Source organism: Mustela nigripes, chromosome 10 (genome assembly GCF_022355385.1).
Source record: "Mustela nigripes isolate SB6536 chromosome 10, MUSNIG.SB6536, whole genome shotgun sequence".
Classification (NCBI taxonomy): Eukaryota; Metazoa; Chordata; class Mammalia; order Carnivora; family Mustelidae; genus Mustela; species Mustela nigripes.
This window is the reverse complement of record NC_081566.1, coordinates 29395550-29665934: the sequence shown is the minus strand read 5'-3', so window position 1 is coordinate 29665934 and position 270385 is coordinate 29395550. Positions and strand designations below refer to the sequence as shown.

The following is a 270385-nucleotide window of genomic DNA, read 5'->3' as shown; positions in this document are numbered from 1 at the left end:
CCCCCCCCCCCCCCGGGAGGCTGGGCCTTGCTTCGATGACACAGACATCCCAGCTCAGCGAGGAACGAGGAACGGGACAGTGAGCGACCGCCCAAGTCACTGCGCATCGCCTTGCCTGGGAAGGGGTGATGGAGACCTGGCGGAGGGCAGGGCAGCCCAGAGAAGTGCTCGGGTGGAGGCAGGCAGGTGCCTTCACAGAGATACTCGGGCCCGGAGACCGGGCAGGGACTGAAGGGATCACAGGGACACCGGAGCCACCTTCGCCCACACCTGCCCACCGTCCCCATGCAGGAGGAACGCTGGGCCTCAGAAAGGTGCCAGGGACCGGGAGACCAGCCAGCCACGGCTCAAGCCCCGCCTGGGTCCCAAAGAGACGTGATGGGCTTCAGACACGCTTCTGTGGTTCCCTGAGATCCACGATGTGTGGATCTGGGCCCGCGCTCTGCCCTCTGGGCTCCGGGAGGAGCCCCGCTGGCGCAGCGGGTGGGTGGGTGGCAGGCCCGGCTGAGAGCTGACTGCAGGGGTGGGGAGGCCTCGCTCTGACCTCACTTCCTGGGGTGTAAGGTCGTAGCAGGCCCTGCACGTGAGCAGGAAGTGCGCAGGGCCCGCCGTTTTGCCTGGTGGTTCATGAAAGAAGAAACAGACAAGTCGTAACCTCTGCGGTTTGGTTTATGTTGCAACATGGAAACCAGGAAGTTCTCTTAGCGGAGGCTGAGGTGCCAACCTCGGGGGGGCCGGGGCTTGTCTGCTGGAGGCCGAGAGGGGGGCCGGCCTTTGTCCTGCACGGGAAGCAGCAGGTCCTGGCACAGAAACGTGCCCCCAAACGTAACCATGTCATCACAATGGGCCCATCAGACATAGTTTACAAGAACGGTATTTTTTTTTTTTTAACACAAAAGGAGTTTGGTTCTCTCTAAAAACCGACGGCCCCTCCCTGAGCTTGACACAAGTCAGAAGCAGCTAGAGTCAGTGGGTGATGGGAGCAGGGAACACACTGACGCCCTTGGGTGGGGTCACAGGGCGTCCCAGCGGGCAGAGCCAACCTGGCCTTCTACATCTGTGGATCTGGTGGGTCTTGAAACCCTGTTGGCCTCAGATAGATGGTCAGGAGTCCCCACCTGGATAAGCAAGTGCTCACTGCCAGAAAGTTCCACCTGCAGGTAGGCCCGGGAAGCCATGGGGAGGGGCCAGAATTTCAGCAGTGATTTGCCGGTTAAGGACAGAAGTACCAATGCTTGGTGACCTGAAGCATCGTAGCGGAGCCGCAGGAGGACACAGCCTCTGACATTCCCACTGGAGGCCCCCCCCCCCCCCCCCCCCCCCCCCCCCCCCCCCCCCCCCCCCCCCCCCCCCCCCGCCCCGGGGGGCCCCCCCCCCCCCCCCCCCCAGGCTCAGGCTCCCAAGGCTTCAGGGACCACGGGGAGTGAGGAAGCCAGCCTCCCTGCAGCTCTGGCCACGGGCCACCTGTCCGAGCAGGACTGGGAGTGGTCTGTCTGCTCATCGTCGGTCAATGCTGCTCCTCCTGAGTGTCACCTTGTTCCAAAAGACGAGACCCTATTAACCACATTTCCAAGTGCACCCCAACATGGCCCCCACTGCTGCTGCCATGTCCCCGGCGCCCCAGGAACATTGCGGGGCACCTCCAGGGTGATCATCAGAAGCACTTGGATCTTCATTTGGGGTTTAAAATAAATACGCATTTCCTGGGGCAGGGAGGCAGCCGGAAGTCCCAGTAGGTGGGGCTCTCAGGGTCTGGGGCAGGTGGGCTCCAGAGGCCACAAGGGGAGCTCCACCAAGGGCCAGCTGCCTCTACCCAGCTGTCGGGGTGTGTCCCGAAACCTGGTCCTCTGGCTCTGTTTGGCTTCTGAGAACAAGGACACCTGTCAGGGCGGGGGGTGCTGGGGGTGTGGCACGATCACACAAGGCCCCATGTCCTCCCAGAAGGACGACGCCCTGTTCATGGGGTGAGGGGGAAGTTTTCACACGGCGGGAGGGGAGGACATCTGCAGAGACCCGTAGTCCCCGGCCTTCGGCTGCTGCTGAAGGGGCCTCCTGGTGGAGCTGGGGAGCGAGTCCCAAGTCCTGCCCAGAGAGGAGCAGGTATTTCTGTCCCGGGGCCCTTGCTGTCCCCCAGGGGCCCCCACCTGGGCTGCACTTGACTTGGGAGGACATCCTGACCAGCAGTTCCTGCCGTGTTTGGGAAAAGGCCCCTTCCCAGGTACAGACCCTGTAAATTAAAAGGTTCATGTCAGAGACACTTTTAATAGTGCCAGATGTTGTTGCCAGCAAGACAATACGTTACAGTCGGCATCCTTGAGGGACGGCATGGCAGGCTCTCGGCCCAGTCCTGACGTCCTGAGCCTGCGGTGAGCCCACTGCCCTTGGGACACCAGGGAAGGGGATCACAGGTTCTTGTAGGTCGATGGTGGACAAAGGTCCCCTCATTCAGGCCAGTTTGTTCGAGCACCTGGCGCTGGGGAACAGCCTGGCTATGGCCAAGTGGGAGAGAGCAACAGGATAGCGGGCTACAAAGGGACCCAGCAGACGGGGAGGCCAGTCCCTGAGAGCAGGACCTCTGGCTGCCTGAGCCTCCCTCTTGTGCAAAATAGAGAGAAAACAAAGGAAAATAAAACAGTTCCGGGGGGCAGGAGGCCTGGAGCAGGTTGGATCTCTGTGCCCACCCCTCTCCCAGAGTCCTGGCCTGGTTGTCCATGGTGCCTTGAGCAGGATTCAGGGCATCGGGGCAGACTCCTAGCATAGCAGCACCCAGAAGGGGAACCCTGAGACTGCCCACCTCTCCGCCCTTCACTGGCTTCATCCCCCTCCCCACCCCTCTGTGCACTCAACTCTAGTCACTCCAGCTTCCTTGCTATGGGCTTCTACCTCAGGGCCTTTGCACATGCTGCCCTCTCTGCTAGAACAGTTCGCAGACACTGTGTGGCTCTCTCCCTCTCTTTGTCAGGTCTTGCCACCATGTCACCATCTTGGTAAGACCTTTCTTGACCACTCTGTTAAAAAACACAGCTCACCACCAACCCCAGACTTCCTTTCCTTTCCTCTTCAGCACTTTGCATATGTCACTCCTTTCACCTTCTTCTGCTGTCTGGACCTAGAAGAAGAGCTCCCACAGGGCAGGTGGGTTGTCTGTTTTCCCACCCCTAGAGCAGTGCCAGGGGGCATAGCAGGGGCTCCCTAAATTCTAGGGGAGAGAATGGCTATAGAGACTCGGCTTGGTAGATGAAGCCACAGACTGCCCCTTCCTTCACAAGGACAGAGGTGTCTGTGGGGTAATCGGATGCCCCATGAACGGCAGCGTGGCAACAGGAGCGTCCCCTTGACACCCACTGGCAGCCAAGCCCCTGCGCAGGCCGGTTACCTCCTTCCACAAGGACCGAGCAACTTCACCAGGTGGCCCTCTGGAGATGAGCCTTTGAGACTCTGTGTTCTGGCAGAACCTAGCTCCTGGAAGCTTCATTTAACTTTTCAGAAAACTTTCTAAGAACCATGCTTGTCAGAAACCCTCGGACTTTGCTGTGTCGCCACCTGTCAGACTTGGTCGGGGAGAACAGGAGACCCAGTGGGCAGCTGGGAGAGGATGCCAGGCAGAGCCCCAGGCGCGCGTTCCCTCCGGGGTCCAGGAGCTTGGTGCAGGCTTCCGGTGCCACATGGCGCGTGGTGCCCCATGTGTGTCCATGACAGGTGTGTGCCCCCCACCCCGCACCCTACCAGGAAGGCGGGCTCAGTGCCTGCTCCAGCCAACTGGGTCCCTTACAAGGACGAGACAGGGCACCATGGGTGCCAGAGGGGTGCAGGGCAGCCCAGGGGATGGACCTTGTCCTCTGAAGCCTCGATTTCCTTAATCAGTACAATAAAAATGCGCTTCTCCCACCCATGTTGGGCGCAGCCTGATTCACAGCAGCCATCATTCATGACGTGCCCATGGACAGGCGAGCAGACGAACAAGATGTGGCTTACTTCATGTCTCCGACGAAACATTCTGCAGTCTTACAGAAGGAAATCCCGACACCTGCTACCCTGTGGACGAGCCTGGAGGGCATTACGCCAAGTGCAGGAAGCAGCCACAAGAAGTCAAATGCATCATTCCCTTCTCTGAGGTCCCTAGAATAGCCAAATTCATAGAAACAGAAAGTGGACTGGTAGGTGCCTGGGGTAAGGGGATGTGTACCAGGGACATTACTGCTGAATGATTGCACAGTCTGTGGTCTGAGAAGGTGGAATGTTCTGCTGATGGGCGCACAAAAATTGGAATGTGCAGAATGCCTCCGAACTGGGCACCATACTTTTGTGTCTATTTCACCACCATACAATAATTTTTTAACTTCTAAAGTCAGCTGCTTGCGTGAATACGTGTCTGGGTGCATTCCGGCTACAGAATCCCTCGGCTGGGGCGCTGTGAGGTACTTACGTGAGGGAGGCGTATGATGTAGTGGGCAAGATCGTACGTTCTGGAGACACAGTTCCCACATGGAGACCCCCGGATTCTCGTCAGGCAGCCATGTAATCTTTGGAAAGTCAGCGCCTCCAGTGACACACAGCAAATCCTCCAGATAAGGGCTCACTCTTGTGAACTGTTGCAGTGTGGGCAGAAAAGCACGCCGGACTCTGCAGGGAAAGTTGCTCCCCACCAGGGATTAGGGGTCCGTGGTCTTACTAAAGCCAGCCTGTCAACGACCTGACATTTCCCACCTCGTGACTCAGCTGGAGTGATGGAGATGTCTGTGGAACAGTGCAAGTGTCTGCTGCCCCCACCCCAACCCACAGGCCACCCTTACAACGAGTCTCGGGAGATCAGAACCAGACCAGTGTGCCAAGTGCTCCACACTCCACAGGGAATTACAAGAGGTCTTTAAGCAAAAGAGTGATCCAGTTGATTATCTTTTTATTCAAGAGACCCAGAAGAGTCCCCCCCAAATCCTGGAAAAGAACAGAGATGGTGGACTCAAACTTTTTGATTTCCAAACTTACTCTCCATAGTAATCAAGGCTGTGTGGTACCGGCCACGGGATAGACATATAGATCTATGGGATGGAATCAAATCCAAAATACACCCTCACACTGACAGTCCACGATTTTTGACAGGGGCACAGATACAATCCAATAGGGAAAGGACAGTCTTTGCAAGAAATGGTGCTGGGATACCTGGATATTCACATACGAGAGAATGAAGTTAGACCCCTACCTCACACCATATAAAAAATTAGCTCCAAATGGAGCAAAGACCTAAGTGTAAGAACTGGAATGATGAATCTTAGAGGGAAATATATGCATAAATTTTGTGAGGTCGGATTGGGCAATGGTTTCTTAGATATGATACCAAGCGCATCAACAACCAAAGGAGAAACATAGCTAAACTGACTTCATCAAAATGAAAAGCTTTTGTACTTTCTAAAGGCCATTTAAGGACACTATCAAGAAGGTGAGAATAGAACCCTCAGAATGGGAAAACATTTTCCAAACCAAGCATCTACTAACAGACTTGACTTAAAAATACACAAAGAACTCTTATAATTCAATAATAAGATGATTAACCTAATTTCAAAATGGGCAAAAGATCTGGACATATGTTTCTCCAAAGAAGATCTACCAAGGGCCAACAGGCATATGGAAAAATATAACATCAGCATCAAGAAAATGCGAATCAAAATCACCCCACTTCATACCTGCTAAGTAGAGAGGAAAGAAGGGATGGAGGAAGGAAAGAAAAGGAAAAGAAAGGGAAGGAAGGGGAGGGAAAGAGGGAGGAAGGAAGAGGCAGAGACAGAGAAATGCCAAGTGTGGACAAGGACGTGGAGAAAACGGACCCCTCGTGCTGCGTGCAGCGGGTTGTACAACAGTGCAGGCAAACACTTGTCCACAAATTTCACAGCCGTTTTCCTCACAACAGCCAACAGGCAGAAACAAGTCCTTTGGTGGAAACCAAGAGTCAGATGCTTAATGACTGAGCCCCCCGGGGGCCCCAGCTACTGTATTTTTTGAAGGTGTTCTCCAGCAGGACTGGAGTAGGGAAAGCAGGAGGGTAAGAGGACAGTAAGGAGGCTGTGGGGGTCATTCAGGGTGGAAACGACAAAGGTCAGGGTCCAGGCAGTGGCGGTGAGGGTGCAGGACTGGGGGTGGGGCCCGAGGATGGAGTCTACACCCCAGCCTGGGCTCAGGCTTACTGAGTACACCTGCGTGGGCGGGTCCGCGGAGTAGCTCCTTTATTTCTTCTTCCCCATAACCCTGTAAGAAGGGCACAGGTTTTATGCCATGAGGCTGGGGCTTGGAGGGGTTCCGGGTTCCATCTCATCTAGGGCTCCCTCCTGCTCTCTCACGGGTCTCGGAATGTCTGCTGGGGGCTGGAGGGCAGGTGTGGGATGGCAGGGGGAGCCTAGGGGGCACGTGTGGGAGGGAGGTGGCAACCAAGGCCCCCTTTGGCTGTATTCAAACACATACAAACCCAACTGATCAAAGATACACAAATCGATCCCCTAAAAAGCAGCTCCCTGAGGAAAGCCTTCCTGTGGCTCCATAGGTCCCCCTCCCCGCACCCTCCAAGTGGGGCGCTGGGCTCTGGGGGAGCCATGTCCCCGCTGTCGGCCAGCCTCCTGCTCCCCTGTGGACCCCGAGCCTGCACAGGGTCCCTCTGTCCCCCCACTCCCCGTCAGCACAGGGAACACGCAGTGGGCTAGACTGTGAGGACCTGGGGACCGGGCAGGCCACATCCTCGGGGCGCAGGGCTCGGGGAGGATGGGCCAACGGGGCAGGTGCGGTCAGGATGGAGCACAGGGGAGCGTGGGAGGGTGGGAGAGATCCGCCTACACCAAGGCCCTGGGATCCCAGTGGGCTGGGGCAGGGGGGACGGGGGGGGGGGGGGGGGGGGGGGGGGGGGGGCTCGGGCAAGGACCAATAAAGTCTTATTGGAACACAGTCCCCCTGCCTTGCTCGACTCTGTGCACCTGACCTCCTGCAGACTGTGGACGGTCACTCACCCCTGAGCAAGAATGAGAGGACGAGGCCTGGCTGGCTGCGGGGACTCAGCAGGGCTGGAGGTATCGGGTGTGCGGCTGGGGGTCACCTCGGTGGGGTGGGTGCCGACCGGGGCCCAGGTGGTCAGGGCCCAGGGGGCTCAGCTGTGCCGGGAAGGCAGCTAGCAGCCTCCATTCGCCCTGGCCGCCTGAGGTACTGGGTTGGAGAGTCTGAGGATGTCATTCTGCTCCGCAGGAAAGGTGTGGAGAAGGGCAGGAGGAGGTGGAGACACGAGGACCCCGTATTTTTCCCTCACATTAAAAGGTCTGTTTTCAGTGAGTTGAAAACAGATCAAGCTTGACTGCTGGAATTTCTTCTTGGCTGAAAAATAAAAGACGTCATCTTGGGATTTGCTCATGTCTAAAAATTCTGAGCAATTTCTTTGTTCCCTTGCTAAGGCCTAGCCCCCGGAGGCTTGTCCGGACATCTGTCCAGACACAGGCCCCTGCCGGCGCGTCCACCCTGCATCCTGAAGGAGGAAGTGTCTTTGTGCTGTGAGGGCTGCCAGGCCAACGTGGAATCCCCTCAGGGTCCTGGGGCACAGCCGGGAGCAAGCCTGGGCCTTGGTTCTTCCAGAGGGAGGGTGCCCTTTGGGGGTGGGTCCGCAGAGCTTCTCCGGGCAGAGAATGAAGCAGGGCACCCCTGTGCCTGGCTGTGGCTGCCCAGAAACACCCCGTGGGGGGCATCTCGGAGCCCCTGGGGGGTAGTGCTTAGGGAACAGAGGGATCCGAAAGCTTGGGGTTCCCCGTGAGCCCATGGAGTGGGAAGGGGTCCCCAGAAGCCGAACATGGGTGATCTCCCTCTGGGAAATGCAGGCTTAAAGTCAGATTTGTTTAGTTTAGGAAATGGTGTTTGCTGCTTTCACATTTCAAGCATCACAGAGTGATTCTGTGGTTAGGTGAGTAATAGAGACACTGACTTTTACAATTAAAAAAAAAAAAAAGGCAATTCCTTGGAATTGGAGGATGAGCAGCAGCACAGACCTAAAGGCAGCACAGCATCCGGCTCTCCTGCATTCCTCCCATCCCCCACGGTGGGACACCCTCCCAGGGCTTACATCACCAGGTCCTGCGGAGCCCTTGCCACGTGCCCAGCGCAGAGTGGACAAGTCTACCTGGGCTGTTTAGTCGTCACAACAACCTCTTGAGGTGCGCATTACTGTTGTTCCATCACCCCAGGTTTGCAGATGTGGGAGCAAGGCACAGAGAGGTTGAGTAACTCACCAGAGGTCACACAGCCAGGACCTGGAGAGCCAGGAATGTCTCCACCACTCTCCTGTGCTGCCTCTGTCAGGAACTGGGTGCCCCCCTCCCTAACACCTGACAAGTCACCAGGGAGGACATGCAGGAAGAAGGCGGATGGGCCGCCAGCACACACCTGTTCATGTTCCAGTCTACACAATAACCCGTTTCCTCATCTCAACCACACCATACTCCCCTGAGGACATCGAGCCCCAGTACATTAAGTGATAGTCCTGGGGCCTCTGCCTGGGGCCACAGCAGCTGCTGGGGACAGCTTTAGGAAGGTCTCATTTTTACCTTGGCCTTGGCAATCCCAGGGCCAGGGGGCGCCGGGGGGGGGGGGGGGTTGTGGGGTAGAGGACCGGGGAGGGGAAGCTGCAGGCCCTATTGGTGCCAGAGCACCCAAGTCACATAAGCATCAACTTCATGCAAAGTCTTTCTGATCAAGCCCTGTGTCCCACTTCTTTGGGTCCTGATCCTGAACACCAGAGGAGAGGCATGGATCAAGGTCAAGATCTCCCTGGCCCAGGACCCCAGGACGGTAAACCACCTGCTGAGCCACCGGAACCGCTGCCCACTTCCTGCCCTAGTTCTATGCTAGGGTGGAGGCTGGCTCTGGGTCAGGGTGGAGGCTGGCGTGCAGCCTCCGGAAGAGGGCAGGGCAGGGCCACGGTGGCGCAGGACCGCGGAGAAGCTGTGCGCAGCCCTGGGGAACAGTGCAGGGGCAGCACGGGGCAGGCTGGAGCCCCTTCCTCTCTGTTCCTGGAGGATGCTGGGGTAAAGAAAAGATGCTGCAGAGAGAGGACTGCAGGGCTGGGGAGAAGAGGCTTCTCAAGGTCAGAGGCCAGAACTGGCTGTCCCACCGGAGAAGAGGAGAAGGAGCTTTCTGGCCCCAAGGACGGCATGATTTGTGCCTTCTCTCTCTTGCTTATTCTTCCAAACCAGAAGAAAGGAACCAGCTCCAGCAAGGGACTTGTGTTCCACCTGCTGGCCCTTCCTGAGGGGAGGGGGCTGAGTGGTCGAAGGTGGGGATGATCTCATGGGCCCTGGGCCAGGAGACACTCCAGCCCGAAGCTAGGGTGAGAGACCCCTAACTGAGAAGGCACGGCCACTGGGAGTCGGCAGGAGCTTCTTCAAAACCATGTACTTGCTCCTTGGCTCCTTCCAGAAACACACAGAACTGAAAAGCAGGTGCCTTGCCATGGCCCAGAAGAGCTGCATGCTCCCCAGATGAGGCCCTGACCCCGGGAGGGGTTATTGGGCAGGAGGGGGCTTGCGCCAGGGGACCCCCGAGGGGCTGGCCAGCTCCACACCCCGAGCCCCTGAGACGGGGGAGCGTTGCAGGTTGGAGTTCCCAGGGGAAGCTGCTACCGCCATCCCCCTTCCCACCAACCCCTAGCCCTGCCCCCTCCCCCACCCACCAGAAAGAAGGCAGGTCACCCGCTGGGGCTGCCTGGGCACCTGCAGGAGCATGCAGGGGCATTTCTGGGCCAGGAACAGACCCAAGCCCTTTCTTCTCCCATCTTTCCATCCTGTGCCCCCGCTGCCTGCCCCAAGTGTTCGGGCATTCTGCCGGGTCCCCAGGGGATCACACACCTCATGCTTGGTGTGGCCTAGGGGCTCCTACCCAGGGAACTGCTCCCTGTGGGATCCAGAGTCCCTGTCCAGACCACGAGCCCCCCGCCCTTGATGCTGATAACTATGGCCATTTGGAGCTGGGGTGAGCCAGGGGTTGGTTTGTGCCCTCCCTGAACCCCTAGCCCCCGTGCCCCAGAGTGTGACCTCATTTGGAGAGTGGGTCTGTGAAACAAATAGCGAATAGCAAATTGGTCTCTCAGCCCCTGGCTCCTGACCCAGGCGGGGCTCCCAGAACACTTGCCATTTCCTGGGGGACAGGAGGGTGTCTTGTTCTAAGGAGGCGACTCTGAGTGGGCTCCCAGGTGGAGGCGGTCACAGGAGAGACCAAGCCACATTTAGGAGAGGGGCTGGAAATGGACTTAGTGAGCAGTCACGCCTACACGATGAGGCCTCCATAAAACCCCAGTAGTAGGTTCTGGAGGTGCGTGGAGGGTGGTACTCTGCCAGAGCCCGGAGCTCACATGGACCCTGCCCCACACACCCCTCCATCTGCTTGTCTGTCACCTCCTGTAATAGACGGGGAAGCAAGTCAGTGCTTCTCTGCATTCCCTGAGCCATTCCAGCCAATTAATCACCGCCCCCCAGGAAGGGGGTGTGGGATCCTCCCTGATTTGTGGGTCTGACGTGAAGGGCCATCTAGCAGGACTGAGCCCTGAGCGGCACAATGCCCGGGGTCGCCGGGGTCAGAATTGAGTTCTACCGCGGGACACACAGCTGGTGTCGCAGAATTGCTTGCTGGCAGGAAAACCCCACACCGTTGGGGACCAGAGGTGTCAGAAGTGAGATGCTGTGTATGAGTGGGAAAGGAGACACTCGGGGAAGAAACACAGCAGGGAGCTAAGCTGCTGTCTTCCCTTCTAGACCATCTTCAAGAGGTAGTCCAGGGGCAGGCGGTGAGGTCAGTGGGGTGGGCCGAATCCCATACCGCTGGTGTGCTCGTGGGAAGTGTGGGTTTGGGCGCAGACACAGAGGGAGGGAAGACGGAGACACAGATGAAGACCGCCATTGGTAGGAGCCCACCTGCCCTTCCAGCCTTGATCTTGGCCTTCCAGCCTCCCGACTGAGAGTGGGTTCAGACACCCCGTCAGGGGTACTTCGTCACGCAGACCCAGCTGACGAACTCAGGGCCCCTATGGGTTCTGCCCTCTCTCTCTGGGGACCCCCATCCCTCCGTTTACTCGGGGGGGGGGCGGTGCTCCACAAGGACATGTTGCTGGGGAACCTCAGGACACCTGGGCTTCTCGGATCCCTTCACTCTTGTCTGAGGCAGAGGCTTGTCTTGGCTTGGGACAGCTGCTGGTGCCCCCCCAAGGCGGGGACCCCACCCCGGGCTGGCCTCCAGGTAGGAGTGCACCTGCTGTTACACCAGCCTCGCCGAGGCATTTGGGACCCGGCTGCAAAAAGCTCCCTGGGAGCCCCGTGTGAGATTTTCAGGTTGTGTAGCCAAAGGAAAGAAGTCAGGCGTAAATAAGGCAGCATGAAGATGGGCATCCGTGTCTGCAGAGCTGGTCCGTGCCCCCAGCGCTGGGCGTGCTCTCTCTGTATATTCATGGCACCCCGCGCAGCACCTCACATGTAGAAGTTTCTCAGCACATGCATGGCCCCTCCGTCCCAGTCCGAGCTCAGAGGAAGGAGGTCACTGGCAGATTGGGAGGCAGCCTGCTCAGCGGTGGGCACTTGCAGCTGGCGTTTTCAACCCCAGGCTGGACGTCAGGAGCTCCTGATTCCCAACCAGCGGTCAGCTGGCAGCTGCCGCGTGACCTGGGGTGACTCCTGTTACCTGCTCCACACGTGGGAGCCCCCAGCACCCCCAAACCTGCAGCCAGCCCTTCCCACAGGCATAGCGGGGAAGAGGGGACAGACACCGGCGGACAGAGCGACCTGCGGCCAGCAGGTAGCCAGCACACTGGGCCTGGGCTGCGGGCAAGGACAGGCTGGAGGTGAGTGAGAGGCTCAGGTCCAACTCTGTCACCCTGACAAAGGCAGTGGCACTCTCCACCCACCTCTTCCTCTCCGAGCTGCCCCAGCCGGTCCCACAGAGGCTCCAACTCAAGCCATCTCTGCTGGATGTGAGACGAGAGGGGTGGGCCTGCCTGAGTCATCAGCCCAGTCTTTACTGGGGGTCTGGGGCTTGGACGCCTGGGAGAGCGCCCCTCTGCACTGGGACCGGGGGGGGGGGCACCCAGGAGGGCTGTGAAGCCTGCAGCTCCCTCCCCGGGGCAGACCCCATGCTGAGTGGCCTCTCAGGGGAGCCCCGGGCTGGGAGGTCCGACCAGGCCACTGGGACCAACTGGAGACCAGGGGGAGGGTGGTCCGCCCCTGGATAACCTGAGGTGGGCATTGGTGGCTCCAGCTCTGGAGCCATGGTCAAGGTCATCTTGTTGGTCCCTTCAGCCAGTGACCGAAGGAGGCAAGGTTGGAGAGCCTGGGTCCAACAGTGCACAAGGGGAGGGTCATCCCCCAGCACCCAAGCAGGAACGGGGCTCCCCACCCCTGGTGGCCTCAGTGTCCACTCAAGCGAGAGGCATCCACTAAAATCCAAACACCTGAAGAGACCCAGGGGAACAGCAAGGAAACCAAACCTAGTTCTCCCAGGCACCTGTCCCTGCCTGCCCTGCACTTCATTCCCCCTCCCCTGCTGGGGGTCAGGACGCTGTCCCTTATCACCTGGCGGGGGGGGGGGTGGACATGTCTCCATGCTCGCCTCATCCTCTCCCACAGGCCTGCAGCTCTCTAGTCACATGCTCAGGTGGGATTCACTCCCACAGTCTCACTACGTGGTGTCCTTCTGACACCACGGCCTCAGAAGCCGGGCACCCCAACCCTCTTCCTTGTGGCCCTCCTGTCCCCAAGTCCTCCCTCATCCTGGCCTCTCAGTCCGGACATGCCATTTGCTGGAGACTTCCCCCAAGTGCGGGACCCAGGACCCAACATCATTCCCGGGAGGTGTCAGGTCAGCTGGGCCCAGGACAGCTCCACACACACCTTGGACACGCTTCGAGGTCCCGTCAGCTCTCTTGGACTCGGTGCCGACTGTGCAAAGAGCCGGGCTGCATGTCCCATTTCGGTCACTTCCACTGTGCACACCTCAGCCTCACTTTCCTTAACTGTCAAACGGCTGGTGGCTGCCAGGGGGCGCCCAAGCGCCGCCGCTGAGCATGTGGGATGGGGATGGTCCCTCCCTGAACCTGCAGCCCTTCCCCCAGGCCTCACCTGCCCTCCTGGAAGATGGTGACCCACCCCCAGAAGGGCATCCAAACCTCAGGTGCTGTGGCCAGTGAGCAGGGGTGGGGGCAGTGGCAGAGCCAAGGCTGGCTTTCTCCCCAATAGTCTCCTCTGCTCTCCTGGGCTCAGGTGTCTCAAGCTGGTCCTCACTGTCCCCCCTTGTTCCCACTACCGTGCACAGGGCACCCACGAGCCTAAGAGCTCCCAGGACGGGGTCCCCTCTGTGGAGGACAGGCAGGCATAGGCAGGAAAGTAAAAGGGTCTGGGGAATGACACACGGGACATGGAAGCTGATACTTGAAGTTCACCTCTTCCTCTTGGCAATGGAATGAGGGCAAAACCTCTTTCTGGTCAGGGTGGGGAAGGGCACAAATGCCTACACAATGCCCCTTCCTCTTAGTGGGGGATGAAGCTGAAGGTTGGCAATTTGATCTGGCTTAGGGGAAAAGTTCCATTTCCAGAGTGTCCACCAGGACTTTGGCAACCCAGGTAAAATCATCAGGAAGACGTATCTCTGACGGTGAATTTTACATGTCAAGTTGCCTCGACCATTGGGTGCTCAGACATTTGGTCAAATAGTATTCTGGTTGCCTCTGTGAGGGCATTTCTCCATGAGATTAACATTTAAATCAGCAGACTGAGTAAAGCAGATTGTCTTTCCAAAGTGGGTGGGCCTCATCCAATCCGTTGAAGGCTTGAATAGAACAAAAAAGCTGAAGCCCCAGAGGAAGAGGGGAAATCTTCCTGCTTGACTGTTTCTGAGCTGGGACATTAGCTTTTTCCTGTCTTCAGACTTGAATTGAAACCAGTCCTTCTTGGGTCCTGAGCCTGGTGGCCTTTAGATCAGAACTATTATCAGCCCTCCTGGGTCTCCAGCTCGCTGACTGCAGATCCTAGGACTTGCGAGCCTCTGTAATCACATAAGCATGTAATCACATGACATATCTACATATTATATTCCTTATATGTGTATATATACATATCCAGTTGGTTCTATTTCTCTGGAGAACCCTAATGCAGGATCCTAATCAAAAGAACACCGCCGCACTGGCAGAGAAAAGTCCTTTGGGCATATGGAGGATGATGGTGCATGAGCAAATGTGTTAAGTCAGCATATCCCCTTTGGAGTCCATTCTTGCAAACAACTGTACGCAGTGGAAGTGTCTCGTGCACATAAAGATGTTCATGAAGACATTGTGGTTTCCTCCTCTTAGCAGCCACTGTCCCCCTAGTAAGGGGCTCCACCGCCTGGTCAGTCAGAGCAGCCTGCTGGCCATAATGACTGGCTCAGGGTTGACACATGGCCAAGCCAAGTCAATTAGCAAAAATGAGATTTTATTCAGATTTTGCAGGAACTGATTTTTTTTTTCTTTTTAAAGGAGCTTGCTTTTTCTTCTGAGAAGGCTTCTGGCAGCCACCTTGTCACCATAAGGGAGATGGCCAGCCTGAGAATCCAAAGCGTCAAATAAAGTCTTTGAGCCACTTATGCCCCAAGCCTGAGACTTCCTTTGGTCTTTCATTGACATAAGCAACATTTCCCTGGTTTGATTCAGTAAGTTTAACGTGTGTTTCTATAATCCTGATTCCATAGGCTGCACTGCTCTAATAGTGGGACACAAGATCATCCAAAGGCCATCAACAGTAAGTTGATGAACTAACTATCCAGGGTCCTAATAACAAAATGTTTCACAACAATTAAACAAGAGGCCATGGATCTGTTTTTGTAGAAAAGAGTCACTAGAGTATTAGGTTTTTTTTAAAGTACTAAAGTAGCAACAGAATATGACCTGGGAAAGTATGTAGCAAGTACCTTACCAATGGTCACCCCTGGGGTGTAGAACTGTAATTTATATATATATAAAGTATATACATAAAATATATATGCATATAATTTTTGTGTTGTCTTATCCTTCAGTGCTATCTTGTTACTTTTTTTTTTTTTTTGAAGATTTTATTTATTTATTTGACAAAGATCACAAGTAGGTAGAGAGGCAGGCAGAGGACAGAGAGAGGGGGAAGCAGGCTCCCTGCTGAGCAGAGATCCCGATGTGGGGCTCGATCCCAGGACCCCAGGATCGTGACCTGAGCCAAAGGCAGAGACTTTAACCCACTGAGCCACCCAGGCGCCCCTATCTTGTTACTTTCTAATCAGAATAAGAAACAATTATTTTCATTTTGGAGAAAGAGACTATTTGACAATTTGTGTTTTAGAGCATTGTGAATATCCCTGTATCAAAATGGCCACTTCCCAACACACCTATTAGGATGGTGGGAATCCACAGGCAACAGCCAATGCTGGGGAGCAGGGGGAACAGCAGGATCCCCACTTGCTGGTGGGGATCCAAAATGGTGCAGCCACTTGGGAAGACGTTTTGGCGGCTTCTTACGAAACATACTCTTCCCAGACCATCCAGTAATCACGCTCCTTTGTATCTACCTCAAGGAGATGAAATTCATATCTGTACTCCAATCTCCACATGAATTACCCAAACTTGGAAGCCTTCTGTAGCTTCTGTGTTCTTGTGCCTCAGCATCCCAGCCTGGGATGCCTGGGATGCCCTTCACATATCTACCCTCCAAGGTTGGTATCAGATGCCACCTCGGCCACAAAGTCTCCCTTGTCCTTCATGCCTTCCTCTGCACTCCCACAGCGCCTTGCTCCTATAATAGAAACTCTGACTAGCAGTGGCTTGTTTTTCCTTTTAAGTATGGAGGAAGGTGGTTGCTGATTAGTTCAGTGACTCAGTAGCATCAGATCCATGGTCTCTGAGATTTTCTTGACCTTACCCTCATGACTACAAGATGGCTGCAGTTGCTCGGAGATCATACGCTCACGTCATATTCAAGGAAGAGAAGTGAGGGGCAGGGCAGGGTAGAACATTTCTCATTTGCCTTTCTCCAATCCAAGAGTTTCTAACAGGTATCCTCTTCATTGTCGAGAACTGGACCAAGGCTGGACTTCTGCTTCTGACACAAAGGGAACTTAACTGAGACCTGAGCAAAATGGGTCATGGCAGCAGGAAAGAACTGGGGGGCAAGGCAATTCTGGGGGTTCTTTTGGACTCTCTTTATCCATTTCACCCCCACCCCATGTCTGGCAACCACCCATCTCTTCTCTTTATCTCTGAACTTCTGATTTTTGTTTTTTAGGTTCCACATACAAGTGAGGTCATATGCTATTTGTCTTCCTCTAACTTCACTCAGCATGATGGCTCTCACACCCAGCCATGTTCTTGCAAATGGCGAGTTCCATTTTTTCTTATGGCTGAACAGTACCCTGTGATCATATATGAAATCACATATCTTTCTATGCTCATCCACACATAGACACTGGTTGCTTCCACGTCTTTGCTGTTGTAAATAATGCTGCAGCTAATGTTGGGGTGCAGGTAGCTTTTTGAAGTAGTGTTTTCATTTTCCTCAGAGAAATATCCAGAAGTGCCATTACTGGATCATTGCCATTACTTTTAATTTTTTGAGCAAACTTCACACTGATTTCCACACTGGCTGCACCAGCTTGCATTTCCACCAACCGTGCGTGAGGGCTCCCCTTTCTCTGCATCTTCACTGACACCTGTTATTTCTGTGTTGCTGATTTTAGCCATTCCGACAGAGGTGAGGTGGGATATCACTGTGGTTGTGATTTGCGTTTCCCTCATGATCAGTGACGTTCACCATCTTCTCATGTGTCTGTTGGCTCTCTGTATGTCTTCTCTGGAAAAATGTCTATTCTGATCCTATGCTCATTTTTACTTTTTAAAAGATTTTATTTGAGAGACAGAGATAGCAAGAGAGCGCACAAGTGGGGAGCAGAGGGGGAGGCAGAATCCCTGCAGAGCAGGGAGCCCGGTGCAGGACTCGGTCCCAAGACCCTGGGACCATGACCTGAACTGAAGGCAGATGCTCAACCGACTGAGCCACCCAGATGTCCCCTCTGCTCATTTTAAAATCAGACTTGTTTGCTATGGAGTTGTGTGAGTTCTTCTTATTTTAGATTATTAGCCCCTTGCCAGATATATGGTTTGCAAATATTTTCACCTATTCCGTAGATTGCCTTTTCATTTTGTCCTTTCCTTTGCTGTGCAAAAGTGATGTCCCATCTACTTGCTTCTACTTTGCTGCTTTTGATGCTTATCAAATGGCAACAGATGGTCTCTGCCATGCTCCTGCCTCCCAACCTAGAGAAGGGGACTAGACCCTGGGCAGGTGTGTAAGACATGCAGACTCGGTTTCAGGTACAGCAGGGGTGGGGCAGACAGGCTCTGAACTGCACGCAGTGAGGTCGCAGCTGGGGCCTGTATGCAGCCGAAAGCGGGGAAAGGGCAGGCCGGCTATGTGAGGGGGTGCCTGGCCCAGCTGGAGCAGGGCGGAAGCCAGAGGAATGGTGAGGGGCTCATGCAGTCTCAGGGGAGGGGGGGGCCTGGGCCACAAAGGGTGGTGCGCCAGCACAACCGCTCTCCTGGAGTTGGGAGACTCTGCAGGTGGCACGTGCACGTGGGTGCTGGGCTCGAGATGCGCCCAGCAGCCGTGGGTATGTGGTCGCCCCAGGACCAACTGTCCAGTGCACAGAGACTGCGAGAGGCTGCTGGGAGAGGAGGGGCAGCTGCCCCACCTGTTCTGGTGACTTGGCATTTGGGGCCTCTAACACCTGCTCCCAGAGCCTAAGGCCAGCCCAGATTTCCTACCTCCCACCCCATGTGTGGCCATGGTGTAGGACAGCACTGACGGGGGTCTTTGGAGAGGCCTGGTGCCCCACTGGAAACTTCCAGCACATTGGCACCGTGTCTGGCCACCTGCCCTCGGTGTCCTCACCTGAGACCATCTGGCAGAGGGCTTTTGGAGGTGGTGTGTCGCACCCCTGAATGTGGAGACTGAGCGGCTGTCTATTTCAGCATGCAGACAAGGCTTGGCCTCTGCGCACAGGTCTGACATCTGATGGCCCTCAGTGTGCTGTGCCCTCTTGGAGCCTGGGCCACTGTCCCAGTGTGAGCAGCAGACGTGCAGACTGCAACAGCCGCAGTGTCCTCCTCTGGGGCTGGCAGATGGCCCTGGGGGTATCCAGCAGGAGCCTGCCTGGCACCTGCCCCGATGCAGCCGGAGAGCAGCCATGGGAGCAGCACCACCTGTGGTCCCCAGGGAGCTGCCGTGGCCATGGACAGATCCTCCTCTCCAGGACATGGAGCTGCGGCTGACAGTAGACACTCCTAGCCGGGGGTTTACTGTTCCCAGGCCAGAACAACCCCATGGAATGAGACCAGAACTCTGACCCAGTATCACAGGCTGCCTTGCCATCAGGGCCGTGGGGAGGGCCCTCCGGGTGACCAAGCCAGCCTCCCCCAGCATCCACTGTTGGCTCTCTCCTGATGCCGGGACTGTAGCAGGTGGCTCCCCAGCAGGGTGAATGGGAGGCAACGACCAGACTCCTGTGGTTTTGCTCACTCTGGCTGGGAGCAGTCCAGGTGCTCTGATGGCGCCCAGGGTCCTGCTGGGTGTCGCCCGCTGGCCCACCAAATGGGACTCAGGAGCATGCCACCTGCGGCTCGCATTCCCTATGCCCCCGTGGGAAGGGAGATGTGCCCCTACTGATGGCCCAGCAGCCCACCCGGGGCCCCCACCACCACTCCTCACCTCCAGAAGTGAGGACCCTGCTGTCCCTTTCAACACTGAGAACCAATCTCAACTGGTTATAGACCTTTTCCACACAGTGCACGTTGGCCAAGCCATACACCACTGTGGCTTGTGCCACACACTCGTACAACTTCTGCCAACTGTGCGGTCCTAGAAACTCGAGATACCCTGTAAACTTCGGATTCGCTCTCTATCTCATGGGGACCTCTGAACCTCTGCAGAAACCAGTCTGGTGTGGACCGTGCTGGGGCCTGGGGGGTAGCGTACCTGCTCCCCAATTCTCTCCCTCTGCTCGGAAGCCCCTCTGAGCATGCCTCTGCCTGCGGCTTTTATCCCTGAGCCCACCCCCAGCCCATCTGGCTGCTGGGCGCCGCCGGGAAGCCCTTTCCTATCCCCTCCAGGCAGCACCATTACGTCATCTGCTCTGTAAGGTCAGCAGATGTGGCTCACCAGGGTCCTCACCACTCTTGGGCACGGGGCGGGCTGAGCTCCCCCACATTTGCAAACCAGCTGGACTGGGCTCCCCTCCTCTGCTAGAGGTGGCCACACATAGGGCAGACGTGCCAGGACTCAAGTGGGATGAGCTGCCCCTGAAGCTGATCCCAGGCACATACTAGGCCCAGCACTGCTGCTCCCAGCAACTGACACCCGGAGAAGCACCGGCAGGTTCGACAGACATGTGCTGGAACATTCAGGGTGTAGCTGCCCGTGAGAGCCTCCAGCTGGGGGCTGCGCCATCACACACGGAACAGGGAGGGAAAGAAATGAAACCCGGAAAAGCACCACTGCACTTACACAAGCACAGATGAGGTCTCCTGTGGGCACAGACGGTGGCTGGGAGGGGGCACTAGGGGGTTCTGCGGTCACAGCGATGTCATTTCCTGAGCTGGGTGCTGGTCAACAAGTTGGCTTCGTGTGCTGCCTCGGTGAGCTGTGCGTGTATGTGCTCACATATGTGCTGTCTATGCTTTACCTCAATTAAAAAAGAAGCCAACACAGTGAGGGATCCTGGCTATTTCCTTTCCTGGGGCTTGGGTGGCCCCGTCAGGGGACAGTGACAGGCAGCAGCCTTGACCAGCCTCTTACCAGTGGGCCAGTATCTCCGGAGGCTGAACCCTGCAGTTCCGTGCCCAGCCACATGCCCAGCCATGCACCCCCGTGCTCCCCCGTGCCAGGTCTGCAGCTGCCAGGGAGGGTCAGGGAGCCACTCTTGCGTCTTGTGACACCCAATGTCACAGCCAGCCTGGCATGTCTGTGGCGGGGACCCCGAGCCCCTGCAGCTGTGTCTCTCTCAGCACAGAACCACCATGAAGCTGCTGCTGGGATGGGCTCTGAATTCCCAAACACTGAACCTTCCAGCTGAGAACAGAAGCACTGACCCCTAGTCCCAACGTCTCACATGTCACTTGGCCGCCTCAGGGCATCCTGCGGTCACATCCCGGGATGTCACACCTCACAAGAAGCTCCAGGGCAGTGCATTCCTTGGGACCAAGGGGTCTGGCAAACTGGTCCCCCGAGGGGGCCTGTGTCGAATAACAGGATTTCGCCTGGCACCAGAAGCATCAAAGAACACAGGAGGCTGAGGGCAGCTCGGGATTGCTGTGTGCCTCGCACCGTCCCCTCCCCCCTTTCCTGCCCACCTTGGGGGATTCTCAGGCATTTGATCCGGAGAGGAGAAGTCAAGAACCTCAGCCTAGCTAGAGATGAGGCCACCAGGAAAGGAAGAGGAAGTTGCTCTAGTGGGTTGAGGCACTGAAGGGGGCTGCGCCTTCCCTGGCTCACCTGACTTCAGGACGACGACGCTGCGCAGAAACTGAAACCACCAAACCGTCACGTCCTTCACACCAATGTGCCAGCGAGCCCCATACTAACCACATCCAGACACCCTTGGCTGGACGGACGTGAGATGTGGAATCCTTGATAATGACATGGGGTCGTGGACCTGCCTTGGGTTTTCCAAGCTCACGGCACTGAGGGACGCTGCAGTGGCCCCAACCTTGGATCGCACACTAAACGCAGTCGGTGGTCCAGAGCACAGGGCATCTGGGAGGCCCAGAGAAAGACAAGGGTGTGCTCATAGCCACTCACTGACCCGATGGGCTTCCAGGGAGTCTGGGCTGCGGCACTGGACGTCCCAGCCAAGACAGTGCTGAGATCCCTGGGGCACTCTGGGGGACAGAGGGAAGGGTGGCACCGGACATGGACGCAGATAGCCTGACACCCTCCCCAGCGGTGGGGTGACATGCAGAAGGTATCCAAAGAAAGCTCTTGAAGCTTCCAGAGTGGGGCCTATTTTTTTTGTTTGTTTGTTTTTATTTGAGAGAAAAGAGGGAGAGAATGCAAGCAGGGGCAAGGGCAGAGAGAGAGAAGCAGACTCCGTGCTGAGCACAGAGCCCCACGTGGGGCTCGGGCCCACGACCCCGAGATCATGACTTGAGCCTAAACCAAGATTTGGCCGCCTAACTACTGAGGTTATGGTGCCCCAGAACGGAGTGTATCCTGGAGTGCCTGGGGAACTCGGTTGTTAGGCATCTGCCTTTGGCTCAGGTCATGATCCCAGAGTCCTGGGATGGAGCCCCACATCAGGCTCTCTGCTCAGCGGGGAGCCTGCTGCTTCTCTCCCTCTCCCACGCCCCCTGCTCATGTTCTCTGTCAAATAAATAAAATCTTAAAAAAAAAAAAAAAAGAACGGAGTGTATTCTCACGACGGAATCACCACCTGTAAGGCAGAACACAAAGTCTCCCATGCTGTCTTGGAAAACGAAGAGCAGCCAATACAATGAACGCATGTCTCCTCTGAATTATCTTCTCTTCTTTCGAAAGAATTATGGAAAGCAAACAGCTGAAGGGCGGAGCAGTTGAAACAGCAAAGCTGCAGAGGAAAGTGGGGGGGGGGGGTCCCAGTGATGTGGCCCTGGACACAGTGTGAGGCTGCAGAGCTTCATCCCATCAGGTCCCAGGACTCGCCGGGTGTTGTTCTGGAAACTGACCCTTGGCTGTAGATGTTCTACGTGCATCCCGTGCACACACAACCAACTTCACAACCATTCGCATGGCCACCTGGAGGGCACCACGCCCGTGCACGGGCACTGCTCCCATCAGCCTGGGCCTCCTGCGGGGCCTTTCCTTTCTCTCCTATCGGACACTTGAGCACAAGACCCAGGGGTGCCTAATCCTATCTGCCCTGAAGGCCAGCCGGGCTTCACAGCTCACCCTCCCATCTACTTCCCCCTCTGGAAGTGGGACGCCCAGCTTGGAAGGTAATGCTCCCCGACAGGAAGTCCCTCTGTCATCTGGGTTCACAGATTTGAGTCAAGCCCAACTGACTGAGCCCCATAGGCACCCTAAACCATAACTTCAAAAGCATGATTTCTGTCCCCACTGCTCTAAGAGGCTCACTCCCAGATTATAAAGCCCACTTTGTGGGCTGCCTGTGTTTACATCTTTGGCAAACAGCTCTGCGTGATCTTCTGAGGACATGTACACACATTTCTAGCCTTAAAATCTTTTTTTTTTTTTTAAAGATTTTATTTATTTTTCAGAGGGGGGGGGGGGGGGGAGCGAGCACAGGCAGACAGAATGGCAGGCAGAGGCCGAGGGAGAAGCAGGCTCCCTGCTGAGCAAGAAGCCCGATGTGGGACTCGATCCCAGCACGCTGGGATCATGACCCGAGCCGAAGGCAGCTGCTTAACCAACTGAGCCACCCAGGCGTCCCGCTAGCCTTAAAATCTTTAGCAAAGCAAGAGAACATGAGAGACTAACCCGTCTGGACCATAAGAAAAAAAATCACCTTTAAATTTTATCTATTGTGCTACTATATCTACTGAATGCATTTGGCCTATCGACCTGGTAGATCTGGGAAGGAAAATGTATCTCACGTTCCAGATCTCCTCATGGAAACGGCAGAGGCAGTGGAGGTTGTCCTTCTCACCAGAAAGCCAACTCACAACCTCCCGCGTCCCCAGGAACAAAAGACAGAGCTCCACACCAGCTCTCCGGTGCCTCAGATGCCTGCTCTCGGCCCCAACAGGTTGGCGGGAGGTGTGGTGGTGCGGGTTTTTGTTCAGGTCAAGTAAAGGAGGATCTGAAAACGCCTCCCAGAGGCAAGGTGACAGAAAGCTTCCCAACAGTGTCACAGGGCCCAGCGGTGCCTGCCTGGGCCTGACACACCCACGCTCTGCCCCGCAGCTCCAAGGAGAGGCTTTCCATGCATTTCCATAATTACAGACTGTAGGAGGCTTCCTCATTCAGCCTTATCAAGCAAGCCAAAAGAGGAATTTCTATGAAAATATGTAAATACTGTAATTGAGTTTGTGATATTTTGCATGTACTACAGATGTCTCGAGATAGAATTTTCCTTCTAGCTCATTCACTTTCGTTAGATACACTTCATTTTCCCCAAAAAAGAAACACTCCTAAAAGGAAGAGCATACCTTATTGCTAACAAATGCAGAATTCCAAAAACACACGCACACCCTCGAGAACCACAGTCCAAGAACGTCTGCCCAACAGGGATTCTGTCCTGTAACGCAGACCTTCTAGGGCGACCCCTGACTGTGCCCATTACACCGTCCTCTTGTCGAGGCCAAGCAAGGACTCAGGACAACAACACTCACTCCAACAGCCCAGAAGTCGCTAAGATTAAACTGAGGAGCATTTGGGGAGGAGAGACGACCCATGTGCTCCTACGGAATGACAGAGGGCACGGGACGGGCAGGCGCAGAACATTCCTCCCGGAGAAACACAGAAAGGCAGCTTCCTCTCATGTGGCTCTAAGCCTGTTCACTGAAGTGGCTCCTGGAAAGTCCAACGAGGATGTCCAGCCGTGGATGCGAGGTTGGATGTCTCACGTGATCCCACAGCACCATGACAACAGGTCTCTGTGAAGAGTGGCAGGTGCTTCGGGGCGGAGAACGCATGGACACTGCCAAGTGGACATCCATTGCCCCCTCGGGCATGAACAGCACCTTCTGTGACAGCCCTGACCTCCATGGTCACCTCAAAGATTCCTCCTTATGTAATGTTCCCCACGCAGGATGCATGTTTCTCAGTGATTAGGATCTAAGATTTAAAATTAAAATACTTACAAACTGCACTCAAGATCGGAGAGCAAAAGTCAGGGCTTTCTTCCCTTCTCTTGAATCAAAAAAGAAATCAACCCACCAGCCACTGGTTGCAGAGGAAGGTGGAGGCAGACCTGAGAGGCCCGACCCCGCGGCCCCAGGACCCCACGCAGCCAGGGAGCTCCGGGCATCGGCCCTGGAAAGGGCCAAGGCGTGGCTTCCTCCAGAGTCTGGGAACACCACTCCCTCTCCAGCAGCACGAAGCCCGAAGTTCACGGTCAGCAGCTTGATCTGGGGGAAGGAGCCAGGGCTGTGAACACCGCCCACACCACTCAGCAGCTGGAACAATGCCAGGCTTGAACACAGTTCTCTCCTGAATGCCTACCCCTTCCCACACGCATCCCAGGGAAGCTCCCCTCAGACCCCTGCCAAGATTCAGGGAACAAAGTCCCCGCCTCCCTCAGAGCCTCTCAGGGCTGCTCCGTGCTCGGTGTCAGTCCTTCATGGGTCCGTCAGCCAATCCCCACCACGAGCACAGACGCCGCCAGACTCGAGGGCACACAGGGCCAGGGAAGCTCGGAGCCCCTGGCACCTGATGCCAGGGCACGCAGGACAGACCACGTGTGCCCCGGGCTCACCCTGGGGTCGGGGGGAGGGACCAAGGAAAATCCCAAGCTGATATTTCTCATCTAAAATTTAATAAAGCTAATTTAAAATGCCTTTAATGTTTCAAAAAGGGACTTGCAATTTCCACGGGTGTGACCACAGGCACGGAAGGTTTGAAGGTTTAAGAACCAATGTTAAGAAGCTGCCTGAGGCACGTGCACCACGGAGGTTAGCCAAAAACCTCTCTTTCCAGCCTCTGCAGACCAGCACCAAAACCCTCGTGCCTGCTGGGGGACTCAGTACCCAGGACTGTAGACTCCTCCTCCTCCAAGCATCATTTCTCGCAGAGTCCAAAGGACCACTGGAGTGCTTTCCTGCTCATTCTACGCCTTCTCGGAAGAACCACCCCTTATGAAAATAAACCGACCCATGGAACATTATTCACTGTTAGTGATTCCTTCCTCACATATTTAAACAGTTCTGTTACCCACTGCTCAAGAGATCATTCTCGGAAGTGAAGGGGAAAGAGTCAAATTTACACACGACGAATGTGGAAGTTGTCATTTGTATACAGACTTTCCACTTATGGCGTAAACGCAAACAGTCCACTAATGAAATACGTAAGCTTTCCCAACAGCTGCCATTAAAACAGAGCTGTGTTCTCTCGTGTCTAGAGGCTGGTGCCCTGGTGCAGAGACTTGAGTTTCTGGAGTTTCCGGGCCACAGACACCTCTAATAATTCAAAGACTTCGCAGCTATGATTTGTTCAGACTTAACAGAAATAACCAATACATGCGGCCGTCATTCCTTCACATCCTAAGTCACTGGGACAAATTCACAGAATTACCCTCTCATAAAAATGGTTACCTTATAAGGTAAAACTGCTTAGAAAGGCGGGTAAATTCACACAGTTTGTACACAAGCAGTGTGTGAATGAGTGTCCTTCCCAGAAGACCCCACCAGCCCTGTCGTCCCCGGGCTGCAGAGCCCTGGCCGCCCGATATTTGCTGCCGGAGGTGTTTTCTTTTCTAATCAGTCTTAGACTTAAGTTGAAGGCTTTACTTCTTTTAATATTATTAGGATGTAAAAAAAAAATCTCTTCTCAAAAACTCTCTAGAAACAACCTAACGAGGACACAGGAAGCCTACAGTATGGCGTGAAGTCACGGAAATGTCCTTCCCAGGAGGGCTGCCCGCTCCAGCGTCTTCACTACGTGTGCTCAGACACCAGAGAAGGCTACTTGTGTAAGAGCCAGTGTTCTTCACTTCGCACGGCACCGAAGGCACCTAGAACAATTCCGTTCACCTATATTCACAGGTCCTAGCACATACTTTAGATTCTGACAACTTCAAAAGCAACCGCGTATAAATACTAGTGGGTTTTCAGTCACAAGTCAGAGGTATTAACCCTTCGGACGCACTCTGGGACCCCTTTCTCATCCCTGAGAGTTCTGAGGAGACGTAGGGACACAAATTCATCTCTCCAGTAAAAACAAAAATGGCCTAACAACAACAGGTTTGGGGTTTTGAAGTAAACATCTTTAGGAAGCAGGATTAGAGGACAGAGACACAAAGGAGCAAGAGCCCCGAAAGCATCCTTCCACACAGAGCGCTTCCTGTGGTGCCGTTTCCATGCTGCCCGTCGACAGACTTTAAAGGTGATGGGGTTAAAACGTTACGACACAGCACTGCTGTGTCAACTGTGCTCTGCAGGGTAACCCTTAGAACTGACAGGCCAGCTCTTCATGGCACTGAAGTACAGAGAGATCTTAGGAGACACAGAAGTTGTGGCTAGGCAAGTTGAAAAGGTTGCAATCTGTTACTTAATTCACGTTTTTTTTTTCTTTTTAAAGATTTTATTTATCAATGAGGGAGAGGGTTGAGGGAGAGGGACAAGCAGACTCCATGCTGAGTGTAGAGCCCCACGCAGGGCTCGATCCCATAACCCCAAGATCATGGCCTGAGCTAAAAGCAAGAGCTGGTCACTCAATCAACAGAGCCACCCAGGCGCTCCATGTTGCTGAATTCATTTCCGAATGGGAAGCAACTTCTAGTTTGTGGGTGAACATTGTGATTTATACACGAAGGGAAGCAAGAGTCAGAGACGCTGACATTTTTGGAACGGTGGGCCACCGGTGAGACGGCTGCAGGCGCCCAGAGGTGGTGAGGAGGACGGAGAGAAACCCAGGGTATGAGGAGGAGGAGAGACGGGATTACTGGACCCCTCATGAAGACATCAGTTTAACGACAGACTCAAAATCAGTATGGCATGAAGTCAGACAAACAGTGTCGCTGCTCGCATGAAGGGCCATGACATCGGCGTGTGAAAAACACCACAGATCGGACTTCACTACGCTTAAAATTCAGGGCTTGGAAGGTCTTTTCCCCCACAAACCACATAAAGGGAAACGGTGACCATGTGAGTTTCAGCATCTACACCATAGAACAAAACAGTAAAATTAAACCTTTGTCGCTCTCTCGACAGGAAGAGTAAGCCGCTGCGCTGAGGCAGGCCGAGGGAGACAGGGAGCAGGGACACACGACAGCCGTTTCAAACCAACAGGAGACGACCAATCACGTCTTCCCTCTGTCTGTGTTACTCAGCATTTTCAACTTGGGAAATCTGGAAGGAACAGTGAGTGACAAGCTGTGTAGGCTTTAGGCAGTGAAGTCACGGGCTTTGCACACTCAACAGGACTTATGTTGGAGCCGACAGATTATTTCACCTAAGTGTCACAAACAAGCAACATGTATATACTGCAAGTTTATTTCAATCACACAAACAAAGTTAGCGTGTAGGAAATTGAAATGAAACAGTACGGTAAAAATAGCAGAGAACCGAACAATTGAAAAAGGAAGCACACCTAAAGCATGAGAGTCCAACATTCATCAGTGTTTCATCTTCAGTCCGGACTGACGTGTGAGGCTTGCAAACTGCGGACAAACCGGGAAACCACGACGATACTCGGGGGAGATGTCAGCACCGCGTTAAAATGTGTACATTCAGTTGGTTTGCAATGGGCTGCTGGCCATGTACAGAGCATGTAGGACAGATTTGTCATGGGTCACATCACAGTGTTGAGGAAAGAAGCGCCTTTCTGTCATCAGAAAGGACCCCCTGAACTGCACGCAGCTTCCGACACCCAGTGAGCACAGCATGATCACCGTGGGCATGACGGGCTCCAGGGAACATCACCTCGCTAAGGAAAGTCACTTAGGCTTCTGCTTCCCATTTTAATTACTGAAATCTCTAATGATGACAAAAACTGTCCCGCTGGACAGCCAACATGTACAGTGATTGGGAAGAACACGTTGAGTGATCCGGGCGAACGCACACGAATGGACCACGATGTGACCCAGCATTGGCTCTGTCCTGTCACATGGACATCCTGGGAGGACCAGACCAAGGCACGAGACAGCAAGCGCAGACAGCAGCCCCTCACTAAGGTCCAGCGTGCGGCTCTAGTCTCTTCGCTGACTTTGGACCACTTGTACCCAGTACTCTAACCTACTAGAGACTAACTTCACCGACAAAAATCAAGTGATTGCTCACCTGATTTATAGGGGACAGGAGTGTTTACACCATCCAAGTGTTTGTATAACCAAAAGGACAAAAATAAAGATCAAAGTGCCTCTGCTTTCTTCTAGAAGACAGTACGTTAGAGGCTGGCTGCAGCTTGAATGCCTTTCCTACTGCTGCCTGATGATGAGTGGTTGACAGAGAACTGCACAGTTAGGATAGCTCATCCATCACAGATTAATCTAAAACTGAACTCTCTACAGAAACAGGGACTATTTAACAAGGAAAACAATTTCCTCACTCAAACCCTTTTGAATGGTAAACTATGCTACCGACAAGCTCTGTCTGACCGACTGAGGTTACAAAATCTAGAAAGCAGATGAAAATGGATTATTTCTTCAAAATTTTAGTAAAAACTTCAGATAATCAAAGATTTCAAAGCAAATATGGCACATAACTGAAGCATAAATCAAGATGGAGAGCCTGGAGAATTTGTGATTTCCTAAATTAAGAAAAAAAAATCTATCATTGCAACATATAGGATTTCTCCCCTATTTTAATCTTCGCGAGTTTCCAGGAGAAGGGCATGGGTTATGCCCACACACACCCGCGTGAGGGTGAGCGGGGATCTAGGTCCTTCTTTTCACCACCTGAGTCTCGCTCGGTCACAACAAGACAACCACGCAGAGCCCCTCGCTGGTCCCCTCTGCTGTATGGTGTCCGTGACCTCAGTTCCTGCGGACATCAACTACTTCGTGTTTCCACGTAACAAAATTCAAAAGCAGCTTCTCGGTCAGGAACACATACCTGTCCAACTGCAGGGCACCTAGGTAGTAAAGCAACTGCCAAATTCAGGGATCGGAATTTCGAGTTCCGCAGTACGACATAATCCCTGGGAAGCTCAGAATCATGTTTCAGACCATTGAAATTACTCAAGTTAAAATACGAACAGCTGAACACATGATGTAAAAGATTGAGTACTTGGTTCTGCTCACATATTTACCAGTTGAAGTCACAAAATAGTCCTCATTATTATTCATGCAGGTAATTGAGAAAAAAAAGTGCAGAAATTAACTTTAAAAGAAAAATTATTCCTTCCCTTCCTCCCGCCTCCCCCAAACTCTACAAAAGGTTTTCCCTGGGACCAGGCCTTGAAAGGGCCACTACGTATTAGTGGGACATGCATTATTGTCTGCAATTAAAAAAGCTAATTTTGTGGTGGTTGTAATTACATTATAAAAATGTCCACATGCATAAATCTAAAAAAGGTTGAAAACCTACAGTAAGTCTACAATATATTGTTTTACATTTGACCACTGGTGTGTTATGTAGGAGTCACAGATTTGGTAAAGCATTTTAACAATTTAGGAAGGCATCTATATCTTTAAATTCTGGACGAATTTTATGTTTTAATCTACAAAATTGCATGAAGGCTAACTCGAGAGACTTCCTATCATTCTAAAATTCCTCAAGCCAGACAAACCATTTTTAGGACACTTTCTTATAAATATCACCCTTGGAAAGCACATACAATTCCATTTGTTCCACATTTTAGGATCTTAACCTACACAGGGCTGATCTCCATCCCTCACGGAATATCAAATGTGATAGGAAGACAAACCTGAGAAACATTTACAATACAAGAGTGTAACTTGCTCATTTCTTCGTCAGCACTCTCTGAAAACAAACTTCTTAAGCCTTTCTCCTCTTTATTTTAGCAATGGATTGTGAAAAACGTGCGATTTTTGTCTTGACATGAAAATATTTCAATGCACGGCGATCTTGCCTGATAGGTTTAGTATTTTCTGCATAACTAGGAAACAGGAATTCATATCCGACTCTTTCATCCTGTTGAAAAGGTCAGAAAAAAGCAGCAAACTGGGAGGGAAATAGCTTATCGCCAGAATAATGCGTCTGAAGGCTCGTGAGGATGTTGGTTTTCCTCTTCCAACTGTTTGTCTCCACTTTCTTCTCGCAGCTCACAAATGTAGGGGTTTGTTGTTAACAGCTGTCGTTCACAGGGCTCTTTCTCCAGACTAGAGTCCTATTCCTCCTCGGTTCGTCTTTCTACGCAGAATTGGACTTGCTCAGTTCTTGCCTGATTGCTGGGCACGAAAAGGAAACGTATTTCAAGTAAATACAATGGTGAGGTAAAATCAGTGAGAAATTCCTTCTAAGAAAATTCAGTGGCTGTCTTCAAACTCCCAGTAACAGAGAGCCAAGCAGACCCTACATCTGCTGCTGCACAGATTTTGGTTTTCTTTTTTAAAGATTTTATTTGACAGAGATCACAAGTAGGCAGAGTGGCAGGCAGAGAGAGAGGGGGAAGCAGGCTCCCCGAGGAGCAGAGAGCCCGATGCAGGGCTCGATCCCAGGACCCTGGGATCATGACCTGAGCTGAAGGCAGAGGCTTAACCCACTGAGCCACCCAGGTGCCCCCAGACTTTGCTTTTCTTAACATAGAGACGGTACTAGCTTGTGTACACAGACACACACACACACACACACACACACACACACTCATTTGCACTCTCCCTTTCGTGTCCACAATGATAACACGGACGTTGTGGGCTCAGAGTCCATAGAGAAGGCAGCAGGTTGGGATGTGAGGCCAGAGATGGGCCCCTCTGCCTGATCTCTGTTCTGATGTTAATCACCCCTGACACATAGGGACCTCATTTATCCCAATTTTTACAAATAATTTCCACCATAAGGGAGAGAGGGCTCTTTTCTGACATCCTAAGCCATCTGAAGGACAGGATACTATGCAAAATTGTTTTATGCCCTCAAGTAATAAACTGGTTATTTTTTTGTGCATTTCCTTAAAAATGGGTATTCTACAACATTACAGAGTCAGCAAAGCTGTTTATATACTCACCATCAATGAGCTCTTCTTTTAGCTTTGTTAATTCTTTTCTCATTTCATCTAAAATGTCCTAAAATATTAGAGAAAAACATCATAAATACAGGGAGGAAAAAATTACTGCTACAAATATTCTTGTTCATATAGAATTTTAAGAATGTATGAAGTCTGCTGTATGGTTTCTGTTGCCAGACTCCCTCCCAGACAAGGCTGTCTAAGTGCAGCCGGGCAACTCATGTTTTAACAGTCTTCCCAGTCTTCACTTATTTTAGCCTAGCAAAAAGGGAAACATTACAGTGCTTTCTAAAACTAAAAATAATTCTGCCATCCAGAGAAAGGTAGGCTGCAGGTCATTTCTAGAAAAGATAATAGCTCTGCTTTTAACTTTGTCTACTGGGAGCAGCCTGGAAGATGCTGCATAGGGCAATTTCAGGGAACAGGAGATGTAAACCAGATAAGCAGATCCTGGCCTGTGTGTGATCCGGTTTGAAGTATGGGGTTCCTTAGGAATCGCACTATGGCTGCCAAACCTTCCTTCAAGGAATCCGAGACTCCCCTGGAGCTACCTCACGGGCTGCCCTAATTGGCAGAGGCGAGGGTGGATAGGCCTCACCTGGATCTGTGTGGTCTGACAGGGCGGACGCAGCCACACACAGCCTCTGAGCACTGGAGATGTGGCCAGTGTGAAATAGGATGCGTTGCCAGGGTAAAACACACACCAGATTTCAAAAACATAGCATTAAGAAAATAATGTGTAATAATTCTTTAGTAATGTTAAAATACTGATTACATACTGAAATACTATTTTAATTAAATTAAATACATTAAAATGAATTTCACCTATTTCTCCTTACTTAGTTAATAAGGCTATGAGAAATTTTAAAAGTGCTTGTGTGAGCCATTTGTATTTTGATTTAATACTGTTGTTCTAGATGCTTCTTCCTCCGTGAAAACCACTCCACCTTCAAATATTTTGCAAAATCTGTATTTATAAGTTCACTTTGAAATAACGGTCCACCACCCCACCCCCACCCAAACTTAAAAAAATCACTGAGAACAGGGGCTCCTGGTGGCTGAATTAGTGGAGTGTCTGACTCTGATTTTAGCTCGGGTCACGGTCTCAGTGTTGTGAGATCAAGCCCTGCGCTGGGCTCCGGGCTGGGCATGAAGCCTGCTTAGTACTTCCTCTCCCTCTGCCCCTCCCCTCCCCAAATTGCCAAGAACAGTGTCAATGACAGCTGAAAGGGCTCCGACACGGTAACGCAGTTTGAAGAGTAACACCTACCCTTTGAATGATTAGTTTCCATTATGGGACCTTTTCTAATACTGCACACCTCGGGTAAAATAAAATCACTCTAATTTAAGGTTCATTATCTTAAAAAGCTTTTCATGTTTAAAATAAGGTTGAAATTACCAATTAATACAATAACTCCTGCACTTTACCAATGAGGAAACAAGCACAGAAATTATTAGTACAGACTATCAGATATCCTTACTCAAATTATAGTAAAATCAGCCCCAACAGGAAACCTTTCCTCTCTTCTCCACTACTTCAGATAGCCAAGAATTTACCATGTGTTCAAGTGTGTGCAAGCATCAACTTTAAAGTGTTTTTAAGAAAAGAAAGCCATGTTTAATATACAGGAAAATTAGGGCTTGGTCATCAATGACCTCAAACTTCCTTTTCAAACTATATGACTCAAGTTAAACTTTTCTAATAGTTTTGCAATATAAAAATCAGATTTATCTGAAATTGGCTTTGAGGAACGATCTGGGGTCTGATCTGGACTCAGCTGCTGACCCAGCCATGGGACCAAGCCAGGTAACTCCTCGGAATCTCAGAAGCCAAATCTGAGTCTACACACTGTCCCACAGGCCTCCCACGAGAACCAGAAGACAGCACCATGCTAAGAGCCCTGCCGGCGCCTGGCCCGCTCATCTACCGGCAGGTCAGTCGGAGGCTATGACAAGGACTGGTGTGGTCACTGCTCTGAGAGGCCCCCCAGGGGTGCAGGGTAGGAAGACCAAGGAGACAAGACCCTGCTGGCGGCAGCAACTCTGGGCTCAGGTCCGTGAAACTGACCGTTGTCTAAGGTGTGTACACTGGCCCTCCTTTAAATTTTTCTTAACACTACCTATTTTTTTAAATTGTTTTACCTCTCCTGGGAATTAAATATTTTAAAGCCCCACAGCTCTTCTCACCTATCACTCCTTCCCCTTTCTTGTCTGAGTACCTATGTATATAATGCAGAGGTATCCAAAATACGGACAAGATCCTTTTCTTTTTCAGAAAGTTGAGAGAATTGTTCATACTGTTTGGTTACCTGTCTCTCTCACCTAGCTGGGCGAGTGCTCACCATTCAGTACATAACATGCTCATTTTTGATTCCTTAATGACCACTGGCCCCGGCCCGACACTATAGAGTTATATACTTCTACAATATTTTCTTAGCAGTGAAATTTTTTGGTTCAAAGGTAAAATATTTATTTTTAAGGCTTGTGATCTGTTTTCCCAAGCGCTTCCTAGAAAATAAAAGTATCCGAGAATGCCCATTTCCCCGACATTCTTGCCAAAACCAGATTCACTGGGTCCATTTTTGCCAATGGTAAATGGAAAGTGCAATCCCATTTGTATTTGTAAAGGTACAAATACATACTATGTGCTGACACTGAAAGCTGACATTACGCCATTAAGACACCTGCCCCCACCTTCCACCACTGCTGGAACTTTATGTGAACACACTGAACCAAAAAAATGAAGATTTGAAAAAAACAATTTGGTACTCATGTTGCTGTTTCCTTTGTACAGAAAGACCTAAACTCTACTTCCCAGTATATTCACAATCCGTCAAATGCCGGCACACCAGACATTTTTCCAGAGAAAACAGTGCACGTCGGGGGGGAAAGGGAGGGAAAGCTGCCCTCGGGCGCCTACCTGCTTCAGCCTGTCGTAGTCTAGCCCCTCCGTCTGGACGCCGTTGGCACTGGGCTGTGATGAAGGTGCAGATTTTGGTCTGTACAAATGGAATTTCCAGGACAGGTAAAAAATACTTGGGATGTTTAAGGAGTTCACAAAAAATTGCAAATTTATCAACCCAACATCAGATTTTGGTACTTTTCTTAAAACACAGATATTAAAAAGTTAACTGTCAAAGTTGCAGGACTGATTAGAACAGAAAACAGGAAGCATTTTTCACTTTGCTCAGTGTTTCCAGTTCTTTGTAAAGAAATCAGACAACGGTGATAGGATGACGGTGCTCCCTCCGCAAAGGGCAGAGGAACACATTCTCTGCGCAAGAGGCGGGAAACGGGGCCATCTGCAGCACACGGACCAGGACTGGACACACTGGACCAGCTGCGACATGGAGGCCCAGGAAACACAATCTCGTTCTTCTCAAAGTGTGCAAATCAACCACCAAGATGAATCAGTTTACAAATCCGATGGTTTACAGAAAAAGCCATTTTAGGAATAAGTATATGATCTGTTCCATGTGTTTCATGCCGTTTTAAGCATTCAAATAAATAAGAATGCTGGGGAAATAATTAAAAGATTCATATCCAGTTGGCTATGTGGCTGTTTCCAGACAAGTTTTTATGGAGATGATATCTGAATGAGTTTCCAACTACTTACACAAACTTATTTTGTCTTAAGAAAAAAAAAAAAATAGGGCAGTGCCTGGGTGACTTAGTCAGTTAAGCGTCTGACTCTTGGGTTTCAGCTGGGGTCATGATCTCAGGGTTGAAGGACTGAGCTCCACGTGGGGCTCCACACACAGTCGGGAATCTGCTTGGGATTCTCTCTCTCTCCCTCTCCCTCTGCCCCTCCACCAGGAGTACTTTCTCCCTCTCAAATAAATAAATCTTTAAAAAAAAGAAAGAAAGAAAGAAAGAAATGCCACACAGATGCAGTTTGCCAATTATTACTACACGCTCAGAAATTTAGCCTCTCTTAAAAAAATTCAACATGAAGAAATAAGTCTTAGAAATTAGGTATGCCTTAGGCAAAAGCTTCAATATCAAATAAACCAGTCATGGCTCCTCTCCCATTCCGGCAAGTAGAGAAAATCCCAGCGGAAAATCTCGAGTCTTAACTGGGCACTCCTCTACATTCTGGTTTAATACCATTAAGTGGCCACAATTTGAGGACCACAACTCAGTGCAGATGAAAGCTATCAGCTGAGTCATGGATCTTCAAGTTTTCAGAGGACAACGTCACAAACAAATCTAAACCAAAACTGGTATGCACAATAACTTCTCAAAGTTATGATTTCATAACTCTTAAAGGCATATTATGCTCCAAACCCACAGGCATTGCTGGGGAAGATAAAATAGTAAGTTAATTTGCTTTCATATCAAACATAACAGCTTAACATGTTGTTATATAAAGCAAATCGACCAATTTTATTTTATGAGACCTCAGCTGCTCTGCTTGTACGAACCAGGAAAACCAACTCTCAGAAAACTTCATTCAGTAAGCCCTGAACGAGGCACTAGGACAAAAGAACACTTACTTCCAGGACGTATTTCCTTTCCGCTTTGCGGAGGGGACTACTGCACCCTCTGGTCACAGAGGAGGCACTGAAGGCCCTGGCAAGCAAGGCAGGCGCTGTGGCCAAAGGCTGGTCTGGGGAACACCCCTGACGGTCCACACACTGCATTTCAGTCACCCACGCTGCCTGGCCCTGCTCGCCAGACTCACACTCTTAATTACTCGGCTTCTCTCTCACTTTTCACATTTAAGTGGTAAAATCAGTGAACGCCTTTCTCCAAAGTTTTATGAGTATTCCCAACGTTCACATGAGTATCTACAGTATGCAAAAGTTAACCGGGCAGTGTGTTATGAATATATCTGTACTTATTAAAAACACAACACATTACTGTTCCATAATAAACAATCGAGGAAACATGCAATTAAGAAATTTTAATTCATGCTAACATGCAATCCACCACCATCACCATGATGATTAACTAAAGGGGGGAACTTTTCATACTGAAGGAAAGAAGTAATCACCACTCTTTAAAAAAAGGTTTATCAATGGGGCCCTAGTGGGAAAGCAGCAAAAAAACTGAGAAGATTAACAGAAGATCTTATTAAATACTATTTTCCTATGTACTAGCAAATTTTCTAAGCAAGTCTTCTGGTGATAATGATTAAACTACCTTGAGAAAAGCAGGAAAATTTTTTCATGCTTGTAATATAAACATTTTATGCAGATTCAACTGATTGGCAAACTTACCAAATATTTTTATCATCAATGGCATGAAAACAATTTGGCCAAATACAATCTGCAGAACTCCTGACTCAGTGCCATAGGCATCCCTCCATATACTGTTTAAGTCATGTTCCTAGTAGACTTTCACATGTATTTTTTAAAAACAGGTGCATAGGGTAACATGGGCGCACCTCGGTTATTTATAATCTATGGGTTTTTACCACAACTGATAACAAAGTATGAGGCCCTCCCAGAGGTTACTGTGTTACCTCTAAACAGCTGCCTATCAATAACTACCAAAATATTTAAAGTCCCTGTTCTGCCAAATCCATTCTAAATAGAAGTTTGAACACTTGAGGAGTTTTAAAATATTGTCAATTTCTTTAGTTAAGAAATACATGGTTCTTAATTTTAATTAAAAAAAAAAAAAAAATGGTTAACAGGACTCATCCTAGAAAACCAGCTGCCCAGGATGGGAGACGTCAGATTGGGAAAGGCATGTAACCTGCCCCCACGTGTGGAGAGGCCGGGGATGTTCCTCCAGGAATATGTTTCTTACAAGTGTGGCTGTGATGTAGTCCCGTGTTCCATGAACTTCCAGTACAAATCTCCTACTCTACCTTTTAAAGGTTGTCTCAAAGCTTCTAAGAAGAAAAGCCTTTAGAGGAAAATGCAACAGCTACAAAGGGCCTGGAGAAGACACAGGCGGCCTCATACGCCACTCCAGCCTTGCTGGGGTATATGCTGTTCATATGTACCCTGATCCAACTAGGGAATCAAGGCAGGAGAATAAACCCTATTAACTTTCCTAATCAAAATCTCTTCATGTTTTTTAAAAAGTGCTGTAAATAAAGCTAAATACGAAAGATTTGCTCTTCCTCAAGTCATCTCCCTCGTGGTGATTACCAATCCAGGTAGAAAAAGCTCAGCCCTATCCTGAACATGTTATTCCGAAGTCTCAAACCACAAAGTCACACCAGGATGATACCTGTGTAATGAATCATAGGACCTGTTGTCAAAAACAATCTGATTTTTCCTTGGAGAATCCCGTCTATGAAGGGGAAAAAACCATTTAAAGGGAAACACAATAGAACTTTTAAAAAAATAATGCGCACTATGTTCCTGTTTTATAGGTTTGTAGTCATAGCCGAACAATGAAAGGAGTCCATTAACCTTAAAACGATAGTTTTTTCCCAATATGAAAGGATGTACTTGGACACTAATTCTAGTTATGTAACATAGTCATTTGACAGCTGCAAAGAACGAAAAGTAAATCGTGGTGCGTTTGTGATGACCACCTTTAGAGAGTGCACATAATAAAAGCTACTCCACAAGGTACCAAAACAAGTACCAAAACACAGTAGAAATCACTGTAGCCTTAAGTTCGCAAAATTAACTCTTCTCAGAAAGAAAGCGTGTGAACTCTCTTTCTACCTTGAATATAAGATCTGTGAGCTCTTACTGAAAACCGTATGATAACTCACAAATTCTAGTCATAGTTTAAGGTAATTTTAACAACATTTTTGCTTTTACCCCACTACCTGGCATCTTCACTGAATAAATAACGGCACAGTGCAGCACCTCATATACACGACCAGAGTCCACCCATCCCACCTAACACAACCTCGACATGGACATTGGTAAGAGAAAGGGGTTCTTGCCTCACCATGCAAGGATGAGGTGCACCTCAAGTGGCCATATTAATACAATGGTTCTCAGCAGGAACGGGGGAGAAAAGTTGGGAAGAAAAGCCATACTGTTTAGTCCTTCCAATGTACTTGTGAAATCTTCTTTGCTTAAAACCACTTGGGGTGAAATTTTAAGACACATATCACTGGCTGGCTCAAATCTATCAAAAGGTATATGAGTGGTCAGAAAACGACCGGGCGTTTCCAAATTTCCATTTCAGGAAAGGAGAAGAAAACCAACCTACCAGAGCAGAACACCATTACGATATACTGCTAGATAATAAGAACCAATACTCGGTTAATCTACAGAAAAGTCCTAAAAACGAAAAGGGGACTTTCTGAACACTTACTAAACTTCCTTTAGAAGTCTGAATAATCTTTTAAAGGCTATTTTTTAAATGAACCCAAACACATCAAGGAACTTTTATTCCACTTGGAGAACCCACTTCATGTCCCATGGATGGTCTTAGGGTTTGCTCAGGTTCACCATGGAACCCCTATCAGTAAGGTACAGATAAAGAGTAGACATAAACAGGAAGATTCTTCCCTGTCCCATTTCTGTCTTCAAAAGATACATGGGACACCACAGTTCTGTGCTCTGATATGTACTCGATAAATTAGGCTTCAAAATGTGCTAGTGGAGAAAATCTATAAAAACTACCAAAGATGCACTGGGAGGCCACATCAATCAGGTATCTGATAAACATAAATGTGTGATTTTCCACTCTGTTGAAACCATGTCCACCAAAAGCAATTCTTGCATTTTCTCCTAAAATAAAATACATTCATCTTATAGTCACTGAGAAACTAAAAGCCTCTACATGGTTGAAAAAACAAGTCCAAATTTAGATTTAGGCTAACATTGAACAGATCTGTGACAATGTGAGGTCTATCCTTGTTTTTTATTAGTTTTCTATTATTAGAGCCAAGTTTGCTTTTTAAGAGGTAAAACTAAAGCAAACAGCTCAGAAAGAAAAGGCCAAACACTTTTAGTCTCTAAACACATACTTTTTATTTTTCTGGAAAAAAAAAAATGTAAGTCCTTTAAACTATCTCATAAATCCAGAAAGTTTCACCTATGTTCAAGACCTGAGATATAAATTTGGTATGACAATAAAATACGCATAGCTAAGAAATGCTGAAAATTGCTAATACCATGCCTCACGGCCCCTGGGAGAAACAGAAATTCACTATTCTTGTTTCTGGGCACTCTCTTTCCTAAGTTGATTTTAACTAGAAATTTCAACTGAGAGAGAAATCAATCTTTCTACTTCACAAATTCAAAACTTCAGGTTTTGTTTTGCTCTCTCTTAAACATTGCAGGCATTTTTCTCCTGCTGCCTTTCAATTTAAAACATAGAAGTTTCTTTGAAAGACTGCATTACCAAAATGAAGGTTGTCATTTTGAGACTACTGGGGAAACGTGACTGTATCACATAATATCATTGTTCAATGTTAGATTTCTTGATAGCGATAATGGTACTGCGGTTACACAGGAGCATATCCTGGTTCTTAGGGAAAATGATGAACAATTTTTGAAAACTGCTTTCTCACTCTCCAGAGGAACACAAAGGCATGTCTCTTTGTGTCTCTGCCTCACACCAATGGGGCAAAACTAGTAACTGGGGAACCTGGGTAAGGGGCACATGGGCATGTGCTCTACTATTCTCTCAACTTTGCTGTAGTTTTGAATTTTTTAAAATAAAAAAATTGGGAGGAATAAAAGTGATCTTAAAATTTCAGACAACCTGTCTAAACAGTAAGCATCCGACAATTGCTAGGAAAAACACCCTGGTGCTCAGGGTTTTATCTGCTTCTCTGTACAATTTCAAATCCACCACTAGAGTCCGGAGAGGTTAATTTCTTTTAGATACACCTGTAGCATGAAAGTCAGAAAGGAGACATACCTGGAGATAACAGGTGACTTGCTGCCATTCATTGTATTTGTTCTTTCCCAAGGTTTTCTTGTTGGTTCTTTAAAAATAAGGAACATAAGTTATGAAGTGCCCTGCCTGCTCCCAGAGTAATTTATTGCAAAAAAACCCAACAAAATACTAAGTAACTTTAAACATGCTTTTGTATAGATGAAAAGTTTTTAGTTACAATTCTGAACTTTAATTAAAATCTATTAAGGATCCTAATTTGTACAACTTCAGACCTTAAGATGAGAAGATATTAATAAGCAACTGTGACGAGCCCCCTGGGAGAGCAGCTGCAGGCTGTGAATCTCTGACAGCGGAGGCCTACAACCAGGAGGCGCACCACCTCTCTAGCAGAGCAGGGCTTCATATCAGAGATGGATGTCTCAGCTTGGGGCCGGGGTAAGCGTTAGGGAGTGCAAGAGCGAAATTATGAGCAAATCTGTATAAAAATATGGTCATCCCCTCTGGCAGGGCAGGGCGGATTCATAGTTCTTCTCAAATTGTACATGGTTCTGTGACTCTAACTTACAGTGGAGTTCTACAGTTTTTGTGTTCTTAGTAAAAACACCTATGTTAATTTTGGCTTCTGGAAGAAAGATAAAGCTATTACAGTAAGTAGTTCATAAACCAGAAAATTTTTAATGGAAGTAACATTAACAAACTGAGCTGAGTCCTATTTAGGAAAAAGTCACAATATTTACCACAGGACAGCCTAAAAAAAATATTGAATAATCACCACTCAGTAAGGAGAATGTGAGATTCTTTTTTTCTTTTTACTTTTTTGGCAAATGGGTCACAATCACAAGAACAGACTTTTTTTTTTTTTTAAGAATTTCTTTCTTCACGTTATTTTAAATTAGATAAAAAGCTGAACAGGTAGATCTGCTCTTCGCTTTGGCCAAACACAGGGAACGGCCCCTCCCGTCCTCGTCACGGACCCAGCACCAGTCATGTGCCTCCAGGGGCAGGGAGTTTGTTCGTATTCTACGGAACAGCCTTGCAACCTAGAGTCCTTGACATCAGAAACCTCACGGAGTTCAACACCACTTCCCCAAAGCTGTAATGAAGCCTCTTTTTCCTTAACAATGAGAAGTCGTAGTTCCCCGATTATCAGTATTACCCAAAGGCATGGTCAAAAGGACAACGCTCTCCATCTGAGAATGTTCCGAAATGGACATCAGTGCTAACTGCGTGCTCACCTCATCTCCACCTTTAAAATTCCGGGATTAAAAGTCCTTCCCTTTCATCTAATCATCTATGTCTCCATGCTCTAGTGAATCACCTTAAATCATCAACAGCTGTACACATGGAATGAGTAAAAATTACGATTTTTGAAGACAGAATCATCAGATTCTGATCTTTGGGTTTTGATGGATCTTTCCATATCATGAAGGCAGAGGACAAGCAAGTCGCTGCTTTCAAGGATGAACGAAAAACATTTCCATCACCAGGCAGGCACTTGGCTCCAACATGGGCAAATAGGGCATTTTCAGTTGAGGAGTATTAGTATTTCGAGGTTCATAAAGGTTAAAATAGAGCTCCTGAACTTACCGGGTGTACTTGTTGACGAGGCCTTAGAAGTTACAGGCTCTGACTCTTCCTAAACAGACAGGAACACTTATTAATTCCACGGAGCCTACCAGAAACCTGGAGCAGAGACTCAGAGGCTCACACTCATCCACACCCAACACACCCGCTGCGTTGCCTGCCGTGCCCTTCATCAGCCCCCTCTGCCTTCCACCGCAGCCCAGACCTGCCTCCTCTGTCCTCCACAGCCCCTGTCCGGCACCGGGCAACGCTACCAAGCCAGGCGTCAGGGCACCAGAGCCCAAAGGTGGCAGGAAAGCAACAATGCAGCGTGTCCGACAGTGGCACGCGGAGCAGACTCGGGGCGGGGGCACAGCTAATAACCACAGGGCTCCTAGGGGATCAGTCTAATTCTTTCCTTTTCAACTCGAGGAAACAGAGACCCGAAGAGACTCCGAATGCTGAGCGAAGGTGCGGCACTCGCTCCCAGCTGAGTGCCATGCTCCCCCCCCACTGCGGCCCCACCCTCGCCCATCTCACAGGAATGCTCTGAAAACTGACACACCGGGCTCGAGACAGCCGTCTGTAACATGTGCAGAGCTGACATAAGAAACTGAACGTCCAGCTAATCTTGGACTTCACTCTCCTAAAGAGTTACGCCTGGCTTTCCCATTTTCAGTCATGGTCAACTCTCCTTATTACTTACGTTTTTGTCCTCTTTTTGTTCTGTTTCTATTGTTGATCCCTTTTCAGCAATTCTTCTCCTAGAGAGAAGGGATATCCGATTTTTTAAAATTCATCTTAGTGTAAGAACTATTCGGAAAGGGAAGAGTCACATCTAGTTACACTGCACTTGGCCTCAACGAACACAGTCCTCTTGGTCCCGAACGCGTTCACACAGTTGCTCACTCACCTCCTGGCCAGCAGGGCGCTCATTTCTTCCATCAACCCACTGCCTCCTAAAGGAAGGGGTCCATTCCCACGGCCCGTGTCCGACTTCAAGGAGGCCGCGTTCACACCAACAGTAGTCCCTCCGCTTGGGAAAGAGCCATCCTCCATCTTAATGAGAATACAGACAGATAGTAAACTCCTGTGTTTAGGACCTTAATTTCAATACAAACATCCAGATATTATTTTTTAAATCTTTCTAAGAACCTGTGGCATGACTGATACTAACGTTCTATTAACCATGGAAGTTTCATCCCAGTTTACACCAACAATAAGGAGATAAAACATTAATACGTTTCCCTGTTCCCTACAATGAGAAGGATACGTCACTGTTGTGGCAAAAAAAAAAAAAAAATGCGTAATCTGCCAAAACATGCATAATCCAAATGCAATCTTGAAGAAACTATTGGGGAAACCAAACTGAAGGGCGGGCTCCAGAGTCAGCTCTGTAGACCTTGCCCAAGTCAACCTCATGTATGAAACTGTGAGGAATTATCCCCCATTTTACGGCAAACTTGGGACATCACAGCTAAATGTACCAAGTGATCTTGGGCTAGAAAAGAAAAGTGCCCTAAGGGACAATATTGGACAATACATGACATTTGAACACACTTGCAGATTAGAAGAGTCCATCAACTAAACCCCCCATTCCTAAGCACTCTCCAGTGAGCATGGAGGTCAACGTCCCTACTTCCACAGACCACACACACTCCAGCGTTGTGCGTTGAGTGCAATGTGTCTGACTCACTCTCATTTCAGACAAAAAAGGGAGAGTGTGTGTGTCCCACAGAAGGAAACCCACGCACAGAGAATAATTAAGCAAATACGACAAAATGTGAAGTGGTGAGTCTGGGCGGTGGGTTTACAGAAGCTGCATTCTCCTGACTTTTCTGTAAGTGTAAATTACATCGAATATTTTAATCAGTGAAGTAACACTGGGCTCGTGAAAGGAGAAGGCAGTAAACAGGCTACGCCAGTCACCGAGGAGGAAGAGGCACAAGCAGACAGCACAGAGATGGGAAGATGCATTTACCCGGGACACTTTCCTCAGTTTCGCTCCAGCGATGGCAGCCGCAAGTCCAGTCAAAGGGCGATTGTCTTCAGATGCAGATCCGGCAAAAAATCCAGATGCAGGGAGGGGGGGAGCAGGAGGCGGAGGGGGAGGCGGGGGTGCTTGATTAGGAAGAGGGGGTGGTGGGGGTGGGGGCGGAGGCCCTGCAGCAGGGAGTGGAGGTGGGGGCGGAGGCCCCGGGTGGGGGTGCAGCGCTGCTGGAGCCGGCACTGGCCCCGGGGGGAGCGGTGGGGGGGGCGGAGGTGCTGGTGGTCCCAAGACAAGGCCTGAGTGAAAAAGATGTTAAATAAGACCGTCAACAACAGAGCCAAACGGGGTGACCTCGTGGACAGTGATGTGGGATGCCTCAAACATTTCCTGCCTATTCGTGAATTCTATTTAAAATAACGTTTAAAGTCTAGATCAGTGTTAAAAAGATACTAAAATGCAAAGCCAAGTATGTGAGGTCTTACTTTAACGTTAGAGCTTTATTAACAGAACTGTGCGACAGTCACCCAGCTCCACCTCTGGGGTTCCCAGGGCTGTGGGAGGTGCTTAAAAAATCTATGATGGAGGAAGCACCCTGAAGAAGCAAGCCTGTGTGGAGGACTGCAGTTAGAACGGATGGAAATAACAGACCCCCAAGAGTCTGTGTGAACCTGCCACCGTTGAGACCCTGGAGCCTACACCTGTGAAGACCTGCATTTATGCTCTGACAGATGGCCACAGTGGCTGGACTGAGAACAGGACGGGGGGGGGGGGCAGTTCAGCATCTTAAAAACGTTCTGCCTTCAAATGCAAGGTGTATAGAATCACTGAAGTGAAGGGATCTACCAGAACAAATACAACCTGAAAGTCACGGCCAGAAATAATTAAATTAAATGATACAGAATTTGAAGCTCCTCCTAGTCTAGAAGACAAGTTAAGAGAGAAATGTCTCCAAATCTTGTAAAAATCATAGAAGTGAACGAGAACTTATTCAGTATCAGAAGACCAAATTTAAAGGGGTATTTTAGGACAAATAAGATGCTATTCGCACATGGGGTGGTAATTTTTTTTTTTTTTTTAACTGTAAACAGCAGCAGCTCTTAGAGGAACACAGAGCAAAAGACTGTTTCTCTCCCTCGGGCTATGGGCTGTAAGGGCTCGGCAGGTGGGTCACACGTGACCTTGTCAGGCTCAGGGTGCCTCCCTGTCTGGCATTACTACCATGGGACACAAGTCCGCATGCACTAGAATTCCGACTCAGTGTTTAAGCACAACTGATGTGTCCACAAGGAAAACATATTTTTACACACAGCAGTAACAAGTCTTATTACTTAAGAATAAAGATTTTTTTTTAAAGATATTTAAATCTAAGCATAACCCTGGTTCTTTCTATGTACAAATCAGTTGTCACGTTCCTTCCTGTGAAATTCCTGCTAAATCCTATCACTGCAAAAAAGGTGGGGCGCCTGGGTGGCTCAGTGGGTTAAAGCCTCCGCCTTCAGCTCAAGTAACGATACCAGGGTCCTGGGATCAAGCCCCGCATCAGGCTCTCTGCTCCACAGGGAGCCGGCTTCCTCCTCTCTCTCTGCCTGCCTCTCTGCCTACTTGTGATCTCTGTTTGTGAAATAAATAAATAAAAACTTTAAAAAAAAAAAAAAAAAGGAAAAAAAGGGTTGCCAAGCATCTCCGTATTCACTTATGGAACCAGGTCCCTCTCTCCTTACAAATAATCTAAACTTAGAAGACCACGACCTCCCTCTCCTGTTACCATGACGGCAAGTTGGGGCAAGTGGAGGGGGTGGGAGGGATAACTGTCCCTTCAGGCCACGACTTCCTGTAATTCTGCAGCACGGAATCCGCTGGGGCACACATCATGCCTGCCATACACCCCCCACCCCTCGTGCAGCATCGGGCTGCTCCTTAGGATTCCAGGTGTACCTAGTCTAATGTGGGAAGCCCAATACAGGAGAGGCCAACATGAAACAGGGCCCAAGAATTGGAACTGTTCAGGAGGAGACTCCAGGATCACACACGGCCTGACTTCAGTTGGGCACCAAACAGAATCTCTCAATTTCCCACAAATTAGAGGAAGACAGGTTAGGTCATGTATTTACCGTGTAGCTAAATGTGTCAAGTAACGTTTTCCTAGTGGGGTTTACAAGGGATGTGCTGCGGAGGCCCTCAAACATGGGAACACCCCTCCAGCTACAACACTGTGGGAGATACCAGACCCCAGTCAGTACGGATATTCCTCACACGGATCCTCTGGCTGCAGTTAATCCAGCAGAAAGAGCCTCACTCCTCTGCTACTTGTTTAAATTCCAGAAAGTCGGGCACAGTGACACAGGGCTGCTCGGCTCTCCCACCCACCCCACCTCCCCACGCTTTGAGGCAGTGACATCTGCTGACACCACGTTTCCAGGACGCGTTGTCAGCAGCAAAAACGGAAGCCTTACCCTGTTGGGCTGGAGTCTCGGCCGGCTGAGAGGCTGTCTGCAAGCCTGGCTCAGAAGCAGAGGAGTCCCCCAGCACAGAGTTTAGAGGAGTCTCCGCAGAGGCAGGGGCAGCTGCAGAGGGAGAAGGGAGAACACTAGGCTTGGATGAGGGAGTTGAGGCAAGAGGGGTGCTTGGAGGAGGAGAGGCTTGAGATCCACAGTGTGAGCGCGGTGCGAGGGAAGGCAGCGGAGGCGGCGGTGGCGGCGCTGCTGGCCCTGAGGTAGGCGGCGGAGACACTGGACATGGGACAGAGTCAAGCGGCCCATTGGGTGCTGTTGGTGATGGAGGCATTGGGGGCACAGGAGAAGAAACACAAACAGGAAGGACAGGCCTGGGCCCAGTCGCTTTGCCTGGGGGGCTGCTAATCATTACTGGAGGAGACGGAGGGAGGGGCGAAACAGTGGAAGTAGACCAGGCACAGGGCTTCGCAGCTGAAGGCTGAGAGGAGGGTGTGTTCACAGGAGAAGAAGGCCGAGAGTTTTTGTTCAGAGGACGAGGAACTGTAGCGTAATGGGGAAGAACAGGGTGGAAGGCTGAACCTACAGATGCTGCAAAACGTGTCGCTGAGTGTCGAAGTGGTGGTGTAGGGGGTGTGGAAGTAGGTGGCAAAGCGGTCACTACAGCATAGTCGGGAGTGGCCTCCGACACCGGAGCTGAGATGACTTTAGCATAGGATGGAGGAGGTGCCGAAGGAGGCTGGCAACTGGCATACTCAGGAAGTGGCGCGTTATACAGGGAGCTGTCGGAGGATGGAGCTGCACAGAAGGTGGGAAGCAGCAGCAAGGACAGGATAAAAAAGGAGAGAGAAAAAGGGAGCTAGTAAAGCCACAAAACCAGCATTCAGACAAAATGTACAAATGTAGACCACAGTTAGTACCCAAGAACTAAGCACGTGTGCAAGAACTGATCTCACCCGAGAACGTGTGAACTCGTTCCTGCATTTTGAAACCCAGAGGAAGAAATCTGTTTTCTATTTAGCTGATAAGTATACTGATAAATTGCTTAAGCTTATCCCTTGCAAGAACAAGACTATCTTAATTCTCATTATTTAGCCCACTAAAAGGACATTAAAATTACAGGAATAGGACCACAAACAGAAGAATATGTCTGCTGGTCTTTCAAGAACAACAAATAGCGCAATTGGCAAAAAGTTTTACAAAGGGCTAGGAACCCCCTATTCAATGCTTATTTGTGGATAAGTGTTGTTTTGTCAGCTATCACCCCAAAAAATAACTAGGCAGTTAAAAACAAATGTTGCAAACAACAAACTAATCAACCACACTGGGACCCACAGTGAGACCTTTGATATAGGCCATATGGAATAGAAAGATCATTCTGAAATCCTATTCCAATAAGTGTCAATTTTAATGACTGGCTCAAATTTTCACTTTTCTCTTAACCCTTAGGTCTTTCAATAAACTCCATCGGATTCAGACATTTTCACTAAAATTTTGCAATATTAGAACATCCATAAACTACTAGTCAGTTTTAGAGAGGGTATTTTCCTCCTTCGACAAGTCTAAGTGCCATCAAGCACATTTCTTGAATCCTATAGGATTCAGGACAGTTGAGGCAACCTCAAAAGGGAAAGAGATTCCTAGTTCACGCAATATAAAACGTTTCCCATGAAAAACACACTTGCACTTTACAGCCAATTCACCGTCAGTCAGAAGAATCAGAAAGCCGGACTACAAAGAGCTTTCCTAAGTCTCCAAGCAATAAGTGCCATACAGAGAGGACTAAGAAAGTGGTAAAGGAGCAAGTGCTGCACGTTTTGCCCTGTCCACCCTCCCTGCACCTGGCGCCCCACACCTGGTGCACCCCGCATCCTCGCGGCAGAGCCCAGTGCACTTCTTACCGGCGGCCGACAGCCTGCGCTCGCGCTCCCACTCCAGCTGCTCGCGCTCCAGCTGCTCCTGCCGCTCCCGCTGCTCCCGCTCACGCTCCCGCTGCTCCTGCCGCTCCCGCTGCTCCTGGCGCTCCTGGCGCTCCCGCTGCTCTCTCTCGCGGTCGATCCGCTCCAGCCGCTCCCGCTCCAGCCGGTCCTGCCGCTCGCGCTCCCGCTGCTCCCGCTCCAGCTGCTCCTGCTCTAGCCGCTCGCGCTCCGCCCGCTCCACGCGCTCGCGCTCCAGCTCCTTTTGTCGCTGCTGCTCTTGCAGCTGCCTGAGATGTAAAAATTTTAACGATCAGAAATATGCAACAATGGCTACTTCTCACTGACAGCACCCACTCATCCAGATGAAGCTCTGCGCGCCTTAGTTCTGGGGCAGATACCAAGTGGAGCCTCCGATCAGCCAACACCCACCGGTGAAGAGATGGCACCAGTCAAGCAGCCAGCGTTCCAGACAGGAAAACGACTTGGCCAGATCAGCCACACATGACACCAGCGTCTCACTCTAGTCTGCACTGTTCATGAATGAAGTACTACAAATAAATGACCTCCTGCTACTGAATGTTCACTGTACAAGGAACACTTCCCTTCAGCAAACACAACAGCTGGCTGCAGCCGCAGCTCCGTGGCAGTTGGCTTCCTTTACTTTTGTGCCTTGCCCCTACAGCTTTGGAAGGACCGCCACCAGCAGGGTGGCTAGGGCTGAAATGGCACCATGTCTCAAGATTTGGATACATGGCTCCAAACTGTTTGGGAATGGTGACGGGGCCCACAAGCAGCCCGAGAGATGAGAGCTCCCTTTCTCCTCTCCAACACTGAACACCATCACCGTTTTTACCGGTGGCCAAGAGGCTTGCTCCCACGGACAGCCCACACCCTGCCCTTCCAGAGCGCAGCATCTGACCCACGGCTGGACACGCGCTCAGACTGGCTTGCTCCCGGCTCCCGGGAGATTTCAGATTCTATGCTCATGTGAATAGCTCCTTTCTCTATTAAAGATAATAACCCTTTGTCACAAACGCTGGTCGTATGTATTTTCAACTACTATTATTGCTTTTTAGATGCCTTTGATTTTTAAACTTTCATTTAAAACTACAATGTATTAACTTTGTTAAAGTCGTGATCTGGCTTGTAACTTTTCCACTGAGAGTCTAATGCTGGTATTCCTTTATGTGATCTGCCTTTGCAATCTTGGCCCCTTCTCACAAGGTTATATAATTACATGTTTTTACAACAAAACTCTTAGTTCCTATGAAATTCATCTTGGGTTTGGGATGTGTAATACTGAGCTACATCACAGCACCATTTAGCTGCTCGTGGTCCTGATTTGGGATGCCAACTTCATGTGTATTCACTGTTTCTGAAATTCCAGCATGTTCGGGTTGGTGGATCTGTGTGGTATAGCACCAGTTCCTTGATACTCTGACATCTGAGATAAACACCTAGTAGGGTGCAACCATCCTTATCACTCCTTTTTGAGTTTTTCTAGATGATTTTCAGACACTCAGCTTCTTCTGGGTACATATCGGAATCACTTTGTTAAATTTACGCCTTCTACCAAGACCTATCCTTCTCAATTCTATTAAAGCTTTATTAAATTTGAAGATCAATGAGAAAAACATTCATGTATCTTAATCTCCTTCTCTAAGAATGTACGGAATGTCTCAGTATTTGCGCAATTAAATTAAAAATCTTTCACTCTAGGACTTCACTCCTTCACTTCTAGGACTTATGCTAAAACGGGAGGCCCCAAGGTTTATGGCTCTGAAACATACAGTTTAGTTTCAACTTCCATATGTATAGGTAACAGAGCAAGCAAATGTCTCCAAGTATCCATCCCGACCTCATGTGGACTTCTCTCGGACTGGCTAATAGACTGTAGGGTTTGTAGTAGAGGCACAGCTAAGTGACAGAGTGTGGATGCCAGCCTTTGTCCCTCCCAGCACTACCAGGAAACCATTTTTTCTCCAGAAATCTCTCCCCATCATGTCTCCTAAACTAACTATAAAAAGGAAAGAGGCCACTTGACAAGTGAGCCAATCACACTTGTCTCAGAAAAGCGGGAAGGCTCGCTCTGGGTCTATCCCTGTACATAACAGTACCTGCATGGTGTGTGTGTGGGGGGAGCCCAACGGTGGCACTCTGTGTGTGTGGTCGCTGCGTCAAGACACTGGCCACAAAATTCTAAGGCAGACCTTTAGGGTGCGGTACTGACTTTGTGATCCTGGCGAACAGAGCACTGGCTGCCACAGTTTCTGAGGGGTAACAACAATACTGCCGCAGGGGTGAAGGCAAAAAATTCAGAATATTCACAAGGATGTTCTCAATAATAAATTAGAGAAGAGTTGGTTCTTCTTCTAATGACCTCTAAATAAAGGAACTCAGCTGGGACTTATATTTAAAACACACCATATGTGTCAAAAAATATGAGCACACACTATACATGTGATACTCCAAGCAAGCTACTGGGAAAGCAGAAGGGAAAGATACACCCGTACTTTCTAATTAGAACGCACCTGTGTACAGAAGCTAGGGAAACTGTTTAGCTTCAGAGTACGGCAGCTCACCAAGAAATCTAGGACGAAATTACACAAATTCCTAGGCCCTTTTCTGTTCCCATGCCATCTCTTTCATTTTATTCTTTTCAACACAATACAGGTACATAAAGCTTCTTAACAAAAACTAACAGTTCATTGCTCCAACCTTCCCACCCATTTCCAATTACTGTCAATTCTTTTGGGACATTTCTTTGAACTGCAGACACTGCCTATGGATAACTCCTCTGGCTCCCTCATCACACCCAAGTCTCTCCCAGCACAATCACAGGAGAACACACCTTCCTGGTGAAATTGATATTCAGAATCTACGTTATTAAGACAGCTACACCGTACAGTATCCTAAGACTATACACTACATTACTCTTCTTTATTTATTTTAAGTCATCTCCACACCCAGTGTGGGGCCTGAGCTCAGGCCCCTGAGGATCAAAAGTCACAAGTTCTTCCAACTGAGCCAGTCCAGTGCCCCATGCTGCATTTTCTACTGACATTCTTTGGTTTGGTTTGTTGTGTTGTTTCGTTCTTTTTACCTCACAGGAAACGGCCACTTCTCCAAGTCACACACGCTTTTATCACAAAAATAAACTTAAGCCACACACAGGAAGCCAGATCTCAAAGAATTACTGCATGGCGGCATTTACAGCCAGGATTCCTGATTTAGGAGGATTATTCCACACGTCAGGAGGTCATATTTATTCAAGGGTTTTCAGTCTTTCAAGATCAAGAACGTCTACTGATACAGGAAAGGAGAATGGTGCCAGAGAGATTCCCCAAGCTCATGGGTAGTGAGTGGAACAGGCAATTCATAGAGCTGCAAGAGATTTTCTTAATTTGAAGGGGAAAAAAAGGAGGTGATGAAACTCCCCGGTAATTTTTAGCCTGCTCCCTGAAGGGATGCACATCTAAATATATTTCCCAAAGTGGTGTGTCAGAAAGAAAATCTCAGGCTTACAAATCTTTAGCAGCATGAATAATTCCCACCTTAAATGGATGATATATAATTCATGTTTTGACCTCTAAAGCAGGACATCTGTATTATCTTTTTAAGGGAACAGTTTCCAAGTTTATAAACCCTGCTTCGCTTAGAAGCATCACTGCCGACTCACAGACCGGGAACACACGTGACTCTTCTTCCCAGAGCTACATCTACAACCGTTCTTTACTCACTGTCACAACCACTAGAAGACTTCCTCACAATACAAGGGCTTGAATTCTGAACTATGCAAGAATTCTGCCAGACTAACTCTTAAGCTAGGATATGCGTTTTACATCAACTTGGAAGTTTCTGAGAAAATATGCAATTTTTCAAAGACAATTATAGGGCAAATGACCAATATTATAGCCACCAAGAGCATTTAAAAAATCATCAGAAATCGTTCCTCCCACCACCAAAATACCTATTTCCTTGAAAGAGCCATCCCCAAATGTAAAGAGATTCCCAAAGCACTAGCCAATGATGAAGTTAATAGCTTTTTCTTAAATATATTCAGACACAGATTTAGTTTATGTTTACTCAAAGACTTTATTTTAAAAGCAAGCAAAATCTAATTAAAGTTTAAAAATAAATTTAATACGGCCTTACCTATGCGGAAGAGTGTTAGGTAGGTCAAGAATCATTTAAACTTTGACACAATGAAGTAGAGGAGAGCAGACCTGGCAAACAACCTGAGCTGGTAACATTTAGTAACACTACAATGTTCCTGACATTTGTCAGAAAAAATTACATAACTACATTCTGATCACATCATGTGGATATCTCACTTCTCTATTAGCAAACCAATGGAAAGTGGACAAAACAAAACAAGACCATCAAGACATCACGCTGCGGGCCGTACTTACAGGAGGAGGCGGTCGACACTCGGCCCATCCTGCCTGTGAAGGCGGACTCGGGGGCTGTACACCCTCATTGCTGCCTGCTGCCTGGTGCCGGGACAACTAGTCCCCTTTTATAACTTTCAGGTAGCAGTGCTGATCTGCTAACTATTTATAGACATTAACTAAATTGAGTTCTATGTTGAGGCTAAACACAGGACTGAGTCATGTTTCTTTAATACGTTTTTCATCACAGTCAAAGAAGCCAAATATTAGTAATATGAGTAGACACCAAAAGCTGATATTAACAAATGAAACAAAAATGAGTAGAAAACTAAACCATACTAACATCATGGCACGACAGGAAAGGTACGGGACTGATTAACACGCAAAGTCAACATTTGTTTCTTCAACTTGAACTCACTCTTGCTGAAGTAAAAATAATGAAATGTATAAAATACACGCACAGCAGGACGACAAAGTTTGTAACAAAACAAGAATCCTTTCCTGGGGAGGGACCCTCCCTGCTCCTGATCTCTCTCTCCAGAAGCAACTACTTTCAATCTGGTACTGAGCTTGTGTTTCTGAACACCATGGTGTGCTCAAAGCGGCTCCTTCTTAGCCCCCAGACTGCCGTCCTCCCGCACGAAGGAGGGCATTCCCACCCCTCCGACCCTCAAAACCTCTCTCTCCTCATTCTTCTGACCAAACCACACTGTCACTTCGGATACCCTCATCAGTCACTTACATTATTCATGGCTGGTCAATTTACTTTTCAGAGCCATTCTTCCTTGTTCTGGTGTTAAAAATCACTATTTTTTTTCACTGATTCTTTTTCCTTACACTATCCCTGCTTCACCCCAGACTCTCCAAAAGAACGATGAAGCCTCTTGAGGTAGAGCCTGCCCCCACTGCTCTCTCCAGCTTCTGGTGATGGCTGCTATTTCTTGCTGCTTGGTTTCCAGATCCATCGCTGGAGTCTCTACCTCCAGCCTAGGATCTTCTCCCCGTGCCGGTCTCCGCCTTCATGGGGCCATCCTGCTTCTGTATTTTTCTCCTCTTCTTAGGACATGTCCTACTGGATTAAGAGGGCCCACCTACTCCAGTATGACCTCATCTTAACTATCTCCACAAAGGGTCACATTCTGAGATACTGGGGATTAGGACATATCTTTCTTGGGGGAAACAATTCAATCCGTAACATCCCTCACCAATACTATTTTGGAAATTAGAAAGTGGATGGCCATTTCGTATCTGTCATGTTACATAACCGATGGTCTTCAAAGCTCAGCTGACTTTCCTAGACAAACCAGGTTCTAAATATTGTTTAAACTAAATGTTGTTTAAACTTTTCTTTAGTAATTAATTTCCTTTTTGGAACTATTTCAGAAGCCTCGAGAAAACAACTTAAAGAGTAAGAATTCTTACTTATTAAATAAAATAATCCATTAATAATTTATGATTCTGAACAAAAATCCTACAAGCTTGTTAGGTGTACCCAACATACACATGCCTGAGAAGCACATTACTCCTATCATTCTCTCCCTACCCATCACTCACTGTTTGATCACCAAGTACAAACCACTTGCCTGACTTCAAAAATCAATTCCTAATACCCCTCAAAACAGCTGACCTAAAAGAAATACATAGTATACTAAAAACAGAACTACCCAAATCTGACAGGTGAATATTAAGATGGAAATGAATCTCCATTTTCATTGCGTTTTTCAGTAATGGTGTAGAAAAGAATCAGTTAGGGAGCCAAAGTTAATAAGGTCCCAAAATAAAAGTTGGTCAAGGGTACTGTATCATGCCTCTGAAAATAAAACCAACACAAGAAAATTTATTTCTGTATAAATAACCACAGGAAATAAGTTTTAGAAATAGAATTTATATTGGAAACCCAACTTCTGAGCAGACCACACGGTGTATCCCACCACCACCATGTCTCCTCAGCTGCGGACGATGGTCCCACAGCAACACACTGCTGCAGAGACGAAGGCCAATGCTAAGCCTGTGTGTGAACACATACTCTAAAGTACCTTCTTCCAAGTACAGTTTCACCAGGGGCAAAAACAGATCCTGTGGGATGTAGGCCAAAGGAAATGGCATATACCTTTCTCATAATTTGAGAATACTGAAGTGCCTTTTTATTATACGACAAATTCAGGAGAAAAACACTTTACAAGCTGGATACAACCTACTTGTCCAACAGTTCCGTCAGTCCCGTGTCACAGGGCTTTCTGCACCCCCATGCCCCTGCGCATCTGCTCTGTCTACCTGGAATGTTCCTCCCTTCGAGGACCTCAAGTTCCTACTCCGCTTCCTCTTCAAGGCACGGCTCCAAGCAAATCTCCTCAAGGAGGCCTCCCAGCATCTCCCAAATAGCACAGACAGAAAAGTCTAAGCAGCATGAAAGTGGGGCATATTGTCTTATTTAACAGTCCCCCAAGCCGTACACACACATATATTTTCTGCCTCTCATACCTAACACCTACAGATACATGAATTCAGTACCAGAAGCTTCTTGGCTTTTTCTCAGACACTTTATTCAGGTCTCTACTCTCAAGTAGCCTAGAATGTCGCTGTGGAGGTGAGGCTCGGCTGTATGAATACATGGTAAAATATAAGAGAGTGTGTGATGAAGCCAGTAAGGGTTCAGAAAAGCCACTGGTACACCTGGAGAAGAATCTACAGACAACAACACAGTCAGAAGAAGAAAACGCTGGTGAGACAGTCTGGAGAGAGGAGACAGATGCGCAGGGCGGATCCTCAAACATCAGGCCAAACGGTGAAGCTAGATGTAAGCAAGGCCGGCCCTCGGGAGTGCCAAGGATGAAGCGACACAGCAAGACTGTCTCAACTCATATTCAAGTCTCCCCGCACTCCAAGATTCTACTGAAATTCCAGAAAGTTTTATCTGTCCATAAACAAACTCATGATGAAGTAGAATACCAAGGGGTCATCAGCAGACCAACTCTATCATCAAGGTCATGAAAGCAGGAATGGCAGAGAGGAGTATGAGCCTAGACCTCTCTCCTCAGTTTCCATAGAAAGGTATATCCAAGAGCTCATTCAACCTCTTTACGTGGATGTCCAACGAATACCTCACTCTCATGTTCTCAAAGTTTACCTCTGGTACCTCCCAACGAAACCTGCTCCGCTCACAGTATTCTGCATCTCAGTTAAGCACAATTCCATCTTTCCCACTCATTTAGGTTAAAAGCCACAACTTCCCCCCCTCTCATACCACATACACGCCCCCCAGAAAGTGCCAGAATCTGCCTTCTCACCACCTCTGTAACTTGGCGGAAGCCACCATGACATGCCGCCTAGTTTCCGTTCACAGTCTCCCTGGTTTTCCCACTGGGCTGCGCTCACCTTCTCCATCTGTGCTTCTCCGCAGGCTGGTGTCAACAGAGCAGCCAGACTGGCGGTTTCTACGGTAAGCCAAATCGTTTCTATCAAAGCCATTCAGGGGAGCTGGCTGCGCATCCAACTCTTGATCTCAACTCAGGTCATGATTTCAGGATCCTGGGATTGAGCTCCATGTCCACGCTCTGCAGAGAGTCTGCCTGAGATTCTCCCTCTGCCTCTGCCCCTCCCCCCATTCTCTCCGAAACAAACTCTTAAAAAAAAAAAATTCAGGGGCGCCTGGGTGGCTCAGTCGGTTAAGCATCTGCCTTTGGCTTAGGTCATGATCTCAGGGTCCTGGGACTGAGCCCCACATCGGGCTCCCTGCTCAGCAGAGGGTCTGCTTCTCTCTCTCTTTCCGACCCTCCTCCCTGCTTGTTTGTTCTTATGCATGCTCTCTCTCTCTCTCAATAAATAAGTAATGAAAAAAGTCCATGGTCCCACTTTCTCTCAGAACAAAAGCTACCTTCCCTGCAATCACTGGCCAGGTCCCGCACAACAGGACTCTCCGTTAGCGTCACATTCTCCTGGCATTCTCCCCCTTCTATTCTTGCTCTCTCTGCCCAGGCCACCGTGGCCTCTTCATTTGTCCTCGTGTACAGACACACACACACTCTCTCCTGCCCCAAGGCCTCTGCACTGGCTGTTCCCTCTGCACGCAAAGCACTTCACCCAGACACCTACTTGGCTGGCTCCTTCCTTGTGTCTCGGTAAGACCCACCCTGACCAGCCTATCTAAAATTATAACCGGCCTTCCCTTGCCCCTCTGCCACACACACTCCCTTCTGCTCCGCTGGGTCTCCCCCGAGAGCACTAGTCACCTTCTGCTATGTCTACCGTTTACTGTCAAATGGGGTAATAAGGCTGTTTACGCCCCGACGCCACTACCTGCCCCACTGTGTCGTTAAGCATGGGGAACAAACAATGCCTGGCACCCCTCCTCGCCACGCTGCAGAAAGGAGGCAACCACAAGCAGCACATACACAGAGAGTGGCTATGGTGCATGCAACAAGAGGAACCTGGGAGACACTCCCCGTGAGGCCAGTGGACACAGAGGATGGCAGAGGGGGACATGGCCATGATCAGGCTGACTCAGAAACTCGCGCCTTGTCTGAAGAACAGCGGCATCCACCACTCCCTCCTCCCCAGCCTCAGGTCGGTGGACAGGGTGACATTTGCCACAGAAGACTGTTCCCTAAACTGGACATGCCGCCTTGGGTGAGCCAGGGCTCCTCAGCACCTGTGGGGCCCACCCTCATACCCTAAAGGAGAGCCTGCCAGTCTACAAGCTCCACCCGCTGCCACAGACCTCCTAGAAGCCCTCCAGGTCAGGGAGGTATGGGCCAACCAGAGACCTCACTTCCATGATGCAAGAGGAAAGCCAAGCCAAGGACTGAGGCCAGTCCATCTCATCTGTTTAAAAAGAAACACCACTCAAGATGACCAGGTATTTGAATAAAACCAGTAAAACAAACCAACTCTGCAGGAAGGAGAAGATTCAAGCAAAGGAAGAGAAATAGGAAAGGCTTAAGATATAATCATGAATTTGGAAAAGGCTGTCAAAAAGGGAATAATTACAAAATACAAAAAACTCCTGGAAATTAAGAATCATCTTTTGATAGACAAACAACTACTACTACGTTATCCCCATTGGGTGGCCGTGAGCCATGCATGTGGCTCCTGAGCATTTACCATGTGGCCTGTATGGACAGAAATCCATAGTAAGTGTAAAACACACACCAAATTTTAAAGACTCAGTATGAAAAATACAATGTAAAATACCTTAGCAACTTTTATACAAATTTCATATTGAAATGATAGTACTTTAAATGGACTGGGTTAAATAAAATCTATTTTTAAAATTAATTTCACCTTTTTTTTTTTTTAACTTTTGCTAATATGGCCACGAGAAAAATTTTTTAATTACATATATGGCCCATATTCTATTTCTACTAGAAAGTGCTGGTCTAGACTATACCGTTAAAAATATCACCAAGAATACAGAACAAAAAAAAAGAAGGAAAAAACTGAGAAAAGAGAAGTATCATGACAAAATAATCCAGAAGGACCAGAATTGACTAGCAGGAGCTCACAAAAAAGAGAGCAGAGAAAACAGAAGAAATGTTTAAATGGGTGTGAGTCTTCAAATGCAAGAGGTCCAGTAAGTACAGACCTAAAGGAAAAAAATGATGAAAAAGAAACCACAGAAACCAAAAACTTCAGCTAGTGACATATTCCTGAAAACCCAGATTACCATGGTTGACAGGTTTAAAGGGATTCCAGAAAGGGGTGGGTGGGGGGAAGATCACCTGTGACATACAGACAGAGTTAACAACAGATGTAGGAAGACTGCAAATCTCTAAACTGTGAAGTGAGAAAACCAGGGGGTGGGATGGAAGCGCGGGGACAGGGGTGTCACAGAGCAAGGAGCCCAGAGACAGCTCAAGTGAAGAGGCAGGTTCAGTGTGAATGAGAAACCAGCAGCAGAACTGAAACCAACAGCTAATGGAAGCCGGCCAGGGAGGCGGAGAAGTCATACTTCCTAGTGCAGGGGTTGGGGGGGGCGCGGTAAGAAGCCCCCAGCCATCACATGACCATCAAGAACTAGAAACAGAAACATATTATTTTCATGCTATGGGAGAAGCCATCAGAAGTACTAAACGTAGAAACGGTTAGGTGTGAAATTCATTCTGGGGGTTGATATGAAGGGAAGGGCATGACTGCATGGCGGGTGACCTCTCCCCATCTCACGCCCTCTGGTGCCACATGGGAGTGTACCACGTGCAAACAACTTTTGAAGAATTAATCTGAAAGAAATAACGTGGGAATAGCTGAAAGGGGTCTGGGTTAAGGACCAGAAAACCAACTAGAAAACACCAGCGGTACACAGAAGAACAAATCCTGGAAAAGTTATTAGTCCTGACAGTGTCAGCAGATCCAACAGGCTGTTAGAGAAAGAAGTCAAAAGGTACACTGGGACAGAGATGGTCAATGAAGAGCATTACAGGCCTCCTGCACAGAAAGCTTGGGAGGAAAACGGAAGAGAAAAAGCATGCACACGAAGAGTAAAATCCTGCGGGCTTACACTGCAGTATTAGTGGGACACCCAAATGCATGAGCTCCACGACAGGACTTCTCAGAGCCGATCACCTGGTGGAACTGAGAGGGTCTCTGACCCTCTGAAATGACACACAAATGCATCTCTACATGCATATTAGAAGGGTGGGAGGTGAGGGGAGGAGGGCACGTGTCCACTGCTATCACCCAGTTCTCGAAAGGATCCACGAATGGCTCCATTTCGTGAAAAATACCACATGAATCTGAGGTGCAGGATTACAGCTGTCCCTGTGGAAGCCACCAGCATAAGACGGTTAAGAAGAAATGACACTATGCAATCCTACCATCAGTCTATCAAGGCAGACCATGAACAGAGGGAGCATGAGGACAGCTCGTGCACGCACACATGGAAGAAGCTGGAGGGGCCTACGGGACAGGACGCGAGAAGCAAGAGAGTCTGAAGGATCGAAAGGAAGAAAGCAAAGAGACAGACATGCATGAGCAGAAATCTCAACCAGAAACAAGTCAATGCTGGAAGTAGCATTTCCAGGAGATTTGAGCAGACACGAAACAGATCCACCAGGTAAAACAGGAAGTTGGTGGAGGCGAGAGAAGGGACAGAGATGAAAATTAACACTGACAGAGAAAGACAGTGGTATCTGATAGGTTTCCCTGAAAGAAAGAAGAGGGGTGCCTGGCCGGCTCAGTTGGTGCAGCAGGTGACTCTTGATCTCAGGCTCATGAGCTCAAGCCCCACACTGGATACAGTTTACTAAAAAGTAAAAAAATCTTTAAAATTATTTTAAAAATGAAAAAATTTTAAAAATAAAAGAAAGAAGATTCCATGTGGCTATGGACAGAAAATAATTTTAAAATGTATATCCATTTTTCAGAATTTTGGATTTCACTCTTCAAAACAACTGAGCTCAAGTCTTGAACTAAACAAGTAACATAAACACCATCCAATTTTTCAAGCCCTGCAGTAGCCTTCTGCACACAGGCAGACAAGCCTCAAGTCCTGGGGAGTGCCACAGGGCCAGCCAGCACTCGGACAGGACCAAATCAGACACAGGGCACAGCAGTTTCACAGCGGTAGGTAAAAATTCACTCAATATTCACTTCTACTGAAACTGCAGGTTGCTAGTTCTGAATGACATCCGTGCAGTGGATCCCTCATTGGAGACCCTTACGAAGCAGGCAGCACCCTCCACTGGCTCCAACCTCTGTTCTGTGTTGTCCCCACCCAGCAACTGTCCCTGGGGGCCCCTTGCTTGCCAAGCCATGATGTAGCTTTCTACAAATGGTATTCCTGATAATACCATGATCTTTTTTTTAAAAGATTTATCCATTCATTTGAGAGAGAGAATGCGAGGATGAGCAGGGGCAGAGGTGGAGGAGATGCTCCAAGCGTGTAGCCTGACCTGGGGCTTGATGTCACAACTCTGGAGATCACACAACCTGAGCCGAAACCAAGAGTCAGATGCTCAACGGACTGAGCCACCCAGGAACCCATGATCATTTTGTTATTAATCACTTTTCTGTGGGGGAGGGGCAACAGAACCATTACAATTTCTAACTCTTGCAATTGTTCTGGTATGTTTAAAACACTCAATATAGAACTGAGATTCTATCTTTTAAACTTCCCTTACTTCTACAAAAATTTTATTTGCATGTTATAATAGCATCACTCAAAAGAGTTGCATAGATTTTCATCAAATTTGGGGGCTATTTCTGGAGCGACTGAACTGAATATAAAAGGCTGTGACAAAAACAAAATTCATTTTGGGAGGCCTTCCCCAAGAGCTAAGCAGTTACACCCAGTAGAGAACATAGTAGAGATCCATCTTTCTGTCTGTCAGGGGAACATGACACATGTATCAAAACAACATGGAGAATCTGAAGAGCGTTTCAAATGTGAGATCCAAATCCAAGGTCACAAGAAGAAATGCTGGCTTGGCATGGAACAAATGCTTATTAAATGGAAGAATCCATCCGTACAATGGTTATCAGCTCTCTAAAATAAAACAGGTGACCTATAGTGATAAAAAGCAATACCAACATCACCAAAAATTTTCATTTGTTTTAAAATGGGACACCTTGTTTAATTTTCATTACTGTATGTACCTGAATTTTATAAAACTATTTTGTTATGATTTTGGTAACTTCGAGTTCAGAGACTCTGCTAATTCAGAAACAACTATACCTGGATGAGGCAGTATTAGGCTTTCCAATGTATTTCTTTATAAACTGAACTGAAGCAATGAGATAATATTATTGACCTCGCCAAACCAGCAATTTAATCATAAATAGAATGAGTTTGTATTCCATTACTAAGCACTATGGTAATATCTCAAGACCAATGACTTCTATGAACAGCCAACAAGATTTCGACTTTCTAGTTAAATTAGTTATGTGAAAGCCATAATGACCATAGATCAATTTATAACCGCTATAAAAATAAGACTCTTTGAAGTGAAAGTCACTTTGTATGCTGCTAAGTGACTTTTAAACAGCTGACAAGACATAATCCACTTTCGATATCAGGATGCTCACAGGTCTTCTGCAGTAGAAAGAAAAACTGCAAAGAGCAACTTATAAAAAATTTACCTTCTTTGAATTTCCAATTCCTCTTGTGATGGGCCATTTTGAACTTGGGCAGGTAGTTGAGAATTTTGTCTAGGCAATGTTGGCCCTAAAAAGGAGGAAAACATTATAGATGAACATTATCTTTATAGTTAGCTGGATGGAAGAGATAAAATCATGAGAAGAATAACATAAAACCATCACATATTTACAAATGTATCTTCTTTTTTTGTTTAGCAAAATAAAATATAAGCTTTACATAACACACAGCAAATGAAAGACTGCAACATAATACTGTCATCATCTCCAGAAGGCTTACTTGAAACAAATGGAAAACATCAACGATAAAGGAAAAATAAACATTTATATATGAAGAGCTTGAGGAAAACAAGTGTTCAATGAGCATCTGAATAGGCACCTGAGCTGGACGTTTCTAGGACAATGAGACATTCTCTTTGGGGTACTTATTCATGAAGTGGAGGGGGAGAACTTAAATGAAAAAAATCAGAATTCAAAAACTCACCTAAATAGAACACTGGAAATGAAAAACAGGAGAGAGAGAGCATGAGAACCTTATTACTAAGATGAAGAACGCTAATGCATTTAACAAATTTGCCCAATTTAAGCTGCCATTTTTATTTAACGGGTTGGCATTTCCAGCACTGGTGAAAACAAACATTTGCTAAACTTCTATATATAATTAACCTATTTATCTGAATTTTTAATGTAACATAGATAATCTTAGTAACTTTTCATTTGGGGATAAAAAAAAACAAACAAACAAAACCCAAAATCAAAAACAAAACAAACCAAAAAACCCACCCAAAAGCCAAAAAGCTACGTTCAAACCAGCATGGTTCGGACACGAGAAACTAATGACCATCCATTCCCACATACCATGTGCAATGCAGACCCATTTTTACCATCTTATAACAAATGCCACTAAATATGGGACAATTTAATGTCACTGGATATAAAAATTAAATGTGTCATGAGAGAAATAAGTACTGGACCTAATACACAAAGCCTAGGGTTAAAACAGAACAATCTTGAAATCTAACCCAGCAAACAAACAGAATCCAGTAAACAAGTAAATCTAGAGTGCCAGCAAACGCCCCTAACAGATATTTTGACAGTGTTTTGTAGGCCGCTAGTACCAGAAACAAGTGCGAGAGAAATGCTTCTGTGTACTAACGTAAATTTTTGGTTAACTCTGTGCGGTGCTAGGGAAGTAAACCTTGCAGCTAGAAGGATGAGGTTCGGGCAATGTTGGTATAGTACTGGCATATCCCAAATGTGGAAAAACAGATAAGTGGATCTAAACTTACCTACTAATTTTTTTTTCTCATCTCTTTACCCATTTCTAGATGATTCATGTAATTTGTCCTCTAAAAGACAAGTTACATGACAATTGCAGTGATGTATTTCATTAGATTTCCTAAGTCTGCTATTTTGAAAACCACATAAAGGAAATATTAAAATATATTAATTCTAAGTCATCAGTAACAAGAACAAAAAAATCAAAAAGCGTTTTAAGTTAGTGTTAAACACACACTTAAATTTTTGCATAAATGAAAAACAGAACTTGTCTAGTAAACAGGCTAGAATTCTTTCCTTCTTTTGGAAATGAACATACTGATGTAAAAACAGACTGTCATATTAAGCCATAAATAATGTCTAATACTCTTAGAAGGAAAAGATGTCTTATCTCTTCCAGCAGAAGGGGGGACAAACAGAAGACTGGGAGTGGAGAGTAAACACGAAAAAATATAAACTAAACTATTTGGGGGAAGTATTTTTTTATATCCAAAGTTACATTTATCCAAAAATATTAAATGTGAGCACTTAGCCTGGGCAACTCATGAAACCAGTCTGGCTTAATTATTTTTTAAATTAGTATTTGTTATTTAAGTGAAAAGCTCATACTTCTCGAATAATTGAACAGCTGGATGCCATGGGGTCAGAGAGATTCATCCAGCACCCATCCCAAAAAAGGACACCGACATACTGCTCACATGTAGCACAGGCATTTGTGACCTCCACCATTGATACTGACAGATGAAATTCCCCACTATAAATCTACCGATTTAAGTTATAAGTCAAATACACAAATTCAAGAAAAGGGTGTCAAATTTTCAATTCAACCCTGATTTTGTTCAACAGATTAAAAATAACAAAAGTTTGAGCTAACTCAAAAAAAGTTTGAATGAGAAAAAATTATCTTTTAAAAACAATTTACAGAAACTGTTCTGGATTTTTTTTTTTTTTTAAGTTAAAAACTTCACAAATTTGTTTTAAAAGGAGGTTTTAAAAATGTGGAAAGTATTCTCTGGCTGGTATCATTAGAAAATTAATTCAACACAAACGTATTCATGTAGCCGAAAGAGGAAAACGTTAAGGAAGACCCCTTAACGTGAGGGTAATTCTGATCCAAAAAAAGATCTTCCGAGTGTATTCTACATGGTTCTTTGTGGTAATGGGCAGCTTGTCTTTCCACACACATCCCCTCCCTGGTGTGCCAGAGAGGAGGGGCCTCCTCCTGGGGTCTTCTCGCACCTGTATTTAGTCTAGTTGTCTTGTCTGTTTCTTCACCATAAGTACTGCCAAGTCACAATAATGAGCACACTCAAACTCATGTGTATTTAAGAGAATGTAAATATACCGTAAGCACTGAAGAGAAGAGTTCAGGGTCACTTAACTCCAGGGACACAATCTCATGTTTCCTTCTGGTTGGTCCCACCCACAGGAGGGTCTGGACATGAAGCAACAACTAGGAGCAATCAAGGCTGCCAGCTGCCGCCATGCTTTCTGGACTGTAACCACGACTTCACATCAGTCATAGATTCCTAAATGAGCATCTGTGTTCTCACAGAATGCAAAAAAAGGCACTTTCCTATCCGGTGGGCACAAGACAGTATTCTTATGAGCATCCTGTGGTTGCTGATGGTTCTCTTTTGGGAAAAAGGAGAAGAGACATGTGAGCCTGCCCCATCCCTACTGTGGTGTCATGAAGAATGGTAGCTAATTTTGAGGATTATTGTCTCTGTTTTATTACCAGAGCTGGAGACAAGGACTGATATTAATCTGTCCTGGCTAAAATTCATACAGCAGAGATGCGACTAATAAAGAAAATGTGTCCATGTCACTCATAGGTTCTCTATAAATGATGGAGAGCAGAATAGTGTGTCTCTCAAACCCAGGAATGAATGGCATTTCAGTCTTGACTTAATACTGAGTTTTGGCTAAAGCACACTGCACCTGCTGTCACATTTTAATTTCCACAAATCTGGTTTCACACTTAGCCACAGACTGCTTAAAAACACAGGACTAAAAGACCAGGAGGTGTTATTATACACAGTACAATCAAGTGTAAACTTAGCAATGTGGTAATTATATTATTGTACACAGTTAAATCAATTAAAGGTAATAATGGGGGGAAATCTGCTTTTTTTAAACACATTATTTTACAACTTAAAAATTCACCTTTATTAAGGGCAAATCAATCCTCTCTGCAATTGGGTAAATTGTATCTATTACTCTGCATATGGAACTCAACATAGTAAGTAGCAAAGTACAGAACATCAGAATGAACTAAAAAAAAGTCCTAATAACACCAATATGAATAATAACTCATGGCTAGTTCAAAAGGTGGCCTAGAAGAACCCCCAGGAGGAGGCCGAGAGAAGCATCGCTTAGAGTCACTGATTAAACCCTGGGAACCAGGGAGTTAGGAAGACCAGGAGCACAGGCTCACTGATGGGACCGTGTCGCCCTGAGCAAGCCGAAAATGGAACTTTAGGTGATTAAGAAATACACCAGAGTTTTTATTTTTGGAAATTTTATAACACATGCTTCTTTGCCTCAACCAGCAGTACATAAATTTTTAAATTCTAAAGAATTAGGTAAAGAAACAATATGAGAAATACTGAAGAATCACATCAAAAACTTGAGTCACGTGGATAAAGTACACATACACGGCTGAACTGTTTATATAAAATTTTAGCAATATTAATACTTTATAATTATATGTCTCATAGAACAACTGGGCCAGTCAAGGTATACAGGAGTAAAAAAAGATCTATGTATTAGGAGTCAAAAAAAAAAAAAAAGAAAAAAGAAAAAAAAGTTCTAACACTTATAAGTCATTTTTTGAACTGTATAACTTTCCAAACAGAAGGTTTTAGAATCAAATAAGGATAAAAACAATTCAGAGGAAGGTGTGTGTGTTTGTGTGTGTGTTCATGTGTGTGTGCACACGCACACAGCTCTATCCTCGTATAAGGGCAGGAGCACGCACCTAACTGTGACTCGGGGCCGCTAAGGGACGTCTCCGGCTCATGCATGCGAACACCACATAGGTGTGCACAGGAGTGCAAGAGCACTCTATGAGCCCAAGCTCACGCCTCACCTACTTAGCAGGAAGAAGGCAGTCACTGAGGAGCTGGAAGCAGCAGTGGCTTCCACCCGCCTCGAGACGTGCCTACAGCTTCACTCCGGTGGAGCAAACGCTCGCTTCGGATAAGACACATTCACAGTCCTCGACACATACTGAGGTGCATGGATTCTGTCCCTTCAGTTATAAATTAAAAGACTGCCTCAAACAAAATAGTTGAAAACAAAAATGAACAAACAAAAACCCCTCTTGCTCCCGTGGCAAGAACTGCGGAAGAACTCACTGGAAGACCCTCACCCTGACTACGTCCTAAGAAGCCAACTCAAAAGCTGCCCGAATCACTACGTGAACCACGACAGATAGAGAGCACGACATAAAACGGGAGCTTGCTGGATACCCCGAATACCACAAGCCAGACTATGGCCTACGGAAACAAAAGTTATGGAAATGTGCAAGTAGTATGTACCACAGCTTGAAAAAGGAATGTAAACATAATGTTGCTTACCACAGAAAATACATCGCAAATTAGTGCTGTCCTGGGTAGCAGCAACCTTGCTCTGGGCTGCAACAGACACCTGGTGTTAGAAGCTTCAAAGGACAACGGGGCCGTCTGAAGAACTTCACACAAACTAAAAGGTGCTTTCAATGGTTCAAAATGTTTTTATACATACGTCCTATCTAGATCCTCATTCTGGAAGCTCTGTAATTTAATAAAAACGTATCTTCTTTAATATAAACTTTAAAAAAGAATTTTTATGTGTAATCTTATTTGTGGAAAAACCCTGTAAGAAGCCCCAGACCAAATGACGCACTTCTACCTTCTTTCTGGAGTTAGACAATCAGAGAGTGCAATCAATGACTTAATTTCACAGTATCTACCCTCTTGAGCATTTAGAAGACTTTGCAGCTGAAAAAAATTCAGGGAAGACACTTAAAATTAACTTAACCCAAGAGAATTCATTTCTAGTAGTTGGACAAAAGTTGTTTTAAATAGCCTGTAGCAATTAAAGTGTTTTATAGTCATTGATGTAAATAAGAGTATCTTCATTGCACTCTGAAAAAACATCAAAACTATTCACTGTTTCACCAAGCCATATTTAATGATTCCTTTTTTCCGCCCAATATGTTTATATACTTGACAAAATATCTTACTAAATACACGTGGCCACTTCAGATAGCCATTTATTATTTAGGCTACCTACATTAAAATTTACCCTAAGTATTAATGAAGTAAATTCTCTTTAACAGAAAAAAACTCAGTGAGAAGATGGTGCTAATTTATGAAAAGGAGAAGGGCTTATATAAAATCAAGGTGACACTCAAAATTGGGATGGGAAAAACAAAATTAAAAATTTTCTTATTATTACATTAGTGACATTTATAACTTTGTATCAATAATTTTCTATAAAATTTCAAAGAAATTTTTTTCAGTGTAGGAAAGATTTTCTTTTTCCCTCAGTATTAGCCAAAAAACAATGAACAGATTAAAATATACTGACTCAAGAAAGACTGCATAAAGGCAAACAAGACAGACAGTATTTTAGATTCCCCAAACTGTGTTCTTTAAATAATACAATTTATGCTAACTAAAAAAGTTTACATAGAATCAGAACCAAACCAATTTAAAGACCATACATCTGAAAATGGCAATAAATCTTAAATAATCAGAATTTTAAAAATCATTTATAGATTTAATATCATCCAATTAAGTTTAAACCTTGCTTTAAAAATATTACATACAGCAGATATTTTCAAACACAAAATAAATAGGATCAAGAAATGTCACCTTTGCTAAGTACTTTCAACAACCCTGTCTATTATTATTATTATTATTATTAAAGCCGCATGCACAACATTCACTGTAATGACAGGAGAGAGACCACAGGCATGCATGTAACATGTCTACCAAGTCAATCACATCATTTCAAAGGAGACAAACAATTTAGGAAATTTTCTATAGTTATATTTTAAGTTTAAACTTTAAAAGAATCTGTCTTACCAATGTCTGCAAATGACTACTCCTGTAAAGCCTTCATCAATAAATATGCCTGATCTTCAGGTTTTACCCTTCTGTTCCTTTAATTCATGTTTAAAGGGAAAAAGAGTAAGGAAAATATAAAAACTTACAAGAAAGCCCTGAGACAGGATCTCGCCTCGGACAGCAAAGCGCCTGCCAGACTGCGCTGCCAATCACACTGGCTCAGCCATCTGACCGCTGTCGGAATGCGAGGAGCCCATGCAGACCTCGTGAGACCCCCAACTTGCCACCAGAAACTCCCACTCTTGTCTCCGTTTACGCCTGCTAAGCACCACTCCCGCACTCGGTATCTTAAGGCATCTGTCTACGGACTTCCACTGCTCGCCACCGCATCAAATACTGCTCTCCGTCCTACCGCAGGGGGCACTTCCTGCCAGATGCTGATGCCACTCTGTCCAGGCTCAGCTGGGGGGTGGGGGAGGGTGGGCAGTGCAAGAAGTGGCAGTCACGGCCCCGACCAGGCGGACGCAGGAATGGGATGCCTGCGGCAGGCTAATGGTCAGCGCCAGTGCCGGTGCTCCGCACACCCACAGAGACCCCGTTTCTCCAAGTCAGCCACAGGACTCATCAGGCTCGGCGCTCAGACGAGCACGGGCCCTGAAGGAAAGTATGCACCAAGGAGGTTATGATGCGCCAAACCCACAAGATGTAGCATCTGTCCTGGACTTCCAGAGAAGCGAAATGAGCTCATCTATCAGCCGCTCTCCCCGAGACAGTCCTGTCAGGGGGTGCCCACCACTCCCCTCTGGGGTTTGGTCTAAATGGCAAGAAGGAAGCAGCCTGGGTGAAGTGGCAGCGGCAACCGCGCCAGGCTGTTTGCATCTTATCAGTATGACACGCTCCTGCCAGAGAGAATCACAACGGCAGACCCTAGGCTACAGTCCCCGACGCAGCTGGTGATGGGGCTATTACCCCTCTCGACCTTTTTTCTGAGTGGTCAATGAGATGATGCTTTCTTAAAGCTGGTTTTTATTTCACTTTGCTCTCTAGAAAGCTGTCTGTTGAGGGGGCACGTCCATCACCAGCTTCCAAATGAGCAGCATTCGTGCTCTGACCATCAGTAAAGCCCCCAGGTGTGACCCTCGTGACCGCGCCGTTCTACGACTTATGTTTTAAAAGGGAAAAAAAGCAAATGTGTGTGTGTGTGTGCGCGCACGCTAAGGTGTCAAGAACAAAACAGAGGAAGACACTGCAGTGGTGTGGCTGCCTGCAATGAAAAACAAAACCAAAACCAAACAAAATCGGGCAGCGCGGGCATGCCAGTGGTGCAGCCACTGCTGTGAAACAGGATGGAGGTTCCTCAAAACTTAAAAAAACAGAGCTACCACACCATCCAGCAATTGTGCTTCAGGGCATATATCTGAAGGAAATGAAAACAAGACACCCAAGAAACACCCACACCCCTATGTCTGCTGCAGCCTCAGTCGCAACAGTCAGGACGCTGCAAAAACCTACTATCCATCCACGGATGAACAGATCAAGAGGATGCAGTGTGTGAGATATTCTATTCTGGAACCTTACAGAATACACACAAGGGTGTATCACTCAGCAGTAAGAAAGAAGGAAATCCTGTCACTTGCGCGAACATAGATGGACCCTACAGGCATCACGCTAAGCGGAATGAGCCAGACAAAGAAAGACAAAGACTGCATGGCATCACTGGTGTGTGGACTTGAACAAACAAACAAACTTACAGAAACAGCAGAAAAGTGGCTGCCAGGGCCTGTGGGGAAAAGGGAGGTAAACAGAGGTTGGTAAAAAGGTACAAACTTTGAGACATAAGATGCATAAAGACCAAAGCTCGAATACACACATGGTGACTGTGGTTGACAGCACTGCACGGTGTAATTGAAATGTGCAGACGCACCCACAACACACACACACACACACACAGGTGAAGATGATAGATGTGTTAACTGGATGGGAAGGATCCTTCCACAGTATATGCTGTATCGGGTCATCATGACATGTGCTTTAAATATCTTACAATTTTGTTCGTCAATTATACATCCGTAAAGCTGAAAAAAGGGCACATACATATATATATATATGAGTCTCATTCTGCAGGACCCCGTGTCAGCAGACACAAGAATCACAACAAAGACCAAACTGTGTTCAGAGTAATGGTGTTAAAAAGGGCATTTTAACACATTTTCAAAAAATGTTCATATTTTCTTTTAAAATACATGCAGGTTTTTTAAAAGATTTTATTTATTTATTTGACAGACAGAGATCACAAGTCGGCAGAGAAGCAGGCAGAGAGAAGAGGAAGCAGGCTCCCTGCCAAGCAGAGAGCCCAACGTGGGGCTCGATCCCAGGATCCTGGGATCATGACCTGAGCTGAAGGCAGAGGCTTTAACCCCCTGAGCCACGAGGCGCCCCCATGCAGTTTTTAATAAAAGAAAATCTTTATATATCTCAGGAGTGTCATGGATCTCTAGCAACATATGAAAAAATGCCAACATACAAACTTCTCTCTTGTGTCGTCATGCCAAGTCTCAGGGAAACTGTACAGGTGATGGGGTTCCCCTGCCCCTTTGATTCTTGAATCCTTCCCCAACTTATGGCCTCAAGAAACATTGTATTCCTTTCTCAGCAAGTGCAAGATGGCTGCTGACAGCTGACAGACTGCGGAGAATTCCTTACACGCTTGAACTGCGATAGTCCCGACGTGTCCCCAGCCCACACCTGTTCTAACATCATTTATCTTCGGCTGTGGAATCAACGACTCTGCCCCCAGCTAAAGAAATCGTCAGAGTCAACCAGAGTGTACCAGCTGCCACATCCCGACCGACACTCATGAAGGGGAGACTGACCCACGTCCCATGCTTACCTCCCTGCAGGGCCCCTCGGCCACCACGGGAACCAGGATGCACATGCGCAGTCTGGCAGCAGCTACTTTAACGAGCAGGATCTGCTTATTGCCGGAGCCCGTGCTCTATTCAGTGACACAAACTAGAAATCCAGGGCCCTGCTCACCCCTTCCTGTCCCCTCAAAATCCCTCTCTCCGAACAGCCTCCACTGCTCCGTGACCTCTTGTCCAGACAGGGGTTTGCAGAGGGATGCACTTACCCCAGAATGCTGACCACACACAGGCATGGGAAAGAAAACACCAGCACTTCTATTTCTGTTCATTTTTGTCTCATGCCTTTTTTTCCTTAGGTTTCATAATATATGCAGAATGTCAACACCCAAGTACACACACTTAACACCAGACACACACACAAGCAGGGATCAGCTCCAACACTCGCGGACCGCTAGCCCTGACTGTGGCGGCAGCATCGCCTCACAAAGCTGCCCGTTCTGATCTCGGTACGACCCCCTTCCCCTCAGCAGCCAGTGAACCAGATGAACTTGCCTCCCTCCATAAAACGTCTTCAATTGCTTCGCACTGGTCTTCAGCTAAACCTCAAACTCCAGGGCCCTCTCTCTGTGATGTGACCACTGCCTCTGCCATCCAGTTCATGCTGTCTCCCCAGGCTTCAGGCATGCCAGTCTTCCCACCTTCCCGATAGGCTTGCCCACAGCGCCTCCCTCTGCCTGCCCCCTCCCCGACCCCCTTCCCCGAATCCTTTCCCCTGCCCGTGCCCGTGCCTGTGCCCATGCCCTCCTGCCCACAGTTGTCTTTCCCTGGGTGGCGGGAAGATTTCCTTCCGCAGTAACTAGAACTTGCTGATAGTCTACACTCAATGTGAGTTCCCATCAGGCCCCTACAATGAGGACAATCATTACCCCCCTTCACTAGGAGTTTTTTTTCCCTACTTCAAGTTTTAGCAACCATATTCTCCTGTTAGCCACTTCAAAAAATCTGAAAGGATATAATAAGCATAAATTAGGTAATTATCAAATTATCTAAGAAACTTGAAGAATCTGTCTGAGGACTTAGGAGAGAGGTTTGAGTACAATATTATAATTAGGCAAAGTGGTCCAAACTTCTACTTGGGCAAGAGACAGACCAAACAGGCCCACAACAGCCCACAACACTGGAGACCAACTGGGGGAGAACAACCAAGGCACCCAGTTCAGCGCGGAAGGCTGACTGAGGCACCGGCAGGAACACAAGGACACCTCAGATCATTTCTCAGAAAACTCATACCACTTCACTCCCTTATCCACATGGAAGGAACAGAAACAGTGTAACCAAGAGAAGTGTTTGCACTCTCACCATAAAACAGAGGCTTTCAAAGACCCTGTCTCTTCATTCGTACTTCTACAAAACAAAAAGAATTAAGAGAATCAAAAAAGGTATCAGGCTTTCAAGTGAATGCTCCTGGATGTGGGAAAAAATGAAGGCAGGGCAGCCGTGGGCAGGGGAAACCAAGCCTAGGACACAAGATGATATGGTCAGAGATTTTGCGAACCCGGTCAAGGGCTTCCTCTGTTTGCATTCAGCTTGGCACACACTTCTTCTGCAATTCACCACAGTTTAAGAGGTTGAGTTTTTTTTTTTTTTTTTAACTAAAGAATCTGCAGAAAGCTTTCTGCTTTGCTTTTAAGCTCTTTATTTAAAAAAAAAATGCTAAGATTCGGTCATTGTATTCACCATACATCACGGCCCAACAACTTTAAAATAAGAAAGCCAACTACCGAAATGTGAGAGTCTCACTGGCAAATGTGTGACAGCACACCTAGACATGTGACATACACTTTTTATTACGCTGGACTTCTCACACTGCCATGCGTGACCCACGCTACAAGACAGCTGGAACCATTAACACATCACGCTGAACAAAAGCTGGTCACAAAAGAGCACGTATCATCTGGTTCGACGTACAGGGAACGTCCAGAATAAGCGAGTCTCCAGAGAGCAACTCCGTGGTCGCCAGGAACAGGGAGGGGTGGTGGCGGCGGATCCAAGCTGGGGGACTGCTTTCCTGTGTGACTGAACTGTCTAAGGCTGCCGGCGGGGACAGCTGCTCAACCCGGTGAAAGCACCGACCACTGGGCCGTACGCCTCACACAGGGAAACGCTGTGCAAAAGCTCCAGAAAGCTGTAAAGGAAAAATACAGTGCCATGGTGGCTTTGTGTTCTTTATCTCAAAATTGTTTTTAACACAAACTTGAAAAGTGTTTTGACCCCTATCACCTTTCCCTTATGGAAAATATAAAAGGTGATTATGTCTGGGTGGTAGGATTTTGTTTTTTTTCTTTCTTCTTTATGTTTTTCTGCACTGCTTAAATTCTTAAAATAAGCACACAACTTTTTAATCATAAAAAACAAAACAAAACAAAACAAACCATTTATCTTCCCCTGAAAAACAAAATTTGTGGAAATCAGAGTTCCATTAGCAAAAGCTCTGGCCAGCTGAGGGCCCTCCTGACTCTGGCCTTAGATCAAAGAAAAGGACACAAATGATGAAGGAAGGGACCCAAACAATGACACCAGGGTGACCCCAAGGGTATGGATGGGCTACAAGGCTAGGATGCCATTTCCAAACTCAAGAGCTGGTGTGTGAAGGTCCGTGGCAGGGCCCCTGCCAGCAGGAATCAACAATGAAGGGGTTTCTTAGGTGGTGCCTCTGAATACCCATGCGCTCGTCGGGATGGTTCATCCCAGTGACACCAGGACAGCGGGCTCCCTGTCCATGGGGCCCAGTGCCTGGCTCTCATCTCTGCACAGGAAATCCAGCTACCCCAGCATGGAGACCAGGAAGCAACTTCTACCAACTTCTACATCAGGCAATTAATACTTGGAACGAAGGTACACAAAATTTACTTTTTGAAACTCAAAAAAAGGTAAAGTCTTATTAAAAGGATAGTTTGGTTAAATACATAAAACACAAAATAAGCTGGGTTTGTTCACGTGGTGCAGGGTCTACCGCTGGGTGGGAGGACAGAGGCAGAGGGAGAAGCAGGCTTCAGGTCGAGCAGTGAGCCCGATGTGGGACTCGATCTCAGGACCTAGAGATCATGACCTGAGCTGAAGGCAGAGCCTCAAATGACTGAGCCACCCAAGCACCCCATTACTCTCTAAATAAACTGTCTCACGAATAAATAGCGGTTAGCAGGCCATAAACTTGGCTGCCTATTCAAACGTGATGGTTTGTGATGGTAATGAAGCATTGGTTTATTTACTCAAATAACACTAAAAACGGGGATCGTTTATGTTATAAAACTTATAAAAATTAAGGAAACTTTAAATTATGAGTGTCACAGGTTTCCACTCTTAATAAAGTGTTAATAAAGTACTTTTTCAGGAAAACTGTACACTAAATACTTACCTTTTAAATTTTATATATACATATATATATATATATATATATATATATATATATATATTTTAAAGATTCTATTCATTTATCTGACAGAGATCACAAGTAGGCAGAGAAGCAGGCAGAGAGAGTGGAGGAAGCAGGCTCCCTGCTGAGCAGAGTGTCCAATGCAGGGCTCGATCCCAGAACTCCGGGATCATGACCTCAGCCGAGGGCAGAGGCTTTAACCCACTGAGCCACCCAGGCGCCCCTTAAATTGTATTTTTAATATTTATTTTAATCTTTAGGTTTCTATTATTCTACATTCTTCATTAGACATTTTTCATGTTAAATCTGAATCTTTTAACTACTCACCCTCTAAAAGTAAGGTGTAAAAGCAGCAGCAATTCATTGTTGTTTACAAACAAAATGGGGGTTCGGGGGTCTTCAGTACCAGCAAGAGCCTGGAAGGAAATACCATGAAACGCCAGGACAGCCTGAGGGAGCCCAAGGTCCCTGCGATGTGCTGTGTGTGTGACTGTGGAGTTAGGCCTTGTACTGTCTCCTCAGAGTTAGGGGTCTGCCTCGCTGGACTTGAAGATGCTCAGAGGTAACATCTGTGCCACTTTCACATCCTAATGCAAGCAACCAGCTTGGCACGGAGTAACTGATATATTTGTTTAGCTCAAGTGATTTTTCACAGAATCCACTCAAATTAAAGAGCTTGTAGAAGGTATACTGTGTGCTAGCGGTCATCTAAGTACCTTTACTTCAATCCATCTAAATGATGCAAATGGGTAAGATGAATATGAGAACAAATCAATCTGTACATAATTTTATTAAAAAGGAGAGATACATGAGACCAAAAATATTTAAACAAAAGTCAGGGAAATAAAACTGGTCTTAAATTTAAAAACAAAAAAACAAAACAAAACAAAACAAAAAATCCTTGGTGTGGATGTATCTGAAGTTTTTAATGGACTGTAACGTTGGGATCCCATGAGCCTCCAGGAAAGAGGGAATTCTTTAAAAACAAGGAAGCAGCCTCATCCACAGCCATTACCCAACACGAAGAAATTCAGGTGAGGGCAAGTTCTTTGCTTAGTCCTTAGGACCAAGAGCCATCAGAAGGCAGTACACAGGAGCAACCCTTCAAGGGAGGCAGGACCGCAGAAACCAGAGCTATCCTGAGAAAGGCAGTCTGGCCATGCATCCTCTTACCATGTACCCTCCTAACAAGCTTACCCGGAGCTTGCGTGTAAGCAAACCCACACTCCACACACCGGCTGCCATTGCTCTTCATAGGAAGGTGAAGTGCACAAGAAACACCGGTGGGACATCTAGATAACACTCACTCAAAATCATACTGTACTGAGTAGAGGGGAAGTTTTGGCAGAAAAATAAAAGCTGCACTAACAGACAAGGTGGGATCACCACGGTCCTGAACAGCCCCACTGTGCTGTTCGGGGGGATACGATACTTGAAAACAGAACCACACTCTGCAAACAGAAGCAGATGTGTTTCTTTACAAATGAGGAGATGTCATTCAAGCCGAATTCCCCAAAGAACAGCATGGATCCCGCTGGAGTGGAAAAATAGTTATGGTTTCCTGCGAACAGAATTCTAGACATGCTGACATCCACTCATGGAAATAATGCTACCAGGTACTATTACTGCATTAAATACACTTGAGAGCTGTTTATAGATCACATCTTAGTCCAAATTAGCAGGCAATAGGTCAGCAGAGATGCTTTGAGTAACTTCATCTGTTTGTGCCAAGAGAATCTGCTAGTAAAGACTAGCATTGTCACTAACTTCGGTTCTACCAAATTTATTTATTCAATCCAGAAATTAAAAGTTTAAAGTGTTCTGAGAAAACACAAAGTTCCTCAGTGGTGAAAGCAGCAGCAGAAAAAGACGCGGCCCAGGATGCAGGGGGCTGTTTGCTGAATGTACAGTCCAGAGGGGCCAGAGCCCAAGGACCAAGAGCCACATGAAGGAGCTGCTTTGTTCTAAGAACAATGGAAAGCAAGCAGAACGCTATCTGGTGCCCACGATAGCAGGACTGTGAAAATCTCCAGTGCTCCACATCAATGCAAGGTCTCCCCCTCCAGTAGTACTTGTAAAGAGACCAGAGACCCACTTCTGGTAATTAATGTCACTCATTCAGTTGACATCCTCAAATTGGGATGTACGCTCCTAAGGCTTAAATATATGAAGACTAGGGACTCTAAATCTGAGTAAGAAAAGGTAATTCTTATGTTTAGCACAGCATTATCACAGTAAAGACCATGCATTTCTTCCTACGTGAACAACACTGTCATAACCAAATACTCCCGAAAATTTCAGAAAACAGAAGCCGTTTGTTTTCTGGTGTGAATTTTCTCAGAAATTGCAAAAGCCCACAGAAACAGCAGGTCTACCTTATGAGAACTATTTTCAGTGTCTTCCCATGAGCAGCTCGCTGTGTTCATTCTACCTCACAATCACCACTCTGTCCCTCTGGTGGGACACACGCTACCAGGGAGACCTTTCTGACTTCTGTCTTCTCTACCGAATTCACAGCCTCTTAAGGTCCACAATTTTGAATTACTCATTTTTGTTTTTCTCATGGCACGTAACACAGAACCTTATTAAGAGTGTAAACGATTCAGTTACCTGTAGCTTCTCCTCTTTAGAGCACGAGACCCACCTACCTCTTGGGTATTTTCTAGGAGTTAACAAAACAATGTTCTTGATACAATACCGACTTCAAAGATACTACTATTTAATACCATCTCCAAAAGAGACTGATTAGAATTTTTCTGTCTTGCTATTAAAACACAGAAACAGAAATGTCCAATGTTCACTCAGAGACAGCAATGTAAGCAAGCTCTTTGCTGAATGCAAACACAGACAAACCACAATACACCATCTCACCTACAGACCAATACAGGGCAGTCCAAAATCCAGCTCTAAGAACGGCGGGGCAGCTCTGCTGCCCCTGTGTTGTGACTGGTGTCAGCAGAGAAGTAGGTCCTACAAGTCAGTTCTCACCATCAATGAAGAGCAAGGCGGAATCTGTTCTATCAGAGCTGCTCCCTACTCCCTACATCCTTATTTAAAGATGGAAAAATCTAACAAAACAGGTAGCAGAATTTCTGACATCCAGCAAATACTTCTCCAATTTATGGGCAACAAACAGGACTAAAATTTCAGGAATACAAGTAAAGGGACTATATAATTACCACTCTGCTGAGGTAAAGTGTGCAAATAATCGAGGATGACATCCCAGATCACGGCAGCGCCACTCATTAAATTTTAAACTGTCTGTAAAGTAAGCTGAGAAACATCATCCCCAGCCAGACCCGAGTCAGACCTGACAAGAGGTCCCGCCACCAGAGAAGCAGAGAAACAAGAATGACAGGCAGAGAGAAGAGCGTGTCTGACAACAAACTTCAGGCCACGGGCACCTTCCATAAGACTATGACATGCAGATTCAACAGAAAAATCTTGTCTCTTGTAGTTATTCGGTCACATCCTTCTGCAGCGGGACCAGCTCCAAGTCTGCACGGTAAGACTAACGCCGCCACGCCCATGAACAATGCAGTGTCAGACCTGAGTCACAGCCACACTTAAGTGCTTTCCCCAAACAGCTAGCCATCTGGAACATCAAAGTCTAGCAGCAAATATTTTCAAGTACATTTATTACAAATCATTATCTCCGGATTATAGAAACATGTAATTCAACTATTAGAACATCACAGTGGAAATCACAAGAGAAGTCACAAACGTACCAATGAGAAACCAGAACCTGAACTTCTAAGAGGCAGAGCTCACACAGCCACAGGGGTTATTAGTGTTGGAGAGAAGATGGTTCCAAATCTATTGCTGGGCAATTTTTAAACCTGCAGCAGGAAACAGACCCCCATTCTCTCTCCTGCTGACAGGTGGTGACAATCCGGACAGGAGTGAGGTCTGCAGTCTGCCCACCACAGGACAGGCCCAGCCTGGGAGTCATCCTGATGGGGAGGACAGAAGACGCAGAATAGAGGGAAGAATAATGACAGAAGAAAGGCTCCTCTGTTGTAAGCAAAGCTAGGCTTATCTTAAAGACACAGAGTCTTAAAGAGATAGAAAATATGGAACCTCAATTGTCAACCATTAAGAAGACAAGAGCTCTTTGCTAGGCTGCCTGGAGAGGATAAAAGCCATTGGAAATTCTCTCCTCAGTCAACAGTGCTCCTGATGATTAAGGAGGGCAGTCATCCTCAAAGATTCTGGTCCCGGCCCCCTCATACTCTTAAACATTATTAAAGACCCTGAACAGCTCTTGTAAAGGTGAGTCATAGCTGCTGTTATTTGCTGTATTAAATAAACAATATTCTTCCAGTTTTAATCTCCAGTAATTCATTTTAAAAATAGTAATTCTTTTCCAAAACAAAATTATTTCCCAAATAAAAAATATTACTATCAGGATGACATGGATTTATATTTTTACAAATCTCTTTAATGTTTGGTTTAGTGAATACACCTGGATTATTTTATTTGCTTTTGCATTCGGTATGTTACAGCACCTTGCTTTGGCTGAAATAGAAGAAGGAAAAAGGAGAGCCTTACAGACTCCCTGGAAGGGTCTAGAAGAGGGTCCTCAAGGATCCCTGGAGCACACTTCTTAAATCCTGAATAAGGGCTTTCAACTCAAGATTTCTGATGTTGCAGGTGGCTTGGCCCAAAGAAAATGAGATATGGAGAGCAGTTAGATAGAGACCACAATCCAGGGATGGCATTGCTTCTTGGCCTTTTGGCCAAAGATCAAGTGCAGAATCCAGGGATGGCATCAACCCCTCCGATGACAAGGGGATGCTGAGGGCATCTACAAACCACTAGTGGAAGCTACAAGGTAAACCACTCATTCAAACTGTCCTGACCAAGAACTAACAACAGAGTAATTCCAAGTATGACTCACCACAAATACTGGAGGATCAAGCTATCCTGAACAAATGAGAAGGATGTAATACCTTAGTGTTTACCACTGGCACTAATCCAGTCACTTTCTAGTCCCAGAACTTCAAGATAGCTCTTGCAGGTGCGGCCAAGGGAGAACCAGCGAGAGGCAGCCTTCCAAGGGAATCTGGGTCTGGTGTAGCCACTAAAAGTAATGATGCCTATGCTCCATCCTGGGGAGAACAGAGATCCATCACCCAGGTCACTTTCCAGAAGCGCTCAGTGACCCCTGGAAGCCCAGCTGAGAAAGGGAGAGACATGGGTGGGAAACTAAGGCTTGGAAGTATGATGGGTAGGACACAGGAACTAGAAGCCTGAATCAGCAGCTCCTGACCTGTTTCACAGCTGAAAACCCTTTTATTACTTTAACTAACTCCCTTGGACTAGACATTAGGAGCGAGCCTGTGCAAAGAACCTTTCCCAAGTAATCAGACATGCAGCTGGTCCTGTTTTCAATTCAGGTCCTGGGACTATTTAAACTTTTCTTATTGGCATCTTGGCACAATCACATAATCACAAAAAGATCCAAAAATTCCTTAAATGTCAGTAACAGTAGATCAGAATTGCTGATAGGTTTTAAGCGGAGTATCTCTACAAAGAGCTGGTAATTTTTAGTCCCAAGTAAAAAAACTTAGTATTTGAGTTAGTGGTGTAACATCACCTATCACTAGAATGTATGGTGTACTGTTCGGTCAGCTTTCCAAACCGAGGGAGATCATCTCACAACTACTTGTTGTGTGGTAGACTTGTGGGTAACAAACTGAAAATCACTATTCTAACATGAAAGAAATCATCTTCCTATTCATGTTATACTCATGTTAACTCTGTCAGTAAGTTACTGAACTGGGGCACCCGATGGCTCAGTCTGTTGAGCCCAAACCAAGTCATGATCCTGGGATTGAGCCCCACGTTGGGCTGTGCTCAGCAGGGAGTCTGCTTGAGATTCTCTCCCTCTCCCCCTCTCTAATAAATAAGTAAATCTTCAAAAATGTTGGGGCTGAACGCATTTGCTCTCTAATTTCATTTTCAAGTCTGTAGAAAAAATTAATAGTTTCTTTGCCTGAAGACAAAACTGTCTATGTACCTTCCTTTCTGAAACCTGGACTCAGATTCACAGTAAAAATCGACTTTATGTTGAACTATGTTTTCACTCCAAAGCTAACGGTCATACCACGTCTCCCACAGACGACGTCCTCGCCCGCAGAGCTCTGCCAAGGTCCTGTAAAATGGGCAGCCAGAAGTCCTTCTCAAGGAAAACAGGCACCTAAGGGGGTGAAGCACTAGAGTATTGGCTTCCCGTGCACTCACCTGACTCACTGTTGTCATGCTCCCGTCTCAATTTCCCCTCTGTTCTCGTGATTTCTGTCTCCACGAGGCATCTCATGCTTGTCCCCCTCGCCTCGAGGAGCTCCCTTTTCAAACCACTGCCACTTTCTTAAGTACAGCTTCTTTCCCCTCGCGCCTCCTGCTCAAAAACTCCACTAACTCCGTGTCTCCCAAAGGCCCTTCTTGATCAGACCTAGCTTCTGACTTTGTCCCCAAAGGACAAAACAGGCAAACAGGGCTCACTCCTTCCCCTCCCGTTCTGCCATCTCCCAGCTCCTTGTGCCTACACTTCATTTACCTTCCTAAATCAGCTCCAAAAGCCACCTCATCAACACCTGCTCAGCGGCCCCTCTGCAGACACCTCATTCCCCTTCAGACAGGACTTCATCTCTGCCTCAGCCGGGGCCTTCTTTCAGGGACGATGGGTGTGTCTTCTCTCCCCTCCAAGATAAGAACCCCTGGACAGGAGATCTGAGTGCATTCAGATGCACCCAAACGATGGAGGAATTAACTTCCTCTGAGGAAAAAAAAAGGAACAAGGCAGGTCTTCACCAGGGAGTGAAGACAAGGAAGAGGCTAAAGAAAACCAAAGTCCTTCCTCGAAGCAAGTTAACCCATATTGCAAAATTTTCCAGGTGTTTATAAAGATTAGCATTCAAAAACAACATCTTATAGCTTTGTAATACTAATGTCTTCATCTCATTGAATTCCCAGCATGATCTCCTAACATGGTCTCCAAAGGAAACAGTGGTAGAGAAGTTAAGAGAAGGCACTCGGCCACCACAGGAAAGGACAGCATTAGAGAAGTTAGAGAAGGTACCTGGACACCACAGGAAGAGACTGGCTCTGACTCCAATTACAAGTGCTTTCCACTAAATGAAAGACCTTGAAATCTTACTAAAATACATGAGACAAAAAGTAAATGAAAGCTCTTTTCTTTCCTATTTTCTGGCCCCAAAGTGACTTTCCCCAATGATGCCGACTTGAAAAGCAGAGAAACAGCCTTTACCACAGCTGTGCCTCCCCCTCTGGGGCTATGACCCAAGGGAAGTCCTCAGGGTCTTGCCAGTCTCTGTAACTGGACACTGGAGACACAGCTCCAGCAGATCAAGCCCCCGTGCCTGTGAAGACTGTGAACCTACACGTGGGGGAGAGTACGGAAGAGGTAAGGATAAAAGCAGGACGTGACCGGACCCACGGAAAGCCTGTCCCACCCACCCGACCCCCCCGACCCCCCCGACCCCCAAACCTGTTACTCACTGCATCCTGAGGAGCAGCTAACACTGTCTGTCTCGAAAGAGGACTTTAGTAAGGTAAGTTGATTGGGGAAAACTCAGTGAAAATTACTGTCCAAAAGACAAGCTCTGGGATTCTTTCAAGGTCCGATCTCATAGGATTTTATGAAGGCCTTAATAAAGTGCTCCAAATGTAGCATGTCCAGAATCAAACCCGTGACCCAGGGCCCAGAACCACAACCGCCCCTCTCCTCCTCTGGCTAACACCATTTTTGCCGGTGGCCTAGATGGTGCTCAGTGGCTGGAGGGACACGTCTGTAATCACCTCACAGCACCCCTGCCTCCTTCCTGGCCTGCCCATCACAGGTCACCGACAGAGATCCTAAATGCGATTTTTTAAAAAATTTTATTTATTTGACAGAGTAAGAGAGAGAGCGCGCACACACGCACACACAAGGGGAAAGACAGGCAGAGGGAGAAGCAAGCTCCCTGCCAAGCAAGCAGCCCAATGCAGGACTCGATCCCAACACCCCAGGATCATGACCTGAGCGAAGGCAGACCCTTAGTCCACTGAGCCCCACAGGTTCCCCCACCTAAATGGGATCCTATGCAGTGGTCTAGCTGTGGGCCCCAGGGCAGGTCGCATAACCTTCTGTAAGCCTCACTCTTCTAAGAGGAAGACACCCCCAATGCTGCAGGGTTATCATAAAGACCATTAGTGATATGCATGCCTAAGAAGGACCAGGCATACAGCAGACACCTAATAAACAGATCATCGTTCCTGCCTCAGACAGGCTTTATGGACAAAATGCAACAACACCCTCGAGGACACAGCAGCCAGAAGTAAAAGCATCACCTCCTCCTTCCATGATGGTTCCATTTCAGGGTGCCACCTTTCTCAACCGTGGCATCACAGCATACCCTAACCAGGCCAGACCTGGGGCGCATGCTAACCTGCTAACCAGCCCACCACGTCCGTGCTAGAGCACACACTTGCTCACAGAACGTGCTCCTGGCCCCCTCACAGGTGGCATCTCCCCGACCCGGCAGATCCGGCGCCTTGCCATGCACAGCCCTCAGCGGGACACAGGCCCCTCCCCGCCTTCCCTGCTTTCTCTCTCAGATCTCTCTCCTCTGTAAATTCTCACACCTAGGCCACAACACTGCCTCTCAGTTGTTTCCCATTGTTTCCCAATGGCCCCTCAGACCTCCTACCACGGCTGAGGCCTACACATTCTTCAAATCATACCTCCAGCATCATCTGCTGTTCGAATCTCCCTCGGACCTCAGAGTTTTCTTCGGTACTCCCCAGTCCTTGGTGCACACCTCACTCATGGCATCCCACACACTGTATCCTAATGTGCTGATCTTGTTTCCAGTGCCCCAGACCTGCTGAAAGCCTGGAGGACAAGGGACAGCCTCAGCCTGTTAGCATCACTCCCCACGCCTGCACAGGGCCTAAGCTCAGAGCACACTGGATGGCATCTGTGATAGGACCTCAATATTGGTCCCATGAAACATGCGATCTGCAGGACTGAAAAATAAATGTCACTATTAACTTAAGATATTTCTAGGAACTTTTTGAGATTTCTAAAATCCAATTCATTCTAAAACAGATCTCCAAAAGATTGAAAAATGCAGAGATAAATTCATATAAATGCTCATACTGAAGGTATATCAGACCAAATTTCCAGTAAGAAATGGACTCTCTATATAATAATATTTTTAAAATCTAAAGAAAAATTTAAACATGAGAATCACATTGTGTTCTCTTCTTCAAGCTATAAAATATATCTTATAGCTATAAAATAAATGTAGCAAAAGCAGTCTTAGCTAATGGTAAAATATTTTAAGGTTTTCCCTCTATAAAAATATGCTTAATCTTGGTCAAGAAGAACAAAAGTCGAATACACTTACTGGCTATGCTTATAATTTTTCTTTTTAAAAGAGAATTTTAAAAATTATTTCCTATTTTCAAATATCCTCAACCTTTCTCAAAAAAAACTGTGCAAATTTACCTCCACTAATCATCACAAGACTAACTTTACATTTTATATAATCCACAACTATTTATCTGCAAAACTGTTATAAATATACTTAACAACACAGAAATAAAAAATATCAGTCTGGATAATGCCATCCGAATGTAAGCATTTAAATTTAAAAATCGAGTCTATCATTAGAAAAAGGGAAGAGATACACTGTAGCATTTGGTACAGAAGAAGGAAGGCTAATTCAACTCTCTTTAAAAAACGTTAGAACATGTGATTTGTGGTTTTAAATTCCAAATATAACTAGCTGTATTTAGCACCTCCTGTACTTTCCAGTATATTAGATAATTGCACACCAAGTTAAAAACAAAATAAAGGAAAACATTCCTGCCACCCTCCCTTTTCATAAAAGAGATGGAAATATCACACACACACACACAGAGTACCTTATGAAGGTCAGTATGAATAGCCCCAAAGAAAGTAGTTTTTTCTTCATTTAAAAAATGTTTGAGGATTTAGAGAACTCAGGGACAAGGGAGAGGTGAAGGGAGAACCAAGCGATTATGGGTTATGGGTTTTGGCAAAACAGACGGGCTAGTACCTTCAGCCCCTGCTCTGGAGAGCCGCATGCTGCCTGGGCGGCTTGGGCTCTGAGCCCCCAACAGTCAGAGTGGCGCCACGGTTTTGCATGTGAAGATGTTGAGGTTCTCAAGAAGATTCTGTCTGAATAAAGGTGTGCGTGACTTTAAAAACCTAAAAATCACTCAGAAGGATAAACCAACATTCATGGATAATACTGCTATTAGCAGCTTAAAAAAAAACAACAACAAAACAAAATGAACAGAACTATTCAATATTGGAAAATGGTTTTACAACGTGGCAAATCATTAAGCAGCAGGAAAGACTTATGTCTGCAGTCACTTCAGCTTTAGGAATGTTTGTTTCTGCTGTTTCTGATCAGAGGTTCACTGGGTATATTGTTTGCTTAGGGAGGGGACACACAAGTTAGGCTTTCCCAACGTGGTTTTGGCAGGAAGACAAAAGATGATTTCAGTAAGGAGCTGGCTGTGAGCCTGAAGCAAACAGCTGTGGAAGGGAAAGGCACGCTCAAGATGAGAGGTGACATTACCGGGTACGTTTGTTTAGGTGGATGGGACAGGCCCACTAAACAACCCCAGGGACGGGAGACACATGTATCCTACTGTGCAGAACTACAGAGAAAACTGTAGCCTTCTGATTCTCAGCGTCTGCCTCCTCCTGTGCCTCCACTTCCAAGTCAGTTAATGCCATCAAAGATCAGAAATCAGTTTACTACAGTAATTTATGAGAAGTCATTTTCTAAATAAACCCTCTCCCAGGCTTTGTCTTCTCTGAGGAAACCAAATCCTCTCTGCAGGGAGCCGGTTAAGCCAGGCCCACCTGTTCCACCACTATCCCCCTCCCCTCAGCCCCGCATGACAGGCCCAGGCTGTGACACAGAAGAGAACAAATGTCAAGATCATCTAAGAAGAATCTGTTACATTTTTCTGCCTTACCAAATGTTCATGGCTAGTGAGATGATGGGCGAAATTTCCCCACTTGCCAAACTTTCTAGAATGTGGAAACTACAAGAGAATGTAACAGCGTTTCTCCACACTAAGACTCATTGATTTCAAAAGATGGAGATCAGAAGGAAAAACATGAGCATTTGCATTCTGAAAGCAAACTGTAGGACTACACAGGATAAAAGCAATCCTTTCCACTGGGTAAAAACAAATCAATGACAAAATGATAAACAATCATTTTAACCACGTTAGTAACATTTAGTTCCTAAAATCCAGGGACACTCTTTTGAAGGTTCAGAAATAAAAATGCTAGTTTGTTTCAAACATGGGGAAGCCAAAAGTCAGTGTCATATATACACATATATACACCCTCTACACTTTGGGCCTTTCATCATTTGGTGTGCAGCTGGCCTCCCTGTAGGGATACTGAGCCACAATTCTAGTCTCTCTGCTACAGTGAGACCACAACAAAGGGGACATTCTACCCCTGCAGCAAAAGGCAGACAAGAGACGGGCATAGGGGCACTCAGACAATCTATACCTGAGACATGCACATCCCAGGGCTTCTCTAGGCTCTGCACTTACAGATGAACCAGGAACTCCTGAGGCTTCTCAAGACAGAGAAGATATAAGAGCTATGTACCAATTCTTTACAGAAATCTTCATTTCCTCAAAAGAGCTCATATAAACCAACTACAGGCATAAAAAGGTGGTTTTGGCAAGATTCCCATATGTCTTCTTACTCTGTAATTCATGTCTGAAATAGACTAAGCCTTCAACCCTTCTTAGAATAAGACATGGTATAAATAAAATTTAACATCTCGATAACAGGTTTTGAAACTCTACACCTTAACAAGGTATCAAAAATGAATCTGTCTCTCCTCTTAAAATATATAAATACATTTTTCTTAAGGCACATTTGTATATTCAACATCACTACTAAGCACACAACAAAAGCAAGAGAGATCATATTTACATTATTTTACATAGAACCGATTTTTAGAATATAAAATCTCTCTCCCTAAAGAGTTCACCACACACTGGCGTATTTGTTTTCAATTTTGTGAACCAAAACTAAAATACAGTTCATCTCTGATACATACACAGATTTAAATCCTGTGTTTTCAGGGAATCATTTCTGCTTCTCTTTTTTTAACCACCACACCGTGTCAGAGCAGAGGCAATTCATGGCTCGCACCACCTGAGGGCGCTCCTAAAATCTTGAAACAACTTTCAGAATCCAGTTCTCACAAATGAGGATGAAGGAAATCCAGTCCTACTTGAAGTTCACAGGCTCAGCAGTGACTTAAAACACGTGTTTCAGAAAACATGCGTTTCTTCGTACAAGGGCGAGATGATAAACACCCATAATTTATCTCCACTGCATGTTCTCTGAGCCTCACACCACGCAACAAAGGCTGAGGTTCTAGAGGAGGAAGAGCAGAACTACCTTCGAAGCAGTTAAAAACTGACTGACTACCCAGTATCATGAGATCATCCCTCTAGACCGTATGCTTATCATCAACAAGCCAAAGCTTACATTTCTGTAGAGAACAACAGAAATTCGGGAATTACTTCAAATACATTTTACACACACATATACACGGCACTTGGCGAAAACAAGGAAACCCGGACACCGTACCTGTTTCCTGGGAATTCAACACCTCTAAGGCGTGCATCATGGCACTTGCGAAGACATTGGCATCCTCCTTGCTGCCAAAGTTGAGGCCATACACCTGTCGAGCATCTCGCCACTGGTGGAAGGTCTGTGTAGCCTGATTGTACTTCAACCCCTTGGGGATGGCACAATTTATCACCACCTGAAAGATACGGATGCCCCACAGAGTCAAACTGATATTCAGAAGAATCAACGGACCCTGACTGAGTGTTCTCATTCAAACCTGGTCCTTGTGGGCCTTGACCAAAAAGAAAAAAAAAAAAAAAAGGTTAAAAATCATTCTCTCAGGTAACATCAGTCCACAGAAGTCACAGTCTGATAGAAGGTAAGCTATCTGATGTTACAAAGGTCTGCCTTAAAATAGTTAAGTCGGCAGAACAACAACAAAAAAAATCGCCACCCTCATTAAATACATTTTAACAAGCTCATTTAAGTATTACACATTCAGAAAGCATATGAAACATAAGCAGTGAAGGCAGCCAGAATCGTGATCAAGAAAAAGGAATGTTAACACCAGAAACTTCCTTTGTAACTACTCCACCTCCCCAAAGGTACTAACCACAGTTCCAGACTCACAGATCAGTCTTGCAGGCTTCTGCATTTATGTAATAAGCAGAGCTACGCGGTATGTATGTCACATGCTTGCTCTCTGTCCCTCACCACTGTTTACGGGAATAAGCTCTCTGTTGCATGCAGCTCCGATTTATTCTTTTTTTTTCTTTAAAGATTTAATTAATTAATTTATTTAATAGAGACCGCACAAGCAGGGAGAGAGGCAGGCAGAGGGAGAGGGAGAAACAGATTCCCTACTGAGGAGGGAGCCCGATGCGGGGCTCGATCTCGGGACCCCAGGATGATGACGTGAGCCGAAGGCAGGCGCTTCACCAACGGAGCCACCCAGGCGCCCCATCTCTGGTTTCTTCTTTATCACTCTCTGCGGTGTTCCATCTTATCAACCACGCTTATTTCCCCATCCTCCCATTCATGAACATTTGCATTACTTGCGGTTTGGGGCTATTAAATGAGTGATGTTATGAACATCCTACTTAATGTCTTCTGCTACCCATGGGCACCCCTTCTGCTGGCCGTATACCCAGGAGTGGCGCTATCATGGCCAAAGACATGCTCAGCTTCAGCAAACAGCTCCCAGCAGCCCTGCAGATCCATTCTATCAATCTCTGCTTCCACGGCAGCGTACAACAGCTTGTGTGAGCACACACAACATTACAACTGAACGGTCCATCTTTATCTGAGCACTTCTGGTAGGTATGAATACCACACCATCCTGTTTCTAATCTGCATATCCCTGATTATGAGATATAGTACTGATTCGTGTTCTAACAGCTGCATGGATTACCTTCTTCAATGCACACCTGCTTAAACTACATCTCTTGCCGTTTTTCTACTGAGCTGTCCATCTTTTTCTCTATTGATCTGAAGAGTCCTTTATGCATTCTAGATGGGACCTCACCCTGGGTTATCCAGGCTGCAAATAGCTTCCCCCAGGGTGCAGCCTGCCTCGTCACTCCCTGAATAGTGTCTTCTAATGAATGCCAAGTTCATAACTTTTATTCAAGTCCAAAGTAGCAATCTTTTCCTTTCATGATTAATGCTTTTTCTAACTTGTTTTAAAAGTGCTTCTCAATTCCAAGACCATGAAAATATTACCCTATTATTTTAGGAGCTTTACTGTTTTACTTTCATAGTTACATCTCCAATCCACCCAGAAAGTTTAGCCTCTGGTGTGAAATAAGGCTCAAGTTTCCTTTTCATTTCTTTATGGCCATCCAATCAATCCAGCACTATCTATTAACTGTGCCGCAGGCTTACTTTTTTCATAAATCAAGCATCTAGATGGCTGTTTTTGTTCTGCTGGTCAATATGCCTAACTTTGAGCCACCATCAGTGTCTTAATTACGTTGCTCTATCCTGAGCGTTGGCTGCCACTGGAGTATGTCGTCCTCACTCTATTGTTCCTCACTGTTGCTGTGGCTAGCCTCAATTCTCTATGTGCAGCTACAGTTTTATATGCAGACTATTAATTCTGCATGATTACACAATCTGCCTCTCTATGCTTTTCACTGGAGGGTTCAGTCCATTTATTAGTTTCACGTAAATTACATACGAATTTGGGTCTAAACCCATCCCACCTTCTTTTAGAGTGTTACTATTTATTATTACCCTTCCACTAGCTTGCTAGTTATACAAGCTTTCACTGCCTTAGAGAGTCTGGCAAGCATCAGCACCTCACTGGTACTTTTATAAAACAGATGACCACTGGGATTTGCCCATATTTACACCTGCTGCTACTTTTTAATCCTTTTGCCCTTTCCACGCTTCTGTTGGGCCCATTTCTGATCGTTTCTGCAACACTGCAGAATTTCAGTTCCTTTCAATGCAGATCTCGTGATGAATTCTCTCCTTTTGTCTGTCAGAGAATGTCTGTAATTCACCCTCATTTTCGAAGAGGATTTTTATTACATAGGTCATTGTTTCTTTCAAACCAACTGCCTTCTTGGGTTTTGATACTTCTACTGAGAAGTCAGCTGTCTGCTGCAGCATCTTCAAGCTGTTTTGTCTCCACTGGCCGCTTGCGGGTCTCACACTGCACTTAGCTTATGATGATTCTGTATGATGGGTTTATGCATGGTCTTCTCTGTATCTCTAGCTCACTTAAGGTTTACAGCATTTCTAAGCGGATGTTCTATTATTAATTTCTGAAAATTCTTTTTCATTACCTCCTCAGTTTTTCTTCTGCCCTATTCTCTCCTCTCCCCGGGCCTCTAATTACATATATATTATACTTTTTACTATGTCCACTATGTCTCTCTCTCTTTTTTAAAGGATTTTATTTGAGAGAGAGAGAGAGCACACGCGCACATGACAACGGGGAGGGTCAGAGGGAGAAGCAGACTCCCTGCCACACAGGGAACCTGATGCAGGACTTGATCCCAGGACTCCAGGATCACGACGTGAGCCAAAAACAGTCGCCTAACCAACTGAGCCACCCAGGCACCCCCACTATGGCTCTTTTTTCTCTTAATCCCCTTCATCTCTTTCACCACCACCTACCAATCCCTCCTCCCTAAGCAATGCCCCATTTATTCTCTGGATTTATGAGTCTATTCCCGTTTTGTTTGTTCATTTGTTTAGACTCCACATGTAAGTGAAAGTATACAGTATTTGTCTTTTATTTTCTTTAGTGTTATAACCTCCAGATCCATCCATGTTGTTACCAATTACAAGGTTTCATATTCCTCTTATGGCTGAGTAATACTCTACTGTGTACATACACCCCATCTTCCTTATCCATTCGTCTATCAGCAAACACTTGGGTTGTTACTTCCACGTTTTGGCTACTGTAAATACTACTGCAATAAACATCTGGGTACATGTACCTTCTGGGGTTAGTTTTTGTTTCCCTATGTTTTTTAATGCATCCATATTTTTCCTCTCTCAGAATTTCTTAGTTTCAGTCTGAATATGTTCTTCCTCTTTTTTGGGTGGGGGACAATGGGAGAGAGCGAATCCTAAGCAGGTGGCACCTGCAGCACAGAGCCTGATGCAGGGCTCCAGCTCACAACCTCCAGATCACAAGCTGAGCCAAGCATGCCACCCAGGTGCCCCTGAATATTTTCGTCTGACCTATATTCCCTTTACTGCTTCTCTTTAGTTGGCTGGAAAACCCACCACTGAACAGTTAACAGCACCGAGCTTTCAATTCTTGAAATTTCCATGTGGTTCTTTTGTCAAGTTTCTATTCTCTGCTGAAATTCTCACCCTCATGATACTTCCTAGAATATATCAGGCATAGTTACTCTAAAGTCAATTCTGGATTCCTGGTGGGTCTGTTCTGTTACCACTTGTCTCGCCTCCTCACGCCAGACACCATGTGTGGACAACTATATGGAAATCGTGAAGCCTACAGTGATGCTCTATTTTTCCAGGAAGAGTCACATTTGCTTCTGGCAAGCAGCTAGGAAAATTAGCAATCTGAAATCAAGTCAATCCCAGAATGAATGAAGTGATTAGAGGCTGGATATCAGTTCCCATAAAGACCAGCCTCATTCTGAGGCAAACCTCTTCCCAGGGGATGGGGCTTCAGGGTCCCAAATCATGGCCCGGGGATTAGCAAGAAAGTCCTCCGCCATGAGCAGGCTCTAACTCCCAGTGCTTGTTCTGCTAGTCCCAGAAGTCAGCCGAACGCTCTGCTCAGTCCCCTCTTTCAAAACTGAGACGTGCCTCTAGGTAAATAGAGGCCCAAAGCTGGGCGCACTTCTCTGGTTCTCTCCTTTCAGATCATGGACCCATAATTCTTCTGTCACCAGGATCTCCAAACACTTTCTTCTTAGGATTATTCCATTCGATAGTGTTGGTTCTCAGAGAGAAGCTCTGTCTGTATTACCTCATCCACCAATTCCCAAACTGGAAATTTAATACGATGACCACCTAAAGACATTATGCCAAACACAAGCTGACAAATATTTTCTGACTCCACTTATTTGAAATACCTATAGTAATCAAATTCACTAAAAAGAAGAGAAAAAAAGGTAGATTGAAGGTTGCCAGGGACTAAGGAAAGACAAACTGAGCCTGTTTCACAGGTTTGGTTTCAGCATAGGAGGAAGATGAATAGCACTGACAGCTGCACACCAAGAGGAGTGAACATCACGCCACCAAACTGTACGCTCAGATGTGGGTACAATGGTCAATCTTCCATGCTGTATATTTTACAATTTAAAACATGATAGCCTCTGCCATGTGATGTTTGTATGTACCGGGGCGGGGGCCACAAATCATTATCAGAAAATTGTAAGCTCCATTTAAAAAAAAATTTTTTTATTACTATTTATCTGACAGAGAGAGAGAGACAGTGAGAGCAGGAACACAAGCGGGGGTGGGGGAAGAGAGGAAAAGCAGGCTCCTCGCTAAGGGCTTGATCCCAGGACCCCAGGGTCACAACCTGAGCTAAAGGCTGACACTTAACAATTGAGCCCCTGGGCACCCTATAAGCCCCATTTTAAGGTGGATCTATTCCCTTGCTAGGCAAATAGTCTGAGAAGATGGGCAAAGAGAGCCACGTTTACTTATTCAATTGTTCAGCAACAGAATGTTACAAAAGAGGAGGAATATGCTACTTAAATCCTACTATGCACATCACTAGTTCACTTCCTCCACTGGGAGAGACTGAACATGTTGATTCAATTACTTCATTCCTTTCTAACTTTCAAGGATAGACAGCAGCGTACATAATCTCAAGAAACTTAATTTTTTAGTTATTTTTTGCATTTTATTAAGTAGGCTCCATGCCCACCATGGGGCTTGAACTCACAAAGCTGAGATCAAGAGTTGCAGACTCTACTGAGCCAGCCAAGTGCCCCTCAAAAAAAAAAAAAAAAAAAAAAAAAGAAGAAGAAGAAGAAGAAGAAGTAAAAGGGAAAGCAGATGTATTCATGTAAGACTAACTGCTTGCTCCAGGTCCACTAGGGAGGTCATCCTCAATACTCCCACTCAGGGAGCCTGAGTCTGGATGAATGCTAATGTTCCATCTTCCACGTGTTCACCCACTTCTAGCCACATCTTAGTAGAGGAAACCATGCACTGGGCATCTACCCTTCCTTGTCTTCTTGGCTCAGTATCCCATCCTGTCTATGAGGTTGTTCATGACCCTCCCTTCGCATGTTCTCAACAAAGTGACCATTCCTGTATGTATGCTTCACTGTGCTGCAAATTACATGTACCATAACTGAAACAACTCATTCTTTACTGCAACTTGCTTTCAAACCTAAGTACAGTGCTTAGAACATAATACCTGCTTAGTAAGTGTTAAGCATATTTTAATATGTATGAATGTATTATGTGTCTATTCGATTTTAAGAATGGGGGATTATTTTTTTTAATGGCTCTCACTACAGAAAATTTAGGTATTATTCAACAAAGTATAAAAAGATGTTTCTATTTAAAACAGATAACCATTAAAAAATATAACCCTGGGTGGCACAGCGACTCTTGGTTTGGGCTCATGTCGTGATCTCAGGGTCCTGTACTGAGGTCTGTGTCAGGCTCCACACTCAGCAGGGAGTCTGTCCCTTTCTTTCTGCCCCCCTCAAAATAAATAAATGTTTAAAAAACAAAAAAAGGATAACAAGATGATCTGGAATTAAAGGAAACCAATTAGGAGCACCTGGGTGGCTCAGCTGGTTAAGCATCTGACTCTTGATTTCAGCTCAGGTCATCTCAGGGCTGTGGCTTCAAACCCCCTGTCAGATTCTCTCTCCTCCTGGCCCTCCCACCCTTAGAAAGGAGGAAAGAAAGCAAGCCAATTCTTCATTAGATTTATTCTTAGGTACATTATCATTTTTCTTATTTAGCAGTATCTTTTCTTTATAAAATTACATAGCTGACCCCCACACAACACGGGTTTAAACTGCATGGGTCCACTTACACATGGACCTTTTTTTTAAACAATCCAGGGCTGTAAATGTACGTTCTCTTCCTTATGATTTTCTTAATGGTATTTTCTTTTCTCCAGCTTACTTTATTGTAAGAATACAATGCATAACATATATAACATAGAGAACATGTGTCCATTGACTATTTATGTTATTGGCAAGGCTTCCGGTGAACTGCAGGCCATCAACAGTTAAGCTCTGGGGGAGTGCAAGGTTACACAGGGATTTTCAACTGAATGGGAGGTGGTGAACTCAACCCCCATGTTGTTCAAGGGTCAGCTGTATTTTCAGATTGTTTATTGCTACTTACACAAAAGCGCTACTGAGCTTTATAAACTGATCTTCTATCCAGCAACCATACTTGACAATGTTATTAGTTCTCATATCTCATCTGCAGATGCTCCTGGGATTTTTTATGTAGACAACCATATCACTGGGGAATAAGGTCGGCTCTATTTTCTCCTTTCCAACTTGTACCGCTTGGATTCCTTCCTCTTCTTATCACTAGGTTACCTCCCCCTCTGCACTGTTAAATGCAAATGATTAAAGCTGAAATCCCCAAGTAATTCCCGAGTCTCATAGTAATCCCCTCCAACATGATACTATCCTATAAGATGTTGGATGTATGTTTACACTCTGAGTCCTTATTAGCTTAAGAAAATACATTTTTAGGGCCGCCTGGGTGGCTCAGTAGGTTAAGCCTCTGCCTTAGGCTCAGGTCATGATCTCAGAGTCCTGGGATCAAGTCCTACATTGGGCCCTCTGCTCAGCAGGGAGCCTGCTTCCCTCTCTTTCTCTGCCTGCCTCTCTGCCTACTTGTGATCTCTGTCAAATAAAATATTAAAAAAGAAAATTCATTTTTATGCCAACTGTGCTAGAAATTATTATGTATGGATTTCATCAAATATTTTTTCTTAATCTTTTCTTGTAGGTTTTCTCCTGGCAAATTACATTAAGAAATTATCTAATGTTAAACTAGCCTTACATTACCAAGATGAAGACAAACTTTATTTGGTCAAGAGGTGATAATTTTTCCATACACATTATTGCATTTGGTCTCCTAATATCTTATGGAAGACTTTTACATCTATGTCAATGCTCATAACTGAGGCTAGCCTATAATCTTCCTCTCTCAAACTGTTCTATGTTGCAGATATCAACATTATACTAGTCTCATAAAATACTATTGTTTAGAACAGTTGGTATAAAACAGGTAATACCTTAAAGGTTTTTAGATTTTGTTCATGAAGCTCTGGATTCCCTCCCTCCTAAGTTTTTAGATTTTGGGGGTAGCCTATTAACTACTGATATATTTTATGACAGTTGGTCTGTCTTCTATTTCTCTGCCAACCCTGGTAAATTATGTTTTTCTACAAGATGATCCATTTCTTGGCTAAAGCTGTTCATAATATTGTAACTGATTTCTTTACTATAAAAACCTTTTTCAATCCTAATACTGTTTATTTTTAATTTTTCATTTTTTATTTGATTCTGCCAATTTTTCCATTCAATGAAACAGCTTTTGTGTTGTCAATTTCCATTTTTTTCATTTATTTAACATCTCCAAATACAAAATACAAAAAATACAAAACAGTATTTTCCAGTTTTCAAAAAAATTAGTATTTTTAGTATTTCCTCCTGCTTTCTTTGGGTTTGTCCATCAAAGGACAGCTTACACGTTTTACTGGTTTCTAGATGTAACATCCTGTCACTCCAAAGTCTTTTCTAAAAAACAGTTTTTATCTTCATAAGGATTTCATCTTAGTGTCACAAATTACTAAGAAGTTTTTTTAAATCTCCAACATTCTTTTTTTTTTTAAAGATTTTATTTATTTATTTGAGAGAGAGACAGTGAGATAGAGCATGAGCAAGGAGAAGGTCAGAGAGAGAAGCAGACTCCCCATGGAGCTGGGAGCCCGATGCGGTACTCGATCCCGGGACTCCAGGATCATGACCTGAGCCGAAGGCAGTCATCCAACCAACTGAGCCACCCAGGCGTCCCAAATCTCCAACATTCTAAGAAACATTCCATTTGTCAAAACCTAGAAGTGATAGTTTACTAATGAATAAAAATGTCAGTGTTTCATATGAAATTTTCCTGACTTATTTCTAAATTTTTTCACTCATTCAGGCATAACTGATACATAACATGTTTATATAACATAATAATATCCAGGTGTACAACATGATTCAATCTAACTATTTTTAAATAGTCATTTTCTTTTCTGCCAACTTTTAGATATTTTAGGGTTGTTTATCAGTACTATGAAATGATCAATTCATTCAATTTACCAAAAATGTCATACTGGTTTGACATGTTGTATTAAAAATGTTAAGCCATTTCACATAGCAAGTTCACTTTCTCCTCTGTAACAGCATCTTCAGGAGTGCCTGCTTTGTCTCCGGCCTGACCCATGTGGGGCCACTGTGCTGGAGGGAGAGCCCTCGACAGCACCTGGGCACCTGGGTTCCCGACCAGCAGCAAAGTTTCCTGGTACACAGACTGGGGACCAGAGAAGAGCCGCACAATGGGGCGGAGTGCGGGGGGGCAGACCGAGGATGGAAAGAACAGGGTAGGGCAGGGTCCAGGGGGGCCAACAGAGGGAGAAGGGACCCTGCGAAGGCAGGAAGGGGGGCAGGCTGGGCACTTTGCATTAAGTAGGGGAACTGCTCTATCCGTAGGCTGACTCCTTCTTACTGCACGCATTTCTGCGGGGTGTCCCAGGAGGGTCCCCAGTGTCTGTTAATCTCCGGACCATGGCTGTGTAAATGAAGCTGGAGACTCCCATCTTTCAGAAAGCCACAAACACCTTTGCCCCCCAGGCTGACAATGTGCAGGCTGGCATGCAGCCCTGCCCTGCACCCCAAACTGTGGTCTCAGAGCCCAACCGCTCACGGGCCCACAGCCACTGCGTGCAACCATGACGAACCTAAGTCCCTGGTATTCGCAGTTTGTAACCGCCACCCTATAACACAGGACTGCTGCAGTATCCTGCAACACACCACACCTCAGGGCATCCCAGTGGAAACCTAGGGACCTGTCTTTGGTTAAGGACTCGGCTGGAAATCTGGTCCACTTTTCCTGCATGTGGCTAACCCTGGTTGATTCCACCATCTTACTGGAACCAAAAGCATTTCCTAAAGCTGTCCTTTAGAGAAGTTCTTGCTGCTATTAGCATAGACTTAATGCTAGTAAGACCCCTAAGTTTCCTCTATCTACTGCTCCTGGTCAAGAAATCAAGTCATCTGATAAGTGCCGTCGTCCTTCTGAGAAATCCAGGGTGGGAAATGGTTAGAAGTTTAGTTTTCATCCCAGATATGCATCGTAAAAGCCTAACTCTCCCAACAACCTTGACCCTACAATTTTTCTATCACACATGAGTTCAACAGTACTTTCTGAAACTATGTACACTTTCAACTCTTTCCTCTAGCCCCACAACTTCAGCAGGAAATCAATTCCTTAAACATACAATCTGCTCCTTAATTGGTATTTCACATTTTTGTTTGTTCTAAATTTATTCCAGATTCCCAAACCTAGTTATTTGGAAGGCCAAAAGACCTGACACATGTTCATAATTTAAAGTTGTATTTATATTCTTGGGCAATTAGCTCTAAATCCTCACCCAAACGCATGACTCCTAAAAGGGGGAAACAAGGGGAAGGAAGACCGGTACCCGGTTCTCCCACACAGAGCGTGCTGACTGCACTGGCAAAGCACTACTGCAGCCCACTATTTCACAAGTCCTTTTGTAATTCGAGACAACTTACAGCAAGAATTTAATTAACAGACCCTTACCTGATGGTCCTGAATCTTCCTGCCCACCACTCGGAACGTGTTGTTGCCTGTGTGGTGATAGATGTGAACTCTGCTGAAGCCCGTGGAGCCACCAGCGGGTACCCACTTCTTGTTGGCGTCATCGTACACCATAACAGCAGCTCTTGCCTGACAGATACTCTGTTCACTGTGAAAAATAAAAGAGGCAAACTTAAGATATTTGAAATATGCTAAGTTTCCCATACAGCTATGCAGAGTTAGCAAACAATCAGTGCTTTCCTGGGTACTAGAACAAGAAAGACAGTGGCTTCCAGCCGTGATGAGCAGAATCTAATGCGGAGAAGAGACCAAAAACTGAAGTGTGGCAAGGGACCGGAGGTGGTCCGGGTCCACAAACAGCAGAAACAAGCAACACAAGAATGGTTTTCTCATCAAATACGCTGAGTATCTAACACGCTCATGAAACTGAATACAACTGCAAGTATAAATTAACCACCATTTGTTCAACTGGACATCTGTTTATAATACTGATGACCTGTGATTACCCACTCTTTACTGGCAAGATTCGTTTTACCATCAGGCTTGCTTCAAGGTCTACAAGGTCTACAAAACAAATTCTGATAAGCTCTATCTGCCCCTTGAAATACAAAACAGTTGTTGCCCACCAACAATCAGTGAATGGCAATGAGACTAAGGCCCTGTTCCCATTTGGGAAGACGACAGCCTATGTCCTCAATTTCTTCATGTAAAAATGAGATAATTTTTAAAGATCCTTCTAGATTTTTAATTCTAAACTTCATAGACAAATATTAACGGAAAGACTATTTCCATGATAGAATCTTTAAATCTCAGCTTTGTTTCAATTATCCGTTACCAAGTAAGACTGAGATACATACAGAAATAAAATGCAGAGATGATCTGAATTGCATATTAAGTACTAGGTTCATCTTTTAAATATTCTACAATACTACTGGGCGAAAAAAGACTGATTTGAATTTTATTACTTCATACCATATCTTATTTTTTAGAGTCAAATTCCAAGAGTGAGCAACAGATGAAAAGATACACATCTGACACTTAAAGAGAAGTTAATGGAGATGCCCCTAAGTAGCTCATCCAACCTTATCCTTAACAAAAGCACTACTCACCTACCAATTTTAGCCTCAAAGATTTTAAACCGCTAATCACATCAGTTCTTGGCCAATACCCTCAAAAGCAAAAAATCCCTTTCAGACCCTCCCCTCTTACACTCCTCCCCCATTCCTCAACAGCCTGTGGTTTACTCGTCACATGACTTGATGACAGATGATCAGGGCGAGACCCACAGGGGTCACAGGACTGAGTGACAACGGTAACTTCAGAACAGTGAGGTCATCATTATTTCTAATTTTCCATCAGAGAAACTTTACAAAAACTAACTCGTAACAATGTATGTACAACACAAACACTGAAATAGAGTGGTACTGTCTAAATTTTCATGTTGCACTGAAATTTCTTGGTACACTAGTCCTGGGAATAAAAGCAAGTTAATGACAAAGGCGAGAATTATTTCTAAAACAACTGATTAAAGAGCATTTGTCAGCACAGAAGTTGAAATCTCTTCATTACTCACAACAGAAATACTTGTGAAGTGACAGCATGTTCAGGACCTCACACAAAGATTATGTGAAAAAAGCTAAGGCAAAGTGCCCCTTACAGCAAATAATTCAAGAAATCTACTAATAATCATAAATAACAAAACAGTATTTTCCAGTTTTCAAAAAAATTAGTATTTTGGACACACGTTTCCTGAGGATTTGTAATTCAGTTTCTCCTCCAGAAGTCCCAGTGGGATCACAGAAACCAAAGCAATAAACCCCCATTTGCTGTAAACTAAGTCATTCCATGACTAAAAACAAAACAAAACAAAACCCTTTTTTTAAAAAAATATTTTATTTTTTTATTTGACAGAGAGAAAGATCACAAGTAGGCAGAGAGGCAGGCAGAGAGAGAGGAGGAAGCAGGCTCTCTGCTCGGCAGGGATGCAGGGCTCGATCCCAGGACCCTGAGATCATGACCTGAGCTGAAGGCAGAGGCTTAACCCACTGAGCCACCCAGGCGCCCCAAAACCCTTTTTAATATACATAGGAAATCTAAAATCAAGAGAGTTCGACATAATGTCCCCACTGTTTCCTCCATTTTTTTCCACCATTGCAATGGAGTGGGCAGCTCAAGACATTCCACACAGTGAAGTACAAAGTTAACTCAACAGCTTCAAATCACCCTTAATTAATCAATATAGCTACAAGCTATGTAGCAATCAAGTGTCTGGTCACTTCCATTGCCCAGGGAAAGCTATCACCACAAAAACAAAGACAGACAGACATATCCAAGCAGCCAAGAGAGGACACAAATGCCAAAATTAGTTGACTAGTTTTCTAATGAAGATGAAAAAGAAATCGGGCGCCTGGATGGCTCAGTGCGTTAAGCCTCTGCCTTTGGCTCAGGTATGATCTCAGGGTTCTGGGATCAAGTTCCACTTTGGGCTCTCTGCTCGGCAGGGAGCCTGCTTCCTCCTCTCTCTCTCTGCCAAATAAATAAATAAAATCTTAAAAAAAAAAAAAAAAGAAATCTTCAAAATGAGATACTAAAAATACAAACCCAAATCTAAGCAAAGCCAAGAAGCACAAAGAAAAGCCAAGATTAAAGAGAAGAAAAAGTAACACAGCTGTGTGGCAAGCTGTGAGGGACAGGTCAAGCCCGAATAACTCTGTCATCCTACAAGCCACAGCAAGGCCCAGACAAGAAGCAACGGCACCACCCGCTGGGGTCCTCGGTGATGAATGCAAGCCAAGTCCTTCCAATTCCATTCCACAGCATCTGAGGACCTCTCCTCACTAGACAGACATCTGTATTGACATAAAAATTATCTGGTCTTTGTCCTGGCTCCAGGCAAGAGCTCCTAAAACCCCTGGAATCTCCCGAGCAGGGAGTGTGTCTATGCTTCACGATGCGGGCCAGCTACTGGAAAAACCACACCATGCTTAGAGGGTGGAAACTTTCAATTCCACTGTACCCCTCACCTCTGGGGAGGGAAGAAAAGGCCAGAGATCGGGTGCACTCACCAATGGGCAATAGTGTCCTCCACAGTCAGAATACTTCGTGTGCATCTCCGTTCTCCCTCCACTTTAAAGAAACCCAGGCTGCACTCAAGACAAGGCACAACTGTGCCTTAGGAAAGAAAACGGATAGAATTCTCATCACCAGACCAACACTAAAAGCTTACCAGAAGAAGGCTGCAGAACTAACATGTATATTTTAAGAGACTATAACGTTTAAAAGCACAAATCATTTTTAAGGACACCAAGCTTGAACGAGTTCAGTGATCCAACCTTCATCACCAGGACAGGTCACACTGGATTTGAGGGCTTCCACTATGAAATGCTAATGAAGATTTTCTCCTTCATATTCCATCCTGGGGCTGGGGGGAAAAAACCACCTTGCTAAGATTCAGAGGGAAAGCTGCCTGCTAGTGACAGGTGCCACCGAAGGACACAGGAAAAGACGTGAAAGAGACACACAGAGACACGAGGAAAGGCAGCAAACAATCTGTTTGCTGCAAGGCGAAGAAACCATCTGGGAGGCAGCAGTTCCAAATATGTAGAAAAGCAAAACTTCCCATAAAGACCACATAGACGTATTATCACTCTTCTAAGAAATACTAAGGTTAAAAAGGGAAAATAAAAGGGCGCCTGGGTGGCTCAGTGGGTTAAACGTCTGCCTTTGGCTCATGGTCTCAGGGTCCTGGGATCAAGTCCCGCATCGGGCTCTCCAGTCAGCATGGAGGCCTGCTTCCCCCTCTCTCTCTGCCTGCCTCTCTGCCTACTTATGATGTCTCTCTCTCTCTCTCTGTCAAATAAATAAATAAAATCTTAAAAAAAAAAAAAAAAGAAGAAAACACCAACATGTCACTACTGAACTCTTCATCCCACAACATCTATATTCATGTGTGAAGTACAAATGCAATCTAGTTTATTAACTGATCCATAGTCACAAAAGAAAATGATCCGTCTATCTAAAGCAAACAGCGTGTTTCAGGAAATGTTTCAGCAAATCTGTTGGGTTATCCTGTAGGATGAAACAAATCTCTTAAAATGGGGAAAAATCATTGGGTTGGGTAAAAATGTAGAAAAAGTACCTTCGAGGAGGCACTCACTGCACAGAGCCGTGCATATTCAGAGGTGAGGAGGGCATCCCCCAGACATCCGGAGGCACCCCATCTAGCTTTAGTCATGACTACACCTCTTGACTTGAGCAAGCACACAAAATGCACAATCCGGTCAGCATGACAGTGACAAGAAGAACCACCCAGCTCTGCCCACAATGTAGCTGGAAAGAGAGGAGCGACAAAGCAAATGAGAAGGCACAGCTCCGGAAAGCTCAGAACCACACGAGAGGAGGAAGCAAGAACAAGAGCTGGAGGCATCTGTGGGGAGAGAAGAAAATGAAGTCGTGCTGGGCTGAAGTCAAGGAAACAGCAGGACAGGAAAGAGCCTGGGTAGAAGCCTGCCTCAGTGCACGACTCAGGCTGGGTTCTCGGAAGGAGGCCGGCTTTACTGCAAAGGAACACAGGCAAATTCAAGCCCTCCTGCCTTTCCTGGAGCCCAAAGGAAGGAAGACTAGGTTCCCAAAGTAAAGTAAATGGTATTTTCCTAAAAATTAAAACCAACCGCTTCAGAGGACTGTGCTCTACCACTATCCATAAACCAGTATTTTTTAAATACTTAAATTAAAAAATATGTTTTAACGTATTACTTAACTGTAAGGACAAAAATCCTAACAAAATGAAGGAGGTAAAATGTACTAATGGTACCACTCTCTGTACTATCTAGTCCAAACTATCACAACCCCTCTTAAAATCAAGGTCATAAAGAATCCCAATCACTTTACATCATCAAAGACCTAAAACCCAGAGACATTTCGGTGACACAGGTCATTAATTCCTGAGCCAGTGCTGTGGAGAAAATGACATTAATACAAGTATGACTATATGAATACAACGCAAAGTATCACACACTGTTCTGTGTGCTTTGCCTTTATTAATTCATTTATCTACCCACCAACCTTACTGGTAGATACTGGTCAGCAGGGGCAGAAGTGGGATTCAGAGCGGCCGGTCGGCTTCAGAGGATGGACTCAGGACCACTCTACTTGAATAAAGTAGACTCTTTCTAATGAATAAAGTAGACTCTAATGATCAATTATATTATTTCCACAAAACCACCTCCTCAAAGTGTTCTACTATTTCCACATTCTTCTTCATGTTCTACTTTACATGATGCTAAAAGAAAAGAACCTGGATACGACGAACTCTCAAACATGGGTTTCAACTGTGTGTGGATTTCAGGTGGACACAAGTGCAGTACTGTAAATGTTTTCTCTTCCTTTTGAGCTCCTTAACATTTCCTTCTCTCCAGCTTACTTTATGGTAAGAATACAGTATAAAATTCATAGAACATACAGGATATGTGCTAATCAACTGTTCATGGGATGGTAAGGCTTCTGGTTAACAGGAAGCTCTTCATAGTGAAGTTTTTTCAAGTTGCAAATTATACACAGATTTTTTACTGCGTGAGGGATCAGCACCCTAAACCCCATATTGTCCAAGATTAACTGTACGTACAATGGAATATCAATCTTAAAATGGAAGGAAATCCTGACACCTGCTATAACACAGATGAACCTTGAGGACATTATGCTGAGTGAAATTAACAAGTCACAGAAGGACAAATGCCATTTATGTGAGGCACCCAGAGCAGTCGAACTCAAAGACAGAAAGGGGAATGGTGGCTGCCACGGGCTGGAGGGAGTGACAGGTAAAGAGTGATTCAATGGGTTGAGTTTCAGTTTGGGTCGATGACAAAGTTCTGGAGATGGATGGCAGTGATGGTTACTTATATAACCATGTGACTGTACTTAAGACCAATGAATTGTACACCAAAAATGGACTAAAATGGTAAATTTAGTTATGTGTATTTTACCACAATGAAAAAATATATATAATAGCTTTAAATATTATGAAAATGTAAGAAAGTACTTTTGCCCATCAAAGAATAAAACTATATTCATTAATCTTACTTGCATTTGGGTGAAGGTTGTATCTTAACATAAATTTTAGGAAATCAGTATTAATAATGAAAACAAAAATGATGACATTTTCCAGAATGAATCTAACTTGTTATGATAAGAATTTAAAGTTTTGTTATCCTCCTTAGAGATACTCTGCTACTCTCATTTCTTTCTCTCTGCAAGACTTCTCTTTGGGTTGTTACTGACGACCCATTGCTTCCTTGTTATAAACTCAGGATTTAAAATCTCTGACCCGTGTACGTTTCTGGCCCCTGCTATAAGTACACACTATGAGAAACAATTCACATATCCTTCCCTCCAGGGGGGGAGGGAACAACAACCAGACAGGAGGCTCCCAGTGCCCCCAACTTCCTAATACTCATGCCCTTATGTGATCTTCTATTCTTTGGCAAAAGTTACAGAATGTCATTCCCAAGGTTAATTTACAGAAACAGTGGCTTCCAATTGTGGGGAAGGCCCATGACAAGGCCACCCACCAGGAAGGAACGGACCCTCCTCAGTTCAACAGTCCACAAGCAACTGAATCCAACCACTAACTCTGTGAATGAACCTAGAGACAGATCTTCCCAGGGGTGAGGTGGCTCAGGACCACAGCCCTGGCTGGCGTCTTGACGGTACTTGTTTACCAACACGCACCCAGATCCCTGACCCACAGGAACCGTGTGGTAATGAACGCATATTGTTTGAAGCCGCTGCAGTTTCACTGTCATTTAACTGTACGGCCATTAAGAACTACATACCACACAGACCGGACACCCTCTTGTCTGTCCCTAAGACCTTAAAACTTTCCCCCCATTATATTAGCTTCAGGTATACACACGATTCAGTATTTGTATATACTGTGAAAATGACCACAATAAATCTAGCTCACATTCACCACCACACATAGTTAAAAATATTTTTCTTAGGACAAGAACTCTTAAGTCTATTCTCTTAGCACAAATGAACAATCCAGTACTTACAGTATTTCTTTAAAGCCAAGATAACCTCAAACTCATACACCCCATGGCACTTAGCACATGACAGACACACACAGCACATATTCTTTATCTAGCCCATCATCTCCTTAAATCAAACTTGCAGTGTCAAAGACCAGTTCCCAATGCACCAGGCACACCTAACAGCATGAGAGCTCACACAAAGTATAGACATTCAGAAACAGTCACAGAAGGAGAGATACATGGAAACACTTTATTTCACTATCCTAGCAAATCTTCCCGCTAACAAGAAGTTTTTCTCAGAACGACTAAATAGAGGTTATTTCCCCTTTTTCCTGAGGCTTTTTGCCTCACATAACTTTCATCAGGTTATATACCAAAGCAGCCCAAAGAACATTCAAGCAATTGAGTTAAAAATACCCAGGAGGCACCTGGCTGGCTCCGACAGAGAAGCGGACAACTCTTGATCTCGGGAGTGTGAGTTCAAGCCCCATGTTGGGCGTAGAGCTTACTTAAAAATAAAATCTTTTAAAAAAAAGTTTTTCAAAATAGTAAGTCTGGCTGATTTTAGCTATAAAGACACCACACAGGGCCAGGGTAGGCCAGTCCTGGAAGTAAAAATGGTTGTGGGGCTGGGCTGGACACAGTTTCACTTATTTCTCTTTATATTCTCACTCTGGTAGGTTATTAGTTTCCTGAGGTAATAATTCAGTGAACATGTATGAGCAACAGGGGAAAAAACAGGTACCACATAAGATTGGGAAAGAACTGAAGCAGAATCCTGTAAGATCTCAACTTCCTCCCCGCTGACAAAAATCCATGCCAAGAGGGTTCTGCTTCTGGCCGGCTCCTTCCCAAATGACCCTCCCATCAATAAAGCTATAAACTCTGGGTAAGATGGACAGAACAACGATCTGGAAGTGCTAAAGAGCGATCGGAAAGGAGTCCGCTCTGGCAGAAAAGTAACAATGCAGGAAGAGATCCCTGAATTGTACTGCTCTCAGCCTGAGGACAGGGCCCAGGAACAGTATGACCTGGCAGATTGGTGCCAACAGAAAACGCCAGTCTTCCTAGTTTAAAGAAGCAAAAGCTAGATTTGAGGGCAATCTAGGAGGCTGGAAAAGTGGCGGATAACTCTCAGGGAACACAGCGCGTGGAGGAAGACGGGCTAGATTCGTGTACACACTCTGCCTGCCCCTCCCGGGGAGCCCTGACATGATGCGGGTGCCAGCATCTTCTTAGCACAGCACCCAGCTAAGGCTGACAGCTACCCAGACTGAATGTGCAGTTCAAGTTCAGCCAAGCTACCGGCCTGCCGGGACATCACCAACACCTTTCAGGGTACCTCAAGGGCAGCCACAGGGTCCACAACATATCTCGAGAACCAGGTCCGTCAGTCCGTGAAAATACGCAGGGGTCTCCAGAAAAGGGACAGGTACAAGAGCCCACGCACAAGATGAAGGCGACCAGCACTGGACTGAAGGCAGCTACTCTCACTGTGTCCAAAGGCATAAAGTAAGTGCACTGATAATGGAAAGACAGGAAATATCAGAGGAGAAATTCCCACTACTGAAAAATACTGTTTTCTTTATTGTTAAACTGAAAATTCTCTGGATGGCTCAACAGATTGGAAATGGCAGGGAAAGAATTGGTACACTTTACAATATATCAATAGAAATTACCCCATATAAAGATGAGAGAGGAAAAAAGACTGGGGAGGGGGGACAAGCAGTGGTTCAGGGGCCTGTGGGGAGCAGCAGCAGGTCGTAACATACACGCAGGAAGAGTACAGGACCTCAAAAAATAAATAAATAAAAGTGAGGCATAAACACATAAAAGCAACCCCCACAGGCATACTGTAGTCCAAGATGAAGAGAAATGCTTGAAACACCAGAAAGAAATGAAATATTACATACAAGAGAATAATTCAGATGACCACGAACTTCTCTTCAAGAAGCAATAGGGACACAAATGTCAATCCACACCACACACCACGCAACAAAATTAGTTCAAGACACATCAATCGACTTAAATATGAAAGCTAAACTCAGAAAGGTTTTAGAAGGAAACAGGAGAGGGTCCCCAAGAACTGGGGCAAGCAAAGTTTCAGCAAAAGTCATAGAAGAAAAGAGCTGGCAAATCAAAATTTACTCTCTTCAAAATACACCTTTAAGAAAAGGCATATGTATAAATATAAATAATAGCTCAATAAAGCTGTTCCAGAAAGACAGACAGGAGGGTGGAGGAAATAGATAGGCAAGGCGCAGAGGAGGAGAATAAACACAAAACATGAATCTGGCACACAGATTTTAAAACTACAACTAAATACAGATCTTCCTCGGCTCATGACGGGATGGGGTTACAACGTGATAAATCCATTTTAAGTTGTAATGCACTGAATACACTTAAACTACTGGACTCCTCGCTGAGTCTTGCCCACCGTAGCAGCGCTCAGAACACTGACATCAGCCTCTAACACAAAGCTGGTTTCACAGTCAAGTGTTGATTCTCCCCCATAACTTACGCAACATGGGACTGGAAGTGAAACGCAATGTGCCTCTGCAAATACAGCATGGCCGCATCAGCCACTGCCCCCACGCCGGTGTGGCCAACAGACCCAGAGAGTGCCCAAACTGCCACCAACAGAACAGGCAACTGTGGTCCGCTCACACAACGCCCTAGCACCCAGCAAGAACCTGCAACAATGCAGGTGGCAGCACCTGCACCCCACCATGAAGGAAGACTTAACACAAGAGTCCACATTCTGTGACAAATGAAGTTCTAGAACAGGAAACGCTAATTGATAATAGAAAGTGAGCAGAACGTGGGGCACCTGGGTAGCTCAGTGGGTTAAAAAGCCTCTGCCTTCAGCTCAGGTCATGATCCCAGGATCCCGGGATCGAGCCCCACATTGGGCTCTCTGCTCCATGCCAAGCCTGCTTCCTCCCCTCTCTCTGCCTGCCTCTTTGCCTGTGATCTCTGTCTGTCAAATAAATAAAATCTTAAAAAAAAAAATAAAAAATAAAGTGAGCAGAACAGTGTTTATCCATGGGGGAGAGGGATGAAAGCCAGGAGGAAATGGGAAGGGAACTCTGCCCTCGCCCTCACAATGGTCTGTGTCTGGAAAGGGGTTTGGGTTACACAGGTGCATTCATCTGTCAAAACTCAACCCAATGGTTTATTTCACCATGTATATTTTGCCACAAGAGGAAGGAAAACTATTACTGGGCCCTAGTGAATGATACACATACTGAATACTTAAAACACTGTGCACTCGTGATTGAACCTTACTTCTTGGACATACATCTAAATAAATAATTTACACACACACACACACACAGAAATGGATAAATGGACAGGTATGTGATGAAGCAAGTCTAGGCAAATATTAATGATCAGAGAGATGGTTGCCAGAAGTGGGGGATGGGAAGGAGTAGGATATGGAGGGGGTCAAAAGGCACAAACTTCCAGTTATCAAATCAGTTCTGGGGGTACAGAGTACAGTTACTAATAATATAATGTATATCTGAAAGTTGGTACAACAGGTCTTAAAGTTCTCATCATAAGGAAAAAATATTTGTAACTGTGTGTAGTGACATATGTTAACTAGACTTAACTGTGATGATCATTTCTCACTATAAGCATCAAATCACTATATGCTGTACACATGAAACTAATACGTCAATTATATCTTGATAAAAAAAGAATATATATATATATACATACCCACATACATAACTTTTTCTTCACATTTGTGCCAAAATCCAAAAAATATATAAATTTCACACTGCTGAAAATCAAAGTCCTGGAGAATGTTTAAAAAAGTGTTAATGGTAGAATCTAGATTGTGGGTATACATATTTTCACTGAATAATTCTTTCAACTGCTATGTATGTTTGGAACTGCTCATAATAAACTTGTGGGGAAGGGGGACTAAGCAGAACTCAGTGTCCATGCCTGTGTACCTTCTCTCTAAAGCAGTAATTCTGTACACGCTTCACACCTGTAATGGAAATTATGCAGAACAGTACATTTTTAAATCTTCGTTAATAAAAACGAAAGACAAAAAACTGGCATGTTTTATTTTTCCACATTCATTCAAATAAGAATTCTAAAAGTTTTAAATTGGATCAGTTTAGGAACAATGTGTAGATGAAAATAAAGTCTGGCAGCAGGGTAATGACTAGTCCCCTCCCCCTTGCTGTCAGCTCCCAAGCACACACACACCCCCAAGGCTTCCAGAGCCTCACAGCACAGTTGCAATAACAGCTGTAAGTGCCATAAAGATATTTACAGCCCCTACTTCTCTCCTGAGCTCCAAACCCACAGAGACAACCACCTAGCATGTATTTCTACCTAAACGTCACAAACACCTCAACATGCCACCTCCTTTCTTCCCCCAACCTGTGCGCTCCTGCCTCCATTTCCCAACCTGGAGGAAGGGTACCAAAGACCCCGCTGTCTGGGCCCAGCTAGAAAGCCCAGCACCCGAGCATCTCCAGCAGGCCCCGTCCCTTGGGCCCCACGGCCACTCCCGGGCACCCCCCTTCTGTCCCAGATGACACCCCTCTCCGGCCCCCTGCGAGCAGCCCAAGCACCGGCACGTCCCAACAAGGACATGCATCTAAGCAGTACCCAGAAAATGCACTGTCCCACTATCTCTGCATAGGAGACTCCAGTTCAGAATATTTTAATTATGGCTTTGACAAAATACATTTACATTTCTGCTGGCTTAAGGAACGTCCTTTTCAGAAAGACTGTTAGAGGCAGTTTATTCACGTTACTCATCGACCAGGTAACGCAGAGACCTTAGATTTCCTCATGGAACCAACTCAAGGTCCACATACGTCACCAAATTCACCAGCACACCAACTGGGCCCTTGTCCCCCAAGATGCCCAGAGTCCAGCGAGGCTTCCCATCTCACCCTGAAGGTCCTGCAGAGCAGGCGTCTTTGGATGCACCAGGGCCAGATAGGGCCCCCCAGCCTCCGTTCACGCGCCTGCAGTGCGGAGTCAGAGAAGCACCTGCATCCTAGAAGTGCCCCGAGAGCACGAGCACAGGTGGCACGCAACACTCACACTCTCTGGCCAGCAGAGGCAGCCACGAACTGAGCAAGGGCCACAAAGAAATGGGGCTCCTTAATCACATGTGTGTGCGCCACCATCGAACGACGATGGCGCCCCCTTGGCCTGTGATGTGTGCACAAATCACCCAGTGCATGTGTGCCGTGAGCATGACTGACTCCCCATCCTCCATGCTTGGGGCTCCCCCTCACGTGTGGCCACGGGAGGAACAGGGGATGTTTGTGGAACTGGGAAGTCACCACAGCCTTGAAACGCCCCCAGCACACTGGCATACCAGCACACTGCTCGGCTCTCCCGGCCAGGGCTCAAGCCTCACTTCTTGTTTCCATTTAAATGAGCTGCTACTGCATGTGACCTACAAGAAGTGTGGATTCACCAAATCCTACCAAGCTGCTTTTCTGTTAGTGTCTAGGATTTGAATTAAGTCAACTGAGGAGGCTGCCTGAGTGGCTCAGTGGGTTAAAGCCTCTGCCTTCGGCTCAGGTCATGATTCCAGGGTCCTGGGATCGAGCCCCGCATCAGGCTCTCTGTTTGGCAGGGAGACTGCTTCCTCCTCTCTCTCTGCCTGCCTCTCTGCCTACTTGTGATCCCTGTCTGTCAAATAAATAAATAAAATATTAAAAAAAAAAAAAAAAGTCAACTGAGGGGCACCTGGGTGGCTCAGTGGGTTAAAGCTTCTGCCTTCAGCTCAGGTCATGCAGGGTCCTGGGATCGAGCCCTGCATCAGGCTCTCTGCTCAGCGGGGAGCCTGCTTCCTCCTCTCAGCCTACTGTGATCTCTGTCTGTCAAATAAATAAATAAAATCTTAAAAAAAAAAAGATAAATATTAAAAAAAAAGTCAACTGAAAACCAGATCTCTATGAATATAACACCCAAGTACCTTGAACACACTAACGACTACACATGGATGCTGCTCGAGCTGGCAGGGGGCCAGCTGAGGCAAGCCTGCTTTTCCTATCATTCTCAGGAATCCCTTTATTTTCCAAGAGTACTTCTTGGACATTCATGGGTCCAAACCAGGTATTTATACAGTCTGGCAAAAATATTCAACATTCACGAGCTGCCCACTCCTGCTCAAAACGACTTCCTATGTTGTGAAATCTAGTCCAGAATGCTGGCCTGTCCACCACAGCTGGGAGAGCACACTGTCGCCTCTTTTCTGTGGAAGGCCCCTCCGTGCAGACCAGCACTCCAGCCCCCGACCACGCCAGGCCAGATCACTTGGCACCATGAGCTCAGTCAAATAAAGCCAGCATACTTCACTTCTGGGAACTAGACTCTTCCGATGGCCTCACACCACAAACCCCAGGAGACATGATTCGAGACAGCACACAGCGGACTGTCAACACACATGCCCGACATGAGGCTGGGAGCCCTGACGAGCCTATGGCTAACAAAGATCTTGCAAGATTCATGTTTCATATTAAAATTTAATGAGTATTCTGCAATTCACTCCATCATACAGCTGGTTTGAATAGAATGTTCTGCCTCAAAACCTTGCAGTAAAACAGACGCTCCAGGTGGGTATGCCACATTCACCCTATGGTCGCTCCACGTGCTGGCACGCTGCTCAGCCTGGCCCCAGGGGGTACCAGTATCCCAGTAGGAGAAGGCAGGCATAGCTGAGCCACAGGAGGAAGCCTGAGTTTCAAGGCCTGCCACAAAAGCCTCCAGTGGGACGGGGGATGGGACACGAAACGTAGAGATGGAAAGTCATGTGACTGTCACTGACAACAGAACAAACATGATAAAAGCAAGGAGTGATTTCGGTGTCACTAGCATATGATGCTTTGTTCACACACTTTGGCAGTGTGTTCAGAAAGTAATTATAGCACAGCATGATCGAAGAGAATTACTGGCCGTCATCTGAAAACCAGCAGCCTGCTTCTATCCTGTGTCTTCAGCCGAATATGAACTGCATGACACTCAAGAGACTTTGGAATGGTGTGTCCTATGCTCTACAAAACGTTCAAACAAGATGGAATGCTAATTATTACATGTTTAAGAAGAAAAAAAAGGTGCTTGACAAGAAGGCCTCCATGCTGTGCTTTTCCGACACTCAGGGCAAAGCGGAGTTATCAGTCAACTGTCGCCTGCAGGCAAGAGTCCACTGGAACCTGCCAGAAGCGCACCTGTGATTCTCACACAGTCTCAGCTGTAAAATTCTCTTTCATCTACCTGAAGAAGCTGAAATGGGCATGCACACAATCAAAGTTTAGATGAGGCAACAAACGCAAAGACAAGTTTGTTACCCTGAGAGCCAAGCACACTACTTCTCTGGTAGCCTGCTAGATTCAACGGTTAGGGCAATTTGGTCTTAAATGGCTGTGAAAAGTGGCAAGCCATGCAGTTTTTATTTTTTCAATTTCAGTGATGACATTTTCAAGCAGAGCACAAAATCTGGAATTTCTTCAGGGAGATTACATCACGACCATCTACTAACTCGCGTCATTCCCACCGAGGCAACAGTCTCTTCTCCCCATTCCATTAATCATGCTATTTACTGCCGAGCGTCCGGAAAGCCTTCTTCCTCTGACCACCTTGTTAAGCGCTGCTGCTCATCTACCTCCCAGTTCACACAAGGTGGTCCTCTCGGACTGGCCACTTCCCACACCAGCCCTTACAAAGGTCTGCAACACCATCAAACTCTGGTAATCACCCTCCCCCAGATGATTCCCACCAGATTCACATCACCTGTTAACCAGCCCCGGCGTCCCAGTGTAGAGAACTGCATCACCTCTATCCATGGTGCTAATACGTGAGGCATATTGAAGTATTTGCTGAACACTGCATGAGCAAGTGAACATACAATGTCCACGTGACCACAGACCACCATCATTTAATGTTCACAAACTTTTTAAAATTAGAGATCACCTTTCAGAAATAACACGGAACTTTGTATTTTAGGTCAATGGGGGAAATGTCTCTTACTTTTATGTCTTTGCTAAAAGTATGACCAATGGGGATGCCTGGGTGACTCGGTTGGTTAAGCTGCTGCCTTCGGCTCAGGTCATGATCCTAGGGTCTTAGGATGGAATCCCTCATTGGGCTCTTGCTCAGCAGGGAGCCTATTTCTCCCTCTGCCTCTGCCTGCCTCTCTGCCTCTCTGTGCGTGCTTGCGCGCACGCGCTCTCTCTCTGACAAATAAATAAAATCTTTTTTAAAAAAAAGTATGATCCATGAAGGTTAGACACTATACACTAAACAAATATACAAAACTGATAAAATTTAAGAAAACAGGCATACAGAAAATAATATATACAGTGTCAGATCTATTCACTGAAACCTGGGAGCAACTCAATCTTAAAACTACCACGTTAATCATTCAAACTAAATCTTTCTACTCATCAATTAATTTTAACCAGATGAAGTATGAAACTGAAGTAGATTTAATGAAATGCATCCTGACCTGAGCAGGTGGTCACTCTTACTCTAGCACCCAGCAAAATGACGGGCAAGCACTCTTGACTTCCCCCCAGTCTCCGAATCACGAAATAGGCTTTGTCATGACACACGGATACCTAAAATACTGCACGTGCAGAATCAGAACATTCTAATGTCTGATGTTCCTACCCACATCTTCATGTGTTAGCTTAATCTCTTAAATGTGTAGCAGCTGACTATCAACTGGCATGGGACCTAAATCCTGATCCGATTTCTCGAAGTAATTCACACAACATCTCTAAGCAACAGCTGTGTAACTTTTATAGTATTTCTAAAAATATAAAGTTCAAACATTAAATGAATTTCATCTAACATTTAGGAATATGACTGAACAAAATACAGTCAACTCAATTCATGTTAAAAAAGTAATTTAGCAGAAGGCAACCTCAAAATGACGAGTAATCCAATTCATAAAAAATAAAAACGTTCTGGGGCTGCATTCTAATTTTAGAAGTGCCCTTTTTTTTCCTTCAAGATATATAATGCCTGCAACTAAGCACAGAGTATTCTTTTTATCATTATTTCCCTACTACTGAAGAAGATATTCCATTTGGCTAAAAATTTAGAAACTGTAACTTTTCTCATTATATTGACATATTTTTCAGCCCTCCTACAACCATAACCAAGACAGACTTTTCTGAAGCTGCCTCGCTGTGTCATGCCACCTTGTCATACCGATACCCTGCAAGTCCTACCTCTCGTGAGACTGACAGCTACATCTCACACAAAGTACTCATTGAAAAACCCAATTTTCAGGTACTTCTTCCCCTCAGTGACAATCGCAAGAGGGACCTCTACCAGTCAGACCTGCTGCTTAGTCAGCAGAGAGTCTTGGAGGGCTCTCACTGAGCTCAGCCTTCCGGGGTCTTCAATTCCCTGATCTCTAGACTAAAAGGGTTCCTAATAATAGCCAAGTCATATCACAAAATAAGAACACACAGAGCCCTATAGTGATGCTGTTCAACGTCAGTTGGGTGGGGGAGGGGGGGCTTCAAATAAGTCTTTTCCAAAAAGTTTCACTGTTTAAATTTACCAAATAGCAGTTAAATTATGCTACAAGAACAACCAAGACTACAAATACTCTTCTCCAATTCTTAAGCTGGAAATGAGTGATTTAGTTTCTAGGAAATTTTACTTACTTGGTCTAGGATTAAGATTCAAAATCTGATCTTCTAGATAGCCATTTCTTTTCAAAAGCCACTAAATAAAAACATAATCAGGCGAGGGGGGCCTGGGTGCCTCAGTCAGTTGGGCACTCGACTCCTGTTTCAGCTCAGGCCATGATCTCAGGGTCATGAGATCGAGCCCCCTATTGGCCTCCACACTCGGGGATTCAGCTTGAGATTCTCTCTTGCTCTCTCTGCCCCTCCCCACCCACTCTCTCCACTCCTCTCTAAAAAGAAATTAAGTATATCTTAAAAACATAATCAGGTGATGCAGGCACAAGCTGGGTGGCAAAGGGTTAAAGATCATGGTTTATCTCACAGTTGGACAGGCTGTTCTTCACACAGCTGCCACCTTAAGAGTTCCATCTCTCTCTCTAATGTTTAGATGAAAATGAAAATTAAACATCTGACCAGTGAGATAAAAATGGTAAATAAGTTGAACAAATGGCCACAGCTGTTGGTGGCACAGTTTCTGTCATTCCGATGAGCACTCTGGGGCAGAAGACTTAAGGGAACCCCCCCCATCTCTCCCCTCCTTTCTCCCACACAGCAGAACAGCAACAGAAGCTCTCCAGTCACACCTGGACACCATTCCTACCCAAAGCAACCACACATTGATGTTTCTGTTCTGGAAAGAAACAAATACTCTGCCAGTGGTGACACAGGACAATTTAAATCTTTACCCAGGGAGACTGTGTTCTGTAAAGGCAGTGCCTTGGAAGAAGGTTAACAATGAAACCCAACCTGTAACCCAAACTGGAGGACACTAAACAAAATAATTCTCCTCATCAAAAAGGTCAAGGTTAAGAAAGACTGAAGGACTTGCTCTGTACTAAAAGACACATGATGATGAAATCTCACATGCCATCTCAATCGACTCCTGGATTAGAAAATACAGCTTTCTTTTGCTACACTAAATCTGAACAAATTTTCATAAATAATGTATTGGGACCACAAGGTATATTCTAAAATCATGTTCTATGGTGAACCAGATCTAAAGTCAAACTGCTGAACTTTTAAAATTTAAATCTTTACTTTTTAATCAATGGCATTAAGAGTTTCCCTCTATTTAATGTTTTTTACAATCATTATCTAGTTATATGCTTCCCAATGACCTCCATCTTTGCAACCCTCTGCAAGGTCAGTATTCGAAATTCCTTTTTAAAGATATGGTAACAGCTGCAAAAGCCAGAAAGAACCAGAGCAGAATGCCCAGCAGGACCCAAAGACCCTTCACACAGGGTCTACTACACTCAAGTCCTGTGGGGTAAAGTTCACAGAGAATAAAGGTGTTTCTTCATACAGAAGTGTCAAAACCTTATTTGTAATTCCTTTAATTCACTTTAATCATTTAAAAAGAAACTATAAATTATACAATCCTTTGCTGTCTTCTAAGCTAACCCCACACAAGAGTACACAGGAACAAGAAAGTGAGAAGGAAGGAAGGAAGAAGAGAGGAGAAAAAGAAAAAGACAAATGAGAAAAAGAAAAGGAAAGACAGAAAGCTATCCATAATGAAAGGAACTAAAAATCCAACATAGCATCAGCTTCCATGGGTGGGGGAGGCCTCACCAAGAACATGAAATATAGTAAGGCACTTGTCTCATTAGAGAAGGTACAGTCTTTGGTAAATGTTTAAAAACAACGAAAGTAAATGAACATATACGTTTTAAGTGAAGAGAAAATTATGCTCAAGTGCACGCGTGTGCGCACAAACGATGACTTTAAAACCAAAGGACGAAGAGTACGTCTATCAGGGAAGGCAGGAGGAGCCAACAAGAACAAAAGGAAAGCAAACAATATAAAAGACAAAAGCTCGAAAAGCAGTAATACCCAACAAAATATAATTGTAAAGCAAAATTACAGAGGCATGGTAGTGAACAGAATAAAACTACTATCCTATAATAATGTTTGATTCATGCAAAAATCTATGAACACTAAACAGTGGGTTGCAGCTGCTGGATATGCATTTAGTCTCAAAGCATCACTCCACAAAGTACTTATCAATAATGAAGAGACACAGATGCCTTTATAATGAAGAGATGTGATTCCGCACCATCTTAACCAAATGATCAAACCTAATACCCCAGAATTGGAGAAGATGGACATCACTGGCCTCCACATGATGGGCTAGAAAGAACACAACATGGCTATGTAGTAGAATACTCCTGCCTCAATGGTTAGCCTACACGTGCTCAAGCAGAAACAAGCAAGCAAGCAAACAATCCTGCAACCAGCCAGGACTCCTCAAACTGGCAATGGCAAGCCAGGGGAAAAAGGCCTAAGAACTATTTCCAGAATCTAGATTATAAGAAACCAAAGAGACAGATTGGACAAATGGAACGGAATGAATGGAGTGGAGGGGAAGAGCAATAAAGAACATGAACTCTGGGCCAGACAGCATGTTAGACAGCACACACCAACGTTAAACTCCAGTCTGATAACTTCACTGTGATGACAGGGCCAAGTGCCCGTGTTGTTCACATTCGGGGGAACTGCGTTCAACGGTGCACCAAACACAAAGAAAATTAAAAAGCAAATATGAAAAAATATTAACCAGTATGCTGGTGAATCTACATAAAGAGATAAAGAGTACCTTAATTTTCTTTGTAACATTCTTAGAACTTCAAAAATTTCCCCAAAAAAGTAAAGGAACATAAAAAATATATAAAGAGGTTCATACTGGGGGCGCCTGGGTGGCTCAGTGGGTTAAGCCGCTGCCTTCGGCTCAGGTCATGATCTCAGGGTCCTGGGATCGAGTCCCGCATCGGGCTCTCTGCTCAGCAGGGAGCCTGCTTCCCTCTCTCTCTCTCTCTGCCTGCCTCTCTGTCTGCTTGTGATCTCTGTCTGTCAAATCAACAAATAAAATCTTTAAAAAAAAAAAAAAGAGGTTCATACTGATAAAAACTGAAGAGTAAGCTCGATCCACCATGAACACATTCACCCTACACAATATGCCTTGAAATACATCTAACAGAACTGTAGGGGGAAACTGACAATTATTTTTAATTGAATCTCCTGTTCAGAATGGACAGATCAAGCAAACAAAATATAAGCAAAAACATCAAAGTCCTGAAGAACACAATTAAAAGGCTTGAGTTAGAAATACACAGAATACCACCCCAATAAAAGAAAATATGCAGGTTTTCTAGCAATCTGAAACATTTATGTAAATAAGCCAGGTACTGGGCAAAAGGAAGCCTCATTAAATTCCAGAATCTATCTTACAGATTATGCTCCGATATAATGCAATAAAATTAGATATTAACAAAATTACTATTAAAAATTTCCCAAATTTAGAAACCAAAAGAAGTATGATTACACAACCTTGAGGTTGAAAAGATCAGTAAAAGTTAAGAAATATTTAGAAAACATATGTGTCAGAGCAAAGACAGAGCTTAAGAGGGATGTTCGTGGCTTTAAACACACGTAGCAAAAAATAGAAAAGATTGAAAATTTTTAAACCAAAAGAGGATAACCAAAGAAACAGAAAGGGAAAAATGAGATCTGCAGAAGCCAATGAAAATCTAGATCAAGAGAACAGAGAAAATTAACATCAATAAATGTTTCTTAATAAATACTAACAACCCCTAAATAATAATAAACAAATAAATACTAACAATCCAGATAAAGTGGTTTTTAAAGAGTTAAGAGATTAAAGTGGTTAAGAGTAGTAGAAAAACAGATAAAAGACCCAAGCGTAGGGAAATCATTAGATAGATTTTCATAACATGGGAATTTTACTACACACCAATGAATATGTAATCTAGATGAATGGCCAAATTATCAAAGAAATACAGAGGATCTGAAGAGACTGAAAAACAAACCCAAAAATTAAAGAACCTGAAATGGTAATACTCTTGTCATCCACACAAACACCACACTCAGACACGGACACACACAGACATATACCACACACACCAGCAACAAAAACTCCTGCCTGAGACTATTTTTATTAGGTAGATTCTACCAAGCTTGAAGAAACAGTTTATTAGTATGTTAAATAAGTGTGTTCATCAGGTAAAGAGCAAAAGCTGCATACTCCATTTAATCAGACCAGTGTTATCTTGATTTGAAACCTGGGGAAAGTTAAAGCTAATTCACTTACTGAAGTAGGTGTCTAAGTCACTGGCCAAGCCAGTAATGTATTTAAAAAAAAAAAAAACAAAAAAAAAAAACAAGATTCTCCATATTAGAAGATAAAAGAAAAAACATGATTATCTCAACAGAAGCAGAAAAATTTAAAGGAATCCATTTAACAATTTTTTAAATCTTATCAAGAGAGGAACAGAAGAGAGTTTCCTTCTTTTGGCAAAGGTTATATATACCAAAAGCCATGATAAATATAGAGGAACTTCAGATGCATTCCCCTGAAGTCAAAAGAGGACTGCAGACAGCCCAGCCAACACCGAAAAAGGAAAAAGAAAGAGCTACACTCAAAAGGAAAAGAGAACACTGGCACTACTGCCACAGACGACATCACCCATCTATGAGAACCCATCCACTGCCCCCCCAAAATCTGTACGTTTGGGCAATCTCAAATTCTAGTTGGCCTCTTCAAGGAGCTCAGTAAATTGACCCAATATATTTATGCAAAAGCAATGGTTAATCAATGCCTAAATCAACCTGAAAAAGCATCAACTTGCACAATCAGATAGGGAGACATACTATTAAATTACAGACACAACAGTATGAACAGTAAGGTGTGAGCACAAGAACAAGGGCCAAGTAGAAAACAATGGAACTTTCTTCATGACACAGGATGAAAGGATAACTTAATAAAGGAGAGAAGGGGAGCGCCTGGATGGTCCTGTCAGTTAAGCATCTGCCTTTGGCTCAGACCTAATTCTGAACTCCCAGGATTGAGCCCCACATCAGGCTCCCTGCTCACCGGGGAGCCTGCTTTTCCCTCTGACCCTCACCCTTCTCATATTCTCTCTCTCTCTCTCGAAATAAAAATCTTTAAAAAAAAAAAAAAAAAAGGTAAAAAAAGAACCACAAATCAATGGCCAAACAAGGAATTGATGGTTCTTGGCCGTCCAAAATGAGGACTCTAATGTTCTAACTTAGAACATTTCCCTAAGTAAACTTAAGTAATGTAACAAACATTTAAGATTACACGTGGGGGATGCCTGGGTGGCTCAGTGGGTTAAGCCGCTGCCTCATCTCAGGTCATGATCCCAGGGTCCTGGGATCAAGTCCCGCAGCATCGGGCTCCTTGCTGGGCAGGGAGCCTGCTTCTCTCTCCACCTCTTCCTGTCACTCTCCCTGCTTGTGCGCTCTCTCTCACTCTGAATAAATAAAATAAAATCTTAAAAAAAAAAAAGATTACACATGGAACTTCTTGAAAGTTCAAAGGATTTTTTTTAACAACACATACAGTTCTTTATCAGAATTCAAAGTACACGTTTAAAGCTTGGACACTTAAATAACCCCTGAAAGAATTTAAGATACAGTAACTTGCAGGTCCCATAAAATTTTTAATTATACAGTAATACTCAAAATTAGAGAAAAACAGGACAAAGTACACCTTCAAATAGACGCACGCTTTTCTCTTTGTCCACAACGCAGTTTCACAAAGACAGGGAGCTGCTGTTTATGCTACCATGGCCTCAGACCACAGGAGAGGCTCATGGCAGGCACAATGGGCTGCGAGTCACACTTCATTTTCAAAGACAACACTTAGAGCCTATCAATCAAAATGACTGTGAAAACTACATTAAGGAAAACATCTGTATTTACCAAATGCAGTTTTAAAAATCAGAGATTGAGCCAATATACAAAATCATAAAAACCCACTTTATATAAAATTTCACAAATTTAGTAACATATGGCTATTGCACTGAATGGTCAAAATAAAAATTGGTAGTCACGCATAACTGTAAAGAAAAAAAGATCATGGCAAAATCAGAAATGTGTTACATAAAACAAATGAAAATACCACCCAAAAGCCTTTCACATATTGAGTCTTAAGGGGTCAATCTTATTCAACTATAATTCAAGGTAAAACGTTTTGTGAGCACTATAAATTTCTGCTAGAAACTTCTAATAAGCAAACATCTGAGTGTATGCCCAAAAATTTTTAGTAACAGTATACATTATGAGTAAAAATAATAACAGTCATTCCACAAAATAAACTCAGAACCCTAAACAGGTTATTTTCAGTGGTAGACAATAAAAACAGGAATTCCTTGTCTCTTCATTTTGGAAAAAAACAAATTCCTAGTGGATATTCCAGGCAAATTAAAGCCCAGACTCTTCTACCATTTCCAGCCAATGAAGTTACTACTGTTCCTTTTTCCTTTGGACAGTACCTTGAAAAAGAAGGGACAACGGAGCCAAAGGGGAAACAGTGCTTCTACCTTTGGGGCGGGGGGAGGCGCAGAAGCAGGTGGGAAAAAGGCACCAAGCAGCTACTGAACAAGGGAGGACTGCACAGAGTGACCTATCCACTTGAAGTGAACACCACGGTGTAAAAATCCCATGTGTTAACTCAGAATCCTGGACTATATTCCGAACAGTATGTAAATGACCTAACAGTAGAAATCCTCCTTTTTTATTCAGCTAAGTATGACAAGAAAGCAAATACTTTTGTAAATGGTGAAAAAACAAGATTTGAAAATAAGCATAATAGAGATGGTTTAAGTAAGCCCTAAGGGAAAAGATTATAAAATGGCTGCAGGCTGACTTTAGTCACCGTTAATTAGACATCCCAGTAGGGGTTGTCAAGGGTTAAAACAATGCACAAAGGGGATGATGTCAGCCTACAGTGTTGATTTCTCACAGGGTTTATGAAGGAAAATCTGCACAACAGAAAAACAATACCAAAAACATGAACCTAGAGCAATCAAGGGCCTGTTCATTTCTGAAATGCAAATAGGAAACACCAAATTAAAATCTTAAAAAAATAAAAAAACCAACATCTTGTAAACAGGCATATTACTTTGAAAACACAACAACAACATCGTAAAATAAAGCTCAGAACATGTAAAACAAAGTGCTACATCTTCCCTTTCAACAGTCCTCTATGTCACAAAAACAGTACTTCCAATGTACTAACCACGTCATGAATTACTATAATCCAATTTTAAAAAGATTGGAGACAAAGATCTAGCTCTTAAATTGTACTGGGGGAAGAAAAAAAAAAGCTGCCATTTTTTTTCTCAGTATTTAATCAAGCTAAGCTGTCAAAGTTAAAACTAGGCACTGTTCTTGTAATGCACAGGCTCCAGTCAAGCCACAGGGAGGGAGGGAGTGTGTGCTTGTGTGGTAACCTAACCGGGTACCAAGAAAAACCCAAGCACCATCACAGACACAGGTCAGTTACTGGTCTCCACTGAAAACCAATGCTGACCTACCACAGGAATCCCTCTGAAACATGGTGCACCCTGGCTTACACCATTTTTAAACTAGCATTTTCACATGATTAGAAAAGCAAAAAAGCACCTAAATAGATGTATTCAAGAAATGACTTTAACACTAACTACAATTAGAAGGAAACACATACTGTCTTGAAATGAAAAATGATAAATATTATTTTAAATTTTAAATTTTATCACTTTGATGGAGTTTTCTAGTGAAAAGGTGAGGAATGCCAAAAACAAAGAGCACCAACTGAATCAAGGATTGCACTCCCACCCACTGACTAATCTGACTGCTGACCTTCAACAGGTTAGCTTCACTGACTACCCTGCCACAAGCTTCGCAACCATGACCCACTCAATCCTTGGAATAATCCCAGCCAACAGGTATTGCTGCTATCCCCATTCTGCAGATAACAATACTGAGGCTCAGATGTTAAAGACCTTGCCTAGGATTATAAAGGTTCTAAGTCATAACCCAGGGTTCAAACTTGAGCCATTTGAGCACAGAATGCTTCCCTTAACTACCAAGTGGGTATGTATTTGGTCTTCTGGGTTTCAGCTTCTTCACCCATGCAGTCAAAGGTTCTAACTGTACAATCAAAGGTTCTAACAAAATGCAAAAGCAGCAACAGAGGTTTCAACTATTAGGACAGATTTAGGAGGAGTGGAAAAGAGAGTCAGTAAGAAAAACACAAATGCCCCAATTAAAAAAGGACAATTCACAAAACATTCGGAGAAAACAGAGATGAAAACACTCCAGTTAGCTATGGCAAAGAAATGCAAGCTAAAACAAAGAAATGCAAGATACCCTTTTTTTAAACCCTGTTAATGCCCATCTGGGAAAAAGGTGAATCTTGTCGATAAAAATGAAATGGTACAAGCCCTGCCAAGAGCTGTTTGTCCTTATGCATCAGGAGTCTTTGAAATGCAGATATCCACTGATTCAGCGGATTACACTGTTTATAAGTTAAGTGTATTCTGTAAGTGTATCATGTATGTACAAATGTTAAGCCAACAACCACTCGTGATGATGGGAAATTCCAACAAGAGACCAACTAGGTAAATACATTTTCAGGTTGAACTTTATGAAACTGTCGATATTTGGTCACTTGTAAATTGAAATACACAGAGTAACTTTAAAAATAATATGTATCTGTATTTAAAGTTGACCTTTTAGGACGCCCTGGTGGCTCAGTTGGTTAAGCGTCTGCTTTTGACTCGGGTCATGATCCCAGAATCCTGGGATTGAGGCCCACCATCAGGCTCCCTGCTCAGTGGGGAGTCTGCATCTCACTCTGCCTGCTGCTCTCTCTGACAAAAATAAATAAAATAAAATCTTTAAAGTTGACCTTTTAAATATTAAAGAGGAAAAAATAGAGACAAACCACACTATTTTAGGTAAAAAGAAAGGTCAGTAAAGAGAATATCTGAGAATCAACTCTCCACCTGGCACCTTTACAGACATTGTCTCTAATTTCCTACAGTCGCCCTGTAACATACTGTTACTCTCAGTTCACAGGTTTGGGAGCAAATCTCAGACAGGTTGAATAATTTAGGAAACTAGTCAAAGGCGAGGCTAAGATTCAAAGCAGACCTTCATGTCTGACTTAAAAGCCTGTACCATCTCCAATCAGTTACTTCCTCAAGTGTATTAAAACTAATATTATAACATATTATCAATAACAGGAGGACATCCAGGACATAATAAAAAATTTTCATGAAATAATACTGCTTTCAAAGCAAAAAAGACCATGAAAATACATGTTGTGGGCTCAGCTGTGACCCCACCCCTCAGAAAGCCACTGTATTTGGAGATGGGACACTTAAAGAGGTGATTAAGGTAAAACGAGATCTCGTGCAGCTGGCCCCATCCAACCTGACTGTTGCTCTTAGAAGAAAAGATGAGGATACAGACAGAGGGCAAAGTGAGGACAGCGAGAAGGTGGCCTTCTGCGAACCTAGGAGACAAGCCTCAGAAGAAACTGGACCTACCAATACCCTCTTTCTGGACTTCCGCCCCAGGGCAGAAAGAAGGTGAGTTTGTGTCAATGAAGGCACCATCTGTGGTGTCTGGTTCTGGTGGCCCCAGCAGCCTACCACGCTGCCCTTACTCTGAAAGGACTGAACGTCGTAAAAACCTAAACCTGACCCCCCTCCCATATTAAAGAAAATATGCTTTTAGACAGATTACCCAGAAAGCACCAAAAGAGAACATTTTACAAATACTTTTAATGAAATATGAGATCATTTTAAAAATATACCTCTGGAAAATTTAACCTACTGGAATTACCATATTAAAAAGCTTTGGTAGTCCATTCAATTGCAATCCCAAAACTAGCCCTTCTCACACCTATCTAATAAAGTAACCTACCTAGGTCCTGATTAATGCAGTGGACAGTGCCAACCACAGACATGAGACGCACAGCAGAGTAGTGGTATGTCTTACATGTCCAACACTAAATAATGAATGATTTTTCTTTAAAGGCAGAGACCATAAACAAGAGCAGAGCGCCACAGCTGACTACAAGTGTCAGCACAACTTGGGAGCTGGAAAGCAGATGGATCCACGCGGACGGACTGAGCAAGCTCAAGAACAGGGAAATTATCTCATGGAGTCATTGCTGGTACAAACAAAGAAAACCCTAGAAAGGCTCTGGAATCAGGAATGAGGAAGGCTAAAAAGAACTGGCTGAAACACCCCAGAAGAAGTCATCCATCAAGTCCCCAGATCCCATAACGCAAGTAAACAAGCAGACACGGAGCCCTCAGCACTGCCAAGTTCACAGGGGAAGGACATGAACAAAGGCATTTCTGAGGGAGGCCCACCGGGAAAGATCACCACCAACAGCCCCCTGCCCGCCTACCCCAGCTCAGCTGCAGGGTCTCCGCATCCCACCTTCGCCTCTCAGGCAGGAAGACCCTTTTTTCCCTTACAGGAAAAAGGACCTATAGACACTGACAGCTCAAAGTCTGAGAAAGTCGGATCCAGCGGTCTGGCCAATAGAGCGACACCCCTCTGTAAGGCTCCATCCTCAAGAACGTGCCTCCCAACTCATGGTAAGAGAAAAACAAAACAGAGACTCACACTTAAATCTGACAGCCAAGGACCATGAAACATTCGTGAAATCCTCCAATTTGGAAGATAAGAAACAAAACAGAGGGAAGGGAGACATTTTTTATAAAACAAAAACAAGACAATGCAGGGAAGAGGAAAATTTTCTAATTACATATAATTAATATCCTCAAAGGGAAATATTCATTGGAGAAATAAGCATTTTATTAGAAAAAATATTCATTAAACAAAAAACTCTTTGAAATTAAAAAATAAAAAATAAACAGAAAGAAGTTCATGAATCCAGTAAGAGTTGAAACATAAATAACAACAAAGATAAATGAAGGGAAAAAGATAAAAGCTAGTCCAGAAGGCCCAGAAACCCCATACGAAGCTCTTCCCTTTCAGATCGCCCATTACCAAACAAATTGCTGAGCACTGAAGGACTTATGCTTTTAGATTTAAAGTATCCATCAAGGGACGCCTGGGTGGCTCAGTTGGTTAAGCCGCTGCCTTCGGCTCAGGTCATGATCCCAGAGTCCTGGGATCGAGTCCCACATCGGGTTCTCTGCTCAGCAGGGAGCCTGCTTCCTCCTCTCTCTCTGCCTGCCTCTCTGCCTACATGTAATCTCTCTGTCAAATAAATAAATAAATAATCTTTAAAAAAAAAAAAAATAAAATAAAAAATAAAGTATCCATCAAAAGGCAGCACAATGATTTGGTTTTTACAGACTCACATTAAGACATACCACAACAAAGTTTCAGAGCACCAGGAATAAAAGGGAAGTTTCTAAAGCTTCCAGAAAGAAAAAACCGGTTTCTTCCAAAGGACTGAGAAACAGAATGATATCCAATTTTTCAGAGTAACCCAGAAACTCAAAGACACTGGAGCAACACCTTCAAAATCCTGAGGAAGAATAATTTCCAGTCTCGACTTCCAACCACAGCCAAATTACCAATCAAGCAGAGGCTCTAAGAAAAACATTCTTAGACACTGTAGGTCTATAAGAACTTGCTTCCCAGGCCCCATTTCTCAGAAAGCTACAAGTGGTGAGCAATACAGAAAAAAGGGAAAGAGAATTCACAGGACAGTGAAAATTATACTGTACATCGACCAAAAAAGCAACTGGTCCAAACTGGAGCAGAAGGTTAAAGGTATCAAAAAAAATAAAAAATAAAAAGCCGCTGAAGGATGGTATGTTTGTACTGAAAGGAGAGGTCACCATTGGTGGGCTAGTCTGAGGCCAAGAAAGTGGTGTGAGCGTGGAAAACGAAGTACAAAATGCCAAGATGCACCAAATCTAGACTCGACAAAGTCATCTGCAAGGAAAATGTGACCACGGTGTACCACAAAGCTCAGACATAAACATTACTTATGTAATCATAATAATACCAATCTTGGTTAAGACTGTTGTTACATAACTGTATCTAGAAGATGAAAAGAAAAACACGTAGAGGGAGAAGGGACTAAGAAACTAATTCCGTACCTTCCACAATGGGAAGTCAAGGCATAAATTCTAAAACTGGAGCGAGTCAAAAAATGTTTGAAATACCAAAACAACTTCAGAAGAAGCATGGAAGGTGGCAGTGGTTCTTCTGGAAAGCTGGATTCTAGAAAGGAAAGGTACAGGGCCAGGGATGCCCTTTTTTTTTTTTTTTTTAAACTCTAGGATCTGTGGAACTATTTGACTTCACAAACTATGTATTACTTTGATAAAAATTAAATGTCACAATCATGCTTTAATTTATAAAAATCATGCTTTAGAATAATATTTAATTACAGAGGAAAATATCCACAGTACATTACCAAGGGGGAATCACATTACAGAGCATTATGTTCAATAAAAAAAGAATAGAAAATAAACATACGAAAAGTGGTTTTTTCTGGAGTAGTGGCATTATTTTCATTTTCTTATGTAAGCTTTTCTGTATTGTTCAAATTTTCTAGAATATACACACATTACTTTGTAATTCAATTAATTAAATAAAGAAGAAGTAAAAGGTCAGTAGAGCCCAAAGACCAAATAATTAAATAATGATTCCTGTCCCAGTAAGTCGCTTAGGCCTCACTGTGTAGTTAAAAATAAATTTGTAATTTTTATAATTACTATAAAACCCTGGGGGACACTCCAAATCTAGCAAGAAAGAAAAAAAAACGCCAGGTCCCCATGCCAGAAGCTGTTCTCATCTTTTTCAAGCATCCTTACATTTCATCTGTCGTAAACTTCACACCAAGATTACAAAGCTCAGAGAGCTGACTTCCAGCTTCAAAACTCTAGATGGGAGCGGTCACTTCGTAAACCTAAAATGTAACCCAAAATGCTGGAATACAGAAACAACTTAGAATTTCTCTTATGTCCAAAACAGAACTAAAATTAAAAGGGGGGGGGGCAACCAATAAAGTAGAGGAATATTTACAAAACAGAAGTAGTACAACCACTACAAACGCTGGATTTGGCCCACACATGCGTTCGAGGGAAAACCAAATACTCGAATGTTCATGACATTGTACTACCCCAGCATTAATCCAAATGTTCATCAAAAGTAGAATGGATAAACAAACTAGCATTCCACACAGTGAAATAAAATGAACAAAATGAGTGACATGCACAAATGACACAAAGCTGACGTTACACCAAGGCAGCAAGACACTGAACACGCACCGTGCGGTTCTATTTACGTAGGGACCAAAACAGGCAAAACTAATCTATGCCGTCACAAGTGAGACAGTGGTTTCCCTCTGAGGACAGACTGTGACTGTGAGAAGGCAGGAGGGCAGCAGAGTTCTCTTTGCGCTCTGGGTGCTAGTTACATGGGTCTACTAAGTTAGGGATGACTTAGGATATGTGTTCTCTCCATTACCTGTTATTCTTCAGTAACAATTTCAAATTTCAAATGACTAACAAGCACATGAGAAGATACTCAACATCAGTAATTATTAGGGAAAGACAAACGAACAAAAAAACAAGAGATACCCTTCACACTCACTAAGATGGCCACAACCAAAACAATAAAAACAAAAACAAAAAAACTAAAAATCAGAGCTGGCAGAGGATGTGGAGAAATTGGAACTCACATACATTGCTGATGGGAGTGTAAAATGGTGCAGCCACTGGGGAAACCAGTTTGACACATCATGAGTAAGTTAAACACAGACTGACCGCATGACTCAGCAATTCCATCCCTAGGTCTATTTCCCAAGGAACTCAATAGAGGACCTCAGAAAAAACTTACATATAAATGTCCACAGCAGCTCCATCCACAGCAACCAAAATGAGAAAGAACCCAAATACCTGTCTATAGACAAATGGAGAATCAAAATGTAGCTATCTACATACCAAGCAATGGAATGAAAAGGAATCGAAGTGTGAAAAAGAATTAAGTATTGAAGCTTAATACAGATGACCCTGACACCCTAGCTAGATAGGAGACCAGACACAGAAAGCCATACATTTGGTTCCATTCATTGCACATACCCAGAACTGGCCAGTCTGTCAAGTCAGAATGCAGATCAGTGGTTGCCAGGGGCTGGTGGGGGGTGACTGTTTCACAGGTATGGGGCTTCAAACAGTGCTGGCAGTCACACCACATGACCAAGGTACTTAATGCCACTCATTCATGCACTTTAAAATGGTTACCATGGTAAATTCTGTGCTATATCTATTCCACCACAAAAAAAGAAAAAAAAATGTCTGAAAAAAGGTAACCCTTAAATGCAGATCAGGATATGGTTAGCATTTAAACTAAAAACAATCCATTTTGCAAAGAATTTTGGCAATAAATAATAAAAAAAATTATCTTTGGGGACACCTGGGTGGCTCAGTTGTTAAGCGTCTGCCTTCGACTCAGGTCATGATCCCAGTGTCATGGGATCGAGCCCCACATTGGGCTCCCTGCTTGGGGGAAAAGCCAGCTTCTCCCTCTCCTACTCCCACTGCTTGTGTTCCCTCTCCCGCTGTCTCTGTCAAATAAATAAATAAGATCTATTTTTAAAAATTCGTTTTTGGGCGCCTGGGTGGCTCAGTGGGTTAAAGCCTCTGCCTGCAGCTCAGGTCATGATCTCAGGGTCCTGGGATCGAGTCCCGCATCGGGCTCTCTGCTCTGCAGAGTGCTTCCTCCTCCTCCTCTCTCTCTCTCTCTGCCTGCCTCTCTGCCTAATTATGATCTCTGTCTGTCAAATAAATAAATAAAATCTTTAAAAAAAAAATTCGTTTTTGTCCAAGTTCATATTTCTCCTTCTGAGAACCCTAAGAAACAAACCAAAAAAAAACCCTTTAGATCCAAAAGTGCTCATTATAACATTTGTAATAGCAAACCCCCCTGCAAAAAAGTAACTAAATGCCAAGCTATCAGAGAACAGGTAAGTAAATCAACAATATATTTATAAAATTAATTATGCCAAAATGAAAAATGCTTATTGAAGGAATCCATTATAAAATAGGGGAATATTTATATGAAGAAGCAACTGTGATTAAAAGCAAATAATACAAATTCTATAAACACAAGCCAATTATTGTAAAAGACTCAAAGAATGTTTACTGTGGGTTTGCTATGGACACTGTATTTTCATTCTACTTTCTGTCTCTTAAACAAAAGTAAGCTCTTTCTCATCTCTGGGCCCTGGGACCTGCTCTGTCTACTTGGAATGCTCTTCCTCCTCACCTGACACCTCCTCTCTCCTGTCAACTCAGACTTCACCCCTGAGAAAGGCCGGGTTCCCCTACCCACTCCCATCACAACAGGCCTTGGTGCACCCCCCGACCCTGTCCCACCTTTTCCCACCCCACAGTTCATCTTCTTTACACTAACTTGAGAGTAACTGACTTGATTTACTGGTACATACTGCTTCTCCATTCCCTACTAAAATACACCCCCTGAGTACAGGGACTCTCATCTTGTCTATATACACATCCCAGACAACTGTACCCACCAGCAATAATGAGTATTTGTGAAGCTAATCAATAAATGCTCATTAACCTGTTTCCTTTACTTTCCCACAGTTTGTCAATATTCTAAAGTATATACTACTTTTCTTTTTAATCCTATTTTTAAAGTTTAAACTACTTCAATGCGTAAATATTATTTATCAAGGCAAAGAAAATACAGAACTTTGTTGGTTATTCCCAAAGGACAAGCCAAGGGTCTAGTTTTTTATCACAACCACAAAAATAACTAGTAATAAATCCTTCCTAATAAAGGATAATGCTCTAGTACACTTTATAGGCTATCTTATCTATTTTCAGAAGCTTAGAGAGCTCAAATTTCAAGTTCCATAAGGTGTTTAATCACCTTCCCCAACACCAATCCTCCCTTCCCCACCATACGACCTTGAGTGCCATTTTAAAAGAGTCACATGTAATGCATGAGAATTATTTCAGAACTCACTGGGAACAGTATGCAAAAATATTAAATGATGTTGAGAAGTAAATAAATTTAATCCTACTTATATATATGAATTTCAAATTGAGATACACTAGAAAAGCAGCCTCTTCTGTTGATCTGTGGTTGAAATGCAGTTTCACAAGAACATAGCTATCTATAGCATTTATAATTATATTTATATTGTATCCATATACAAAAATTGAAAAGAAAAATATCCTTTTCTGAAGAGAGAGCGAGTCCAGTCGTGATGTTCAAGAATCAAAAGTGCAACCACACTTTGTAGGGGACAATGCCAGATTCCAATAAAATACAAGCATTTAAAATTTACTGTCACTGTTTCCATTTGGCATTGAAAAACTGCACCCCTACACTAAATCAAGGTTTGAAGATGCCTGGCTTAAATGCTAAAAATCTACTGAGCCAGCAAATACAACCTTGAACATCCAAAAAAAAAACGTTCTGTCATTTTATCATTAGAAGAACTTTGCTGGTGTACTGACAAATGTGCCAGCCATTTTAAAAGTAGATTTAAATTCTACTCACAATGATACAACCAAACTACATATACAAATAGACCTCCAAGTTCTTACTCTTCAAGGCTCAAAGATACCACCAGAGACCTTCTAGATTAAAAAAAACCTGCCCTGGTAACACAGAAAGACCTTCTACTGATGACTGACAGCTTACAGCTCAAGCCTAAATAGATCCAGGGGTTGTTAAGATCCTGGCGCATAATTCAGACACATTATCTGGTGTTTAAAGATGAGCATACATCCACATTAAAAGTTACCCACCACAGGCTCTTATTTCTGTAGTATTAAATAAATGTTCATTCAGATGATCAAAAGAATCTCAACAGAGCAGTACTAAGCCACAGGGTGGCAATTAGTGTCTTCTGTAAAGTCTTGACATAATTAGAACCATCACAGCAGGTGAGAGATCTCACCCTATGGATGCCACCCAAACCCACTAGGCAAACTTAGGATTCAACCAACTAAGTAAATTCCACTACCAACGCTTCTAGAAATTATTAAAATTTAAATTCAAACACAAAATATGGATATGATAAATCATGCCTCATACAATCCAAACAGTAGAAGGCATTTGTGTCTCTGCCATTGCCAAAATGGGTAAATAATATACAGCTAATTTTTTACATTCTGCTACCACCACTCATAATTAAACTCTGAGCAAAAACTAAGAAAACACACAAGCAACATTTTTAGTTTCCTCAATACTAGCTGTCAACTACTCTTTAAAGGAAGCTCCCCTAAACAGAAAGGTTATCCGTTAGCAGCATTATCAGCCAAAACAAAGTGAATGCAACAAGAGGACTGAGCAGAGAAAACACTCATTCTTGGGGCACCTGGGCAGCTCAATGTTAAGCATCCGCCTTCGGCTCAGGCATGATCCCAGAGTTCTGGGATTGAGTCCTGCATTGGGCTCCCTGCTCCGAGGGGAGTCTGCTTCTCCCTCCTCCTCTCCCTCTCTCCCTGCTGTGATCCTTTTCTTGCTGTCAAATAAATAAATAAAATCTTTAAAAAAACAAAAACAAAAACAAAACCCCTTCATCTTTGAAGCAAAGGAACACAATTTCAGGAACCAGGAAGCAGATTTCAGCCACATACCAATGTGTACCTAATCCCCAAACAGACTGTTTAGCAGCCGCTGCCCCAAACATGCTCCTGGAGGAAAATGACAACTCCCTGAAAGCAATCAGCCTTCCTAACATTCAACTTTTCGGGAACTGGGGAAAAGAAAAAGGGAACCATGGGCCAATATCCCTAAAAACTAAAATCACCAGCAGCCCTCTGCACAAAGGACTCACCCATCTCTCTTAAAAAAGAATGGTCATCCAGATACAAAACTGCCCCAAGGACTGCTTTTAGCCAACCAGATACCAATTTAAATCCCTGTCTCCTTTAGTTCTCTCCTTCTAAGAGAATACAGCACAGAAATAATGGGACAACTTCCTCTGCTCCTACCATCACTCCTGCTTCATCACTCACTAATAAAATAATTCAGGGATCCTAGACAGGTGCTCAGGGCTCTTCCCATCCATTCATTCATTCAGTCCAGAAAGAGTCACTGAGTGCCCACTAAACGTCACAAATTATCCTACCTTGTTTTCCTCTGAATCACTGATGAATCCTCAGTGATTTCTTTACTAAAACTCAACTAGAAGTTTTAGTCTTACAACACTGAAATGAAAAAGCAAAGAGCCAGCTCTGTGCCTTAAATTTCCAGTTTTTAACTATCTTTATACCAGCAACTACTAGGAAGCCCCTCAAACCCAACCAAACAAAACCCCAAAGGATTCTGACACAGCAGAAAGGCAGAAGGTTAAGAAAATCCCAAGACTCCTACAATGGCATACCCTGAATTAGAGATGTCCAACCCACAACCATTCATCTCCCAAAAAGCACTTGCCAATGCTTTGAAGCCAGTGAAAAACACACTGTACAGAATACAGCCAGCACTTACTGATTGGACACTCAGAGAAACAACACAGCTTCACAGATCAATACTTGCCATTACCACTGCAATGTATTCCGGCATATTCTATTCTTTCAGTTCAGATAAACGCTGTTAAAAACCCAGTTGGAGGGGCACCTGGGTGGTTCAGGTCATGGTCTCAGGGTCCTGGGATCCAGCCCTGCATCCCACTCTCTGCTCACCAGGGAGCCTGCTTCTCCCCTCTCTCTCTACCCACTTGTGAAATCTGTCAAATAAATAACTAAAAAAAAAAAAAAAAGCACCAGTTCGAAGACCACCACCCTAAACAGTCCTTGCTTGCCCTGCTCCCCGCTCCTCAGCCTTATTTTGGAGACAGAGGAAGGGAGGCGAACTCCTGGAGAGGACAGCCACCCGAGCCTGGAAACTCAGAGGAGTCCCTGTTCTCAAGGCAGATGACGGAGGGAGCAGCATCGAGGGGAAGGGGGTTTTCAAACCTGGGCATTCCGCTGGGAGACGCTGAATGGGTGGTCCTGGAGAAATATTTTTAAGACCTATCAAGTCAATTTTGCGGCCCCAATACGACAATGAAAATCGCTGGTGAAGACAAAATATACCGAGTTGCCCATATCTGACGGGTTTTGTTTTGTTTAGAATATCTTAAACTTTTTGCCCTTTGAGGGTTACCTAGACCACTTTTGAATGGACATCCGTGGAAGGCCAGTAACCGCCCTGAGCGAGCAAGCGCCAGGCGGCGGCCCGCGCTCGCCCCTCCCGCGTCCTTGTGGAATGAAAGCTTTCCCGCCCTCTCAGCACTCTTCAGCCCTCTCAGCACTCTTCAGATCGGTTGGACCCGAGCGGGTGCTAGGGCTGGGGGATCGTGCCTCAGTGCTGCGGGCAGCTGGATCACGAAGTCCGTTTCGCCTGGTAGCTCCCAGTTTCCAGCACGAACTAATGGCACACTGGCCTGCCCATTTTCATCGAGGTCCGGCTCACAGGTCTTCCGTGGTTTGAACGTGCACTCTGCCTTGAAGTCAGCTCCAACCCTGACCGGCCCCCTGCCCTCACCACGAGCAAGGGCGCCCTCATCCGCCCTGCCTCGTCCACTCCTCATCCCGGCCTTCCCAGGATGCAGCGCGGCAGCGCTCCCAGGGTGCCCCACGCGCCAGCAGCCCCGCACTTCCTGTACGCCGGCCTCAGACCTCCCAGAGCTGCACATGGCCCAGCTGGACTACAGCGCAGCACCTGTGGCGGCGGGCGCCAACCCCCACCCACCTCCAGCTCGGCCTACGGCCAGGACCCACCCGCCTAGCTCTCTGAGTCTCTTCCGCCCCGAGCAGCCAAGGAGACGATCCTTTAGGCGATCCTTTCTGTCCCTGACAACCCGGCACTCGGCAGGGCCTTGGGCGGCTCAACGGAGTCTTCTCCGGGAAATCCCTGCCCCATTTCCTCTACGGAGTGCCGGCTACGCCGGCCGACCTACCAGCAGATTTGGTCGCTGGGAGAGCCCCTCACACCCCGGGCCTCGTGTCACCACCACCCGGGCCGTCGCGGCGTTAGTGCTACTCCATGCACAGAAAACCTTCCCCAACATTTCCTCCTGCTCAAGCCCTCCTGACTCTCACCCCTGCGGCCAGGACCATGGAGGACCTCCAAGTGACCTCTCTCAGCCTCAGGGCACTACGGGTTAGTCAGGCGGGGACAGAGAGACGAACACTGCACGCTCTCACTTGCACGTGGCACCTAAGAAGGACAAACCCACAGAAATATACTAGAAGGGGGTGCCAGGGGCTGGAGGGGGAGAGGCGGCCAGGGTGGAGAGGAGGGCTACACGGATGCGAGCTCAGTTCTGGGCAGTCTACAGCGCGGCGACTTCAATGAGTCGGATGTTGTTAAGACAGGGCGTCTTAAATGTTCTCGCCATAAGGAAAAAGGGGATTATGTGAGGGTATGGAGGTGGTGAGGATTTCACAACATACACTGATCAATTCTGCACGATGCACACTTAAACTTCCCTACGTTGTCAACAGCGTTTCTCCATAAAGCTGGGGAAAACAGCAGTGCACGCGTAATGAAATGGTCTACCTCCTCAACACTGAGGTTACTTTACACACACACCATGAGGATCCTATCACACCACCCACCAAACCCCTCAGTGGTTTTTACTAAATTATTTTGAATTCAGACTTCCCCCATATGGCACAGGAGCCTCCAACAACTGAACACATCCCACCACCTGGGCACATACTTAGCCCCCAGCTTCGTTGTCACCTAACATGTCCAAATATAAGCTGCTACATGCGTGTTCTCCCTTCCAAAGCTACTCCCACAGCGCAAGGGGACAGCAGCATTTGGTCTGGTGGACAGGGACCATAGAGACCCGCTCATGCTCTCCCACAGTCTCCTCTGACCCCCTCCTTGTAGCCCCCAATCCTTGTAGGAAAGGCTTAAAAGGCAGCTGAAACTGTTGCTACCCCCAACATGAAACATCCTGTGTACTATCATGTTAGATGCATAGAGGGGGTGTTTTTAATGTGTCATTGGTCAACTCTTTAAAAAGTCTTATTAAGACCATGTAACAGCATGGAAAAGTGTTAATGATACCGTGTTAAAGAGACACCAAAGCTCATGCATCTTAAGTGTTAGGGTTTATAGGTAACGTCGTTCTCTTTCCTATATTCCAAATTTTTTTGACAGTGCTTCTAATTTTAAATTGAGGGTGATGGATATGTTCCATAGCTTGCCTGTGCTGATGGTTTCATGGGCACACACATGTCAAAACTTATCAAACTGTACACTGTATATAAAATGTACATTAATGAAGCTGTTTAAAAAAATGTCTCAATGGTATGCCTGACAAACTGCTGCAAAATGTCATTAACCCAAACCTCAAACATGTAACTACAGGAAAGGCTGGAAGGAGGGGGTCCAAGCAGGAATCTGCTCCATAAAGTCAAAGACTGAATTTCAAAAGGAAGAAAGGACAAACCTGAAAAAAAGAAAGATATGCTTCTAAAGAAACTCCCCTCTTCCCCTCTAAAGAAACCACCACCCCCTCCATACACCACCCAGTACACAGAAGCCTTCTCTACTCAGAGCAAAAAAAAAAAAAATACTTGGAAGTTAAGGCATTAGAAGTGGAACTTTTGTACTGCAGAGATTCGGGATTACACTAAAACCCAGAAGAAAAGCAGTCAAGAACTTTCAAGGCATCAGAGTCCTTCCCATGGATTTAAGAAATCTCAGGGAAAAAATCCAAAAAATAGGCTTAGAGAAAGGGCCAACATAAAGAGGTGGCAGGTTTTTTTTTGTTTGCTTAGGAATATATGCTTCTTGTGCTTCACTTCTCTATTCTATTGCCCCACTTTTTTTGTGTATTTTATCCTATAATTAGTAAATTAGTCCTTTTCATTTGTTTTCTAAAATGTTTTTCCCAATTTTTTTTTTTTTTTTTGCTTTGCTAAATATTAAGAAGATACTTCTCCAAGGGTTCCCAGATTAAAGGGTAACCCTTTTGTGCTGGGTAGCTATTCTAAAAAACATCTGTATTAACCTGGTACCAGAGTAAGGAAAGAAAGGAAAGAGCCAACATGTCTTTTTATCAAGGAATCAAAACCCCATAATTTCATCTATAAATCCGAAGTACAATGACTCTCTCATTAACAAATCTCTTGGAGGAGATAGAGACTTTAAAAGCTGAAAGCTGGTGGTTTCCTTGGAACGTTTATTGGACATTAATGGGGTGGGAGGGATGGATGGATGGATGGATGGATAGATAGATAGATAGATAGATAGAAGCTGGGTAGCCTAAGTGGCTCAGTTGGTTGGGCGACTGCCTTCAGCTTGGGTCATGATCCTGGAGTCCTGGGATAGAGACCCACATCAGGCTCCCTGCTCAGCAGGGAGTCTGCTTCTCCCTCTGTCCTCCCCCCTTTCAAGCTCTCACTCTCATTCTCTCCCTCTCAAATAAATAAAATCTTTAAAAAATAATAATAAAAGCTAAAAGCTTTGTAATTTGGTGGCAATTGAGCAATCTGTCCTTGACAACAAAAGGGTGCTCTGTTTCCCACATCCGGTCTCAACTTCAAGGTGAAGAAGCTTAAAGATCCCCTGAAGGGAACATACCTGGGATCCTGGTTCTTATGACACCTGGCATGGGGTCAGTTCTCCCCAGGCCACAATCTTACGTGGCGTGTACATCCTGCATCACCAAGTAGGTGGGATGTGAAGTGGCTTCTCCCCTGCTCTGACACCTAATGGTGGAGTGCTTTGGTCAATAACGTGGATATGAAACACTCGGACACCGGGTTCCAGCATCCCTACTCTCCTACATGACCCACCCCAAAGATAGGAGTGGGCAAGAGCCAAGTCTTAATGTGAAAATGAGTTTTCAGGGGCGCCCAGAGTAACTCCTGGTCAACCCAAACTGCTCATATTCTTCTCATCCCTGAGGTCCAAAGGCAGCTCTGATTCTGGAAGAGGTGTACTTCTTCAGCTGACCTGAATTTCCAACAGTTTCAACGAAATCATCTTGCCTACCATATAGACACAGCTTACGTATAACTAAGGTGGAGTCCCACCGAGACAGAAGAACACTGCTTAGGAATACCTAGTGACTTCTGGATTTGTAGCAACTGTGTTATTAATATTTCATCTCTTCTATTTCCCCCTCATTTTTATAAAGGCAAAAGTACAGTCACAGTCAATCAGTGCACCCCACACTCGGTACAAGGGCACTAACAGTGCACCCCCAAGCCAGCAGCTCGTCCACCCTGCCAACCGCCCAGATTCTTGTTCATCAGCTGATGTGAAAAATACTAACCTGAGAACTGGAAGCAGTGCCTGCAGGCACGGGGACACATGAGAGCTCTCACAAGTAAGTGTCCTGAGTCCTGAGCAAGAACTTCTGGACTCAGTCATTCAGGAGGATGCAGACAAACCTTCTCACTAGAAGAAAATGATGGGATCTAAAGCTTAACAAATGAGGTGGAAGGCATTTGCCTTAATAATTTAGCCCTTTATGTTACTGTTTTAGTTAGGACTCTAAGAAAACGCTGTCATTGCAAGACCCATTTCTCAGTCAGTGTAATTTTGTAGGAACATACTGGCACAAGTGGATTTGGACATGTGGTATCAAAGGTGCCTGTTAGATACACAAATGAATTAAGTTCTCAGATGACTGTCTGGAGCTCACGAGAGACAGGGAACCTGAAGTTTAAATCTGGGAATCAGTAGTACAAGGGACATAAAGAAAAACTGGGAGGAATGCAACTTCTGAGGGGGGAGAAGAGAAAGACAGCAGAGGGAAGGACCCAGGGATGCAGCCAGTGTGATAAAGAGAGAATCAAGAGCTTCAAGTCCCTTAAGTCCAAGTGGCTCAAGGCCAGGAGGGCTGACTGTGCTGGATGCAGTGACAAAGCCCGGGGTGACCAGGAGTCCCTTCCCTCAGCCTCCTCTCCTCAGAGAAAACATTCTTCTCAGCACATGAGAGTTTGGAATCCTGTAACAACCATTCTGAGAAAAGCCACTTGACCTCCAGAGTTGCTAATGATTTTCTAGCTAGAGAAGCAACAGTAACTCAGGCTACATCCCAGAAGCACCCCCTGGACCTTGTTTGGGATGCGTATGCTGACTGTACAGAGCCCAAAGGCAGGGGGAAGGAGACAGCCAAACCTATTCCTGCCCCCAGCTTCCAAGGGAATGGCATTTCCAAAGACTCACTACTTTGTCCCACACTCTCCAACTTATCAAAACAATGAAAGCAGAAAGAGTCTGTTGCTTCACGCATCCAAAAGGGCACAGCAGTAAATGAGTGCTTACCTAGGCAGCAAATGCATCATCACAGAACTTAAAGAGAGCCAGAGGAGATGGGGGTAGCCAGGCCCTCCTCCTCCCAAACGCAATCCCACCACCTTTAGAGTCTAGGTGTGATTCAGGATAAAGGCCCAGTGGAGCCATGAGTCAATCCTTGTAGATTTAAAGGTCAACATCAAAACATTCTCTGCCGCCGCCGCTTGTCGTGAAATGGACACTCTGTATATTTGCAGGCTGCCATGAAAACTGGCACAACACTTCTGGAAAGCATTTGGCACTGTGATTTAAGAGCTTTTAAAACGGTTTCTATTTATTTGGAGATCTAATACTATTTCTGGAAATCTATCTTAAGGAATTAGCTGCAATTAGGAGGAAAAAACCCTTTGAGTTCATAAAGCATTATTCATTATACAGAATCACTTTAAACCATGTAAATAGCCATTTAAAAGGAAATAGGTAAATTACAGTGAAATATGCAACTAATAAAATTGTTTTTTAGAAGCATAGAAATTGCAAAACATCAAATGAACAAAATATGCAGAGCTCATAATCAAGTGTGTACATGAATGCACAAAAATAAAGGGAGGAAATTTTTTTTAAGATGGTGAACAGTGAAGAGAAATGGAAGTAAACTGAAGAGCTAATCTGATTGATCAGGATGGTACATACAAATCAGGGGGGATTCAGGCCAAGGAGTCTCAAGGCAGATGATGTGCCAGAATATTCACAGGGGGAGGGAGAGAGTCAGAGGGAAGAGTGGGTTCTTTAGCTAAAGAATGGGAGTAGAGAAGCACCTGGGAGGGCATCCGACTCTTGATTTGGGTTCAGATCATGATCTTGGGCTTATGGGATCGAGCCCCGTATCAGGCTTTCACTGGGCGTGGAGCCTGCTTGGGATTCTCTATCTCCCTCTGCCCCTCCCCACCCCTCTAAAATAAATAAGTAAATCTCTATTTTAAGAAGAAAAAAAAATGGGAATAGAGATGTGATCCCTAGCAGAAAGAAAATCCATCATCTCTTGCATTAACAGAAAGCTCCAAGGACACCGGGCACTGCCCTCTCCTGCCTCACTCCAGCCTTCTACTCCTCATTTGAGATTGCCAATATGAGCGTCAAAAAGGTTCTCCATGAAGAAGAGGAACATGAACTCAGAAAACAACTGAGAAGCAGAAGATCCAGTGCTGAAGGGCTTCAGACTTTGGATGCATCACATCAGAATTCCCTCATAACCTACTTCCCTATATACATGTGTGTTAGGCTACCAGAAAACACCGTGCATTCTGCGCACTCTCCCAGAAGGAACAGCATGGGAAGTGGCCCAGAAACAGGCCAGAAAAGGGCACTAAATCCTCGACATGTAATTAGCCGTAAATTTATAATTTTATACACAATTCGCCATAATAGAAAAGAACACAAACTGCATTCTTTTAGAATTTATGACATACACGATTTATAGCCAAACTAAATGCAGTAACAGTCCAAAATGCTGGCAAAAGATACTAAATTTACTTGAAAAAATTCTGTAGCTTTTTTTTGGGGGGGGGTAGTTTTGAAAAGATCATCACTCTTAACCACTGCACAGAAAAGAAAGTGATTCAAAGAAAGGGCGCCGTCTCGTGGCAGCTGAGTACATGGGTCTGGACTCCAGGGCCCAAACCCCAATTCCATCTGGCTAGTTGCGTGTCCTGCTCTATCTCACACAATGTGTGCTCTCTTGGAGCAAAGCAAAAGCACTATTTAGGTTTGTCACGAAGATTAAATGAGTCAGTTTATCAGAAGCACATGGAAGACAGCCTGGCCTAGGTCACTAACTGGCCTCACAGCCTGTCCCTGGAGGAGGACAGAGGGGACGGCCAGGACACCACTGTGAAGGTGCCCAACGCAAACATCCCACCCCGAGACAGGAGACAGTATGTATACTGTACCACCATGCTCTAGAAAAAGGCTATTATCTGTCATCCACTTGCTATCAGAATATTTTGATTTCTCCTGGAAAAAAAAATAATAAACTATTAGATTCTACATGAGATTCTATATAAGGCTAGGAATCCTGTAAAAATAATCTTTATCAAGCAAGGCCTTCTGACATTAACTTCTGGACCCATACTTCAAAAGAAACAAATAAAGCTCTGATGTTCCAATTACTTAACTTGAATTTTCCAGCAAAAATGTACTCGTTTTTGAGTAAACAGTAACAAAACAAATATACAAATACAATACAAAGCAAAAATATAAAACCCTTTCTTTGAACACAGCATCTCAGTGTAACTTATATGTGAGAACTGAAAGACCTCCCAAGCCTTTAAAGTAACCAATTATAAAAAGCAAGGAGAATCATCTTTAAACGTCTGTTTTAAAAAGAAACCTTGCAAAATAGCCCAAAACCACTTCTCTCCCATTACAAAATGAGCATGTGGTGCGAAGGGACACAGAATACCAATTTCCGATACCCTGTACTGACAGACAATGCTTGTTGCCTGGCAACAGGGCCCGCAGGCTGGAAACAGCACAGAACTCCTTTTCTCCACTTGCCAAGCCACAGTTAACCCTGTCGTAGCTGAGGAGGGATGCAAACACTGTCAGGCAGAGACTACTGCCAACACCCACAGCCTAATGGTAGAAAATCTAAAGCCACAGAAACACAAGCCCAAGTCCCAGCCCATTTATATCTTGAGAGCAACTGAGATGCCTTTACTCTGCAGATTCCCTATGTACAAGGAAAAAACCGCTGCCCAGTGGACACATTTCTTTGAAAAGCATCATCTGCAAGAATTGGTTTACAAAAAAAAAAAAAATCCAGGATGCCTGGGTGGCTCAGTGGGTTAAGCCTCTGCCTCCACTCATGTCATGATCTCAGGATCTTGGGATCAAGCCCCACATTGGGCTCTCTGCTCGGTGGGAAGCCTGCTTTCTCCTCTCTGCCTGCCGCTCTGCCTACTTGTGATCTTTCTCCTTGTGTCAAATAAATAAATAAAAATCTTTTTTTAAAAAATCCTAGGTAATAACAGGCCCATGCATCTTTTGTTTTATAATTTAAAAGAAGGAATTTGAGTGTTTCATTTTGTTTTCTAAAAATCGTAATTTATGAGTGAGGGCTGTAATTTTCTAACAACTTAAATTTTTCCCGATTTAAAATGTTATTTGAACTATTTGTATGTATTATCTTATTACTTATACAGGTAATTAGTAACATTTCATAATTTCAACAGAATTCTGCTTTATCTAAAGACCAAAACATAAAAGCTTGTTATTATTCTTGCCATGGCTTTAAAAACGTTCATCGTTTTGGGATTTCCCCACTTCTTTTGTGAAATGGTTGCCACACTCCACCTAATAAACAGATTAAATACCAGATAAAATAAACTTACAGAGTGGCTCTCAAACTTTTCGAAGATGAGAAGGCCATTTTAAAGTCATGACTTGTACGTTGACTGAGAAAATGTGATTGAAAAGCACTTTGGGGGGGCCCCTGCCCTGGATGGCTCAGTCAGTTAAGTGACCGCCTTTTGATTTCAGCTCAGGTCATGTCTCCAGGTTGTGGGATCAAGTCCCATGTCCCCGTGTCCCCCCTCCCCCTCCACACTAAGCAGGGAGTCTGCTCAAGATTCTTTCTCCCCTCTCCCTCTGCCCCTCCCTCTCTCTCTTTCTAAAAAAAAAATACATATAAAAGCACTTTGAATTTACCATCTTTGAAATTAATCTGTATAATATCTTAACAGCATGTACATATTTACTTGAAATATGATGCATGTGAATTGAAGGCTGGCAGCTCAAGATCACAGGCAAAGCTTGGTGCACACAGGTGTATAAGTACTCTGCAAAATAATCTTACAGCTGCCCTCAGAGCCCACAAATGGGAAGTCATTAATCTACCAGAAAAGTTCAAATCATTTTGAAGACCTAGGGTAAAGTACACACAGGTTTGAAAATGAACCACTCCCAGGTTCGGGTCCAGGCTCCACTGCTTGCTGGCCATGCTCACTCATGCGCTGTCTCTGTCTCTCTCCAGCCAGAGCATCACCGAGGCTAATCCCCCCACTGCAGGTGGCTGTGCCCTTCACGGCCCATCAGTATCATTCCTTTACCCTGTCCTTCAAAGACTTACAAAATCTGCCCCCCCTCACTACATTGCCCATCACTTCCTTCCTGTACAAACTCTGAGAGGAGAGCAGAGACAGCACAGGATGTGATCTTAAGACTGGACCTCAAATCTGAGCAGCAGCACTAGAAAGTAAAAGAATTACGGGCCGTATAAAGTCTGAGGAGCAAGGTCTTTGAAATTAGGCAGGACTCTAATTTGAACCTCAGCTGTCATTCACCAACCACGTGACTAAACCCAGAATTCCTCCAACGTAAGTGACCATACCAATCTCACGGCTTATCCTAATCCGTTATATAAAGTGATTCACCAGAAGCATCTAGCAAGTCGCCTGGCCTGACCTTAAATGTACAAGTAATAGCTTTTACACATCACAGATTGACATATTTTACAGAAGGAAGGAATATTAAAAGTTGTCATATGTCACTGGCCCAGCGTGAGCAAAGGTTCACCTTGGAGATACTGTGACCTCTAGCCAGGAATTCATGCCCTGTGCCTGGCCTGTATGGAGCTGCCAGATCAGTGAGGAAAACTGATCAAGTCTTTGGGACACAAAAGTTCATCATGAAAATATCTTTTAAAACAATGAGCTAATTAAATAATTGCATGAACTAACAATGAGGTATAACAATTTCTTTCAATGTTTTTTTTTTTTCCATTTCACTTGTGTTAAAATTCAAAAGTTGATTTTTTTTTCATCTTCATGGAGTTCCTAACTTAGAAATGGGATTTTATCAACTGATTTCAGGACAGATTTTCTTTCTGAAACACTATTTACAAATTGTGGTGATGTTACCAAGCTAACAGATGTGTCTTTTGTAATAAAAATAGGGAACAGCACAAAAAACACCTTTTCTCACTTAAACAAAACATTTAAATATTTTAAACGTTAAGCTTTTTTTTTAAACTTTTCAAAATTGTACAGTAATTCTTGATATTACAGAATTTAGAGTAATAGATCTCAACTGAGGGGACTTTTCCGCCATGCAACATTTGAGGCCGTCTGGAGACATCTTTGGCTGTGGCCACTGGGGGCCACTGGGGGACGGTTAGGGTGAGCTACGGGCAGCAACCAGGACAGCCCCCACAACACAGAATTATCTGGCCCCAAACATCAATAAAGCCTGATTGAGAGGTTGGGATTCACAGTGGAGGAAAAAATACTTTCTTTCAAAATGACTAGAAATATCTAGTTTTCCCAGCATCATCTGTTGAAAAGATTATCCTTTCCCCATTGAACGGCACCCTTACCAAAAGTCAACTGACCACAAATGTGCAAATTTCATTTCCAGATGCTCCGTCTAGCTCCACTGGTCTACAGGGCTGTATCCACACTGGAGCCACATTGCTGGGATCATTGCAGCTTTGAGGGAAGTTCTAAATCAGCAAATAGAAGTCCTCCAACTCTATGCTTTTTCAAGATTGTTTTTACTATTCTGGATCCCTTGAAATTCCATCTGAATTTTAGGGTGGGCTTCTCTATTTCTGCAAAAAAAAAACTTCCATTGGGATTTGACAGATTATATTGAACGTGTAGATGACTGTAGTACTGTCATCTTAACATTATTAAGTCTTTAATCCATGCACAGAGCTCTCTTCATTTAATTAGACCTTCAATTTCTTTCAGTAATATTTTATAATTTTTAATATACAAGTCTTTCACTTTCTTAAATTTATTCCTAGGTATTTCATTCTTTTACATAGTACTGTAAATAGAGCTGCATTCTTCAGTCCTTTTTCAGACTGTTCACTGCTGATACATAGAAACACAACTGATTTTTGTGTGTTGATCTTATGCCAGGCAATTTCTTAGTTCTGGTAGCCCTTACGGACGTTTTGCATGTGTTTCTACTTAACGTGTGCGTATGCACACATCCCCCCAAATTTGTCATCTTGGGCAGTTAGCTGATCAAAGGGAGAGATGAAGGAGACCAAAGTTGTGGCCCATACCATAGTAGGAAACTATGGAAATGATGTTGAAATCCTAACACCCACCCTCCACCCCCCACCCCTGTACCTCAGAACCTTACTTGAAAACAAGGTCATTACAGATGTAATCAGTTACAATGAGGTCACACTGAGGTAGGTCGGGCCTTTAATCCAATAGGACCAGTCTCCTTAAAAGAGGAAAACACCACACGAAGACAGAGACACACAAGGAAAGGTGGCCATATGCCCACAGAAGCAGAAACTGACTGATGCATTTATATAAACCAAGAAATGCCAAGGACTGCCAGTAAACCCCAGAAGCTGGAAGAAGCAAGGAATGAATTCTGGCTCAAGACTGTAACATAAAAATCCCGAGTTTCCAACCTACTGGCCTGCCCTACCAATTTCAGATGCAAGATCAACTCGTCTGAGTTTCCAGTCTGCCTTACAAAGTTCAGATGTATCAGCCCGGATTACCATGACTCAACTCCAAACATCCACCAGTAAAGGGAAAGAATACATTTGGAGCTCACAAAAAATAAACTGCCTGCTTCACAACTGTACCCATGATTTGTATAAAAATGTTACTGAATCAGTTTCTGATTTTAGTACTTTGTGCAGATTCAAATAGAACTGCACCAATTAACCAGTTAAAAGGAAACAGAATTGCTGATTGGGTGATAGGATACCTATTTGAGTAAGGTTTCCAGGCAGAAAAAAGAGACTTGATGTGTCATCCTTATACTACATAAATGTATTAACATTTACATACGGAAATTTCTTATCCCAATATTACACCATGATACCTTCACTTTGTCACTTAATCATACCTTTCCGCGTAACTTGATTATAAGGGTATAAAAAACATACTGTATTTAACTCAAAATTGTTCAAAGTACTATCTTAATACCTTTGAAAAATAGCAGAATTCAGCTAGAGAATTAAAATGGGAAGGCCTAAAACAATCAATAATCATGAGTTTAGTTTTTGGTGTTTTTTTTAATTATGAGTTTATTTTTTTAATTTATTTTTTAAAAGTTATTAGAAGTCCCTGATGATGCCCAGCATGTTACAAAGTGCTTAGGGAAATGCACCTGAGTAAAAGCTTACCTTTAATTTTTTGAGGGAAAACTTATGCCTGGAGTAGTACCAAATGCTCTGGAAGGTGAACAGATGCTATCCACCCAAGAAGGGAGTGATCACTAAAGACATAAAGTAAAGAGAAAACTGAAGCAAGAGACAGAGTGGGCGCCAAAGCAACTTTCAGGAAGACAGAACAGAAGAAACAAGACCAAAATCCCATGGGTACCTTCGGGGAATCACAGACAGACCATCCTGAAAGACTGGCCTGGCGGAAGGCTCACAGAAGGTGCCGAAGAGCCAGGTGGAGACACCCATCCTGAGTGCCACGGGGACAGGTCAAGGGTCTCAGGAGCAAGTTTGGGGCCACATAGCGCCCAAGCACAAGGTTGGGAAGGTCGGGGAGATCTGAAGGTTGATGGGGGAAACAGGAGGCTGGTTCCCCACGATGCAGACGATGGCTCTACAGTTCAGGGCTTTATTTTTCAATTTGAAGATTCCTCTTAACACATTTTAAACATCATCTTAAAATATAAGTTCTCGGGGCACCTGGGTGGTTCAGTGAGTTAAAGCCTCTGCCTTTCGCTCAGGTCATGATGGGGGAAGGGAGTGTCTCTGCTCAGCAAGGAGCCTGCATCCCCCTCTCTCTCTCTCTGCCTGCCTGCCTACTTGTGATATCTGTCTGTCAAATAAAATCTTTAAAAAAATAAAATATAGGTTCTCTAAGAGTTTAACTGGTTCCTTGCTCCTAGAGTGCCTAAAAACAGAAGTCATTCACATTCAAAGAAAAAAGGCCAAGGAACAGTCAGAAACCTGTACTTATTAAAATAAAAGTAAAGGTGCAACACAAAGAAAAGAGTAACTAGAACACACCAAATCCATAAATCCTCTAAATGCACCACAGCGAACTGCAAAACAAGGCAATGGACTGTTAATCCCATTTTGCACAGAAAGGCTCTGAGATCTGGACAGCCAAGGGAAGATCTCACAGTTGGTAAAGAGCAGAAAGGCTTTGAAGCCAAAGAGGATTCTGTTAAACTTGACTATCTCTTCCCAAAATGAAAACACCTTGAAAAACTTCCACATCCAGAGGAATATTAAAAAGATGACGGAGAGAGTTTCCTTAAAATCGATGATTTGAACAAAATAACAGACAAGTATCACAAAACACTAAACCAATACAAAATAATCCTGTTGTTCTCCCTTAAGTAAAAAAGACTACAAGAGAAAATTTTAAGTATTATTTGCAGATGACATTTTGAAAGAAAGCAAACACAAATATATGAAATGGTCTCTACCCTCATGATACCATTTACCACTCCTCAAAGCTTGTGAAAAGCAATTAATGGCTACTCCCCCCACTAAACTATAAGCACAAGAGAATGCATCATGTCTATGCACATCTTTACTTTTTTAAAGTGGTTTCTGAGGATTTATCTTACTGGGCCACATCACTAATTTTGGAATCACAGAGCAAGAAGAATCATGCAGGAATTGTGCCCCCCCAGACCACGACCAGTTCAGTCTTAATTCTAACGGTGAAGGAAGGCCACTGAAGTGGGTTAGGAGAGGAGGTGACCACAAGGGAACCGCAGAAAGGGCTGACTACCGCAGAGACAGCAGATTGGATGGGACAACAGAGCCACACAACAGCGAATCCAGAAGGATAGGTCTAGGAAAACATAATACAGGGCAAAATAGGTCCAGGGGTCCTGAAAGGATGCATTGCCGGACCCCAGGAAGATGTCAGGTTGCCCAAAAACAGAAAAGGAACCCTAACACAGAAACATCCACTAATGAACTAACCGTTTTGAAACTCGGTCCCTATCTGTGCCTGGCGGCACTGGCTCTGTCAGTCGGTTTCGCCTCCGCCCCACTGGTCTCTCAGTGACAGGCACAGGCTTCAGTGACAAAGCAATGCGAGCCATGTAGGACGTGCAAGTGCAAGCCTCATGAAGCCACTCCAAATGAGGAGCACATTTCCAACCAGTGGCAAAGCCACAGAAATGACAATATGAGAGGGACCCTGACGGGCCAGGAACCTTGAAGAACTTAACGGGCAGGAAGGGTGCTCTGTCTGCTGACCCGGCTGGCGGCTACAGAGGTGCGCACACACAGTGCAGACCCACCAAGCTGCATGAACGTTTGTTAATGAGCATGTCCAGCAGTAGATGGATTACACCTTCGGGGGAGAAAAGGGGACACTGGAGATGACCCTCCTACCTCCGAGAACCACAGGGTCTGAACATGAGGCCAGCGTGGGGAAGAGATCAAAGACACCAGTGCGCCTGGGCTGCCGTGGGCCTGACGCCAGCTCTGCCTCTGGACCCAACTACAGGTCAGTAAACGTGGATGTTTAAATACTTTCAGTCTGTTACTTGCCGCTGAAAGCATTTTAAAAGTTACAAGCAGAGAATAACTGGAGAAAGCTAACAGAGATGAGGTAACAGGAGGTTAAAAGGAAATAACTGGAAGTTGAGGTAAACCCCGGGCCTTACTAGTGGAGCCCTGGAGTATTTGGGTGAAATGACCTTCTGTGGGATTATACTAGAAAAATCTATCACGACAGGAGGGATATAGCTCCATCCTATCTTACAATTTTTAAAGAAAAATTATGTAAAAACAAGAACTAACACTTGCCTCATTCTTGTTCCTCTAAGAATTTAACACAGTTGCAACCACAGCATGAATGTTTTCATAATTTTGTTTCGTTGTTTAGGATTAAAGCCAAACAAATGAAGCCTTTTCTCCCCAGCCTGGCTATCACTGAAGTGTCGCTCAATCTAGGCCTGCCCCTTCCACGCAGCCCTGCTCTCGGACCAGTTACCTGCAGAAAATAAAGCATCCGTATACGATGAGATCATGGAGAAAACAAATCATTCCTCACACATCAACATTTTAGAAAACTTAAATACACACTTCAGTCCGCACAAGTTAACCAGGACAGAGAGGACCCTGGGCACACTGGTTGAGAACGTTAGCTCTAGAACCAGCCTGCTGGGCCGGGACCCCCCACTCCACCGGTTACTAGCAGGTGACCCTGGGCAAGTCACCGTAGCCCTCTGTGGCTCAGAGTCCTCATTTGACTCAGTAACAACAGCTCCTACTACTTTGTAAGTTATTGGAGGAGGGGCACCTCCTCCAACTGAGGGTGGCTCAGTCATTACGTGGCTGCCTTTGGCTCAGGTCATGATCCCACCATGGTCCTGCTTGGCAGGGAGCCTGCTTGCCCCTCTCCTCCCAGCTCCTGCTCTCACTTGCTATCTCTGCAGATTTCTCTCAAATAAATAAATAAAATGTTTAAAAAAAAAAAAAAAAACTTACTGGAGGAATATCAACCTAGAAATAGGTAAAGCATTTCAGGCAATGAGTACCCAATAACCATTAGCAGTTAGATTTCAAAATCTAAGAAAACCATAGAATGTAAATTCTGACTTTGGAATTAAGTTCTTAGCAAAGGAAAAACTTTAAAATCCCAGACACTATGTTTAAATACAAGCACACATATTTTAAGTAAAATTAAGAAAAGCAAACATGAGAACAGATGTACTAGCAGTGTAAATGAGCTGAAAGTTTAACTTCTAAATATAGAAGTTTTTTTAAAGGTAGCGCATCAAACCTACTGAACTAGAAACTATGTGATGCTGCACCTTCCTAAAGATGATGTGAGAAGTCTGAATACGGAAACAGAATAGAAAACTTCATACTATCAAAGGGTCAATTCTGTCCTTTACCCATTAGTCCATTACCTTAACACAATTCAAACCAAAACCCCAACAGGGTTAGGGATATACCTATTCTTTTTATTTCATTTTTGTTGTAACTGATAAAATAATTCCACGACTAATCTAGAAGAATGCACTAAATGGAAAAGTAAATAAAGTTCTGAAAATCCTAAGAAAATGAACAGTAATTTCACTTCCTAGACATTCAAATATATTATAAACTTTAGAGTCACTGAACTGTGAGGAAACAGCACAGAATGAGATAATTAACAAGTCCAGATCCAGAAGCCAGTGTTTATGGAAACCCAGGACACACTGACATGGCATTTTAAACCAACGAGAAAGGATGGGTTAGTCAACAAAGGATACTGACAGGTGATCAAACACTCACTATTTAGCTCGAGGTTAACCTAACGTCTCCCACATGACATCACAAGAAACTGCAGGTGGCTTACACTGAAGCATAAATAGAACCACCAAAGGAAAAGAAAACATAGGGGCGTACACATACAGCTTTCGGCTGGAGAAGGCAGAAATGATCAAGGTAAGGACAGATAGATGTGACACGAAATGGTTGTGCTTCTACACCAAAACAAACAAAACTCAAAGACAAGGTGACATATCTCCGCCACCCCTCCTCGCCCCCCAGCCCTTAACTCTGGGCTTGAGCATGTGCCTAGCTTCTGCCCAGGAGGCTGGGGAACAGGCTGTCGGCAGAGGTTTGATGAAAGTTTGCGCACTTCGATGGCCACTTCTAGGTGAGAGACGGAAAGACGCACCACAGGAGCCCAGCCAAGGGATGAAAACACACGGGCAAATCCGGGGGCACCAGCCCCAGGTGCACCCCGCCAGTTCACACACGGTCTACCAGGCAACTGATTTACCTGCACGACAAAGGGCTACTTGTTAACTACATAATGAATCACTGCAAGGAGGACTGAATATTCCACGGAGAAAACAGACAAAGTGGACCGACAGACAACTCGCACAAAAACAAAGCTGTTCCATAATCACATGAGAAATGTCCGATTCTCCCAGCAATCAAGGAAATGCAAATCAAAACACAGAAGGGTGCCTGGCTGGCTTGGACAGTGGAGTGCGCACCGCCTGATCTGAGGGTCAGGAGATCCAGCCCCACATTGGGTGTGGATAATGCCCTAAGTTGGCCAGAAGGTCAGTTAACTGGAACTCTCATGTATGTTGCTAATCTGGTAAAACTAATAAAATTCCCTTTGGCCTGGTAAATTCACCTCACTTATTATTCACTCACATATTTACTGTGTACTTACAGAAGCCAGTGCCGGGAACTAGGAACACAGATGGATCAGGACCTTAATAATTTGGGTTTCATTCTAAGAGTATGAAGATGCCACCAAAGGCTTTAGCAAGGAATAACAATAGTTGGTGGCCACTTTTAAGATTATTCTAACTGCTGCATGGAAGAGGGGGGGATGAGAATGGAAACAGGGAGACACTAAATGTTCCCGTGACAGGTGCCTGGCTAGATCACCTGGAGGAACCTGTGACTCCTGATCTTGGGATTTTAAGTTTGTACCACGCACTGGGTGCAGAGATCCACTTATAAATAAAATCTTGGGAACCCTGGGTGGCTCAGTCAGTTGAGCATCTGCCTTCGACTCAGGTCATGATCTCAGGGTCCTGGGATGGAGCCCCACATGGGCTCCTTCCTCTGTGGGAAGCCTGCTTCTCCCTCTGCCTGTTGTGCCCCTTGCTTGTGCACACGCGCTTTCTCTCTCTGACAAATAAACAAATAAATAAAATCTTTTTTAAAAATTAAAAATAAATAAATGTTCACATGAGGTAACAGTGGCCTATACTTCAGCAGTATCAAAGAGAAGAAGCTGCAAACACACAGGTCGACCTCACAGGACCTACTAATAAAAAAAAGCAAGAGAAACAAAAAAAATCCTGCTGATTCTACTACTAGGAATTTATCACAAAATACAAGTAGATGTACAAGTACAAAATATCGAACATGTACACAAAGACATATATCCAAAGATGTTTATGGCAGTTTCATAATAACAAAAATAATGAAAAAAAATCTCAAAGTCCACCCCCTAAGACATAAATTAAGTAGATTAAGGTCATCCAAAGCATAGTGAAAAAATACTGTGCAGCCACTTAAAATTACACAGCTTGGTATTTAGTGACAAGAATTACATAGAAAGGTGCCAATTACAAACCATATAATGTAGTATAATTTCACCTTTACTTAAAACATAGACATACACACACAAACACATTTACAGCTGCATATGTGCATTACAAAAAGCCTAAAAAGCTACAAATCAAAACAGCAAAATTCTGGATGGTCTGGGTTTGAGTTATTAACATCTTCAAACTTTCCATATCTTCTAAAATTTACATAAAACCTGTACTGGCAGTTTATAACGCAAGGAAAAAAGTCACTAAAACACAACACGACACTGACCAGGCATTTATCCGGACAACAGTAATTGGTTCATTCCCTCAAAATACTACACATATGAATGATTAAAGAGATTACAAAGTCATAAAAATAACCCAAGTTTTTAAATTAAAACTTCAGATTCATGAATTGTTGAAATTGTTAAAAACTGAACTGTCCCAAGTTGCTTGGGACGCTGGTGTGAGAGGAGGGGGAGGGCCATCTCAGGACTGCAGGTCTGAGCAGACAGTCACACGTGGGAGCCACAGAAAGAGCCCCTCACTGCAGCCCACGCTCCCCTGCGATCTGACCTAAAGGGCTCTTCATCTGATGCCACCTGTGCTCTGCAGATCTCGAATCTTCTTCCCTACCGAGTCGGCACTGTCAGGACGACCCACCTGGGCTGTCCCCACTGTGTGACTCCTCTGGATGCGGCCGCCATGGACATCCGTGGACTTGCTCCTGTGTGCATGAAGGCTTTCGCTTCTCTGGTATCCACACCTGGGAGCGTAACTCCGCGTTTCACTTTGTAAGGAACCGCCGAACTGTGTCCTAACGCAGCTGTCCCATTTTACAGGGTTCCTCATATGGTTCCCACAAACTGAGGAGATGGCAGACTTTCATGGAAATAAGGGATTCCCTCCTCTCAAGTCCATTTCATGTGCCAAGTGCCATGCCAGGGTTTTCTATAATTTCTGATTTAATTTTGCCAACAATTCTATAATGCAAAAAGCCTCTTCTTCTTACAGAAGAAATTCAAATCTCAAACTAGAAGCTATTCCAGAAGTTAACAAACTGGTAAATGTCAAAACAGAACCCAGATTCAGACTGACCTCAAAGCCTGTCCCCTTAACCCGCTGCCGTGCCCACCTGTACACTTAGATATGTGGACACGGCTTCACATCAAAATGGTTCTTTGGAAAAGCTGCATGTTAATTAAATTTATTAGAATCATTAAAAAACAGAAGCTTCCCCATATATAGAAATTTCTAGAACATATGATGTCTCCTGCATAAACCACCTCCCTCATTTATTTTCTTTAGCAAAATACACTTACGTGTAGAGTTACTTAAAACCTATCTACAGACTGCCTAAACATTATACAAATTAGCTTCTTCCATCAAAGTCCTATCAAAAACAAAACAAAACAAAACAAAAATGTGGGCACCTTCTGCTACAAGACTGAATTGTGCACCCCCCCAAATTCGTAGGCCAAAGCCCTAACCCCTAATGTGACTATATTTGGAGACAGGACTTTTAGGAGATAATTAAGATTAAATGAGGTCGTAGGGTGGGCTCTAAATCCACAGGACTGGTGACCTTACAGGAAGAGAAGAGAGATCTCTGTCTGTCTCTAAGTCTCCACACAGGGAGACACCACAAGAAGGCAGTTTGCCAGGAGGTAGTGGGAGCCCACCCAGAGCCAGACCTCACCAGCACCCTGATCTCAGACAACCAGCATCCAGAACTTTGAGAAAGTTAAGTTTCTGAGGTTCGAGCCACCCAGTCTATGCTATTGTCTGTTACGGCAGCCTGAGCTGAGAAATACATCTTCTTTGTATCAGAAACTAAGAAATTACAGGCATTTTAAAGCATTTAAAGCACCAGTGAGAATCAAAACAAAGGATGCACTAAGTGGAACAGAAACAAGCTAACCCAAGAGACACAGAAAAAAAGCGTTTTGCTCAAAACAGTTATAAGTCTCATATCAAAAAGACTGACAAACAGAAAAACCCACCTTCTATTAATTCAGAATATAATGAGTCAGGGCAGGATCCTGGTATCCTCCAAAGAGCTTTGGAGCTGGACAAAGCAGAGTCACACACCTTTTGCCATTTCCATTTGTGTCTGAATAAGAGAAAAACTCTACCCCAATCTTGTGGTCCAGATACTGGCTTTTGTTTGAATTAAATTAACATTTATTACATGCCAAATACCAGAATATACCCTCTGGTACCCAGTCCAGCTTAAAGAATGTTAAAGGTGCTCCAAAAATGGTGCTTGTTACTGCCAGGGCATAGATTCTGGAAAAGAAAACCTGGGCCAAAGCCAAATATTGACATGAGCACCTTCCATTGGCCAAATATTTTACCAATACCATAAACAAAAAAATGCAATCCCTGCCCTCAAGGAGCTTACAAGGAAACAGGACAGAAAAGTCCATTATTTATAAAACAATGTGATAAATGCAAAAGCAAAATATGTATATACAGAATATATGGGAACACAGGGGAATGGCTGGGGAGGGGGGTGGGTAGATAAATCTGGAACTACATCCCAGATGGTTGACAAAGAATTCCATTTTTGCTTTTTACTCCAGAAAGCTTCCTAAGCCTTTACTTGGGGAACCACCTACTGAGGTACAGCTCATCTCAGACTCTCTCCTTTAACTTTTACTCACACTCAATCCCATTCATCATTGGGGTGGGGGGTGGGGCATGTTGTGATTTAAGCAACACAGAGAAGGGTTACTTCTCTTCCTCTCTCACGACCACATAAAAATCAAAATCACATTTTCCCAAATCCGTCTTACATCCATGATGAAGACTGGGTGTTTTACAAGTTACACAATCACCCATATTTAAGCTGTGTGGAGGGTAAGGAACCAAAACCATCAGACTGGGATGTTATTTCTTCTAGGCCAGCTAAATGGGGTCTGCCTAGTTATTCTGCTTATTCCACCTAGGCTAGCAATGTACCAGAACGCTTGAACACTGTGCAAACGTCAGTAAATCTTCTCTGTTAATCCAAACTGTTACCAAGATTTATATACTTAATAAACATCTAAAACACAAACCGATGCCTACATAAGGAGCGCTGGCATTCCCCCAAAAATGCAAATTTGGCTGCTGCCCCTAAAATAAACCTGTGTGGGAAAGTCAGACACCCGACAGCTACAGTGTAAGCGAAGACCAAGGAGAACAGAGGCACTTGTAGCTGCATCCGTTCCCGGACATCCTACTTGACACTCAACACAACAATCCTGTGAAAAAACAGGGTATGTCCATTTTTACAAGTCTGCTCCATTAACGAGCAAATCCTGAATCTTCTGAGCCCTGATCATTTGACACTCTAAAATGTGTATTAAGCTTATTATTACCATAAAGCAAAGTAACAAAAAATCATAACAAGTATCCCAAAGGTTCTAAATATCCACAGAGGAAGGAAATGGTAAAAGATCAGTTTCCTGACTTATGAAATAAGAAGGCTGGACTGGATCAGGTGATCAGATACGGAGCATTCCAGGAAACCCTCCCACCGCCACTCTCTGGGACCACGCACCTCCCAAAGCAACCCCGAGGGGGAGGACATCAAGCACTCTTTCCCTCCAAACCCAGAAACACATTTATGTGCCTATCAACAAGAGAGCCACTACCTGGAGAAGATAAGTAAAATGTTACCTACTTACCATGTAGGAACCAGAAGAGGCCCAGAAAGGTAAAGCAGACTACTCCAAAGTTTTACATAACTAGTCTAAGAGCCGAGCCCCGAAACAAGAGAAGCAACATTACTGTACTCGCTACACGGCATGCAAACATCTTCTCTTCCACAATCATCTGACCCCCACTACCCTGTCAATAACGGTCCCTTTTTACATATATTAAGACATGGATCAGTGAAATCACATGATTAGCTGCAGGTTCCCCAGCTAGCCAGTGGCTTCGGTGAAGCCTCACAACCCTACCACGCCTCTTCTTTCTAAGGTGAGAAAGTGACACAATGGTGAGTAGAAGCGTGGACTATTTACATACACAACGGACCCGCAAACATCAAAGCAATAATCTTCCAGGCTCTTCTTACCCACTAGTCTATGTACAGTTATGTTACGTCAGAAAGCTCCTCCTTCTGTAAAAAAGAGATCTTGGGGCTCCGGGGCAGCTCAGGCCATTAAGCATCCTCCCAACTCTTGAGTTTTTGGCTCAGGTCATGATCTCAGGGTGGTGGGATCAGCCCTGCATTGCACTGTGCTCAGTGGGAGGCAAGATTCTCTCCCTCTCCTTCTGCCCCTCCCTGCTTGTGTGCTCTCCGAAATAAATAAATCTTAAAAAAAAAAAAAATCTGGAGTAACCAAATAGTAAAAAAAAAAAAAAGGAATCATTTAAAAGGCCTACACTCTATTACTACTACATATACACACACCTACCTCCAACACAAATCATCTTATTCTTTTGAAATATTACTGAAATGAAAAATAGTAGAACCAAGAACCTGGAAGTTATGGTAACAAAACTACTAGTTTTGGGGGCCTCCTCCTTTTCACTGTATTGTCTGAGAAACTTTTCATTTCTTTAGAGAATCTTCTTTAAACAAAGTATTAACCAGTAATTCTATATAGAGCTTTTCACATGTGTAGAATGCCTTAAAGATGGTCTCAGGAATGTAAAGCATTATCCACTCCCCTTCTGCCTAGGAATATTACACCCAGCCAGCTTGCTATTCCTGAAATTGAAGTCATCTGAATGATCTTATCGCAAATACTTAAATGGCAACATATCCTCTCTTCGGAATTCTGACCAACTTCATGGAAATTCCTGCCCATCCATTCTTATTTCTGTACAGGCTTTAAACCATCAAGTACCTCTTAATATAAAGACTCTATTTAATACCCTAATACTAATGTCCTACTGCACTCAAAAGCATCACTGAGATGAAGTCAAATATTAATATAACCTGAAAAGCCCTTTCTTAAGCACCAAAATATCCCAAAGCTTTTTGCACCCGACACAAGAACCTTTTACTTCCACACCAAAGCAGCCTACTTTCCCCAGGATCTAAGGAAACTTGCACAGGGGAGTTGCACCAACCACCTACCAAACAATCCAATGCCTACCAAGTGAAAAAGCTGATCCTCTTTTGTGCTCCTCAATTATTCAGAATTTACCTACGAAGAATGGAAGAATTGCTGTGGACTACCTGAGCAAACCTTTCAGACCTGGCCACCCATGTTTTTGCTTTTATGCTACTGGCAAGTACCCACTCCAAATTCAGTAAGGAACAGAGCAGGAAGTTTAGAAATTTACAAATTGCTCTGCATTAGAAAAGGAACTTATAAGTAAGTGAACACGTAATTTACCTGTGACACAGACAACTACACAGGACAGGGATCAAACTTCACTGAGTACCCAGAACTTGACTTTTTTTTTTTTTTTTTTTTAGTTCATAACTTCTGAATCAAAAAGCTTTTATGATTTTATTTTAAAATACCCCCGAGTTTTCGCTGTTCTACATTTCTCAATGTTGAGATTGGGGGGGAGGGACACCTCGTAACTTCTGGTCTGCAAAACTCCTTACAGCATTGAGTCTTTAAGACAGAAATCAACAATAAATGCTACTAGAAGATATAACGTTACATATGTTTTATTACAGTTCCTGCGTTTTCAAGGACATTAGTACCCGGATTTAAAAAAAGAAAAAGCTCAAACCCATGGTTCAAGTTTTTCCGGCTGAATTTTTCAGAGATGTTGTTTCTGGTCTGCACGCCATAATTACATTTTAAAATGATCCATTACATTTGGGAAAATAAGTTGTGTGGAATGACTAAGAAAAAGGGGTCACTTTTCTTTAAAAGCTTTAAACACATTTTTAAGGCTAAGAAAACCAGGGTTTGTAACTTAGAATCGGAGAAAACAGAATTCAAATCCCCAGTAAGCTGAAGTGAAAAACACAGTTATGTCACACAAAAACATATTTAAAAATAAAAATGGCAAAATGTTCAAGCTGGATAGAAAAAAAATAAAGAAAACTAGGGTTTAAAATGGAAACTACTTAAATTGAGAAAGAATCCCAATGACATGACATTTTCTCGCCAAAGCAAAGGAATCTCAAGGCTCTGCCGCTGAAATCGCATTGTACTGCGTTATGAAGGTCTTGGCAACGGCTGGCCATTAATCTCGAGCACAAAGGGGCCTCCGCGGCGAAGGCAGGAGAGCCCACCTCCCCTTGAGGCCGAGCGCAGCCCCCCACGGGACCCCCGGCGGCGAAGCCCGAAGGCCAACCCGCCCCGAGTCCTGCGCCAGCCCCCGGGGCTCCCGGCGCCGAGCGGGCCGGGGCGCACAGTGCGCGGCGCGTCACCACCAGCAGGGCGGGCCGGGGGGGGGGGGGGGGCACGCAGCCCACCGCGGCTCCCGCGCGGCCACCGCAAGCCCGCTTCCCGACCGCACGCTGGCGCCGCGGCTCCGGGGAGGACCCGCGGGCTGCGAGAGGGGAGCGGCCGCTACAGTGCCTCGCGGCCGCCCCGGAGGCCAACGCGCCCTCCAGACGCAGGCCCGCGCCGCGCCCGCGCCCCCGCCCCGCCGGCGCCCGGTCACCTTCCAGTGCTCGGCGCCCACCGCGCTCCGGCACCCGCTACCGCACACTCGGGGCTCCCAAACTTTTCTGCCCTCCCCATCCCCCCCCACCCCCGGTTCCAGCCGGGATGCAGGCGCACGATTCCTCACCTCCGCCCGGAACAATACCCGTCTCCCGGCAACGCGCACGCCAGGGCCCGCGACCCCCTCCCCATCCCTATCCCGGGGCCCGGCCGGGCGCGCGGGCGGGGGAGGGGACCGGCCGAGCAGGGCCCCGGGGACGGCAGGCGGCGCCGCGACGAGACCCAGCGCCGGGTGCGGAGCGAGGGCCGAGGGACAAAGGGACGGAAGCACTGGGGCCGGGCGGCGCCCGCCGGGGGTGGGGGCCTCCGCCGGGTCGCGGCGCCCGCCGCACAATGGCCCGCCGCCCCCGCCCGCGCCCGCGCCCTCACCTCATGGTGCCGGCGGCCCGCGGCTCCCCGGCGGCCGGGAACGCGGGGGGCGCGAGCCGGGGCCTCTCCTCCGGGGGCGGGGACGCGGCTGGCGGACGGCGGACGGCGGCCGGCGCGCGGCTCCTCCTCCGGCGGCCGGCGCTACACCATGTCCCAGCACAAAGCGGCGGCGCGGGCAGAGCGCGGGAGACGCAGCGGAGGCCGCGAGGCTGCGAGGGCGGGGGCCGAGGCGGGCGCGCCGCCGGGTGCGCGTAGTCCCCTCTGCGGGAGCGCCCGGCCGCCCTGAGAGGGAGCCCGCCGCCGGGCCGAGTGCAGGCGGCGTCGCAGCCGCGCAGGAGAGCCGCGAGCGCCGCGCGGGGCCGGGGAGGCGGGGCTCGCGGCCGGGGAGCACGCAGGCGCCGCCCTCGCTCCCGCCCCACCCCCCTCCTCCCCGCCCCCACCCCACCCCCGGGGCGGGGGCGGGGTGGGGGGCGCGCGGCGAGGGGCGGGGCAGGAGCGCCCCCACGCCGGCCGACGGATCCCGCTGGCCTGCGGAGCGCGCTCGGCGGAGTCCTTTTGTGGCCTCGGGCCCGCCGGCTGCGCTCCCCGGCGCCGGGGTTGCGGGGGCTGCGGGGGCTGCGGACTCCCCAGCCCGCGCCTGGGCGGGGGCGGGGCACCTAATCACGACAGGGGGGCCGCACTGTCCTCCGGGACCGCCCGCGCGACGCACCAGTCGGGAGACACGCTCCCCGGCAGTGGGCATGACCTCATCCGCGAGCGCACGCGGTTCCGGGCGGAGGGGCGGGGGCTGTCGCCAGGCGGTGGGGGCGTTTGCGGGGGACCCGGCGACCAGGGGTCAAGGGGCCCTGTCTTTCACGGGGCTTCCAAGTCACCTGCTTGGAAAGGTAGCTGCGGACTGCGGACGCCGGAAACTCGTGGAAAGCCCCGGGGCGGGGGGCGGCCTCCAAAAACAAATCCCCTAGTCAAGCAGGGCTTCCGAATGGACAAATGGCAGGCGTCCTGGAGTCCCGACGACGAGGAGGAGGGAGACGAGGTGGGCGGGGGGACTTCTACTGTATAAAAGGTGGCTGGCGTGGAAAAGCTCCCCTGCAACCAGGTTCGGATCGCTGCGCGCTCCGGTCCAAAATGGAGGCCCTAGCATGACTCCAGGAATCTATTCAAAAGTTTTGGTGTGTTATTTTAAGATGGACGTACAATTGCAACTGTACTAGGACACTGGAGATCATGTGCACTTCCAGAAGCAGAGCAAGCGAGTGACAGTCATGCTTGGTCAATCCCTGCCTCGTCTCATGGAACTGTGCGGCCCAGTTTTAACTATAAAAAACTTCCCCAGGTTCCAGTTTCTGTACTGAAGGATTTTCTTTTCGGGACCTGCAGCCCCAAGCCGATAACCCTGTGGAAGCAGTGTCCTGGAGCTATGGCCCAGGACCAGGGTGGCCTCAGGTAGTAAAAAGCTCCGTGCGTCTGCCTTAACACGGTGTACTCGGAGAACGCTAATTTCCACCCACATACCTAATTACAGCTTACCGCCACAGAGAGTTTTATTCGGGGATCTCCAAGCACGGAGAGAGAACAGCCTTGCCAGTCAGGTGTCCTTGTTGCCATATTGCCAGCAGAGATAGGGAGACAACACAGGGACTGGGCCAGGCCCGCGCTGGGCACCCCTAGACACCATAGCTACAAACTATGAGGTGCACCGTTTGACCATCAACATAAAACACACGCAACCTCAAAGAGGATCCTCCAAATCAACTGAAGACCATTGGCTGGGACGCTTTGTACTTGGAAAAGGAGTAAGAAACCCTGAGCCATCGTGGGGGAGGTATGAATAAGACAGACTCGACCGCAAAGAACTAGCACCCATTTGCCCTAGTCAGTTCACCGCAGTACAGTAAGCTCAGCAAATCTTACGTTTCAGGGAAAACTCTCACAAAGGGCCCAAAGGGGGTGGAGATTTTGCTGTAATGACTCAGACCACCTCCTCCTGCCAGAAAATGCCTTACAGATGACTCCATAACCCACTTCGCGTTTGTGAAATTTAATCCATCCGCACTCAGTAAGCCATCTATCACATCATCTTTGTCCTAACAGCAAAGTTCCAATGGTATGGGCACCAAATTAAGCAATCTGAGTGGAAAAGGCTGCTCTTGTTTTCTACGTTTATTAAAAATGTACCGGCCAAGAGTCTTGGCTCCCTATGACCCTTTCCATCCTTTGGCATGGCAGCTCTCCAGCTCTCGAGTTGGGCATACCGTTGCCCTTGGACTTGGATATTGCAATGGGTGGCCCGACCTTCAAAGGTCATTCTGTGGCAGAGCAATTTGTTGCTTGTGACAAAATGTTGTTGCTTCTCATTCATATTTGGTTTAACAGTCAAAAAGGGGCAAAGAAAAGCTCGAGCTTGGGAAATCACAGACGAGTTCTGGTCACAGAGGAAACTTTGTGGAACATGTTGCCCTATGGAATTAAAGAATTTTAGAGATGGAAAGAATCTTAAATCCCTCCCACTCGTTTTTCCAGAAGGGGAAACGGAGACCTAGAGAGGTTAAGTAAACTGCCCACTGTCACACAGCCACTTTGTGGGGGAATGTAAACCCAGGATTTCCAGGGACAGGTTTAGTCCTCTTTCCGCCCCCTCAAACCCCCTATCTATAGCAAAAGAAGAGCGGGATGAAGCGGTCTAAGTTAAAGCTGATTCTCTTCTCATAAACCCTGCTTAAAGGCTAATTTTTAATTGAGTGACTAGGCTGGATGGCGAAAATGATTTGAACACCTAGAAGCATTGCCCAGCCAGAAACCCAATGCCTGGCCTTTATATAGGCACCCAGATGTTTGAAAGGTGAAAGAAGGCAGGCAGGAAGGAAGGAATGTCCACCCGTTCTAATCAAAGATGAAAAAGAGACCATTCATCAAAAGAAATGGATTCTCCTCTTAATGCTAAGTGTGTGAGCCTCCACGTCGCCTCCTCCAGCAACACCCCAGCTGGATAGGACCGTAGGAGGTCTGCTCCAAGCCCTAGGTATTCACAGCCTTGGTGTTGGTCTACACATCTGTCAGTGTGCAGCCAGGCGTGAGATGAAACAGAATCCATGCTTCTGCCGAAGATGAGTTTGCTGCCGGAGTGTTGTCAGTCTGGTTCGGAGGGCTCTCTCAGAACACGCCTTGTTTAAATCCGTCTGATAGCATCAGTGTGGGCTTGTCCTCCATTTATGGGCATGAGGAGGATGAATGACTAATGCAATTCACCCGTCAGGAAGTCAGCGCTATGGGTTGTAGGCATGGTCTCCCGGGCACCCAAAAAAGGGTTCTCCAGGAGTGACTTAGGGAAGAGCAGGTCACTCAGAGGGAACGTGATTGTATGCATCCTTCTTCTGTTATCAGTATTTTTTCTTGTGTGGCTAACCAGCTCATGGCATATTGTTTATCTCTCCAAGAAGGGGAAAAAAGAAATAATGGAGAATGTGATGTTCCAGTAGGATTCAAGATATTTTCTTACTCATCTTTCAGCCCTAGCTGCCAATATATAATCTGGGTCCTAAAATATTATCAGAAGACGTAAACATGAGGGGAAAGTATTTGCCTCTGACATTTGTGTTTTTCTCCATTTGTCATTTTTCTCCCTTCCAAATTAGGACTTATTCAGTTAATTTCATTTCCTCTTCCCAGAGTCTCTTTTCTCAGTGCTTCACTGTGGTAACGACGGAAGATTCCAAAATCCTGAACTGTTACACTGAACTGTTAGACACCATATTCAATAAAATGCAGTACGTTATTTCCACAGAATTCAGCCATGGCTGTGATTCAAAGATTATTGGGGAGGGGGAAGGGCAGAGGGAGAGAATCCCAAGCAGACCCCATGCTTAGCAGGGGAGCCCAATGTGGGGCTCCATCTCACGACCCATCATGAGGTCATGATCTAAACCAAAATCAAGAGTCAGATGCCCAAAAGACTGAGCCCCCAGGTACCCCTGCCACAGGTGCTATTTAAAGAATACAGCAGGTGGGCTCCAGTCCTAAAGAATTTTTTTATTTGTCTATTTTCAGAGAGAGAAGGTAGAAGCAGAGGGAGTAGTAGGCAGAGGGAGAAGCAGGCTCCCCACTGAGCCAGGTGCCCAATGTGGGACTCGATCCCAAGACTGGGATCATGACCTGAGCCAAAGACAGATGCTTCACCCGACTGAGCCACACAGGCATTCCCCTCTGCCCCAACGATTTTTTTAAGATTTTTTAATAGATGGGCTCCAGTTCTAGATAACAATCAAATCATGGTGCTTTACAGACTGGATGGAAAAGAGGCACCACCACAATCCATTTCTGAACCCTCACGTCTTCTAAGATCTGCTGATAGCTTGGGAAGAACTAGTGGTTTCCCTCTTTCTTGCATTTACATTGATTTACTTGTCCCATTTACTGTAATCAGACTCTAGAATACCAGTCAATCATCTTAGGGACATTACAATCAGGTGACAACTGACCTTGGAGTCTTTCCTCAAAGGGGATCAGGCAGAAAGTTAATAAAGAAAAGATGATTTTCTGCCTAATGACAGTAGCGGAGAAAGACAGTACCAGGAGGCTGTATCCTGAACGAGCAGGCTGTCCAAAATGAGTTCACATGGCTTCACACTGTATCGTCTGTGGCTTTGCTCAAGAGCCAGGCTGTTTGTTGCAAAGTTCATTAAAAATCCCAGCTATCTTTCTCTTTGAAACTGTTGCTAAGCATGGTGATCTGGCCAGAATCTAATTCAAGAAAGGATCTTTAACTCTTCATTCTCTTAAGTTTAATGTCAGAATCCAGAATCCAGAATCCAGAATCCTCTGGATCAAGTCTTCCTATAGTTGAAAGAAAAGCAGCAACCTCCAGCAATCATTGATCGCTACCACCAACTTATGAGGAGGAAAGATGGTGACGTCATATCCATTCTGCATAAGAAGAGGCTGAGTCTGTAAGCAAGGTAGCTGGTGGCTGAATTCTTGGTGCAGCAATCAGTGAATTGAACTGCAAATCAAAACGTAAAAGAAATTAAAGGCAGAACCCTTCCCCTCTCCTGTCTGTGCTAACAATCCCTGCTTTAGATGGAAGCCCATATGGATAGGCTCTCCATCTGAGAAAAGTAATGGTCTTAGAGTCACAGGACTGTGAGTGATGAGTGTGGCTCAGTAATCGGCTGGCCAATAATGGTATTTGCTAACCCTCGAGGCATTTACATACCTCATTAAATCCTCCCAACATTCCTGGGAAGTGGGGCCCATTCTTTCATCCTTGCTGGGCATACAGCTCGTGCAAGTGAAGTCCAGGAGGGTTAAGCAGTTGATGAGAAAACTGGAAAAGCCATTCCACAGGCCACATTTTCAAGCTATGCACAAGTGAGTCTCATCTACGTCACTTCCTCTGAATAAAAGAGAGAGAGAAAAAAAAAACTCACAGTCCACTTAGGAAACGAGACTAACATGTTTAAAAACAAAACAAGCAAAACACTCTCAAGTCATTTACCTCTTCCTTACCAACCCTTGGTAGCCACAAGAGGAGGCTACCCAGTAAATCATGACATCTGGTCTCCCAGCAGGAAATAAACTACACCCCACCCCACCCCAACCCTGCCTTAGACACAGGTTTATGTCATGGTTTGCAGGCTGGTACTTCGCTCAATGGAAGCACTCAAATGAGTCTCCCCAAATGAGAGAGCTCTAATAATGTTTGTACATTTGTTTTCCAGAATAATAACGCTACTGAAAAGTGACCAGAGGAACTCACTCCTTCAGCTTGCCTTTACCTCGGCTGTCCCACGCACACAACTTGCAGAGGGGTACAGAGCTTAGAGGAGTGGTTTCTTAAGCCAACCCAGTGAACCAAAAACTCATATGCAAACGCTTGGAGTATGTTGGACTATGTTAGAGTACGTTTTTCATTGAATACACGGCAATCAACAAACATGGTGGCCAAGACCAACAAACATGGAGGAGGCCAAACCCTCAAGGTGCCTAGAGAGGTGTGTACATTCTCTTTATTAATCTTCCAGTTGGTTATTGGAGAGCCTAGACAGGGAATACCACACCCCCTGGGTGACTCCATGCTTTCTGGAACTTTGATCTTTTGCAAAGGAATTGGGCTCAAAAGTCTCAGTCTGGAATGAGAGTTGTAATCTCTGTTGGTATATTCTCTTGTGAAAGACTACTTTTTAAGGACTGACGTACTCACTGAGAATGTACCACCAATCCACATGGTTGTAATAAGTCAGGGAAGGGTCTTGAATGCAACCCCACTTCCTGTCTTAGCTTCCCATCCGTGCTTTCTGGTATAACTCGGGTAGCATTGCATATCTGTCAAGCATCTCGGCATTAACTTTTCTTTAAATAGCTCCTGTTTGGGGATACCTGGGTGGCTCAGTCAGTTAATTCTCTGACTCTCGACATCAGCTCAGGTCATGATCTCAGGGTTCTGGAATCAAGTTCCGGAAGTCTGCTGGAGACTCTCTCCCTCTCCCTCCGAACCCCCTATCCCCACTCAGAGTGCAAGCAGAGGGAGGGGCAGATGGAGAAGGGAGAACCAGATTCCCTCCTGAGTGGCGAACCTTATGTGGGGCTTGATCCCAGAACCCTGAGATCATAAATTGAGCCTAAGTCGGACACTTAACAGACTGAGCCACCCAGGCACCCCCTTTTAAAAAATATATAAAATAAATAAATCTTTAAAAATAAATAGCCCCTGTTTTGTGTGGGGGTTTTGCAATGTTGCCTTCACTGAAGATCCCACTGAACTTGAGTTTACTCAGTGTCTCTCACTTGCTAACAATATTTCCCTTCAAAGTTTCACAGTCTGGTCTTTTCCTTCTTTTCACCTTATTTTCTCTCCTATTACTAATGAGATGGTAGTCTCAACTTGCTTTATTTGAGTCATTTATATCTTCAGGCCTCTGTTGAGTGTTGAGGCTGGTTTGGCGCTCCTTCCTTAAGGAATGATGCCCAAATTAAGTTAAGAAACAATTCCTAAGACAGCTGGCCTGTGATTCTTCATGGTCCCAAGGTATCCCAAGCACTGGACAGTCTGTTTAATATTGAAAGTTGATGTATCGAGCCAAGTGCATTGTTTATGGCAGGTTTGACTCCCAGAACTTTCCAAAGTAAGCCTGTTCTACGAGTGGATGGGGGTGATACAAGTAGGGAAGGGAGAGTCAAAGCAGTCTAGGTGTGAGCATAAATGCATAAAAGCTACTGACATGGGGCAATTCGATCTCTTGGCTGACTCCTACTCATCTGTCATCAACCCCGAGCATATAAGGCACTTAATCCTCTCATAATAGGGTTTCTAGTGAGAGGACACTAAGGGGAGTGTAGTAAGGAGCCCCTGATGCTAAATCTAATACAACTATTCCACCCTTGCTAGCAACATGGTCAAAAAAAGGAGCTCGTCTGCTTTGACCTTCTACCCAGGTTCTTTTGCCAGGATTCTGATCGCAATGGACAGAAACCCAATCTGAAGTAGCTTAAGCAAAAGAAAGAAATTAACTGTGTATTTCTTTTTTTTTTTTTTTAAGATTTCTTTATTTATTTTGGGGTGCCTGGGTGGTTCAGTGGGTTAAAGTCTCTGCCTTCGGCTCAGGTCATGATCCCAGGGTCCTGGAATTGAGCCTCATATCCGGCTCTCTGCTTAGCAGGGAGCCTGCTTCCTTCCTTGCTCTGCCACCTCTCTGCCTACTTGTGATCTCTCTCTGTCAAATAAATAAATAAAATCTTAAAAAAAAAAAAGACTTCTTTATTTATTTTGATGGGGAAGGGTCGAGGGAGAGGGAGGGTCTTTAGCAGACTCCACTCTGAGTGCAGAGCCCGACTTCATGACCTTGGGATCGTGCCCTGAGCTGAAACCAAGAGTCAGACACTCAACTGACCACGCCACCCAGGCATGCCTGACAGTGAATTTCAAGGATTGTCTTCAGACTAGCTAGATAGCTAGATGCAGGGCTCAATGTCACCATCTCTAGCTTCGTGTAATGACCTGTTCTCTCCTACTGTGCAAGGTTCAAGTTCACATTCTAACAGCCCTGTGATCCAAAAGCTGGACAGTCCGTCCAACCAGCAGGGACTCTGGACCAGCTTGAGCCACATAACCATCCGGAACCAGTCATGAAGACCTGAATGAAGAGGCTCTCCAGTTAGCCAGAACCAAATCATGGGTTCACCGTGTGGTGAGATTTTTTTTTATAAAAACGATCACAATAAATGTAAATTATTATACACTAATAGATAATATTACAAGTCATAATAGATAATATTAAAATACTAATAGATAATATTACAATAGTCATAATAATATCCGTGCCTTTGGGTTGGTCTCCCAAACTGATGCTGAGGTTGATCGTGTGATTCGTTTTGGCCAATGAGACGATAGCAAATGTGACGCAAGCAGGGATATACGAAGGTCTGCCCTTACTTGTTGCTCTCTGGAAACCAAAACTGAGATGGATGCGTGAAGGAAGCTGGGCTGATTTGCCAAAAGACCAAAGATGACATGGGTAGAAGAGAGTTGCCCGAGTTGAGGTCCTAGACCAATAGCCTGTCAACTCCCAGACCATGAATGAGGTTTTCTAGACCATCCAACCCCACCTGAGCTGACTCCAACCAAAATGACTCCCCAGTCAATCTATGGAACCATGAGAAACAATGATCATCATTGTAAAGCCACTGAAGATATGGGGCAGTTTATTACATAGCAAGATGAACGCATAAACCAATTCTCTTCTTCAAGAAGTGCTCACAGTGTTCGAGTACAATGCTGGATGCTGCCCTGAGGTGGAGATCTGTTCTAGAAGATCTTGCTCCACCTGAAGGATGTCCACGTTGGCCCAGGCTCCGATATTGAGGGATGCTCCAAGGACACCTCAGAGTCCATGTGGTGACATCACAGCTCCTCACTGGTTGGTTGGTTACTATACTTTACAGTTCTCCAAGCAGAAGAGAGCAGGAAAGGCAAGACAGGCAAGTGGGAACGAAATGATAAAAATGCAGGGCCGTAGAGCTACCCAGTGGCATGCAGATAAGAGAGGAGGGCTTGAGGCCAGGCTCAAGAATTGCATCTCATAAACTGAGTGATCGACATTCTTGTCCTCTCTCTGCTCAGTTTCCTTTTGTTATCCACAAATCTTCAGTAAAGTCTCACTGGAACGTTCCAAACTGCTCCCAGCTAGTACACAAGACATGACTAGTCTTTGCTGATGCTTAAGTTCAACGTTCTCGTGGGAGCAGCTTCCCTCCTAGACCATCAGCTTGGTGGCAGAGTTACATAGGAGGAGGAAACTCTCTCTGAGCCACCAAATCTGCAGAATCACTTGGCACGGTTCTCAGTGAGAGACTGTTGTCTGGCTAAGGAGCCAGGCAGGCGTTGGGCTAAAACCCACATTTCTCTCCAATTTGAACAAGACACTGAGGTCATCCCTCAGAAGAGTTCAAGAAGGCCATGTCTCTCTGAGGAGAGAAAGTGAATAATCCTGGAGGTCTCAGGGCAGAAGTTCAGATCTTGGCCTCCAGATGTACCACCAGGCAGCCATCCAGGGGCGTGACTGGAGGGAAGCAAGCGTATGGGAGAGAGCCAAGGAGGCTGTAAGAGGCAAATGCCAAGCTTAAGACACTTAGGTCTGATGGAGGTGGACATGAGGGTCAGGAGGAGGAAAGAGCAGGACAGATGGCGGGGAAGAAGAACCCCTTTATACATACCTGGGGCGAAGTGGTCCGGGAGAAGTCCTGGAAACCAATAGATTACATATCAACATGTATGTTTTCTGGCCAGACCCCTCAGTGGTTTTCTCATTAGGGTTTCAAGTCACTTTCTGCTGCCCTGAGCAGGCTGACTGCATTGTCATGCTAGAGGACCCTCCTACAAGGCTGCGATAGACAGCCAGCTTGCCCTAAGGGAATAATTTCTCATGTCAGAAAGCCTAGGAAAAGCAGGGATGACTGGTGTCTCAAAGTGTCAAAACCTCATCTGTCTTTTGTTCCCCCCATCCCTGCCCCGAGTATTAGCTTCTTCCTCTCAGATTGGCTTCTTCACAAGGCTCTAACCACAGCTACCAGCACTTCCTAGCTCCCCTCCTTCTTCGCTGTCGGAGGGACTGCTCTACTCCAATGAACTGTGGGTGGTGGGGGGCAGGAGGGAAAAAGACAAGCCCCAACTGACTTGCTTGGGTCGTGTACTGGTACACAGTCTGGCTGCGATCCCATGTGTGGCCAGAGAGCCCTCCTAGAACCAGACCCCAGCAAGGAGAGAGTAGGTTTTCCTGGAACATAGAAATAAGACAGTTGCAAATTCTTCTGGCCTCCCTACAAAGTTCTTCTGCTTCCCAATGGATCACTAACATTTAAGGAGTAAGACAGAAAAGAAGAAAATAACGTCTAAATCATGGCATCATGGCTATGGACCAAGTTCTGGGCAATGTTTCTCTCTCTGTTTTATCTCATTTCATCTCCCTCTATATTTTACTTCTCCACATTTTTTTTCCTTTTAAGATGTTATTTTTAAGTAATCTCTGCACTGAATGTGGGACTCAAACTCATGACCATGAGATCAGAGTCACAGGTTCTCCAACTGAGCCAGCCAGGTGCCCTTCCATATTTCTTCTCATCTGGACATAGAACAAAAATCATGAATGCGAGAATAAAGAGGAATAAAGAAAGTTTTAAAAACTTTCTTTAAACAGGGGTTCCTGGTGCCTTCCCCCTCTGCACCCCACCCCAACTCATGCTCACTGTTCCTCTCTCTCAAATAAATAAAATGCTTAAAAGTGAATCAATATACTTTCCTTAAACAGCAGTATTAAAGGTAAACCAATGGTTGTAAGCCTAAATACATAAGTAGACCAAAGATGCATTTAAAGCACAGAAAAAGGTAAAAATAACATTTCAAACAGGTACAAGGTGGTGTGAATCGTTAAATTATTCCTAATTCTAGTGGAGTTTATGATTACCCCTATTAACTTCTAGTTGAGTTGTTTTTTACTACTGTGTAGATCAGGGGCTTTGTATTATATTGGCTACTTAATTTTACTATAGACTTCACTCCCTTTGGTTAGTTGGATGGAACAGGAGGCCCTTTCTGTATTTGTTCCTGTCTGTGTTTGTTTGGCTTACTCGAAGACATCAATTCATAATTAAATGGAACCAAGAGGAAAGCCTATAAAATCAGATCAACTACCATATTTTTAGTTTATTTCATCCACCAAGTTCAAATTCATTATTTTTAAATAAAATTGATTGTGATATCATTTATATGGAATAAAATGTATCCACCTCAAGTGTACATTATTTCAATGAGTTTGGGCAAATTTACATGCCATGGGACCACCAGTACCATCAAGTAGTAGAAAAAATCCATCACCTGAAAAAGTTCTTAGGTGACTCTTCTCTCACCCGCAACCAGTCTGCTTTGGGTCATCATAGATTAGATTTGTTTTTTTAGAGCTTCTTAGAAATGCGAACATGTCATACGTACTCTCGTGCTGACTACTTTCACTCAACATGAAGTATTTGTGGTTAGTCCATGTTATGTCCATCCGTAGACTGGTCCTTTTTATTGCTGAGTACTATTCCATTGCATGGACATACCACCATTTCTTTACCCATTTATCTGTTTATAGACATTTGGGTTGCTTCCAGTTTTTAGGCTATTATGCATATAGCTGGTATGAACACTCATGTATACATATTTGTGTGAATGCATATTTTCATTTCTCTTGGGTAAATATTTCTATTTGGAATGGCTGGATCGTCTGGCTAGGATATATTTAACTTTACAGGAAACTGCCAAGCTGGTTCCCAAAGTATTGTCCCTTTTACGTTTCCACCAGTGGTAAGAGTTCCAGTTGTTCCACATCCTGTCAACACTCAGTATGGTCGGACTTTCTCGTTTTAGCCACTCTAATGGATATAAAGTGCTAACTCACTGTGGTTTTGATTTGCATTTCCCTGGTGACTAATGATGTTGAGTACCTTTCTGTGTGCTTATTGGCTGCTCATATATCTCCTCTGTTCCTCATTATTTCCACTCATCCACCTTTAGGCTCTCTTGTCTACAATGTAAATTGCTAACTCACCTCCAGTGTAAATCAAGGTCTGATCATATCCTCCCTATAGTTATAAGCTTTCCATGGAACCTTATTTGCTCAGAATACAGTCTGCACTTCTTAGCATGGCATTTAACCTTTCTACCAGTTGAGCCACACGACACTTTTTAAGACAAATTTCCTGACATTTCCCCCTGACCTCATCCCTCCCCACACTTGCACCTTAGACTGTCGACCATTTCCTAACCCTGTCATATATGTGCTCATGGGGTTGTGGCTCTCTCTTGTGCCATATATTCTACTGGGGTTGCCCTTTGTTCTTCGCCACATGAATATATAACACTCAGCTCAAAATTCTTTTCTTCTGGAAAGGCCCCCAACTTTCTCAGGTAGAACTCACATCTATCTTTGTGTTTCAGTAGTCCTCAGCACACACGGTCTGCTAGGCACCTGGTCCTAGGGCTGCCTGCCAGAGTTTAACTCTTCAAAAGCAGCTGTGATGTCCTACCCCTTCTTACATCCCAAGGGCTTCGCATTGACTCGTGCTTGGTAACTCTGGCTGACTGAATGGGGATGTGCGTCTGAGCCAATAAACCTGAAACAAGCCTTGAGACCAGGGTTCGCGCTCCAGAGTCCTATATCTCCTTATCTCTACGTTGAGTGTGGAAGAGCTGACTCATAGTTTCTTTCTAGGTCTAACATTTTTAAAATTCTATATCTAGTGCTTGAAATCCAGTAAAAGAGTAGATGTCACCATACCCTGAAACCAGATGACGAGTCCAGTGGCGCTAATTAGATAACTGGATTGTAGTTGAGTTTGAAGCTTGGAGGAACAGGATCTGATTCATTACAAAGTGACAAGTTGAAAATGGTGGCATTCTTCTCGATCACCTCTGCTGGCAGATGTGATAATGAAGAATTGCACCATTTGGGTCTAAATTTACCATGCTGTAGCAACAACACATTCTCACATTTTCCTATGAGTTCATTCCTTTCTGTCTCTGTGTGTCCTGTGTTTGTCTCTTCTACAGTTTGAGGGAAGAAGGATAGTACTTAGGGACATACAGTATTTAGCTGGATAGTCACAATTAAAGCAATCTAGTAATTATGACTTAAATTGTAATGTGGTATTTAGCATCTTAAAAAAAAAAAAAAAAAAGTAAAAAGCAGTGCGCCTGGGTGGCTCAGTGGGTTAAAGCCTCTGCCTTCAGTTCAGGTCATGACCCCAGGATCTTGGGATCGAGCCCCACATCTGGCTCTCTGCTCAGCAGGGAGCCTGCTTCCCCCCTCTCTCTGCCTGCCTCTCAAACAAATGAATAAAATTCTTTTTTTAAAGATTTTATTTATTTATTTGACAGGAAGAGATCACAAGTAGGCAGAGAGGCAGGCAGAGAGAGACAGGGAAGCAGGCTCCCTGCTGAGCAGAGATCCAGATTCAGGACTCGATCCCAGGACCCTGGGATCATGACCTGAGCTGAAAGTAGAGGCTTTAACCCACTGAGCCACCCAGGCGCCCCAATAAATAAAATTCTTTTAAAAATAAATAAATAATTTTAAAAAGTTTTAAACTTTGTCTACCAAGTATAACAAGCTAAAAATATATGAATACATTTTTTCCATACAGGATATAACAAGTATTGTTTTAAAATATTTTTTCAAGATTATTTATTTATTTATTTAACAGAGAGACACAGCAAGAGAGGAACACAAGCAGGGGGAGTGGGAGAAGGAGAAGCAGACTTCCCATGGAGCAGGGAGCCTGATGCAGGGCTAGATCCCAGGACCCACGTGCCCCACAAATATTGTTTTAAATAGTGCGAATTATCTATAATATTTTTTGACCTATAAATCCAGAAGTTTCCTCCCCATATGATTACCCTGGAAGAAGTTAGAAATGGAAGCCATCTATGATAGCTTTTTAATTTCTTCCCAGAATTACTGCATTTGTTAGCTGGCAAAAGCCAGAACCAACTCCACAATTTGGATTTCAAATTTGGTAAGTGGGAAATCATTTGTAAGACCCAGAATATGCGAAGCTACAGCAACAACTTTATTCTTCCCCAGCGTTTCAGAAGGACCACAAGCACACGGCCAGCATTTATTAATTGCTCTATAAAAAGACACACATTGAAAAAAAAAAAAAAGACACATATGGAGGCATCAGCCCCAAAGTTCTAAGAACATCAAAGCACCGTTAAAATTACTGTTAACTGTCCATTAAATCTGAACCGAAAGCTGCTTGAATTATTATCAGGATAACCTTCCAGGATGCTTTCGTAGTTTTAAGGAATTTCATCCAAATTAGGAATCTTCTTCCCTGACAGTTTGAGAGCTGTACTGAATTGACCCATACTACATGTGTCTTTCCCATTAAGTAGCAGATCCATATTCCCGCCATTTAGAAAAAGGTACCAGACCAGAACGACCTCTCAGGGCATCTGTCTTCCACCATCTATAAAATGAGAGTGGCAGTCTTGGGCAGGAGTCTACCCTGTGGAACTCCTGTGAAAACTGATATAATTTTTTTTTTTAACTCTACAGTATCACCAAGAAAGTCCAGAACATGGACACCTTCCCAACAGATGATAAGAAGTGATTATTACTTTTTTCAGGATTCTTACCATACAGCTATTAAAAAGTAAGTGAATAATTTAAAAATGTGATGACATGGGGAAGTGCTCTTAACATATTATGAAGAGAGAAAACCTGGCTACCAAACTGGAGGAATAGAATGAATCTTTTTTTAAAGATTTTATTTACTTTTTGACAGACAGAGACAGTAAGAGAGGGAACACACACAGGGGGAGTGGAAGAGGGAGAATCAGGCTTCTGGCTGAGCAGAGAGCCCAATGTGGGGCTCGACCCCAGGACCCTGGGATCATGACCCGAGCCAAAGTCAGATGTTTCACTGACTGAGCCACCCAGGCCCCCCACAGAATAAGGTTAATTTTTATTTATTTATTGTTTAAAGGTTTTACTTTTAAAATAATCATTACACTCAAGTGCGGCTCAAACCCACAACCCCAAGATCAAGAGTTGTACACTCTACCAACGGAGACAGAGCCAGCCAGGTGCCCCAGAATAAGGGCAATTTAAAAAAGTAAGAGTGGGTAATCCACAAATCCATGAGCACACATGGCAGGATTAGGAAATGACCCAGAATCTGAGGAGCAAGCCTATGTGTGTTGAGGGGGGTGACCAGGAGAGACAAAATATGGAAGAAAAAATGGCAGCAAACAAATGTATCTATACATATGTACTTACACACACGTGTCTATATATACATTAGTATCCACATACACATGCGTGATGTGCGTGGGCTGTGTGTTGGGAGGTATAGCAAATGGGCAGACACGTGCACAAAAACATTAACGAAAGGGGGCACCCCACCCTCTCCCCTCCCTCTGCCTACTATTCTGCCTACTTGTGCTTGCTCTCTGTCAAATAAGTAGATAAAATCTTAAAAAAAAAAAAAAATACCAAAGTTCTCTTTAGATAGTGGCACTATTTTCTTTCAGTTACTTTTCTACAACTTCTAAACTGCCTACAATGAATGTACATTATTTTATAATAAAAAGCTTTTTTTTTTTTTAAAGATTTTATTTATTTATCAGAGAGAGGGGGAGAGAGCAAGCACAGGCAGACAGATGGCAGGCAGAGGCAGAGGGAGAAGCAGGCTCCCTGCTGAGCAAGGAGCCCGATGCGGGACTCGATCCCAGGACGCTGGGATCATGACCTGAGCCGAAGACAGCCGCTCAACCAACTGAGCCACCCAGGCGTCCCCAAAAAGCTATTTTTTAAAGATGTATTTGTTTATTTATTTTAGAGTGAGGGAGAGTCTCAAGCAGACCTCACTGAGCACAGAGCCCGACACGGGACTTGATCTCAGGACCCCAGGATCATGACCTGAGCTAAAACCAAGAGTCAGATACTTAACCGACTGAGCCATCCAGGCACTCCCAGTTAAAAGTTATTTTTAAAAAGATCTTTTCAAATAAATGATTACAGATATCTTTGAAATAGCTAGCTCTCTCGTGCCTTGTGAACACGATTTTTATGATCGTTAACTGCTGCGCAAAGTGAGACATCCCTACTTAACTTGTTCTTGCTTCGTGTAGGAAACCCCCCATGATCCAGAGGAGAGTCTGAAAGCTGGTGGTCTTCAACATCTAAAAGATAGCCAAGAACTCCTACGAAGGCAGAAAGGGCATTTGGCAGAAAATCACAGGAGCTGGAAAGGACACGGAGAAAAAGGTATCCTCGTGCGCTGTTGGTGGGAATGCAGACTGGTGCAGCCGCTGTGGACAGCAGGATGGAGGGTCCTCAAAAAGTTAAAAATAGATTGACTATATGAGCCAGCAATCCCCGCTCTGGGTATTTGCCCAAGGAAACTGAAAGCAAGGAGTCAAAGAGATATCCGCTCAGCCACATTCAGCAGCATTATTCCCAATGACCAAAAGACAGAAGCAACCCAGGTCTGCAATAGCTGAAGAAATGGAAAAATATGGTCTATATCCATACAATGAAATCTCATGTACCTTAGCGCAGAAGGAAATCCCGGGGCGCCTGGGTGGCTCAGTCAGTTAAGCATCCGACTCTTGGTTTTGGCTCAGGTCATGATCTCAGAGTGATGAGATCAAGTCCCGAATCAGGTTCTACACTCAGCACAGAGTCTGCTTGAGATTTTCTCTCTCCCTCTGCCTCTCCCCTCAGTGCTCTTTCTCTATCTCTAAATAAATAAATAAATCTCTTTTGAAGGGGCACCTGGGGGGCTCAGCCGTTTAAGCATCTGCCTTCGGCTCAGATTGTGATCTCAGGGTCCTGGGATCGAGCCCAGCATCAGGCTCCCTGCTCTGTGGGGAGTCTGCTTCTCCCTCTGCCCTCCCCCAACTTGTCTGCATGCACGCCCTCTCTCTCAAATAAATAAATAAAATCTTTGAAAAAAAAAGGGAATATTATTCGGACACACCCTTCAACACACATGAACCTCGAGGACATTTTGTGAAGTGAAATAAGCCTGTGGCAAAAGACCAAACACTATATGATTCCATTTATCTGAGGTCCTTAAAGTAGCCAAATTCATAGAGACAGAAAATGGACAGGTGGTGACCAGGGACCAGAAAGAGGAGGGAATGACAGAGGACAGAGTTTGGGTTTTGCAAGAGGAAAGCCATTCTGGATGGTTGCACAACACTGTGGACGTGCTCAATGCCGCTGAGCTGTACACTTAGAAAGGGTGATGGTGGTAAATTTTCTGTTCTGTGTATTTTACCACAATTAAGATGAATCATTTATTTTTTTTAAGATTTTACTTATTTGAGAGAGAGAGAACACAAGCAGGGGGATCCACAAAGGAAGAGGGAGAAGTAGACTCCCCGCTGAGCAAGGAGCCCGACTCGGGGCTTGATTCAGAACCCTGGAGATCATGACCTGAGCCGAAGGCAGACATCCAACCAATTGAGCCTCCCAGGCGCCCCAAGATGAGTAACTTAAAAAACATATTTCTGTTGTTTTAAAAATCACTAGATAAAAGCCCAGGCACTAAATTCATATGGAGACCCTGACTGTTCACCAGTCCGGAGAAGTTGGGTGTGCTGGCTCCATGCCCCACAGAAAACAAGTTAGCAGAAGAGAAAGAAGCCTCACAAGGCAGCTGTGGCCACGCCATGGGACAGAGTGTCAGGCCGGCACCTGTGACCAGAGGCAAGGGTAGTGGGCACTTGTGGATGTGGGAGGGGAACCCCACGACCTTAGGTGCCCTGAACACAGAACATTAAGGGCATCTCAGTAATGAGGACCCAGAGTCCAATCCAGATCCATTAAAGGGAGTAGAAATTTTCCAAACAACACAAAAAGTTGAAAATGTGCAGCTTGGGTTCTTAAAAGAATACACTCTGGTTACCTGGAAAAGTCACCCATGTTGACCGACACCGAGGAGTGCGTTCTCCAGCCCAGGGCTAGACAAAGAAGGTGTCACCCATCCAGAGGCTGGCTGTCATTTGAGTAACCCCACACAGGGCCAGCCCCACTGTTGCCTTGGTTATAGTCCCCCGGGGCCATCTTCATTCACTTACCCTCCCTGAGTTCTCTTTCTCCAGGCAGGTGCAGTTGCGCTCCCAGCTTGCAGACAGGGCAGGGGTAGGGGGGGACATGACCACACTCTCACTGCAAGGGGCTCCTGGCCCTTCCCCTCTCCCTGCACTTGGGGCCCAGACCGCTAACCTCTGGCACATAGTATTTAAAGAAGTGCTCCGTGAGGATCACTTCCAGCTGATCCAAGCCCCCCCACACACAACAAAGCAAAGCTACAACCCCACCTTGGGGTTGGGGGAGGGCTTTCTTAGTGAAATCAGTTTTGCAGTGCTGGAGGACCAATGATCAGCTTTTACATCACAAAATGTAAATGCCACAGCTCTGACCTGGAGAGACAGAGACAGACAGAGAGGCTGGGGGCTGACTGTGGTCAGCCTGTGGACAGCGCTCTCCCGGGGCGGCCCCTGGACCCCTCACCCCTTCAGTCAGAGCAGCTTCGCCTCCATTGGGAAACTTTGGGAAACCATACCCCAAAATTCAAACATGTTTCTGCTTCTAGAATGGAGGTAAAGGCTGAGGACTTTCCAAAGGAGACAGGAGCCAAGTCGCACACTCCCCTGTCCCGGGGCGAGCCACCTCCCTGGGCTAGTGTCTCAGGAGGCGAGGTCAGGGTGACACTCTTTATCCCACGCGAGATGACCTGTGAGTGGCGAAGCCAGAACTCACGGTCTTCGTGGACTTAGTCCTTCACCCCCAGCCCATCGTGTCTGCCCAGGATCAAATACTCTGACGTCAGGAGAGGGTCTTGTTTTCAAGTTTACATTCCCGGGACCTGGCCTCCAGCTCTGGGGAGGCCGCATACCTATAGAACTCTGGACGTGTCATGGAGTTTTTCCGAAAGTTGGTTTTCTCACATGTAAAACTGTGTGTGACTCCCCTTCCCTCGGGTTGTCATGAGTGTCGAATGAAACGACCCAGCTTTTGTGTTTCAAACAGATTTTGAAATATTTATGTTGAAAGTGTTGTGTCCCGAAATGATCAACATTTTTATTTATGGGGTGTCTTACAGCCTGACGTGCCCGAGGCCATATGCTCCTTTTTTCCCCCTTTTATCTTTTCTTTATTTTTCTGAGGCTGGATGGGGAGGGGCAGAGGGAGAGGGAGATAGAGAATCACCAGCAGAAACCCCTCCCCCACCCCCGGCCCCACTGAGCATGGAGCACTACACGGGGCTTGATCTCAGGACCCTGAGGTCATGACCTGAGCTGAAACCAAGAGCTGGGGATACTCAACTGACAGAGCCCTCCTAGGCACTTCTTCTTTAGAGGTTTTTTAAAAAAGAGATAGAGCTTTTCTGGGTCATCTTGCTGCCGCCTGCCTGGCTTTGGGTAAAGCTGGCCCTGCCCTCCCAGCGCAGGCTCCTGGCTGCCCACCTGCCTCCGCCCCTCCCCCACCACAACTGTGTCTGACTTTCCCTAGCCATCCAAAGGTGGGGGAGGCCCAGAAATGAAAAAAACATGAAAAATAACATCTCACGTGGAAGCAACCCAAGTGTCCACCAACAGATGAGCAGATAAGAAAAATGTGGCAGAATAGAGACAAGGAGCGGGGGGCACCTGTGTGGCTCAGTGGGTTAAAGCCTCTGCCTTTGGCTCGGGTCATGGTCTCAGGGTCCTGGGATCAAGCCCCGAATCGGGTTCTCTGCTCAGCGGGAGCCTGCTTCCCCCTCTCTCTCTGCCTGCCTCTCTGCCTACTTGTGATCTCTCTCTGTGTCAAATAAATAAACAAAATCTTTAAAAAAGAAGAAGAAGAAGAAGAATAGTGACAAGGGAATATTTTCCAGGCTTAAAAAGGAGGGAAACCCAGAGACATCTGGGTGGCTCAGTCGGTTGGGCAGCTGCCTTCGGCTCAGGTCATGATCCCAGGGTCCTGGGATTGAGCCCAGCATCCAGCTCTCTGCTTAGCGGAGAGTCTGCTTCTCCTTCTCCCTCTGCCTGCTGCTCCCCCTGCTTGTGCCACCCCCCAGCATAAATGAAGCTTGAAGGCATTATTCTCGGTGCAATAAGCCAGTCACAAAAGGACAAATGTGTGATGCCACTTACATGAGGTACCTGGAGTAGGCACCTTCCAGAGACAGAGAGTCATGGAGAAGTTACCAGGGCCTTGGGCAGGAGGCCGTGGGGGGTTAGGATGGGCAGTTCAGCTTTACAAAATGGAAATGTCCCGGAGGAGGCTGGCAGTGATGCTTGTGGAACAATGTGAATGAATGTGCTTCGTACCACTGAACTGGCCCTTAAAAATAGAAAAGATGGTAAACTTCATAATTTGTGTATTTTACCACAGGAGGAAAAGGAAGGAACATCTTCTAGCGGAAATTTAGGGATCTCTAACGCCACTTGGCTTATTACGTCTCTAGTATGTTCTGTTTTCTCCTACTCATTCTGGGAGGCGGTCGGTAAGTAAATTACATCTTAATTTCACACCCACAGTAGGAATTATGAGTGGACAGAGGGTGATTTGGGCATCTAGAAAAAGTGCCACTTCCCTGCTAACACAAACTCAAGTAAATTCTCCCAGCCATTCCAGAAACTGCTAGCTGCTTTCCCGGATCCCTGTAAAATGTCTACGTTTTCGAAAAGCTTAGGTGTCTCTGACCCTTTTTGGAAATGTCAGATAGAATTGTTGTACTTCACTAATTTTCTGTCTATGAATTCATTCGTCTTAAAACATAATCACATGGATGGAACCCCAAAATTCAGTGACTTGAAATGCCTGTCTACACGGGGCTGACTAACCAGGAACAGAGACAAATAGTTTGCTTCAGCAGAGTCCCACACTCCTCCCGTTGTTTGAAGGAGAGCCTGTCTTGTTCTGTGGAATGACTTCCTTAACAATGAACCATTCATTTGCTTGTGATCACACCAGAAGGAGAGAATTACCAGTTCTGCTGAGTAGCTTTTTAAAGCACTAAATTAGCTTTGGGGGGGGGGGGGGGGTGAGATAGGCTGGGAACAGGTAGGGGTAAGAAATTGGATCTAAATTAATTCAGCCCGGGCTACCCAGGACCTGGACGCTGGTTCCACATTGACGTCCTCTGTCCGAGTTCTAAACGGGTGGCCCTATTTCTGTTTTTAATGCAGAGAAATCTTCATCACACTGCACACAGCTGATCTAAGAGGGACTTTATCTGATCAGCATAGCAGAAGGAGTGAGAGCTGAATGGGCTGAGTGGCCTCCTGTCCTCTCTCTGAGAGCCAAGGTAGAGAGTGGTACAGCAGCGGTAGGCGGAGGAAAGCATCTGCTTATCCTCTCCAGAAGACATTTTTCCTCCAGAACCGTCTACACAGCATTATTCAGCTGCATTGAACGCTCCTTAAAATTAAACGATTCTGTTCAGGGGACTCTTAAAGAGAAATCTGTGATATCATAACAGCCTTAGTCACCAAAATTAGTGATGGGTTTTAAGGAAGGAAGAAATGAGTTTCTGGATGACAAAGTTTCTGGATGAGGGACAGACGGTTCCCACAGAGAGCCCATTGGCATGAGGAGCTGACCTTGGGAGAAAGAACGCAGATGGAGATCAGCAAGATGAGTGCGCACGACAGAGGGAGGAGAGGGCAACATGATCTCAAGCTCTTCACCCAACTTTCATGCCTGAGAACAGAAACCATCTCTCCCTAGTTCTGTACATTTCAAACAACAAGGACCCAAGCCTCCAATGTCTACATTAGCATGACTTTCTTATTCCACTGTGTTTAAGAGAATTGCTCTCCTTTCCTGGGATGCCTGGGGGGTTCAGTCAGTTGGGCATCTGCCTTTGGTTCAGGTCATGATCCTGGAATTCTGGGATCGAGCCCCACGACGGGCTCCCTGCTCAGTGGGAAGCCTACTTCTCCCTCTGCCTCTTCTTCCCCTCTCCCCTGCTCATGCTCTCTCTCTCTCAAATAAATGAATAAAAACTTAAAAAAAAAAAAAGAATTGCTTTCCTATGCCTGGCGACAGTTTCACAAATAACCTTGTTTGTTATAGGAACTTCCAACTGTTTCAGCAAAAATCGTTAACAGTTTCTGTCCAAAGACCCTTTGAAACCCTTGCTGTTCCCACTATTTATAGGAAAATCTTTACCAGATGGATTCAAGCCCCCGTGTTGAAAGACTTGCCTAAACCAAACGACCAGTTCTTGATATTCTGAAGACCTTGCCTTTTCCCCTTGGAGACGCTACCAAAACTCTGTCGAGAGGGTATCTCCTTTCCCAAGTAAGCAATAAACTCCGCCTTCTCCCATCAACGGGTTGTGCTGGCGTGATTTGAAGACCCAGCATTTGACACACTGACGTGCACAACACACACGAAGGTTAGTTGACAATCAATATTGGCTGTGATCTAGTGCTTTATAATTCACCAGTTGCCCAAAATTCATAAACTTTGTCTCACTGCGCCCATTTACCACCATGAGGGGGAAGGGTAAGTCAGTACTGCCTCCATGACAACTTCACAAGAGACAACAGGAGCCCAAGGAGCCTGAACACCTTCTTTGAGTTTAAACAGCCGGTTCAAAGGCAGGCTAGAGGGGCGCCTGGGTGGCTCAGTCATTAAAGCATCTGCCTTCAGCTCAGGTCATGAACCCAAGGTCCTGGGTTTGAGCCCTGCATCGGGCTCCCTGCTTGGCAGGAGGTCAGCTTCTCCCTCTCCCACTCCCCCTGCTTGTGTTCCCTCTCTCGCTGTGTCTCTCTCTCTGTCAAATAAATAAAATATTTAAGAAATAATAATAAAATAAAAGGCAGGATAGAATCTTTCTTCCAGGTCTCTTGACTCAAGAGGTCATCATTATGATATTTTGCATTCCATTAAGAAATAAAACATTTGCCGAAATTATAAAGAACCAAAATGTATTCGTCTGCTGGGACCACAGTAATAGAGCACCCCAAACCGTGTGGCTTAGAACAACAGAAATCATTGTCTTACAGTTCCAGAGACAAGAAATCCCAAGTCAAGATGTTAGGCGATTCATCCTGAGGGCTGTGAGGGGAAATCGACTCCATGCCTCTCGCCTAACTTCTACTGGTTTTCTGGCGATTTATCGCATTCTTGGGTTTCTGCCAAGAAATTTCATCCTCTGCCTTCATCATCACACAGCATATTCCCTGGGTGCGTGTCTGCGTCAGATTTCCCTCTTTTTATTGTTATTTTTATTTCTATTTCTTTAGATTTATGCAACTTGCACTGGTGCATATAGACTCGTGCCAAAACACAGTTCGAAGAAAACAACCTGTTTTGCTCACAAAACGTAGACAGGGCAAGTGGTGTGTTACAAACTTGGGTGCATTTGTTCCGGAAACCTTTTCTGCTTTAACAGTCAAGGGCCAACCCCAAGGGCGAAGGTTTTCCTCCTCAGCAAGGGTCTCACCTGACCCATCAGGTTCCCATCTGGGGCACTGAAGTTCCACACAATGGGCAAGGATGGCTCCAGGGGGTTGTTCTTTCTCTTTTTCTTCTGTTTGGTCCGTTTTGTCTCTATTTCAATAGGGGAAAATATAATTGCTTATTGGAAACAGATGTGTTTTGAGTCAATGGATGAGATGATTTTATGACTATATTCATGTAATGTCGCACGCTTCAAACGCGATACACACAGATACACACGTGAAACCTGTCTGTGAGGATGAACTAGAACAATAAAATCAACACAGTGAAACTCACCACCCAGCTGAAGAACCAGAACACCGCCCTTCACTTTCCCCTTCCCTGTGGAACCTACTGGATCCATTGTTTGGCTTTGCCGTGTGTGAATATATGTTGGCTTTTTTTTTTGCTCAGCTCTTTGTTTCAATGTTGTGGCTCTGAGATGTACCCCTTGTCCTCACGCTGCTCTAGCAATTGTCCATCGTGTTAATGCTCTGAAGTGTACCTGGAAAATCACACTCGAGTTCTTTACCATGGTTTGGTTTTTTGTTTTTGTTTTTGTTTTTGTTTTTCGTCCTTGTGAATATGAGCATTCTATGGGTTTCTTGGCACCTATGTCAAAAGTCACTCTGGAATATTCGTATTCTGGACACTGACAATAAACATATTTTATGTGTATAATAACAACTGTACATTCATGGGAAGACACACACGGATGACATGATTTATGAGATGGAAGTTATCCTTACTACAGACAATGTCCTTTAAGTTTTTCTACCCTACTGTATTTTGTTGGGTTTGTTATAGACACTAGTTGTGTACCAATAGATCGGTTTGGCGGAGTCAACGTTATACTCAGGGGTGTGTCCTGAGTAGCACTGTGTGAGGGTCAGCTGTGTGTCCAACAGCGCGACTGCCAAGTCCTAGCCACGTGCATGTTCAACTTGACGGCGAAATGCCCACTTCCTTTCCAGGGGGATTGTACTGGTTTGCGCTGCCTCTGGGCAGGTGGGAGAACCGTGCAGGTCCGCGCCCTCCCCCACACCTGCTCACCCTTGCTCACCCTGCTAGGGAACAGTGACACATGACTGGGGTCTGCGTTTGCAGTTCCCCGAGGAATGAGGAGCCTGGCAGCGTTTTGAGTCTTTCCTGCCCTTCTCCCTGAAATGACGAGTCGTGTCTCTCGGTCACTCTTCTGTTGGACTTTTTGACACCGCAACTTCTGGACAATTTGCCTTCCAGTATTGGCTCAGCTCACCCAGGGCTTAGGCGGGAAGATTACCTTGTTTGGGGTGAACTGGGTGCCAAGGTCCTTGAGCTCGCCTGAGACGGCTAAGAGGAAAGCGAGTACCCCGTTGTTTCGGCTTTACTACCGAAGTCCTCCGTGTACCTTTGACAGGAACAAACCTGCGTCAGACATTCTTACTCTCAGCCAGACCTGCTGCCTTTCTCCTTTGTCTCTTTCTCCAGCGTGCAACAGCTGCTGAAGGCCGTCGCCAGCCTCTTCTCCTGGGCGCCACTGCAGGAACAGCAGCCCATGTCCCCTTTCCTGTGGCATCGCTCTTCTGCCCCCCTTGGAACTCCCTGCTCCTCGGCTCACCTGGCACTGGGACTCTGGGCCCCCGCACGCTCTAGAGGCTTCTTTTGCGGCATCCAAAACTGAACCTTCAGCTGAAATTCTGGACCTTCCCTCTCCAACTCTCCTCCCCTCCCTGGTGTTTCACCAGAAGGGGCAGAGAGCCACGGGTCAACCCTGGCTGGTGGCACTGCTGTGGGTCTGCTCACAGACACCAGGAGGGCTTTGGGGACTTTGGGGAGGGTTGTTTTGCTGGAAGATTTTTACTTAGTTATTTAGAGAGCGCGTGTGAGCAGGGAGAGGGGCAGAAGGAGAGGGAAAGAGAGAATCCCAGGCGCACTCCCCACTGAGCTCAGAGCCAGACACGGGGCTCAATCCTACGACCCCCAAGATCACAGGCTGAGCCAAAACCAGGAGTTCAACGCTGAACCCGCTGGGTTCCCCAGGCACCTCCTCTAGGAGGGCTTCCCTAACGGTGTGGTCCGCACAACCACATGGTAAAGCAGACGGTAGTTTTCCACGCTGACCAGGTGCTGATGGGGGTTTGTGCTGTTGACTAACTCCATCATGGATCTAGCACCCCAGTGTCATAAACCAAAAATCAAACATCACCCTGGCCTCTGTCATGATGCATGTAGGACCCAAAAAACAGGTGAAGTTTAGATTTGCCGCTGATGTGATCTGGAACATGACTCTGGGAAGACGAGGTTCCCGGAGGTCCTGGCTTGCCCGATGATGCCATTCTTGGGAACAGCTCCGGACCCTGCCTCCCCCAGCTCTGGGGTTCTCCACCTGGGTTCTGCCACTGTCCTGGAGGTGACATCCAGCCCCTCGGGCCTCAGCCTCCTGGATGCCGAGCCAGCAAGAGCAGCAGCACAGACAGGCTCCGTCCTCTGTTTCAACCAGAGAAGCCTCTTGTTCACTTTTTTTTGTAAATAGAACCCCAGGTAAGAACTCGTTCTTATGAAGGCAACTTCTTTTTTTGTGAAGTTTGAAAAATACAGTGGTGGCTTGCCATGAAGCAAAAGCCCTCAGAGGACTGGGTCGAAGTTAAGGGCTCCAGACCGGCTTCTGCCAATGGTTTCTTTCCCTTCAAATAAACATGGGGCTGCTGAAAGGACACCTTTCCTTCTTTGGTCTTCCCCTGACATCGCGATGACTGCTCGGGGGTCCACAAACGCCCCTGTCCCAGCAGCCATAACCTTCCTTTTCCTTACTGTGGCCGACAGCAGCTGTTTCCCCAGATCAATGCTCCCCATCGTCCCAGTAGTGGGGTTTCGGCCCCCCCAACCAGAAGCCTCTCTGGCTCAGCTCAGCCCAAGGACTCTGTTGCCCCAGGGGACTGTGAGCCCCCATGGGGTGTGGAATTCCCTATCATTTGCTTAAAAAGAATCTGCTTGTTGGGGGAAGGGGGGCCTGGGTGGCTCCATGGGTGAAGCCTCTGCCTTTGGCTCAGGTCATGATCTCCAGGTCCTGTGATTCCAGCACCTTGTCAGGCTCTGTGCTCAGCAGGGATCCTGTTTCTCCCTGTCCTGCCCCTCCACCTCAAATAAATAAATAATACCTTTAAAAAACAATCTGCTTAACCACATATTTTCTTCTGCTCTCCCCAAAGCAGGGCACTAATGTGGTGATGACCCTGCATGCCCCACGCAGACAAGAACAGCTCTGGGGACAGAGGGACACTAGGATGGGTCCCCACAAGGCTGTCCCACCGATGGGGATGGCTCACCTGCAGATTGGAACAAGCGTCTGCATCAGTTGCCATGTAAAGGGTCTGCTGCCCTATTCTGTAGCAGAATCAGCAAATCCAGTAGTTTCAGAGTTGGGAGAAGGCCCGGGGCATTAACACCAGTTCTGGGATTTGGGAGAAGAAATTGCTTAGGCATTTCTGAAGTCCTGGGATCACAGGGAGCTGGAGTATGGGGTGGGAACATACATTCCATGGAGACGGAGAAGCTCATGGCAATGGAGAGCTTCCCCCTCTTGGGTGTGGGATCTGCCGCCACCCACTCAGGGTGCCGCAGGGACAGAAGGATGCTCGCCAGGTATGGCTTGCTGGAAGGATCCAGCTCAGGTCTTCCAGCGAGTCTGAGGTCCCTGGTCTGACTCTTCTGACCAGGACCTCTGCTCTAGGGACCCCATCCCAGTTCAACCTCTTCTGCGTGTAGAGAAGTCAAGCGAGCTCAGATGACTTGTCCAAGGTCTCATGGTGATTTAGCAACGCTGCCAGGACTAGAAGAAGCCGGCACCCCAGAACCCGCTGTCTGTGCAACCCTGCTCCTGGGCTGCTGATCTTTCTTCCTCAACTCGGAGCAGCATGGAGACAGAGAAGGTGCAGGAGGCCCTCGGGTGACAGATCTCCTGGAAATAGGATCCCACAACATCCAGGAATAAATGAGTATCGAGCCAATAGCTTAATATCTGGAAAGGACCATCACCTCCCCCATGGACACCTGGAGCTCCGCTCTCAAAATGAATGTGTGGGGAAAGCATCAGATTCTCAGAAGACAGCATATTCTCCACTGTTCAGACATTTCTCCAGTCAACACCTTTCTGGCTGAAAAGAAGGAGGCGAGCCCCACTCGGGCTCCTTCCTGCGGCTCTCTAGCTCAAGAAGGAATCCCACGTTTTAGCATTGCCTTATATTTTGGTCCCTTCTCTCCCTTCTTTTAAATTCAATCGTTGAACAGACAAGGGTCACAGCTAAAAATAAACCCTCATTTTCCTGGCGCTACTGTGATGTCATCGACCATGCTCTCCGGTCCCCAGAATCAACACCAGACTCACAGGCAGGTGGGCACACACTGGCAAGTCAAGCCTCAGCTGGCAAGCAGCTTCCGGAAGCCCATGGCATGGCTGTAGCCTGAGGGCTGGGCTCTGCCAGGAGACATTCAGCCTGATTACTGCTGGCCTCCAAGCCACCTCTCATCCAGAGATCTCACCCAGATTTGTCGCCAGGGCCCGGTGCTCACACCTCCCTGTGCAGGGAAGAGTCAATAACTCTGTTTTAAGCGGAAGGAAACCGAGGTTCCACCAAACAAGGCAACAGGCTAAGTGGTTGGGGCCGTCTCCAGCCAAGTTAGAAATAAAAATGGAATGGGGTGCCTCGGTGGTTCAGTGGGTTAAGCCTCTGCCTTCAGCTCAGGTCATGATCCCAGGGTCCTGGGATCAAGCCCCGCATCGCATCGGGATCTCTGCTCAGCAGGGAGCCTGCTTCCCCCCCCCCCCCTCTGCCTGCTTCCCTGCCTATTTTTGATCTGTCTTTCAAATAAATAAATAAAATCTTTAAAAAAAAAAAAAAGAAATAAAAATGGATTTTGCCAAACAACCAGGAACATCTGCTTCTCTCTGTTATTCTCTGGGCAGACACCAAAAGGCGGTCGACACACAAAGGGTTAAAAGCAGGGGTAAATAACATTCCGTGGTGTCGGCTCAGGACAGGCCATATTGGACATGAAAAATAAAAAAAAACAGTGCTCTCACTCATCTTCGTAAAGCCAGCAAATTTGTGGGTTTGGGTTAACCGAGGCTGGAATTCTAGAGCATTCCAGAGCTCCAGGAACCCAAGAGTGGTAGACCACGGGAATTTCTAGCGGTTGGGTTAGAAATCTTCAATGTCAGCGTTCATGCTCAACTGAGCTCAACATGTTCACCCAATACATAAGGAACTTTGCTTCCATTCTTAGGCCAACACGGAGCCCAGATGGAACAGAGGAGCAAAAAGTCTGTATTCATTTGAGACTAAAGGTGGCCACCAGCGGTGCAGAGCACTCTCCGTGCTCCCCAGCAGCTCCTCCTGCCTGGCGCTGGAAGGTAGGGACACCTCAGGCTGCAGGGACAAGGCAGTGAGCACACTGTGCAATTGTCACCAGTCCATAGGCCATCACAAGTCTCCGGGTGGCTGGGTCTGAAGGCTCCAGCTCCCCGGGAGCTGGAAGTCCCTGGAGGGCAAGGACTTCCTTACACTCTTCTGCAGGTCACGGCATACATGACGACTGCTCCGTGAGCCAGGGTTTGGTCAGGGTGCACCCCTTTCCCCTCTCCGTGTGATCGCAGAACACACCAGGCAGTTGTGGGAGAAGCCAGGGAAGTCGGGTCCCAGAGAGGCTGGAGGGTTCGTCACTGACATGAGAGCAGGGTTGGTCCACAGGGAATGGTCCCCTTTGGATCTGGTGGTGCGGCTTGGCGGGAAGAGGGACATGGGGGAAGAGGGACTGGCCTGATGCAGAAAATCTCAGTTAAGGGGAGTAGGTCCTAGAGATGGCCTGGGCAGCACGCCACCTGTGGTTAAGGACACTGGGCTGTATACTCAGACACTTGCAAGGGAGAAGATCTCAGTTTAATGGTATCACACACAAAATTACAATAGTAAGAATGCAAATGAGGGACTCGGGAGGAAACTTCTGGAGGGGATGGATGTGTTTATGGCTCTGACCGCATTGCTGGCCTCCTAGATAGGATATTTGGCTCCAGACACAACAAGTTGTCCACGGGAAACATGGACAGCTTTTTCTAGGTCAATCACACCTCAATAAAGTGCGTGGGGTTTTTTTTAGGAAAGAAAGAAAAAAGTGCTGAATATAGAATGGAAGTCAGCAAGCACTAGCCGGAGCCCCCCAGCATGTGGACCCCTGCCACGGCCTTGAACCACAGCCCCTTTCCCAGAACAGCGGCTGTGGTTGGATTCCAACCTTCCAGATTCGTCCCCACATCCTACAGAGAGAGAGGTCCTGGAAACCTAATTTCCGCGAAACCGAGTTGACCCCAGACAGCACACCACCACCACACATGTATCCGAGGTGCCCAGAATCCAGCTGGTCACTCTCTAGCATCGTGGGGAAAATCCAGGCCTGGGGTCAGGACAACAGGAGATCTGGTCATGGTCCCACCCTACAAAAGTGTCCTTGGCCAAGCTGCTCTCTGCACCGCAGCTCCTCTAAAGGGGGGAGAAAACAACGCATCATCATTAGACGTCTATGCAGAGGCAAGAGAGTAAAAATGTTAGCAGCAAGCTTTGGTAACTTCCACACAAAGCCTCTGGAAGATACTAGATTCTGCAGCATTCTCTCTCTCTGATTTCCCTGCTGTGCGCTTCAAACATGTCCGTTAAGAGCTGAGTCTCCTAGCTAAAACATAGGTCTGAAAATCAGAAATTGCAGCCCGTTTTTCTCTAAGTATTCTTCTCTGAAATTTGGAGCAAGTCATGAGACCATTCTCTGTCAATGTTTACTCACATACAGAATGAGGATAATAGTGTCCCAACAACAGTGACTGCCCACCAGCTGGGCCCCTTAAAGCAATGAGGTCCTCGCACAGTGACCAGGAGCCTCACCAGAGCCGTGTCTGCAAGATTTCCAGGGCTAACTGTTACCTCCTTCTTGGGACAATAGATAAGATTATGTTAGAGTTTTTTAAGCCAGCAAAAATTCTCCTATTTCACCTTGAGCCGGAGCTACAGGGGCTTGCTTCCTCTGACCAGGGGCCAGCCAGTGTAGAAAAACAATCCACTTCCGGGTTCCAACATAATCACCAGCAAAGCAGTAGAGGGGCCAGTCTTGCTTCGTCCAGTGGCGGTAGTGACGGCGAGCTGAAGAAAGAGCGGGGAGACGGGGCCAGGCCAAGGCAGCGGAAGCAGGAACGATGGCCTCTCCCTGGACCAACCACCTTATTTTTTCTTTTTTTTAAAAAGATTTTATTTTTAAGTCATCTCCACACTCAGAGCGGTGCTTGAACTCACAACCCCGAGACCAAGAGTCTCCCGCACACACCAGTCGTCCCTGGACCAGCCACCTTCTGTGGAAGCCTGAGGAGTCGGGCTGAGGGCCTCCTCCTGTGTCCACAGATCTGAAGAGCACAAACTCCCCTTGGCTTCAGAGGGCTTACTCCATGATAAACGGGTGTTCAGAAAATAATGCACAGGTATAATCGCTCCATGTATTTCCACAAACCTGGACTTCCTAGGTCTGAGTCTTTGACTGGTTACCCTGAAGAATGTCAACGTGAGGCAGCCGATGCTTCAGCTTTGTCCCGACATCCGCAAGTGACAGAACTCACCAACAGGTGCAAATGTATGGCACTTGAACATAAAGAATCCTCTCTTGCCGTCACAGGTGACAAAGCCCAGAGTGACATTTGTCAGCCTCAGCGTGCCTCTCCTAGCCTGAGTTTATTTATAGAGGTGAAGCCTTGTGTCACCCTGTCCACATTCTTGCCCACGGCCCTGTGATCCGGGGCATGCTTAAGCAAGCTGGCTGGTGGACAGTAAGGGAGGTCTGGAATATTTATGTAGAGTTGAAGACGAACATCCTTTGGTATCTGAAAAGTGCCACATTAAAAATAGCCATCCAGATATTTCACGATCAAAAGAGTCCGTTCTGAAGCCCTTTGGTTGGTTCGTTTCCCTCTTTCATAACTGGAAGACTTCTTTGTGCCTGACTGCATCTGGGGCCAATGTCATGTTTGTTATGTTTATATAGTAACTAAAAACTCCGGATAAATATTTATGTAGTTACAAAACTTTTCGCAGGCCCCAAGCTTGGAATAATCTGAAAGAAAACTAAACACTCCATTTTGGGCAGTCATAAATCCTCTGTTGTCCATGTGACTTGGATATCGGGAGAGGAGGAGGAAGCCCAAAGGGCTGCCATATGTCTGCCCTGAGCGGGCTTGGAGGGGTCGGGGAGAAGGGGGAGAGAGGAATGGGCTGCCCAGGCCGGTCCACACTCAGCGTCCCAACAGCTGGTAACATGCCGCGCGTCGTTCTGCACCTGTCAGCTGTTGCCTGGTGGACGTCTGTGTGATAAATGAATAATGGGGTCCTCGGGGCTCTTCTTACACTAAAAAATTCAGGGCATATGGTTCTGGCCAGTTCTCCCTCCCATCCCATGGTCCAGTCATTGCGGAAGTACATTTGTTCCCCAGGCCATTAAAAGGAGCATCATAGCTTTTAGGAGAACGTGGAAGCCGACACCACAGGGCATTGGTCTTCGGGGACATGATCTCAAGAACCCACATTTGAAACCTTCCGCAGCATCTGCTCGGGGTCAGTGAGGTGGGAGTGCGGAGAGAAAGAAGAGCCTACCAGGAGTTGTTCCTTTGAATACTTAAAAGCCAAGTGCACGTTGGCCCTTGTCATTGGTTGAGAAATTCCATGCTCCTGGGCACGTATGCGTGACAAGGTGGCTGCGGGTTCCCAGTAATATGGGGCCGGGGTTGTATAAAAGAGTAACAGCAGCTGCGTTTGCCTCTCAGGGTTGCTGTGAGGAAGGAGGACAGCAATCGAGGAGGTGCAGAGCAGGGCAGGGGCACAGACGCAGTGGTCAACATTCCCCAGCTTCGGAGACGCAGCCTTGCGAGGAAGAAGCTCAGGCCAGAGACACCGTTAGCTGGAACTACCAGAAATCTTGGAGCGGAACGTCTCCACGAGGGCTTTGACCCGGAGCAAGGATGTCTCTGGTCTTGTTCCCTGACAGCTCCAGCCCGGGTGTGTAGCTGTCTGTCCCCTCCCAAAAGAGAAACCCTTCCCTCCCTGGGGCTGAGTCAGCAGAAGGCTGGCTGCCCAGAGGGGGCAGACTGCGGGGTCTTTTAGTCTTTGAAGAGTTCAAAGCATTTCTAGAGGCCAGGGGACGCAGGGTGACACTTGAAATAGTCCCCAGCGAAGGCAGTTGTGGTGTCCTGGGTCATGCATCTGTCCCCCCGGCCTGGGGAATCCCTGACAAGTGGTCGTGAGAGCCTCACATTTGTTCTCTGTCTGGAAGCCAATGGCTCTGGGGAGGTGGCGGTGGGGGTGGGGGGCGTGGGGGGAGGAGGAAGCCAGACTCTGCCGCTGCCACTGGCGCCCTCCCGCCATCCCTCTCCTCCCAAGGGAAGTTGTGGAGTTTGAGGGGGAGGGAGGCTCCCCCTTCTTTGGAGTAATGAGAGGACTCTTCTTTAATCCTATTTTAGGACAGTCTGGTCTTTTTCCACTTTGAAATTCAAGTAAATTTTTCCTCAAAAGGAATCGGACCCCTGGGGCCCTCTGAAAGGCTCCGGAGCACTGAACATCACGGGAGGAGGACTCATGAGGCTAATGAGCTTTTCCTGGGCATCTACTATGCACCTTGCAGTGTCGGAGGCCCTGTACACACCACTGCCCTTCCTCTCACAGAGCAGATCCCCAGTATTCTGGTTCCTGAGGGGCCTTGGCAGAATCCACTTACCTTCCTTCCCCCCCACATGCCGACAGAAGGCCTCCTGGGTTTTTAAGGAGTATCTCAAAGCATTTTTTTCCTTCTTAAATATCGTTCATAAAGTTTCCTGGTTATTAGAGTAATGCCCGTTCGTGTCAGAAAATGTGGAAAACGTGAAGTGCATTAAAACGTAGTCATTCTACTACCCCCATAGAACTTTCCAAGTTTCTTGTAAGGTATTTTTCTGTGTATCTATTTATAATATTCCTTTTTCTTTTTTCCCCCAAAATTGGGAACTGGAAACTTTTTAGACTTAACGTAGACTTACAAATCGACTTAAGATACCAGGAAGCCTGTTTTGCCCAGAGAAGCAACCACGGACTTCTCAAGTTCAAGTACAGTTCAGAGAGCTGACCAGGCGGTTTCTAAGAGGGGACCAAACTTGGCAAAATGCCTGTTTCCCTCCCGATGGAGGTTTTAAGTGCCTGATGATTTGTTTTTCTTGCAGTTGGACCACTTCTCAGTGTAACTGGTGGCTATTAGCATCTTTAAAAGTTCTTAAACCTCTTTGGGCATTAATCTTGTTCCAGATGTTACAAAAATTTAGTGACTGAAAATGGACGTACATTAAAGCCTTCCCCTGCCGGCTCAAGGTCATGGGGGTTATATCTGCGTTCTCTTAATGTAGAGCTTCAGTCAGACCCCATCAGGAGCCCTCACCATGCATACAGTTCAGCATTTGATGTTTTGGGTAAGCCTCCCGGAAAACTGCATATCTTCCTTTGAAAGGTCAGTCCTCAGTCTGATAGCCCTTGGTGGGATTCTCTCATGGGCACGAGAGTTCATGCTCTGTTCTGAATCTATCTTTGCTGCAGAGACACTAACCAGTAGCCTTTCTCCTGCTTTGTCTGATAAAATGGAATTACTGGTGGTAGAGGCTGCTTTGCTTGGAAGACGGCCTATAATCCTAAAAAGTCCTTGACGTTGCAGACTTACAGGCTTCCGGAGAGTGTGTCTAGAATTGCAACGTCTTCTCTGCCCAGAAGTATAGCTTTGACTCCCCCCACCCCCACCCCCGTGTGTATGTGCATAAAAGATCCACGAACTGTTTTGGCCCTGAATCTAGTAAGAGCATGTATCATGTAGAGACCCAGAATAGAGAATGCTTCATCCCTGAGTGTGGTAGAAACCCTTTTTATTGCTTCTCAAAGGTGCTCGATGGTGCTGAGGGACCCAATTGGGAGGCAGCAAGGCCAGGTCAGTGGCAGGGACCTTCCAGCGGCTTTTCCACGTGGCTATGTGTCCACTTAATGAACGGGATGGACGCTCTATTTTGCCAGAGCCCTGTGGGCCAAAGATGGAAAGAATGTGGGAGCTGTGTCACAGACCACAATGGTGGCGTTCTGTGTAATTTGAAGACAAGATTCCATTGCCATGTGTCACTCACCTCCTGTGTTAACTCCTTCGTCGATATTTCGTAACCACCTTTTTTTTTTTTTTTTTGGCCAGTGCCCATATGCAAAGATGAGCTTGCACTAAAAAAAATAAATGAGAACAGCACATTCCACATTTTGATGTGTAGTGTAGCCGCATTTTCCACCCGAAGCCTCGATGCCTGCCTTTTCCTGTTCAGGAGACAAAAGACACAAGGCAGAGCGACTGGTTCTGTTACAGCTCCTGGTGAGAAGGGGGACAGGACGTCAGCAATAAAAGCAAAGCCTTCTTCCTTTTGAATCATCCAAACGTCCAAAGATGGGAACAGCCACCGGGAGAGAATGCCACACAGCGCTCTTTGATCTGATTTTACAGATCGTCTATTTCTAATCGGAAAGTTCAACTCCTTTCAACAGCCAGAGTCAGGAAACCAGACTCACAGGGCCTCCATTGCAGGGACAGGACTTTTTCTCATGTAACCAGGAGACAGGAAGGGGCAGACCAGGCTGGTCCACGCAAGACTTAGCTGCTTCTGCCTGTCCCACCAGCCTTACCATGCTGGTGTCCTGGTGCTTGTCCCCTCACAGTGGCCAGATAGTGGCTTTGCCTCTGGGATCCAATTTTTAAGGCAGGAGGATAGGGACAGGGCCATGCCAGGCGGGTGCTCTCTGGGCATCTGGGACGTAAGACATTTCCATGAGCCCAGGGCTGATTCTGCTGTTTTCTCCGTGACCAGAGCTGGGTCACGTGGCCACACGCCACAGGCTGGGTTCCTGACAGATGTCGACGGCTGTGACCCGTGTTCTCAGAGGCGTGGACATTGCAAAGCACCGTTGCTTATGGGACAGCAGTCCCAGAGTTCTGTGCATAGCTGAAATTGTAACAGGTTAATTCCCTATGATCATTACTATGAAAATGCATTGGGTTTAAATTAATGGAAAAGTAAGACTTATTTAAAAACTCAGTCTGACCATCTTAACTCCACACGTGCTCCCCCACCTTAAAATACTTTGGTAGCTTTCCATAACTTTTTTTTTTTAAGATTTTTTTTTTTTTTTTTTTTTGAGAGAGATTGGGGCAGAGGGGCAGAGGGGCAGAAGAAGACTCCCCATTGAGCAGAGAGCCCAATGTGGGGTCTGATCCCAGGATCGAGATCATGACCTGTGCTAAGGCAAATGCTTCACTGACTGAATCACCCAGGTGCCCCTCCATAGCTTTTAAGATCAAATGCAAATTTCTTTAGACTACCCTAGAGGCCGGCAGTACATAGTCTGCTATTCATTTCAGCAGCCCTTTACCTACCTCTCAGCCTCAGGGCCTTTGCACCTGCCCTTCTACTCAGAAGCCTCTTTTCCCCCTCTGGCCCTGGCATCCCCTGCTTATTCTCTAGCTCTAAGATGAAAGGTTCCCTAGGGAAGTATTCCCTGACCTGTCTGTCTAGCTTGAGGCACTGTGATATGAACTCCAAGTACTCTAATCTTCTTAGCACTTATCTAAATACTATTTGGCAGTGAACTGTTTCGAGTCGGCTTCCCTGTGAGAATGTTAGTTTTGTGGAGGCCCTAATGTTCTAGTTTCCTGCACCTGGTTTATCGTCCGCCATACAGTAAGCACTTAACAAACACTACTGGATGAATGGAGAAGTTTTAAATCCAGGAGATGGATTTTGCTGGTAATAGGCATTTGCGCTATTCAGAGTTTGGTCCGCAAACCGATGCCAGTCTGTAAGACATTGACGGGTCATCTGCAACAAGGATGGACACTGAACACCAGTGTTTAGAAACTTCTATAGCAGGATTCCTAGGTGGCTCAGTTGGTTAAGCGTCTGCCTTTGGCTTGGGTCATGATCCCAGGGCCTGGGTCTGAGTCCCGTGTTGGGCTTCTTGCTCAGCGGAGAGCCTGCTTCTTGCTCTGCTTCTCCCCCTGCTTGTGCTCTCTCTCTCTCTCTCTGCTAAATAAATAAGAATCTTTGAAAAAGAAAGAAAGAAATTTCTATAGCAATTTTTAAAGTGTCACTCAATGGTTTGAAAATTTAAAAAAAAAAACATAGAACTAATTCTTCAACACAGATAGTTTAACGTTCATTGCACTAATAAAAGGCAAGGAATGTGACTGCACCTCTGTGTCCTAACCCGTAACTGGGGATGATGATGACAGTATTGTTGTAAAAAACACTGAGCCGGCCGATGCCACGCAGAGCATTTGGAAACATTATAGGAGTATCTGATATGATTCGGCAATACAGGGGAGCGCCGGGCGGTATAAAAGAAGAAAGGGTTTTTAAAAAATAAAACATGGTTTTGATTAAAATAACACTTGGGCTATAAAAGCCCAGGGAACAGAGATTGATATCAAAGGACACAGAGAACAAACAGCCCACTAGGAGGACGGGATGCTGTGTGTGCCTGAGGCAGGCCGAGACCTGGCTCTGACCTCATAGCAAGGAAAATATTTGCACAGCAGAGCTGGCAAATTTGTGCAGAGTTCTTATGTTGGAGAACTTGCAGAGAGGTAGGGATGGAGGAGGACCTGGGTTTTGCTCTGAGATTTTTCTCCAGCTCAGAGTAGAGGCCTGACACTCTAGCTGGAAGGCTGCATCTTCTTAGTTGAAGGCTTTAATGTAAAATGCAAGGATAACGTACAGGTTTCTTATGAAAGTCTGGTCAGTCATTTACACTTTAGTATGAAGAACACATTTGAGGGAGCCTGTTGCTCACTCACTCCTCTAACCCCACTCTGCCCCTGCAAATCCTGCCCATCCTATTCAGCTCAGCGTACTTTAGGCTTCAGATCGCCTCCGGGGCCTCCAGCCTTGCTGTTCCCCACCTTCCGCGCCAGGACAGACAGACGGACAGACAGTGCCATGAAACTCAGCACATATTTACATTCCGCGATCCACTGCTCCACTCCACATGTGTTCATCTCTATCACATCTCTGCGTTCAGGGACCACCCCTCACACTTTCCACTCCTCCCTCCCCTGCCCGGTACAGAGCTGCACACAGGACTGGTGTTCAGTGGATTCCCGCGGGGTGATGGAGAAGGTGAGGCAGAGTACTCCATGCACCTGTGTCAGTGGGGTCGGGGCTGGGGACGGTCATTCACTGGTGACCTGAAGAGGGCATTTTTGGGGGTGGGGGCAACCGCACTGGAGGGGGAGGAGAAAGGAGGAAGGGGGCGGTGAGAACAGGGCAGGCAGGAAGTACACAAGGAAATCCTGTTCCTTCTTTTTTCCTTCTCCTTCCTTACAATCGTTTTCTTTCCGTTTGCTCGAGGCATAATGGGCCCGCCACGACGTGTCAGTGTGTGCGGCACGAGGACCTTCCACAGTGCCAAACCCCGACCTCAGCCCCTTAGGTTGTCTGCATGTCTGGAGCTTGTGAACCTGCCGTGAACTCAGGCATGCAGACATCTCTTGGACACAGGGATTTTGTTTCCCTTGCATAAACCCCCACGAGTGGAATTGGTGGGTCATACGGTAGCCCTCTTCCTCATGTTTTGAGGTACAACTCGCATCCCCGCAAGCAAGGAGACTGGGTCGCTTTGCTTTATGTCTTTGCCAACATTTGTCTCTTTCATTTTGATGCAATGAAGTCCTTTTTGAAAAGAGTCTGTGGGTGGAGACAGGCAAGTATGGGGGGAGGGGGTGCGGCTGAAAGGGGGAGGAGGTGTTCCAGACTGGAAGAGGCCATGCAGGGAACAGGCTGTGGGTTAGGGGTGGGGGATACGGTTACAGGTAAAGACAGAGGGGAGAGGTGGAGAATCGTGGTCCCCAAGAGGCCTGGGATCAAGGGTCACCAGAGGAAGGGGGGTTAAACTCGGCTGGCAGGAAGGACCCCTCCTCTGCCGGGACAGAAGGAAGGAAAAGTGGGTGAGGACACAGAGAGGGAGCAGTGGGAAAGAAATGGGGGGGAGGGGTGGGGGGAGGGGTGACTCAGAGAAGCCAGAACCTGGGTCTCCTCCTGGGAAAGCCTACCACTTCTTCCCACCTCCTTCCCAGATCCTGAGGCTCAGGATTGGTCATGGAAAGAAAGTGTACAGCTGCTGCTGAGATACCAAAAAAGAGTGTTCTAGAAGGTTCCAAGAACTCTGGCACCTGCTTTCCTGGCTAGCATGGAGCCACAGCTGACCCAGCAGACCACTAGGTCCACCGGCCATTATGTCCCTCGGTGCCTTGGGCTTTGGGGAGGCAGAGCCGACAGGAGAGACTCCCGCTCTGCCTCCAGGTGTGGGGGGTGCTGGCAGGAGCCAGGCAGGCAGGCCCTGGGAACCCACAAGGGGATGTGTCCCAGCAGGGCTGAGTGCAGGGCTATGGGAAGCCGGGTCCCATCCTCACAGAGAGCCACTGGCCACAAGACTGTCCCAGGCAGGGCGAGTGGCAGGAGCAAGAAAGATCCCGGCATTTCTGGGGACTGGCAGTGGGGTGACATGCCTGGGGGCAGGAGGGGGACTGCCAGGGGGCAGGTGAGCATGAAGCCTGGCCTCCAAATCTCTGGAATCTGGGTTTTATCCTATGGGAGGGAAGGAGTTTGGAAACAAGGGCCTGGAGGAATAATGCTGGAGGTGAACAGACGGTAAGACACTTGAGGCACAGCCAACGAGGCCTGTCATCCACTGGCAAAGGGGACATGAAGGCATCCCTGTTTCTAGCTGGGGGGCTGGGTCAGGAGGGCTACCGGTTCATCCCAAGGGGCAGCAGGAGGAAGAACCAGCCTGTGGGATAAAATGATGAGCTTGTTTTTAAACGTGTGGACTTTGAGGGCCCGTGGGGAGCAGGAACTACAGTAGGTGCTTGGATGCTGCATCTGGGGCCCCATGAGAGATGGGTCACCTGCCTTCAGCTCTGGGGGGGTGACAAGCCACAGAGTCGCTGGGATGGAGGAGGGTGGGGTGAATGAGGCCCCAGCAGGCATGCACACCCTCCCTGCAGAGGAGGGGGCCTCCCACAGGACCCTGTGGGTCGCCCCTGCCCCGGGCAGTAGGACAGCAGTAACACTCACCCCGGCAGAAAGGATCTGTGTCCAGCACAGGAAGGACTCTTTAACCCTCAGGACCCTCTATCATGCCCACAACAACCCACTAAACGACATGCCCCTGTTACCCCCATTTCAAAATGGGGCCGATTTTCAACTGTGGCCCACACAGTTGCCCCAGTCGCTCAATGTCAAGGTCTGGGAACAGGCAACAGTGGCCACTGTCACCTTGTGTCCTCTCTGTGAAGCAGGGGTGGGAGGTCAGCGGAGGGGTCCATGGGGAGAGCAAGGTTGCCCACACACTGAGTGGTGGGACAGATGATCACCCGGCAGGGCCCATGCATGGCTCCTGGCAGCCCAGGAGGGGGGCACCTCGCTGCCTGGGTCAGGGACACTTGACAGCCAGGGGACAGAAGTCGAGGACAAGGCAGCCACACGGCAACGACGGTGACCAGTCTGTTTTCACCTCTCAGAACTGAGGGTGGGCCTGCCTTGGAGGTGCCCTAGCTAGAGTACCAATTTAGTTCCAGAAAGAAGGAGGCAGGCTGGCTCCCCGCCAGGACCAGCACAGGTCAGAACTACAGTCTTACCGAGTCTTGGAGAACAGAGGGCCACGCCCATTTCATTACCACCCTCAGAACCTTCCATCGGCTTTTGGATCCACCTTGTAATTTGTCCTAACATTTTATTTGACCTTCCAAACCTCTGTAGCATGACATTTTTTGTCCTGAAATGTCCATTCATTCATTCATTCATTCATTCCACAAATGTTTATTCCGCATCAGGCAGCGGCCCCTCCAGAGCCAGGGGGAGCACATCTACTTTGGTTGGACCAGAACGGAAGCACCATGAATTAAGGACTTTGATGATTTTGTTCATTGCTCCATTCCTGGAGCCTGAAACAGTGCCTGGCCATCATAGGTGCTCGGCAAATGTTTGCTGACCACACAAGGCATTGACCATTGAAGCCCCAGGGGTTTAAGCTTTAGCCCTCACTTTTTGAGACCCTGTTTACACCAGCCCCTTCTGGGGCTCTGGGAAGGGCCCTACTATGGGATGTCATGGTGATGTGTTTTGTTTTGTTTTTAAGATTTTATTTATTTGAGAGAGTGAGTGAGCACAAGTGGGGGAAAGGCAAAGGGAGAAGCAGACTCCCCACCAAGCAGAAAGCCCAACGCAGTACTCCATCCCAGGACCCCAAGACCATGACTTGAACTGAAGGCAGACACTTAACTGATGAAGCCACGCAGGCACCCCTGGTTTCATATTTTTATAAAAAATTTCAAAAGCTATTTTAAGTAGTTGAAACCTCTGTCCCTAGCCCAGTTTCCCCCCATCACCTTCCCCTGAAGTCAAGTGACACTGGAGTGGCCATGGGCATTCGGAGACCCAGCTAAGAGGAAGTGGTGTTAGGAATACACTTAGTGTGGGCCACAGAGACCTATTTGTGTGTTATGCATCTTTCAAGGTATGTAGCTGAATTATTGTTAGTTGTCCAGTATGGGAATGACTTCCAGGAGTACTTCCGCCCTCCACTGTAGACACTCACAGGGTGTGTCACAGAGGACCAGGGTCAGATGTGGTGTCACAAAACTGAGTGTGTCCTAGGCTCCTGAGACTGGAAGTTTGTGGACATTAGAGAAACATGATCTCTCTTAAACAGGGTCTCCAAAGTTGTTGGAGCTTGGGGCCCCCCAAAACCAGAAACCCCCCTTAGCTGGATCAATGGGCAGATCTAAGTCCTCCCTGCCTTGAGAGACAGTCAAGTAGTCAGTCCCTACTTTTCTTTGGCGCTTACAGCCCACAAAGTCTGGTTCAAGGTTTATGCTTGGTCCTCAGACATATATCAAACCCTTCCGGTAAACAGTCCATCTTCCTAATGTTGCTCTGGTGAGAACAGCAGCTAGCTTCCAGTTAGATCTTCAGAAGTGATCCAACCATCCAATTCTAATTGCCTTTATACAATAACCAGATAAATATCGTCACTGCCCACGTCTCTGTAACCAATGATCTGTAAGCACAGTCATCCCACCTTAAGCAATGACTCTCCGTAAATTCCGGCGATGCTCCTCCCTCCTCCTTTCTCTCATTCCTTCTCTCCTCCTTCCCTTGTGCCTTCCTTCCCTTCTCTCTCCCTTCCTTCCACAAATCTATTGAGCCCTTACCATAATTCAGGCCCCCGGGGATAAGACATTAACTGACACGCAGTCCCTTCTTCAAAGAGCTTTTAGTCTAGACAGGGGAGAGGAGGGGGTTGACTGGCCACCCAGGTGATGGCGGTCCCCCATGCACACTAAGGAAGGTGATGATGTGCCGGCGGGCGGGGCAGCCCCCTCGGGCTAGGCAAGCCAGGGAAGGCTCCTTGGAAAGGCTGAGTCAAGCTCTTGGCAGCGGTGCCGTAGCCCTGGGTGGAAGGGCGAAGGGACTGGATCAAAGGAGCCCAGATCTGGCTGATCATGAGAATCACCTGGGGGAGCTTCGAGACTCCCAGACCCACCCAGACACACTGACTCAGAATTTCAGTGGGTTGAGCCTCAGGAATCCGCCTTAAAAAAAACACCCCAGGGAAGTTTTTGATCCACCAGATTTGGTGATGTGGTTGCCCTTTGTGACCAGTAGGGGATAGAAACCCTCCAGGAACGAGGCATCCTGTGGGGCAGGAGAAGGGGGACCTTAGCCGGCAGGACTCAGGGACAGAGAGCCTCTAGGTGATGCACGCGGGTGCAGGCTGCCCTGCCTCCTGCGGCTTTGGCTTTCTGTCCCCACGGGGCGGGCAACGACAAGTCCCGCCTCCTCTTCTTAGTTCATGAGACACCTCATTGTGTCATTCACCTTTAAAAAACCAGTTTTAGGGACGCCTGGGTGGCTCAGTTGGTTAAGCAGCTGCCTTCGGCTCAGGTCATGATCCCAGCGTCCTGGGATCGAGTCCCATATCGGGCTCCTTGCTCTGCAGGGAGCCTGCTTCTCCCTCTGACTCTGCCTTCCACTCTGTCTGCCTGTGCTCGCTCTCGCTCGCTCTCTCTGACAAATAAATAAAATCTTTAAAAAAATAAAAAATAAAATAAAAATAAATAAATAAATAAATAACCAGTTTTAGGGCACCTGGGTGGCTCAGTCAGTTGAGTTGGGTCATGAACCCAAGGATCCTGGGGTGGAACGCTGCATCAGACTCCCTGCCCGACGGGGAGCCTGCTTCTCCCTGTCCCTCTGCCTGCCGCACTGTCTACTTGTGCCCTCTCTCTATCTCTCTGCCAAATAAATCTTTTTTAAAGTATAAAAATAAAAAACCAGTTTTATTTCGATGTAATTCCTATGCCATAAAATTCTTTCTTTAAGAAGTGTACAATTCAGTGGGTCTTACTATATTTTGAGTTGTGCCCCCATCACCACTCTATAATTTCAGAACATTTTCATCACTTTAAGAAAGAAACTTGAGCCCGGGAGGAGTCTCTCCCCTCCCCTCCCTTCCCCCTCCCTTCCCCTCCTCCAGAGACTGCCCTCCCCCTGCTACTTTCTCTCTAGACACCTGTTCTGGACACTTCACACACATGGGGTCACACATATGTGGCCTTCGTGTCTGGCTGCTCTCACTCAGCATGTTTTCAAAGTCCATCCATGTTGTATATATCCGTCCCCTTTGATTGCTGAAGAATGTTCCATCACATGGACTCGTGTACCCGTTTGTCAGCTGATGGACATCTGGGTGGTCTCCCCTTTTGGGTATTAGGACTAACGCTGCTACGCACACTAATGCATGAGATTTTTTCTTAAACACAGGCTTTCAGTTCTCCCAGGCGTACATGTAGGAGCAGAATTTCTGGGTCATCTGGAAAGGTCATGTTTAACGTCTTGAGGAAGAGCCACATTGCTTTCCGAAGCAGTTACTCCCCTTCATGTTCTCACCAGGAGTGTGTGAGACTTCTGGCTTCTCCACACCCTCCCCGACTTGCTGGCAGTCCTTGTTTTCAACATAGCCATCCTTGTGGGTGAAGTGGTACCTCACTGTGGTCCCGATTTGCATTTCCTTTATGACTAATGATGTTCAGCATCTTTCCACGTGCTTCTTGGCTGTGTGCATATCTTCTTTGGAGAAGTGTCTACTCAAAGCATATGCCCATCTCTTTTGAAAGGTTCAGACTTTTATTTTTTATTGCATTTTATTTTGAGAGAGAGAGAGTGTGGGAATGGGGGTGGGGGGAGGGCCAGCAGAGAGAGAGAGAGAGAATCTTAAGCGGACTCCACACCCAGCACGGAGGCTCTCACCACCCTGACACCCTGAGCTGAAACCAAGAGTTGGACGCTTGACTGAATGAACCACCCAGGTGCACCAGCCTATACCCATCTTTAAACTGCGTTTTGTTTTTACTGTCAAGTTGTAAAAGGTCCTTAAACGTAATAAATAGGAGTCCCTTATCAGACATATGATTTGTAAATATTTTCTCCCATTCTGTGGGGTGCCTTTTTACTTTCTTAATGACATCCTTAGAGGCATAAAAGTTTTTAATCTTGGTGACGCCAATGTATTTTTTCCTTGGTCATTGGTGCCTGTGGTGGTATATTTAAGAACCCACTGCCTGGGGGCGCCTGGGTGGCTCAGTGGGTTAAGGCCTCTGCCTTCGACTCAGGTCGTAGTCCCCGGGTCCTGGGATCAAGCCCCACATCGGGCTCTCTACTCAGTGGGGAGCCTGCTTCCTCCTCTCTCTCTGCCTGCCTCTCAGCCTACTTGTGATCTCTGTCAAATAAATAAATAAAATCTTTAAGAAAAAAAGAAAAAAGAACCCACTGCCTGGGGCACCTGGATGGCTCAGTCAGTTAAGCATCTGCCTTTGGCTCAGGTCGTGATCTCAGGGTCCTAGGATCAAGTCCTGCATTGGGCTCCCTGCTCAACAGGAGGCCTGCTTCTCCCTCTCCCACTCCCCGTGCTTGTGTTCCCTCTCTCACTGTCTGTGTCAAATAAAAAAAACTTAAAAAAAACAAAACAAAACAAAACAAAACCCACGTCCTGATCCAGCCTCCCAAAAATTTGCTCCTGTCTTTTCTTCTAAGACTTTCATGGTTTAGCTATTATATTTAGGTTTGCTTCAAGCTCCTTTTTATATGGTTTGCTAGAGGGCATCAACTTCGTTCTCTTGCATAAGGATGCCCAGTTGTTCCCAGTACCATTTGTTGGAAAGACTATTTTTTTCCCTCTTGAATTCCCAATGCCCTTCTTGAAAATCCACTAACCATATGTCAGGGTGGATTTCTGCACTCTGGACTACATGCCCTTGACCTATACCTCTATCTGTAGGCCAGCACCACCCTGTCCTAACTCTTGTCCCTTTGTAGTAGGTTTGGAAACCCAGAAGTGTGAAAACATGCTGCCTTTTCGCTTGGTGGTGCTGGTGGTGATTTGGACTCTTCTGGGATTTCTATATGAATTTGGATCCGCTGTCGATTTCTGCAAAAAAGGCAACTGGGATTTGGTAGTGATAGCATTGGAGACATTTCTAGTCACTTTTGGTGAGGTCACTAACAGGAATATTTATCATCTGTTAATACTCAAGTACTTGTTACTGTTTGACAGATAGGAGACAGGCCGGAACAGGTGTTTAAAGCTTTTACTTATTTATTTATTTGAGAAAGGGAGAGTGAATGAGAGAGAGAGAGAGCACATAAGTGGGTTGAGGGGCAGAAGGAGAGGGAGAAGCAGGCAGCAGAGAGCCCAACACAGGGACTCGATCTCAGGACTCTGGGATCGTGACCTCAGCCGAAGGCAGAAGTTTTACTGACGGAGTTCCCCGAGGCGCTCTTGGGCCACACCTGGCCCTGTGTGAGCCAAGCTAGTAAATTAAAAACAATAGTGCAAAAAAAAAAAAAAAAAAAAATTAAAAAGTGCATTCAGGGAAGTTGGGGGAAGCTTGAGTGCAATTCATGCAAAGTAACCACAAAACTAATCAAGGATCGTAAGCGGGTACAGGGCTAGTGGTCCCCATCACGCCTCCGCTCATCACCAGTCTGCACCCAGCACAAGGCAGGTGGACCCCAGATGATGACAAGGGATTCCTGCGGTCCAGCAGGCAGGGGCCCCCTCTGCAGCTGCTAAGCCACACGTGACCTCAGCTAGAACAAATTACCATAATTGCACGTAATAGGTGGGCACCGAGCCAACGAGTGTATTCTTTCCCAGAACAGTTGATTCATTTGGAGAAGACAACATATACCTTTACCGTCTTGCCCCAGGGCTATATTCATGCTCCCACTCTTGGCATAATACAGTCCTGAGGGACCTGGCCTGGCAGGGGATTGAAAACACCATGCTCACCACACCAGCCGGGCAAGCAGTGACTAGTACATCAAAGACCTTCGTAGCACATAACTCCAAAGAACGGGAGGAAAACATCAAAGATTCAGGGGTCTGTCATGTCAGCAACACTTTCAGGGGCCTGATGGTCTGGGTCATGCTGAGATGTCCCCCCAAAGTGAAGGATATGTTGCTGGCTCTTGGACCTCCCAGCACAAGGAAGGTAGCACAGCCCCTGGCTTCTGAGACCTCCAGGTCGCATCTTCCAAACCACACTCCGGGGGACATGGAAGCCTGTCCACTTTAACCAAAGCCAAGGGCAGAAGGGGGCCCAGCGGAGAAGCTCTAGGCTGTAGCGCCAATGGTCCTACTCTGGGGCCATGTGACCCGGCTGGCCCTCTGTCTTGAGAGGTGTCTGCGAGAGTGCTGACCCGTCCCCATGGGACAGTCACAATACGCATTCCCAGGGTCCTGAAGCAAGGCAGAGAATGCTGTCCCTTTCTGGAGAGCTCTGGGCATGCTCTTAGGCCCTCAGAGAGACCACAGCCTCGTGGCCAGGCAGCCAGAACGGCTCCTCGTGAGCTAGGTTCTGTCCAAGCCATCAGGCCGTCCTAAAACTGTGCATCAGGAAACAAAATTGGTAAAGTGAGGATTGCCTGCGAGCAGGACTGAAGGGCGCATGTGATCTAAACCAGCTGGTGGACCTGACACCCATCGCTACTGACCCGGGCCCTCTCCCTCCATGGTTTCGTGTGCCTCCCTGGACAGCTGGTTCTCAGAGAAGGAAAGATCCAGAACATGGTTCCTGGATGGCTTGGCTCCATACCCGGGTACACACTGGAAATGGATGCCAGCTACACCAGCTTGTAAGTCAGAGGTGACCTTGAAAGACAATGTAAGGCGGAGATTCTCTCAACGGCCAGGCTCTCCGGCAGTCAATGTCATTCCCACTGCTGGGAAAGAAGAAGTGTCTGGGTTTAGAGTAAACAAGAGCTCCTGAGTAGCGGTGAGGAGTTCAGCCAAGGACCTTGAAAGAGAAAACACTTGAAGCTGGGGACTAGGAAGTCTGCAGTAGAAGCAGCTGGATAGACATATGGGAGTGGGTGTGCTGTGGAAAGGTCCTGGGTTTGCATGTTCGTGCCCCTGAGATCTGAGATAGCACCCGCCAGAGAAGTGCTAATAGCCAGGCGGGTTAGCACAGCGCATGCGTGAGCCGAGCAGCCACAGTAGGGACGGAGGTCTGGTGTGGAACCGCCACTGACCCAGCCACCGCCGCCATGTGTCCAGCCTGCCACCAAAGAGACCAACCCTGAGTTCTCTCTTTGGTCTCTACTCTTGAGAGGAGCCCCCGCCACCCGCCCCAGATGTCTTACAAGGTGTAGCCATTGGATTTTTTTTTTTTTTTTTTTTTTTTTTTTTAGAGAAGACTAGCAGAAAACGGAGTACCTATTAGGCGTGTGCGGGAATGAATACATTCGCGGCTTTAAAGCCAGAGAAGCAACCAGCGAGGCAAAGATGACCCGAGCTGAATATGTCAACATCTCACACTTGCGTGCAGAGGAGGAGACCCCAGACTGGGGACGTGTGCGTTCCGTGTGCGACGTAGGAGTGGTTAGTGGGTGTGAGGACTTCGACGCACAGCGACCCCGACGTGTTCGAAACGGGCCAGGACCCTAACACACAAGCAGACTCTCACAAGTAGCACGGACCAAACAGCATTCACTGCCCGCAGCGACTTAACAACGTTGGGTCGAGCGGATGGTTTCGGGTACCGAAGAGTTCTCATGTCACCATGCGGACTGTGTTCTCAAACGTGCCTTTCAGTGGCTGGGATGGATTTCACAGGCGAAGAGACACTGCCCTATTTTACTTAACTAAGTTCCCTTTTTCTTTTTTTTCTGTCTCAGTAATTAACTTTGTAAGAATTAGACAGTCCCTCCAGGGAGGGCTTTGCTTTCACTCTACGTGGGGCCTCAATGGACACCTACCTACAAGGGCTCCATGTTCAGGGCCCCAGCACAGGTGCCCACAGACTGCTGCCCCACACCCCAGGGCCCACGTGACCACGAAGGAGGCACCAGAGCAGGCCCGTGAACTTGACACCTGCCCTGGACCACCTCATCAGAGGGAGGGGCGAAGCATCACCATGGGGCACTGTGAGGACAGCGATAGACCCTTGTAGTCTGGGGCCCGAGAGGAGAGAGTGACAGCAACCCTGCTTGCCACCCACTTCATGACCCACTCAAGGGATCTGTGCTTCTGGTCTCTGTAACGCCAGGCTCCTCAGGGTCAGAGGGGCTGGTTTCAAAAGAAGAAACACTTCCACCCAGGGACACATGGAGCTCTGGCTGCTGTGGCTGGGCTAGGCCAGGCTTCTCATGCTGGGTGACCCGCAGGGGTCACGTTAGCTGCAGAAATGCACCTGTATCAGCAGAGGGGAGGGGAAAGAGGGAACATGTCTGGAACATGGGCGACCCATTTGGGTGACCCTTGGTTTTCCCTCGCCCCATTTTGACAGCTAATGGACAAACACAGCAGCTCTGGCCGAGAATGGCATGGTGGTCCCGGGGAAAGACCCCTCAGAAAGAAGGTACTGGGGGCATCTGGGTGGCTCAGTGGGTTAAGCCTCTGCCTTCGGCTCAAGTCGTGATCCCAGGGTCCTGGAATCGAGCCCCACATCAGGCTCTCTGCTTGGCGGGAGCCTGCTTCCTCCTCTCCCTTTGCCTGCTTCTCTGCCTACTTGTGATCTCTGTCTGTCAAATAAATAAATAAAAATCTTTTTAAAAATAATAAAAAATAATTTAAAAAAAAGAAAGAAAGAAGGTTCCGGATCCCCCCACCAGGTAACTAACTGCCTGGGCTGGTAGACATGCCGCTTGTGGGTGAGGGGAATCTAGAACGGACAGAAGGTCAGCAATGCCAGGCTAGGCCAGGCTTCTCATGCTGGGTGACCCGCAGGGGCACCTCCCCAGAACCTTCCTTAGAAGTTCTCCAAGAGAAGCCCCCTGGGTTGTGGGGGAGCCACTCCCCAGACTTCTAGGAAGGAGCGGATCTGAGTGCACCAGAATAGGTTATCACGGATGCTGTGATCCCATCGGGACGGATGCCCTTGTTCCCACAACTACTTGTGGGGTCACCAGTGCACAGCCTGGTCCCTTCCCGAGAGCCACCACATCCCATGCCCCGTGGAATCAGGTGGAACGGCCTGGCCCCACACCCGAAGGCAGATTAGTTCTGACAGGCTCCCCTCGAACTTGGCCGACAGCTTCGGTCCAAACTGTGGGATCGGACCCCAGAGCACTCCTCAACAGACGTCCCGCTGGCCAATGCCAGCTCCAGGGTGGCCTCTGGGAGCCCACCTGTGACAGTGACATCTCAGCAGATCGGAGGGGAACAAGAAGGAAGATCTTCAGGCAAGGGGACAGCTGGTCCAAAGGCCCTCAGACAAGAGTGTCTGTGTAGTCAGAATAGCAGAAGCCTGCAGGGGAGGGAGCAAAGGGGCCTAGTGGGACCAGGAGACAAGATGGATCACATGGATCCCATGCAGGACCATGCGGGACCTAGAAAGTCACCCCAAAAGTCATCCCCAGGATTCACTCAGCTGCACCACTCCATTGTTTTGTTACAAAAAGTAACAAAGTCTAACCCACCATGTAAAGGAATTGTTCAGGCTGCTGTATTTGGGGTGAGGATGGTCTCCAGGAGGCTGACTGGGAGGGTACGTTAGTGACCCACGGCAGCCAGGACAGCGGCTCAGACCAGGGTGACAGTGCAGAGTCAACAGTTTTTCTGAGAGATCGTGAGCAGGTGTTACAGAATGAAAAACAGTTAAACCAACAGAAATTCCTCCCCCTGCGCTCCCCTGTGCTCTCAGATAATTGATATTTATGTCTAGTTGATGTGGGTTTCTAGAGAGTGTTATTAAAATTTTCATATGATACATTGATGCAATCTATTATTTTCAGGTAATAAATCTTGAACATCTCTCTCACTTTCTCATTGTCAGTTGATCTACGTTGTCATTTATAATGAGTTAACTTTCCTAAAATACAATTACGTGGATGATTTTCATGATTACACATAATCTCTTACTTAGGGATTTTGAGGTTATTTCTTAGTGTTTTACTACAATAAGCCAGATCAGCAACACTGTGGACACGGATCTGTGTGCCCACGCGCTCTTACTCTAGGGTGATGTCTAAGGAGTGGGGCTACGGGGTCAGAGAGAGTGCACATTTCTAGGGTTTTTGAGATGGACTCCTAGTTGCTCAACTACTGTATCTCCACAACACAGATCTAATTCACACATGAACATAGGTTTTTGTCCAACAAGTTTGCGCTGAAATAAGCAAGAAGGAAGTCACAAGTTCTCTTTGGAAGAATACTTTCCCAGGCAAGGATAGGACTTGAGAACAAGAGAAAGGAAGAGCTAAATAGAGGGAGGCAGCTGAACTTGTAGAAAGTGAAGAGTTAGGTCTGTACCCAAGGGGGAACAGAGTTTCCGGAAGCTTCCATCCAGCTTGGTCTCTGGTTTATGGCTCCCCACGGTGTACAGGCTACCGTTGCTACTGCTGAGTGAGGTGTGGACAGCCCTGCAGAATCTGGCCTCCAGCCCCTTGCTTTTCTGTTCTGCCCGGCCCCCTCTCTCACAGGCTCCAGGTGATGGGACTCCCCCCCCGCCCCCCAACCACCATCTCCTGTGCTTCTGTTCCAGTCTTGCCCCGTGCTGTCTTCCCTCACTCTCTCAGTCTGCCGAAGACTGTTTCATCCCTGGAGGCCTGGTGCAAACATGAATTCTCTGGAGCTTTCTCTGGACAGAAATTATTACCCTCTCTTCCGCTGGGGGAGCAGTTTCCGTGGGGTCAGTTGCCTCCTGCTAGGCGCGGAGTTCCGTGCAAATGGTATGCCTCTTTCCTCACTGGACTCCAATGCCAGGACTGCAGCAGGTGCGTAGTAAATCCTGGCCAAACCAGGTTGACCCAGAACCAGATTCAGGGCACCTGACCCTTACCCAGTGCCTTTTCGAAGGCCTGCAAAGCAAGCATGCGCATGATCAAAAGGTGGAGAGGAAGCCTCTCTCAACTCCCTGCCAGCCATTTCCCTTACCTGTAAAATTCCAGCGGAATTACTTCTTCCGGTGTTATATTACCTCCAGTTCCATTACTAACATCCTTGGGAAGAATTGATTTTCACCGCTGTTAACCCTACTAACTAGAAGGTATTAGCTCCTGTCTGAAGCGACAAGCAGCCTACAAGAGCCACGTGCAGGAGGGCCTGGAGTCTGGCGCGTGTTCATCAGCATTGCAGGGAGACAGGTGCGGGCGGGGGTGAGCAGGCAGGAAGGGCCCGTCCTGCGTGGGGCACCGTGGACGGAGGTACAGGGGAGCAAGGGGATGGGGGTGCCCACGCAGGAAGGACACATGCGCTGAGGGGGGGAGACAGCAAAGGAAACTTCCCTGGGACTTCCCGGGATGACCGTGTTCCCTACATAGAGTACTGATCCCCAGCTCTGATTCCCAATCACCGCCGGTAAATCTCATTTTTGTTCGAGTGCCAGAAAAGTCTCAGGTAATTTTCCAATTTCAATTCAGCTTAATCTTAAAAATAAATACATGCCTCGTGGCATTTTTCCGAGGGGTGGGTGTTTGATGAAATCAAGTGAATGACACCAGAGTGTCACAACTCCAGAAAGGTTTCGTATCGCTGGTTGAGAGTTTCCCAGTGAGTGGGAGTTTGATGAACCGAGAAACGGAGTGGCTTCCAAGTCACTCTGCCCTTACCACGCTGATTTGCAAACACGGAACCTTCCCACATTGCCGCAGAGTTCCCAGCCCCGGGGTGAATGAACCATGCAGAGCTGGAGAAAGGGCTGGAAGGGTGTGTGAGCAGTCAGCGGACAGCCACAGGGCCCTCAGTGGGGGGCTGGGGGGGAGGCTGGGCTACCAGGTTAGGGCACAAAAGTCTTCCCAGGACCTCTTGGGACCCTGGCAGGTTGGACCCCTGGCTCACATTTTCCTGTAAATTTTTCCCCATTTAGGTGGGTTCAGGGTTGCCCTGCGTCTGAACACCCAGGTAACTTTTATAGCTTTTCCTCAGACCCAAGGGCTCACTTCCTCTCCTTCTGGGTTTTCCCCTTTCAAAACTCTGTATAGCTACTAATGGGTAGCATAGGGATAAAGCAGGTCAGGCCTCTGTGGACTTTTTTTTTTTTGACAGACAGAGATCACAAGTAGGCAGAGAGGCAGGCAAAGAGAGAGGGGGAAGCGGGCTGCCTCCTGAACAGAGAGCCGGATGCGGGGCTTGATCCCAGGACCCTGAGATCATGACCTGAGCCAAAGGCAGAGGCTTTAACCCATTGAGCCACCCAGCTAACATTCTTTTTTTTTTTTTTTTTTTTAATTTATTGGACACAGAGAGAGAGATCACAAGTAGGCAGAGAGGCAGGCAGAGAGAGAGGGGGACCAGGATCCTTGCTGAGCAGAGCACCCAATGCGGGGCTCAATCCCAGGACCCTGAGATCATGACCTGAGCCAAAGGTAGAGGCTTAACCCCCTGAGCCACCTAGGCACTGCTCCCCCCCGCCCCGCCCCCAGCTAACATTCTTAAGTACCTGGGTGGCTCAGGGTCCTGGGATTAAGCCCTGCATCGGGAGAGTCTGCTTCTCGCTCTGCCTCTGCCCTTCCCCCAGCTCTCACTCTCTCAAATAAATAAATGATAAATAATAAATCTTTTTTAAAAAAGTTCTCTTTCAAATGAAATCTGTACCCACTGTCCGTATATACGAAACAAAAAAGAAAAGAGGTCCTGTGGCTGAGCTTAGATGGGGACCTGGAGCCCTGACCCGCCCCCTCCCAGCCCCTGGAAAGCCAATCTGTCACAGGTTCCAGAATTCCGCCATCATCCGAATAGCAATGTCTCCATCTCCACGGGAAGTTTTGTCATCTGGCGTTTCAATGGCTGCTTTAGAATATTACAAGAGACTTGGCAGCGCCCCAATGGGAGGGCCAAGCACCTGCGTCCCAGCGGGGAAACCAGCAAGCAGCACCGGGGGGCTGAAGGACCAGTGCCAGCCCCACTCAGTGGCTGTCCTGCCACCACCCCGCTTGCTGTGGGCATCACACGGCGCACCTGCTTGGGTAAATGCCTTGGGGAGAACCAGGGAATGGGAAAAGGGCAACACGTGTTTTATGTAGGTCGGACGACATGTCTGCTTTCCTGCCCAGCTGAGGGCACCCCCCAGCCCCCCCCAAGGAGCTTGCCTGCGGAGGCCCCTCTGGTAAGCTAACAGGAGACAGTCATGCCTAGCCAGCCACTGATAAGCCCGCAGCAGGTGCGTACGCATGTCCCCTGGGATTCCTCCTAAAACCTCAGGTCCAGGCAGTGCCACAGGAGCAGCCTACATTCTGGGTCAACTCCTTAACGCAAGACAGTTGTTGACTTGGGATTTTTTTCTGGAAGAGAGGAGGGGCTCAGCCCCAGAAGGGAGACCAGAGGGAGCAGCTCTGGTATTGGAAGTCTATGAAATGAAATGCATTCTTTGCAATTGATAAACTGTTCCCAGGCCAAGGTAGGCATGAGATTAGGCCCAAGTTGAGGGCTGATTTCAGGCACCTGCTGGCTTTAGAGAAGGAGGAAAAGCAACCAATCCTGTCCTCCTAATTCCCCTCGCCAACCAGGCCTAGAAGGTTCACCATGTTCTCGGTGCAATTCAGGAGCTCACTAAACATCCTGTCCTCAGAAAACGGACCCACCCAGCAGGGCACATGCCAAGAGTGTTTCTTTTCTGGAATCTGGGACAGATTGTAATGCTCTTGTGGTCAAAGGCATGAGTTTCCCAGATGAGGGGTGTTGGTCCCCAGAGCCAGAGTCCCCACTTGGTATCATCCTGAGAGGCAGGGTGGGGAGAACAGTGAAGGTCCGGGAGCTGAGAGTAGGACTGTCCGAGCTCAACCCCCAGCCTCTGTAACGGGGGATAATGATCAGACCAGGGTCCAGCACACAGCAGGTGCAATGGAAGTGGGAGGCCCTGAACTTTGACCCCTGGATCTATCTCTGTGCTGGCTCTCTCCCACAATGATTTCTTTTGGGTGCTGAGCACAGAGGCTGCCTCTGGCTGTGCTCCCTGTGCCCACCCAAGGCCCATCTCCAGGACTTCATGGGGTGACATGCACCCCGGACGAGCGCCAACATCCCTGCTCCAGAACTTGCTGGCAGCAGATCCCCTCGTGATTTGGGTGGGAAAGGTCATTTTTCATCTCCTACCCTAAGCTGAGAGGACCAACAGTCACATGGTGGTTGTGAGCATCCATGAGTGGAGAGGCCCGGGGCAGGCACATCTGGAGCAGGCTGCGGAGCCTAGACATTCGGGAGTCACACGCCCTTAATTTCGCTCTTCAGCTCCCCAGTCTTCAGCCAGGTTCTTCCATGAACTGGAGATAAGCTAGCACTGAGACTGTTTTAAGGAGAGACGATGAGAAAATCGCCAAATAGAAAGTAAAATGGGCATAAATGCTTTCCGCGATGAAACTCAGTCCTCTGTCTTCCCTTGGGCAACCCGACCCACAGCATCAGGAACGTTATTCTGAGTGCGGCGGCCCTGGGATGAGCTGTGGGTCTGCTCCCTGCACCTGGCCAGCCTTCCGGAGCCTGCCGTCTGGGGCCGAGACCCGCTGCGCCGCCCCGAGTGCCCATCCCTTCCTGGGATCCCAGCCAAGATGCCACGGTTGCAAATTTCTCTCCTTTCACAGGAAGCTTTGTTCCCGGCTTGAGCGCTCACAATGGCGGTGGCCCTCTCTCTCCATTCTGTTTTCTCAGCTGTAAACTTCACTAGCTTTTAGGGAGTCCTTATTATATTCCAGTCACTATGCCAAACCCATCCACTGACACCAGCTTGTTGACTCTCCAAGGTGGGTGTCACCGCGTTCCCATTTTATCCGGGAAACAGACACCTGCGGGAGTCAAGTTAGTGAAGCGACACAGAAGACAGGGGCAGGGCCGGGGTTCCAGCCCAGAGTGCATTATTGCGCTTGCCCTACATTCTGACATTCCCAGTCTCAGAGGAGAGAGAGTGGCCGTTGGCTGAGGGGTCGATTAGAGGCTCTGCCCACGGCACGGGGAGAGATGCTGTAAGTGTGGCTGTGAGGGGTCCTGTGCCCTGGGGGACGAGGACCAGGGGTGGCGTCCTCCTCCTCCGTCCTGGACACCAGCTCGTGGACCCAGGCTTCTGATCCCACAGCAGGGCCCCGATGTCCTGTGCTTCGTGGGACACTGTGGTCAGTACCCACTGGGGCTAAGTCAACCCACCTCACAAGTGCCCACTGGCTGAGGAGACTTCCCACAGCTTGTCCACCACCGACTCTTCACAAGGCCCCGTTTCGTGGTAAAGGGCAAGTGAGGAGCGCCAGCCAGAAACAGAGAACGGGGGTCACCCCTCCACGCTTCTCGCAGTTCCCTGCGCAGAGATAAAAGTATTGATCACTGGCCTCTCTATCAAAGGCACTGAGATGTACAGCAAAGCTGACCTGCCTACAGATCTGTGGATTTTTTTTTTTCACTTATTAAAAAAGAGGCCCTTTCTGACAGCTTTTCCTAGAGACTGGGACAGAGACTGCAGGTTCCTGCCTGATGCCCATTCTCCTTTTCCCCCTAATTGTAAAACTCCATGTTTATCTGTGGCAGCACTGGGCTCCGCTGAAGTCTGCATGTGCAAGCTTTCCTGGCCAGTGACATAGCAGGGGAGGAGGTACAGGCAACTTTCAGGACATCTGCTTAGACTCGGACGGCAGGTTGCCTTTCTTTTGCCCTTTGCTATTTGCCGTTCTGCCTCTCCCCTGATGCCTAGAATGCAGATGTGATGGCTGACACGCTGTAGCCCTTTTGAACCATGAGGTAACCCTGGGGATGGAAGCCCAGGCTACAGATGGTGCTGAAGAAAGCCAGAGCACCTTGGGGTTCCCGATAACTTCATGGAGACACCATGCCTGCCCAGAATGGCATCCTTCTGAACTCCTTTGACACCAGAGAACGTGCCCTTGTATCTGTTGTATAAAGTCTCACTCAATCCTAGACAGTGAGTCTAATTTGACTGAAGGTGCCAGAATGTCTCTCTAGACTAGGGCCCCTCAGTCCTACCTGCTCTCTCTGCCTTTTAAACGTATACGTGAGTCTCCCTCATGGTGTGACAATGCACAGAACATCCGGTCACCTGTACAAGTTTAGAAGAGAGTTCATCTTGTTCCTTCTTTTGCTTTTGCAACAGGGTTCACTCCCTCCGAGGGCTGAGAGCAAGGGGGAAAGTGCGCGTGGGCCAGACAGTGTGATCTGATACAAAGAGGAGATTTAGGGGAAGGTCACACTCCGTGTTTATCCTGATCGATTTGCATTCCGGGGCCTTGGCCTGGCAGGAGAGGTGGTAGGAAGCAGGGGGTGCCCCCAGGGAGCCCTGGTCCTGGCCCCATTTGACTGTCTCTCCCAGACCTGACAATATCGAGGCGGCTCGAGGCCTGCTGCTTCTGCCCCTAACAGAAAGTTTCTGTTCACATTGGAGGTGAGAATGAAATGGTTGTAAGTAGCAGAAGCCAACTCGACCCAGCTCATGCACCAAAACAAGTCACTGGCACCGTGGCCACGGAATGTGACAGAATCGGCTGCTGGAAGGTCTGGGGAGTGTCTCTCCATGTCTCGTCTCTGCATTCATGTCCGTGCTACTTTTCTTGCTCTATGACTACTTTTCTTGCTCTATGATGGGCTTTCTGTGCCTTCTGTGTACAGAGTCACAAAGCCGAATCAAATAATGATTTCCTGGTTCCCACGTGGTCAGAAGACCGGCCCAAAGGAGACTTTCAGTCCCAGTGCCAGGTCCTGTGGCAAAGACACCAGCTGGTCCAGCTTGGTTGAGAAGCTCCTCTTGGTGTGCAAGCCACGGGCAGGGCAGGGGGCTCCAACTGACTGCTGTCGATCCCACGCCGGCAGCCACAGGCATGCGAGCTGGCAAAGCTGGGGAGGAGGGTCTGCTCTGGTCTCCCCCACACCCTCCCACCCGCACAGCACTGACAAGATTCCATGGGAACTTGGTGTCTCAGACCAGCGTCCGTGCCCTGGCTGGAGTGAGGACCAGTTCCACAGAGGTGGAGAGTTCTGTCGGCTCTCTGCATCTTGAGCCCAGCCTCCAAAGTAATCCTCGCAGATAATTCAGCGTCTGAATAACGCTCATGGTAGGCACGCGGATACCCAGTACAGCAAAGAATGAATCCATGCTTTCTTGGAGAGGGAAGGGGGCAGGGGGGCAGCAGGGGAGGGAAAGGCACTGGAGAGGGATGCCAGTGGAAGCAGAAAACATTCCTGAGGCATATTCATTTTAGGGATTCGTATTCAGAATTAGGGAGCAAGGACAAGCCCTGTCTGGGAGCCTGCAGGCACAATCACTTAGTCCCACGAGGCCTCAGTCCCTGCACACTAAGCCCTACTGGGCTGTTGGCCCCTCTCTGGCCCTGGGATACCTGGCTACCTTGGGGCCCCTCCTAGTCTTCGTTTCCTTATTGAGATTAAATGGTATAATACGTTACGCACTTCCTTGTATAGGTGTATAAATATTTATTCACTCTTGCGAAACAGGGCTGGATGTTCTGCTTTTTGGCGGGAGGTGGGGGCAGACCAGGGTGCCTGTCTCTTCCCTTCCTACAGGCCTGGGGCTCTTTGAGGGCACAGAAGTCACCAGCACATTGACTGTCTCACACAAGAGGAGCCCTGCCTTCTCCTGGGAACCTCTGGTTCCTCTCTACTGCAGGAAGGCGAAGTGATCCTGCCTCCTGTTGTGTCCCGTGTCAGAGGGCAAGCTGAAATGCGCGGCTGCCCAGGGAAGAGTGAGCCTTGGGCCCCCGCTGCCTCCAGGCCTCCTCCCAACCTGGGTTCTGTCCCTGGCTCTCCAGCCCAGGTGGGCTTCTTTGAATGGCCCTATGCCTCCCTCCTCCCCCTCCCCAGCTGTCCCAACCCCAGATCTATTCCCAGCTCCTTCAGCCTTGCCCCCTCTATTGATCTGCTCTGGGATGCCCTGCCCCCACCACTTCTCCTCAGGCTCCGCTCTCCAAGCTTTGTCTCCAACAGGGGACCAGAGAGAAAATGTGTCCCAGGGCCCTTCCCCCAGAGGCTGACCTCCTCCCTCCCAGCCCCAGTCTGGCCTCAGAGCAGATTGTTGGTGATGGTCATGGTCATTCCTATCCTCCCGGGGGGGCCCCCATGCACCTTGGGCAGTTGGGGACACAGTGACCTACACCAAAGGGAAGAAGCAGGAAACATTTTTTAAAGAAAGAACAGATAATTTCCAAAGGACATTAAGCTCTATTCAGGGACACAATCTCCAATCAACAAAACGAAAGGGGGTGGGGGTGGCCCCAGGAGACTGGCTGAAAGGCAGCATGATGGTGAGAATGTCCTAGAGCTGGGCTTCTCACCCAGAGCCAACCCCATCCCCAGCCCCAGCCCTCTGAGCCTCCCTGCCCCCTGGGGCTGCCTCCCGGATCACATCCAAGGCTTCCCTCAGGGGCATAATGGCAAGACAGGTTGGCTGACAGAATTCTCTGAGTCACCCAGAAGGAATGACCCCTTGGGCTGTTTTCGGGGAGCACTGAACAGGGTCCCAGGCTGAAGACGCAGGCGTGGTTGACTTCTAGAAGGAGGGGAGAGAACACCTGAGCAGTCAGCCCTGGGTCCTCCACCCCCCCCCCCCGACCCCCTGTACACCACCTGAGCTAGCTGGGGCCCCAAGATTGTTCTGGGGGCAGAGAGAAGGCCCTTCCTCCCTCGGAGACTTTTCCAGAAGCCTCTTTCCTTTCAGGGTCTTTTCTTAACATTCGAGTCAGATAGGAAGCAAATCCGAAGAAATGCCAGGTGCCACCAGATGCTCAGAGAAGGTTCTAGGGAAACAGGAGCTCCAGACCCGATGTCAGGGAGCCCCCCCCCCGCCACGCCGGGTAGAGAACTGAGACACGAAAGACGTTAGATTAGATGTTGGCCCTGCATTCACGCGTCTGGTGTGACTTCAAGAGAAGGGGTATTTCCCTGAGCTTAAGACCGGGAGCTCTGGGACTTGCGAAGACGCTCGTGTTGTCTGGGATTCACACTGGTTCTTCCTTCGAAGAAGTCTCAGAACTCCCTGCCAGCTTCTCAGGAACCCTGGTCAGATTCCCCTCTTTCGTTTTTCTCCATTCTGAGGCCAGAATTGCTCATCCTCCATTCACAGCCAGGAAAGTGAGGAAGCAGGCCACGGGCCCGCCTGCCGGGCAGCTGGCCCAAGGTTTCCTCAGACACGAAGGCTCAGCCAAGGATCTTCCAATCCCCACTAGGATCCCCGTCTTCATGCACAGGATGGATTCACTGAGTGTTTAATTGAGAAGTGCACTCTTGGAAGAGACCTGGTTCCAAGAGAGTCAGAGACCATGCCGGGGCTTACTGTGGATACGGTCAGAATGTAACACAATGTTGGGGGCTCAGAAGGATGCTGTGGGGTACCAGCTTCTCTGGAAAGGGCCAGGTCCCAAATAGCAAATAGTTTAGGATTTACAGGCCCCTTCTTCTCCTCCCTCTTCTTCTTCATCTTTACTTTTGAAAAAAAAAATTGTGTTAAAGTACACATAACATAAGATTTACCATCTCTACCCACCAAGGGAAAAGATTGGCCCCAGTATCTGTATATCCGCATGCCAAAGAATCAAAGTGGACCCTTACCTTACGCTATACAGAAATTAACTCAAAATAGATTTAAAACCTAAACATAAGATCCCAAACTATAAAGCCCCTGGAAGAAAACACAGAGAAAAGCTTCAAGAAGTTGGATTTGTAAAGATTTCTTGGACATGACACCAAGAGCACTGGCGACAAGAACAGAAGTACACAAATGCGACGACATCACACTTTAAAACTTTTGTGCGTCAAAGAACACCATCGGCAGATTTAAAAAGCAAGCTTTGAAATGAGAGAGAACATTTGCAAGTCACTTGTCTGATGACGGTTTAGGGTCCAGACTATGTAAAGAGCTACCACAACTCAACAACATAAAACATCAAAGAACCCAATTAAAAAAGAGGCCAAGGACTTGCATAGATGACATTTCTCCTAAGACGGTATACACGGCAAACACGGATATGCTCACTATCACTAATTATCAGAGAAACAGAAATTAAAAAACCACAGCGAGGTATCACCTCACACACCCACTAGGAGGATCCCAATCAAAAGGAAACAAACAAACAAAAAAATAGTAAACCGTGAGTTCTGGCGAGGATGTGGAGAAGTTGAACTCTCAAGCTCTGTAGGCTGGATTCTGAAATGGTGGCGGCCACTGTGGAAAACCATGTGGTGGTTCTTCAAAAAGTTAATCCACATCCAAAAGGACAGAAGCATGATCTCAGAGAGATGTCTGCACACCCACATTCTGAACAGCGATACTCACAGCAGCCAAGAGGTGGAAACAAGCCACATGTCCACCAGTGGATCGATGGGCACAAGGTACTAGCTACACACAATGGAATATTACTCAGGCCTCAAAAGGAAGATGATCCTTTCCCATCATGTGTTATGTGCGTTGGAACTGGGGAGAACCACAAGGACGTCGTGCTCAGGGAGATAAGCCCATCACAAAAAGGCAAACACAGAGGATTCCACTCATAGGAGTGAGACCTCTAAAGTAGATTTCTAGAAACAGATAGAACAGTGGTTGCCAGGGACTGGGGAGAGACTGAGAACCGTCATGTGATGTGTATAGAGTCTCAGTTTTCATAAGACACAAAAATCCTGGAGCCCCATTTTATAACAACATGAAAACACCACACTATGGAACCGTATGCTTAAAGATGGTTAAGATGGTAAATTCTGTTATGTTTTCACTACAATTTTTTTAAAGCATTCAAAGGCCCAGCAGGAAAAAACTATTGCCATCTGAACCATGTTTAGTGTAGCATTCAGTGTGTGTGTGTGTTAACCACCCTTTAAAGGTATGAAAAACCACTGGGTGCCTGGCTGGCTCAGTCAGTTAAGCGTCTGCCTTTGGCTTGGGTCATGATCTCAGGGTCCTGGGATTGAGCCCAGCATTGGGCCCCCTGCTCAGTGGGGAGCCTGCTTTCTCTCCCCCTTCCATCCCCTCTCCCAAAAACCTGCTCACATTCTAGTGTGTGTGAAATAAATCTGTTTTTTAAAATTGTGAAAAACCAGGCCACAACTAGATTTGGCCCATATGCCAAAGTTTGTTGACCCCTGTGCTAGCTCAATCCACACAAGACACAGATTTGGGACAATGTAAAGGCTCTCATCCAAGTCAAGGGAACGCGAGCCCATACAAGAGATGGTCAGAGCTCCAGACCAGCACCAGGATGGTTGTCAGACTTTCAGCTCCACCGCGTACTGCTGTACGATCTTAGACAAGTTACTCCCATTCTCAGTCAACTCCTCTGTAAAACTGGGGCAATAACCGAATGTCCCTCTGGAAGCAGGGTGAGGATTAAATGAGATAATACGCAGGAAGTGCTTGGCGTATTATCTCAGCGCACGAGAAGACCACAGTAAACATGGGCCTCTGTGCTCGTCAGGAACAAAGAACTCTGAGAAAGTCATTGGTTCACTACACTGTCCCGACTGAAGCCGCTGGAATCCCAAGATGAGGTCACGGTCAAAAGCTTTAGCTCAGCCTCAGGCTTTAATGCAGGGGAGAGGCTGCTCCCACCAGATAGAAGGTGGGTGACCAGAGAGTCAGGAGGGGTAGGGGATGGGGGGATGACAAGAAAGAGATCCTGTGGCAAGCTGGATGAGGCCAAAGCCTCACACCAAGGCGCCCACACAAGCCCTCCTCTTTGTTCCGGGGACTGTGACCCGTGGCGACGGGGTCAGGCACTGGGAGGGTAGCTGTGCACACCCAGGCTCCTTAACAGGCATCAGAGAAATTCAGGGTCAGGGTGAGGATTCCGGCACTCTCCCCATAACACTGGATTTGAAACTGCCTCCCCACCTCACCGCATGCCCCGTCAGCAGCACTGGTTCCAGGTGCCCTGTGTGCATAGCCCGGTGGGAATCCGTGGGAAGTGAACGGGGAAACCGACTACAGGGGCTCAGCCGTGGACGTGTCAGGCTCCCAGGGCTGCAGGCAGGTGGTCACGAGACCCGGGCAGGCTCCAGATCAGGCCAGCAGAGCTTCCGGAGCAAGGGACGGACACTGGAAGGGCACAAAGCCCCCTCCTGGGTCACTGTGGGACTGGAAGGGTGCCCTGGGCCAGGTGCTCGGCAGGGATCCCTTCAGGTTTAGATCAAAAACAATCACAGATCAGATTTCAAGGCTCAGAGTCACTCCACCCCTCCTTCCAGTCCTTTCTAAAGAGCTGCGGACCTGGAACTCCTCCCCAACCCCCCCATCCCCTACCAGAGGTGGTCTGCAGGCACCTCGAAGCCCCCAGGTGTGCAGCTTACATGGGTACGGAGACAAGATGAGTCCCGGTCCGGGGAGGACCAAGCCTGGGAGGTTCGGACATGGAGGACAGAATGCCTGCAGGATCTTCACGGGAATCTCAGCCAAGAACAAAAAGAACCAACAAGATGAAATTCCTCCCCACCCCTTCACTCCACCCTACCCCCACTCTCCACTGGAGCCAGAGTTTTCTTAAGCGAAAGCTACTGATGTTCAGAAAAACTTGCCTCCCGTGCAGGGACCCCACTGCCATCAGGAGCCCCTGGAGCCAAGGGAGTGACATCCCTGCCCACTCACCCTGGGACCCCTTTGAAGTGTCAGCAACAAATGCTTACACGTTATCCTTCCCAGGGTGGGTTAGCTTCCAAACTCCGGGTGGGCTATGATGTGGGAAACAAAGGCAGAAGAAAAATTATTAAATTTCCTTACTGCCTAGACCCCACTGTCAAGTCCTTGAGGCTGAGCTCTAGGAGCTCAGCTGCCTCCATGTTAATTCTTCGCTAAGGGCAAAAGGCAATCTTAGCCCCACCCCCAGGATCTTATGAGTCTACTTTAACATATAAAATGTCCTCTGGAGACTTCCTTTATCTCTGCCCCCCCAAGATACATGTTAGTAATCATCCCCAAGCATATGACCCACCGATACACATCTGAAGAGTCTTATGACTAGGGTTTTACTAGACAGAAATAAATTACCTTTTCTGAACGACAGCTAGCCCCACAAGGTCCTGGAAACCTTGCATCCAAATTCCTTAGAGACTTATGCTCTCCCTAACCCCCTCTTCATGACCCCAGTACAACTCTTTCTGCCCATGGGTCCCGTCCCTGTGCACCTTTCTGCACCGAAGATGTCTCGAACTCTTTCTTGGCCTTCAGCTTTGAACCCTAACGTCTCTCCTACATCACTGGGAGTTAGACTGTTTATAGCCTAGAAGTCCCACACCTCTTCTCAAGCCATGTCCATTGGCATCTGCAGACCAGGGGTCCTAGGGCTTCATCAGACTCCAGGGCCAGGCGTCAAACCTCCGGCTCTGGCCAGAGCCCCCCACGCCAGAAGGCAGCCCAAGCTAATACAGGGAGGGGTATTTTAGACATTGTGTCCCAAGCTGGCTTCCTCTAACAGCATATACAGTTCCTACCAAGACGAAAATCTACATTATTTTGCATTTTAAACAATTTATCAGTCTTCCAAAGAGTACTGATTGACGAGTAGCAATTAACAACGAAGTAATCAGTTGCAAATTGCCAATAATTGCTGTCATTTCAAGTGTGCTTTTTTTCCCTTCCTCTTCATTTTCTTCTCTCTGCTCTGCCTCTGATTTTGTGTTTTACGTAAGCTCTGTGCCTCAAGTGAGGTTTGAGCTCAGGGCCCCGAAATCAGGAGTCTATGCTCCATTGACTGAGACAGTCAGGTGACCCTCAGTATCCCCACTTTAGAACCCAGCCTTTGCCTGTCTCCTATTTGTACAGTTCTGAACTTCACGCCACCCAGCTCAGTGCAGAACGTACAGCTAAAGACAAATTGCCTGGTTATTAAGAATGCTCCAGTGTCATGGTTAAGGGCAGACACTGGGCTCAGGAAGCCAGAGTCAGATACTGGCTGTGACTAATTGACTGTGTGATCTGAGGAAAGTTACTTAACTTCTCTGGACTTCCGTTTCTTCAGCTGTCCCTCATTAGGTTGCTGTGAGTATTAAATTAAAGTGCCAGCCTGTAGTCAATATTTAATCAATGTTAGCTATTTTAATCGCTAATCTTTTTTTTTTTTTTTTAAGATTTTCTTTATTTATTTGAGAGAGAGAGCACGCAAGTCGGGGAGAAGGAGAGGTGAAGGAGAAGCAGATTCCCCGCCAAGCAGGACCCTGAGATCATGACCTGAGCTGAAGGCAGGCGCATTACCTACTGAGCCATCCAGGCACCCCCCATCACTGATCTTAAGCATGTCCTACACTTGGTCACTGAGTGAAGAGAGAACATGGCCAGTGCGTGGAGAGGCAGACTTCAAGGACAGCCCAGAAAACTGGCCCCAGACATTGTTTATCTCTTCTGACATCTCAGGGTCCTTTAAAAATCTCAACTTATCCATTTTCGCAGGAGTTCCTGGACCTGGAAGGAATCCCATATAATTACCCCGAGAGAGTGAGTGACCTCCTCAAGGTCACTCGCCAGGGTCAAGCGCAGGCTGAAAATAGAAGTTGGCTCCACGGTTACCTCTTTGTCTCAGCAGCTTCCTCTCTGTGTGGTTTTGGCAGAGACAGATCCCCCAGGCGTGACGCAGCAAGGGCAGCAGTCAGAGCGGCCTCCTTGGTCAGTGAAGCCTTGACCGGGGACTTTGGTCCCCTTGGCCTCCCGCGGGCAGCTGATAGTTCTAGCAGCTGCCGGGCCCTCTCAGAGCGCTCAAAATTGTACTCCCTGACCTGCCTCCACCAGGCTGCTGGAGGGAGAGGAGACTGCAAACCCAGAGCAGCACGGCTCCCGAACCTCAGCCCTTCCTGCACCAACACACGCTTCTCCTCGCCGCCCCCCTGCACGCACACCAGCTCCTGGGAAGGAGCCCATCATTCCCTTGCCGCTTCCATAAGCAGGAACAGTCCTCTGCAGCCAGCCCCCAGCTCAGGCAAGCGTCCGGGGACCGAGCTGGCCACCGCCCTGTGTGTGACAGCGAGCACTCCCGTCAGGAGAAGAGCGTGTAACGAATCGCTAAGAAAACTCATCCTGTGTGCGTGTGCGTGCACGTGTGTGCAGACACCTCTCTGCTCTGCCTTTCTGGTTACAGAGCTCCTGGCTTTTACAACGATCACAGCTAATCATTTACAGAGGAGCCCCCACCCCCACCCCCACCCCCAGCCAGGCTGTCCTCACCTCAGGCCCTCAGATGGGATGGGCAAGGCAGGTATAAGTGGATGGGTAAGGCACAGCGACCTAAGTTGGGGTCCTCTCCTCCCTGAAGAGTGGTCTGAGGCGGGCGCACCAAAAGATGGGCGAGTCCGGACCGCCAGACTCCTCGCAGGGAGAGATGCAGAGCCAAGTGGGACTCAGATCAGGAAAGGACAAAAGGATAAACAATGAATTCCAGACCAAACTCAGGCAACTCCTATTGTCACAACACGCGTCTGGGGGGACAGTTTGATGAGCCAGCCTTTCTCCTCCTGGTGGCCAGAGGTCCCGGAGGTGAGATGGGAGGGCGGCCATCTCTCCAGGACTGAGGCCGGGAGCCCCAGGCTCAATTCCTAAGCCTCCATGTGTTGTGTTCTCTCCGTGCCATCAATCAGCCGCTGCCTCTATAGAAACTTCTGGCTCACACTTCCTGCTCGCAGGGCTTCATGTCCACTCATTATTACCTTCGTGCAGAGAATACTAAGCTCCATCTCCCTCTGGGTCTCTGCCCTCTTCTTCACAAACTTTGGCAGGACAGAGAAGACAAGTACATGGTGCTGCTTCCGGGAGAGAATGTACTAGACCACTGCTCTCTAAGTGTGCCTGCCTCTGGGTTTGTCAGCAGGGCGTGTAACTGGATCTCCACACCCCGAGTTAAAGCCCCACAAGGGGCTTCAAGCTTACTTAAAAAAAGAAGAGACGATTATGGAGAGGGTGGTTGGGTTATGGACCTTGGGGATGGTATGTGCTATGGTGAGTGCTGTGAAGTGTGTAAGCCTCACAGACCTGTTAACCCTGGGGCAAATAATACATTATATGTTAATAAAATAATTAATTTTTTAAAAGATTTTTTTTTAAATCTTGGAAAAAAATAAAATTTTTTAAATTAAAAAAAAAAAGGAAAAGAAAAATAAGAGACGAGAGATCAAAGTGGGCATGCCTAGTATTCCAGGATATGATTTTTAAACACTGGTTATTAATATTTATATCAGATAATAAGAGCTATTTACTTGCATTTTATATGCATTTTTTAAAGATTTATTTATTTTAGAGAGAGAGTGCACAAGCAGGAAAGGGCAGGGAGTGAGAATCTCGAGCAGACACCGGCTGAGCCCCATGCAGGGAGGGGTTGCTTTCACAACTCTGAGGTCTCAACCTGAGCCAAAATCAAGAGTCAGACGCTTAACTGACTATACCACCCAGGTGCCCCATCCGTATTTTACATGACCTTCCCCTGTACCTTATTTCATCCAGTTACAGACACCATCTGTATAGGAAGCACTTTATTTTTGTAAACCACCCAGGGAAAACAAAACAAAACAAAAAAACTCGCATTGATTGTGAAATGCATCCTGATTTCAGAGACATTAAAATGTGAAAATAGGGGACTCCTGGAGGGCACAGAGGAGAAAATGGAGTCCGGGTTCTGGGAAAAGTTGAGAAGCAGAAGGGAACAACCTGAAGAAATTGTTTTATTTTTTTTTTCTAACATTTTATTTATGTATTTGACAGACAGAGATCACAAGCAGGCAGAGAGGCAGGCAGAGAGAGAGGAGGAAGCAGGCTCCCTGCTGAGCAGAGAGCCCGATGCGGGGCTCGATTCCAGGACCCTGAAGGCAGAGGCTTAACCCAGGTGTCCCCTGAAGAAATTGTTTTCTAAGCTACCAAGTATTTGAAGCATGCAGAGTGGTACAGAAAACAACGTATCCATCCACTGCCTGAGCTGTGGGTGGGCACCACCACAAAGGGGAATCAACAAAGCCAGTCCTGCAAATGCTCTGGTTTCCCTGTGCATAGAAAGGGTACGTCCCCAGGACCCTGGAGTCCGGTGAGTCCGGTAGGTGTGCAATAGCATTATGTCTAAGGAACAATGTACCAAAAAAAATTTTTTTAATGGACATCCCTTAATCAAAAGATACTTTATTGCTTACAAACGGTAGCCATCATCTGAGTTTTTGGGGAGTGGCAATCTTTTTGTTGCTGGAGGGCCTCACCTCCAGGTTGGTGGCTGCCAACTGGCCAGGGTGGTAGGCGCTGAAGGTAGGGGGTAAGGGGCTATGGCGATTTCTTAATATAACAACAATGAGGTTTCTGGCATCACTGGATCTTTCTTGAAAGATTTCTCTCTAGCGTGCTGTGCTGTTGATACCATTGGACCCATGGGAGAACTTCGTCCAGAATTGGGGTCAGTCATCTGACTGACCTTATCAACTCAGTTTCTGGAATGTTCTAAATCCTTCACTGTCCTGTCAGCTATCTTCATGGCATGGTCACCAGGAGAACGTCCCATCTCAAGAAACCACTCTTGTGTCTCCGTTCAGGTTTCACCATGGATTGCTGCCCATCGGTCCCGTCTTCAGGCTCCACTCCTGATTCCAGCTCTACTGTTCTTTGCTCCCCAACTGCAACGACTTCCTCCCTGGAAGCCTTGAACCCTCAGTTTGTAAGAAACACAGTATCCATGAAGCACACAATACAGCTAGGTCTGCCTAATCACCCTGTCCCTACTAGTCAGACATGCAAATGTCGCTCTTCCCAGGCATTTGCTTTGGATTCTTCTAAAAACATTGTTCTCTCAAGAAAGAACAAACATTACAGATAAATCTGAGGTCATTCCCATTCTCTTCTTTCCTTCCCTGGAGATAAGCTCTACCATCCTTTTGCTTTGTGGCCCTTCTAATTATTTTTTAAAAGATTTTATTTATTTATCTGATAGAGATCACAAGTAGGCAGAGAGGCAGGCAGAGAAAGAGGAAGGGAAGCAGGCTCCCTGCTGAGCAGAGAGCCCGATGTGGGGCTTGATCCCAGGACCCTGGGATCATGACCTGAGCTGAAGGCAGAGACTTTAACCCACTGAGCCACCCAGGCACCCTGTCATATATAGAGACCTAAAAATATTATGTAGGGATTTTAAATTGTTTATACACATGGTATAATAACATACATATCCCTTCATAATTTTCTTTTATTTCATTCAATATTCATATTATGTTTGGGAAATTCAACCATAATTATACATATATATTAGTATGTATTGTATTTATCTTGATGTCTATGTAGTATGTCCATATATGACTATGTCATTAATTATTTCCCCATTTTGGGGGGTTTCAGCTATTCCAAACAACACAGTAATGGGCATCTACTGTGTGATCAAATCTGTATAGGGTACCAGCCCGAGACTTTTTTATTTCTTTATTCTTAGTAATCTCTATACCCAACGTGGGGCTCAAACTCACAACCCTGAGATCACGAGCTGCCCACACTTCCTACTGAGCCCTCCAGGGACCCCACCCAAGATTTTTTTGAGGGTTGTACACTGAGAAGTAGACTCCTAGGTTGTAAGACATACAGGTTTCTAACAGACATTGCCAAGTCGCTTCCTAAGTATATGTTTTAAACTCTACATCTCCCCCATACTTCATATTGCCAGACTTTCAAATGCCTGCCCATCTATGGCCATTACTGTCTTATTCTCTACTTGGTATTTTCCGGATTACCTAGGAGGCGAGACATTGGCCATTCAAGTTTCTCAGTTGGGGAATGAAACTGGTTTGTCTACTTATTTTAAAATTTTATTTGTTTACTTTTTTTTTTTTTTTTTTTTTTTTTGGAAAGAGAGAGGTGGGGGAGGGCAGTGGGAGAGGGAGAATCTTAAGCAGGCTTCATGCATAGCAAGGAGCCCAAGGGAGGGCTCAGTCTCACGACTTTCAAACCAGGACCCAAGCCAAAATCAAGAGTCAGATGCTTAACCAACTGAGCCACCAAGGGGCCCCTGAAATTGCTTTTTATAATCTATGTCTTTTTCCTATGTGTTGGAAGGTTTGTTTTTTTTTTCTTTTTTAACTATTTTGTGGGAGTTGTTTATACATTTCGGGTAGAAATCCCTTGTCAGTTACATGTGTTCTAAATATCTTCTCCCGTCTGTGGTTTGTCTTTTAACACTAGTCACAGTGTCTTTAATTTTTCTTCTAATTATGAACATGTTCAATCTACCACACAAGTTGAGAAAACTGTAAAATGAAACCATATTATCCATCACCCAGACTCAAGTGTTAAAAGGTTTTGTCTCAGGTGTTTACCTCTTTTCTTTTTCTTACGTTTCTGCTAACATATTTATTATTTTCTTAAAGATTTTATCTCAAGGGGCGCCGGGGTGGCTCAGTCGGTTAACTCTCTGCCTTCCACTCAGGTCATGATCCCAGGGTCCCGGGATCAAGCCCTGAATCCAGCTCCCTGCTTGGCGGGAAGCCTGCTTCTCCCTCCCCCACTCCCCCTGCTTGTGTTCCCTTTCTCACTGTGTCTCTTTTTGTAAAATAAGTAAATAAATTAAATCTTTTTAAAAAATTTTATCTTTAAGTCATCTCCACACCCAACTTGGGGCTCAAACTCACGACCCCGAGATGAAGAGTTCTCCGCTGCTCTGACTGAGCTGGCCAGGCGCCCCACCACTAAAGTATTTTCAGGTCAGTCCCAGACTGTAGGTCCTGTCCCTCCCACTTATGTCAGTGCCATCAGCAGAGCAGCAGATGGTTGGTAGTGATCAAACCACAATGACACCTGTTAACACTTACTCTTCGTATTACCTACTACACAGCGATTGTGGATATGTGGACCTTTTTTACTGGGCTTTAAATTTTTTGCTGCCAGACACAGATGTCCCATTGCCCAGCCTGCAGTGACGAGAGCTGTCCTTCTATGTGAGGACAACCCTGGGGGGAATTCTGTCTTGGACCCATCAGACTCTCCTTTTCCGAGAAGCAGCAGCCTTTCTACACCTGAAGGGACACGTGGGCCACTTGAGTCGCTATTTGTCTGACACTTCTGTTAGAAAGTAACTCTCAGGGGCGCCTGGGGGGGCTCAGTCAATGAAGCGTCTGCCTTCGACTCAGGTCATGATCTCGGGGTCCTGGGATCGAATCCCGCATCGGGCTCCCTGTTCGGCAGGCTTCTCCCTCTCCTGCCGCTCCCCCTGCTCATGCTCGCTCTCAAATAAAAACCTTTAAAAAGAGAGAGAGAGAGAGCCATCGACCTCGGAGAGGGGTCTGCCTGCTACTATTATTTTCCCACGCCTGAGGAGGAGGCCGTTGTGAGCTCACACAGGAAACTCTTCATACCCCTCCAGGAAGAGGGGAGCCAGAGAAGCCCCTGAGACTGCTCACTACGTGGGGTAGGCTGGGCTGAATCCCTCTGCCATGTTTCCAGAATGAAAAAAACAGATGTTTACAGGGAGGGGGGGCGGTGGAGAGAAGGGCTTGAGTACAAATACTAGAACAGGGCTTCTCAAACATGTGTGTTCTGCGATTCCCTTGACTCGGCGGAAGTCTATGGAGTTCTCCCCATCCTGCTTAACACGGGAAAAGACCCCAAGTCACAGGAGCGGCCTTGGATAAGACACCAGTGAGGTAATGTCTGGTTTTCGTTAAATCTCCCCAATAGATTACTCACTCTTGTTAGATAAAAGGTAAAGAAACTATCGGGTTATAAACACAAATCCTGCGGAAAACAAGGCCCCCGCCCACGCCCCCCCCCATCCTGCACTGGGGAGTCTTGGAGCTGTCCTAAGACCACTGGGGAACCCTCCTGACCTTTGCAAGCTCCTTTTCCCTGGGACCCAGGCCACCAAGGAGAAAGGGTATGCTCGTTCCCCACATGATCCCCTCTCAGTACAGGGGAAGTGCTAGCTTGCGGGGCCAGAGTCTTACCCTCTGGGCCTTCGATCTGGTGTCTGGCAGCAATTCCTCCCACCTAGAAAGTACTTTGCAAATTTTTAATTTTTTTTTTTTTAAGATTTTATTCTTTTGAGAAGGAGGAGCACAAGCGGGGGAGCAGCAGGAGAGGGAGAAGCAGTCTCCCCACTGAGCAGATAGCCCGATGTGGGACTCGATCCCCAGACCTCGAGATCATGACCTGAGCTGGAGGCAGACGCTTCACCAACTGAGCCCCCAGGCGCCCCTCTTTTTTCTCCCCTATGGAGCTCATATTAATCTGGCCCCAGCAGTGGGTCCAAGCCTGCACCACCCCCACCGTCCTGCCCAGGGACTGTTCATCCCGTCCACAGCTGCCCAGGGCTGGCCTGGCCCGAGCTTCTGTTCTGCAGAGAGTCTAACCAAGTGCCAGGGCATCCGACGACTTCCCGAAGGGTCCTCACTCACTGCCAAGTCCACCCACACGCTCTCTGACTCTCTGCGGTGGGGTCTTCGAAATGTCATTTCACAATGTCCTGGCCGACCTCGCCAGGACCTCGGGGCCGAGGCCGGTGATCCCATTAGCGTTGGCCCGGCTCCCCGAACCGGGCTCTGCAGCAGACTTCCTCCTCCCCCACATTGTTGCCAGGCCGGCTGGTCTGGAACCCAGCGGCAGCTCCAGACGGTGCAAAGAAGCTTCTCTGGGACGTGCTAAGGCAGCCCGTGAGGGGGAGCAAGCAGCGGGCTGACGCTTGGGCCTTCCCACCCCCCCCACCTCTTCCCCCTCCCCCTACACAAGCCGGCTGTGTACAGGGCAAGGGGGCCCTGCCACCCCAAGGGGCTGCTCTGGGGAGTGTTCCCTCAACCTCTGTGAGCACCCCGTTCCCAAGTCCCCACCCCCACGAGGCTCCACAAGGCTCTCCCTGCTCCTTGGGGGTCCCAGACCCTCCACTGAGACAATTGACAGCCTCCCAAGGGGGCAAGAGGCTTTAGTAACCCGCCTAAACAGCAGGGAAATGCAGTGAATCCCCAGAGTACTGAGGGTCTGAAACCTGAGCAGACTACCTCCATCACCCCTGCTGGGAGCGGGGGTGCTGTGGCCAGGAGCTCGGCAGAGCTGAAAGTCACAATTAACTGGGGGTTGCACTGAGCAGGTGACAAGGTGATGGTTTTTTACATCCATTCTTTCCTATTGTCGGCCTGCGACTGCATCTGGAACACAGTGGATAGTGTTGCTTTCTCTTGCTCTCTCCCACTGAGGCTGGAAGGGAGAACACAATCTCCATTTGACAAAGGAACCAGCTGAGGCTGTAACCGTTTAAGGTTAAATAGGCACAGAAGGGGACCCCAGACTCAGAGCCAGCGCTCCTGGCCACACACATCCAGCCCCAGGATCCAGGACGCCTCTCAAGCCCTTCCTCCCACCCATCCTCCTAAACCTCTCCGCTGTACACCATCCTCACTGCTCCTAACCCCGGGGCGGGGCACTTGGCATCTGTTAGCCAGCCGGGTCCTCACAAAGCAGGAAGGAAGGTAGCCTGTTCTCACTCTGCGCAGGAGAAACCAGATGCCTGTGGGGGCGGAGTGATTTCCCCAAAGGGTGCAGGGGCCGTCTTGCTCCCAGGTCCAAAGGGTGGGGGTCCCTCGAAGGCACTGTGTCTAGCACCCTGTATGTGCTCAGCAGGGTGAGTAAGCATCAGACACCGGGAAGGAGAGAGGCCGCAGAAGGCTGCTCCGCTGACCCGAGGCTTTCGAGCTCTACCCTGGCAGGAACTCCCTCCTCTGCTTTTCCCAAGACACGAAACAGCCACAGAACAGTCCACCCTCTGGGGCGCCCGGGTGGCCCAGTCGGCTAAGCGTCAGACTCTTGGTTTCGGCTCAGGTCACGATCTCGGGGTTGTGAGACTGAACCCCGCATGGGACTCCATGCTCAGTGCGGAATCTGCTTGGAATTCTCTCTCCCTCTCCCTCTGCCCCTCCCACTCATGCTTTCATGTTCTCACTTTCCAAAATACACAGACAAATTATAAAGAAAACAAAACCTCAAACGGTCTGGCCTCTGCCAGACTCTGAGCAACCAGCCCCTCAGAAAGCAGTACCAGGTCTGCAGACCTAACGCAGGGCTCCCGTAGCCCCAGCCCAAGGTCTGACTTTGGTCCCCGGGGTACACACTTCTGCGTCTGGGCCTAGAAGCAATGTGCTCCCCACAAAAGCTGGAAATGGGACGCACAGCTTCTATGCTGACGAGCTGAGGTGTAATCAAACGGGGAGGCCTTCCCAGAAGGTCCTGGTGAATCAGCTGCTCAGGCTGGGACAAATCCAGAACATGCTCCCACAAAGGGCAGCGAGTTGCACACTGAGATCTAATATGAGCCATCTGGTCCGGAGGGACAGGGGCCTGGAAACCACCCCAAGAGCAAACTTCTCTGGGGGAAATGATGAGGCAGCTCTGCCCGGAGACAGAACCCTTCACTCAAGCCCTCTGCTGTGGACCCTGCTGGAGCTCCTCTGGGGAAGGGGCCAGAGTTGGGGAAATCCCGCTACAAAGGACCCCGCAGATTCGAAGCCCTAAGCTGTCTGGTCCCAGGCTTGGCCAGGACATGGGTGAGCAGGGCCTGGGGGGTAGGAGGGGGGTACGGAGGAACTGGTCACACCAGACACATGCGCCAGGCAAGATAGGACAGGATGGCGGGCCCTGATGGGGACGGCTCAGCCTTGGTCCTGGAGAACTTTCTTCTGTGTGTTCCTCTCTCATCCACAGTCCCTGCTGCCCTGTAAGGAAGCAGAAAGCCAACCGATTACCAGGTCTAATTATCTCCCTTCTGCCTCCTTCTGGCAACCACCACCAAGGTTCTTGCCAAAACTTTGCTTCACCAACACCCTTAATCCGAAAGGTTCCAAGTCGCCGAGACAAGGCTCCGCAGGCTCAGGCCAGCTGCAAGATTTCCCTGACGCGGGAGAGGCCACAGGGGCTCGCTTCTGTCCCTCGAGTACCTTGGCCCCTGCATCGAGCCCCAGGAGAGGTGAAGGCGCTGGCCCCCTGGAACTGCAGGGGGCGGGGGGATGACACAGCAGTGATGATGGTCAGGAAGGGAGGAGGCATTCAGAGGCCTGTTTCTGCTTGCAGCGGTCAGGGCCTGCCGAGGGCTGCACCCAGGCCTCGGGGCGCCAGACGGCTGGGAGATGGGCCAGTGTTCTCCAGAGGACATTGGGAAGCTCTCTGGGTGCTGTACCATGGCATGGCCACATTTCCTTGCCCTTCCAAAGCAGCTGTCCCACCTCTGCCCTGTCAGTCTCTTCCTGCCCAGCTCAGGTGACCACTCACCCCTGAAGGAGGCCCCGCACCCTGCTCCAAGTTGCCCTCCAAATGGCCTGACAGTGGGGGTCAGCCTCCAACCCCAGCGGCATTGGGGGCCATGTGGTGGCAGGTGAGAGCAGGGAGTGAGGGAGAAGGTGGCCATCGCCTTAGCCCCCAACCCTGCAGCTCAGGGGACCTGGACCCGGTGCCCATCGCAGCGCAGTTCTGAAACCAGAGAAGCAGCAGGAGTGACTTGGGGCCACTGCTCAGAGAGCAGCAGGTACTTCGTGCTCGGGTACAGAAGGCTCTGTGGACCTGTTCTGTGCAGGCCCTGCATGGAGGGACAGAGGCCCACCAGCAGCCTGGGAGGCCCGCCATCAAACCCCAATGGGAGGAGGGAGTCTACACCTGGGACATGCTGGTGATTCGTCCCTGGAAGAAAGGTCTAGAAGCCAAGACGGACATGTTTCCCAGCCCTGACCCCCTGCGTACAAAAACTTAGCCATGCCGTGTCGACACATGGGCCTGAGAGGTCTCTGGGGATACAGAAATCTTCCTACTAACTGTGGTGGGTGGTAGTTTCTCCAGAGATCATCACGCTGGTCATGAAGGTCAGCACCTGCTGCCCAACCCCTGCATCCTGGAGAGAGACCACAAAGGCCAGCAAAGCTTAGCAGGAGCCTGAGCAACCGGATACCCCCGCCTTGCACCTGGTCACAAGCAGGGACATTCTACACTCACCTTTGCACACTTCATCCCTTTCCTCTTTGGCGGGGATTGGAAGGCTGGGTGGGTTGGGAACGGGGGAGAGTGTGCCCGAGTGAGAGCAGGGAGCTGAGGGACACGGCTCCTAGATCTGCACCAGGAAGGGAACAGGACAGGCACAACTTCTCCTGGGCCTGAGCTTATCTTCTCCGTCTGTCCCTCTGGAGCTCTGCCCTCGGGGGAGGGGGGGGTGTCTCTTTCGTCGCCCTCACTGTTGTAAAGGCTTCGGTTATCAGTGCCCTGCATCCTGCAGCCCCATGCGAAGATCCTCTAAAACAAGACACAGTCAAGAAGGGGTGAAATGGGACAGGAGCATGTTGCCCGCCGTGACGCCAGTGGTCACTACCCACTTCAGCACACTCTCTCCCAAGTGGCCATTCTGGGTAACTCTGCTGCTAAGCTCACTAAATTCCAGGTACCCTGACCTCCCCCTGGGGAAGGGCTGCACTTGCTCCCCGACAGCTCATCTCTGTGCCTTTGCTCACACCCTCTACATCCAAAAGCCTGGCCCTTCCATCTATAATCATCTGACCTTTGTCCTTGAACTCCAGCACCCCTGTCAGCTTTTTCAGAATCCCAGCTGCAGTGAATCGAGGTCTTGCCTGCTCAGCACGATTGTGTGACTGGATTATACATACCCCTCATTAGAGCCAGCCCTGAGTCCAGATGCTGCTGTTTCCGGGCTCATTCCTCACAAAACAGCAGTAAGTAGCCGTAGGCGCTCAAGAGTGTGGACTGACGGGACGGAAGGACTGAGGACAGACAGACACAACAGCTGGGATCAATCAGGAGGCCGCGGCCACCATTTCCCGGGCCACCCAGACAGTCTCCGAGGCACAGCTCGCTGCCGAGTGGAGATGTCATCTGATTTATTAATTAATACAAACACAGTTCATCCAAATGCTCCAGGGCATGGTTAGACAAAAAAAAAAAAAAAAAAAAAAAAAAAAAACCCAGAACATTTTTTAAATGATAAAAATAACATTTACCAGCCTAGAAATAACTCCCCGTCCTTTCTTTCCAGCGCTGGTCCCCCTCCTGGCCTCTGGGGGGGCCCCTCCGCCCCCACCAGCTGGTCGTCCCCTTTATCCACCGCCCTTCTTTGGTGATTAACAAACTCCTGCCGGTGCTTGCTAACTGGGTTAACGTGGTGGCTCTCCCGGCAGCCCAGCCCACCACACTGGCCACTTTCCCAATACCTGCCTCTCATCTGTTCCAGGCTCCCGAATTTGCAACAACAACCTCCATTGTCCCCCACATCTGGGACTTCGGGGTTTCAAGTGAATCTCCCTAAGGCAGAGAACAGAAGATGCTGCTATTTCTGTTTGTCTCACGGACAATGGGGCCATTCTCTGGGCCTTGGGCAGTGCAGGGGAACCTGAGCAGTGATGGGACTCGGGCCAGCAAGGGGAGCACACAGGGCTAAAATTCTGACCTTTTCTTCCCAGCTACTTGGGTTTGCATTTCATTCCAGTCAATTTCAGATGCAACTGACCAGCCAGGATCCTGGAGATCTTGAGGACCCGCCTTTGGCCTCCACCTCTAGAGCAGCCAGCAGAGGGCCTGGGCAGGTCTGACCCCGCCTGACCCAGGTTCCCCCAGAGAATTTAACATTGAGGGTGGTCTTCCCCAACCCCAGGGCTCAGTCAGTCATTGCCTTTCAACACCCAGGGTTGGGGGGAAGGCTTTTCTACCCTGTTGTTTGTGAGATGTTTTCATTCTGCTTGGCTGGCTGCTCTTGATCTCAGGGTAGCAAGTTCAAGCCCCACCGTTGGGCGTGGAGCCTACTTAGAGAAAGAGATCATTACCTACCCAATGGAAGGGCAGTGTCAGCGTTCTTGGACTGGGATGCACCTGGGACACCCAGAGCTGACCCGGGGCCCGTTAACCCTTAACTGTAACTGGGTTACAGATCTCACACTATCTGTAGTCTCTGAGCCCCTTCAGCCTGGCTCCTGGGAAGGAGTTTCATCCCTTAGAGAACCTCTCTACCTTTGCCACTCCAAGCCTGCAGGTCATCCTGCTGTCCCCGGGCCGCTCCCAGGACTTCGGACTACAGGCTCAGAGAGTGCAGAAGGTGGGCCCCTGGGGCCGCCCCGGGCTCCTCCCACGGACACTCCCGGGGAGTCTTGGCATTTTATACAGTCACACCTTCTATTGTTCTGTCCCGACCTCTGAGCCCTGGCCCCACCCACCCCGGAGGGAGGGAGTGCCTAGACCTGCCCAGCTCCACAGGGCGCCTCATGGTCCCCACTGCAGGGGCTCCAGGAAAGCCTTCAGCTCTCACGACTCGCCCACTCGCCCCATCCCGTCCCCTTTGCTCTCGCACTCAGCTCTGGGCTCACTGCAGCACTGGAGAGGTGCTCCTTGTCCTTAACAGATTCAGCTGGGGTTGGAAGTTCCTGGCGAGCACTTCCGTGCCTGGGTTGTCTCCCCAAAGGAAGTGTCGATTGAGCAACAGGCACCCAGAGGCACCCGCCACTCCCCCGCAATGCTGGGAGTCCGGCTGGCTCCCCGAGGGTGGGAGGGCCCTTCCTGCAGAGGCGTCTCCCGTGACTGTCTGAACACCACTGCCCCCCACTGGACACTGAGGGACGCGGCCGCCCTCGGGGCTCCTTCCTTCCTGGTTCTGTCCCCGGCTCCCAGCCTAACCCACTTCTCCGTTTCTCAGCAGCATCCTCTCCCCTGATCGGTTTCTCGCCCAGAAGTGTTGCTGAGACTTCCCGTCCCCCAAGAAGGTACGAGTGAACAAGGCTGCTTGAGTCCTGGCACACTGCAGGTCCCGTGAATACTGCCTGAAAACCAAGGCGACCCCAAGTCACTGGCAAGCCAACCCCACCGTAGCCTGTTACTGAGATGATCAACACTTTTCCTTTGGGGAAAGATCAAGGGAAGGGAAAGCCCTCACATGCACCATAGGCCAGACTGCTCTCTCCTTCCCCATGACACTCTTCCTCTCTTCGATTATGGGGACTCCTTAATTTGCCTTACTATTTCTGCCCTGACCCCGTTAGCTTGTAAGTACTTTGTCCAGATCAATGACGGACTCATCTGTAAAGCACAGAGTCCTCAACTCCAGGTAACAGGACAGGAGTGGCTTAATTTGCCAATAGCGACGGTAAAATAAACAAAAAAGAAGGTATCACACATATGGCCTATCCATTGCTTCGGTTTGCCGAGAAGTTAGGCTCATCTCCACAGATGGAACTGGGGTTAGCCCAGGGCCTGGCAGGCATTTAGTCACAGGAATCAGGCTTAGGGAGGAAGGTGACACTCAACAGAAATCTGGGAGTGGCACAGCATGGCCCAGGGATGAACTGGGGGTCGGGAGGTGAGCTTGAAGTCTAGCTCCTCAGGACCGCTGCTGGAGGAGCTGGGGAGCCCTTGGGGCCAGAACAGAGCCAGAGCAGTAAAGCCACATGGGGAGAGGGAGGACAAGGGAGAATGAGGTCAGACAAGCCAGGGCCCTGTTTTCAGGACGATGGGGTGGCCAGTGGCCTCAAGGTGAGTAATATAGTAAGTAATGTAGTCACTGCTGGTGAGTAATGTAGTCAAGAAAGGCTTGAGAGTCTGCAGGAGGGGTGACATGAAGGGAGATGGGGACCATCTCGGGCTGCCAGGGGGCCAAGCTCCGCTGCCAACGGGATCGATGGGGGATGGGGGGGACCCCCTCCCAGGACAGGAGAGCAACTGGGGAAGCAACCAGAAGCAGGCCAAAGGATAAAGGCTTTTGGTTTTGACCTTGCACCGAGCTTGGCCCCACCAACCCAGCTCCCCTACTTCACCAGTTGCAATTTCTAAAAACCAAAAGGAATCATATCAACTTCCTGTTGTGATTAACACATCCGCTGGCCTGCCACTTGACGGCCAATGAGGAGCAAAGTTCTGTGCCAATCTGGAGGGTATAATTTATTCTCCAATTTTTTTTTTTAAAAGATTTTATTTTTTAAGTCCTCTCTGCACCCAAACCCTAGATCTAGAGTCGCAAGCTCGATGGACTAAGCCGGCCAGGCGCCCCTCAGACTCAGTGTCTTTGTCACCTAGAAGGGAGGGTTGCACAGATCCATGACCCCTTGTCCAAAATCCTTGGCGGCCACGTGTTTTGGGGACGTCACAGCTTGCTGGAGTCCACAAAGGGAGGACGGCCATGTGGTACCCTGAGCTCCAGCCTGTCTTCAAACACACCAGGAGGGACAGAGACTCCACCATCCAATAGGTCGGGTCGTCTTCTACCAACGCAGTTACTAAGATACTTCGGTTTTTGTGAGCTTCTCCGATGTTCAGAATTGTGCTAAGGGTTTGAGAACCACCCTCTCGGGATCGTTCGAACGCCTAAACAAGACACGTGTGTGTGAAAAGGAGGCCAAGTGCAATGTAGAAAGGGTGCTCTCAGGGAACCTTTCTGAAGCCATTCCTCTACAGCTGGAAAAATAACCTGCTTTAGAGAATGCATGGAGCATAGCTGGGGATGCTGGAATGTTCCAGCACAGGTCCACTAACCTCTTGCTCATCCTGGGCTGTCTGTCTTCAGGCACCAGAGCTGGGCTGAGCAGAAGGGTGCAGGAACCCCCTCACCACGATAATCCCTGCTCGTGAAGCCATGGTCTCTAGGATACAGGGTCGAGGTCAGCCTTGCTCTTGCCCTGGAGAGGCACGTGACATAGGAATGTTCCTCACTAGGACAGAAGGCGAAGATGGCACTGTCTCATGTCCTACAGGCAAAAACCCTTCCTCCCAGAGGGTCTTTGGTCCACACTCTGCCCTCCGTCCCCTCACTGCTGTCCTGCGTGGCTCCTCCACCCCATTCTCAGTACCTGGGCCCCTGGCTCCCAGTCCTCTTCTTCACCCTATCCTCTGCCTGACTCATAGACGACGTTGACAACGAGCAGACAAAGTCAGCCTCCCCAGGAGCTACCGCTCCTCTCAAATCAGCTCTTCTTTTCTGGTTTATAAGCCTCAGACGCCCTCGACACCTGCTCCCTTCACCTCTCTCTTTTGACCCAATTCAAGACCCACCTACTTAGCCCAGCTCCTGTGATGTAACCCTTCCCACGCTGATGTATCCCTTCCCATGCCAGTACCTTCAACATTTCTGTTCCCTTGTCCTTCTGCCGCATCCACCCTACAAATCCCTACTACCTGTCTTTCGCACTGCAAGACCCAGGGTTCGGGATGGTGCTGGACATGGACCCCAAAACACACAGATCAGGGCTCTTCCAGGAGTAGGATCTCCAACTTCAACTGGGCCTTTGGCTCTGTTTGACATGCTATCTGCGTTTCCGGTCTGCTTCTTTCCATCATTTCTCAGTCCGGCTTTTCCACATCCTCTCCTCAAAGCTCCGAATCCGTTTGCCCTCCTACAGACATCTGCACCTCCACATCACTCCCCTTTTCCTCCTTCCCCACCACCTCCAAGGCAGCCAGGAACCTCCTCCCATTCACACATCTCTGCCTTTGGTCGTCCCCTTTATGTTCTCCCTGAGATCTTGCTTTCCCCTTTCCTTCTAGTTTTAATCCCTCCAGCTCTTATGATTCCTTCTCTGAAAGTTACCAACAGGCACAAACTCTTTCCATCTTAAAAAATAACTCTCTTTCGGGGCGCCTGGGTGGCTCAGTCGGGTAAGCATCTAACTTTTGATCTCAGTTCAGGTCTCAACCTCAGGCTTGTGAGTTCAAGCCCCTTGCTGGGCTCTACACTGGGCGGGGAGCCTACAAGAAAAAAAGAAAAGAAAAGAAAAAGAATACTCATGCTTCACCATTGTCTTCAGACCGTGTTCTGATCTCTTCCGTTTCCGACTGAGCTCTATCAAGAAGAGTATAAAGTAACTGGCTCTGCTTTTCTGCCCCTCCTGCATCTTTTCATCAATTCTACCCAGATCCCAGTCCAACTGTGGGGCTCTTCTGGCCCAGGTCACCAACGACCACAATCTACTGACTCCTTTCAGTTCTTTGTAATTGTGTACCCATCTCTCTGCCCCCTGAGATCACTGACAGTTCCTCCTTGGAACCTGCTCCTCCCCTCTCCCCTCCTTTTATCCCTCTGATAACTTCTGTCTGCCTCTCTCTCACCCTTGTTCGTGTCGCTGTTCCCAGGGCTTGTGTTAGTCTCCTCCTCCCTGGAAGAAGGCTCCGTGATGCCCTCCCTATCTACTGATGACTCCTATGTCTGACCTCTGTTGGAGTTTCCCATAGAGACAGAGGGCTCCACCCGCACGGTCTTCCCCAGCTTCCCTCGAGGCTGTTCCCTTTTCTTTGCCCTGTGCCCCCATCAGTGGCACCACAACTGCTTCCAGGCTTGGGCATCCCTCCGCTCTCTCCTGCATACCCCACCGGACTCACCAGTTCCATCCCTAATCTGTAAGCTCCTCTCCAGCCCCAGGTGAGTGCCCTAACTCAGATCCAAATTCCTATACCTGTAACTAGGCACCAGCACATTAAGGGGCCTCCCCTACCTTTGGATTTGCCCTATTTTCCTTCAGTCCGATAAAAGGCAGTGGACAGAACTCTAGAGTTGCAGAAAGCAACTCTAGATGGGTGATCATCCAGGATCAGGGGTGGGGGGGGGGTTAAATATAAAGTAGCATAAGGGGTGGGGGGCGGGTTGAATATAAAGTAGCATAAGGAGGGGGGGGCGGGTTAAATATAAAGTAGCATAAGGGAACTTTTTGGCATTGGGCATACTGGTATGTGACTGCTGGGTCTACACACATGCCTGTCAAAATGCATCAGGCTGTACATTTAAAACCAGTGTGTTTGATTGTATGTAAAGTATACCTAAATAAAGGTGATTAAAGTCAGATACCCTTCCATGTCACCGCAGTGCCTGGAGAGCCAAGTTAAAATTTCTGACCCCTGCACAGGTAATTATGGGACCTCTTCCCCTTCCCCTAAACACCAGCCCACTGCGTACCCCTGAGACCTAAAGGGGCCTCTCCGTCCCCGCCCTTCCGCGGAACATCCGCTGCTATCCTCGACACTAGGCTTGAGCCTCCGGGCGCAAAGGCTTCCCATGGGGTCCCGCGAACAGACATAAATGCCCATCGCACACACTTTCCGGTGGCGTCCTGGCGTTTCTGTCCCCTCCGCCCCGCTTTGGTAGGCTGCGGGCGTGTCAGCTGGAACCAGCCGGCTCCAGGGTTGCGTCTCCAGCACCTCCCATCCAGCCGCTGCGTCCCGGGCCTTTCAGGAAGGACCCCCGGGACAGCACCGTCGACTCGCTCCTCCAGACCTGAAGGGGGCACTGTAGCAATGTCGCGCCTGTCTCCCTCCTCTTGACTTCTCCCTGCGTGCTCCCAGAGCGGCTCGCTCGGGGCTCCGCCCCTCCTTGCAGCATCTCTCCTTCCCATTGGGCAAGGGCGGGCCAGGCCGTCCAATGGGACGAGGCGTTGGTGCGAGGAGGTGCCGCCATCTTCGGGCCGCTAGGCCCCCCGCACCGGTCTCTGGCCGTCAGAAGTAGGTGGTAGGTGGGCTGGGTCGCGCTGCCTGCGGTCCCCGGCCTCGTCCCCTCACTCTCCGCTGCGGAGCCACGATGCCGCAGTACCAGACCTGGGAGGAGTTCAGTCGCGCGGCCGAGAAACTCTACCTCGCCGACCCTATGAAGGTAAATCCCCGCGGGGCCGCTGTATCGGCCCCGGGTCAGGATGTCATCCCTTTGGTCCGCGCGCCCTGCGGAGCTTCTCCAGCCCCGCCGGGAGGTGCTAGGTGTGAGCGGAGACGGACCCTGCCAGGTGTCGTGGCTCCCACTGCCTCCTCCCGGAGGAGCGGCCGGACGAGTCCTGGAAACCGGGTCGTCGCCGGCCCCAAAGCGGCCCTGCTCTGCCTTCCCCGCCCCCAAGCCCTGTGGCCGCGGTAGGTTTACGTGTCTCTAAGGGCAGGGCTCCTCCCCCTGCGGCTGCGGCTTCCTGACCCTCGGTGGTTTCGGTGCCCTTTTCCTGTCCCGCTGTGGCGTATATGAGAAGGCTTGCACCCTTTTCTCGGGAGAATACTCTTAAAACGTAAAATGTTGGCGGACAGTTTAGGGGGCTCATTCGTGGTCCCCACAAAAATTATGGTGAGTAGATGCCAGAGGTTGCGTCTATACTCCTTATTAAAGAGCAAAGAGGGCCCCATGACGGGAACTGGAGCATTCAGGTCTTCATTTTTCTTCCTCCCGAGTTTCTATTAATTTTGTTGTTCTATCCAGAGACTGTTTAAGTCGCTCCTTGTTAATTAAAAGTTTCGGTAGGTTTTTAGACCTAGATACCTAACAAGAAGCTGTGAAAGTGTTTGTCCATTCTTTACAGTAACATAATAGGTGATGACATGAGTTAGGTATTTTTGAAATCGAGTGTTTTGTGTATGACACGATTTCTAGCTCCTCCATTTGGTTGACGTCCTGTGTGTGCTGGGACATTTGTTTCTCCGTGCAGTGTACTGTGAGAACGATACAGGATTTTTGTCCAGAGGTACCCACACAGTACACAAAATATCTGAAAACATAGTGAAGAGTATAGAAGTTCACGTCAAGAGTAATCGTATTTTAATTAAATTTAATAGGGAAATGAACACGAGATAGTAATGACAGCATATTGCCATGAACAGAGCTTGTCTAGAATACGCAGGATCGGGAGAGAGCTTTTCCTCTCTTCACCTCACAGAAAAGTCCAGGGCATGAAAACTTCTACTGGTTTTCAACTCTTGATTTTTTGATAGGTGAGGGGCGCTTGACTAACAGTTTTTTGTTTTTTTTTTAAAGATTTTATTTATTTATTTGACAGAGAGAAATCACAAGTAGTCGGAGAGGCAGGCAGAGAGAGAGAGAGGAGGAAGCAGGCTCCCTGCTGAGCAGAGAGCCCGACACGGGACTCGATCCCAGGACCCCGAGATCATGACCTGAGCCGAAGGCAGCGGCTTATCCCACTGAGCCACCCAGGCGCCCTTGACTAACAGTTTTGTGGAGTGCCTTCTATGTGACATTCTACACTACGTATCCTCAGGTGTATAATTCATGTGAACAGTCAAAACAATCCCTTGAGGCAAATGAATAAATGGTCTTTGATACTTTAAATGGATTGCCTGGTCTCCAAGCGATGAAGCTAGAATTTGAACCCCATTCTCTAAACGCCAAGTCTCTGCTGTCTCTGCTAGAACTAAAGAAGAGGACTTTTTTCAAGACTCCTCGGAATCCATTTTGGAGAATTTTCTGTCCTCTCTCCCACCCTCTGAGCCTGCTGAGTACACCTGCCACCTTTTACTGTTCTCTTGCATTGCTCTCACTGGAGATGGTGTTCCTGCTGGACCATGTGATAACCTCTCAATCAGTCTTTCTGCCTTTTTAATCCCTCTTTTTACTCGTGCCACACTTGTCTAAAACAAAAATGGAATTCTCTCAGTTTTCTACTTAAATACTGGCTTTTCGTTGATTGCCAGGTAAAATCCAGACTCCCAGTCCACAGTCTGACCCTCTCCAATCTTTCTGGCTTTGTCTTCCCACCATATCCACCATCGTCTGTTCTAGTCTCATGAGGTTACAGAATTTAAATCTTCATTCACACTGCTCCTTCAGTTTCTCTCCTACCCTTTTCCCTAAAAGAAAAAGGCGTGCATTGACAAAGCCATCTTTAGCAAGCTTTTTTACACTTCCCCTTCCCCCAGTTATAATGACTTGTTTTCTCTTTTAGCATTTTACCTGTGTATGCCTCTATAAAAGGACTTCATTCATGCTGTCTTGTGCTTGGTTATTTTGGTTGATGGAATTCAGAGTTCCTAAGAGAGCAAGAATCTTGATTGCTTTTTCTCCTTTTGTGGCATCAGATAACATAGGTGCCCCCTCAGTTACAAAATAGACTCTCTTACAGTGTCATAGAGCTTTTAACTCCCACTTCCCCTCATGAAGCCAGCCATTATTCTTTCAACCGAGACTAAAGAGTTTACGTAGTTGTCATGCTTAACACATTTTTTTAAAAAGATTTTATTTATTTATTCGAGAGAGGGAGTGAGTGAGAGCACAAGTGGATGGAGGCAGAGGTAGAAGCAGACTCCCCACTGAGCAGGGAGCCTTAGGCGGCGGGCTCCATCCCAAAACCCTGAGATCCTGACCTGAGCAGAGGGGAAGTCAGAAGCTTAGTCAACTGAGCCACCCAGGCACCCCCATGGTTAATTAGCACATTTTAAAATTTCTGTTTGTTTCTGGAGAACTGAATTTTTTTTAACATGTAGAATTAAATAACCCAATATATAGAATCTGGTGTCTAAAGATAATCTAGTTGTAATTTATATAAGTGCTTTCTGAGTTCCTTTTTCTCCTTCACCAAAACAAATCTCTGACTGGTGTCCCCCCCACCACACACACACACACCCAGTCCCAGGAGAGCAGAGACATAATGGGGAAAGCTGGAGAGTACAGCTCTTCATAAGCCCTTTTTCTTCAGTTTCCAGAATTGTCTCGAGGCTTCTGGTTCTACATTGTGACCATTTTATTTTATTATTATTTTTTTAAGATTTTATTTATTTATTTGACAGACAGAGATCACAAGTAGGCAGAGAGGCAGGCAGAGAGAGAGAGAGAAGGAAGCAGGCTCCCTGCTGAGTAGAGAGCCCAACATGGGGCTCCATCCCAGGACCCTGGGATCATGACCTGAGCCGAAGGCAGAGGCTTTAACCCACTGAGCCACTCAGGTGCCCCATGACCATTTTAAAATTATGTTCCTGTTTTGGCTTTTAGATACTTCACATCTTTTGAAACAGCTGGTTATTGTTGTAGGTCAGCAAAAAATGGACTCTGCTGCACTATACTATTTTGAATCCATTATTTTAAAAAAATAAAATTGATGTTCCCAGAAGTGGTAAACCCTACTGGGAGATGTTCTGTTCTAGATAAATCATTTTCTTGGCTCCCTAACTGGAATGCCGAACAGTGGAAGGTGTGTAGCACGGTGTTCAGTATAGGGATTGTTTTTGGAAAAGTCGTTGATGGAGACTTCTTTCCAGGACAGAATCCTGTTTTTCTGTCCTAATGCGTTGTGTGGTGCCGTGATTTTGCTGAATGCTTGAGTCCGATTCTACCTCCTGAGAGCCACAGGGAGGGGACAGCATGAACTGTGACTGCCGTACTTCCTGCCACAGAGATTTGGACTTGCACAGCGTAGTCTGCTGTTTTTCCTCCTACTTTTCCTTTCTTTCTTCCGTGGTGGGTTGATATTGTAGGGAAGGAAAACCTCTTTTACCCTCTTAGATTTCATAGCTGGGGCCCTGCAAATTAAACTGATAAGGGACAGAGTAACAAGAAAGAAAACTCAACACATGTATGCAGTGTGCACGGAGTTTACAAAGTATTTGACTTGAGGAGATAGTTAGAATTGGGGCCTATGTACCGTGATCAGCAATACTGATGGAGTGTGGGAAGGAGGGTGGACTAAGGACAAGGGATTTGGAGATACTGTGGAGGGGAAGGTGATTAGTAGGGATTGTTCTGCAGATACGAGTCCTCCTTTTCCCAGGAAGGGAGAAAGGAGCACCTTTATTACTAGAAATTTTATGTCACCTTTACGAAGGTTAATTTATGTCCTGTTCTTTAGCCAGAAAGGGCAGAGAGCTAATCTCTGCTCAGAACAGTCCTTATGCCAAAGTGACATGTTTTGAGGAAACATGTTGTGATCCCCTTCAGTATATAGGTGGTCCCCAACTTACAATGCTTGGACTTTAGTTTTTTGACTTTTGGTACTGCAAAAGCAATATAAATTCAGTTGAAATTGTACTATGAATTTGAATTCTGATCTTTCCTCGGGCCACAAAGTAATTTCTACACCCAGTGAAGGGCTTGAACGCATAACCCTGAGATCCAGAATTGGATGCTCTACCTACTGAGCTGGCAGTGGGTTCATTGGGGGAATAACCCCATCGTGAGTTGAGGAAGATCTGTATATTTGTGTCAGGGTGGGCAGAAGGAGAGAGAGAATCCCAAGCAGGCTCCATTCCCAGCACAGAGCCCGACATGGGGTTCAGTCTCACAACCCTGAGATCATGGCCTGAGCCAAAATCAAGAGTCGGATGCTTAACCGATTGAGCCACCCAGGTGCCCTGAGATCTGTATATTCTTAATGCCAAACCACCTTAAGAGTTTCACGGATATTCCCTGAATGTGGATGTGTTTGGGGAATTTTCAGGATATCTCTTCAAACTGGCTGCAAATAAATATTGAACTTTTTAGTAAGTCCTTTTAAAAAGTGAATTATAGTAATAGGAAGGAACTAAAATACTATTCTCTACCTCATTTCAATAATGATGTTTACAGTAAAGATGTCTGTAGATGTTTTGGCTATTCTAGAGGGATCCTCTTTAGCATACCTGAAGACTAATTATTTATGAGAAATGTCTTCTGACTTCACTGTTTCTAAATGTGTATTTTTATTTCAGGCCCGTGTGGTTCTCAAATATAGGCATTCTGATGGGAGTTTGTGTATTAAAGTAACAGATGATTTAGTTGTAAGTATACATTTTTATTTGTTGCATATTTCCAGATTCGTTTGTTTGAAATTGTTTACATAGAATTTATGCAGATTGCCCATTAGGATGCTTATTTTGCATTTCATTCCAAAGTCAGAAATCTCATTCTAGAAGCTACTTTTATAGACTCTTGGAGAAATAATGTAGTACGTCAAGTGTCATTTAGTAATTACTTCAGACCTTAAACAAAAGGAGTATACAGACTAAAACTAAAACTGGGGATGAGGGGATAGAGGTCTCCTTATGAGTGTATGGGGAGGAAATGGTGTTCGAACACAGCTTCATAGCTGCCTCCCTCCTTCCCGCCCTGCTCAGTCTTGTCCCTTCCGCACACCCCGTTACTTCCGGGACCCTCTGCCGCCTGATCTCCACACAGCGGCAGTTGTCCGCTGAATGAGTCTCCCGGCCAGCCCAGCAGCAGCCCTGTGCTTCCAAACCTAATGGTCTCAGCAGTCTGCACCTTACTGGACCTCCTGGCTGCTTCTCATACATAAAACCACTCTGGGGGAAATTGTTTTGGCATCTGTGGCTCCGTTTTATCTTCGTTTTCTTTTTCTGTGCTTGTCTTAGTGCTCTTTGCTAATAAATACCGGTTTCTCCAGAATTCTATCCTGGATCAGCTTTTGATACTGCTTCTGGAGCAGTCCATTCAGCCACAGTGCCCAGGACTGCTGCAGTCTGCTACAATCTGGAGACAAAATCTGTCTTCAGATTTGTACATTTAGGTCACATTTTTCTTTTGACTTCCTGACTAGCTCCCTGTTCAGCGTCCTTTCCTCGATGCTCCTCAGAATTAGCCTGTCCAGGATGGAACTCCTCATCACTTCTGAAACTGCCACCTCCTGTTTTCTAGTGCAATAGAGTCCGCCGTTTCCCGTTCTCACGTCCACTGGCCCCTCACGTGAAGAGCTTGTCTTCGATCCTCTGACATGCTCCGTGCGCTTTCCCAGGCACTTGGGAATTGCTGACTCAAGCACCCTGGTCTCATTTCCTGTCACAAGCATTCTGTCTCCACTGTGCCTCCCCTGAGTTTAGGGTGTCATCCTCACTTGGCTGGCTGGCTAGACCCATCTCCCAAATGTGTCCCTGCTTCCAGTTCACCCTTTAGTTGTCTGGAGAGATTTCTAAAAGGCAGGTTTGGTTTAGACCCTGCTTAAAACCTTAGTGGCTCCTCGTCACTGCTAGTGTGACTGCAACCTCACATGCCCTCCATCTTCTGCCTTTCCTGCGTTACTGCGGGGCTCCTGTGACCGGGCGGGCTGTCTTGGGCCTCTGTGCCTCTGAGTGTCCTCTTCCTGTCTTTGCGGCATTGAATCCACGGCCGCCCCAGTATGGTGAGATGGGTGCTTATCTTTCAAAATCCAGCTGAAAGGAGTGCTTCTCTTGCTTTTCTTTTTGGCTCTTTCTGTGCTGTATCATAATTGTTTTATCATATTTGTCTTCTTAGTAGATTGTGAGCTTCAAGACAGTAGAGAGCAATAAAGTTCTTACCTAATGTCCAGTGACTAGCATGGTATCCAGACCCGGAGGTTACTTAGATAAATTCTTTAAAAAATTTCAGAGTGACCTTTTGTCTTTGCTCATATATTAGCTTTTTATATATTTGCATTCCACGTTCTGTTGTGAGGTTGCGTGAATTCAGACTTTTAATGATTATCGTGTCTTCCAGGCACCAGTTAAGTTGGGAGTAACTGAAAACGTGAAAAATGGTGTCGTGTGCTAGACTTAGAGTCAAGAGATTGGAATCGGAGTTTAGCCATTTACCACTGTCTCAGCCTTGGATAAGTTCAGACCAAAGTTTGGCTTTCTGGGGCCCCGTTTCCTTATCTGTAAACTGCGGAGTGGTGATCTGCTCCCCTGATCAGGGGGTGGGACATAAACCCCACACAGGAAGGTACTTAGCATTAGTGCTTGCCTCCCAGTACATCCGCGCATGCGCTTGAGTCTGGGGTGTTCACAGTGATGATTGTCTCCATCATCTCCATTGTGATGGGCACAGAGTGGGGAGGTTTATCTACTGAAGACAAGTTGGCATGCCCTATTTTTAAGTTAGGAAAAAATGCAGAACTGATTTTAATACAAAAGGCTTTAACTCAAAATGATGACTTTTTGCCTCCAGTAATGATTAAACATAATTAAGGATGCATGGATGCCAGTATTGGGAGGAACTTTATGTCACACTGATGATTCCTGTGACAAGATCGAAATGTGAAAAATGCCTTCTGTGTTCTTTCTTAAATCTACTGAGAATAAGTCCATGTTTGGAAGGGGCCAAAGACACAACCAAATCCATTCTCCTAAATAATAAATTATCTGACTCAACTCTGACAGAAAAAAATCTGTTTCCTAATGACTCTTAAAAAATGTGTGCACTCCCCTTGCCAGTTCATCTTAATAGTTACTACTTCCTTCAGAAACTCAGTCTTAGGCTACATTTATTATTATCACTGTGTCTTTGACTTTTTTATAATCCCATTTATGCTTCATTTTTTTCTGATCCCACGACTGATTTATAATATTTTCTAGGACTTTGAAATCTTTTCTGTCAAACCATAGTGACAAGGTAGATAGATTCTCCCACAGCACATATACCGAAATTGGAATGTTGGAGACTATTATGGCCTCTTTATAAGATTGTTACACAAATTTCTACAGTATGTGGATAACAGTTTTAAGTGAGGCTAAATCAACTCAGACCAGTCGGGGATGATAAGATTGAACTATAGGTCACTCGAGTTCATGAATTTTTTTTTTTTAAGATTTATTTATTTCTGTATCTGAGAGAGGAGGGAGGGCCAAAGGGAGAAGCAGACTCCCTGCTCAGCAGGGAGCCCGACTTGGGGGGGGGGGTCCAACTTTGGGGGGTGGTTCGGAGTTCGACCCAGGGACTCCAGGATCATGACCTGAGCCGAAGGGAGTTGCTTAACAGCTAGCCACCCATCAGCTATCACCCTAAGCTGATGAATATTATTGTAGAATCATTCGTTTCTTTAAAACTCATGTGAACCCTTAGGATGGGCTAAAGAAAAATGCACCTTTTAATACAAAATAAGGGGGGAGAATTGCAGCTTAAATTTGATATTTTTGAAGACTCTAGAACAAATGGTTTTTGACAAACCACAGGCAGATCTTAAGCATGTATTTAACTTGGAGCAAATATTTAACTTAGAGCAAGGAAAAATTTGGTTTGGATTAAAAATTGTGAATACCTTCAAAAAATCAAAGCTGGACTGATTTATTTGGTTTAATTTAGACCATCACCAGCTGTGAGCAAGGGATGGTGGATTTTTTTTTCCTTAAAAAAGGAAAATTTTTAAATTTTCCCATCTCCCAATTTCACAAGTAGGGAAACAAGCCCTAATATTGCTGTGCTTTTCCCAGTATAACTCAGTTACTCATGACCAGATCCCAGGGAGAAAATAATCTGATTCCTAGCCTGGAGTTCTCATCAGACCCTACAGCAGGACTTAGCATGTTACTTAATTAGTCATTTTTTTTTTTTAAGATTTTATTTGTTTATTTGACAGACAGAGATCACAAGTAGGCAGAGAGGCAGGCAGAGAGAGAGAGAGAAGGAAGCAGGCTCCCTGCTGAGCAGAGAGCCCAATGCGGGACTCGATCCCAGGATCCTGAGATCATGACCTGAGCCGAAGGCAGTGGCTTAACCCACTGAGCCACCCAGGCGCCGCTAATTAGTCATTTTTGAGGAGCTTCAGAGTTCATTTAGTTTTTTGCTTACGGCAGTGGAGTTGGAAATACTAAAAGATACTAAAGGAATGAATTTTCGGGGGCATAGAAACCTTAACTGCCTTAGTATGAGGAAAGACTCCTATTTGTACCCAATCCTACATTTGCTACGTTGTTGATAATCTAGTTTTGCGTAGTTAATGTGTACTTTTAACATTTCTGACAGTGTTTGGTGTATAGAACAGACCAAGCCCAAGACGTAAAGAAGATTGAGAAATTCCACAGTCAACTAATGCGACTTATGGTAGCCAAGGAATCCCGCAGTGTTGCCATGGAAACGGACTGAATGGTTTGAAAAGAAGATCTGTCGTGTTCTTAGGAAGTAAATCTCTTTTGAATCTGAAAAAGTATTGGGAAAGAAAATACTTTATGTAACTGAGCTCTTCAGAAATGGGGAGATGATTTTTTGTACTTTTTTTTTTTTTATGTTTACTTTAGAGAGCTAGGAATGTAAATGCTTTCAGGTAGGAAACTTTTATTTATTTTTGGAAACTGAACAAATACATCTATGTTGGGAAATCTTTTGCAGGTTGATGTGGGACAAAATACATTAATTATTCTCTGGTAAGTTTGTTTCGGTAATTTGAAAATGAGATACCAGTGAAAGGCAGTTCTTCCTTTATTAAATTTTAGTTAATTTAATTAAAAGGCAGTTAATTAAAAGGCAGTTCTTCCTTTATTAAATTTAGTTAATCTATCTTTGAAAGAAAATTAAATGTAACTATTTTGCCAGATTGATATATTTCTTTTGGAGCATGAAATCTGTGCTGTTGATGACCTACAAACAAAATATGGTAACTGGAATTAATCTGTGCACAGCAGCATACCAGACTCTGTATGATACAGTGTGTAGTCTCTGTTCTGTCTGAAAGTGATCATGGAGGGCACCTGGGTGGCTCAGTGGGTTAAAGCCTCTGCCTTCAGCTCCCGTCTTGATCCCAGGGCCCTGGGATCTGGCTGCATCAGGCCTCTGCTCAGTGGGAAGCCTGCTTCCCTTCCTCTCTCTGCCTGCCTCTATGCCTACTTGTGATCTCTGTCAAATAAATAAATAAAATCTTTAAAAAATAATAATAATCATCATGGAAACAGTTAATGCTTTCCTTACCTAACACTTTACAAATTTGAACTGTGTTTTTGAATATAAGGGATTTGCAAGCAGAGACTTGCTTTGAATCTAGTTTTCAGTGCTTGGAAACAACTGCAGTTACTTTAAGTGCATGAACAGAGTGATCACTAGTGGGCTGAAAGCACCGTATACACAAGTGTTTGCCACAGATTTCCCATCTGCATTTTCCTGGAAGGGCTAAAGATTATTCAAACTGTTAAATCTTTGCATGTGTCTGTGCCTGCCCCCACTCCCCCCACTCGTTTCTCTCTGTATTTAACCAGGGTGTTAAGCCTGACTGTCATGGCTGTTATGTTTTCCATTAGGCCAGAAGGATGTTATTTGATATTTATCATATTGTAACCTTAATTTTACCACCTAAATGTTCATATGTTGCTTCCTACATTACAGTATTTTTTGGTTAGGAATTTGTCTTGTTGAGCAGCATTTTAATGTGAAAATTTCATTAGCCATATAAATTTTTGCATGTTTCAGAGAATTAAGTAAAATATTATATGAATATATTGTTTCTGTTGAAGTTTTTAAGTTCTCAAGAATATACTGTATTCATTTAGTCTAAAATGAGCCTGATGATGCTGTAAGTAAATTTTGTTTGTTGTTTTGTTTGTTGGTACTTTTCATTACATGACTTTCTCTGAAGAGGTATGTTGATGGCAAGGTTGTTTTCATCATTAAGAGGAGTAACATCAAATAGTAAAGGGTATTTGGGGTTTGGGGTTGTGTCCCCACCCCCCACCCCTGAATCAGTGGGATCACTGGAGGATTTTTGGCCTTTTTCTTTTTCATTTACGCCTTCTACTTACTAACACTACTTTATAAAAATAACCTGGAAGGGTGAGACTGGGATTGGGATTCCTCGGGTCCTTACAACTTAGAGCTTATAGCAGAGGGCGCAAGGCAGATAGCCTGTGTTACAGTATTGGCTCTGCTACTTCCTGATTCTGTGGTCTTTGGATACTTCTCTGAGCCCATTTCCTTCTCTGGAAATTGGGCTGACAACAGTACTTCTAGGACTTGAGAATCAAATGGTAGAGCCTATCTAGGTCAATAAATAGTAGCTGCTAGCAGTAGTAATTATATTTTTTTCAGGGGAAAAGGTGTACCTGGCTCTTAAAGTTTATTTCATAATTTTAATTGAAGGATTATTTAGAAATAACATCTGCTTTTTCTGCTGAGAGCTGTATCTTTTATTAAATGTCATTTTTGGCAGTTGGGGAACAAAATAGGACTGTCCCCATAAAGAGTGTTCTTATGTGGGAAGAAACTGAAATCCTTAAATCTAAAGCTTCTGTTTGTGTTTGCACAAAATAAAACTATTAAGATAACTAATTTGTAAGTATCGAGTTTCTTAAAGTAAATATAAATAACAAAACCCCAAATCATCATATATTCTGAAAATTGCAGTGCTCTATACTCCCAATTTTTTTTTTTACTTATGAAGTATTTTAGACACCCTAATCACACACACCCGGGTTAATTTTTAACAAACGTGTTTGTGATATGTTTGGTCAAACCCTGCTGACTCTCATGTAACCCACATGAAGTCACGGTAGTGATTGAGATTCTAGGTGTAGTTAGCAGTTAAAACAGTTTCATTTTGTTCTTCTAAGGACCCACTCTCCTTGGAGCGCAGAGTTCATTAAACATTGCTGTTAGGCTACATATGTTCTCTACTTAACCTCTTGGGGTACCTAGTCTGCCAGCTTTCTGTCTTAAAAATAAAAGGTCTCGTGGCATGTGAGTGGTTCAGTTGGTTAAGTGTCCCACTCTTGATTTCAGCTCAGGTCATGACCTTGGTCGTCGGATTGAGCCCTGCATTTTGCTCCATGCTTAAGATTCTCTCCCTCTCCCTCTACCCCTGTCCCACATGGGTTGCTTGTGCTCGCAAAAAAAAAAAAAAAAAAAAAAGAAGCGTGTGTGTGTGTATAAAGTGTCTTAGGCACAGCTTTAAGTCATTGATAGAGGCAGTGTTGGCAGCATTTTATAGTTGATACCTTCTGTTACCCTTAGGAAACTCTAAGATTAGCAATTGTATGATGCTAAAAGTCTTCAAAGTATTCTAAAACAAATTCAAAATGAGGGAAATATGAAATTAATTGCCCAAGAACAGTAAGAGGTCCTATCCTTTCTGCCTACTGAAAATAAAACTAAAAGCCAAATCCCTATATTCGTTGCACTCCTCCTGTTCATCTTCGTCAAAGATGGCCTTGTGGTAACTTGTCATCATATTCAGAATTACTTCTCTTGGAACAACAGGGAGAACGTTCCTTTTACTGCAGTTGAAATGTATGATAATGTGAGAAGAAAGTCAAAATAATTTCATTCCTCTTTCTTATATTAAAAGCACTAGTTGGGGGGTACTTGGCTGGCTCAGTTGGAGGAATGTGTGGCTCTTGGATTTCAGAGTCGTGAGTTTGCAACCCACGGTGGGGAGAGAGAATAAGCTTTAAAAGCACTAGTTGGACTGGTTTGCGATAAGGTGGAGCGGCCACTTGCCGCCGCAGCTCTTCTACCAGCTTCAGCTATGAGTGTGTTGACCTCCAAAAGAAAACAGCAGGTGGATTAGGGAAGAAGATGAGAGCTTGAAGTACTACTGAACCCAGGACGAGTCCACCCTCCCTCAGCGCCCCCGGTATCCCACAGCCTGAACTCAGCACATGGGAAAGCTGGAAGTGAGTATTGGAGTACAGATGGGCATAAGCCCTCTCAGTCTGGCTCAAGGAGTACAAGGGGAACTTCTAATACACCCAAGAGAGTGTAGAAATCTTTTGGTTTTTTGCTCTTTTGTGTTCTCTTACCATGCTACCACTTTGATCCCCAGCAGTCCCATCATGGTGGTAGCATCCGCTGTCAGCATTGGGAGCCTGTGGGAGCCAAAACGTGGGGAGAGGACCCTTCCTCTCCTGTACAGCTTTGTCTCCAAGAGGGTAGAACCAATCCCCATTGCATTTCTCTCTTTGGCCTCCCTCCACTTGGCCCTGGATGCAGACACAGTGTCAAAGTAGTCTTCTGTCCAGAGAATTAGAAATAGAAGGAACCCAAAAATACCAAAGGGATCACAGAGAGGAAGGAATTTCAGAAAGGGACCTCATTAAGTTGCTGATGAACCCCTGGGTCCACGGCCAAGCTGTACGTATGTGTGGATCTGATCCTTTTCAGTAGACCAAAGACTAATGAAGAGACCACCACCTAGATCCCAGCCAGGCAACTAGGAGGCATTTACATCCTGTAGATCCAGAAAGCGCTGCAGTAGTTTAGAACAGACATCCCAAACTGTTTTCTGAAGGCTGTGAGTCCAGTGTCAGTTTAGCTTTCAAAACCCTTGCCTTGGAACGCCTGGGTGGCTCAGTGGGTTAAAGTCTCTGCCTTCAGCTTGGGTCATGATCCCAGGGTACTGGGATCGAGCCCCACATTGGGTTCTCTGCTCAGCAGGGAGCCTGCTTCCCTCTCTCTCTCTGCCTGCCTCTCTGCCTACTTGTGATCTCTGTTAAATAAATAAAATAATTTTTAAAAAACACACACAAAAAACTCTTGCCTGATCTTACACACCTGAAACTCATATAATGTGTTATGTCCATTTTGCCAGAATTTTTAAAAAATAATAAACTTTTGCCTACAACCTAGCCAGGTTGACTGCCTGCTGAAACAAAAACTCAGTATTTTCTAAAAATAAACTGAGTTTTTAGAAACTCAGTATTGAACTCTTGTTCAAAGAGTTTTGAACTCTTTGGATTTGAACAAGAGTTAGAGTTTAATGACAGTGTTCAAAATGTCAAGGATACAATCCAGAATTGCCTGGCACACCAGGAAATGGGGAAAACCTCAGCTCCTAGAAAAAGACACAGATATCACATGTTGGAATTACTTGACAAAGACGTTAAAGCAACTATTATAAAAGTGCTCCAGCAAATAATCAAGAACTCTCTTGTAGCCAATGGGAGGAAAAAGAACCTCTGCAAGGAAATAGAAGATATATATAAAAAGAACAAAATGGAAATTTTAGAACTGAAATACACAGTAACCAAAATGAAAAACTCCCTGAATAGTGTAGCATAATGGAGGAAACCATGAACTTGAAGATAAACCAAGAGAATTTAATCTGACCAGAGAAAAAGGTTGGGAAATGACAAAACAAAACCATGAGCAGAACTTCAGAGATCTGCAGGACAATAATAAAAGGTCTAACATTTGTGCCATCTGAATCCCTGGAGGAGAGGAGAAAGCATAATGCTGGAAAAAAATATTTGAGGAAATACTAGCTAGGAACTACCCAGTTTGGTGAAAAACTTAAACCTTTGGATTCAGGAAACTCACAAGATACCCACACCCAACAGAGTCGTAATGAAAACTGGACAATACTCTTGAAAGCAACCATTGGAAAAGCAATGCATTATGGGAAATAATGATTTGGATGACTGATCTCTCATCAGAAATGGAGGCCAGAAGGAAGGAGCACAACATTTTGAAAAGACTAAAAGGAAAGAACTGACAACCCAGAATTCTATATCCAGTGAAAATGTCCTTCAGGAACTAACTGAAAAGTCACTCTTAGATGAAGAAAAACAAAGAATTCATTCCCAGCAGACCTGGTCTAAAACAAACCACTAAAGGGAGTTCCTCAGACCGAAAGGAGATGACGCCATAACAAAAACAGAAACATTGAGGAAAGAAGGAAGAGCAACGGGAATAGTCATGATCTGGGTTAAAAGAATTAAACAGTTCTCTTGAGTTCTTAAAATACATTTGATGATAGAAATAAAATAAGACACCAATGGTGTTTTCACTGATGGAATACATAAGACATCAGTAACAAAGGGGGATTGTGGAAACTGTATGATAAAGTTTCTACAGTCCACTCAAAGTGATGAAATCTTGTTTCCAAGTAGACTGAAAAACTACATATGTGTATCCTCATCTCTCAAGCAACCACTAAAATAACTGCAAGTAGTTCTTTTAGTAGATAGATAAATGAAATACTGAAAAAAAAAAAAAAAAGACCCCAAGAAAGGCAAGAAAGGGTTATCAGGAATAACAACAAAACAGGAAACAAACACAAAACAATAAAATGATAGACCTAAAGGCAAACATATCAATACTTATATTAAGTGCCAATAGTCTATGCACACAGGAATTTAAAAAAAAAATCAAAAAACAAAACACTAGAACCAACTATATGCCCTTTACTTAACAGTTTATTATAAAATATATAAATCAGGGATGCCTGGGTGACTCAGTGGGTTGAGCCGCTGCCTTCGGCTCGGGTCATGATCTCAGGGTCTTGGGATCGAGTCCCACATCAGGCTCTCTGCTCTGCAGGGAGCCTGCTTCCCTTCCTCTCTCTCTGCCTGCCTCTCTGCCTACTTGTGATCTCTCTCTGTCAAATAAATAAAATCTTTAAAAAATAAAGATATAAATCAGGATTGATCAAATGAAGAAATACAGGATAAGGTCTGGAAAGATATAAAATGTAAGCCTTCCATGACCTTAGGGTTTATTACTCTCCTAGTGTGTTCATGAATGATTACAAGCGCAATCTTTGGCTGTCCATTATGTTCTGTGATGTAACAATGATTGAATCACTGGCCATGCACTAGAACTTGATCTCCAGCCACCCTTACCCTTCCCAGAGGATGGGCTAACCACCCTCCTTAGAGCCCTAATCCTCTAATTACACGGTTGGTCTTTCTGGCATGGCTAACCTCCTTCCTGAGTTACTTCATTAGCATAAACTCAGAGGTGGTCCCAGGGACCCACCATGAATAACAAAGGTACTTCTGTCACTCAGAAGACTGCAAAGATTTAGAGGTTAATTCCTGGGAACCTTGGTTTCCTGGAATAAAGACCAGAAAACTTCTTTACAATAAATCTCAGCTGTAGAACATTCACTGATGTCATACAGGAGACAAACCAGTGCAGTAAGGCAAGAAAAAGAAATAAAAGGCATCCAAATTGAAGAGGAAGAAGTAACTATCTGTAGATAACTTGATTGCCTACATAGAGAATCTTATGGAATCTACAAAAAAAAAAAAAAAAAACAAAAAAAAACTGCAGAAACTAATAAGATTGCAGGTTACAAGATTAATATATTTCTATAATATATACAACTTTATATTCCTATATCTATTCCTATATATAGGAATATACTTAGAAGAAACATGGAAATTAAACTGAAAGTACATTTTTAATATCAAAAGATATGTACTGAAAGCTACAAATCATAGCTGAGAGAAATTAAGAAGACTTAAGTGAGTGATCTATTTTATTTACAGCTCAGAAGAATCAGTATATTAAAATGTCATTTTCCCCCGAATTGATGTATAGATTCAATGTATTCCCCAGTTAAAATCCCAGCAGGCTTTTTTGTAGAAATTGGTATTATGATTCTGAAATTCACATGGGAAAGCAAAAGAGCAGGTGGGAATAGCTAAAACATCTTTGCCAAAGGTGTGCCAAAATGTGGAGCTATAACTGCCTTTTTTCATGTCTTGCAAAGCTACCAGCATAAACCGCACCAGCATAAACGAGATCAGTGGAACAGAATACAGTCCAGAAACAGACCCACACATATAAGGATAACTTAAGTTACAAAGATCTAAAAGCAAGTCATGGAGAAAAGACAGTCTGGAGAAAAGACAGTCTGTTTAACGAATGGTGCCGGGATTCATTATTCCTATGGTTTAAAAAATTCAAACATTACCTCTACCTTGCACCATATACAGATATTAACTTAAAAGATGAACTATGGATCTAAATATAAAACCACAAAACTTTTTTAAGAAGATTATTTATTCTGGAGTGGAGGAGAGAGGGAGAATCCAAGCAGACTCCTCGCTAAGCACAGAGACCAATGTGGGGCTCAATCGGGATCCCCGAGATCATGACCCAAGGCGAAATCAAGAGTTGGATGCTTAACTGACTAAGCCACCCACTCTCCCCTAAACCACAAAATTTATAGAAGAGAAAAGGAGGGAATCTTTGTGACCTCGGTTAGGCAAAGATTTCTTAATCTCTCTGCAATGTATTAAAAAAAAATGGGCTTCAAAATTAAAATCTTCTGTTCTTCCAGAGACACTAAGGCAATGACAAGCCACATATCAAAAGAAATTATTTGTAAAGCATATGTGTGTGTGTATATATATATATATGCACACACACACACATATGTATAAACTCTCATATAAAAGACTCTCAAACCTCCTCCCCCAAAAAAGTAAACAAAAGACCCTTGACTGAGGATGTACATGTGGCCAATAAACCCAAGAAAAGATGTTGAACAGTAAGTATTAATTGTTAGGAGATGCAATTTAAGATCATGAGATAACACTCCGCAACTATTAGAGTGGCTAAAATTTAAAAGCTTGACTGCAACAAGAGCTGATAAGGACTTGGAGCAACCAGAAATCTCATATACTGCTGGTAGGAACACAAACTGGTATGACCATTTGGAAAACAGGCAGTTTCTTTAAAAATTATACATGAATCTACCATCCACACAAAGACTTGTACATGAATTTTTTTTTTTTTTAGATTTTTTTTTTTAAGGTACTATTTTTAGGGACTCCTGTGTGGCTCAGTCAGTTAAACCACTGCCTTCAGCTCAGGTCATGATCCCAGGATCCTGGGATGGAGTCCCGCAGAGCAGGGAGCCTGCTTCTCTCTCTGCCTCTGTCTGTCACTCTGCCTGTTTGTGCTGTCTCACTCTCTCTCTCTCTGACAAATAAATAAATCTTTAATTAAAAAAAAAGATACTATTTTTAGGGCCCCTGGGTGGCTCAGTAGGTTAAATATCTGCTCAGATCATGATCCCAGGGTCCTGAGATTGAGCCCTGCATCAGGCTCCCTGCTGCAGGGAGGGGATTCTGCTTCTCCCTCTGTCCTTACCCCTGCTTGTGCTCTCTTGCATGCACTGTCTCTCTCAAATAGCAAAAAAAAAATATTTATTTATTTATTTATTTTTAAATAATCTGTACACCCAACCTGGGGCTTGAACTCACAACCCTGAAATCAGGAGTCCCACATTCTACTGAATGAGCCAACCAGGTGCCCCAACTTGTACATGAATGTTAATCCTGGCTTTATCTGTTAATAGCCCCAAAGTGGGAATAACCGAAAGTCCACCAACAAGTCAAGTTTTGGATAAACAAACTGTGGTATATCCATACATAGCAATACCACTCAATGATGAAAAGGAGGAATAATTACCAACACTCACGACAACATCGATGAATCTCGAAATAACCCTGATTTAAAGGAACCGGGTCTATAAGTACATCCTGAATGATTTAATGTAGGTGAACTTCTAGCTGCAAAAACTGCAAAATAACCTAGAGTGACTGCAGGCAGAGGAGTGCTTTCCTTGGGGACCAGGGGCCAGGGAACAGAGGGGATTGCAGTGACACATGAGCACACTTTGCGGGCTATGGATATATTCACAAACTCCATCCTGGTGATGGTTCCATGAGCATTCACATACCTCAAAATAGGAAATTGCACATTCTAAATATTTGCAGCTTATTGTATGCCAATCATACCCCCAGTAGGGTGTTTTGGGGGGGGGGGAGAAGGAGGAGGGCGGCTGGGTGTCACAGTTGGTTAAGCACCCGACTTGGTTAGGGTTAAGGTCCTGAGATAGAGCCCCGCGGCAGTCTCCACGCTCAGCACAGAGCTCGCTTGTCCCTCTCCTTCTGTTCCTCCCCCTCCTCCTCGCATGCTCCTGCTCCCTCTCAAAGTAAAAATCTTAGTATATGTGCTGCCAAAGTGAGCACTCAAAGTAAAAATCTTAAAAACGAGCGAGAGCGCGCCACCATTCTCTGCAAGCCTCCAGCTGCCAGAGCTGAGTGATTTGCTGCCGGCTCTTCCTGGGCTGCCCCCCGCCACCATCCCAGCGCCGCAGGGGTGTCCGAGGCTCTTCCCAGCCACCTTCCTCCCATCCCCCTCCCTTCTCCCGGTTCCCGCCATTCGTCTTCACTCTTCCTACTCCCACTTGGTGTGCTGTCTGGAGCACTGGAGTTTACACCTTCACATGTGTGTTGTGTGAATTCTGATTTTGCTCATTTTCCTGTTGAGTTGTCATTTCTGTAAGGGTTCTTGGGACTTTGGACAAGGTATTTAACCGGAGCGCCTCAATTTCCTCAGCTGTAATTGGCAATAAAAGTAGTATTTACCTCATGGGGCTGTTACAGAGATTAAGTGAGCATTTGGAAAGCACTTTAGACCAGTGCCTGGATGTTCATTAAAAAAAAAATAGGGGTGCTCTGTGGGGCCAGAATATCCTTTGTTGTGTGTGTTTGCAACCGTTTTCGCCAAGCCTTGGTGTGTGGGAGATCTGGTTCCTTTCCTGTGGCTGCATCTCAAATGACCACAAGTTCGGTGGCTTGAAACAATACAAACGTATTCTCCTACAGGATCACGGGTCCGGAGTGGATCTTCAAGAGCTGGGGTAAAGGCATCAGTAGGGTTTGCTCCTGCGGGAGCGTCTAGAGGAACGTCTGTTTCTTTGCCTTTGCCGGCCCCCCGGGGCTGTCCTCATTCCCTGGCTCATGGCTCCACATCACATCACCTTCCCACCCTCTTTCTGTCCCGTCACCTCTGCCTCCCTCTCGTAAAGATCTTGTGACTATGTTTAATGCCGGCGCATCTAGTCCAGGATTGTGTCTCCATGTCAGTCTTATCTGCAAAGTCGCTTTTCCACATAAGGCAGCAAATTCACAGGCTCCGGGGATTAGGGCATCAGGGGAGCCATTGCTCAGCCTGCTACAGATAAGCTTTCGTCAGAGGCACACTACAGCCTTGGATGGTCGCCACTCACTGTCCTCCTCCACTCCTTTACGGATCGGGTCTGACCACTCTTCTTCACATCCATGCACACACAACTCACACGAACAGGGGAGCCGAAGCCTGTGAGGTCACCCTGGGCCAGTGAGGGATGGGAGCTGTTCCCCCCACTTTTCGTCCCCTGGGTGGAGAACTCTGAGACTCGGAACCTCCTCAGAAGGTTCCAGAGGAGCAGGCACCGGCCGCTCAGAGCAGTGGCCAAGCCGCCCAGAGCAATGGCCAAGTCGAAAACACATCCTCATGGGGCACCTGGTGGAGGCTCAATCAGTTAAGCATCTGACTCTTGATTCCAGCTCAGGGTGTGATCTCAGAGTGGTGGGATTGAATCCCACATCAGACTGGGCATTCGGCAGGGGAGTCTGCTTGAGATTCTCTCTGTCCCTCTCCCTCTGCACCCCCTCAGAAAAGAAAAGGAAACACCTCCTCATATCATCTTTTCCTCTCTTACATTTTCACCTCCTCACCCTTACTCCTGTCCCTGGGGTCACATCCCAAATAAGCTCCTTACATGCAAACCCTTGTCTTACACTCTGCTTTCAGGGGACCCTTGATTCGAGCAGCAACAACAAACAGCTCTTGGAAATGGAGAACGTGATCGCTGGAATGAAAACACAGAAATGTGAAGAGAAAAAAATACAGAAATAGCTCAGAAATTGAAGCCAAGAAGGAAAAAAAAGAGAGAGAGAAAGGATAAGAAAAGCAGCTCAAGATTTGGATAACAGGAATTCCCAAGAAAAGGAAAATGAAGTGGAGGAAATCATCAATAAGATGACCTAAGAAATATTTGCGGAATTAAAGGACATGAGTTTCCAGACTGGAATGGCCCCCCCTTGGTGCCTTGGACAGAGCATAAAAGTCAACCAAGTATGAAAACCAGTGATATTGGAATTTCAGAGTTGTGTGGGTAAAGAAAAGATCCTAGAAGCTTCCTGAGGGAGAAAAACGTTTTTAAAGAGGCTCTGGCATTAGAATGGCTTTGGACTTGGGGCACCTGGCTGGCTCATTTGGAAGAGCATGCGACTCTTGCTCTTGGGGTCCTGAAATTACTTAAGTAAATAAACTTAAAAAAAAAAAAAAAAGACGACGACAAATGGCTTTGGACTATGTCAGCGGCAGTCCTAGAAACCAGGAGATCACAGAACAAGGCTATCACACTTCTGAAAGAAAATTCTTTCCATTCTGGAATGTTGCATTAGGTAACAGGAAGCATCATATAAACATGTTTTCCAGACACACTTAGATTATGTTTCCTGAAGTAAACCCCCCAATCTCAGTACCTCGAAAAAAGTTTAATTTTTTGCTCAAATTAGAGGGAGCTGTGGCTCCACAGTTCTGCTCCTACTCACAATCAACGTCTCGATCCTCCAGGATTGAGGAGGAAAGAGCAGAATCTCACAACAGCTCTCGAAGCCTCTGCTCAGATGTCATGTCCTTTTCTGTTGATCAGAGAAGGTGCCATGTCCAAGCCTCGCATCAGTGACCTGAGAATTATATTCATCTGCAGGGAGGCACTAGAGGTCACCAAGCAAAGGGCAGGAATCCCTGAGAACAGTAATCTACACGATGTCTCAAGACTTTACAAGAAGCAATCAGGGATGTGCTCCTCTAAAACCTTAAAGGATGGGGTGCCTGGGTGGCTGAGTGGGTTAAGCCTGTGCCTTCGGCTCAGGTCATGATCTCAGGGTCCTGGGATCGAGTCCCGCATTGGGCTCTCTGCTCGGCAGGGAGCCTGCTTCCTCCTCTCTCTCTGCTTGCTTCTCTGCCTACTTCTGATCTCTGTCAAATAAATAAAATATTTTTAAAAAATTTTAAAAAAAAAAACAGCCCTTAAAGGAGTGAGCCACAGAAGAGGGAGAAGGGGGGATACAGGATGCAGACTCCTAACGGGAGACACCGAAAAGATCCCCAGGGCGAGGTGAAGGGCAGCCAGGCAGGGGAGCAACCAGACCAGGCGAGGCAGATCAGCAGTCTCCCAAGGCACTTAAAAAAAAAAAATGAAATAGAAGGAAATCCAGCCTGAATGAATTTACTATTGAGGGGTTGGTGTTGAAGTAGGGGCTGACCCACAGGAAATCACACAAATTTCAAAAAGTGTTAATGTTAAGGGGAAACACGTTAAACAAGAAAAGAAAATTAATCATAGTTCTAAAGATCAGTGCTGAATTGCCTTCAGAACAATGAAAACAGTGAATAATGATACCACTAAAATGATTTGGTGGACTTTGGGGAGGATGGGAGTCCAGGGAGTGATGTCAGTTGAAGACAGCTAATCTCCGTATCTTTAGATGTCTTCAGTCTATGGTGCCGGAGATGTGAGTGGGAAAGCAAATGTAAATATACAAATACAGGAAGAATCCTCTAGAAGGGTTAAACCTGGTTTTTACTTTTTCAGGATAATGGGGGCTGGGGGTGGAATGGGGACAAGGCCTGAAATTGCTGTTGTCTTCAACACCTCGCAGACTCAGCTGATGCTTCAAATAACAGATTGAAACAAGAGGTTTAAATAAGAGCGCCTCCCCCCAATCTGTTCAGAATGGGAACAAAATTATTTTCAGTCAAGTAAGGCAGCGAAAAGATGCCGTGTCCAGTGCAGACCCCTAGAGGGCCCAAGAGAGCCTTTCCTGACTTGGAAGTCTGTGTACTCGGGAGCTTCACTTCTGTTGACCTCTGATCTTCACACAATTATATCGCTGATCCTTGCTCTTGAAGTCCTGAGAACAGGGTACAGTCAGAGAACCCGGGACACCTGGAAGAAAGTGGTCTGGAGAGTCAGTGTGAAATCGTCTAGAACTACTTTGGGGATTGGTAAGTAATAACAAGTTGCATCTCTCCTCTCTGCATTCTTTCTAAGTGTGAAATCTATAGAAAATCTAAAATCACTTTCTATTAGTAGTAACTCAGTACATAGGATATATTACATATTATTTTGTCATTCCTGATATCCCCTTTGCAAATTGTCTTGTGTGTTATGCATGAGCAAGTTACTAGAAACTGGGGATTCTGTTTGGATTTTATTTATTGGTCGGTTTGTTGGTAACAACAGATGCTGACAGATGACTGGTAAATATACTTGACTATAAAAATGGTGAGACAACGCAGAGAAGAAACTTTCTATATAATTAATATTCTTACAAAAGTCTTTCTCTCTGGAAGGTTTTGTAAAATACCCATTTGGCATCCCCGCCCTTACGTCTTAATGTCCCAGTGGGTTTGTAATCTGTTCATCTTGCAGTAATGTGTAGTGGGCGTTATGCCCTTTGAGAATGTAATTGTCATAAAATGCAGGCAGGATCTGATGCAATCAATAAGCTTTCAATTGGTGCCTGGTAAAGGAATTTATCGGTAAGTATGGGGAGTGTCTGGATAGCAGATTGGGCGGGTCAGGAGCCCTGTGGTGAATGAGAGCCAAGGAAAAGCTCGCGTGAGAAGAGGAACAGCAGTTTGTGGGAAGTGATCCAAGCTTGGAATTGGCAAGAGCACCAGACATGCTTTGAAATCTTCAGGAAAAAGAAATGAATCTGGAGGGTCCAACCTCCAAAAACAGTACTTTTAAGTTAATTTTTATTTTTCTTTATTTTTAAAGATTTTAAGTATTTATTTATTTGAGAGAGAGACAGATACCCAGAGAGAGCATGAGGGTGGGGAACCCAAAGCAGGTCTTGATCCCAGGACCCCAGGACCATGACCTGAGCCAAAGACAGACACTTAACAGACTGAGTCCCCCGGGCATCCCCAAGCTAATTTTTAATTTTATCCCTGCACATGTTTTGTTGCTGTTTTTTTTTTTAATAAAATAATCAGGGCTTGGGATAAAATAGAACAGGCCCCATCATTCATTTTTCTTATTCTACCTTCCAAGGCTTTTAGCATTTACTTACGTATTTTGAAATTACATACTTAACAATGTGTATTTCCAGGTTTGTCAATTTGGGACATTGTCTATTGATTTTATAGTAGATAAAGTCTATACACCTTGACCGTTCCCACTGCATCCTCCCAATCTGGCAACAGTAGCTTCTTGTTAAATCAGTAATTCACACAAGCATGAATACTGCTCACTGCAGAGCCAAGCCGTGCACCGTGATTACTTTCTCTTTCCTGAACGACTTTCTGGTTTTCTTGTAATTACTCGATTTTTTCCACTTTGCTTATTTTTCCATGGTCCTTTCTTTAGTTTTTTCCCAAATATGCCCTCAGATCTGACAAGTGTCTATTCATATTATTTTCCCAAAAGTTTAATTCTATCAGTTAGTGGGTTAATTCCATCTTTTCCCTGGAAACCTGCCTCCCAGCACCTTGTGTAGCCTGCTACACACTTGTCATTAGGACCAGCAGCATCTCTTTTCTATCAGATCCCCTGCTCCTAGGGACCATATGTTCTCCTTTTGTAATTTTCAACCTTGTTTTGCTGGAGCACATCTGCTAGTTGCATCTCAAGAAAGGGTACATAAGAAGTAAAAATGGATTTTTAGCCCTTGCATGTGTCAACATGTCTCCCATTTGCCCTCATACTTCATTCTGGAATTCTCTATTGTAGATAATTTCCCTCCAACTTTTGAAGTCCTTGCATCACTGTCTTAGTGCATCAGTGTTACTATTAAGAATATTGCTGTTTGGGGCACCTGGGTGGCTCAGGCATTGGGCATCTGACTTCAGCTTGGGTCATGATTCCAGGGTCCTGGGCTCGAGCCCAGCATCGGGTTCCCTGCTCCGAGGGAAGCCTACTTCTCCCTCTCCTACTCCCCCTCTTTGTATTCCCTCTCTCACTGTCTTTCTATCAAATAAATAAAATTTAAAAAAGAAGAAGAAGACGACTACTGTTTGTGTTGACCTCTTTACGTTTTACTTTTTCTCTCTAGGAGTTTCTAGGAGCTTATCTTTTCTTTAATATTCTGAAAGTTAACAGTGACTTGCCTTGGTGTAGTTCTGGCTTTTTATTGTGTCTTTTCAATCTGGAGACTCCTGTCCTTTGGTTTGGGAAATATTCTTGGGTTATTTCTTTAGTTACTTGCTTCTCTCTATATTCTTCTCTCTCTCTCTTTTTAAGATTTTATTTATTTGGGAGAGAGAGAGCAAGCGAGAGAGCTAGCCCGAGCAGGGGGATGATGGTGGAGGGGCAGGAGGAGAGGGAGAAGCAGACTCCCCGCAGAGCCTGAGCTCCCAGAACTCTGAAATCATGACCTGAGTCGAAGGCAGACATTTAACGACTGAGCCACCCTGGGTTTTTTTTTTTTTTTTTTTCTCCCCTGCAGGACTCTTATTAATCTGGTGACTTCCCAGATTGGTCTTCTGATTTGTGTTCTGTTTTTCTGGGAGAATCCCTCGACTCTGTGCTGACTTTTCCATGAAAAATTTTATTTCCAACAGTGTTTTCTAACTGTAGGAATGCTTCTTTTGTCTATTGCCTCCTATTCCTGCTTCATAAATACAATTCATTTCTTATCTCTGTAGATATTAGTTTCTTCTGTTGCCTGCGAGCACTTTCTGTACCTTGCCTTTCATGTCAGAGGCGTTCCCCAAGTGTCTGATCTTCTAATATTTAGGACTGAGACAGCTGACACTGAAATCCAGTTGGCAGCTCCGGGAGAGAACCACAGACTGGCCTCAGTGGCGGGCACTCAGACGGGGAGCGAACCGCTCTCTTATTCTAGACACAGATCCTCCACTTCCTGCCTGGGGGTTATTACCCTGAGGCGGTGATCTGTGAACCCACAGCAGGAAGGGGCTGAGGAGGGACTCATAGTTCAGCTGGAACACTTCTACTCAATTCTGCATAAGCGAGTGCCTCTGAGTGGGAAGTCTCTCGGGTCAGTTTCAGAAAATAAACCCCTAACCTGCCGAGTTAGGCAGATCGGAAGGCTTGGAGTAGGAACCAGGGACAGGGAATATAATTTCTTGTACAGACCTTAATCCTTCTAGGGTTCCCCCCCCCCAATTTTTTTTATCACAGTAGAACACATATGACATAAAATTTGCCATCTAAGCCATTTTAAAGATTTATTTATTTATTTTAGAGAGAGCGCAAGTGAGCAAGAGTGCACAGGGGAAGGGCAGCAGGAGAGAGAGAATCTCAAGCAGACCCCCTCTGAGTGCAGAACCCCATATGGGGCTCCATCGCACCACCCCGAGATCACGACCCGAGCTGAAACCAAGAGTCAGTCGCCTAACTGACTGAGTCACCCGGCGCCCCTGACCATTTTCAAGTGTACATTTAAGTGATACTCGGTTGATTCCTGTTGTGGGACAACCATTACCGTTATCCATCTGCAGAACGCCTTTCACCTTACAAAACTGAAACTCTCCTCCTGAAGCAATAGTGCCCCCTGTGGGTAAGTCTTTGCCTTGCATTCTTGCCCTGCAGGGACACTCAGGGTGTCCCCACACCTACCCACAACCCTGCCTTCAAAGGCTCCTGATGCCTTTAGCTCCTAAGACTTTGTTGAGCTATAAGGTGAGTGTTGGCAAACTTTTCCTGGAAAGGGCCAAATCATAAATATTTTAGGCTTTATGGGTAACTGCTCATCTCTGCTCTTATAGCCATAGACAATATGCAAACAAGTACAACCTCGTTCAGTAAAACTTGATTTACAAAAGTGAGTTGTGGGTCCTGTTCGGCCAGGGCTGCAGTTCTGGTTGTAGAAAGGTTTTTAGCTTTAGTTGCTTAATCAATCACCCTACTTTCCACCTTACAGAAATTTGACATCTCTCCTCTGCTCTTACCTTTTCTCTCATTCACTCTGTCCCTATGGGATATATAGCTTTTAAAAAAATCTCTCTGTAGTTATGTTCATGTTGTTTTCAGTAACTGAGATCAATGCATATGTTTGATCCACAATTTTTTAAAAAATGTTTTTGTTTGTTTTACTGCAGGGTGGGGGGGGGCACATGGGGAGGGGCAGAGGGAGAGAGGGTCCTAAGCAGACTCCGGGCTGAGCGAGGAGTCTGACACAGGGGGTCTTTATCTCACGGCCCTGAGATCACGACCTGAGCAGAAACCAAGTGTCGGTTGCTTAACCCAGGTGCCCCTCCGGATCCACAAGTTTTTAAGCTTTTTATTTCAGAATGGTTCCAAGCTTCCAGTAAAGTTGCAAGAAGAGTATAAAGTTGTTACTATTTTGCAACATTTCCCTTATGATTCTCCCTGCATAGACAGACAGATAGAACCATTTCAGACCTGGTGTTCTATTATTCCTTAAATACTTCACTGTATATTTTTCTAAGATCATAAATACTGACTCAGGAGAAATTCAGTTCTCAAAATCAAGATATTTAATGTTTATAATCTGTTGTTTTATCTATAGACCTTCCTCAGATGTCCCCAATAAGTCCTTTCTAAAACTGTTCCCAGCCCAGGGCCCCATCCAAATAGAGCATTACAGTAGGTTTTCATGATTCGCTACCCCCTTCAGTGAGAAACAGTTTCTCAGTCTTGTTTTGTGTTTGGTGACGCTGACATTTTTGGAGATACAGGCCATTAGTTTCTAGAATATCACTTTATTTGGTATTGGATGTTTCCTCATGTGTACATTTTTGACAAAAAGAATCTTGTTTCCTTGGTGGTGAATCAGGAACTGATCTACAAATTTTATTTAAAATCGTCCCTCCCCCAAGTTATTTTTCATCCTTCCTGACATCCCTGGAAACTCTCCAGAAGCTTATCCAGAGCAACAGCCTTTGTTCTGGTTTTTAAAAATACACAATGTATTCTAGAGGTCGCATTATACCCACTCTTTTGCTTCATAGACCTTTGGGTGGCTTTTGACAGAAAGCAGTGGAAATGTGACTGTCTGAACTTTGTCCTGCTGGCTCGGAATCAGGCTTTTTTATTTATGGACCGCCTGTATGCAGATTGCACTTTGAAATATCTTGCACTGTCTTAGATTGCATATCCTAATGGTGGATGGGTCATGTACCCAAGGAGGAGAATGTTAGCATACAGGAGTGAGCCCCGAGGTTACGATGTCGCTAATGTTATTTTATACAAAAATACCTGTTTTGCGGAAGTATAATTCACATGCCACACAATCCACCCTCTTAAAGTGTTCAAATCAGTAGTTTTCAGCACAGTCACAGGGTTGTGGCGGTGCCGTCACCACCAGGATCGAATTTTAAAATGTTTTCATCATCACTGCCGTTTTAAGAACAACAGCAAAATCGAGTCCTTTGATGAAATGGCCAGAGGTTCTGCTTGATAGATTGGAGGAAGGATGGGGGAGGGGAGGATGCAACAGAGGACAAATTTTGAACGAGTATGGAGATGCCCAGGACCGCAGGGTGATGGAGGGCTTTTGCAGGAGGGTGTCGAATGAAGGCTCAGGGGCACTGCACGTCGCATTCAGGAAGGCATCCTGTCCAGGGCTGCGGTACGAGCAAAGGCCCGGAGGCTAAGATGCATCCGCCGGCCAGAAGCAGCCCCTCTTCTCGAAAGGCAGAGTCCCGGGGCCGGGGTGAGGGGCCGGTCCCCAGCATCCCCCCCCCCCCCCCCGCCCCGCGACAGGCCCTCTGCCAGCTGAGGCCCGAGGGTGCCGGGCGTGGCGACAGCCACCTCCTGGGCGCAGAGGCGAGGCGCTGCGGGGTCGCGAGGAGGGAAGCAGGGCGGTCCACGAGCGGAGGTCTGCGATCAGCGCCCGTGGGACGAGTCAGGGAGCCCACCACCCCCCTTCGGGTCAGCACCGCAGACTCCAGTCCTCGCTCGGAAGACCTCAGAGCGGTTCCTGCCTCCATCCGAACGACTGAATTTGTTCTAAAGTTGCGCCGCGCTCCTGGCCCTCCAGGTATGCGAGGGGCAGCGGCAGTGAGAGGCCGCAGCGAAGAAACGGGAAGGACGCCTCTGCCCCCGAAGTCAGCCGACCCAGGGGCTGCCCCGAACTTCAAGTCCCTAAACGCCTCGGCTGCGAGTCTGCACTTCGAGGCGCCCTCTTCCCCAGCAGGGGCGCAGCCGGGGGCGGGTGACGCGACCTGCCTGGGCAGCTCCCGGAACAGGGGCGGGGCTGAACCGAGTCCTCCGCTGGCCGTGGGCCCGACCCGGGACCGCCCCTTGGGGGGCCGAGTCTGGGCGGGGTCAGCGCGGGGCCGCCGGAGCCTGCAGAGCCGGGGTCCGAGAGACTGCGCGCCGCCACCGCCGCCGCGGGAGCCTGGGGGCCTGGGAGGCGACGACCGTAAGGGGGTGCGGGGGGTACGGGCGGGGGTTCGCGCGAGTTCGCAGCTGTGGGTTCGTGCGGGGGGGTGCGAGAGCGCGGGTTGGGGGCGCGGCTACGGGGGGCGGAGGAGGGGAGGATGGTGCGGGGCGCTGTTGCAGGGGGCTGACACCAGGAAAGTGTAGGGGCCCGGTTGCGGGGGTGGGGCGAGGCGGGGCCGCTGTGCGGCTCGAGGGGGTTGCGAGGGCGCCGCCTGGGGGCGCGGTTGCGGGGGGCGAGTGTGGGGCGCGAAGGATGAAGGGGGCGAGTGTAGGGGCACGGCTGCGGGCGCGGGCGGCAGTGGGACTTGCAAGCAGGTGACTCGCTCACCCCTCAGGGGCCCGCAGCTGCACGAGGACCGAGGGCTTGGCGCGCCCACTCCTCCCCCCTCCGCCCTCCCCTAACCTGGGGCTGCAGGTGCGTGTGGCTCGGGGAAGAGGCCCGGGCAGGCCCTGCGAGCGAGCTCCAGCGGGCGCACGGGGGCGGGGAGGGGGACGGCGGGGGTCCCCAAGCCTCTCACTCCCCGACAGTATTGCTTTCAGTGTGCGTCGCGCCCCCAGTGAAACGCTCTTGTTTGTCGCTGGAGTCCTAAAACCTGTCCCAAACCTCGCAGTTGAAGCGTGCTTTTCTGCCTCCTGGTTTTCCCCTCCCGCCCCTCTCTCTCCGCCCTACCTGCCGCCTAGCTAGGGGGAGGCCTGGGCTTGGAGTCAGAGCTCCAGCAATCCCGCTGGGCTGTTTGACTTCTTTCTCTAAAGCTGCATGGCCCACTTGCCCTCCCGCCTCCCAGGGTATAAGGCTTGAGCTCCGCAGAGCATGGTTTTGCCCTCCCGCCTGCCCGGCCAGACACCCCTGTCCCAGCCCTGGCAGCTCTGTGAGGGCTCTGCATCCTGCACCCCTGGTAGGTGGGGAGAGGGGAGGCCTGTGCATTGGACATCTCTGCCTCCCACCCAGCGCCTTTGCTTGGATGGATGAGCTCTTGGGGTAAGGGCTGAGGGCGTGGGCCTCCCCTGAGTGCAGCAGCGTGGACAGTAAACATTCCCAAGTGAGCTCCCAGCTCCAGAAAGTAACATTGTCCTCTCCTGGGTGGTGGCTCCCTTCAGGGCCTAGCACCACTGGGTCTGACTTAGCAAAAAGTTATAGGATTGTTCAACAGCAGTCCACCCCCCCACCAAATTTCCACACCTAGGATGACTATGAGGACTGGGGTGTTTCCCTGGGAAGTGTGGGCAGTGCTTAGGGACCACCCTCTGTCCAGGGCAGGAGGCTCCTCCTGGATCATGCCCTTAGGAGGCCAGCAGGTTTATAGAGGGAGAGGTGGGTCATGGAATAAACTCGTAAAATATAAGGTACCTTCAAAGATGGGGAAAACCTGGAGAGGGAAGGAATGTCAGGTGAAAGAGAAGCCTGGGTTGAGAGGTGACATCTGAATAACACTAAGAAGGTAGGAGTGGCAGATTGCCATTGGGGGTGACTGTGCACCAGGTTGAGGGAAGAGCAAAGGCCCTGGGGCAGGAGCGCTCCTGGCACAGATGAACTCTTACCTGTGTGTTCTGAGTGTGGGGCTGGCTGCCACCAAGGCCTTTGGTGTGAGTGACCTCTTGTGTAAACTGTACTGGCCCAGCTTGAGA

At 46.6% G+C, this 270385-nt stretch overlaps 3 protein-coding genes and 4 long non-coding RNA genes across 20 annotated transcripts in view; 3 read left to right on the top strand and 4 right to left on the bottom strand.

Annotated features, from left to right (window-relative positions):
* Positions 1–27175: 27175 nt before the first annotated feature.
* ENAH (ENAH actin regulator) lies at positions 27176–157749 on the bottom strand. 7 transcript variants are annotated; one of them, XM_059412915.1, is made up of 15 exons: positions 157399–157749; positions 96589–96754; positions 86305–86482; positions 65856–65912; positions 60982–61066; positions 47501–47805; positions 45603–46397; positions 43141–43445; positions 42073–42218; positions 41866–41923; positions 41184–41232; positions 39618–39684; positions 33745–33823; positions 30825–30882; positions 27176–30051 (listed from the first exon to the last, which is right to left on the bottom strand). In XM_059412915.1, the coding sequence occupies exons 1-15, from the start codon at positions 157401–157403 to the stop codon at positions 30014–30016; spliced, it is 2391 nt and encodes a 796-aa protein (XP_059268898.1). In that variant the 5' UTR covers positions 157404–157749; the 3' UTR covers positions 27176–30013. The 7 variants fall into 7 exon arrangements, with proteins under 7 accessions (XP_059268898.1, XP_059268896.1, XP_059268899.1 ...); XM_059412913.1 differs by lacking the exon at positions 157399–157749 and adding an exon at positions 157097–157344; XM_059412916.1 differs by lacking the exon at positions 157399–157749 and adding an exon at positions 157097–157344 and having other exon boundaries at positions 45603–45713.
* Positions 157750–219030: 61281 nt separating this feature from the next.
* LOC132026114 (uncharacterized) lies at positions 219031–222110 on the bottom strand. Its single transcript, XR_009406773.1, has 4 exons — positions 221976–222110; positions 220100–220144; positions 219767–219863; positions 219031–219593 (listed from the first exon to the last, which is right to left on the bottom strand). It is a non-coding gene; the product is annotated as an uncharacterized LOC132026114 (long non-coding RNA).
* A 6070-nt stretch (positions 222111–228180) lies between these two features.
* Positions 228181–234888, bottom strand: LOC132025523 (uncharacterized). Of its 3 annotated transcripts, none has more exons than XR_009406606.1 (5): positions 234721–234888; positions 233030–233143; positions 232368–232661; positions 232119–232266; positions 228181–231100 (listed from the first exon to the last, which is right to left on the bottom strand). It is a non-coding gene; the product is annotated as an uncharacterized LOC132025523 (long non-coding RNA). The 3 variants fall into 3 exon arrangements; XR_009406607.1 differs by having other exon boundaries at positions 232191–232266; XR_009406608.1 differs by having other exon boundaries at positions 234737–234888.
* A 1415-nt stretch (positions 234889–236303) lies between these two features.
* On the bottom strand, positions 236304–239568 carry LOC132025521 (uncharacterized). Of its 4 annotated transcripts, none has more exons than XR_009406604.1 (4): positions 239442–239568; positions 237943–238100; positions 236892–237067; positions 236304–236723 (listed from the first exon to the last, which is right to left on the bottom strand). It is a non-coding gene; the product is annotated as an uncharacterized LOC132025521 (long non-coding RNA). The 4 variants fall into 4 exon arrangements; XR_009406603.1 differs by having other exon boundaries at positions 236892–237034; XR_009406602.1 differs by having other exon boundaries at positions 237947–238100.
* A 218-nt stretch (positions 239569–239786) lies between these two features.
* On the top strand, positions 239787–251076 carry SRP9 (signal recognition particle 9). Its single transcript, XM_059412911.1, has 3 exons — positions 239787–239991; positions 244785–244853; positions 248788–251076. The coding sequence occupies exons 1-3, from the start codon at positions 239920–239922 to the stop codon at positions 248905–248907; spliced, it is 261 nt and encodes an 86-aa protein (XP_059268894.1). The 5' UTR covers positions 239787–239919; the 3' UTR covers positions 248908–251076.
* Positions 239999–242095, top strand: LOC132025522 (uncharacterized). Its single transcript, XR_009406605.1, has 2 exons — positions 239999–240441; positions 241148–242095. It is a non-coding gene; the product is annotated as an uncharacterized LOC132025522 (long non-coding RNA).
* An 11230-nt stretch (positions 251077–262306) lies between the features above and the next one.
* EPHX1 (epoxide hydrolase 1) overlaps positions 262307–270385 on the top strand; it is a 34200-nt gene continuing 26121 nt past the window's right edge. Inside the window, exon 1 of one of the 3 annotated variants that reach the window (XM_059412909.1) lies at positions 262307–262386. The gene's annotated coding sequence lies outside the window, so the exon portion shown is untranslated. Of the gene's footprint in view, positions 262387–268627; positions 268748–270385 lie in introns of those variants that run through there. The other 2 variants (XM_059412907.1, XM_059412908.1) reach the window with 2 other exon arrangements.

Excerpts from the sequence above, each read along its gene's own strand:
- ENAH (XM_059412913.1), bottom strand. The coding sequence starts at position 157,161 with ATGGGGAGGGGGTCGCGGGCCCTGGCGTGCGCGTTGCCGGGAGACGGG. Across the intron at positions 42,219-43,140 it reads AACTGAGGAAAGTGTCCCGG|ATGGAGGATGGCTCTTTCCC; the intron begins GTAAATGCATCT and ends ATTCTCATTAAG. Across the intron at positions 39,685-41,183 it reads CTCGTCAACAAGTACACCCG|AACCAACAAGAAAACCTTGG; the intron begins GTAAGTTCAGGA and ends TTATTTTTAAAG.
- SRP9 (XM_059412911.1), top strand. The coding sequence starts at position 239,920 with ATGCCGCAGTACCAGACCTGGGAGGAGTTCAGTCGCGCGGCCGAGAAA. Across the intron at positions 239,992-244,784 it reads ACCTCGCCGACCCTATGAAG|GCCCGTGTGGTTCTCAAATA; the intron begins GTAAATCCCCGC and ends TTTTTATTTCAG. Across the intron at positions 244,854-248,787 it reads AAGTAACAGATGATTTAGTT|TGTTTGGTGTATAGAACAGA; the intron begins GTAAGTATACAT and ends CATTTCTGACAG.